The following is a 288,358-nucleotide window of genomic DNA, read 5'->3' as shown; positions in this document are numbered from 1 at the left end:
CAATAATAAGGCAAGTCAGAAGCCTTAACCCCAATACTCGGCCTTTTTGCAACATTGCCTTTAACAAAGGCTTTGCAAGGAATAAGCTGAACCAAACTAAATGTGTCATTTTTCACTGTGCTTTTCTACAGCTTTAACCTCTTTCCATTGTTGACTGGCTGGTTTTGAAAAGCTTAATCAGAGATGATACTCTAAATCTCTCCTTGGCAATGTTACTAATCTGTTTATTATTTTCCTGCAACAGTGCAGCCCTGAAATGAAGCTTAACATAACCAAAATGCTTAATTACATTCTTTCCCTTGAGGAAGAGAAACCACTTCAGTCTTTGTAGTCAGTAGTCTTAGTGGAGAACACCTTCATTAGAAGATAGAGGAGTGCACTGCAGGAAAAAACAGGGCTTGTAAACTCTAACCTAAATGATTCCCCTTCCTGCATCTCTCAAAACAAGGTGCGATATGAAAGATGAATCCTGAGGTGATATGCGCAATGTACTTAAAAACTTGCCAACAGAAATGGTATTTAGTTTAAATTTTAAGTTCTCTATTCAGTTGTTTTAAGTGAAAGCAACTAAAATTAGTCAGAAACTTTGCAGTTTTTGCACTGCAAAATAACCTTATTTCTTCTCAACAGCTTTCAGGAAGATAAAATCAGCTATTATGCTCATTTTAAAGACATTAAGCTCAAGCACAAAGAGACTAATGTGAAACTCAGCCTAAGCACAAGTCACTTAACTGAGGCAACCCAGTTAGAAATGCAGTTGTCCCACGTTCTTTAGGAATAACTGCAGACAGAAACCAGATGGGCATCTCTGAACTGGCTCATCTGAATCTGGCCTCAAGAATTGCCCCTCTCAGCACTGACACTAGATGGACCTTTGGGCAGTTTTAATGCCTAGAGTGAGCTGTGGCAAGTTATGTATATCTAGTCATATAGGAAACAGGTAGCAATAGATAGAATTAAGTCTAAGCTTCCCAAACCACATATATTTTTGCTACCCAGTGTGGCCCTATGTGGCTTCATTAGATATGATTTCCTGTCTTAGTGGTGTAAATCTGAAATACTCAACAGAAAACAATGGAATTTCAGTAGTGGAACAAGTGAGAGTCAGCTGCATTTGATGTAGCTGAAAGTAGACAAGTCGAAAAGCAAAAATTTGGCTATTTGATTATGCTGGCTTAAATCTAACAGCACACAACTTCTCTGTTGTTTGGAAGAGAATAGAAAAGGCAATAAATTATGCTTTGGCAAACTCCACTGATCTCCTGGTGGCTAGATGGAACTGCTAAGCTCAAACAAAAATGATTGCATGATATATAGCAGAGAAGTTTCTCTGCTTGTGTCCTTACTCTTCTGTAAAGCACTCCCATACACTGCTTAATGTTCAAATACCTGCAGCAGACCACAGGTATGCTGCTATCAGAATTTTCCAGTACTACACAAAAATGACTTCTTCTGAATAGCAATTTTGCCAAGCACAGCAGTCTTAGTAGAAAGATACTTCTTCACTGAGGTCCAGTCCTTCAGGCTGTTGAATAACAAAGCTAGCAAGGCACTGAGCATCCCCAAATTCAGTCTAAAGCTGGAAAGAAATAGACATTTTAACTCCAGATTCTGACAAAGAATTTCAAAATTAGTAATCCAAATAAAACATTAAGCACAAGCTAATCAAAATTTCTTTGGGTGGTCTTAAACATAATTTAGTCAACTTAAAAAAACAAACAAGCAAAACCAGAAAATGTATTTCACAACAATGTGACCATTTCACCAGGAAATCTTGGAAAACGGTTGTCAAATCAACATTAGCCCACGTTTCCCTCTATCCCCTGGAAAAAAATGAGTTAAGAGGAGTATCCAAAAGCAGATGCACAGACTTCTAGAATATTTTTGGCTCAAGTGACCAGCCTTAGACATGGAAACGTATCCAAAAATGGCAGCAACAGAATCAACATCAGCACACTTCCTTGTTTATCAGGTCCTGCAGAAACAGCAGTCTCAACAAAATTACAAACCTGATTCATTCAGGAGAAAAAAATGTGACAGCCAGCTACAGACAGAAATAGCTCAGTTATCTTCATTGCTATCTGTAAACACCAACATGCAGCTGCACATTACAGACTAAACCTGAGTAAGGTCAGACCATGGAAAGGTGCTGGCATTTATCATGAATGGTTCAGTGCTGCTCAGTTATCACTTGCACCTGTTAGCAGGAGGTTGTTTGACGCTGTTCTGAAGCCCGGGCTAAGCTTGTTACAAAAGAAATGACATTGCAGTCAGAAAAAGAACAAAAAAAAAAGCCTTTTTTTTTTTTTTTTTTTTTTTTTTTCAGAGATCTTGCTTTTCTGAGGGAAGAGAGATCTTTGTTTTCAAACACTATGAAGTGCCTTATGGCTGCTCCTCCAAAAAAAGAATGGAGGGAAAACAGCAACATTTTAGTTATTCCCCCTTTCCTGTTACAAATGCCCTGAGCTCAGTTCTGCCGTAAGAGCAGGGTATACTCCAATCCACCTTATTTACTTCAGGAATTAAGCGGATTAACAAACCAAGAAAATTTTAACTGTATCCACATACCTGTTTTAACTATTAATCTGCGTGCAACTGTACACAGTGTAGAACAAGCTGATATTAAATAAAATGAGGAGCTTATCTCTCAAAAGGTACAGTAGTCCTGTTTCCCTTTCCTGGACACATGCCATGTGCATAACTAATTTATTTTTCCAGGTGTCACTTTTTTGCCAGATTCAGCTAAGAAAAATGCTTTGTTTCAATCTATTTCTATGTGGCTCAAGGGATAAAGGAAGACAAGTCCAGATCAAAAGCCTCAGATTAACTGTTGGAACAGCGGGTAATGTGCTCCCATAATGCGAAATCAGTCTAAAAGTAGACTGATTCCCCTTCCACGGCTGGGAGGGCGGGAGGAGGTGTTAAAGCACTGGGGAAGGAGCGACCCGCTGCCCTCTGCCCTGAGGCGTACGTGATCACTTTTGTGCCTACTTTCGCCCCTGTATGTCAGAAATAGGCAGGGAACATCTCGGGGCAGAGTGCAGAATAAATCTGAGAGCATCTTCGGGATTATGCTCCAACAACACAAGGTCCATTAAGGTCCCTCAGTTGGCAGTACAGGGGAGAAGGTATAAGACATCTAGCAAACCATTAAGAATTACACTCTTTGCCAGCCCTCAGGTACCATGAGCATCATTCATTACCTAAGTGACAGAGAAGCTGATGGAGAAGAACAAGGACCTCATTCACCCTAGCACAAACCAGGAATAAAAGCACAATTATACCAAAGTCAATGAAGTTAAAATGAGAAGAGATTCAGTCTCAATGAGGAAAAGATTTGGATAAATTATGCAGGAACCTTTACGACATATTATCTGGCCTTGGAGATGACATTGCAATTTCATTAGATAATTAAAAATAGAACCAAATACTGCTTTAAGAGACTCTGAAAAGATACCTAAATAGTACTAAATAGCACCTAAATAGTACTAGTGTTAGGACTGGAATAATCTTAAAGGGAGTGACTAATTTTAACCTTACTTTAGCTAATTGAGAAAATGTTTACCAGATGGTTTTATTAGACAACCTAAAAGTAGAAAGTGCCACATCAGCCATCCCTCTCTAACTTAATTAAACGCACACACAACTCCAATGCACTACACAGTCTCAGCGGAGAGAAACTGAGGAGGAAAAGGCCATGCGTAACAGAGGTTAATCACATTGCCTAATGCACTCAGATGCTCCAGTGACCAGGATGGTAACAAAACTAAATGAAATCCCAGACAGCACATAGACATAGCAGATCAGTGCAGGACAGATGCAGTTAAATACACAGATGGTAACAACTGCCCTGTGGTTTCCATATGGAACTACTGGAAGGCCTTCTAAAAGACATTAATGTCTTTAACGAGATACAGGGACTCCAGGATGATAATTCAGAGAAGCAATTGAGTTTATGGAGCAGAAAGAGTATTTACGATGAACTGCAACCAGTCAGATGAGAAACAAATTGGGACAAGAAGGCTGGGATTAAGACAAAAGAGACTATGAATATCAGTAAGATCAGGAGAAGCCCGAGTTTTACAACTAGATTTTTAAATTATTATTATTTTAAAATCAGTGTCCACTTAACAACAGTTGCAATCAACAGCAAATCTCAGGACAGGCAGAGGGATGGGGAGGGCTGACTGAATCCCCAGAATTTCTGAGGCTGGTTTTGGTCAGTATCTGACCACAACAGACAAAACCTGTAATTATAACCACTAACTTTTCATTAAAAAGAAGGTTTCTGCAGTCCTCTATGTTTCAGCTTTTCTATTCTTTTGAAGATCAACATCCATACTGGACATCCATACTGTTCAGTCAAACGTGTTCAATAATTTCCTTTATAAACATTTTGCTGCTAAACCTAAGAAAAATATATCATTCTCAAAAAGTCTCATAGAGGAATAAAACAGAAAAAAAAAGAAAAAAAAAAAAAAGGAAATCAGAGACTGCATGATACCACCAAAAGAAGAAAAAGCAAGCTGTCTGTCTTTTCAGCTGTTTCCTAAAAATTCATCATTAAAATGGCTCTTCTGGAAAATCTTTTCAATCTGCCGCATCTACATAGTTACATGTGCCTAGGTATATTGATCTACTGACCTAAGAGCTAGCGCAGAGTTACAAAAGATACTTACACGGTGTAATTGATGCCCTTAACAAAATAAACAGTTCCTTTATTTGGCTGCAGGAGAAGAATTGTATATAGATCTTTTGCAGGAATCTTGTTGCAAGATGGATCCAGGCTGACAACAAAATCTTCTGTGCAGCATCTTGTATTAAAGTTGTATGTTCAGATTCATCAGAAACACCAATTTCTCTTCCAAATCATTGCTAAAGAGTTTAGAGAAGGTGTATTTATGAGATTCCAGCTGCCTTCAGTTTACACCACACTGTCCCTTTCTAAACTAATCTGAATGATTTTCCCAACTTCACATTTAATAAGGCAGTATTTGAGGCTTCACTGAAATGCAAATATTACATCTACTATAACAACTGACCAGGGGTCCCACCACCACCATGAGGTGTTTGCCCAACAGTAAACATCTTTTGTTTGCCCAGCACTGTTAGTTGTTCACAGATGTCCAGCTGACCTGTTCTCTCAGCATTTCAACAGATTGATGCCCTTCCACTCCTGTTAAGGTCTGGCCTGGTGTATTTACAGAGTAGTAACAAGTAGATCCATTTTCTCCTCCACTTTGAAAATCCATTCTCAATGCAGCAGAGAAATAGAGGCTGCAATAATAAAACTCTTAAAAATAAGGGCTACAGAGACCTGGGGACAGGATAATTCCCCAAAGAGCAAAATGAACGCTTCTCAATATTACAATGGCATTTTAAAAGATGGCAGATTAATTAAGCAGCCTATTTCCAAATAGCATTGGAAAAAAGTGCATTTCAAACCAAGTCCAAGTTAACTGCTGAAAGGTTTCAAAAACACGCGTACATCACACCTGAAAGCAAAGCTCTACTTTTCTTCTCTCTAGCCAAAAGCATGTTGCTATACTACTGGATCAGGGCCACATCTTCAGTTTCACAGCAGTGCATAAGACTACACATTTTTAAGCTTTCCAGAGTTTAAAATATACACTACCAGCCCTAATGGGCCCAACTTTCCACTATTTTTAACCATGCATAGTCCATCACGTGCAAAGTGAAATCTAAGCATTTATATAAGCTATTACTATGATTTGGCAGCATTTTACATTCACTTATTACCAACTTTGCAGAGGCTTAAATGGCTACACTAGGCACAAGTCAGGAGTGAAAAAAAAAAATCAACTTCACTAGAGCTCTCTGAATTTCCAGTTCACAGAGGATTAAGTGTGATCTGAGTGAGACTGCTGTCTCTCCGTTCAGATGGCAGACCTCCTTCCAGCTTCCCATCCACCTCCTTCAAACTCTTGGTGGCAGGGAGCTACAGGCAAAACACCAAGCAAGAATAAATCCTTATCAGTATTAGACAGGTTTCCTTAGCAACACGTGCAGATCTTCACCCAGTGAGAAATCATTGGGATTTTGTTTGTTTTTTCCTTGATGGATTTAAGAGAAACCAGTCAAGGAAAGGAGAGCTTACGAGGAGTGGTGAGACCCCAGCAGTCCAAAGGATGCCACGAAAGTAAAAAGCAACAAGCGCCCGATGTGTCACGGGGCCTGTAACCTACCCATGGCACGGCAAAGCCAACTCTGTAAAACATGAACAAGATACTAGTCAACCCGAGTCATTTAGCTATTCTTACCCTGAATTTAAAAAAGTCAGGAGTTCTCTGTTTCCTACTGTTGCTCAAATATAAACACATGAAAATAAGACAGAGGATGGGACTGCATCCTAATCTGGATCTTCTGTGTGGGGATCGTGGTTGTTAAAGACATTCTCTTCCGTGAGGTACAAGAATTCTGGAAACTGATTCCAATATCAAATGAGAAGTGTGCAGCTCCCACATCTAGAGAAGGGACTAATGTTGCCCAGTAAATTATACAGGTATAAGATTGCAGGAAAAGAATAAAACTTAAACTTATAGCCTTCACTCTTTGTGGGACTTTATGGAGTAACTTATGTTACAGCAAAATAAATACTACCAAATCAGCAGGGCAGCTTTTCATTCTAGTGGATGCATGGTACTCCAGAAAAACAGAGGACGCAGCTCTGGGATGGGTACCATCGTTCTTTTTAAGCAAGGAATGCAAATTAAGAGGAAGAAAATTGACTCTCGATTTCTCTGGGTTGAACTAAAAGCATAGAAAGCTGTGAGGTAACACAGCAAAGTGTGCACAGAAATCAAGTACGTAATGTCTATCAGAAGAGTTCTGGGAATCTGCTTTTCAAGGATATAAAACAACTCCTTGTCTGTCAAAATGACCCTCCTTCCAGAGTCCATGTATATTACTGGTTCACTGCATCGGTGACTATTTTATTAATGATTTCTCTAGGTCTTCAGGATGTTAGAAGTCCTGCTGTATTCAGTCTGCAATCCTATTGAGCTCTGAACTGCAGAAATAACTAGCCAGATAGTTGCTATTTCGCGTAATTTGGACTAAGTACACAGATATAAGCAATTCCACCAGGTTTATGGCTATGCAAGAGAGACCAGAATCTTGCATCAGTGGTAGCAGAACAAAGTATATTTACTTCAAAACCAGTTTGAGTGGTGAGAGATGTTTGCCTTAAGCAGATGATTATTATGGACTATAAAAAGATATACGGTACCTTTGAAGCATTCAACTAAATGATTCTATTTGAACAAAGGAATTAGTCACAACAGCTCAGATAATGCAACATAGTTAGCAGGATTCAGTTCTGACAGCGATTCTTTATACACTGATATAGTGATAAATTAATGATTGACAATCTAGAAAAAAAAATCTCTAAATTACACCATCGTCATTCTTTTTAAAAGCAAAACTAGTGTGGAAATTAAAGTCATCGCATGGAAGAGAAAGCTGCTGTTGCATCTTCAATAACATCACTTGCTCTTACAAAAATCAGGCCTTCTACTGGCTCTGAAAGATTTCTAATGCATTTATTCTTGCAACATGGTTTCAGGGAGAAAAAGCCTCCCTGAAGCCAAAGTATACAAGGTAACCTGTCAGCAGCCTGTCCCTGAGTCTGCTACACAGGCAGACATTTCCACGTCCGGCAATGCCTTTATATGCTCACATATTCCTATTAGCAAAAGTGGATCGAGTGCCAGAAAAAGGTGCTGCAGAAACCAACCAGCAGCTAATGTAACTGGGATTAAGAGTATACAAGAGCGTGTTTGTTAAGAGATATAAAATCCCTGTCCCAGAAGAGGCAGGACTCCACAGCAGTGTCCCCAAGCTCTGACTTGTGATCCCAAGTTAACTGCAAGGGCACTTCATGTCTTAGCTTCTTCTTCCATAACCAGGCACAAAAATACTCTTCTGCTCTTTTGTTTGAGGCAATTTGTTTCTCAAACAAACCAATGTATTGCAAACGCAAGGAATAGTGGCAATGATTTGTACTACAAATGACTAATCTGCGACAGAGTTGTGAATGTCACTGAGAAGTTCCCTTTTTTATGTCAGTGCCGTCACACGGATGGCACTTTTCCAGATCATCAACAAAGCAGAGTCCCTACTCTGAAATGGAAATGCACCAGCAGCTCTGTAGAGGTCACTTAGCTATTGCAATTACCGACGCACAGGAGATGCTCAGAGACAATGTCGATACAAAGCAAAATAAAACTCCGAGACCCAGAATAATGCTTGCATGGACAGAAATGACAGTACCACACTTCTCATTCCTTTACCAGTGACATTATCTGACCTAATCTCTTCTGCGTTTTTACATAACCATAATGAGTAACAGCAGGATATACATATGAACAAGGCTGCATTCACTCTTCATATCCATTTTAAAAAGATGATGCTCTGCAGACCACAGGCTGGTCCCACTATTGAATGGACTTGCTCTCTCCATAAAGTAGCAACTGGTCATAGACAACAATTTCATTTTCACTTTTCTTTTTTAAGCACTTTGGGCATCTGCTAGCATTCAAGCTCATGTAACACAGTATTTTCCACCCACATTTCCTTGTAAGTGCAAGAGGTAGTTGACTTAGGATATTGAATGTGACATATTAGAGAAGTATGACAAACAAATACGCTGAAAGGTAAAAATTGAGCATAATAAAATAAAATAAAATAAAATCTCACCCAAAGAGGCCTTCAAAATTTGAGAACTACAGGGAAAAAAGGTAGTAAAAGACTGAGGGAGAACAGAGAGAGAATACTATAAATATCTGAGAAAAAAAAGAAATCAAACTTCTCTATTTCTGTAGCAGCACAGTCTTAAAAAGAACGTTGTCTTACACTATAAATTCTTAATGAATTAAGCGACAGTATACCCAAACTCGTCTCTCAGTGTTCATCACTACAGTAAAAGGGAAAAAACCTTAGCTTCTGGTCAAAGATCTGAAAATGGGGTCTACTGCATACTATTTTTGATTCAACTGCTCTCTAACCTGCCTCTATGCCTGCTTCAATTTACCAGCATGCAAAAGATGGTCTTGCTAGGTCCTTGAGAAGGAGTCAGAAATAACCAAGTCCTTTTTCACATAAGAATCTCACCGAGTCTTCATGAGCACTTCAGGATTTGAAAATAATAAAAGTGATAAATTGTCATTTAAAACTTGATCCAGCTGCATTTGAACAGCAGCCTTCAAAATGACATCCATGTATGTAAGAGCAAACAACAACCCTGGGTGTAATTCTGCCTCCTTCCCAGTCCCACAAGCATTCAGCACTGCAGCATAGATCCAAAAGCACTCTGAAGTGCATTTACCCTCAAGTTTAAACGCTTCCCCAGAGAACAGTCAGTATTCCTGCAGGATTGAGCTCTATTAGAAGGAAAGAATGGGATGTTATATGGGCTCAAAGACACTTCTACAAGATACTCTATTAATAGCAGTAGGGCTACAAACTACTAGGAAACACCCTCAACGCAAAAATAAGCAGCCCTGGAGCTAGCCAGATCTTTGTAATATTCACAAGCCTCTCTGGCTTCAAGACTTTTTTTTTTTTTCCCTAGATTAGTTCAATTTCAGTGTAATGAATTTTTTAAACTATCAAGCCTCTATTACAGTGATTGCTGGAGTTTTGAAATATGGAGAAAATTAACACAAAGTTACAAGAAAAAAAAATCAAGTTTCAAATAAACCCCTAGTAACTTTTAATATTTGCAGTAATAGGATTTGGTGCAGTAATTTATAATTTTTATACAAGCAACAGCTAAGATTAATGTTGGTACTTATTATATGCAATAATTATAGGCTTTTTAGATGCTGCCTGGCTGGAGGGACACTTTCTGTTTGTACAGAAGATAATTATGGGACAAATTTAATTTCCCCATTGCTCTAGTTAAGCAGCTGCTGCAGATAAACACATACCTCATTTTCAAGTGCTTGTTCCCTATCACTGTCTTTGAAGTGTCACAAACCCTTATCAAAAACTGAATTTTCATTCACTGCCCAGATACAGCTGAGTTTATCTACATACTTCCACAGCTCCTGCCGTTAGTGTAACTTCAGTACTTTACAGCCTGTTAGATTGTCAGCCTGAAAACCCCTTCTTTAAAATAGAGGGCTATTTCCACTTAGTGGTGAGAAACAGTGGACCAGATTTCACCCTCCCTAACACTACTCAGGGAACAGGGGCACTGATGTCCTCAATACGGTCCTCAGTATGGTCTGACGTGCTGTCAAATCCTGTTGCTCACACTGTAGCACTCGTGAGAGGAGAATACAACCATTTGTTCCTCTGATTCCTCTTTCAAGTCTAAATGGGCTGGGCCTGCCACAGCCTTGTCCTCTCAGCAGACCAACAAGTCAAGCCTTGCTGTCCTTAAGTTATGGAACACTTTTGGCTTTATCAAGATCATCAGGTTTATTCAGTTTAAAGAAGCAGAATGGATTTTGCAGCAAATCCCATCTGTTTTACCAGATGTTGGTTCAGTCCACAACGCAGTTTTGGCATAAGCAAAATAGGTTCCTCCCAGTACAGGCGTGGAAGCTCTGCTCCAAAGACTTAACGGGGCTGTGACCTTCCAAGCTAGCTTGCAAGCAGTAGCCTGACACACTCCAGCAAGTATCAAACTCCTTTTCCTCTCAGAAAACTTTGATTCACGTGTGCACTGAAAAGCTTGGCTGAAGAGACCAGACTACATGTTACTAGAAGTGTGGAAGCATGCTATTGGGAAGGTCTCCACCCCCGTAACATATAATGGACTTGAGCAGCGTCAGCACAAACCATTCCAGGCTACTGATCTACTCGTCCTGCAACAGCTTGTTTGCTAATACAGCCTTTGAGACCAAACCACAGTCAGACCAACAGCAATACAACAGGAAGACGTTCAGTTATGAGGGTCAACGTCCTCAGAGTCTGCTCTCATACTTGCACTTTGCTGGCAACACTGAAATGGTTTAAGGCTAGTCACAACAAACTATATATAGTCAAGGGAAAGGTTCTACCCTGAGAAATTAAAGTTCATTCTCTACCATTTAAAAATTCAGCAAATTAGTATTTATACGATGCAGAAGAACAGGTAAATATTCTACTAATATTTATAAGAAACATAAAAGCATCAAACAGTATAACATCTGGAGTGCAGCCTGTATCATAGACAAAGGGAGCTGTTTTTGCAATATATTGTTTAGAATGTTCTAAAATACTATTTGCTTCCTAGAGCACATATTTTACATAGTACATTAGTGGTTATCCTAAATATACAAGTAGTTCAGCAAACTGGCAATGAAGAGTAGGCCAGGAGAGTACACCAAGCACACTCCATTCTGGTTCAGTCATGGGCACTGGTTATATTCGGGTCTTTAGTCTGTCACGGAGAACTAGTGTGTTTGCCTAATACATCCCAGAGACTTGCACATGGATGGTCTTTAAAACATGGTATATAACCCAGGAGAATGTTGAAGGCAAGAAGTTTCTGCACAGTTTACTCAGTCCGTTTGATAATGCAATCCATCTCTAGTGTTTTCCCTTTCAGCGCTCTATTCCCTCATGTCAAGTTTTAATGTGTTACCACTAATTTTCTTGGGAGCTGGATGAAGCTTTCAGCCCAGAACTCTGCTGGCTGCTACCTGCTAGAAGAACAACCTTCAAACATCTCTCTTGCTGCTAAACATTTAATTTATTTTCCTGCAGGCTTTCAGAGTCTATTGAATTTTACTTTTTTTCCCCTCTGCTGTCTCTTCCACCCTTTGTAGAAATTGTTACCTAGAAGTTAACAGGCAGAAAGAGAATTAATGAGATGAACACAAAGAGACTCCAAATGGTTTCTTCATTTAGAGCAAACTTCATCCTGTACAGGGTCAACCTCTAGTCAAAACCAATTACAGGGCAGGATGAGGTGGGGGGAAGGGAGAGAAGAGACTTTGAAACCAATAATCTCCTGCTATCTTCCTTTCTTATGTCACAACAATTTAGTTTGTAGTGAGCTGCAAGCTACACTACCATGCATTCGCATTTACAGTTCATGCTCTTGGAATGAAATTCACTTTTCCAGGCACAACTTCAGTCCCACTGGTTTAAAACCATGATCTGCCACTAACTTATGCTTTCATCTTCAAGATACTTAATACCACCTGTTGGATTTCCTCAATCTGTAACTTACATGTGAATCTTCTGCGATTATTTCTTATCTTTTATCTTTTTTGATTATAAAGTTCCTGTGCCATGAACCATTGCTTGACAAATCTTTACAATGCCTAGCATATTGAGGCAGTTGAAATCAGCGTTCAAAATTACAGTCCAAATAATTTTCAAGATACGAACATAAATAGTCCTCTTTGGAATACTGGAGATTTTGTTCAATACAGAAAGAAGGCTAAACTGAAGAATCATCAGAGAGTTAAACATTACTTTTTCTCCATGGCTTTTCTTCATAGAAGAGCATCTATTAGTAAGAAGTGTGTGTAATACTGAAACCAATCTTCCTGGATGTTTTTTGTTCACTTTCATGGCCCTATCACAGCAGAGACAGCCTATACCAGGCTTCCCTGCTGAAGACTGTTCTGTGTACATTCTATTACTGAATTTATTTTAGATAACATACATTCAAAAACTACGTTCTGAATTTGTCCTACAAGTTAAGAAATCTGTAATTTGGTGCTTGTTTAGGGAAAGATAAAGAACATTAAAGCAGCTAGCAAGTACAAAAACTCAAGAACAAAACTAGTCTTGATATCAAAAACACACTTCAGTATAATGGGCCATATAATTAATCCATGAACAAGATGACAAAATCCCTAATCATAGGGGGAATCAGCTGTTTCTTTGTCGATTTGGTTACTAACTCAACTGTTTCATTTAATACTCTGAGTTAATGAGGGGTCTCATATCCTAACAAGGCAAACATTAGTGGATTTGCTACATTGAATGGAAGAAGCTCAGAAGGTTTAGTGGCAAACAGAAGCAGTAATTATTAAAAATTAAAAGGCAACAACAATGTTGGGAATTTACACTGAACTTCACACTGGGTTCAAAACAGAAATCATTACCTTGGAAAGCAGCTTTTTTCTGGAGATTTATTTACATAGAAAAGGAAAGAAAACTCATTAGAAAATTGTTTCAGTGCAGAGAAAAAACTCATGTGACTATGGGACTGTGTGGGGAAAATCCCTTCCTGGTGAACTCTTCATATGAAATAAAGTTAACATCTGAAAACCTCTTTCAGCAAAGGGCTTGGCATATTCATTTCCTTAGCCCCTAGTAAGTCTTTTGATAAAACTGACTTCCGCACAGAGTAATGGCATTATTAAAACGTTGCTTAGTATTCCCAGTTAAAAGCACTTTTTATGGTATCAATTTGCATAATTACAATGAATATTACAGAGCCCAATTCTCCCTTACCCTAGAGGTGCTTTACACCATCTTGATAGCATTAAGTTTTACACTAAAGAATTACCTCTGAGTTGCTTTTCACCCATGGACTTTGTTTTCATGCTCTCCTCCTCCTTTTAATCGCTAGTGTTGAGCTGGGGGCAGCTCCAGATGTTTGATGCAGAAAAGTGGGTAGTTTACACTAATATTTATATGAAGCATAAACCAGTAAAATGTGTAGCAGTGCAGAGTGTAAACCTAAATAAAGGATATGGACAGCTGTCCCCGCAATGTGTTGTTATTTAGGATGCTCTAAAACATCATTAGTATAATTGAATATATATTTAAATGGAGTGTTTCAATGGTAATTCTGAATGTATAGCTAGTTGGAGAAAATTAACACAATCTAGTTACTTCAAAAGGCTTTGGAATGAATAAATCAACATCTTTTACAAATTATATCATAGCACTTCTAACAATTTATGTCATTGAATTACGAGTGCTGCAGGGAACAGTTTGGTTGCAAATGTTTTGGAAAAGAACTGGCTTAGGACACTGGAGTTTAGCAAATGCTGTATAAATTCTCACAAGAGCTAAAGCCTGTAGCCCTCCCTTGTTCGAAACAGTATTACTTACAAGATTTTTGTAGTCTTACGCTTTAGGTAAAGTTCTGTCTTTAGAAGTGGAAAGAGTAAAACAGAAAATCTCATACAACACCGTGCCATAAAGAAATACTTGCTAGAGTTTCCACTCTTTTGGCATATTTGAAAAAACCTTGCATGGGAGAACTCCTCTCTGAGTTCCTACCCATTAGTACCATCCCAGCTATGTCAATGAGACTTCCTAACTTCATATCAGCACTGACTCTAGCCACAGCGCTATGGCAAAACTCTGAGGGGTTGCTCACAACTGAAGTTCTGCAGGAAAAACTGCTGTGGAGAAGTGAGAGCGGGTGCTCGTGTAGAGCTCTGGGTGAAGGAGGAGCAAAGATGACAGCCTTATACTTAGGTCTAGGAGGAACGAGGGGGAGAGGTTGCTGAGCTGGGGTCTGCTGGATATTTTCTGACGGTCAAGAAGCCTTCACAGAGAAAACTTCTTCCGAGTTCTCTGCATCTATGCTTAGGATAAGCACTTCAGCTTGTCTTTGACTTGCGCAGATTCAAAAGTAAGCATCTCCTCCAGCCTCTCAGTTTGCCAATTACTTCAAGGCTATTCAAGCATAAGCTCACACGCAAATGCACAACACACAAAGAGGATGGTGGGTGGAGGAAAAGGAACATTCTCACCTATTTCCTAACCTGTCTCAATGCTTGGAAAAAAAAGCAACTAGTGGGAAGGAGAAAAAAAAATCCACTGCCTTAATTTCTGCCCATTTATGGAATAAAACCAAACTTCCAGTGGAAAAAACTACTTTAAGAGCACACAAGCTTAGCAGCTATTGCTATTACAAACTAACAGTTTCCACATAGTGTATATTACAGCCACAGATGCATTAGAGACACTTTTGGTTTCTGATGCATCTCCCCAAAAGTGAAAAATAGAACTACAGTTTATACATTCATTCACAACAGCTCAGCAATTAGATCATGCTTTGTGGTCACTGCCTTGTAACAGAAGCTGGCAAATAGGTCTCCGATTTGAGGACTGATATAGCCGACATCATTAGAAGTCAAGCAGAATACGTCTGGAATTGTTAGTAACAAAAGGTTGCCATTCAGAAGGAAAAAGGACATATTCCCAGTCCTGTACCTACAAAAGGGGCTATCTCAGGTGCTTATATAGGTGATCTCTATTAGGCTTCACAAAGCAAGCATCTCTATTTACAGGCCAAAAGCTGAAGTGCAGAGTTCTGATAAGCCTTGTCCAACATCAGACAGCATGGCAGCGTTAGTAATGTAAGTAACCTCTGGTCCCTACCAATACCCCGCAGCAAGAGAGCAGAGCTCTATTAACACAGAAGGGACTCTATTAGGGTACTGAAATCTTGTCACTGTGATCAGGACAAGACTGCATCTGCAGGAAATGGCTCGTAAGATTTTCCCTGATGGATATCTTATTTTACATCATTGAGCATCTCTAATGGTTTGTGAAACAAGAATAAATAACATAATGGATCAAAGCTGGGATAAGCTACCCTCTAGAGACTTGATTTAGATAATAAGATAAAATAAAGTATGACAATTTTAAAAAATGGTACGAAAGCAAGATAGATACTTGCCAAAAGCATCTGACAAAGACATGGCTAACACTTTTCCCTCTAGAACCCCATGGTCAATAACGATCTATCTCGAATCTTAAACCTCCTTGTATAGCTGGTGAGCCAGCCGAAGTCAGTGGTACTGTTAGAGAGCTTAAAAGGTAGACATATGTTTGCAGTGTTTTGTTGGATTGCATCTTTTTACACAGGTAAATTACAAGTTTTACACATATTCTCAGAAGATCAGAGAACTAGGAATACACTGCATAATGCCATCAGGTTTCTGTCTTAAACAGTGTATAGCTTGTTTGCCTCATTTATGATCTGATATAACTGAAACTGTTTTGGATTAATTTATATGGAAGAAAGACTTAGACCCTCTTTTAATATCATACAAAAGATGTTAGCTATGCGAAACTGTACATGTAGATCATAAATATTAGAGCCATTTTGAACCCGAGTTAATTATAAAAATTGTTCATCACTGGAGCTCTTAAGAAAAAATGGAAGGAGAATATATTAATATATTTTTATATCTTTTTATATCAACCTACAATGTCATCCAAAATACATACACAACAGGAAAATGTTTTAATTCAGCTACTTTCGTTAACATATTTTTAGAGAGTAGTTATTTATTATTCTGATGAATGGACTTATTTTTAGGAAAAAAAAATCCTGAAAAGACCTTAAAATATAGATACCATTAAGAGATGTGTACTTAATTGTTCTGGAGGAAAAAAGGAAAAAAGAAAAAAAGAAAAAGGGAAAATAGAAAAAAAGCCCAGTAAAGTCAATGAGAAAAGATTTCAGTTGGCTTTGGACCAGGTCCAAACCAGAGTTAACCACTCATTTCTAATGCTCTTGAAATAGATCGTTAGTTGTATTCCATTTTAGCTTGTTGGCTTACAGAGAACTAGGAAACTTCTTTTAAAGCTGTTTGAATGAGACACTTTGAAGAGGAAGCAGATCAAGAACTTTTTTTAAGCCAAACATACAAACACAAACAAAAACCACAAAATCATGTCTGTATATGGACATGCTTCTAAAATAGTTATTGCTTATGTTCCATCTCTGCATCAGGGACCACAATAAATCAACGAAGCCACATCCAATTCTTCTATACAAAGCTGAGAACAGGGTCCAGTTTTGTTTGAGGAACTGAATGGAGTCTTCTCAATGGACAAGGGATCTAAGCTAGTGAAAAATCCTGAATTAGTGAAAAATACAGAACTGTAACATCCTCAATGGAGATTTGCCAGTTGGCATCTGCTGAGAATACCATCCCCCTGTATTGGAGGGGGGAGGACTATATACAGAAGAGTTTATATAGTGGCAATTAAAAAGTCATTCACCCAAGCTGCAAGCGAATCGGTCAGACAGATGTGAAATGCTTGAGCTTCAGGGAGGGTTTTGAACTTGCAAGGATAATTTGGGGGGATGGGGGTGGGTTATATTTTGCTTTTTTTAAAAAAAACATTCTGGTAATGCAGACGGACTACAGTATTAAGACAGCATTTGATTTTCTAATTTCACAGCTCCTCACAAAGGAGCTGTTTCCACAATTTTGTTGATTACTGTTATAAAATAGAAACATTTGATCCACTACGACCACTATATGGAAGACAGTTTTTTCTACTTTTGTTCTTTTTCTTTAAAGTGCTAAAAGACTGATTCATGGACTTCTCATAAAGCGCCTGTCTGTCCCATCTTTCTGATTTATTGCTCTTATACGACAAGATCGAAATCTCAAAATGTTTTTATGACTCGAAGATTCTCATTAGGAGTTATCAACAGGAACCTTGAAAAGGTGGGTTATTTTGGTACTCAGCATTTGAGAGACAGACCAATGACTATTTTTTTCCAATACTCTATGTGTAAATGTGTTTCTTTTATCACAGGGGATGTATCTAAATTCATTCATAACTGTTCTGAGAATCAGCATAATATTCCCTTCCTTCCATTTTCTTTTCCTAATAACTTTTTCTGCTTAGTGATTCTTTTTCTTTGGCATTAGTTTAATATTCTCTTTGGACAGTAAGAAATATTATCTCTGAATAACAAATACGATTTAGTAATCACGTCCCTCTATCCTTGACTCAATTATAATTCCTCATGGATTTTACTCCTAGTACTTTCACTAAACAGTGGTAAAGTTTTGGGGAAAATTTCACCATCCTTTGTTATAGCTGCAGAGGCTACTGACAGATGTCCTCAGCTCTGCATCTTTCTTTATTCAGATGAGATTTCTATGGAGAGGAAATTGGGTTCTATGGAAAAGTCATATCTGGACTCAGATTCTTAGACTTAATTCCTGTCCTCTACATGACCTTGGACAAGCTCTGATGCCCTACCTTTTATTTCCCTGCAGTCAAAAGCAGCGATACTACCACTTGTTTTGCATTGTAAAGCTCTGGGAGCTCTACAGATTGATTTATATAGATAAATATACAAAAGAACATTTTAGTAATATAGGCTGTAGAGAGGGGAACATCATGCTCAGATACTAAAAGAAAGTCCATTCATGAGGAGAAAAGTCTGCTATTACAAAATTTTTATTTGACTGTAGGGGTCCCTTTTAGAGAATGAAATTGGTATATTAAGATGATCGGCCCTTCAATCTTTGCCATGGACCAGACGTGGAGATAGATGAACTTCTATAGAGGGTAAGGTAAGATGCAGCCAAATTACATAACCCTCTAGTACTTAAGCAGTTATACAGAGGTAGAATATGGAAAGATTAGGAAAAAGAATCTGCCAAAATAAATGTATTCAGAGGTGAGGAGAGAAGCACTCACAGGCAGCCTGGCATTTAAGCAGCACTGGATGGGCTATGACTGCAGTGCACATGCAAAATGGGTTGAAGTCAATAATCTGCTAGTATTCTGACAAAGCCAAAGCAAACCCAGATTATGGCCACCAGCCAGATATTGGCAGAATACTGAAGGCCAGAGGCTGATTTCATTTGCAAAATGGGTATTTTGGAAGTCACATGAAGCACCAGTGCAAAGCAGACTCAAGGAGTTTACTTTTTCTTATTACAGAAATGAGATAAGGTCTGACTACAAAAAAAAAGCTTTATAGAGAAAGGATGGGTACACTTCCTGTCTCCCCACCATACTGGATGTTGAAACAGCAGCTGGCAAATCAGATTTATGTTGTCTAGAGAGAAAAAGAACAGTCTAGCTTCTCCAGTGTACTCCCTTCGCATTTTTCTGAGCTGTGAGCTGAAGTGTTTCCAGTCTGACTGTCCAGCGATGTCACAGGCTGAAGTATGACCATATGAGAAAATAGCTGGTAACCAAAATACTACAGCTCAGAGAGCAGAGGTCAGAATAGCTAAAGACGAGCTGCAAGACTAATCAGAAGCAATGACGTAAGAGGTCTTTAAACATCTTCCTTGGATTCTAAAAAACATTGAGCACAACATAATCCCCTTAGGGAAGGAAAGCCCTTCTATATCCACCAACAGATTCTTAAGGACACCAAGTCTCAAAGAGAAGGGGTAATGACAAGGATAAAAATTTAATGCATTAAGTTAATCAACAAAGAATAGTCTATGGTTACTTAAAATATTTATGATAAAGTCCTTTAAGAAAGAACCATCTAAAGGAGAACCAATGGCAGACTGATCACCTCTCCAGACAATGATGGAACAACCAATAGTGTAAAACTCTCATCAGTCTCAAGGTATTTACTGTGGTCCTTAAATTCCCAGTTTCAGCAACAAGTGAGGAGAGCACGCTAACTAATCTAATTAGTCTAATTAACTTTTGTTAATAGGCCTGATTAATCTAAAGGAAAGAGGTTAAGCATTTCTTCAAACCAAAGTGCACAAGCTGTCTTTCTTATATTCTGCAATGATATGGCAAAGAATAAGTTAGTTAATATAGCTTCCAAGGTATATTTAAGGAGGTTAAGTCCTTAAATACCAACCAACCAACCAACCAACAAACCCCCATATCCTAAGAGTCCCTCTATTCCAAACAGAAGTCCTATAAAAAGACCAGACATCCGTTTCTTAAAATCTTACAGTGAAACCTAGTTGTTTGTAACAGGAACCACCATGAAACAGCTGTTTACGTCTCCTACTCTGGATGACTATTCGATCATTGTGGATTAAATGAATCTACAGAATTCTAGCTGAAATTCAGACCATGCCATCATCTGAATTAGTTCATTTAAGTTCACTTAGATGCGTAACCTTGATCAACCAGACGGCTATTTTGAAAACATCAGCCAGGCACTGGGAAGGATGCAATACCCCAGCAGGTCAGACAGGATGTTCAACAAGCCCAATATCCCGTGCCTGAAGTGTAAGAGGCAGCAGGAAAGATTCCAGCAGGTTTTCTTGGAACACACCACAAAAGAGGCTTTTCCTCCTGTAGGAAATTAAATAGTAAAGCAAAAATAAATGGCATAGCACAGAAGAAACAACTGTTTCTCTCATCAGTAATCAAAGCAGAGCTTTGAGGAGACAATAATATTGGGGTGTTCACATCTGCAAGCAGTGAAATCAATATTAAGAACATAGCTGCAGCCAAGAGCATCCTTTACAGTTGCAGCATGGTTCACAGGATGAAAGACGACAGAAATTAGAAAGATAATGATTTATGTGCTTTAAGAGAAATTTGGTAGGAGCTTTGGCGTAATGTGGCTCCAAAACTAATTAAGAGCATTTGCAGCACATAAGGTAAGATCAACACCAACAATGGAGAAAAAAAATGAGTCAAATAAAGCAAAGATAATTTTGCTGACCCAACTATTAAATACAGTTCTTGTAAAAAGACTGATAAGTTTATCAGATGAAGTCTACATATTAGCTCCTAATTCTATCAGGAATTCACCAGATGTGTAAGAACATTAGTATCTATCCACAGAAAAAGACTGTGAGACTATTTTGGTTTTAAAGCTTCTTTGGTGTTAGCTCTTGTCATTTTAATTGCACTTTCTATTTATTAAAATTCCCAATTCTAAAGTCACGTGACTGTTAAAAGCACCTATTTTACTTTAAAGTTTCCTAGCTATAAAGAATAAAAAGCTTAAAAACATCTCCTATAGAACTGCACATTTTTTTTTTTATTATTGCTAGGGGGAGAAAGGAAAGATGAATTATGATTTTTTCAGTGCTGAAGTTGTCACAGCTGCTTCACTTTCCTCTGTTATTTGGTAACAAAATAGAGTGATCTATTCTTAATGCATGAATAGAATAAGAAATTCCATGTTCTACTGTGAAATACAAGGAGACAGGCTCAAAAAAGGAGCAAACACTGTTCCCAGGCACTTAAGGTGTTCTGACTTGGATGTCATCATGTTCTTCTGTATAAAGGAGACTTACAGGCAGCCTGTGTAATCCAGGCATCAGGCTGCCACCAAGCACAACACTCCAGAATTAGGGTGGGGGAGAAAAAAAAAAAAAAAAAAAAAAAAAAAAATCAGTGAAGCCATTCCAATTTCCTCCATCCGAGCTCCTGGCCTACGATGATCTGCCTATCAAAAAGAACTCAGCTGATAATGTCACTTCAGAAAACTACATTCGCCCTGCATTTGCCTGTGGAACCGGGTAGTGGCACAACTTTTTCATATTAACCCTACTTTCAAGCTCAAAACCAAGACAACTTCTTTTCAGTTTAGAACATAAGCAGTAAAATTTCCCTCGGTTTAGAAATGCTTGTACTGTTGTACTGTTTCAGGAAAGGTGTTGCTTGGGAGGCTTGGTATATAAAAAGCAGGACAGTGATTAATTTTTCTGGCTGAGTCAGATAGAAGCTCAGTAAAAGCACGTGTGTTTGCTTAGCGAGGCTTCCCAGAAACACCTTTCTTAGCTGGACATAGCGTACAGGGGCTTTACATGGATTAAAGTTACGATTTACACCCAGAGCTAACTCATCCCTGCAATATTCCATTAAATCTGCACTGTTCCTCCACTTTAATACTATCTATTCTCTCTGACAGGAGTAAAATCAAGCCTGAGTAATTAAAAAAAAAAAAAGAGAGAGAGAGAGAGAGAGAGAGAGAGAAGGGAAATCTCTATCTCCTCCCAAAGAGAGCAAGTCTATCACATAGGCTATTCTCTATTTATAACATAATGCAAACTCAGCTGAAGAATAACACTGCCTGTGGAAGATAGCAGTCACTTCCCGGTTCCAAGGGTAAGGTCAATGGAGTAGTGCCCTTAGGATGTCCTGTAGAAAAGTCTACGGTAATGTAAAACTAAGCAGTAGTCAGAAGAGGAATTACACAGACATGGCCCCTTCTGAGCTGCTGTATAAGATTCAGACAGGAGATCAACACAAGGAATAGGCATCTCTTAAGTTCTGTTCAACTAGGATCTTAACACTTCAAGCTGTCCTGACGAATGGAGATGTACTGCATTCAAAACTCCTCTTTCAGCAAAGCACCTAATCATCTACTTCTGAATGAATGGGACTTACAGCACTTACAAGTGAGCGAGCATTTTCCTAAATCAGAATATGCTCTCAGGAATGCAGAAACTTCGTGAGGGGACCAAGGGTAAATTTCAGTTCTCCTTTTCTTATAAGATTAACAGCATGGGCAGGGGCTTGCAAAGTCCAATGAAAATGGAAAAACAGGGCCAGTTCCAAAAAGGAAATACTCTTTAGCAGTACGGGATCGCTTACATCAAAAAATACCAAATGGCTGGTTTCTAGGATGTTTCTTGTACTTTTTTCAGAAGCATCCAATGCTTGTTGCTATTAGAAATAGGATACAAGACTATGGTTCATCAGTGTTCAGATCTGACTGCCATAGCAACCAGTTTCATCCTGACTGCAGAGATCCTGCCACAGCACAGGTCCAGAGAAAGGCTGAAAGAACAGTTCCCAATACAATTTCACATAGTCTGCAGCACTGGCAACCTGTGCAGATTTTGGATTTGTAAGCAGAAAAAATTTGATCTGGGAGTAAGCAAAATTTATGACATTCCCCAGATCATTTGTTTTTCATTGAATAAACATAAATAAAAATAAAAGAAACGAGCTAGAAATCATCAGTAACAAAGATTTGATTTTCAACAAACATCTGATTTCAGGAAGCAGCAATGAGTAATTGCACTTGATTGTCTATAGGAGGTGGGAGGAGGAGGACTAAAACACTATTCCACTAAGCCTACTGTTTTACAAAGAGCAAGGACCCTCATTCTGATCTTGCTGCATATCAGTATAAACTGACTCCCAGTATTAGCACAACTGTGAATGAAAGAGCTCTGGATACACGACTGCTGAGAATCCAGTCCCTTTGGCTCGAGGCCAGCTTCTGCTCTCTGTTCCATGAGAGGAAAAACCTGCAATTGATAGAGCTCATCTGAGCTTTCATTGGGAAACCAGTGAGACCCTTTTGCCTTACTGTAAAGTCAGGCTTTCCCAACTCAGGTCTTACAGGCCCCCTAAAATTCATCATCATATGCAATATGGAAAATCCTCATCACAGTTTTGCTAGTAGTTTATTTTCAAAAATCTTGACTGCAGCTCGGAAGTAGAGCCTCTCTTCTATCTATTCCATTTCCTTCCACCAACTGCAAGGGTTTCTTGCTTTTCAGTCCTCCTCTTATGCATTCAGATAACACCATTTTCATTAATACCAGCTTCTTGTTCAGGAACCTTATCCTCCGTGATAACTGTCTGGCTCTAGAATTCTTTCTCAATCAGGTAATAAACCATTCCTACTTCTTGTTGTCTCTCTCCTTTTGTCACTAGGAAGCATCAGTGCCCACGTGAGATCCTGAAACAGAGCCTGTGCAGAAAAGCAATCGACAAAGCCATGTAGTGATGCATCCCTTTCTTTTGGGAGCCTACCACGACGCAGACTAAAGCACATAAATGCTATTCAAAAATATGCAGAAGTATCAAAAAGAAGAGATGGAAGCAGACTGCCTTTCCAATAAGCATTCAGCTAAGACTCATGACCCTATCCTTGAAGCAGAGAGGGACTACTCCAACTTTGCAGTCACAGAAGAGGCAAAAAGGCTCCTTGCCATGGTAACTGCCATCAGCAACTGAATCAACTACAGCCTCTCAACAAGTCTGGTTGACTTAAACGTCCACATAGTGAATTGTGCCATTCTCCTAACAAATCCACCTATCTATAGATCTCACAGTCTATTTAGGTGACTCAGAAATAACTAGCTGGTAGGCACAAAGAATTCACCTGAGACTAAAATAATTAAACTCACCCAGTAAAACAAGATAGGCTACTGCCACCTTTCTTTTGCCTTTAAAAAAGGAAGCAAATAAAGAGAGCTACCTGGACTTCAAGTGGTCACGCTGAAACGAAGCAATACTGTTGATTTAAAAGCATGTTCACTTATCCATCTAAAACCAAAGTCATTTAACCTTCCTATATAAATCAAGAAGTTAAGGAGAGAGACAGATACAGGCAAAGCAGCAACTGTAAATCAAATGATTGAATGAAGGAATCCAGGCAGAGCATGGACTTGCACATCCATACAAAAACACTGCATATGTAGTCTCTCTGGAGAGTTATGATCCCAGAATTGTATGCTGGTAAACAGCTTGCATTTATACTCTGCCTTTCATCCTTTAGAAACAAAGTGCTTCACTGATTATATATAGATAGAGGTCAGTCATCTCCAATAAAACCAGCTCCTGACACAGCAGAACATGGCAGCTGCTCTCTTCAAAGCAAGCCAGCAGATTTCGAAAAGGGAAAACAGAGAATAAATTCTCTGAAAATACCTCTCTGAGTTTCAGAGATGTAGAGCAGAATCAGCTTCACAAACATTTAACTAAGACTGTATAGTCAGCACTCATGAGAAGCAGTCATGGTACCTTAAGTGGCACGGCAGGGGTCAGAGTGGAACGTGGTTTTATATCTCTCACTCAGAAGGCTCCATACCACACCTAACACAGCAACCAATAGCCACCTGAATGGTCCTTGATCAAGATTTAATAAAACCATCTAAATAACATAGGAATAGTTCTCACTGTAGAATAACACATTCTTTTGATCTAACTCACTTAAAATGATTTGGAAAATTAAAGACTCAAACCCAGGAGCAGATCCCTCAGCTTCAAGAATGCAGCCCTGGGAGGCACAGAAAGAACCTGGCTTAAATTTTAAGGAACAGCCCATATTTCAAAGGTATAGAAGGAGTTAAAAGAAGAGATCACATGAGATCATCAAGCTATGTTGCTTGCTTCCCTTCTCTCATTGCTACTTGTCACTGTTTGTCACGCTTCTATGATGCATACTTTTCTTCCCTAAACCTGATTCCTACAGAGGGAAGAGAAGAAGAAGAAGAAGAAAACAATAACTAAAAGAGTATAGGAGTATCAAACAGAAGAAGAAAAAAAAAAAAAAAAAAAGACTGTTACAAGGTTGACTGGCTCCTGGTACAGTCTGTGGCAGGAGTCATATATTTTGCCTAATTAAGATAAGGCTGTTGCTCCTTTGCAGATTTCACTAACACAGAATTTATTGATGCAGCATTATGCTGCATTTTAAAGTGATAAAATATAGCTGATGCAGAAGCCAAAGGCACCCTGATCTGAAAACTAGAGAACATACTAATGGAGACAGATCTCCAGACTTGAGCACCTTCCACTGAGTCCAGTATCTGGTCCCAGTTCAGGGAAGGAAGTACTTCAGTTCACCTCTGCTGAGAAATATGTCTAAGCACATGCTTACACTTATGGTAGTGCTGTCTTACTGATTCCTGTAGTAGGGAGGGGCATTTCAAAATTCAGCCCTTTCCCTTAACAAGTACTATTAATACTAAAATCATTATACAGACTCATCGTAATATGCATTGAGCACAAGCCTTTAATTTTCACAAGGCTGGTAACGTTACATGCAGTTAGAGCCCCAACACCAGAGCTGCAGGGAACAAATCAGCTTGCTCTACCTGCAGACTAACAGGGCCATTCTATACTACATGTGGGGTAACTATACATGGGGAGAGAAATGCTTTTTTCTAGAACAGGTCCTAGGACTGTTTAAGTTAACAGCCAGTCTCACGGCTCACCATCGTGATCAACTTTGTCATTAATTCAAAAATTTCTAAAGCAGATATACTAAGGTAAAAGGAGGTCAAGCACTACAGAGCAGAACTGAAGAGTTCCAGTTCCAAACAATACATTGCTAATTGACTGTTAGCAACCTGTGTAGCATTCAAGCACACTTAATCATCTGGCTTGTAACAAGTGTGATGAGCAAAAAATCATATAAACAGGGTACAAAAGTGGTTGTCCAGGATCTAGTTACTAACAATACCAAAATACCAGTTTCTGGCCAGGAATTATAGCTAAAGAGTTGTAGATAATCCTAGAAAGTGAATCCTACTTCACACTGGAAAGGAAGACTGATTTAAAATTCATCCCTGCCAATTTTGACATACATATATATATATACATATATATATGCATGATCGTTCACACTCAGTTGTTCAATCTGAGATTCCTATAGCACCATTTTAAGCAGGTCAGCATACCACAAATGTGAACAGGGAGCAATAAAAGCAGCAGGTGTTGGCACTTCTGAAATCCAAGCCCCAAATACCAATTTGACAAGCTAGAACTCAATTACTGAAGATTACAATATCTGAACAGTTGATTGCTAACCATCCAAGCTGTGTCTTGCACCTGTATGTAAAAACAGCTATGTTCCCTGCAGTAAAACCTGCAGAACTGCACCAGAATCGGAGATGTTTATCTCTGTGTTCTGATTCCTTCTGGCTCAGGTTACAAGCACCACATTACCAAGGGCAATGAACCTCTATAACTTAAGGTGACAGCTGGTAATAGTGGTGAGATATGACTTTGGATGGCTTCAGCAGACTTATGCATAGCATTAAGAAGTCACAAAGAGGTTTTGCTCCAGAGAGCTTCAAATGCAAAGCGTAATTCCACAAATCTTACTCAAATTAGTGAAAAGGGTAACAATTCTCAGGCAAAAAGAACCTTTCAAGCAAACTCACTGTTTCCTGAGGAATGCTTAATAATGGAAACCCATTGTCATTTTTATTACAGAAAGGCAGTGATACCTCTATAATGATGACCTAAATTAGAATCACTTGGACCCTGACATCTTAAGCTTCGCAAAAGCTCACATTGCCATTCAGATATCAAGGCAAGGCTTATTTCCAGCTTCAGCTACTCGATAGCGCAGAAGTGAGTGAAAGCAGATGAAAACACACTCATTAACAGAATTACCAGAAGACACTATACAAATATACAAAATACTCTTCTCCTCAACATTCGATATGTTGCATTGCATCACACTATTAAAATTGTGTTGCTTTGCATTGCATCCAATTAAAACCTGACCTGATATGTTGTGATATAAGATACATTTTAACAGAACAACATGCTAGCTCATGTTCCACCCATCTCTATTTGCCAGGGATGCTGATTATCTCTCAGATCTAGCAAAACAACTGTGATAAATTACTTGACAAACAAGATTAAGATCCCTGAAGTTCTCTATTATAGCTTCCACTAGCTTCCAGGCATTAAAAGTGCTATCTCATATTAATCCAAATTCCTTTTAATTTTCCTAGACTTTCGAGTGTTGTGTTACCTTGTTCCAATTATTTTAAAATATGAATATTATTATGTATTTTCACATTGTACAATCCCTTAAACTGTTTACAAGGTAAACACATTTCTATCAGGGTTGACAAACCAGCTTGAACTCTAGCATCCACTCTACACGTTTACAGCGTCAAAGGCAAGCTGCAGAGCTGCAACCATGCACAACTAAAAGCTTCAAATAATGACATAAAAAAAGTTCCAGTGAAGTCTGCAAGGAAACAGACAAACAAGCACGCTCCCACTATCTGATTATTTTAAACTGAATATTCAGTGCAATAATTTAACAGTTGTCTGACAGCTAAAATACTGACCCAACCCAATCCCTGTTTGTGTGCTATTGTTTTAAAACGGCTGCTTCGACCAAAATGCAAACTGGAACACAGAACAGGAAGGCACAGACTTTTTGGCCCTGTTTAGATAAATGTTCGGAAATGCCTATGCCTCTAGCAGAATTTTGTCTAAGTAGACCTCCTGTTCCTGCCAACTGGACAGGAAAGTTTCATCAAGGTAGGTTTTCCCAATCTTCAAAATATTGCTGGCAACCTCTTGGTTTTTGATCACATTGGGAATATGGCAGAAACACTACTATTCACTATATACCGTCTTAATGTTAGTGCTACTCGGTGCTAGAAATGGAGACAATTCACTTGAGATTATTATTATGGTAAAAAGTCTTAAGCCTGAGTTATTATTCCAGTTATTTACTGATTAAAAGAATAGGACTCTATCAAAAGATTTTCAGGCAAACTGTTAACTAAAAAAAACCCATAATGTTATGGTGTTGACACAAGTTAAAGAAAAATGTAAGGCATGTATTAGCCTTGTAAATATGCTAGTAGCTCAAGAAACTCTGAGATTAAATGAGAAATCAACTAAGGACTAAAAATACAATACCATCCTGAATAAATTTATAACTTTCTGTGCAAAATGTAAGATTTTTCTTTCAAAAATGTATCTAACAATAAAAAGAAGATAGAAAAAATATTCAGAATGACAAGTCTAAATATACATATCTATATATAGTACTATAGTACATATAGAATGGACACATGTAAATGTGTCCTGTTGTGGAAGTCCTGCCTTAGTAAATCAAAATCCTCAAGAAAGCCTATCCAAGAAAACATATGCCATTTATGGTAGATAAAGATCTTTTAAAGATCAGCAAGCCACAGAGTAGTTTTATTGCTTGAAGAAAACTTCTCTTGAGAACAGTTTTCAGAATTTTAACATTACCATGCATACACCTCAATTTTAAGCTTTGATCAAGATTTTGATCAAACCCAGAAACCCAACCAACTAAAAAGATGTTCTTCATGATCAGGTCCTCACCTGTACTAACGAATTTGAACAGCAATCAAATCAATCATCTCAGCCAAGAGTGAACATTAGTCATTAGGAGCAAAAATTAATAAGTATAATCAAGTATATTCTTTTTCACCTGACACTTAGTAACTAGTCTAGGTTTGTCCTCTACTGAAAACAGTAACTTTTGAGTCCCTTTGATTTGTTTTCTAGTTATCAGCACAGTATTCTTAGTGGTTACCCTTTGCAAGATGACACTCCCAGAAGAGCTACAGAATCCAGTTCCAAAGTAACAAACTGATTGACATATTCACATTATCCTGAAGATCACACTTTAAGAAGAGAGAAAGTATCGGTGTTGGGTGTGCCACTAAGCCACGTAACGGACGACATAATTAGGCAAGAACAGGCAACAACACACCACAGTTAAGCTTATTTATCTTGTGCCTTCTAAAATAATCTCACTGCTTGAGTGGCATTCTGATGGACTAGAGACCAGTCCATTAGAACAGTGAAAATTGGCAAAAAGCTTTAACATCCCATCATCTGTAATTGCATGTAATTGCAATCAGTAATTGCATTTACAGCCACTGATGACATTTTCAGGACACTGCCTACCTCACAGATACTCCAGGTCTCTGGCAGCTAAGATCTCTCTCAACCAGCATCTTCAAAGCAGCCAAATTACTGGGTCACCTATAGGTAAAAGGCTGCTCAGATCTCTAATTCTAGCTAAGTTCAGAGGTCCTAAAGCAGGTTTCTTCATTTAAGCTATAAGCAGGCCCAGAAATCCTGCTTGTCAGATCATCAGTTGGGTGCTGTGTGTCAAAATGCTCCTTTAAGCGATTACAGAATAAGCCAGCCAGCAGCCACTGTACGTGATTCTGTTATGCAGAATCACACATTACGGGGTGCCCAGTAGTCAATAGTCAGGGAGGCAAGAGACGCTGGGTTTTTTCAGACTCGTCGTTTCTGAGTGACTGCTGAATCATACACTAACAAAACATCCACTAGATTTCTGTGAACTATCAAGATTCCAGGATGTGAATCCATTTCTATGTAACTAAAAATATTCAATGAACTGGACAACTGGTGGTGACCAGTATGGAAATAATTCAGTTCGATTTTGGAGCAAAAAGTCCTACCTAGAAAAGCCTGGAGGATTAACAATATATGTTCAACTACTCTAGTGCAACCAACAAGCAATGAGGAGGGATGGATTTTAAACGATTTCTAACAAGACCCTGACCCTCTTCTTTCTAGCCATTAGCAACTTTCTGAAGTGTTCAGAGCCGTTTTGTTTCATCTCAAACACCAGCAGTTTTAACTGTAGAATTTAAAATGATTCTTTCCTGGACAGGCCAAATTTTAGGAGCCACTCAAGTGACATCCCTTTGAGCTATAGCTATTTCACTAGCATTCACAGCTCTGTCTGCTCTTTTTGGAGCAAAGCAGGCCAATACAACTTATCAGAAGCTGTACACGATCTAGGAGAGAGACCCAAGGAACTATGAGAAAAAGATACTAAACCAAAAAAATCCCAAGCAAATTTGGCACCAAACTGAGCTAGAAATCTTGGTAGAAGCAGGCTGGTTTCCAGAGTTGCCAGTTACCTGCAGTTCCCAATAACTTCACAGAAACATTAAGATCTTGAGCATTTCTGAAAGATCCATGAGATTAGGGACCATTTAAGGAGAGATTTGAACATTCATACTGAGATGTGAAAGGTGCTTACAAACCAATCATCTCTGGCGTAGGTATTCCACTCCAAGCCAGAATTTATTTTACAGAAACCAAGATAACCTTTGACAAAGCCTTGGGTCTGCAAGCTAGTGAAAACCCTCTAATAAAAGAGAAAATTAATAAAGTTTGCAGAGTTCGAAGCTTGCAAAGCTTACCTTAAACACGTAAACTAGCCTTCTTTGTCAGATTCTACAGTCTGTTACAAACTTCCAGTAGAAAGAATAAAAAGGATCTTCTATTTAAGAGACCTGGCTTTTTCCAAAATGCTTGATCTTAGCGCCATAGAAACAAATTACTGCAGTTATTTCAGCTGTCAAAAAACAAAAAACGCCAAACAAGTTGATAAGTAATTGCATGCATTATCAGACGAAGCCTGAATGCTTGCACCATCCATGAGTTCAAGCGAGTGTTGCTCAAGATCAGCAAAGTTAACAGAAACACTCCACTTCAGGGGGTTTATACTACAGTGTAGCTACACTGACATCATGGTTTCAAGCAGATGTCAGAGTAGCACACAATCATCTTGCCTTCAGCTTGGCAAATGTCTTCCTGTTTTACACACAGAACAGTTTGAAACATCCACAATGAAGACATCAAGGAAGCTTACTGTCTCAATAATGTCAGTCTAAATTACTCCCTAACTTGTTTCCATCCCCACTCTTTCTCCAGACAAAGTAAATCAGTGTGAACAGACCAGGCCTTATAAAACTGGCCAAGATGTTACCCAAGCCACTCCAAGAGATTCAGTGAAAGTCACTTGATTAGACCCTCCTTTTGAAAAATTCTGAAACTCAGCCCTTTCTCCAAGTGCAAACCAAGTTTAGTCCAAAACGTTAAGCTGCAAGAAAAACACTCCTAGGTTCCTTGTGAATTCTACAAGCTTTAGATGCTTAGAGGTTTATATAAGAACTTTTCTACAAGAGGAAGTTAAGGTTATACTCATAGTTCTGATAACACCACTACATTTTGATAGTGGATGATTTACCTTTGTCACAACTGAATAAGGGAGTATAATATACACATAATTCTCTGATATGAAGTGAATCTGAGCCTTTGAACAGAGTACAGCACCCCAGCTCCAGATGTTAAGAATAATATGTTCAGTAACAGTTATACAAGAGACCAACACATCTCTCAATGCTAATAAGGACTTGGAGGTGTTTACTAAACCCAAGATCTCTGACACACATAAGAGCCTCTGGATGGCATGAGCAGAAAATGGCTAGAAAAGGAGGGAAGGTGGAAGCAGAATGTTGCTTTTCCTTCTGTAAACATCTTTGTTCTCCTGAACAGCTGCACCATCACAACACCAAGTGTTGCAGCCCTCCTTTAAGCATTCAAATCTGACCAAAACGTTTTCTATATAGAAATTCAATAACAGCGTTTCAAACCGTTTTGCATGAACAAAGTATAATCTTTTATAGATGCTGTGAAACTTGCCTATGTATATGAATTCCATATCCAACAGCTCTTTCTTGGTGCAGTCTTTCATCCGATTCGACTTGTCTGCAGATACTTATTTGGTCCTTGCCAATACGCTTAACATCATATATAGCTTTCCCATTAGAAAGGAAAACGGTTCCCTCTGTACCCCAGCAGATCAGCTGCCAGCACTTGGTGCATGTTGCTCATAATTCTCACCTGAATGAGTCACACTCCTCTCTCCTCTGCTAGATCAACTAAAAACCAGCAACTCCTTCCTCTCCTCCAAGAGGCTTGTAGGTAAATGTCATGAAAAAAAACAGTGCAAGAGATCCTCAGAATGTGAGGATTTTTTTTTTTTTTTTTTCAAAAAAGCATCAGTTGATGACTCCACCCCCAGTATATTCTTTTGTAATAGGCCATCAGTCTACAAACTGGACTCGCTCCAAGCAGGTACATGCTGCTGTGTTTAGAAGACAAAGAAACAGGCTGGGATTAAAAACGGAATCAAAAACAGAGGGGCGGGGGCAAAAAAAAAAGCAGGAGAGAGGGAGAAAAAAAAAAAGGACCAAAAAAGCTACAGGAAGCCATCTCCTATCTGTCCTTTATACCTCATCTGTCCTTTCTGCCTGGGAAAAGCTATAAACCGAGAATGTGCAAAGCACTGGTAAGGACAGAAGGAGCATGTGTAACCTGCTAGGAGATAAACCTGTTCTTCAGGCAGAATATTAGACAGGAGCATCCCTGCAGAGTTTGACAACAAGAACACCATTTAGTGACTGAAAAAAGAGAATGTATTTTGGCCTCAGAAGAACTCCAAGGTTCACACTTCCCTTTTGAGAAAGGTTTGCTTTTTTTCCACCAGACCTTAGTTAACCCAGCTTGAACAGTGTGAACAAGAAAAGGCTTTAAGTTCATGCATGATCTAACTGATCCCACGGTGAGTCCCTTATTGTATGGCAAACCTCTCCACCTTGGTAATTTTACTGCTGACATAACTGAAGCAATGGAAAAGAAGCAGTGTTTCCTCATTTGATTACATATTCCGCTCACATGGGACCACAGCAAAAACCTACCCAGCATTTGTATTCATTACTATCATTGGAAAATACTACACACAGATACCAAAGAAATCATTAGACGAATACCCACCCACTAAAGTAAATAGATCATCTGTGTAATGTCATGAAACACAGCTCTGATTTCAGTGGAAGAAGAATCAATCTAGAGCAATCTAGGGTGGAACCTATCTGCAGCCCAAAAGATGACAGCTAAGCTACAGTTGTGGAAATAATGGAACAATGTAATGCAATATTCTGAATTTTAAATTTTAGTCATAATAATTCATTTACTTGCTAATTTTCAGTATTCTGCAGTTTGCAATGGATCTTTAACTATTACAAAAATGCACTTAATCACATTAGCAATAAAAAGATGTTTGTAGTGTAGCACTCTGTGCAATTTTCCCTCATCATCATCATTCTCTGAGCAGCGTTTCATAGCAAGAAGACATGCAGCATAAAATCTCCCCGAAAATGAAATTTCCTGAGCAACTGTGTCGCAAGTCTCCCGGGACATCCTAGTCAAGGATGAACAATTCACTAAAAGCCCTACAGAACAGGAGAGAAATTAATCATGCATTTTAAAGTGTTTTCAACCTCCTTTTAGGATTTAATGAAGAATTCTGCAGAGCTTTTAAAGGTATGCAGAAAAAAGCCCCATCCTGTTTATAAATCAAGTTCTTGGTGTAAATTAGATAGGATAACGTCCTCTCTGATGTCAATTGTGATTGTCCAAAGGCAATTTTTACGCAACTCCAGGTTTCTTAGGGATCCATATGGACATTGCAATTGTTTTATTGCCTGCAAGATTGTATCCGTTTCTACACAAGTCAACAGCAAAGCTGTCATTAAATCTGGGTCAAATCACATCCAAATACTCATTCAATATTTCAAGAATGGAAGATATCCACTGGCTACTACATAAGCTGTAAATTTTCAGCATCATTAAAAAATAAATAGTTTTCGTAGAGAAAGCAGTAAGGAACTTGTTTCTGATATAAGGTCTTTCATTTTCTTCCTGTTAACAGGCAAAATTGAAAACAGATATCAAATGTGTCTTATCTTCCCTAGTAAATGCAGCAAGCCCAGACTGTTAAGAAGTTTATGAAGTGGCTGAGAAATAGCTTTTACCCTTACATGAATGTGATTTACTTAAGAATATCCTCTGTGTGAGCATATGAAACTTCAGTAAACCACAGCAAATACCACTGCTTTAGGATATCATTTGAAGACAAGAGTCTAGCCAAAGGCGCAAAAGAACTGGGCATTTGTGGGGATAACAAAACCACCCAGAACTGTTGCATAAAAATAAATAAATAAATAAGAGAGAGAGAGAGAGAAGAGAGAGAGAACCCTAACAAGACTTCCAGAAATCATAAAATCCCCTTATGTTTCAAGCAGTACGGCAGTCTCTAGTTAACCGATGCCAGGAAGAAGTCTTCCCTTGGGGCATGTTATCTTATGACTGCACAAGAGAGGGTGTTTTCGCTGGCACTGATTGCTGTTAAAAAGAGGACATTGCAGTAGTGTGATCTGATTCAGGACAGTGCTACGCTTATTCAAGAAGACCGCAGAAGAAAAAGCTGCTACCAATAGTACAGTTGAAAACTCTCCATGTTGAATCATTACCTTTTTTTATTTATTTATTTTTTCTTGTAATGGCATGCAAAGACTATGTCAGTAGCACTTTGCATTATCCACTTCACCAGTCCAGAGCTACTTGGTAATTATGCCTATCCACTCTCCTCTGACAGTGCTAACTAACAGAACAAGAGCTTCTGATAATACACAAGCTTCTTGTAAAGAATTCATGTAAGAAGGCAATAATCTAAATAGCTAAGCTGATGAGTTTGCACAGTGCCTTGCTCTAGGGGATACGTATTTTCTCTAGTCTGGAGCAAATATCTCATACTTGGGGAGTAAACAGAGAGACGAAGATGTAAGCACTTTAAAAGCTATTAAAAGACAGATCCTGCAGCCCCAACCTTTGTCAATTAAAAAAAAAAAAAAAAAAAAAAAAAAGGCCTGAAAACAGCTACGAAACATCCCCAAATAAGCAACTTCTTCATTGTCAATCCCTAACAACGTGTTTTCTCCATATTTTTACACTCCTCCACAGAACGAGGGGAAAAAAAAACAGTTATTCAAATTGATAGATACTAAAAGCTAGACACAGAAAGCATGTTCCTGCCCCACTAACCAAGCTCATTCTTCTTAGTGTATCTCTTATTTCCCCCCCCTATTCTTTAAGCAAACAAAAGCGCTCCAAATCACAACTACCCCCTCAACATAAATTTCACCGATAGCTGCTAAAAATCTCATTTGTTTATGGTGGGGTCACCTCAACCCACTAATTCAGAAATGCAATTAAAAACACGTCAAGATTATCTCGAGAGAATGTCTGTAAGTTCTCAGTTGTGTTTATTCCCTACTGGCAATAAAATTAGTTTAAAATATGGAAAATATTCTTAGAATATTCATTTGTTTCATCATAATCTAAGTCAATCCTTCCTTAGCAGAAAACCTATAAAGGTTTTAAATTACCTGTTGCTAATCTAAAAAATAATTTTTTTTGGTCATCCATGTTTTGTTATCCTCTATAAAAATGGTGCTGATACTTGCATGTTCCATTACTTTACACACAGTAGTTAATCCCATATATCTGTCAGAGACATCATTACAGCAAAAGACAGTGCTGTTGCCAAGTCTGTCAAGTCTTTTTGCTTGGTGTCGAGGCAAATACTTAGACTTCAAATTGCTCACTTCACTGTGCAATGGTACTTCTCAGAAAGCAGGTGGCAGATAGTACAAAATTTATTTTTTGCTTTATTCTCTGTATGCAAAGGCCTATCCCTGGGAACAAGCCCCAATACTTCTGCCTAGGAGCCATTTGAAAGAGTGTCTCTCCCAAGACTAGGTAATGCTTAATGTGGGAAGGGAATTCTTAGTGTCAGCGGGAACAGAGTTCACTGTAACGGAAGGGTGGAGCGGGGGAAAGAAAAGGAAATAATTAACGGTCCTGAAAGCACACAGTAGAATTGGTAGCAAAAGGGGAGGGGATCTAAACCTGAGACTAGCTCGGAAGCAGAACGCAGTCCTCTTTTTTTTCTGTGCTGCACCCTAGAGACCACCTTACATTAGATGAAAACATCCTTCTAATACGCTTCCTTAATTTCAATTGTCACCTATCCCTGGGGACACAGACTTCAGTTAAACCTATATCCTATCACTTCCTTGTGACTGATCTAACTATTTATATCCCTCTTGTACATTTTATTCCATTAGTAGAGCTATAAAGAAATAAATGAGAATCATAACATATCTACAGATTGTTCTGAAAGAGACTGTTAGCACTTGACTCACCTTCTTACACATCAATTTAGCACTCTTACCCGGATTTAAACTGAGTCGAGACCAACCCACTTGAAGATAGAATCACACTGTGCTCCTCAACACTTCAAAGGAGTAGGATGCAGGGGAAAAAAAAAAGAGTGAAATATTATTACAACCTGGGAACATTCAAGAATTCAGAATATAACAGACTCACTTCTGCCTCATTCACCAACTTTGACTGCTGCTCAACAACCAAGTACAGCATGAGAGTTTATAGTGTTGCAAGTCCCAGCATGAGAGTTTATAGTGTTGCAAGTCCCAGCTGCCAGCACACGCTCACAATACGCACGGGAGCCTTGGCACCCTCGCCCAAGCTTCTTTACGACAGGGCAGGCCCAAGAGGTTTGTATTTCCCTGAACAGCAGAATTTGCAAGGAGCAACTGAAAGGCATGTGAGGGGGCACCAGGCCAAGGAGTCTCTCCTCTTCACTCGTCCTACGGTTTTCTTTAATTTCTTAGGATGTCCAACAACAGCCACTATCATCATTTTTGCACACGTTGCCTTGCACATAAACTCTTTGGGGCCAACACCAGTCTTATTTGCAGTACGCAGCATAGTGATTCCACATTTTCTAATGGAATTACTGCGTTACTCTTAAGAGCAGTGATTTTGGATGTAGTTCTTCTGGTGCCAGTGTGACCACTGGCATAAATAAGGACTGCCTATTTAATCCACATAACCAGCCAGTAATGTCAGCTTCTCTAAAATTATGGGTGTACAAGGTTCAGATATGCATAATAGAGTAGAAGCAAGCTTTTCAAAGCAGCCAATAATTATGGATTTTTTTAAAGTCCCAATTCATAAGTTTAAAGAGATCAATTTTCCAACCATATCATCCACAAGTTTCCCAAGGTAGGCTCTTACTGTAATTCAGATGCACAGTAGCTCATGACAGCTTTGAAAGTCCAGCCTAAATTTCTTAACCACTATGATTCTATGAATTATCTGACAAACAACTTGGAAATTTCAATTCTACCTATACATTAAAATTAGGAATTTTTGTCCTGATAACATTACATGTGACCATCCTCCCAGACCCATACAGCCATTTGCAGACAACTGAAATACAAAAATATCAATCCTCCTGAGCATCTGCGATCTCTTCCCTAGCCATTTTATCCAGGTCTCTTAAAGCACTTATGAGCAGACATTCAGATAACCAAGGTAATTTTTAGCACCTTAAAAACAGCCCTGGCTGGTCTTTGGATTACCATAACATTGCACAACATTTGTCACATACAGTATAACTTTACTAGGACTATTTTCTCTAAAATGAGACTTGTTAATGTCAAAGTAGAATCTTGACTAATACATCTAATAGTGAACCAGATGGAAGAAACACATCCATAGCTACAAGCAGTCATTGTGAATACAGAGATGTGACTCCTAAACAGGAAAATCCGCTGCCCCATCTTCTTGGAATACATCATTTCAATAATTACGTGTATTAAGAACTGTGTTAGTCACATTTCACTCATTTCCACAGACATAAGAGGTCACATTTTTAAGTCATTAAGCTGAAATAAAGTCTTTGCTGGCTTAATTAATTTAAATATTCTTGGAAACAGGATAGCAGGGGAAGTGCTGTTCTTAATCAAAACCAGGCATTACTGTTCTGTCATGCAGACAGGTATTTCTTATGTGGACAATGCCAGATACCTACAGTAAAAGCAAGCATAACATTGATAAAAGCATATACCAATGCAGCTAAAAAGAATTCACATTGCCCTTTACCTGGTGAGCAGAGAGGGGAATTTACCAAGCCAAACAACGCTTAATAAAAATGTCACATCTAATACAATAGTCACTTCCAGGGTAATTTATCTCAATTTACTCAAGCCGAACCAAACACCCACTCCCTCCCCATCCTAAAAAAACCAAACCAAACGAAAATCTACCCACTCACCCACCCACCTCGTCCCCCACATACAGACCCTACTTCCTCAAGGTAGTTATTCATACATACACACCTATCCACCTACCTCAAGGCACCAGTACTTTCACAGCTTCTAGCTGCTTCTCAGTCAGTGTAGAGTTCAGGTTCTGATCTACAAAGCCATTAGCAAATTCAGTTCCTCATGAATCACATCACACAGATCTGCATTGCAAGCTTTAGCTCCGACCTGCACATCAATTGAGTTTATTCGCAATCCTCGACCGCAGGCTGCATCAGGTCCTTCTGGAACCCTGTCCACAGTCAAGTTGTCTGCTTCATCACCTCAGACCTTTCCCTATGGCAGTATTCAGACCTTGACCAACCCCTCAGTGTCCACACTGATTAATTCTGAATGTTACACTTAAAAGGAGGGGTTGGCTGAGCACAATCCAACCACCTTCCCTCCCATGTTACCGTAACGTTTCCGTTACATCAGTCCGTACCGTTTAGAGAATTTCTCCGCAAAACTTTACTTGGTTAGGACCACTCCTCTTCTTACTTCACAGTTACTAAGGGGCAGAACCAGGATGGGGAAGGGCTACAGTCACCACTGTAAAACTGTATTCCCTGTTTAGCTCCTTCAAGAAGCATGTAAGCTCCTTCTCTCTACTTGGTGAGAGCTTTTACAGCAAATCTATCTTCTACGTACAAAGACACAATCTCTCCTTGCCCTAAAATGCCCCAGCAGACAATTTTCATTTAAAAATATGGTGTGACAGTGAGTTCTCCTCTTTTACACAACCCTTCGTAGTAAGGGCACCTGCCCAAGGGGTGGGAGAACCAAGATCCTTTCCTTGTCTGTCCCCTTCCCTGCTCCCCCACCCACCCATGCCACGAACCAAGCTCCTCTGGATGGAAGCGCTCCCCTCCTATATCTGACCTGTGCTACTTGGCAGAAAAAAATAATACAAGAGTTGTCGAGTTGAGAAGTAATACAATACATCATTATCATATATAGAAGTTTACCTTAAAAAATGTAGGAAGAGAATATTCTTTCTAATTTTTGTCTGTTAATAGCAGTTCTGGTTTCATTATCTGCCATTTCCAAGTTAAAGCTCTGGATGCAATTAACATCATAGAAATAAAATTCTTTATGGAAGTAGCAACATTTACTGGTAATGAAATGTTTATGAATCAATTTGGTATGCTAGTAAAGAGTGAATGAATTTACTTCAGGACGACAGAAAACAAAAATAAGTGCTAAAAATCACTTTGACCTTAGACATTCACAAAATATTATTATTATTTCCCCTAAAAATGATAATATTGATTGTTGAGAATCATTTGGACAATGACAAAAATGTATTTTCCTGATTTAATGCAACAGACTTATTTAGTAGTTGTCCATAAATAAATGGCCAAAGTAACTGAAGTAAAATTCTAAATCTAAAGTCTCTTCTGAAAACTTTCAGAAGAGAAATTGATATAACCTTCACAGGACCTCTTCTCTCCTCCACAATTCTTCTCTTTGCAGGACAGTGGTCTGTCACTGCAGTTAAAGAGCCCGGGGAGAACTCTGCCACAGCTTTTGCTTGACATAAGATAGGTCATTTTATCTGTCATCACTTCACTTTTTCCTCTTTAGATGGGCAGAATACTACTTGCATATTTAAAATATGAAGAAAAAATTAAATTAAGCTCCTAAGGGCAAAAGCAGATTTAGATAGTGCCTAGAATAAAAACAAGAACCTCAGCTGTGATGAAAGAGAAAAAGCATACTCTCACCATACCAAACATTTAGTTGAAGTTTTGATTTAATGTAGTTCAATGCTTACTCTATTAGAAAAAAAAAATTATCAAAGAATTTTGTTGCTCCTGAACAAGACTAAACATTATGCATTCTTCTGGGTTCAGCTGCCCTTAGGAACAGCACCATAGTAGAATCCTTCCAATGAATCACAAAAGTTCAGATGAAATCAGTGGGATATCCTCTCTACTATTTTTACAGTGGCTGCCTAGCAAAAAAAGAAACAGACCTTTCTCTCATGTGAGGAAAGCAAGAGTTTCATGCAAATCAACAGGATAGACTCAAGCTTCTTCTTTATGTTCCTAGGTGGTTCATAGTCTCATCCCTTCTGTACTCTCTTCTTCCTCCACCTGACCTACAACCACACTTGCTGACCATCATATACAGCAGCCAAACAAATCTAATCTGTGAGCATTCATGCTGCTTTTTTCCCCCCAGAGCATAATAACACTGAAAAGTAATGATGCAAACTAATCAGCAACACTTCAGTTCACAAGCCAGCTCCCCCAAGAATCCTGCATGCTTATCAAGTAAGCATGATATAAAACACGCGAGGGAAGACTCATCTTTGCCTAAGGACTGGAAAAGCTGCTGAATCCCAGGCCACACCCCTAAAAGCAGGCTAAAAGGCCTGTCCTTGCTGAGAATCAATGCTCCAACCATTTGAGTCTAAGTACAATGGTCCAGAGCCTGTACCGGTTAACGCAAACCATAGTGGACTGGCCACGACTGACATCCCATTCTTCCAAGTGTTCACTAGAGGCTGGCTAAATTCCCAGCATCAGGTGAACAGAGACTATAGTGGGCTTACAGGCTTGAGCACGCAATCTGAAATGCTTTAATTATACTCAGTTTTCAGAAAACAACCTATTCCAGTCTTCAGGAAAGGTATCCTTTTTTAGAGGTTGTAAGCTCAGTTTACCAAAAAGCCCACTAAACACTGAAACATATTGGACCTCCCGCGCTTGTACTGCAAGCAGGGTGATATGCTAGCATTTCTGTCCAAAAGTGACCCGAGGGATGACTAATTTTAAGCTAGGGAATAATGTATAAAAACATCCAGGTAATAATTTATGAAATGTTTCTTTATGCGCAACCTTTGTTATTTTTTATTTAGGATATTTGATCCTAAACAATTCACAGATTACTTTACTTTAAGTCCAGAAAGGGCTATAAAGCAACCATGTAACACAGGTAAAGAGCATTCAGTCATTCCTCCATCAAATTTATACCAGTCTGGAATACATCATTTCACAAAACGTCACAGGTTTTCAGTGACTGAGAATAAATGACATTCCTACAGAACCTGTTCCATAGATCAAAAAGAAAGTCTTATTTTGTCAGTGTCAATTTCTCTATTTTCAATTTGTTTTTATCATTACTTTCTGAATAACAAGTTTGATCTTATGAAGAGTAATGCATTTCTCAAATAATTTATCAGTCTGTTTATTCATTACTCAATTGATTCTGACCTTCACTGGGTCACTTAAAGTCATCTTCAGGGAATCTAATTAGTCACTACACAAGAGAAAGATCTTAAATAAAGTTTCAGCACAAAGCCCTACCTTTCAGAACTGTTAAGCATCTTCATCTCCCAATGATTACAGGAGAAACTGGAAGTACCCAGCAGCTTCAAAACAATCTAGCTCAAGGGATTTTGCTACTTCCAGGTCCATCTGCAAAATTCACTCGTAAAGCCATTAGAGGAAATAATCCAGTAGAGAAACAGAAGATAAAAGCTGTAGATTCAGGAAACATACCGCTCAAAAGTTCAAAGCTTTTTTAAACTTTCAGTTTACTATTCATAGAGGTTCCTCCATCAAGGTGTCAAAAGTGACTTCTGAATATTATGCACAGGTATTACATACCTGTGAAGCTTCAAAGAGGAACAAGTTGCATCAAACATTCAAACATTCCCCCTCCATCCTTTTTATTTTTTTTATTTTCATCCTGACCCTATTTAACAGGGTTGAAAGCAGACACAAAATGTCCCCTGACTTGATGAACCCTCCATGGCAGCTGAAATCTGTGTCAACTTTTGCAACAGTAGCAATGCAAATGTGTGCCTGAGGGCAGAGGAGAAAGAAAGAGACATGGATCTTTTTGTGAGGTTAAGCTAGCAAAAAAAAAAAAAAAAAAAACTACCTACTAAAATGTTATACACTTGGCATCACAGTTCAGTTTGCAGTCTTTGCACTTGTAGAGCCTTTACACCTCAAAAGCAGGTCAGGAACAGCTGTCCACAATCAATACTGGAACTAATTCTCTGAAGCAGGCATTAGGTGACTGCTTTTACAAGGATGCACTGCATCCTCTCAAAATGCCTACACCTAAAAACACCATCAATCTCCCACACTGCTTGCCACTGCCAGCAGAAATGATCTGCCCAGCAGACACCACACTTCAGATTACACAGCTAACCATGAGTGTTCTCACCAATCACTCAGTTCTGATATATGTGCTTTTCATAATAAACTCATTTAACTTCCAGAGCATCCTATGCACTACTGTGAGAGGCATTCTCAGAAGCCAGCTCCAGCTTAGCAAGATGGAGCTCTGTCTGCAGCTGTGGTGGTGGTGGTGGGAATACTTTCAAGAATGATACAGCCATTCCTGTCAAGTTACTCAGCTAACCAAGTTACTCAGCAAACCAGGCTACCCATCACCACCACATACCACAATCAGTGCAAACCTTTTCTACCTTTCTACGGCTGGGGATGAGTACAAAGCCACAGAAAGTCTACCATTGGGTAGGTTAGGTACTCACTCTCTGAAGCACTTACTTCTGAGCTGTGACCATCTTTCATAATGTTGACTTTCAGGTTCTCTCTGTAGTGGCCTCTTCAAGGCCCCCTGTCAAGCCTTTCCATGCAAGTCAGACAGTCACAGCTTCTTTCTCAGGTCGCTTTGAACATACTGTTGTGACAGAAGGAAAAGCTTAGTTGTCCGAGGCCTCAGCTCTACTTCCTTTATTGTGGCTTTAACAGCTAGCTGCACAGCACCCAGTTTTGTGAGGCAGGTCAGGAGGTTAAGAAAAAGGCATCCTGTCCCCCCCCCCCCCCCACGACTCCCCCACCCTCTCCAAGGTAGAAATCATCGCTCACAAAGATGCACGGGGGAAGAAATATTATAAGAGAAAGCTGGCTGCACTTATTCCAGTCTGCAGTGCCTTCCTTCAGCACAAGGCCTGTTGCCACTACGTTCGCGACTGGTAAGTAAGAGCACTACACAATCAGAAGAAAAGGCAAAGCTTTACGTTATAAATAGCAAAAGTCAGGATTAAAATATAGTACCGCCCATCAATATGACCTCCAGCAACAGAGCTTTGCACAGAAGAAAAAGCAGGAAAGAAATCCAAAGATGCTGCATGTTGGGATATAACAAAAATTCATGCAAAGTGACCACAGTGCCAAACTACTCAGATTCTAACTCAGTACTGTAACTGAATGACCACTGTCCTCCACCTCTAAAGCAAACTTATAACTTCACCTGCCCTATTTCTCTTACACTTGCACAATATTAGTTTGGGCACCTAAAAAAGTTTATGATGTTTAGTGATCTTTACACAACTACTTAGCCCAAGGACATTTAAGCACAGGCTACGATCCAGCATAAAATAGAGCAAACTTTTGTATCACACTGCTCAAAATGCATAAAGGCTGTGATTCACAGCTGGAATCTGTGAATCTCCCAGCTAATCTCTTTCAGTGATTTGGGTATCTCCCACCTCAGAAAAAGACTTTGCAGCATGCACCTCTATATACATGCTACCCACACGGAGATTCCATGGGTGAAGTATTCAAAGCCATCTAAATTCCTTTTACATTAGAGGAAAAATTTGACATTTAAGGACCTAAGGCTTACAAATGTTTTTGAAAATGTTATCTGATATCTACAATGTATTACACCGTGTCTTTATAAAGTGTGAGTAAAGGTTAAGATTCCACTTTATCAAATACAATTTTATAAAAACAATTGTCTTTAAATAAAATTGATCCCAATTTAAAACTCCAATCTACAAATCTCATGGACAGCATCCTCGCATGATGAAGCCGAGTTTTGACTTCTTTTTAAAGGCACCTAAGATCTAAGCTGTAACAGTGCAGCAATCGACACAGGTTTTGTTTGTTTTTAAAACTACAGCAGTAGGAAACCTACAGGTATTAGAGAAAGTGCTTTAAATAAGCAGATTTTGTTTGTCATCATAACCATGTCCTCCTTATAACAGTCATCCAGCTCCTTCCCTCTCATATTAGGGTTGTTTGTCTCCAGGATGTGAAGAGGACAAAGCAAATTTGGAGCCTGTGGAGGATCTGATTTGTCAGTTATGTAAGAGCAAGAAAAAAAAACAAAAAAAACAAACATAAAAAAAAAAAAAAAAACAGGCTTGCTGTTTGCCTGACAGGTATACAGTGGAAGAGAAACAACATCACAGCAGACACAGAAACTGCGGGTCAGAAAAAGAAAGGAGCCTAGGCGCTAAAAAGCAAAGAAAAAGGCAGAAGAGATGCAGCAAGTCAGACTTTAGGAGGGTATCCAAATATCCCAATGAGAAAAGAGCGGATGGAGGCATTTTGCTTACTCTGCTCTCCTAGTCTGCAAACAACATAAAAAAACAACACCACACACACACATACCGCTGCCCATGAACTGCAGCTCTGACTTTTTCTAGTGCTTAAAAGTTCTGTCCTGCATGGAAGCTAGAGTTCAGCATTTTCAGACAATTCTCAGAGATGGGCACGTCTCTCGCTAGGCATTTCTGTCGTGCTCATTACAGTCAGCTCCCCAGTCTCCGCTCAGGTTCTGGAATTCTTGCCGTTAAGATCCAGAAATTACACATTGTGTCTAGGGGTTATATTTAAGCTATATGGAGAAACCCAAAATGTGCTAAAAATATATTCCCTGTATTTTTTTTGTACTCCTTAGTTATACACTATCATAAAACAATATTAAAATGAAGAGAAAATTGGCCAGAAGGGAAGCAAGAGGGATAGAATTATTTATAGCACTTGCCTGAAGTTACCTGAAGTCGCTCAATAACTTCCAAGCTTTCACTTCCAAAACTCAGCAGTTCCTTTCAAGTGAAATTAAAGTCTCAAAGGCTGTCACAGTTCCTGTCACATTTAAGGTACACTTTGAAGAAAAAAAATGATTAAGTATCAGCAGCATCCTGTTAGTCTTGTAATAATTTACAGCTAGATAAGTGTGTGTTTGTGGGGAGAAAAGATCAAAAGTGACCTCTTTGGAGAGGAAAGAGTAAATGGGACCATGAAGAGTCTTCTTGTTTTGTTTCTGAAGTAGCAGGAAAACAGGTTCACTAGGCATCTAGAAAACAAAAAGCATGTTTGTCCTCAAAGACAGCAGGAGTCTTAAGGCTGCTGGAGTATGGGGAAAAAATATTTTACATAATAGTTATTTCCAAAGATGTGTAATCTAAAAATGGATAGAGGGTCAGATTTTCAGCAGAGCTCAGTATGTGGTATCAAACTCCTTTGACAACTTTGTCCACAGACGAATGCTATGCAAAGTGTAAGCAAGATGCTGAGCTGTTCTACAAATTAAGATCTTAAGACTGAAAGAATAAGGTCACTTTAGAAATATATTTGACTCACAGCAGGAACACATATGACCTTGTGATGCAGACATTTACGACTGATGACTCAGAGAGCTATAGAAAGCTGAATGTAAACTTGTGCTAAGAGTGCACGATATTACTTTGGAGTTTCAACTCAAGGAGACAGATCAAAACCCAGATCTTTCTCCTGCGTGGTGGTGGGAGAACCCAAAACCACCAACAAAAAATAGGTTGAATCCTGAGCCGCTCCCAGTTCAGCAGTAGTCTTCTGTGTGCAGTAACAGCTGCCCGATTCAGAACACTCTTGAAAGTTAGAAATATTCAAGTTCCATTTCTGCTTTCACCAAGGAACAGCCCATTTCCATCTAGTGCAGGAGAAATAATCACATTATCAGTACTGCATCACTCACCACATTTATTTCCTACATTTTATTTTTTACACCTCTAATTAGGGCTGATCACAGGTTGGAACCACTTGAAACTGTATTTTTTATGATCACTATGGTCAGATTTTACGCAGGTTACGCCTCATGACTGAGTCAGCTTGGAAAACCGTATCATTGTACACAGGAGATACACCGGCAAGTCTGTAAAATAAGGGAGAGGTGTATTCTGGTAACAACAGAGCAGCACCAAACACTAAAATAACAAAGATACATTTACAATTACTTTCATTGCCATTCCATGACTGCAGGAAAGTCACTTAACCTATCAGGCCACAATTTACCCAGAAAGAAAGAGCTTATAGTGGTAGTAACTTCATAGCAGCTTGCAAAGCCCTTCCTGGGATCCTGTGGAAAGGATCTGCTAGCACCATCTTCAGCAGTAATAGCATCAGCAAACACCTTGCATTGAGCAGTCTCACACACAGACACGTACATATGAGTGCTTCAGACACCATGCTCTCCAATTCCTCAGGACAAAGGCATCAGTTTTAATGTTTCCCTTTCTGCACGCTCCTCCACTCCCCACACTTTCTAAAGAAATAGAAAAAAGAGAAATATTTTCAGTCTTTTGTTTTAAGTCAGGGCAGGGTAGTAGAGAAAGTGCAGAGAATGTTTCCAACTAATGCTCTGTGAATTTTGGGGAAAACACAGATCCTATTTGTTAGTTCCACCGAAAAACAAAAATTGACTTTTAGCTGGTGCCATTCCAGAGCATCGGCTTTCAATGTGTGCTGTCTTTTCATATTAGTGAATCCAGGGCTGTTGCTACTTCCCAGACTGACATCCACAGAGACAGAGCAAGAAACAAGTCCTCAGTATTCACACAATAGGTACAGAGGCAATGCAGCAATTTCTCCCAACATGTCTCAGTCCTATCTCGAGGGAAATTCCCTATGACATATTCATTTCTTTTCTATCTAGAATACAAATAAATGTGCCAATTAGCGGGAGGTGATTTAGAGCTCAGCGTAGGTCAATCCTCAGATGTTAAAAGTATGTACAGAGCGGAGTTCTTCCCCGAGCATTAGCAAAAGACAGAAGCAATAACTTCAGTTAGATGTGAATGGTGTGTAGGCCTTACACCGTACTTCTGTATAAAGATGAACTTTTTCTTTCTTGGTCTTATCCGTGTTGAAGTACTCCAGCAAGATTTATGAGCAATCCTTTTGGGTAGAGAAGCATTACTGGAGGGGAGAAAGCCAAATGGGGATTGAAAAAAAAAAAAAAAAAGATTCATATCTACTGAAATAGTGATGAAGAAAGCGACACTGATTTCAGCAATTGTTGTGGGGGGAGGCATTACACATTTAAAGAAATGGAACTGAAAAATATCTAATTCGGAGATTTCAGATTTGTACATTCCAGTTTTCATTGTTCAAATTAGGTTTTATATTGTAGCAGTAAAAACAGAGCAATAAGACATCTCAAAATATGTTGATCTACCTGAAAATCAAGTATTTTTACAATTGCAGTTTACTAGAGAGATTTTTGGATCAACAAAGCAACTGCTTTCTCCTTTTCTGAAACTACTGCCAAAAGAAACAAAATCATGCCTTACATCTTCTTTATTCATATGGTTCTACTGCTGATTAATACTTTGAATAATCTTACTGACTTCAGCTGGTGTTCTGGAGACTAGGCTAATCAACTTGCTCACAGCCTCCACTTCAGAGCTTTTCACATTATGTGGCTTCCACTATATGCAGAACGTATATGAAGCAAATAGCTTCATAGAAATACATTGACTAATACAGAACAATAAATATGTGCTTCTCAAGTTTCCCCTCAAAAGTAACAAGCAAACGTCTGCTGCTCCTCAGGCAGCAGTTCTAGACAAGCTATCAGGAAACTCAAAAGAAAAGCGGGCATGAACCCCACTACTGTTGAACTTTTAGGTCTCAAATGAGTCTTGGAAAAACAAAATATTTTATTAATCCAGCATCTTTACTTTGAGACTTCCTATATACTTTTGAAACAAATTTCCATTCTTCCACTAATAGACATAAAATCAAGTAGCCAAATATTTAAGATAAACTTTCTTCTTCCTACTAGTGAATCTCGCATTGAAAAATGTTTACTACTATTCCGTACTTACTAGTACGGAAGAAATCTTCCTCTATTTGGAAGCACCACCACATTTATCTGGACAAATCTCAACTCCCCTTACTCAGTGATTAAGCAAAGCTATTCGGTTTCTCCATACGCTCAACAGGACTTGCTAATCTTGAGAGCACCCACATCACACATGCTCTACCCAACTCCTCTTCCCTGCCCTGCCTTCAGCAGATGCCAGTAACGTCTATGCATCTGTTGCTGCTTCACAGGTTGTTTTTATGTGCTTTGGGATTTGAAGGACACTTTTGGTGAAACAAACCTGTCGCAGCAGCTGGAAAGCACATAGGTAGATGATGATGTGAATCTCAGGGAGAAAGTGAAATTGTTTCTTCCCAGCTAGTTCCTCCAGCTTCAGTAAACCCAAACTACAGCATCTTACCCCAGAAAACAGGAATAATGCCTTATGGTAGTCTGTGTGCAAACACCAGACATTTTCTTCCCAAGAGACTTGTGTTTAGTCAACCTATATATACAGAGATGATGCTATCAGTAAGAACAAATGGCTGAAAATAGGATGCTAGAAATACAAAGTCAGTACAGACTAATGCACACCTCTGAAAGCCCTGGCAAAGCACCTTAACAGGCCATCTTAACAAGCACAAGTTCTTCCTTACCTAATGGACAGTCATCATACCCTAAATCCTATAGAGGAGGACTTAAAGGAACTTCAACTTCTAGTTGATTTGGAAATGAGTAACAGGGCCAAGAAGCAACTTGAACAGTGGAGTTTAGCAGATGGTGAGAGTATCCTATAACAAACAACTTGTCAAATCTTTAAAGGGATCTCAAGCTTTGTTTACTAAAAGAAGGATCTGCTAACACTGAATGGTCCTGTGTTTAAAGCATTAGACCAGGAGTCAAGAGCCCTCAGAGTTCTCCAAACCAAAAAGGGATTCATTCAAACTCCGTTTGTGAGGTCAAAAGGTGAACTCAGCATCAGTCCTCATTCTAAGAATGTAAGATTTGCATTCAAGACAAGCAGCCCAAGTTTCCATCCTATGATTTCCCAGAACCTAAGCCTGAACCCAAACTTAAACTTAACCTGGTCTATAGACACAATTAAGCACAAACCATTTGCTTTTACTGGTACCAGCCAATCTGAGCTCTACGAGCTCTGTCAGCTGCCATTAGATTTACCTAGTCTTTCAGAAGAGTTTGGCTCAAGAGATCCTCAGCAATCGTGCATTTCAGGTGAATACAAAAAGCAAAATCAAGTGACAAGCTCATTTTACTGCTACTTCAAATGAATGTTACTATTGTGTTAATTAAAATTCTTTTGTGGCATCTCTCCCTGCAACATTTTGCAGGGCCGGGAATGTAGATGTTTGCTTTGCCCACAGTCTGTTGAGCACATTCAACTATTTGCATGCATCTGCCTTTCTAACTTCACTTTCATAGGCTCCCATGTCTCTATGCCCTGTTACTTCAACTTGGAATGCAATCCCACAGCATATTACCACAGATCTGGTCTTATTTCTTAAGTTTTTTTCCGAGACCAGTGACCTTTAGGAAAAGATTCAATATACAGAATGTTATTAATGCTTGCATTTATGAAATGATATGGACAAAATGTAAGTGAATTCTCCTCAGCTACATGTGTTCTACCTTCAAACTGTAAATTTATAAGCAGAACCTACATATTTCAATCCAACTCAACCTTTAGTAGACTCAGTAAGAAAAACTGTTGGTTTCAGTGGCAGTTGGTCAGACTCCTGGTAATCATAGATCATCATAGGTCATCATAGAATGGAAAGGTTGGAAGGGACCTCTGGAGATCATCTAGTCCAACCCTCAGTGTAGCCCATACGGGGACTGAACCTGCAACCTTGGCATTAGCAGCACCATGCTCTAACCAACTGAGCTAAACCTAAGGTTTAATACATTATTTATTTGCTTATTTATTTTTGAACAAATACTGTAAGGAGCTGCTGCAGCAGGAGTTATTGCTGCTTCAACTGATCACTTCAAATGGTTTCATCTCCTTGGCCATCTTTATAAGCCTTCATAAGACTTCTTTTTCCTGCTTGTTCGTAGGTGATTTTTACCCCTAAAGGCTGCAAAGAGTACTCAGAGAAAGATACTAAGCAAGATACAGTGTACTGCTTGGAGCCAGAAATAAATCTTGTTGTCAAAACTGGAAAAAAAAAATGGATGAGAACATGCACATGACAAGATGGTGACCCCATATACTATATGCCCAATTCTCAACTGCCTTGCACCTCTCCCTTAGCACTAGACTATTCAAATTCAGCAGCATTTTAAACACCCACATAGCACCAATGTCAACCACTAGACAACAAATAAAGCAACAAAGAATTGAGCTTATGTCACTCTTTTGGATTCACCAAATTCCCAAGATACGACATGAACCGGCAGAAAACACATTCCAGCTGACACTATAATCAACTTTCAGTTTACTAGCTTAAAACAGTATCTCTGCCCTCACCGTGTAGTAGTGGATTAAAGAAAAAAAAAACAAACTAAAAACTAAAAAGCCTCACATACATGCATGTGAGAGAGTCTTCAGCTCTGTTCCCAGAGTAAGGACATCTTATCTCCTCCTGAATCAGTTCTTGAGAAACCAGTTTTCAGCCCATCAAGGTAGATGGCAGCAAACTGTAATGTCTTCACAGTATGCTGGAATATGGTAGACCCACATCAGCTAAAGGGACACATGCAACAGGAAATTCAGTAGCAAGAATTTAAGCTGTTTTTCATGCTCATATCATTCAACTCAGAAGTTTTTTTAGGGCCATTAGTAATGGGACATGACTAGTGAGACTAGATAGGACCTTAAGGTTGTGGTGAGACACACTATCCCAGGAAAAACTGCATTAAAAAGCTGCATTAAAAGGCTCTTTCTCCAAGCCTGTTCATCACTGTTTATTGCTAACAGCCCCTTCCAAGGTCTTCCACTCTACCTGCCAATGCAGTCACTCCCTAACCTGGGCTCTGTCCAAATGTGCCAAATGTGCTGAAGCAAAATAAATCGAAAAACAAGTCAAAGATTAAGTGCCTACTGCTTAAAATACTTAAGGTAACCTAATCCATCAGCAAGGGAAAACACATCCCCAATTACAGACCAGAACAAGTATTTTTCCTACAAAGAGCATGTGTTTATTGTTAGCTTAGATATCATTGTACTCATATTGGTATCTACACAAAAGGAGGTCTCAAATCTGGTGACACTTTCTCCCTAGTCATCCTTGTATAGATTTCAAAATGCAAAACAAACTGTCACTCAAACATTTGGCAATGATGATGATAGTTTGGCTCTTCAGGGTGCTGAATATGTTCCAGCACTTTTCCTATGGGCAAGCTGGATAAAACAACAATTATTTTTCACAGGAAAAGTCACAGTTTGGAATTTGTTTTCATGCCATAGCAGGACAAATCAAAACTTTTTGAAAGAGTTTCATTAAAAAAGAAAATGTATAAGCAAAACGATAAGAGACCCAACCCAGAGGAAGTAATCTCTCAGTAGTTAAAAAAAAGTCACCTGAAATTATAGGAGATTTAAGTTCAAATCCTCTTCTGTGTGATATGGAGCAAGAAATGTGAAACAATCTATTATATCCCAAGGGAACATCCCATTCACAGAGCTACAGAATCCGCCTTTGCAAGCCAATCTATATACAATACAGAACTACCCCTATCAGAACAATTCAGTGCCTGGATTTGGCAGTTCTGTACTTAAAATGCTTTTCTGGCATATGAGAAGTCAACAGAACAGGAACTGGTACCCAAGTCTTCCACGTCCCAAGGGAATAGTCTAACTACCCAGCTGTTCTGCAGCTGTCCATCTTCCTCCTACATTAAGTTGTAATAGGCTGTAAATTTTGTCAAATATTTCGAAGTAATAAACAATGTGCTTTCACAAAAAGCTTTTTCTTTTCTTTATTATTTTTTGGGGGACAAATACTATGCAACCGTCAGACTTCCTAAGAAAACTATCCCCTGGGAGGTCCAAGTCAGAGATGTGCAGTGCAGAGATGTGCTGCAGAGCGGCAGCCTAACGTCTGCTTGAATTCAAGTGCCATTCAGCTTGCTGTGCAATGAAAGCACGACCTAACTGACGCACTTCAGGCTCTAAGCAGACACTGCTGAACTTTCCGCAATTAATTGAAGGCGGTTAGAATGCTCCTTCCCCAAATCCCAAGATATTTCCAAAGCAGCACTGTGAAGCTTTATCTGCAAGCAAACACCCACTTTTGTATAGAGGCATCCAAGTTATTCTAAGCTGATTAGGCCCACTCTGTTTGCCATCAGTTCTGCAAACCTACAGCATCTACTCCCTGCACCCACACGCATCTGGTCGTGATCATTTTCTCCTGAGTAAACTTTGGAGAACAAAGTTTTTAGGGTTTGTTTTTTTTGTTGTTGCTTTTTGATTTAAATCATTTCTGCACTTCAGCTCTTTATATTGCATTAAGCGTGGTCGTTCCACATCCAGATATGCCATGTCAGGTGTAACAAATGCTACAGAAGCGATAAGCAGTGTTCAGCTTCTCTGTTTTGCACCAAAGGATACACACAACAAGCCCAAGGCAATGAACGTCAGCCCAAATGAATCACCACTCTGACTGCAGCAGTTCTTCTGCGAGCAGTTCTTACAGGATCAGAGCCTTTCCCACATCCAAACGCAAAGGAAATCTCAGGAGTTAAACTCTCAGTTCAGCCCTTTACTTGGTCTCACAACTGTCACATTTCACCCTGACACAACACAGCCTCCACCCCTTGGAGACTCACCCCCGTTAGAGCCAGCAGTCGCTGAGAAGTACAGAACTGTCACAAGAACTGGGTAAAAAGACACACACTCACAAACAGCAAATTGCACAGACTAAGCTTAGCTCAGCTTCACGCAGGGGTGAGTCACTGATGCAAACAGCAGCACTGCCTGGTTTACCCCAGGGGATTTGCCTCAGCCACCACTAGCTGGAAGCATTACTTAAATCAGCACCAGGGCTCAGGTAACGCCTTTAAAAGAGAAGATGCCCAATCATGCTCGTGCATGGAAGTCTGTTGGAGCCTGCCCACAGAATGAGTTAACTGACAGCTTTATACAGGCCTATTTATTACAGTTGGAAAACACTCATGCGGCACACTGCGTATCGCATTCCTTGCGGATAAAACACAGGTCCCTGCTAACTCAGTTAATCTGCCAGTTGTTTCCGGGGTGCGTGAGCCTTTGTTTGCTAAAGCATGGAGAAGGCCAAGGCCCACAGTCAGAAAACACTATTCAAAATGAAACTGAGTCTGTGGGGGAGATCTATGCAGGTTAAACAGTGGCAAGGGCACACAAGTCAGATATAAGAGAGATTGCATATCTGCATTAGAAACAGGCTAACGGCGAAACCAATGGCAGGGCATCGGCAAACTTTTTTGCTGTTCAGCTGAGGAAGGAGGGAGAGAAAAAACCTTGAGCATTACAGAAGACTGAAGAGGAATCAACAACTTTGGAGAAGTATGCAGTGATTGTTTCTAGCACTTGCGCTAAAAAAAAATAAAAATCCTCAAAAAGGTTTCAGTGGGAAATTTGCCCTTTTGCTACACACAAGCTTGCTATTTTCAAAGGCCACAGCACCAGGTCCCGTTGCAGCTGCAGGTCACCCAACTAAATCCAAAACATAACAGCAGTGTGTTGTATATCACGGAACATTGTAGGATGAAAAAGAAGGAGCAGCAGGCACATCAGTTGCCTCTAACTCCACTCTTTTTGCAATGCCTGACACTGTAGAAGGTATTAAAGTAAACCCAGAACAACTGCAGGAAATCTCATTTAAGAACTACAGTAGTCCACTCAGTAACACTTGCAACACATTGAAAACTAACAGGAGCACACATTCATTTGGAACCACTGTTATTAATTAGCAAGGCCAAAAAAAAAAAAAAAAAAAAAAAACAGGACATAGGAAATATAAATGGATTTTAAGTACATTTAAAATTATCATTATTAAGTCTCAGTCTTCAGGGGTTAAGCTTTTCTCGGACTGGTCACAGAGCTCCGTTTTGTAGGACAGATTGTTTCATATCACCTGCCTGTTGCCGAATGCTTACGCTTTGGCTCTGGCCAACACCAAAGCTGAGGTAGATGTTGGATCTCAGTAGACATAGCTGTTCCTGCGTTCTGCTATTCATATACAAGTCTCCATTATGCCTACCCAAAAACAAACCCTGAGCTGCTCAGGCAACACAAATCAGTGACACTCCTTACTCTTTCAAGTTACAGCACCAAATAAGCACATCACTACACCGAGTTTAGTAATCGCTCTTTCTGCAGCAAAACAATCTTAAGGATGGAAGGCAGAGTTTGATTCACTGAATGTGCAGCAATTCCTACACAAAGATGTAGCTTTTGACACTTCCTTATCATTTCTATGTATCACTTAATAAACAGCAAGCATACTCAGAAAACTGTACAAGGAGTGAGTAAAGACATAGGTCCAATTTGCTCCATCCCCTTTAGAGTAACCCAGCAATTTTAACATAGTCAAATCTATATAGTTGCAATATCACTATTATTCCCTGAAAGTCAGTTTAGAGATCCTGGACTTCTAAATAGCTATACTCATAGAATCATCGTAGAATGGTAAGGTTGGAAGGGACCTCTGGAGGTCATCTAGTCCAACCCTCAGCGGAGCTCTGTATGGGGACTGAACCCACAACCTTGGCTAGCAGCACCACACTCTAACCAACTGAGCTAAACCTGATACAAATAACTAATATTCCATACTGTTTATTACAGCTTCCAGGGAAGTGAAAATATGTCAGCAACAGAATTCTCAGGGTGGGGGAGAGGGGAAGGAATAATCATCTAACTCTGCAGGAAGGCTGGATGTTGGGATATTATTTGTTAAAAACTCAGAAAGTCACGAATATTATTGTCTCCGCGCAGGCAAAATAATGGAAAGTGTAATGTTCCACAGGAATCTGCAAATGAGAATTTGGAAACAAAGACAGACAAAATGGAGCAATTGCTATACCTGACAACTTTTTCCTCACACATTTATCAATGTATAATTCACGGTTTTACCTTTTAAAATAATACACACTTAATTTTTCCTCTTGACATGGCTGCACATAACGAACATAGAACAAAAAAGGGAGGGCTTCCAATGCCTTCAGTTAGATCTGAATCGAGTCCTTACATCAGTGGGACGAACTGTTCTCACTTGCCTCCCTAGTTTGACTCCAAGTGAGTGAATTCACGCTGCAAAATAGGACAGTTAACAGCGAAAGCCCTGTAACTACAGTATGAATTTATGCAGCCTCACACACTGTAAAGGGCAGAACTATTCAATCCCAATTGCCAGTCATCTGCCTGCCCAAAACAGGGTTATGAATGAAGCCTTTTTTTCCTGTCTTTAGATATTGCACTTACATTTCCTGGTGCTGAAGAGTGATCAAACTCTCAGCAAGGCTGTAACAGTTTTCAGGAGAGTTGGAACAGTCTTGCATTAACTCTGATGATTCTGAGATCTTCGGTTATTTAATCGGACTGCAAACTCAACATTTTTCACGATGCACCCTTCTGCTTTGCTTCCCCTATTTTCACAAGTTTGTAGAAATTTAGTATCTTCAAGTTGTTGTCAGATCTGACTGAAATTGGTCACTAGGTTCAGAAGTATTCCAGTTCCACAAAGACAGACACACATAACACGACTGCATACGTCTTGTTTCCTTAGGAAAGCAAGAGAAATTACTTTTTTTTTAATGCTTCCTCTCAGTCCATGGCTTTAGGCAACCCATTTGCCTTCTGTTTATCCATCTGTGAAAGTGAGAGAACATCTACCTTCCCCACGGTGACAGATGCTTAATTAATTCTAGAGGGTAAAATTCACCCCTTTGCAGACAGCCAGCACAGGACCCAGAAAAGCACTTGCACCTTATTTCAGGGGTTTAAGTAAAACGAGAATACTACACATGTAGCAGCACACAGAAAGGTTATGAATGCAAAATGCCAGTCTACTTCAAGTCAACTGAAGCAGATGCATCTGTTCCCAAGCCACTAGAGGAGCATTCTCATCACTCAGGGGCAATGGCTGAAGCGTTGCCATTTCTTGCGTTTAATAGAGTTGTTGCCTCATTTCCACGGGCTGCCCCAGTCGCTGAATTGTGCTTGTTACAATCGCCCACTGTTATCTATCTTGCTCTCCTTGCGACTGGAATCATCAACATCTTTAAGTTTTTGCAATACCTAATGCAATCCACAGGCATTAGACAATCCACAGGCAAAATCTCTTCCCTAAGACTCCTCTACAAATACAGCAATGAAACTAAAAACACTAATGCAAACTCTGGGTTAAATTCAGGTATATGCTTTGCAGAAATAAACTAATTCAAGTTTGTTTTGCGAGAATACAATATTCACAGAAAAATTCTTCCCTACACCTCAACCACTACTTGCCATACTCAGCAGGACTACTGAAACATTTTCCACCAGAGTGCAGATGCCATATGGGTATGTAGGCTCAATTAACACATGCTGACAGATAGCAAGACACTTAAAAAAAAAAAAAATCGAAGTCTCGGCAAGCTTGAAAAGTTATTGTATTGATTATGTCATATTGCATCTTGTAGTGCTTTAATTTTTGAGGCTTCCACGCTGGGAGAGAAAAATCAGAGAAGCAATAGGGAAGCCTGAGAGGAAAAGATGAAAAGAGTTCTTAGAAGAGGCATTGGGTCAGCACTGGTCAGGGAGCATCGTGGCAGAGACCATCCTGCCCAGCTTCCCCTGCCAAGAATGGGCAAAGGCCCTTCACGGAGCAGACATTTTATTACTCACGCATCTCTGACTACCCAAACTGATCTTAAAGCACTTTGGCATGTCCCAAGGGTCATTAGAGATGACTTCCTCTCTGCATTAATAATAAAACAGCTCTTAACCAAAATTAAACCGCAGCAGCTTAATAGCATTTTCAATTTGACAAATCTGAAACAGCTAATTTCTTATTCCCCTCTTGCCCATACAATTAGCAATGGGAGAAAACTTCAAGGTTTTCTCTTAAGTGCTAAAGAATCTTAAAAACTTCTACAGGAGACAGAAACAAGCTGCTATCTCCCTCTGATTAAATGATTTGATACCTCCTTCAAAGCTGTGCAGGGACTGCACAAGAGCTCAGAAAAAACATGGCTAAGCAAAACAGAAACACGGCTGGTTTTCCCAACTGGAAAAATGATGGAGTCGTGAGATAAAGGTTCATTCTCCACCGACACAGAACAATGCTTCACTAGATTCTTTCCAAGTTGAATTGATTAGCAAGTGTAAAAGCTTGTGTACCTGCTACACATCATGCAACTTCTGTGCTCGTCTTGCAGTGAGTACCAGCTGGACTACGCACATGCCCCTTGGTCTCCTGGTAAACAACCATCTGTACGTGCAGACACAGTTATAGATTTTAATTAAAAAAAAATAAAACAAAGCTTTCCATGCCCACCTACATGGCTTAGAAGCCAATTTCAATTTTCAAAACAGAGTAGAGTTTCAGTATCTGTAGGTCTTAAGTAAAGCTCCTAAATGCTGTAATGTTTTTTGAAAAAGAATTTAAGCTTTACAGTCACTTGAGATAATGTTGTCACAAGACACACAGCTGATTTTTCTATGGCCATACATGACAGTCAATTGCTCTGCTTCTTAGCCCAATGCCTGAACTCTAAAAGCCACTTTCCCCTGACACTTGTTACAAAATTAGAAGCACTGGAAATATGCAGCAAAGGGAATCTATAACGAGGAATGTTGACCTGCTTAACAGACAGGCCTTTCAGAGTTTACTGTACACAAAGTAGACACAGCAGGTTTTACAGTGCATCGCAATAAAACCAGCCCTGCCAGATATTCTGGCAATAGCTGTATACATTCCAAGATGATGAATTTCTGAAGTATGAGTTCACAATTCACCAATGCTCTGGGGGGAAAAACAGCCAATAACTAAACATGCAGCAGCTAATGCAGCGAGTCAGAGTCAGTGTCAGATGTGTGACACAGTTCAGGTCTTTCTGTTTCCATTTGACTCATCTGACGAGAGCAAATGAAGTAAGTCACTGTGATGGCACCAAACTGTCATTCCAGCCATCTATGATAAACCACAACAAAGTTTCCCTCCTTCAGAAAGGACACCCATTCGCTCTGCAATGTTTTCCCTACAGCCTGCAAGCATCTGTTCCACTGAGGCTCAACCATTGGCCTGATGCACAGCAAACATTTCATCTGGGAAGAGGGAAAATGGGATCCTGACAAGGCAGGTTTTCCCTCCTCTCAGCACAGCAATTTTAGTCTGTTTTGGGCCTGTCTCAGTTCCATTTTGGTTGCTAAATATGAAAGAAGAGCTAGACTATGGTTTTGCAGACAGGTCCTTCAAAGCTTTAGGTAAATTCAGTGTCCCTTGGCAAAAGGTGTTAAAACTACAAAGATTGAATCCCTTGTTGCCCCAACAGTTTACGGAAATAGATGGGAGACTTGCTGATCAAACAGCAACAGTAAGCAGTCCACTGCTCTGCTCGTAAGAGCACTTTTGAGAACCTGCCTCATACACCTTTATAAGCGTTAATTCAAAGGGAAGGATTTGAAGATCAAGGAAGAGTCCCACATCTGACGATGAGGACGAATGACCTCTTTCAGCTTTAATGAAATAGCAAAGGAGAAACATCCTTTGCTGTTCTGGACAGGAAAGAAAATACACACTCATGAAAAGAAATAGATCTCTCTCAGATGAGAGAGGCAGAAAAGTATATTGCAGAGCAGATTTCCAGAATGCTTTCAGAAATGTGCTGCAAAGTCAGTGGCAAAAACTTCAGGCTTTGGCAACGTGTTGACTGGCAGCCTGCAGGCAATCTTCTGCTGCGTTCCTGTTGCCCTCAGAAATATTTCTTTCTCCATCAACTTCCACTATCTGATAGTCAGTTCACCTGCATCCCCTCGTCACCACTGCTGCTTCACTTGTACTATGAAATAAAAATAAAAAGGGGCACAGAAATGAGCAACTGCTTATCACAGTGGTGCCCCAGTCTTGACTCACTGTCGGTTCCTTTCCTCCTTCCGACCTTGCTTTGTACACTGCACAGATGTTTAACTCCAACGCCTTACTTTCTGAAGTGCCTTATTGCAGCAGCTGGTCCTCCAACAGAGGCTTTCTTCCTCTGGCTCTCCCTTCTGCTCCACACAGAAGGATAGCTTGCTGCTGTCCTGTCTTCTCATGCAGGAATCCCAAAGCGTTCCACTTCTCACATTAACTGCAAAAAGCTTGAAAAAGAAGGCTCTTCTCCTCCCTTTCCTGGCTGTGTGTTTCTTTTTGCCTAAGAAGTCTAACCTCTTCAAATAAGCATCATGCCAAAGCATTCATGTCATATCTGGCTGCTGCGCTAACACTACAGAGACAAAAATCCACCCACATGGCGAGGAGAGGAGACAACACCTCAGACAGATCTTGATGCACATGAGCGCACAGAGTAAAATTTAATGAGGGCTACAGTTCAACAATACCAGTATCCTAGTTATTTCCATAAAATGCCCAATCAGAAAGACCTTCAGATTGTCGTATCCAAAGGATAACATTCTGGGGTGAGTATCCAAATGATAACATTCTGCCCCAAGAGAACACTAACCCAGACACAAAGAAAGTATGTTGATTTTGGCAGGTATCCAAAAAAAAAAAAAAAAAAAAAAAAAATAACCCCACAAAAAAAACACTCTTCTATCCTTCTGTATTAATATCTTCGGGGTAAACTGAGCTTTTCTGACAGGTTAAGTTAAATTTAAGGCATAAACCAAATAGAAAGTTTCTTCAATTTTATTAACATAGAAAGCAGTATATCAGAAGTGTGTTGTCAGTTCTACGGCATTATATTTTATATGGATGCAATTATTACAGCTATTTATCACAGAACTCCAAATCCAACCTTCAAAACTATTATAATGCAAGATTCATTGAATCCAGCTGTTGTTAAATACCAACAGGCTCTACTATCACTTTTTGTAGTATCAGCTATTAGTCTTTTATATTAAAGCTGCGTCTTTTGAAAAGAACTACTTCCTTTTGCAGCAATGGTAAATGTTAACTACAATGTATGTTTCAGTCACATATACATTATGTATAAGATTGTGATCTGCTGAACAACAATGGAGAAAAACAGAAAGCAACAGAAAGCCTTGCTTTGTAAAAGATTTTTTTTTTCTCAGAGGAAAGACTTTTTTTTTCCTCCCCCATTGTGCAATGAATATTTGGAATAAAGCGTCAAAGTCTTTTTCTATTGAGACACAGAAATATGGTTCAGTATTTCTGAAAGAATGGAGTTCTTCATAGCAAAACAATGCATTAAAATGAAATGGTTAATGTTCCTTGTATGACAGCAACGCCTAAAGACTCCAGGCAACATTGTGGTGACTTATGTAAGGCACGATATATGCAAACTGGAAGAAGTGCTTGTCTCTCTTTTGTATTTGAATTGTAAACTTTTCACAGCACAGATAAAGTACAAGTTAGCATGCATAGATCAAAGCAGACTGTGAAGAGAACCCATGTTTTTTCTGCTCTTATTTAAAGTGCTATCCAATATGTTACACTGCTACAATCCAATCATTTTTAACCAACATATTGATGTATCATCCCCACATCCATGATGACATGAATCTGTGAGGTTCTGTGAAGCTGCCCTGACAAGCTTAAGCCTCAAAGTCCGATTTGGATACCCAAGATGTATGCAAATTGTACATCTCCCTGCTTTTCCAGAAAGTAAAGTTATGTAAACTGGCATTAGCATGAGGTTTAAATTAATGTTTACATTGATAAGTAAATTGAAAATTACATTGCTTGAATGCATTACATAACCTAATTCCAAATCCTGATTTGCAAATATTTACAAAGCTCTAACTCAGTCATTAAACTAGATACTTACAAATCATTTGAAAATCACTAGTTTATGTCAACTTCATTTTTCATACAGTAAGATCAAGCATTACTGGGTAGCAAAGCAGCTGAAATACTCAATTATTTCATGTTCAAATTAAACAAGGCTGAAGGGTGGTTATCTACATCACGCGGAAGCAGAAGATTCAACAGTAGCACTGGTTATGCCAGGTTAATCCGTTACTGTTCCCCCTTCAGTCAGCAGCTGTTTCTTCCCATTCCCAGCTGAGCTGTCAGATCCATTTTCCAGTTTGGTTTACCACTTGGCTACAAAAACAGGTACGTTGAGGAAAAAAAGTGAAAAGTAAGGGGGCCTATCAAGTTCCTGGTCTAGTTCAAGTAAGATGCTGCTTTTGAAATTGATAATTCTGCATTAATTACACTGGTGCTAATAGGAAGCGATTTGAAGTACCAAAGATGCTGCAGAAGAGCCTGCAAAGCTCTTAATTTTAGGAATGCTGTATCTATTCCCTCTTGGAACAGGATTAGGATGCCCTTGCTCACCACAAGCAGTACTTGAATTTTTACATACTCCAACTAATTTCGCCAAGAGCACTCATTCTACTCAGTGCCAGTATCTGCATTACAATCTAAAATTTAATAGCTTCCACATAAAACTTTTAGGTAGATATATTTTTAATGTAGAATATAGATAGTCAGACATTAACTCTCATTTACAAACTGCTGATTTTATAAAAGCAAGCAACATGATTCTATTATGGATCAGCAGGAGATGTTACAGGTTAGAAGTCAAAATCAGGAGGTCTTTAATAGTATTATTGATTATTAAATAACATAATCAGTAATAATCACACTTTCAGACATAATTTCTATTTTTTTCAAATGAAAAATCATCTGCAAGCATTTTAAAAAGAAAAGTCTTTTTTTTTAACTTGGCATCTAAGAAAAAAATGTATTGCTCTAGTCATGTCATGTCATAGGCTACATCGTCTTACAGTCTAGAATTTTACTATTTCCCTTTAATCAAACTGCCATATATTTGTACAAAAGTGAGCTTTAAACCAGTTTAAATATAAACCTTAACATTTGGTGATACCTACCTTTGATAGCATGGAAAGAAGTTAAGAGCTTCCTGCTCATGCACACTACCACTCCTGTGAGAAGCTGTCTGCACGATTTCTCTGTTCCTACACGTAACTTCAGAAGCCAAACAAGAAGAGAGCATTTTCATTCTCCAATAAAACGAGGCATCCAGGTAGAAGAAAGACTGTATTGGCACGTCCAGCCCCACATTTCTTATTAGGCATCAGGGGACCACCTGAAACTAACCCTTGACTTACACATTAATAGGAAATGAGGACCCTTCTTTCAAATACGGGTAACATGTGGGAATGGTTGACAAATCCTCACAGTTTTGTACCCTGCTGTATGAAGAGGGCAATGTATTTCATTATTCATCTTTCTTTGTTGCCACTTTTCCCAGAAATGTTAAAAAGTCTTTGTAAAGTCATTACTGAACATAAAAATACGTGACTTTAGATACCTGCAAGAATGTTCAGCATAAAGTTCACCATGAAGTAATAGCCACTATTGAAAGACTGTTTCAAAAGAGGACCCAAACTATTTGATGAGCATAATAGAAACAGCACAGAAAAACTGTTGACATTTCCTTAGGATTCATGCAGAACTAAGCTTGCAAGAGGTATTGATTTTTTGTTTTCTTCACATGTATACATACATTATTTAATACAATTGAACAGTCTGTAAACCAACTTTCCTGTGCAGTTGAAATACTGATGTCTTTCAGAAGGTTGAAACCTCTACTATAGATCTTAATTCCACGTATGAAGTGCACTGCTCTAAAATACTACAACTTAATCTATGCAAGCAAAAACCAAGTGTTTTCTTAATTGACATGGCACGCTTTATGATTTTTACAAGTCGATGTTCATCATGTTCTATATCTCTCTAGAAAAAAAATCACTTACTTCCTTTCTCCTGTTCAAAAAGGACTTCTCGTCTTTTCCAGAACTTTTTACAAGTTACTTACAGCAGAACAACCGTTAACGTTCCAATATAATTTTTCCTAGCCAGGGTGCCAGTCTTCCTTACCCTCCCAGACAAACATCAGATACAGTTGGTATTTGTAAGAGATAGCACAAATATACATCAGAGAACAATATGAGTATCTCACTTGCTCTCCAAGGGTTTCACTGTGGAACCAAGAGATGGAGTGACATCCTAGCCTTGCACAAACTGCTCACAAGTTCTGTGAGGCTTAGGTGTCACTGAACAGCAGGCTTAGCTCTTGAGACTATGCTTTTGAGTGCAAGAATGATCTCTGCCCACTGGTACTACACATCAGCATTTCTTAAAAGCTTTTCTGCACATAGCTTGAGACTGGAAAGAGTGGCAAGCCTTACTCCACTTCTACTTGGCATTTGCCAACCCCTCCCCTTTGTCAAGTCCCTTTTCTCTCCATAGTGTCCAATTCTTGCTCTTTAAAAATTCTAACAGCCCAAGATCTGACAGCTGGGTAACAAGAAAAACCTGCACAAAGATCCTGTTAGTCTTAGTAGACCAGGTGTACTGATTTTCTACTTCCACACCCTTCCACCAAAAGATAAAAGCTTTTAATGTTTTCCATGTGTGTCTTCTACAATGACTTAACTCAGGCAGGGATCTACATATGGGGAAACCTGAGGCATAGCCAACTGAGAAGGCAGCCCCCCAAGTCAGACCTGGGAGGAAAAAATCAGTTACATAGATTAATACATTCAGAGCAATTTTACAAGACTGATAGATTCAGTCTCTAGAGAAAAAAGGTGGGATAAGACAAATCAGTTTTCCAAATAACATTAATTGCAGCTGCCTTCTACCTTCTCACATTACATAACCCAAAGATATTTTTAAAAGGTGTATTTCTGCCACTAAAAGAACAATATGATTAAATTTTGAGGCAAATTTTTCCACTGCCTTGTAACCTGTGGAATCACATGTTGGAGGCTAGTATGAAACACCTGTTGATCTGTGTAGCAGGATTTTACACACCTGACATGCCAAATGACTGTAAAAAAAATGGCCTTGCATTTAACCTCTTTGGTTCTGATCTGCACTTCTGCATAGCCTATCAAGTTCTTCCTTGCTTGATACCTAAAGTCAACTTTGAACATAAAAGGTGAAGCAACACAGAAGGTTACTGCTGAATTTTGGGCCAAGGTAAAATCTCACATCCTTCCTTTGACTTTACTCCCAAAACATCTATTCAAGGATCTTCTGAAGATGGAGCTCATAAGAGATTTCTTCTATGGTACCAGCAGAATGCTGCTGCGAGCGCTCTCTTAGCTCTCCTTTCCATAAAGGATGCAATAAGCTGATGCACACTGCACTTTGTTTTTGTGTTCCCTAACAAGCTACTTGCTTCAGAAAATGAGGAATATCTTGACACAGCTGGGACTGCATGAGGAAATAAAACCCTACACAATTCTAACATTATTTTTTGTCTATCAGTAGCTTCTGAAGCTAGCTCAATACTGAATGATGCAGACTGCATCAGCAGACACTAAGCTCCGCTAAACGATTAGGCCTGTGCATATGTTTCTGCCCAATAATTATGCTTTCTGGTGTAGATACAGACTAGTAGTCCTTAACACCCTGGAAAGTGAACAGCCAATAATAACCTCTTGTGAGGAAAAAGTGCTAGCACTCCTAGCTCCCATGGGGAGCTGAATAAAGTTAACTGTGCCTAAATGACTTCCCCAGATTTTTAATGGAAACTTACCTTGTATAGCAGATCTGAATGCAGGCCTCTAGAATCACACAGCCAAAATCTTAACAAGAAATTCACGCAAACTACATTCTAGGCAGCTTTAACATCTATTTCTTTCTGTCATGCATCATTAGTGAAGTCTGAACTTTCAGATACCACAGCACAGACTTCTACTAGTTCTCTATGAACATCCCTATGAACCTGTCTTAACCATCTGTCATTTGCATTATTTATCAAACTCTGACAGCATCCACAACACTCCACCAGAAACATATGGAAAGAGCCAAGCCTTGCCCAGAGAAGCTTATAATCTAAAAGATGCAAGATATGACATGAGAGAGAAGCCAGGTGTGCCACAGAACATCTGTCAAAATGTACTGGACAAGACATAAAATCACTGCCTTTCAATCAATATGCCTAGGCACATTATTGCAATAATCTAAGACCTGAGAAGAGGTCAGGGATGCTCACATTCAAGTGATGGCTCCCTGTGATAATACCTGAAGCTTTACCTGTTAATGCATCAACGCTTCAAACTGATTTCCTTGCTTGAAATATCTGGCATTCCCTGATCGTGTTATCCAGGGCTATCAGTCAACGTTTTCTTTTGATGGTTATTGCCAGCAGGAGTCTAATAATGCAGATCAATCATACATGAGTCTCATGTTGCTATCCCCACTTTGTCCAGTTGCCTGGAGGTTGTTCTTAGTAGCAATATAGCTAAGGAAGTCCAAGTACAAGAAGGTATTTGGAATTTAGACAATCCTCTTTAGCACAAATGCAATTTTACCTCTCTAGATGTTCTTAAGAACTCTATTTTAAAAGGGAAATTCAAAGCGAAACACAGCTACACAAGTCTTACCTGCAACTTCCAAAAAGACAGTCCTCCACCAAAAACTTCATCAAAGGAGAATAGAACATAACTGCTATCAACTAGAAGTTATCAGAATACATACCTTTTATCTTCACTAGAGCATTACTATTTGTCTAAACATTTTCTACCATCTCAAAGAAGTCATCAGTTATATTAGCTTCTGTGATTCTAAAACCAGCTACATTTTCAAAACCAAAGAGCTTAAGCAAAAAGAACATTGCACTGCTGACCTACTGGATCATCAGGAATTTCAAGTACTGCTTCAAAACATATTTGCATAGATAAATATAAATTAACATGCACTTACATCTCAACAATTTCAGTTCTTGAAAAACTGAAGACTCCATATTTTGGTGTATCTTAAGAATTACATACTTTAGATACTTCTTTCAGAAGAATGGAAGGGATTTCCTCCCTCTGCTTCAAAGTCCTACAAAGCAACTGAATTAGAATGTCGTAACAGTAACCTCAAAACAGAGCAAAGAGCATGCGACAATGTTCAGGTGAAAGGAATAAACCACCAAAACTAACCTGCCCTTCTTCAGCTGTGCTTTACCTTCCAGCTACCAGAAATGATTTTTTTTTTTTTTTTTTAATGACTGCAGAAAGCCTTTGTTAAGGTAACAAGTAGCTGCAGACCTTCTTGTCTCTTTGAAAAGTGTTAATCATCCATTGTTTCTACAGAACAGTTTATATGACCTTGAAGGTACTCCAGAAAGCCCAGCTTTTCTACACAGAACAGGCTTAAAAAATCTTGTTTTTCAGAGGGTTGAGTAGGTTTGTTATTTAACCTTCTTGGTTCCACCCTAAGTGTTTCCATCTCTCCTGAGTCATTTAATGCTTTGCAGGGAGAGGACAAAGAAGCATCTTAGCTATTAAAATGAAATAGTTTCTATTACAATTTCTTTTAAAAGTCTTACTGTACAGCCTTGGTGAGAAAAAGCTGGAAAACTTTTCAAACTTTAAGGTTTCAATCACTAGCCAAACAACAGAAGTGCATCACTTTAATAAAGTTCGAAAATTAGTCAGTCTGCATGGAAACAGTATAGACTAACAACTGAAGGATGATAAAAAAGAGACAGGCATTGTCTCAAATTCAAAGGTACAGAGTGGAAAAGATTCAACCAGAAGCACAGAAAAAGCTTATGGCAAAGATTGGACTTGGGCACTGCTGTAAGCAGGCCTCTGCGCTCAAGCTAACTGTTGACAAAAGCACTCAGGGTTGTCCTATTCCCATGCCAGCATCTTCAGTTACTTCCATTTGCTGTTAGTTCCCAAGACCTCTTATACATCCTACTACATTAGGTTTTCAGCTAAGATGCACAAAACAGGGACTGTTTTGTTCACCCTTGATGGGACTAAAAATGTGAATGACAAATAAGTCTAGCAAATGATCTGTGCAAAACTTCAAGCCCTTTGCTAGTTTGGCTAGTGAGAAAATGCACTGTAAATCATTCCCAGAACTTGCAGATAAACTGTAAACTAATTAATATCAGAATTATTGATGCACAGCAAATATTTTGTAAAGAATTTATCTGAAACACTGTCACCAGTTTACACTTTATAGCATTGATTTATAAATCATTGAACAGTAGTATATCCAATGAATACTTTATGAATGCTTGCCAGCCATTTATCTTACATAATATGCTATAAATACATTGCAAATACTGAATAAGATATTTGTAAATTACAATGTGTATACTACCTATCATAGTTTAGTGGCATGCTCATTCTTTTGCCTCATACATGGTACTTACAACAACAACCTAGCCCCACACTTCAGGCTAAGTGGTACGAAATACAATTCTTGCCTCTGATCATTCAGTAATCCTAGTCTCTAACACATCTCTGTTTTATTTTCAGGTATGTGTGCTTGTTCTTCCTACCACGTCTTTCCTGAAGCATTAGAGGAGTTCCCCATAAACGTCCACTGTCTGTAGACTCCTCTACCTTTTGACTCTTGGCACTGCTTAAGAGTGTTTTGGGGTTGGCACTGTTGCCTTTTTAACCACAGTCTAACTACCAAACATTCCTATTTCCAACATTCCTTATAGCCAATATTCTGTTCATGCTCTTTTGTATGCCTGCATTCATATGCTTTGCCTTGAATGATCCTCAAATATAAAGTTCTTCAGGCAGGAACTGCCTTTTTATTCTGTTCCTTAAAGCACAGTTAGACAGTCAGAACTATGGACACTGGATTTAGGACTCGGCTTACACGTGGACTAAAGACAAATATTAAATCAGATTAAGTATTAAGTCAAACAAGGCCTGATTCATTTCTATATCACATCTCTTAAATGACAAGTGCTCCAACTTGTCAAACTTCCAGGGAACAGCTAAGAAGTATGCCTGCATTAGTCAAATCTTCTTCCAGTTTGACATGTCCTCAAAAACTTCTTAAAGGTAGACATATATCTAGTAGAAATTACAGATCCCAAGGTATTAAGATTAGAAAGGGCTACTGTGCTGAACTTGCCTAGCCTCCTGCACAAGGCAGACCAAAAAAGCTCACCTGACAGATCAGTCACTGAAACTACCGATACTTCTCAGGTGAGGCATAAGATAGAAAGAAAAATAAGGCTGTGAGCAACTTAACTTTCTAGTTAGCTTTGAGCAGGAGGCTGGTGTAGATAACCTCCAGAGAACCTTTCCAACCCACATTTTTCTCCTATTTTATGACTGCATTTGGCTAGCCCCATTGCTTTTAATGAATGAAGTGTCTAAACACAGTTAAGTTCAGTAGTTCCTGAAAATTCAGCCTGAATAAACAAGTACAGATGGTAACACAAAATATATTTTGTTCTAAATTGTTGGTACGTTTTTCTTTTTTTAAAGAAAACATACACACAGAAACGTACTACACTAGCCCTCTTCCCTTTTCAACTCTAAATCCCAAGAGGGCTTTGGAAGAAAATGCTCTCTTCTTCCTGCTTCATCAGCCTATCAAGATCCCCTAATTCCTGCTGCTTTGAGAACACACTTTTAGCAAATAAGAGTGCTTCAGATCAGTGGGGAGTCTGAAGTACTGATTGAAAATCACGAGCTACCATAGTCTTTGCATTACCAAATTGATTTTTCCTGCCTTTTAAACACGTAAAATATCATGGCAGGGAGAGCACAGGAGGAGGAAGGTAAGTTTCTCTTTTCTGAATTTATTATCATTATTTCTGTTTCAGTTGTACCAAAAGTTGTCACTGACACCAAGGCAGCACTAGTGCAAAATGCTGGGCATAAGAGGCAGGCTTTGCCCAAAAAACCTTGCAAGTGAAACAAGAGACACTAACAGCTAGGAGGGCAAAACAATTTAAAGCAATTTTCCCCAAATCACATGATAAAGCAGCAGCACAGCCAGCAACATGACTCTCTCCTGGTACCACACAGTTGAACCAGCAGGTCCCCATGGAGTTCCTGCAGCAGCTAAGCAATTAGCTATCTTACATTCCTGCCCACAGGAATGCAGCAGGAGTAAGATCTACTACCTGGCTGGGTGGCAGCTGCTCAGCTGCATCTTGCCTCCATGAAAGGCAGTAACTCCTTAGTTACTGAGGGTGGCCTTGCATATGTACAGCGTTTCGGCTACTACTAAGTTTGAAATGACTTTCGCTGTTTTCTGCCCAACTTTAGATAATTTGTAGAGAAAAGCCACAAATTTACTTAGAGGAGCAAAAAAAGGTCTTTTGCAGCTTGTTTATACCTACTTCGTAAATCTTTTTTCATCTGTAGTTAAATTATACAACAAAAGCAATAAATTTAGTATGTTGATCACTTAGGTCTTAATGTTGCCTAACTAATTTCATAGAATGATATATTTTAAAGCCACTGAAGAGCACTACGTTTTTGTAGCTAGCAGGTAACACTCGCATCCATCTCTGCAGCTGATTGAAGACTCAAGTATGGCTGAGCTAGCAGTAGGAGGCTGCTTGGCAGTGATGCTGTGGGGGATCTGCCTGCCTCAAAGAGAGATTATTTTTGCCATTCTACAATATGTAATGACAAAAGTATAATGTATCCCTTGACTCCAGTAATGACTGATATAATTCTCTTCTGTAGACTAATTCACTCTAACCTGCCTAACTATTATTAAAATGCCAGTCACTGGAGCATCAAAGCAAATACTGGGCTTTAAGTATTACTGAAATAACTGCACTGCAAGCAACTGAGAGGAGCATTTCCTTCTTGCACTCCACTGATCACTCCAGAACATGGCTGCAGGACCAAAGATTTGATTTCTTTATTCTATTTTGCCATATCTAGCACATCTTTCTGTTAAAATCCTCTACCAGCATTGAGTTAGGGTGGCTGAACTGTTAAGGTGATTTGGTGCTATCTACCATTGATAATCACACTTTCTAAGACAAGGATGATCGAATCTCATTCTTCCAGCGGTGAGCATGGCTCTATGGCGGTCAAGAAGAACATTTTCCACCCTCACAGGACACTGGGGAACAAGTGTTCTGTGTCCCTGACATCTGTACTTCCTCCTACTTTCTAGGGAACAAGGAGACCAAACTCCACGAAGTCTGCTGAGGACTTCTTCATTGCTATTATGTGGAAGGTATTTCAATAATGTCGCATGGGCAATAATAATAGACAGGTAATTTTTTTTTTTTTTTTTTTTTTTTGATTTAAGGCAATGTTCCAGATTGATGGATCTACAGCCTTATCAAAACCCCTTTCCTTTGTCTAGGTTTTTTTAAAAAAAGTAACTAGTAACACTGTGAAGCAGCCCAATTACCAGAACCACATGAAATTGATTCCCTTCACTGTATAATACTTTTGACACTTAAATCTTGATGCAGCTTAAAAATAACCACTAGATTTGCCATGTACAATGTGGCAAATTTCTTCAGGGACTTTTTTCCAATGGAGAATCAAGACAAAACTGAGTTTTCTAATTCTCAGAGCAAAACATGGTTGGCCTTTGTAATAATTCCAAACAGCAGACTGCTTCTACAGGCTCTGCCTCCTTGGTGGTAGATGCTACCCATAAAATTATCAGAATAGTATAATTTCAGTGCCCTACTGACATCAGCAAAACAATTTCTAGCTGCAGACACAGGTAATTGTCAGTCTTTCACAAGGTCTTCCAGAACCTGTTATTTGGTCACATCAGTTAGCATTTGCCAAAACACAAAGGTCAACAGCTTTGGCCTGAAGCTCAGGTGTTTTTCTAGCTTGGGTGGAGAGCAAACAACTGTGAGCTCTAAGAGCAAAACAGCAGCCTTCTCTGGGAGCTCTGTGGCAATCACCACTCAGCCCCATCAGTACCACCACAAAGATGTCATTATAAGCTAACGTTCAGCAGTAAGTTCTCTTCAGTAAGACCGTATTTGCTGTTCGCTAGGAAAAGAATCATCAGAAATACTGCAAGAAGTTTACTAATTCTTGGGCCTTACCTGAGCATCTGATGAGTTGCTCCATTCTCCCTTTCACAGCACAGTCATGTTCATCAAAAGAACTGTATGAAGAGGAGTAGAAAGACTTTCCCTAAGAAAAGTGGATGCATATTTTTAAGCTGAAGTTGTAAAATTATCACACAATTCCAGGAACCGACACTTTAAAAAAAAAAAAAAAAAAAAAAAAACAGATATGAAATTTATAATGAAAGACTGGAGCTGAACCTACCTACAGTATTTCTGCATTACAATTAGAAACAGAGCTTGTTTCAAGTTTCTTTGGCTACAGTTGCAGACGTAACACAAAGTTCAATTTCTGAGTTACTGTGTAGAATCCCAGGTAGGTTTGTACAGAACCATTTTAGTTTCATCACTACAACCACCTAACTAGCAGTAGATAACACTAGTTCAGGTGGCTCAGTACATGCTGCAATGACACTTCTAGCTTTGATCTAAAGTGATCCACCACATAAATACGTAGTTCAGCGTGACCTTTAGCACGGCTATATAATTTTATGTTTTCAAAACTTTCTTGGAACGTTACCTCCGTAATCTTCAGGAGTGCCAAGAAAAGTTACAGGTTTCTTGCCCAAACTGGTATCAGCATATAAACAGCAGAAAACCAGCAACACTCACAGAAGCAGAAAAACATGAATCCATGCAGAAGACTGTGCACACAATAGTATATTTTGTTTTCAAGCAGCAAAATTCCCCCAAATTGCAAAGGAAATCTGTGACCCAACTGTAATGGGCTCAAGATGGTCCAAAACTGTTAGTTCCATACATCCACCAAATCATTGCTAAACTCAAGTTCTTTGATTGTTTTCAAATCAGAAAATGAAAAAAAGAGGTTAGCAGAGCTTTTTTTGTTGTTGTTTGGTTTTTTTTACCTTCGCTTTCCGCTTGCCTTTCAGTAGTTGTGCAAGTTGCTTTTTCCAGAGTGTAGGCGAAGTTGCATCCATGAAGATTAGAAATAGAATAAAAAAAAAACAAAAACAAACAAAAAAAACCAGATATTCTCCAATATTCACATGACTTCAGCAGCTGAGGTGTCAAGGAAAAAACATATAGAGAGACATTAAGTATTATAGCATAATATTTTCTTCTGTGGTTTTGAAAGCATCAGGTTGGCAGATACACAACTGTCAGCTACAAGACTGAATCAGAATTACATGTTTTGTTATGAACCTTCTAAGAAAAACATCACTATCCTCATCTTTTAGAACATGGGAATGCCACTGCACTTTAGATGCTCACTGAAATGTAGCCTATTGCTGATCCAAAGCCCATAGAAATCACTGCAGATCTTTCATTTTCAATTCAACAGGTTGTGGGTCGACGCTTTAAACTCAACTTGAAGAAGCCTGGTGTTTTGAGCTGCTTTCTCCCTCTGCCCCTAGCACTATGAAAGCTGACAGATATCAGGATGTCTAATACAACAGCTGTAAACTCATCATCTAGCCTCTTCATCATTTTCAATTCCTGTTTAATTCTTAATTCTGAATACATTACCTTCAATGCATCAATCTGACTTTGAACTTCCATGTTCCCCTGCAAGCTACCTAGCTCACAGAATGGGTACATACATATTCCTTTTTTTTTTTCCAGAAAAAAAAAATATGTTTTTCAGGTGAGAAACATAGAAGACAATATTGTGTACAGGATACAATACTCAGTACTTCCAGAAATTCATGTACAAACCCTTATCTTATGGCCAAGTGTATTTCCCGTAAAAACACCCAATATAAATACTTGAAAGCATAACAAAATCATTACATCCTAACACTCACTGGTGTAGTATTATTCTCCCTCCAATTAAAAGTTATACCTTATTTTCTAATCTGAATTGTCTTAGCTTCATCTCAGAATTTGCATCTCAACAGCCTGCTTTCTGATAGAAGAAAAAAAACCTTTATATATAATATAACGCTTCTCTCTCCTCCCATCCCCTAGGCTTATATAGGTGTCCTGATAAAATGACCTTTTAATCTTTTCTTAAATAGGCTAAATAGTTTGAGCTTCCTTAGATTCTGATTTTTCAAACTTCAAACAATTCCTTTAGCTCTGAGAGGTGAGATAAAGGTGAAACACGACAAAGTAGTGTTCCCTAATATCCACTGAGTCACTGCGTCACACATCCAGAGAAACCATTCAAACAGTAGCTTGGCTGTGGTGTCCCAACCACAAAATAATATGTTTATTTTTTTTCCACCACTGTTTTTGTTGTCATTTTATTGATAAAAACTACACAAAAACTAACTGATCATAATAATTAATTAAAAAAAAACCAAAAACAATATTACACATTCTCCTGTGTTTTAGAAACTGTGTCATCCAGTGAGTTTCACAAAAATACTCTTGCTTTATAAGATTTTCCGTCTGATCCATTTCAAGCACGTCATTTCCATTTTGGTTTCCAAATGTCCATTAATTTTGCTTACGGCACCGCTGGACTGTAAGTATGAGAGTTGATACTCCGTTGCATGTTTTTCCCTTTTTTAGAGATCTAAAAGTAATTATAGTGTCAACAATGAAGCACAATGAAGTAAAAATAAAAAGCACCCTCCATAATGTACAGCCTGTGTCTTAAATGTACATGCACCCAAGTTTCTTTGTTTCTGTTGCATCAATTGCCAGTGTCCTTTTGGTTCAACATAAGCTTTAATGCCCATGTCTGAAGTTTGAAATATTACTGCTTGGCCATTAAAAATAAGAAAAAATATATACCAATCTTTTTTTTTTTTTTAAAGAAAAAAAAATTAAACAAACATCTTTGAAGAGTAATAAACACTTAATAAGGAAACATGGCTGACCCATCCCACCCAAGCCCTTGCCCTCCCTGTCCCCTTTAATTTTTACCTGTGGTTCTCCTTCCCTGGAACCGTGCAATGTAGAAAAATCAAATATACAAACAAAACTCTTAATCCATCCCTTTATGTAGCTAGAGTGAAATCTATTTTTTTAATAAGAACTTGACAATCTCTCTTTAATATTTACATTGAGGAATTTGTTTGAAAGTTTAAAGCAAAGAAAATCCTGAAGTTCTCAGTGTGTACTGCATTTCCAGTCTGCGGAGTTTGCTTTATCCCCCTCCCTTTGTTTGTGTTGGAACATTTGTAACTGGAATGGTCGATTTTACTTTCTTGGCCTGGTATCTTCTGAGATGAAAAGTCCCTCAAAAGAACTCCCCACTCCGCCCCCTGCAGAAGTTGTCTCCATCATTAGTTTGGTATTCTCTCAATGTAAATGGCTGGAGCAGCCGAACGTGCAATTGTAGCTATGAAGCTGTGATCTCGACTGAGTTCCAGGTTGGTTGTCTCAGTCTGCTCCCGGGACATGGTATCGTACCCCTTATTTACATGGAGAGGCTTATGAGCTTGGCAGTATCCGATCACTGGTTGGTCATAACTGTAATAAGGTAAAGTCTTCATGTGGTGAGGTACCTGCACCAGAGAACAAAGATCAAAAAAGAGAAACATGTAAATAATGTGTTCAGTCATGCCCTTGTATAGCACCTAACACAACGCAATCTCAAGTACAACGGGTGCTCAACACATCTGCAATGCAAACAACCACTACACTTCTCATTTCTTGCAGCGAGACAAAGCTTTGATGCTCTTAGGTTGTTCAAAGCACATACATTTCCCTCTTAACAAGACTATTTGAATTCACATTAGTCAGTGGGTCCACTTGTAGATGGAAGTCACATCTAGTGGAAGCCTATATAATACACAGATTTGTTCTGGCCCTTTGCAACATGATGAATTCCCTTTTGAAGTTCTCAGACTACAGGAAGTTGGACTTCAGCAATCCATCTGTGGTTAGATTTTCAAAACAGTCTAGCGTGCTGAATTCTGACCTCTTACAGACAATCTATGACCGCTACATTGAAATCCTTTAAAAAACTGGCCCTTCTCTCAGTGCCTTGCAAGGGGCTGAGCACTTTTATAAAACCAGACAAGTTTGAGCATGCAAAGGACTGGAAAACCTGACTGCCAGCATATGCCACTCTCAGCACTACTGGAACATGATCCTATGACCGGCCCTACAACAAAGCTGCTTGCCTCAGGTCATGATTTCTTGGGGTCCTTTCTCTTAAAACCTTAACAAGATAAACACTATCAGAGACTGATGCTCACTGGAGTTGTGCACAGCCACACCTTGTAATGATGGTCATGTATTTGAAAAGTCTGCAAGGTCCATCCTGAATCCCTTGTCTCCTTTTTTATGTAAATACTCAGAAACTGCCTAAGTCCCCTCTTCTCTCTCTCTCTTTTTTTTAATAAATGACTTATGCTTGCAAATGTTAATTCTAGAAATAAATGTGATTTATGGCACAATATCAAATACAAATATTTCCAGATAATTTTATCTTCTGTGAGAAACGAGCTGATCAAGTTGAAAAAAATATGCTCTCAGGAAAAAAAAAAAAAACAGGAAATACACTGCAGGAAATACAGACAAGAGTTTATTCTAACACTGCTAGAAAATCCAAGCTCATTATAGCTGGAGATATCCTACACATAATTCAATCTTGTAACAAATGCTTTTTTATTTTCCATGCTGAACTTTAAATGAAGATTATACAGCTAATTTATCACAAATTTTTATTGCATAGTGCACTTCATTCAAATAGGCATGAAAAAACGCAATGCATCTCAAAGACATTAAGGCTAATTATAAGTTTTGCAGTGTGAGAGTTGCTCTTGTATTCGGATCTAATAAGCAGTTAAGATTCCCCCCACCCTTTCCCCTGCAGAACTCTGGAAAGATTCCAAAACTCCCTCACTAGCTGGAATTTAGCTGAAAACTTCTTAATTTTACATGGCCGTTGAATGGCAAGAATGCAAAGGACAAGCTGCTCAATAGAATTCCATGGGACAACTGTATTCACTTGTGGAGTGAATTCAGTCATATTGCAAGAAACTGTGACTTCCATTTCAATTCAGGCAGTGTTTTTACACTGTGCACAGTAGTCTTACTTACGTGTGTCAGAAATATAGGCAAGTAAATTGCTTACCTTATACTATAAAATTATGATAGCTATTAAACAGGAAAGTCTTATCTGAAAGCTCTTTCAGTAAGAATTCAACCTGGACATCTGCTTCTTATACGTGCAGTCATTAATACCTAATTGTTACCAAAACATCAGTAAAAATTCTTATTCTGAAACTTGAAGAGTACATCAGTGAAAGTGGAATGTGAACCTATTACCTTACAGCTCCATCAATTATCCACTGAACTTGGTGCAAATATATTCATTAGATTTCAAAAGTATTAGATTGGGCCCTAAATGAATATCGAGTGATCTTATTTTCAAAATACTTTCCTCTCTCTACTGCCTTTCATAGTATATTAAAAAACCTCATATATCCTTAATTGTTAACTACCTAGTAACAGCAAACTACAGACAACCTGAAACTCAGCTCTGCTATGAACTCTGCCTAAGCAATGGCACCTCTCTATCAAGTAATGCCAAGAGAGTTTAACAAAATACTACTTTCCTTATGCTGCCTGCAACTACTGCTTCTTCTCTGCTCATAGTAACAGATCTAATGCAGTGCAGACAAGCTGAGGATGAGACAGGGATTAAATCCCTTCCTCACACAGAATCACCTGCATTTTAGCAAAATCCAATCACTAGCAGTCCCAGTTGGAAATAATTTCCTGGTAAATTGTTAAATCAAACTTTGGAAATACAGGTTTTCAGAAAAGATTAATTTTGTGCTGGAAATGTTGGGTTTTTTTCTTAAAGCTTGATTTTGAAGAAAGAACTTCAATTATGCATTATTCAACAAAGAAAATTCTTCCCTGAGAAACATCAGCAGTCACTGATGTCTCAGTGACTCACTGTACCAGTACTACCATAGAAGGACAGGTGCGTAATATAAGCAGTGAATGGCAGTCCCATTACAATGCCTGGGGGAGGCAGGAGGTGGGAAGGAGAGTGGGAGGTAGTTCACTTCATTTTTTATCCTGAGAGAGGATCAGGGTAAAGGAACAAACTGTTACAGGATCCTCAGATAAGTAACTGCTTTGGGAATAAGCTAAAATCTGGAACACAGCAATAGAAGGGATGGACTTGCTGAGAACCAAGCCATTTCAGCTGTGCTTTCTCATTAGTGCTAATACTTAGTCTTAGAACACCATGACTTCATTGCTGAATTAATATCACAGCTGTTGGTAAATCAAATTCAGGATTTGTTTTAAACTCTATCATAATTTAGAGTAGAACAAGCAAGATACCCTATCATAGCTTTACAATTAGTGAAGTGCACAGCTTCATCTTAGACATAGATTAATTAGGTACATTAGTCAGATATAGCTGGTTAAACAAATTTAGTGGATTTAGTTACGATATGGTATAAGCCCTTTGAGAGCTATTTTTACCAAAGTGATCTGCATGTCATTGAAACATTTCAGGAAATCTGTCAACTTGCTTTGATCTTTATGTGAAGTTCTGCAAAATCTTTATTTGTAATAGCCTAGGTTTTCTAAGAGATACAGATACTACTAGGAACTTTGCCTGAGTTTGCTATGCCAAGATTAGGCACGAAACATTGAGCAAGATTCTTCCAGTAGGCTGAATCCTAGCTGCAATTACCACAACGTATTTCCTGCAATTTCATGTTCAATTTCCTTCCCATTCCAGCGAGAAACCGCTTCTTAGCCTCTACCTATTTCCTACCAAATCAGATTAACAATATATGCAGCTGGAAGATGAGAGAGATGAGCAGGAATACTTGACATCTAGCTAAAGGTCCCATCTTATATGGTACTGGACCTAATCCAGCCCACTGCCATGAAGTCATTAATATCATGCAGAAAACCACCTGGTTTGTACCTACCAGTTTTGCCTAAGAAAGTGAGGACACACTGTAAATTATCCGCAGAGGGTTAGTGTTCCAGTAGGATGTAGAACATTGTCTGCTCCAAATCTCCTGCACGCATGTGCATCCACACTCACCCACACATATGCATGTGTTTTTAAATCAGTTTTGAAAGTGCTGTGTAAAGTAACTACTATTTTTCTAAATAAAGCACTGTATTTCCTTTAATTTGCTTCTTCATAGTGTTTTTTTTCCTTATCTTACACGTGTATCCACACCTTAGCAGTCCCCCAGGCTGACTGTCATGGGCAGTTCCTGCTGCATCTGTTTAGTGCTCTGTACAAAGTGATTCAACACTGATTCAGAGTCGCACATCAGCCAGAAAGCACATAAGACAGAATGGAAAATGATTAGTGATCTCATTAGTCCACTTGGATCTTATCAATCCAGATGGAACTGTGGCTAATTCACAGAGTCCTGCTAGACACTGAAATACAGCTGCTGAACGTATTTTGGATCAAACAGGTCTTTGCAGACTGTAGTCTCCAAAAGAGTCAAAACAAGCAGCGAGCAGCAAGGATAAAGACTATTCTAAACAGATCTGGGAATGAAACCAAGACCTTCAGAACCAAGCCTCCGATCTTTTGAAGTATTTAGGGGATAGAAGAAGGCACTGCATGGCTTAATTTAAATATGGAATGGAAACTCTTTCTTTACTGAAATTGAACCTTACGATAAAATTCTCAGTTACGGTTGGCAGGCCCAAGACCATTTCCAAGTGAAAATAAAGAGTTCAGAGGAAATTAGGGCCTAGAGACTATAAATGTCTGACAGGTGGGTCGTTAATGTTATTTAATCCTTGTACTCCTTGCTAGCAAAATGAGATCCTAAAATGGACACAGACTGTCAGAACACAGGTACTAGTATGAAAAAAGGTGGAGAAACAACAGATAAGAGACACAGGGCAGAAAATAGTACAGCTATTAGTTACTTCTGCATTTCACATCACAGTTCTACTTAGAGACCACATAAAGATAATTGATAACTAATACATAAAATAACTACATGAATAAACTAAATATGAGTATATTAGATATGATTATAAGCATATTAATATTATACACCATGTTAATAGGCAATCTATGTATATAAGGAACTATATAATAGGCTACAAAAGTGATTACTTAAATATATAACAAGATTAATTGAAACAGATCTATTGATTTGTTACATTCACCAAGTTCTTAAATATCTATAAATTAAAAAGGCATACTATAAGAGAGACTTTTACATTTATTTGGTCATATCTGCAGAGCGCTTTGCATGTTCCAAGCCCCGATATGACACCCACTGTGAGCATCACGCGAACTACGTATTAATTTTTCCTTTCCTTCCCTACAGGTAACTTCCTACTCCTCTATCCAACCATACGAGTGCCTCTCCTGTTAAAACCAAACTTCTCTCTGATTTTTTAACTTAAGTGTGGCCACTCCAAAGATTAGGAGAAAAATCATGCATACTCCACTGCTTCCTCTACAGACCGATTTGATCTTTCGCTCACTAAATGAAAACATTTCCCTAAAGAAAACTCCCCCAAAGGAGAAAATCTTCTGAGTCTTGTTATTGTTGCTTTGGCAAAATATTACTTTTAAATTGCTTTATCTGTATTTTATGAAGTATCTGATCCTGACAAAAAGATGCACCGATGAAAAAAGTAAAGTGAGATTCACAGTAACCTTCGATTTTCTACCATGGAGGGCCGATAAGATGAACAAAGTATTGGAAAGCCATTAATATTGCTTCCAATGCTATTAGGGTAATTTCTTCTAGAATTCAATAGGAATGAAAGGCCAGTGTTTCAAAAAAGCTTTTACACTGCTTAATGTGACAAGATCAGTTTTTCAAAAGCAACGCAGTGCCTGGTGGTAGCTAGCTACCTATACGCAAGAGAATCCCTCTGGGTACATCTCTCTATCTTTGGGTGTCTAAAGACACATACTTTCAAAAATTTATTCTCTTTTGAGGTGATTCAGCTTTATTTAGGCAGTTTAATAAGCTGTAGTCTCCAGAGGAACTTTTACTCCATAAATATGGCATTAAGAGCTACAAAACATAGCTCATTTGTATTTAACGTGTCAGGACAAGTCAAAGGCCCACCTAGCTAAATCTCCACGGGAGCAGGAAGGCAGAGCAGCAGCACAGGTCAAGAACATGGTAGCAACTCCTGCCAAATAGTTTCCCAATCTCCAACACATCCAGCCTAAGTTAGTTTTCTAAATTACTATCATTTCAGTTCTGAAATGCTATAGGGTTGGATCGTCCAAGGTATTTAAGTGCCAGAAGTATTCTCATAGGCCACAGCAGGGAAGTGAATGTGACTGCATCCGCTAGGAGACCGTATGGTTTTAAACAGCATGCTTTTAAGATCATATTAGTGTGATCCTAGCTTGCTGCACAACCAACAAAAGGCTTTAGGATAATCAGGTTTTTAAGGATAATGCAGAGCAGGAAAGAGAGAATATTTTTTTACAGGGCGTCTTCTTCTAGTCACAATATTTGCCTGTCCTGTAGTTTCCACATAAAAGATATGAAGTTGGAATCTTTGCGTCTCTCGAGCCCTTGTTACTTGCTCCAGTCCAGCCAGTATCCCCACACTATCGGTCCCAATAGACGAGAGGACTGACTGATTATACCACGGCTGCTCTACATAGGCAGAGTTGACATATATGACTTTTGAATTGCAATACAATACCCTAAAGGTTTTCCTTGGAGTGGGTTGATGGGTCTCAATCCATTTCTGACTAACATAACGCTTCCAGAGCCACATTCTTAATTCACATTAATCCAATTTAATATGCCAATATTAAATATAGCTATAGCATCCAGCCCTCCCACCATCTCCCCACAAGCCCTGACCTGACAGAGTTCTTGTCCTCTGTTATTTAAAACTCAACACTCAACATCATGACTTGTGACCTAAGAGAGGGGGAAATTTGCTTTATTTTTCAGTTTTCTCAACGGAATTTGAAGAGACCCTTCTTTACAAAAAATGGGTGCCAAAGGAAAAAAAAACCCATCATTGGCAGAGAAATAAAGAGAGAAAGGCTACCAAAGCCCACATTACTGTTGTTTCACCTGATCTGTGCATCAGACAGTCTAGCCTCCAGAGTTATGTTCAAGAATGTTACGACAAGCCAAAAACAGAGGAACGAGCAAAGCATCGCAACTATAAACTAAACATAAGTTGAAGAAATTATTTAATTTCTCCTGAGAAGATTGTGACATAGCAATTTCCTTTGTGATAGATTTCCTCTGGTAGGAGAGAATAAAGAAACCACTGGTACTACAGACCTTCTTGGACACAGGAGGGAGCCCCGATTAGACCGAACATGTCAGCAGGATTCTGTTCATGAGAAATTACAAGATTCTAATTGCCTCCACTGTCTCCTAGCAGAGAAATCAGTGTGTATGGTGGTAAAAACACACTGAAAAGACTGTTAATCCAGTACCAGAAGGGTACCTTATCCTTCTGATGTGCGTATGTCACTTCCATTAGTACTGATGCGAGTAGTGTGCCTATATTGAAAGAAGACTGCAACCCCACTGTTTCCAAAAGGTAGTGATATATGACTCATATTAGTGTGATGGTTTATACATTTGCCACCTTCCCTGGAAAGATTCAGGAATAGTCTCTGCATCTTGCAACAATATAAGAGAAAGAAGAATAGATGCTAAAGGGCAGAGCTAGAGGAAAATGGGTGTCTCAGATCCAGGGAAATAAAAATATTTAGGGATGAGGGTGAAGAATTGGCAGGAAGATTCCTAGCTGTGGATGACACTAATATCTAGTGCAGAGTGTGGAGAACCTGGTGTCAGGGTTCCTTGAAGGCAGTGCCTTCATGTCAGCACAGAGTGGACAAGTTGGAGAAGAGCTTTCTCAGTTTGTGCCCTGATCCAGGGACACAGTCTGGCTTGCAAGTGATAGGGAGTTAACACTCAATTCTTTCCTAGCTCCCCTGCTAAAACCTCTGAACAAACTTTGCTAGGATGCTAAGGTGCTGAGCTAAGGAGCCCATCAGTTCGAAGAAAAATCCATCTACCTGAACCTTAGAGGCTACTGGTTTGCCTAGCTATACATATATTATTAGTAGGTATATCTGTACAACTCGCCCACCAGTATTTCAGTAAGACACTACAGAGGACTATAGGACTTTAACTGAAGCTCATAGAAAGCTTTGAGATGCTTAAGTGTAAATTACTACAAAAACTAATCTTATTACTAAAGTCTCTCTTACTCTGCCGGGCAACCATTTCCCACCATTGCTGGGCTATGAGCATATGACTTGCAAAGGAGGAATGCAACAGCAGGATTGTTACCGCTTCCTGAACTGAGTCCTGAATTGGCAAACAGGAAAAACAGAGAAGGTAGGGTAGACACTCACTCAGTAGACAGGACTAGAAAATCAGTTACAAACATGGGTTCATGCTTTTGTCATGTTCTATACACTCTGTATCAGAGATCAAACAAGCAGAAAATTAATGCAAGACTGTCTAGCATTGCAGGCAAGGACATTTCACTATGATAGCATTATTTTTTAATACTATGCAGAAAACAAATGACTTTTTTCACTCCTCTGGGCAAGTTTTATAATATGCAGGGAAATAATCAGTAAAGACATATTCAAAATCCCTGAGAAAACTGGAAAAAGATGGGTCAGAAAATATTTTTGGCTTAGCAGTCTTTGATGGTACAGAACTAAGTGGATCAATTCAATTACTTTATGAAAGCAAAAACAATGGAAATAATTATTGAGCTCCAGTAGTTCAGTGACGGTTTTAAAGCAGAAAGGGAGGTCCGGATCAAATTAAAAAAATAAAATGCTAAATCCTCAAAACAGCCACTGTCTAAGAGAAGAGGAGAGCACAGCAAACACACAGAATCACATTGAAACACCAGAAACTGAGGTCTAGCAGTCAACCCATAGAGAGTTGGCATGGAAATTACAAAGCCAAGATGGTTAAGCAATGGAGGAAGGGATACTCCAAGCTGTGAGATGGTAAATAGGAAGGCTTCTTAATTTCCAATTCCATTTTTCAATTCCATATCAAAAAAGCAACAGAGAGCCAACGCAGACAAAAGCTGAGGTTCAAATCGCCTTGGGACCGCTGTGTGTTAAGCTCTCTATCATTCCCTTTAAAAATCTAACAGCTGATATGAGCCAAGGCCATAATTACTTGTAAACAAATCGTGATGCAAAAATCTGACCAGAAGCCTGAGACCAGCTCTCAAAAAAACTGTTCTGAGGCATTAAAACACAAATAAAGCACCTTGACCATACGGCTGAGCACTCTTGCATCCAGCCAGGAGGCGCGGTAGAGCACACCGACGGTCAGGCTCTGCTATCCAACTGCACCACATAAATTCTGCAGTTTTAGGAAAACCAAACACAGCATTCTCAAGCCTATTCTGACTCAATGAACATTAATAAACCTACCACAAAAATAACTGTACCTACTTACACCATTTTTGAGCTTGAGCTCAGCAGCAGTGTTGGAGTGTAAATGAAAAGAACCAGATTAAAAGGATCCTGCTGGAAAATAAAATCTGCCCTGTGAACTAGATTTTGAAGACCAAAGGAGCCGTGGCTAGATATATCTACAGCTCACGTCAACAAGAGACAATATGCTCGAACAATCTCTCAGTCAGTCAAGCATGAGCCAAATAGTCTCCAGCTACTCTGATATTTTTCAAACTCATTCTGTTTGAGAAAGGTAACTCCCGTGAGTCAGAAGGGATCAGCACAGTAATTCAGCTTCTTCAGAGTATAGTATTAGTTTGGTGCATTGCTGGAGTGGTGGAACATGGGCCTGTAACTGTCACCAACAGTCTACAAGGAATCTTTCCCTTTGACAGGTCCATACTAGTTGCAGCCACCTAGAACAAATACTCAATGTCTAGTTCATCCATAGGATCAAAGTGGTAATGACCTGATCCCTAACCATGCAAGGGTGAAACAGATCGGGAGAAGAAATATGAGAAGAAAAATAAGCGTCTTATAATCCAGAATCTGATGTTTATTTGTAGTGCCTTGAAACCTCCCCAAAACTGAAGCTGCGCTGTGGCAGGCACTACTCACACATTTAGTAAGATACCCTTGCCCTGAAGAGCTTGTACTCCAGACAGACATGACAGATGAAGGGTGGGAGAAAGGCAAATATCAAACTAGCAAAAGATCTGGAAACTGATACACAGATTGAGGGACAGATTTTTCAAGAGAGAACACATGAATACAGATCTTCTGTCCTTAAGCGACTTCTCGTATCATGCGACCACTGTAGCTGTGTACACATTAGTAAGCAGCACAGCCCAGGACAAACATATCCACAGATCACAAGAGTTGGTGATCAGTGCACAGTGTCCACACCATACACATTCCAGAGACTTTACAGTAAACTAGCTCCAGTCACATTCCATAAACACTTGGAGCACATTCAGTTTAGTTTCACCTCAAAGCAATTTTGTCTGTGTTCTCTGACTCTGCTCTGTGATGTGAATTGAAGCACGTTGCAGACCCATAGGTCCTAATCTGAATTAAAACACCAGTATAGATGCATCCTTTAGAAGCACTTGAAAAGCTGGATGCTTCAGCGGGTCAGGCTGGGCTTCCTTCTAGAGGCAGCACACAGCGATCTCATTCCATTCCAGCATATAAGAGGAAATCTGCCAAACAGCAGTTCTTTGGGGGAGTCCTTGTGTAACAGCCCCCCCAAAATCTGGCTAAGCACTAAAAATATCTGTGCAAACCAGAGTTTTACACATCTCTGGGTGAGGATGGCAACTGCTGTCACCCTAGGGGTGACAGTAAAACTTTGGACTACTCTGCTTATTTCCCCTTTACTCCAAACTAAAAAGAGAACAACAGCAAAAATGTGATTCCAGGCCAGGGTCAGTGCATTTCTGTGGTAAAAATAAAAAAAAGAGGAAGGCTGTGAAAACGATCCGATAGTAATCACAGCGTGAAACAGATAAAAGATTGTGGAAGAGATGTTGGATTTCAATTGCACTAAGGCTTCTCTCAGGAATACAGAGTAAATTCTTGAAAACACTTTCTACATTGAGGGTCTTACACTGCCATCAGTGAGGCTAGAATAAGCAGAAGGAGGCAGATCAACAGCGCAGTGTCCATAGGGTCTCTGGAAAACAAAGCAAATCAAAATATCTCCAAAACCACTTTTGTTCTCACTAGGAAATGGACAGACTTTCTGAAATATGGAGCACATTTAAAAAAAAACCCTCTCTTTTACTTTTCTTCTGCCTCAAATCAAGAATGGAGGAAATGAGATCCCTGACTGGAATTTTGTGCAGGACAGAACAGAGATTTCAAGGTATGCAGAAGCAAATAAGGAGGGCAACAGGTATATGAGGATGAATATGGAATCCAAGAGAGGCAATTTATCTCAATGATTTGAGTTCAGTAAAAAGAGCGTAAGGCACTGGCCATTTCTGCATACCCTCTAACATTATACATATTAGTATTTTCCAATTAGTAACAGAATGGTTTGAGAGATTAGTGCACACTGAGGAGCCAAATCACAATCCATCTTCTGCACACTGGGGGACTGATGTATGTTTTGGCAACAGCAAATAATTCTGACTTGCACAATGCAAGATCTAGTGTATTTTTCCACAAAGCAAAAATAAGGGAGCGGGGACAGGTCCTACACAGTGAATAGGTAGGGGGTTGATAGCCAAAGGGCCCGCTTGCTTTTCATAGGAAAAGACATTTTATTCAAATTATTTTTACAGCAAAATTTTCAGATGAAGATTAGGTAAACTGCCCTTGCCCTTCCAGTCCAGTAGGATCAATGAAGTAGAAGTGGAAAAAGTTACAACTGCACAGCTCTCTATCCTACAAAGGAAGAAGAGGCTGAGTCTGTTCTGCTCTGGATGGCTTCACCATCAACAGACACACAGCTGTGCTCAAAAGCACCAACAGAGAATACATACAACTACAGGACTGTGAATGTTTGGGATATGCCACTCTGAAGACCACAGTTAGTCTGGTGTAAGATAGATCAACCTCAGATCTGTTTTAATGCAAATACAGTTGTTGGCAGAGAAGCTGAAGAAGAATTATTGCTTAAAGGGCAGGGTGAAAGACTAAGAAACTAGGGTGCTTTCTTAGCTCTGACACCAACCTGCTGTTAGCAAAAGGCAACTCACTTGCCCACTGTTTCCTTTCCCGCCCATTAGGCACCTCATCAAATCCCACTCCCTTACTCTTTTATTTAATCAGCTGAGCTAGGCTCACAGCATCAAGTAAGCCAGTCAAACAAGTACCAGTACTTAAGCAATTTTAAACATAAATACAAATAAGAATACAGAGACCAACAAATCTATGAATATCTCTACACAGATGATAATACTGATATTCAGGATTCAGAGCAAGGATACTCTATTCCATCAATTCTCACCCTGAGGCCTTTGCAAAATTCCATCAGAAGCATATTTACAGCCTGTCACATTCATGAAGTCAAATCACAGTTGCATCAAGAGCAAACAAACAAAAGTTGTTTGCCCTTGTGCTGTATCTTTCATCCACAGGCTCTACAATCATTATTCAGAGTGTCTGCATTGCTGCTTTGAGGCAAATAGACATCATTATCCTCATTGTACGGATAAATAAAGAGAGGTCAAAGCACTCCCCCAAGGCAATGCAGAGCGTTAAATACCTGCATCAAAAGTTTTAATGAAGTAGATATCACTACTCATAAAAAAGCAAGGAAACAGAAATGAGGAGCTGAAGCTGTTATCCCAGCATCAGACAACAGGGCTTGGATCTTGGCTCTCTAAGATAATCCCACCTTAGAGTTTGCTCCCTTTTCAACAACTAGTTTCAGTTGTGTCTGCAAAAACTATAATCATACAACACACCTTACTGCACCTCTGTGCTCGTTTACTGCAACATTCTTCAAACAAAGCAAGTGAAAGGTGTTCTACAGTAATTAAACACTTAAATGAAGTTTCTGGTCATCTTGTCTCTTATCATTGTTTCTCCTTGCTTTCTGGCACTGTCTGCTTGGTGCCTCACTTCTGAGTGTGTATTATTTCAGGCCTCTTCTTGCTCTTTTGCATCTTCCCTGTGGCCTTCTTTGCGAAGAGAAAGGTTCGTGACAGTGTGACTTGTAACACTTCCCTCTGTGGATGACTGTTGACCTGATGGTTCTGGCTGTTCTCGCAGCTGTTTCGGTCACTTGTCAGGATGTGGCAGCTGTCAGAACCAGCCTTGCTACTCAGCCAGCATTTTTGATGTAGATGTTTCAAAGTTCCTGAACAATGAAGTCTTTCATATATTTAATATATCTGCATATTTCTCTAATCCATGAACTTTCTAGCAGACTTTTGGCTAGGGGTAATGCTAATTACATACTAAAAGGTGTACTCTACATTTCAGAATCTTAAAATCTGGCCTCAGTGTCCCAGATAACTAGACTGAGGCTCATTAAATCAATTAGAGGTGGTCTCCAGTTCAGGCTAGTAAAACTGTCTTATTGTTTCTGCAGCCTTTTGTTTCATTTCCATTAAATCCAAATGCTTTTATACTTTATCAAGTCAACAGCACTTTTCTACAAGGCACTGTAAGCTTTCTGGGGATCTTTAACTACAGCTACGTAAGAATGCATAGCAGAGTGGGGCTCTGATCACAATAAGGCTTACAGTATTTGCTGTATTTCAATAATAATAATTTGTTACAGAAGGGACAAGAACAATGGGGTCCTCGTGTAAAATAGAGTCCTCTGGGTACCACATTAATTTAAATAATAAATATAACCTCTTCTAGGCCTGTGTCTTCTCCCACTCACATAAATAAAACCAGGGAAAGGTTATTTAAGTATCCATTAGTTTTCCAGTAATTATTTATTCCCCTACCAATTCTTTGCCCTGCAATAAAGTACATAACCTTGCATCAAAACACAAAAGCAATCAGAAAGCCCAGTATGTACAACAACTACGCCCAACTTTTTCTGTGACTCTAGGAGAGACAATACTGACCGCTCTAAGGAAGAGCCTCGGAGCTCTCACTCCCTCCTCATAAACGAGCTGCTGAGGTGAGATGAGGTAAGGTGGATGATAGTAGAGCAAAGAGCTGGTTGCCAGCAGGACAGCGGTTGACATGGTTACCCTCTCCCTTTTTGCGCTACACGCATGTACTGAGTTCAGCTCACTACAAACCTGCCTACAACACAACACGACGCAATGCAGTCTCTTGCCATTACAGTGGAAGAAAAGGAGGTGCCATTGACGGACTCCTGTGCCCTTTTAAAGCAGAACAGCTTTTACATCAAAGCTCACCGCACTCCTCTCCAGTCGTTATTCACCGTGTCTTTGTTGTCAGGAACTAAAATATTTTTATGAAGTTCTAAGGGAAAAAAATTATCTCCTGAAAATGAGTCTCTTGTAGCAAGTGCTGCAAATAACGAACAGCTGCACTGTTTCCATCGGAAGGTGAAATGAAGGAAAGGCAGTCTTAATGTGCATTTAAAGCAGGAACAGGGTCAGTCTCCAAGATGTTCAGAGGCTGTAATGGAAATATTCACTTGTCAAAGGGAACATTCACGAAAAATTGACAGCTCGGTAGGACGCATTGCTTAGACACATGTTTACCTATGAGAAGGAAAACAGCTGTAGATTAGAGGGGAGTGTGATCAACTACGGTTCAGCTGTAACCTCTACCATATGTTTTTCACATGACAAACTAGGGAGGCTATCTTTTTTTTTTCCTGCTTCCCCGCAAGTGCGGGTCTACGCATCACGATATAAAAAGAAAACGATCAAGTATGGTCTAGGCATCGTGATATAAAAAGAAAATAATCAAGTACATCCAGATTTTCACAAGATGTCCTTTCATTGAGGGCTCTGCTGCCACTTGTTCACAGAAATGACAGTTCTCTCAGCATACCTGATGCAGTGTGAATTTGTAGTCTAACACTGTGATGTCAGCTCCTGTGCTCATACTCTGCTGCAAGACTCATAATCAGTCCTCTTAACTATCCCAGTATCCTTCAATCTTCTTTTTTAAGACTGAAGGATATATCTGCCCCTCACATATTAATGTTGCAGCATTTTTTTCTATATGCATTGTCTATATGTATATGTTGCATATATGCATTTTCTATATGCAAAAAAAAAAAAAAACAAACAGCAAAACTGTACTGCAGCCTAAGCCTATTTTTTTAAACACAGTAAAACATTAATATTTTATGTTCCCTGTGTGAACTTTATGAAGTGTGGAGAGAAAACTTTACAACAAAACAGAAAAATAAACATCAGAAACAGACACAAAATCCACTGAAGAGAACTGAAGGACCTGCACACATAAAACTGGTATTTCAAGCAATTCTCAGAGAGACTATGTTATTGCAGGCTAAATACTTTTTGACAAGCTTTGTCAAGCTTTTTGACATACAAACATTTTAGGTTGAAACTACAGAAGGATAAAAAAGCATGCTTATTTCTTTCTTGACTGTACTCAAGTGGTGGGAAGTGACAGTCAACTATTAACCACAGTTTATTCCCTCATATTCATGGAACTGCATACCTTGTTGGACTCACGATTGCTTTGGTGTGAAATACTGTTTAGACCAAGGTCAGAAATCCTTTAGAAAAGACCTCAGATCTGGAGACTAGTAAAACCAAGTAGAAAAGACGGGAATCTTTTCCTGAGGTATATTCTGACTCAAACTAAGCTAAACCTGAGTTTTTTTTTTTTTTTTTTGGAACAGGCATTACCACAGGAATTTTATTTATTTTAGCAATAAAAGCTATACATACCTACATGCAAATATATAAATGCACACATCTCCTTTAGTTCCCCCACTCCATCTTCCAAAAATTACTTACCCTCAGTAACTGAGCTGGAAAATTAATTCACATCAGAATGAAAATAAACTTTAATTCTGAGCAAAGGACCTAAGCCAAAATCCTCCAAAGGTAATGTGAATCCTTCCATTAACCTCAATGTGCTATAGATCAGGTCATAAAAGTTTATAATATCAAGATGGTCTGTTATTTTTGAAGGCACTTTATTTGTAACTGAGTATCTTGGTTTGTTTCCCAGAGGTGCCACGAATGTCATGTGCTGACTACATTAGGTACTTAATCACACTTTGCCTGCTTTCCAATCTGTAAAATAGAGATAATAACTTAACCTCTGTTGTTTTGGTCTACTTAGATCATATCCGAGCCGGGAGCTGGGATATAATCTCTCATTAAAACAACAGCACAGAAGATGCCACACTGGAACTCTCATCCTAGCCCGAGACCTTGAGATGCTTGTGTAACACAAAATAATTAATTCTGGTCCTGCTGAAGACAAACAGGGCCTTTGCAATCGATTTACCCAAAATCAGGATGTCTTCTCAGACAAGAAAGGAGCCAGAATTACTTTTCCCTTTCCTTTTTACAGAAACCAGACCTTTCAAGCAATGGCAACTGCAATTACCAAAGCACAGCTTCTTTTCTGTTCTGTGGAGTTGTACTTTATCTAACCCAGCTGTGAGACAAAGTCCTCATTCTGTAACACTGCAACTTTTGTGCTCCTTTGAACACAGATATTCATTTGAAAATCAACCTTAACTACGGGACACAATAGAAACTTCTCTCCTTCCATGCACTCACTTTCAGAAGCAAGTAAAAATTGTAGGTATATATTGTGTAAAAACAACGGCAACACAAGAGCTCTAATGAAAGCCTTGTCCCATTGAATATTCACTGTGAAAATAAACCGCAAATCTCTTCTGTCCCTAGCTTTCCTATTGTGTTTGTGTTTACCCAAGCCTGAGAATTCAAATATGCTAATATAATTAGTATAGTTATGAAATCATTATTCTGGTGTCTAGCAAACTAATTCCATGGCAGTTTTAGCTTGCATCAGATGAGTTTGATTAAATAAATATCCAATTAGGTCTACAGTAGAGCCCTACTAAAAAAAGATGTTACATTTTCTATTTTTATTATTCAGTGACTGATAGAAGCAATAGACACCCCACAGTTGTTAGTTTAGCAATTTCATATTTCAAGATTTCCTTAGAAGTCTGGGATGAAGACCATCTGGGTCCTAGTACTTTGTTGCCATTCAGTTTATTGGGGATCTGCTCTAAAATCTCTGCTACTGATTCATCTGCCTTCAGTGCATAAGAACTTAGATTAGATCTTGCATCAACAAGAAGTTTTCCAGTTGTTCAGTGAATACTAGTTCAGGACTCTGGCTGGCCATTTCCATCAAATATCATTACTGATTTTGAGCTTGACCTGGATACAGCGATTTATTTAGACACATTTCACCCCATTTTATTTTTATTTTTTTTAATCTTTAAATAAAGGGAAGTAGCATCACTGATGTACACTGAAATATCACTCCTTGAAGTGTATGGAACTATTTCTATGCTTAAAGTTAAGCACGTGCTTAATAATTAACAGGAAACAAGCTTCGAGTGTGCAGTATTTTACAGCTTGTGGCACTGACAAACTGTTTACATAATCCAATTCATGCAACAGCAGCAAATTCTTGGCACAGTGTAATGAAAGACATTTGTCTTCTACTACACACTCAGTCAAGTGAGACGAGGGAAACAACGGCTTTTTGCACTTTGTTTTGCATTAACAGGAATTCTCTTCATTCACTGTAATGAGGAAGCTATGACTCCTAGTAATTCCACTTCTCAGCGCTTTTGAAGAAGGTGACTGAGTCTCTGTTCTTAAAAAACTGGTAGATGTTTCTTACTTACATAGGTTTTGTGTCGGTCAATCTCATACTTGCTAGTCATACTTCCCCTTTAAAGAAAATCCATTACTTAAAATTTATTCCTAAAAGTTATATTGACTTTGCATTTTTTTTGAGCAAGATGATCTTTTTATTTTTTATTTTTTTAATTTCCTCTGCCAGTTCCATATTTTTGAATCACATACAAAGCTCAGAAAGCTTAAATCAGCCGCAAAGATTTGGTAACTAAGGAAAACACCACAAGATTCTGTTTCTTTTTTCCTTTTTAATTTGGCAGATTGTAAAGCTGTAAAAAAACTGCAAAGAGTTTTTTTCTTTGTTGCTGGTCATTTATACTGGAAAAAATCTATTTAGAAGCAACCTTGTGACAGTGTACAGTTTCAGACTCTGCTTCCAGAGTCTACTTGCTTTTTATTTTACTAGATTTTTTAAAGTCACAAATAAGGGATGGAGGACCAAGATATTTAGTTGTCTGAAAATGGAAACGGATTCATTTAGTGACTTTCAAAACTGTTTTCAGGGGTGAAAGTTGTTGAAACCAATGCAAGTTGGGTCTTAACCTTCCAAGACAATTCTGTAAATCCCATAAAACACTTTTCTGGCATTTTTAAGCTATGTAAGCCTTTGGAAGTCTGACTCCAGCATCACATGTGCTTAGAAAACGGTGGAAGTTTAGACGAGCTTTTAAAATCTTTTATTATAAACCGGATTCAGTCCTACTGTTTCTTCAGATTCACAGCGCCGAGCCTAGTGCAGAAGGAGAAGCTGACCCCTTGTAGATACGGAAGACGTCTCCAGTGTTTCTGATAAAAATGAGCAAGTAAACACCATGGGAAGCAGGCGCCTTTACCAGAGGGGAAACAGAAACAAACCACCAATGTAAATGACTTAAGCCCAGTAAGGTCAGACTTGCTTCTGCAGACACAAGTTAAGTGACTTGCAGCTGTGTACCAAACCCTCCTCAAACATCAGTATGAAATTAACTGCAACTCTTAAACCTTTCCCTAGAGGTGTTTGCTTAACAGAAAATTCTTTGAACATGAAAACATCTTTAATGATTCTATCAAATTCACGTTAATAACTCTGGGATGTTCAGCCATCTACCCTAGCATCAGAAATGCCTGTTTCTGTGTTTCAGCACAAACATATGTATATATATTTTTAACTCTTTGAGAGGTTGTTCTGCTTAGCTTAGATCTTACAATTTATCAGTACTTAGTTGTATTAGAAACAGCAACAATGGCATCAAAGCCTTTAGCTTTACTGAAGCTATGGCATTTTACTAAACTAGAAAAAACTAACTCAGCCTGTTTCCATACAAATATGTAAAAGTATGAATATTGCTCTTTATTCCCATATACACAGGTAGAAGTATGGGGAGGGGTTATCATCTTTTCACTTATACTAACTCCCTTGATGCCAGTAGATTTGCTCCTGATTTATGTTAGTAGAACTAAGAAGATCATGATGTATGTTTTGATGTGGGCAAGCAAAACTGCAAACAATATTACACTTCCATCATGTAAATCTGATGTCTCTAAAAAGCCCATATTGATAGCAAGATGCAGTATAAGTAGTAATAAGAGGTCCAGCATGTCCCCCACTGCCATACAGTCTCTTCTCCCTAACTACAACCAGCCTTATTTAATTTCTCTGTTCTTTGCCATAGTAACATGATACTGGTTTCACAGAGCTGATTTCCAACATTGTTTATTAAATGCACAAAACTCTTGAAAGGTTGCTTATGTTAAAAAACATTATGTCAGAATGCTATATACATTTTCTTATAGACTGTGTATTACAATAGAGGGGGGTTTAAGTAATAGAGGGATTGGCCTGTACTAAGCACTATTAGCACAATATCAAAGCTTTTGTGAAATAAACTGGATCATGTAACTAAATACAGAATTTGTAATTTTGTCTTATAAACTATTTTTAACCCTGTTGTACATCACTGAACCTAACAGCAAATTGATGTTTGAGGAGGGTTTGGGGCACAACTGCAAATAACTAAGGTACTATCTTCAAAAGCAAGTTTGACCCTACTGGATTTAGCTCATTTCTACCAACTGTTTGCCTCCTGTAAAAATCTGCTTCCCATTAATTTCATATGTCCTTTTGATGCTATCAAACTGTCTACCAATCCCCAAACACACAGCTGCTCTTAATTACCTTTAACGTATTCATCTCCACAGCCCTCTGGTATCCCCTTACCACGCATGTTCCCCAAGAGTAGCACTTTTCAGTCTTTCATCCCATGATTGCCTTTTGGAAAGCCTTGCTTCTAGGACTTGGGAGCAAGACTTACATTTTTTCTTTACATTCCTTCTAGTCCCTAGACTCAGGGTATGAGGGTTTTGGGTACTCAGGGTGTGATCTGAACTCAAAATCAAACTGGTCAAAACAAACAGAACAACCCCAGCCCCTACCCCAGGCGCAAAGCAACCTTGGAAAGAGCTTTTGCATTTGAGACACTCACGTTGCTAGACAGACAATTCAAGGAGCAGATATTTGAGATCACAAAGTCTTTTTTTGTGGAAAAAACTTCTTTAAACTCATATAATATTTTGCCTCCAGGGCTTTTGCATTCTCCCCCCTCCCGAGTCCCACACGGTGTTTTTGTACCTTTTTGGCTGTCTTTTCTACATGGCAATGCTGTCTTACAGCTTGAACAATACTCAGAGAAAAGAGTCCTCTACTTTATATGAAGTCAAGGGGAGGTGGGGAAGGAATAGCATAGGTTGCACATACTTGCATCTCAGGTTGATGGGGTTTAACCTGGAGTACTGGATTCCTTAACTAGGCTATGAAAGCTTGCTCTACAAGAAGCACCAGCTTGAAAACCTGTTGTACAAGTAAGTGACGTAAAACACTGCTAATTTATTATTTTATGGGACTCTATATTGAACGTTTTCAAGTAATTTCTCTTCTTCTGTAGCTAAAGCTGGAAATACTTCTTTAGCTCTATCTTCAGTTGATTTCAATATGTAGATGCGCAAATATATACATGTTTTTTAGGAAGTAAAAACAAACTACTCACCCATTACATCCTATGGGAAAATTACTAATACCACTAATCACTTACTTTCTCTTCCATATAAGCACAAGTGGTAGAGAAAACTAACCTTTCATAAGTATATTTTGGAATTTCAGAAGGATATTTTTTAGAACACTCATTCAATTAAATTGAACATACTGAAGTATCTCAGGAAATTACTTGAAAATTCAAAGGTATTTTGAAGTATTTTAAAAGCATCTAAGTGATAAAAAGAATAAGCTACATCATAGAAAAAAATAAAAACTTTGTGCTCAAATCCACTAAAGTGCTTAGGTACTTAGAAGTTCCTGTTTAAATCTGGAACTCTTAGACTCAGTCATCACCCATTCCAAGAGTGACACAATAAAGCTAAATTTAACTATCATCAGGCACAAAAGAGATTACTAGTACTATCTTACAAATGTCAAGACTATATCACAAAATCCAAAATCAGAGGCTATGGAACTGTCACATTCTGCTGACAATAAGGAATTGTTTTCTAGAGTACATTAACAAGGATGACAGGCTCCTGACTGCAGGTGAGGATGCCCTCATCCATAGAATTTCCTACACAGAGGTACTCCAAATTCTCTAAAAACAAAGAGAAGTCTCTCACTGAAATTAATTGACTTGTGATTGTGCTCTTGAAAACAGAACAGTGTTACGGCTTTCCTTTTTACCCTGCTAGGAATATTCTGTAGTGCAAAAAGAGCTAGATCAAGGGAAAAAAAAACAAAAAAACAAAAAAAACCTTATCTTTACCTATTTTGCATCTTTGATTTTTTTCCATAGCTAAGAGTCAAAGTACTGCAATTCCACTAAAGTCACCAAACTTTTGATGCCTGTTTAACAACTGTCAGATCTGTGAAATCACAAAGACAAAGAAATGTAGAAAATGCTTTTTTTACCCCAGATCAACTCCTGTGGAAAGTGTTTCTAGATTCTGGTTAACACTGATACAGGCAAATAACATACCTTCAGAGATCCAGCAAAGACGTATGCAAGAAGGAAAAATTAAAGTACAGTTTGAGACCAGCATGAGACCTAACTTCTGGAAAGCATTGCTAAGTGCAACAGCAGCAGCTGAACAAAAATACAGTACGGAGTACAGCAAGAAGTAGTGCACAATCTGCTGGCGAGCTCATTTTGTTCTGTTCAAAGGAAGGTAAAACGACACTGAGAGCACAAGACTCCTGCCCCGTGAGGTATGGGCAGGTGGCTCCAGGGAGATATAAATTCATTCTACTTCTAAGCACCGTAGGAGCTAATGAAGCAAAATGGAGACCATCAGGACAAGTTTACTCTTGCTGTTGCAGACTGCTGCCACTCTTTGCTACACCAATTCAGTGCAATCAGCTCTGCAGTCTTCTGTTGGTAGTACTGCAGCATGTTGAAGCAACAGGACTTCTCCCTGCAGACTTTAGCTATACAGATGGTTCCATCTGTGTCATTCCATTACTGCTTTCTACTGCTGCATCTAACAAAATGTCATTTGAAGGAACAAACACACAGTTCTTCTATTATTAAGTGCATTCTTCTATTATTATTACATTTATCTGCTCTCTAGTATTCTTCATCTTCATCTGCTCCCTAGTATTCACAAACTAGAAAAAGTCTATAAAATTAGACATAAAGACCAGTAGCTCTATAGGCACTACTGTCTGTGAGTGTCCAGCTTGGCACATTTAGAAAGGGGTCTGGATTTTCAGCAAATGGATATTAATTTCCCTCAGCCAATTATGCTTCTATTGTACACGCAGTCATGGAAGACCTCTATTTTCTAGTCACTGCCAAAAATTTAACCCAAGAACTTTTTATCTACTGGTAAGAGGCAGCTCCCAAGTGACTTCTGTGGGCGTATTTCCATAAAAGTCTTACACAGACTGGGAGAAGGACTAATGTCTAGGATTAAAATAACCTAGAAAGTTTTAAAAAGAACATTGATTTTAGAGTTTATTATTTAACATATATCATTTTCAAATACAGAACTCCCTAAATGATATGTACATTTTAAGGTTTCTATTTAAATTTTTCTGTTTTCCTGTTGTGCTTTAAGGAAATCACTTCTAATGGCACCACTAGCTAGAATACAGGATTAGGACTCAGGAGACCTGGCTTCTCTCTCAGTCTTGCTAGGTACATTTGCAGAGATCAGTCCATTCATCATTCTTGCTTCAGTTTTGAGATTTTCAAAACAGGACAATTTTTTGTAGAGTGCTTTGGGATATATGAATGAATATACGAATGATGAATATTGCCAGGTACTGCGATCATTCTTAGTCAACCTAAAAGAAGCATCACCAAACATACTCATTGTTTACCTCCATATTTTATCCCTATATATGCCCCAAGCCCTCTTCATTTTATATTTCAGATTTGCCAGCATCAGCAGACACTGCCTAGCATAGTCTGCTTACGATCTTCCCGGGACCAGACACAGCTGAGGTCAGGCTTCTAGCTTGGAAGTAGCTAATCTGGAATACCCAGGAGAAGCATACACAAGAGCACTCAGAGCACAACTGATCCATACCAGAAAAACAAGGAAATTGGCTATCCTTATGTACTCTCACACAACACACGAAGTAAATCAGCTGTATATTCCATGCTCCATTTCATTCCATTCTATTTCATTGATTCTAACAACAGTATTTACAAGAATTTTCTACTGAAATGGGATTTTTTAAAAATCAATAGCACATACTGCTGGGCTCAAATATAATGAGATCATGAGCTGGATCTTCCCAAATTTATGGCATTGGCCTGGAAAAACTACTATTTCTGAAAAAAAACATATTTTTATTCTACTTCTCTTCACAGTGGGGCAGGGGAGAGGAATGGAGAGGACAGTGGGAACAGTTTTGGATTTTACTCACATCATAATTTCAAATTCCTCCTGCAGCCACTAACCTGATAAACCTGTTCGATATTTGAAAAATGAAAGTTCAAAGTCATACTCGCTTGACTCTAACAGCTAAAACCTGGGCACCAGTTATTGCAAAAACTGGCAACTCTGGATGACTAGAAAGAATGCATTTATGCCAACAGGAATGTTGTCAGTACAGTGCGTATTTATATGCAGGGTACATTTCTATTGTTGGAAGAATTGCACTTGTTATTTAAAGAAAACATAAACCTCAGTTTCAGATTTTATTTGTATGAAAACTCAAGCAATATTGTGGTCAGCAGCATCACAATCCAGAAAACAGGCAGCGGAAATAACCAACAAACGCTATTTATAAATCTTCTGGAAGATACGTAACGTATGTATGCAGCTGTATGTACTAAACAAAACAACTGGTCTGGTCACTGCTGGTCCCAGCTAAGCAGCAGTGGGTTCTTGGTGACTCACACTCACGCAACGGGAATGTCCTTCTACACAACAACGGCTTTTCAATGAACGATCTACCAACAACAATCGCTTTGAGAATAATTAAGTAATTAATTATATTTTCTAATCTATTAAGCCTTGATTGCTTATCAAAGCATTCAGCTGGATCGTTTGCCTCTTGTCATTTCCAATTACAGTTGTCTTTTTTTTTTTTAAATAATAAAAACAAAGGAAAAAGTCTCTCAAACTTCATGGGGAATTGGGGCTTCGATGGATCTGAACAAATAGCTTGTTTTTTTAAACTATAGTTTACTGACAGACGATATTGTACATGTGACTCCACACAGGTACAGGTTATCTGATTTCGAGGACGTATGAGGCATTTATTTTTTGTTTCAGCATAAAACTCATAAAGCCTGTGATGTTTTTACGGCTCTTACAAGCCCTGAAGCTATGCAATTGCTTTCACCACAATGCTGGACTAAACACTGCAGTATCGGGTAATTAGTAGAATCAGAAATTAAACTCCTATGGCATCACGTCTGCAAATTGATACTGACTGACATGTAATGTTCAAAATTGCTAATTAACAAAATCAAAAAAATACTGAGACTTTCTTCAGTGGTTGAAACTTGCTCAGCTCCAAAGTCAATGGGATTATTCTGGTTCAAGCCACCTGGAAATCCAGCCCACATTTCCCAGTCTTGACTGCTGAAAATAAGAATGCACTCTAATGTTTATCACAAATTAATTGCTACTAATTTGACCTGCGGCTTTAAGTAAGCACATAAAACCAGTTAATACCTAACTTGAGGGAAGAAAATTTTATTTTTGCAGACCACTACTATATTTGAGAAGGAATTATTTGAGAGAGAAAAAAGCATACATGGCTGTTAACATCTCACTAAACCAACTTTTTTCTTTTTATCTTTGTGTCACAAAGCACTTAATAACGTGGAGTGTATTTTGTACAACAACACACCTTGATCCATTATGTCTGACCTCACAAGAGAGGAAAAAAAAATTAGTATTCAACAAAGACAAAAACCAATAGTGCTATTGACGCCACAGGCAATTTAAAAATCCTCAAACTGTGCACCTTGAACTTTCACAATTGTAAAAAAAGAAAAAAAAAAAAAAAACAGAAGAGGACAATTTTTCCTCTGATTCCATCAGCTCCTCAAGAACATTGCTGTGAGTATGACAACTAACACTGAAGCATTCTCTCATCTGGATACAATAAAAAGATATGTTAAGGACTGGCACTTAAATTCTGGTGAAAGCACTGAACAAAAAAGTATTATCAAGCCAGTTAGGTCTAGTGGGAGAGGTCTGAAGTATAACTTTGGATTTCATTACTCCCCTTTTGCTTGTTTTAGCAGCAAATTAAAAGCCTCTTTGCATGCAGTCAGCTATTAAGTTATAAAAAGGTAAACAAGCCAGGTTCTGCCCTTTGCACAGCTGGCCCAGGATACTTTTCATGCATACAATATGTACAAGTATGTGACCAACTTCTTACTCCCTTTGTTCTGGGCATATAATCCAGTCCTAACGAACAGTGTAGACACAAATGAACTGCTTTTGTTCACATACAGACTTTTTCCATACTTACTGCTCAAACTGCTACCACTTAGACTTGGAATGGGTAGGACCAAGCAAGCAGCACCAAATCCCAACGGAGCCTACCCAGCAGAGGAAACCAGGGAGAAGAAATTGAAAAAAAGCCAACAACACACACACACAGGTTAGGAAATTGCTTTAGAATTGTCAAAGCACAAATGAGACTGTGCTCCTCCTTTGGATGTAAGACCCTAAATAGTAAATCAGAAAGCACTAAGTTCAGTTTATATTTAACCTCTAAAATATGAAAGGTTGAATCATTTCTAGCAGGAGTACAGGTATTACAGACCTGATGCACAGGTTGCTAAGCCATCTTATCCAGCTAAACCTGTCATCCCCTTGACTGACAGTCAGCTATCCTCTCACTAACAACGACTAACCACTACATCCAGCAAGCAATCTAGCTGTGATGTGGAGAGATTAATTTTCTGCTCGGACTGATTTTGACTGCACATGCACATGCTGTCTCTTAGTATATGTTTCTGCATGTATGTATGTATGTATATGTCTGATATAGAAAGCACATCTTATAGAAATGTATATAAAATATAAACTATGATTTAATATAATGTACAAATACATATTTTGACTATAGTGAAAGAGAGATTCCTATATAAAATAAGACGTAAAATATTCCAACGGGAGGGGAATTTATCTCTAATGAAAGAACAGAGGATAATTTCATTTATACTGGTATGGATGCAAAGTTCTACTGCAGACTTCATATTGTGAAAGCACTGATGTAGTGTGTCTGCTACCTCGTTCTGATCAGTGATGCTAGGCTTTCCAGGGTGCGTGCAGGAGTGGGGCTGTGTCTCTCATTGAAAACTTTTTCTTGATAAACATTTCCTTTCAGCTGTGGAGCTCTTACAGTTTGTTCTTGTTACTCTATTTGTGGAATTATATGTTACCACTTCAGCTCTGGGTTTTTTTTTTCCTCAAGACACTGCAATCTTGCATCCTTTTTTGCAAGTATAAAATCACTGCAGATTTAATACGTTGTGTTTGTGCAAATAAGGTTCTCCTCATTTGGCAAGGCGTTACAGTTACACTGAAGCTGGAAGAATAGGACTGGAAACTTTCCCATCTGAATACTGATAAATCACATATAAAGTACAGTCAAATGGAACAAACTGCACAAAATTAACTGCATTCACTTCTGAGAATAATGATTTGAAAAGATGCTTCATAAAATAAAATGCAATGCTAATTATGCTTTTATGGAACATGATTATTTAGCCTTACTAGCTATAGAGAGCAGCCCCTCAGAGCCAAAACTAACATTCACTGTAGTCACTAACCATATGCCACAATACTGCTTTTCAAACTTTTTCAATTAGACTGCTATCAGCCCTGACACACCATCATACAATACTTCCAAAAGCTCAGCTAGTTTGTAAACTTTACTATTTATAAGATTCCATGAATCAGCTGGAAGGAATGTCTTGGTAGTTGCAAGTTCTCCATTCTGACTATGAGTAAAGAGAGACTGAGCATTTCTACTGCATAGCTCATGAATTCGAGCATCTAGTGAAAATAAATCAGGACAAAATATTGAGAGAAAATTTAAAAATTTTGCCAGCCCACTTTTCTATTGAAAAACATAATTTTGCCAAAACTACGGGTTCCATAGGTAGGTACCAGTTTTGTTTAATTTCTAATTGGTAAAATCCAGAGACTTCTGTTTCAATTATATTTTTATATTAGATTTGAATAAAAATAATATGATACTTGTATTTGCTTTGTTAACCTGAAAACTGAATTAAAAAATCCCCCCTCCAAATTTGTAAAAAGCATTATCCACAGGAAAAAAATTTCAGCAGCCTTAGATGAAGTTTCTCATGTTTCAGAACTGTAACTTTTCCATTGCATTGAGGGGGTAGAGAAAAAAAGGACTACATCTATCATAGAAATTGCATTCTTTGCCTCGTGCTTTCATACTTTCTTCCCCCTCCCCCCCCCCCCAAAAAAAGGTAATCAAAGTGGACAATCAGCATTGAAAAAACAGTTGAAATAAGATACCGTATCAGTTTTCTCCATACCACAAACACTCTTAAAGCTTCAAGACATCCGACTGGAATGGAACCTACCAACAGTGTTTTAGACACTGCCCTCCATGATATCCATTTCCTGCTTTAAGTAACCCATTATGCTTCTTTAATTAATTAATTAATTTTTAAATGTATGTATTAAATAATAATTAATTTATATACTATTACATGTTGTATTGTAAGACCTAAAATCCTTCAATTAAAACTGAAGTCCAACTGTGCCAGGCACAATATAACCTGAAAAGTGCTCAGAACAATCTCAGAATGTGTTAACAGGAGGCAAGAGAATAGAACAAGTATTTAATTAAGCCAGTAAGATTACAGATTTGGAACTGGCCTTCAAAGAGACTGAGTAACATGTCTCACAGTGACACATACAGCAAGTCCTTGGCAGGCCTAAGAATTTAACTTGGTTCATCTATGAGCCAGTGCAAAGTCTTATCCTCCCCTCTACTTCACTGTGGGATTGAAGCAGGGTTTGACAGATGGATAAACTAATTCTGGGCCACAATTTCTTCAAGAGATATAATCACCTGTCAAGGAAAAAAGAAGAATGGGAGAGACCCTGGTTTACAAAAGGCTATTTTCTCATTTCAAGTCTATGATGGGTCTAACAGATGCAACTGCATACACAACGCTGAAGCAGGACAAAAGCATTTTATCAGGTCTGCATGCCTGCAACACTGAAAAAAAATGCTGTGCTAGTAAAAAGAAAGGCTCTTTACTCCCCCTACATAGTGAGAAAGATTTGGACATTTTCTAACTATCCATCCCCTCCTCTCCTTTCCCCAGCAATGGATTTCCCTTTAGGAACCTCAGATCCTCTACAATCTTTCCTCTTAAGTAACAGTCACATTTGTGGATATTGATGTCAGAGATCAGCCTCATGCCATTTTCATGCTGAAGAAAAGGACACAGAATATTTAATTCTTTTAAATTACTTCATCTAGGATAAGCAGTGGAATCTTAACAATCACAGTAGAAAATTTCTTTCAGAAAATAATCAGATCTATGTCTAAGATTCCTCACTATGGAGAAATTTATTTCTCCGCCATTACCAGAGTAAACAGGTTTTCTCATCTTTCTCCTTGGGTATTGAAAGTCATTCGTTTATAAACAGATATATAGATGTATTGCCATTTTCAACTGCTGAAACAATGCACTAGAATGATAGTTAACAGCCTCTGGATACTAAATTTCCTGCTTTATTGAGTGAGGTGAATACAAAGAGATGAAGTACTAAATCCTGCCCATGGCATGCCATCTCTATCTTATGTTGTCATTCTGGCAAAAATTATATCTAACTCAGCCCAAGTAAACTCTAGCCAGTAACAATCATATTAATAATGTTGGGTAAGATTTTTCTCTCAGTTACATCAATGTAAATCTATGAACTCTAAGCACAGTTACGTATCCACAGCTTAAGATACTGAAAACAATATGCTTCAGAGGAGAACTTCACCTGATACCCTGAGCAGCTTTCAACAGACACTTCATCGCTACAGAGAATCTGTATGAGCAACTTAGCCTATATAACTTGAACTCTCCTAGGTCATCGTACAGAAGATAGCAGTTTCAAAAATGTGGTTTCAGAAAATTCCAACCGTAAGTGCATTAAATCAATAATCACTTCAATATCTGATATGTCCCTCTACAGATGCATTCCACTAGCCCTTTCCATCCTCAACAGCTACAGTCCAATGTATTGTACCAGCTGTTTGCTGCCAGGCACTCACAAGACTCACAGCTACCTTAGAGTATATATATATATATACAATAAATGCTGAAAATAGTAGTAATCGAACAGATCATTTGTAGTATTTTAGGTAGCCACAAAATAGAACAAGGTTATATCCAAGTTCATCCAGTTGTAGTAGTCAAACAGTTTTTCTTCCTCCTCACCATAGCCCATTACATCACTGTCAGGAGCAACTTGAGTTTCCTCATTTTATATATATATACATATATATGTATGTATGCATGCATGCATTCGTGCATATAGGGGAGAACACCATTTTGAAGTGACTGGACCTGCTTCTGGAAGAACAGCAATGACATTTAGTACACCGTATTTGAATTTATGTTATGGAATGTCAGAGTTTTTCAACCACATCAGCTAAGAGACAGAGATAAGATAAGGCCAGAGAAGGAATTACATGGGATATACCCTGGTATGATTTGGCTTTATGGTCAGCAAGGTGGAAGGAGAGACTGAAGTGCCCACAGAAAGCCCTAGTGATTGTAAGATTTCATCTGAAAAGTAAGCTATTTACTGGGAGTCAAAAGTAAGATAAGATTTCAGAAAGTCTCTCTGTGGCTTAAAAGCTTGTCCCATTTTCAGACCTAACTTAAGTACTTAGAAACTTAAGTTCAAGTTTTGAATGCCTAGGTGCTTAAAAGTAGCGGAGATTTTTATGGTCTTGTTCTGTTCGGGATTTTTTGTTTGCTTGTTTGTTTGTTTTTTAGGAGAGGTCCTAATAAAAACCTACGTCACATTTGAAAATGGAATTTGTATTCCTGAACACTCGAAAGGTTTATATTCAAATATAACTTCTCAAGTACATTAAGAGATGTTTGACACCTATATCTGGCTTTTCTTAAAGTTCAAGAGCTATTTTCACGAAAGTTCTGACTTCTCTAAAACAAGCACTATTCCAGGGAAATAATGTAGGACTCTATCAACTGCCAGTATTATACCTCAGGTTAACTATTTTTTCTTTAGGCATTTCTATAGTACCTAGCACAAGCAGCCCTGATGTTAATCGGGGTCTCTAGGTCTAATGGTGAGGACTGAATGGTTATGTGACCCATTCAGAACCACAGCAAAGCAGGGACAGTTTCCTCAGACCTTCTTTCTCAAAGCGTTGTCCTTTAACCACCAATGTGACAGCTGCCTTTGGCTGAATGGGTGTAGGAAGTGAAGAGAAAGTTCTCCACAACTATATAAAACACTGAGTCATGGTTTCAGTTACAAAAAGAATACTTCCACTACTTCAAGGGAGGGCTTTTTCCCTCCTGGCCTTTCTTGACTCTGTGATGCACTGTTTACAATAGGGCAGATTTTCGGACTGTAAGCAGAGGAAATGAAGACCAGTGGCAGCACCTGCTACAAGTTGATTAGTTCTTGGCTCCAGAACAGCTGTTGATTTTGGTTTAGGTATTATCTTTATTTCATTTTTTTTAACTGTTTGTTCAATGGAGCAAAAGATGGGGACATAGACATAGAGAGAACAGATGAAATCAGATGTAGATTCTTTGGTAACGACGGGGCCATTTTGGTCTTTGTTCTCTGTTAATTTTCTGTCTGCTTAGCTGAGATGTGCAATGTGAAGCCAACAACATGCTAGATGCACATGTGGTCACGTACTTCAGGCAAGTACAACTGCCATCATGCAGCCATCATTCTTCTTTAGTGATCTAGAGAGACGGTTAGCCCCTTAGCCTATCTGCAAAGCCTCCAACAGTGAAAAGGGGATCGTCTATGCATACATGGTATGAACGTCTTTGTACTAGGAGTTATGCCGAGAACAACATTGGGCCACTAAGAGGAGATGACACATTTGCTGTGGACTGAGTTCACACTTCCATCCTCAGATGTATCAAATGGAGCCCAAGCCTTTCTGCACAAAAAACACGACCAAGTACTGAACTGGAAGAATTTTGGCTCAGATTATTATAAATTTCTGTCCAGTTAAGTGAGCTCTGATTGTAGCTGTAGTTAGCTATCCTCCTGTTAGTAAATACTACCTGTTGCATGCAGTTTTAAGTTATGCCAGATGGTGGCTTGAGTTTGTAAAGAAACTCACCAGATCAACTGTGACAGACACCTAGGAACTAGTCCAGCACTGTAGTAATTACAGCTGATTGTGAGAGAACTCCCGATCTGATACAACATCTCTACACACTCATCAGTCTTTTTTAAAAAGAAATACAGACATGCTCAGAGAAAGTACATGCTCAAAAAACTAGCTGAATTATAACAATCCAGTGATCTCAGTTGTCTTGGAATACATTAAGTACCTGAAAACTGATGTAGTTATGTGTTGTCATCACCATGATTTGAATGATGCATTTGATAATGAGTATCAGACCATCTACAATTGAAAAAAAAAAGCAGCTTTGTAGAAATAGCAAACCAATTAGCAGATGGCAAACAGATGGATACAAGATTCAGAGATGTGTACATACAAAACAATTGAAATGAAAGCTGTTATTCACTGCAATAAATTCAGCTCAGGTGGATGAAAGGCAACATCTTACATAAGTAATATGAAAAACGGCTGTAAATAATTGAAGCTGTATATATTAATGTCTCCTCAAGTATTCATGAGAGTCTCTTCATAGGGATAATAAAGAATATACTGCTAACAAGTGAAAAGAAAAGGTATTCACTGAGATATAACCCCTATGGATGAAAGCAGAAACTGAAACAGTTTTAGGAGGCTCACTACTACAAACAACTGTTCGAAAGAGAAGAGTTTCTCTCATTATTACACAAAAACTTTTCAAAAATTTATGGATAAGTCAAACAGAATATACTCGCCTTCAGCCCCACCTATTCTCATGCCTAGTTCAAAGTGCATTCCTTAGGTCTCCTGCTCTTGAATTTCAGATAAAATATCCACCCATTTAATCATCCATATCATCCTACCTGCTGATTTTATAGTTTCAAGTGTACTTCTCTTCTTACAAATAAGTTTGCACGAATAATTAACAAACGGATAAACATTTGTCTCTGTTTGGAGAAAAGATCTGAAGACTCAGAAAAATCATACAACTTAGGGGAGGGAATGCAAAAAAGTAAGAGTCTTAACTTTCTTTTTTTTTTTTTAAGGATGTAGATTCCACAATAAAGAGATACAGAGGAATATACATTTGGAAAAACTGTGTTCTAGGCCAAGCAAGCTACTGTTTAACCATCAAACCCTAGAATCGTGATCTTTGACTTCTCCAGTTCATTTGCTTTGTTACGCTTTATAACGTTACATAATACATTTCAAATGAACATTCCAATCACACTTTGAAAAGACTGTTTAACTGTAAACAAACAATTGTTTCTTGCATTGTAACACAGTGCTTATTCCGTGAATTATATCATTGTTCAACGTTTTTCGTTTCCAAGGACTGCCAAGCAAAAGGGCTCAAGCTTGCTGCCAGGAAATCAACAGCACTGCGTCACACCTTAGCATGATATTCAAACTGCTTCCTGTTACCAGAGTAAACCAAATTTCCCAAGCTTACTTTGATTCCAACAAAATCTGTGAGATCTCGGGAACTCATACAACAGTCTTCAGTGTTTTGAATATAGGGCTCACAGGATCTGAACTCAAGGATCTCGAATTCCTACAAACTGTGGGATTTCTGTGCAACCTTCAGATGTTTAGCCCCATGGGACTTTCTGTCCTTGGGATAATCTCACTGTAGCAGTACAGTTGCAGAAGCTAGCAATAAAAGAGTACAAGAAAAAGTGCTCAAAATGCTGTCACTTGTATATATTACAACATAGGAGGAAGAGAGTAGGATTTATTGTATATTTCTCTCCTTCCTTTAGGAAGGAAGGATGGAAACACACACCTCCCACAGTCCTCAACAACCAGCATGTTCTGCAGTGAGAGAGAGACAGACAGACAGACAGATTATTCTGTGAAGTTCCTCGACACAGGCCCAGGGCACCTCCTCGGTAAAGTTAGTGCACCACCACAGATCAAGGGCTGATGGTGAGCTACGATGTGCGGGGTTATGCCACCACAGTACGGCAGGTAACAGAGCTCTACCATTTTTGCAATGTTTGCTATTTCAATCTATGTTGCTCAGTTTCTTTTGCTCTACTATTCATTCTTCCACCTGCAAAGAACGGGTTAGACTTGCTGTCAGTTCGATTCGGTTCTTTATCAATCTGGGAGCAAGAAGAGGAAAGAGTCCCCAGATGCAGACTTGCCCAAACACCAAGCCCTCATCTCTGACACAAAACCTTGTAACTCTGCCTCTAGCACATGAAGGCAGGTGCTAAGATTAAGGGAATAGAATTACCTGGGATGAAACATGACGAAAAGTGCTCTCCCCCCTCTCTCTCTCTCTTTAAAGAAAGAAAACAACACAACAGGTGCTCATTTCTGAACTGCATATAATGGAGCAGAACCAAATTTTAAAGAATTTGAATACAATATTCATCTTCTGCACCTTTAGAAGGATACAGTAGGGTCTCAAATAACACACAGGCAGATATTTTCTCTATTGCAGACTGTTGTTTGCTTGTTTGTTTTTTTAAACAGATGAACTGCATTCCAGTCTGCTACCTAGCAGACCAAAAAGCCCAAGTTCAAGATGAGAAAGAGCTACTTTTCAGTGTAAGTCAAACCTCCTGATTCTCCACAGGAGCTGGAACCCAAGGAGAAAGCACAAACCCAGGACAAAGCAACATCATATGGCCTGAAGACCCTGGGGAGAGGCCTAGGCAGCCCCAGCTCTAACAAGCATGTACCTATGCAGTAGCAGCTGGAACTTCAAACTAATTCTGGCACTCCAGTCATTTATCCAAAGGGCTCAGAGGTACCGTAGACACCATCTGCCCTTCCCTAGAGGTACATTTTCTTCTGCTGCACCTGCTTTTGCTGGCAAACAGGCTCTGAGCTTACTCTTATGGTGTGGTAAAGTCAAGCCTTCCATACACATGGAGGCCCTAGAGAATATGACACTGGCCTGATTTAACATGGAGGAAATTTCAGGCTTTAATGAGACAATGACTTCCAGAAATCAAAGAACTCATTTGCAGAAAAACACACAGATGCCATTTGTTTGTTCAAATCTCTGCTGTGTGCATCCCTTAGGTAACAGGGCAACACACTCAAAGCAAACAAATCCGCTGCTGTGTCACCACTGCTGCATGAGCTGTGCATAGCCACTTGGGCAAACATCCTGCCAGTCGTGGGCTGGCAGTTAAGCTCCAAGGTTTTTCTCTTTCTCTCCCTCTGTTTTTCCATAATTAACAAAACCGGACAACCTCCATGCAGGCTTCTGAGTGTGCCTGCCATCCACAAACCCAATTTCACACAATGACAGCCTAATTAATCTTCTTCTTTTGTTTCAATAGCATATGGCCTCTGTTCAACTGTGGAATATGGTGGAATCTTGCTGAGAACACATCTGTCAGCATCGCAGTGTGAATAAAGGAATACAGCAGATTTTTGTGTGGTTATATCTGAATTTATACAGTTGTGTGCCTATCTACTGCTCCATACACATGTAATATAGAACAGTCAATATAGTAATGACTTTAATATTGAGAAGCATCTGCAATCCCAGTTCCTTCAGCAACAGAATGCAACAGGAATGCCACCTTTTTGCCTAGGGAGGTATCATTACTCCTACACATAGTACTCAGGTAAAGAAGGATTGTATGACTTGTCCAATGTCACACAGAAAACCTGTGATAGAGCTTGGAATTAAGCCAACACCTCACACCAACGACTAAGTCACCCTTACCTCTTATTCTCAGGGGTCTGTCTTCCTTCTTTCTTTCCACGGTCTCAATCACAGTAATTATAGGCCATTCTTAGTACTTATGGTGAGGGCAAAATGGCAAACTCTGAGGTACTAGGTCACTATGACAACAAAGTTCTACTGTCTTGAATGAAACTGAAAACTGTCTTTTTGCTCAATTCACTTGTTAAGAACTTCTTCAGCCCTTGGGTGCACAGGTCTTGTGTTAGCCTTGGTTGTTGGGTTTTTCACAGTTCTGATGATTCTTAGAGTTTTACAAGTTCTCATAATATTTGATGATGTTCTTAATGCTTTATTTTCTGTCATCATGCAATTACAAGATGATTGCAGGTTTCATTGAAAAAAGGTTTCAAGATCTTCTAATTAAAACATACCTAGGAAGCAAAGGCCAAAGATGTCCAAAACCTAGGACTCAAAAGAAATCAGTGTGTAGTAATATTTTGACGAGGTTGAAGGCTGGGTTTTTGAACATCTGGGGCTGTCAGTGCTGCACTTAAATTACTTCACCACAAAATAATGAAAGGTCACAGTATTTCAATCAAGATATTCAGCCATATAAATCTTGTCTCTCTGTGGAAGCAATTGGTGCTCCATAGATTTACAACTACTAAAGTTGGACTCAATTTATAGTTTCAATATCAATAAAATTTGTTGTCTTGGTTTTAAATATGTGAGAGCTCAATTTGTCTCTTCTTCAAGGGAGTGCAGCTATATTGCCTTCAATATAGTTCCTTCTATTTACAGTAACAGACAACTTGATCTGCACTTGGGAATTTTCCAAATGTAAAAGCTATGTATGTTCTATACTTTCTCTTTTTTTCTCTCTGATTGGCTGCTTTAATTCCTTAAAACTGCTAAAGAAATCGTTTGACTAACAAGCAGCCATACCAGCCATTTTCAGTGAAAGCTACAGTAATAATTAGTAAGACAAAAAACGAAGTGGTAGTGAGGAATCTTCAGGTTCTTTAGAATAACTATAAATTGTGCTAAATAAGACAAATATTTCAATTTCTGGACAACATGCACCTTATGAATAAATGTGGGCTGATTTAGTCACAACATGTCACAGGAAGTAGTCTGATCTCATATTTGCAGTTGTATAATTAAACCTGGCACATAATAATTAGGAAGGGCAGTTTACTCAGATACTACAACATTTCTATTAGCTGTTGTCTTACATTAGCTGTTCCTGGTTAAGTGATTAGGGGAGCAGAATGTAACTGCTTGCAAATACCCAAAGGATACAAAGGAAGACGGAGAAAAAATATTTATGGTGGGTATGATTAAGAGCAATGTGAAGTGACTAAAAAGAATTGAAAATGAGTAAGTAGGTAGAAACTTCCTACCAGAGAGTGAGACTGCAACATGTGGTCCCATCGGAGAGGATGAGGATAACTAACCAATGTGAGAAAACTTCATGAGAGCCTATGGAGATGCTTTCTGAAATGTAAAAGGGAATTATCCAGTGTGTTTTAAAAACGCAATTAGGCACCCCGTTTCCATAAATGAAGAAGACAAAAAAAAGAATAGAATGTTTACACTTTATTTGTCCCTTGGAAAATGTCCTTCTATGTCCCTCTGATATAGAGATATGAGCTTTTTACAGAAATATGCCTGCTGCACCGGACAACGCTAATTCAGTGGAGGAGTGTGCTAGCTGCCTTAGCCTCTTCTTAGTAAATCCCTGACTCACAACCACGTGAAAATTGACCAGAGCACTAGAATTAACTATCTGGGTTCACAGAAGTGTTTGAGTGATGTATAAAAGCTCTAGAGCAGTCAGAAGCTCAGTTTTTATACTTCAGGTAATGCAACCCTTGACTGGGAGGTTGAATGGCAACACCCTAGGGCAGGCAGTTGTCTTGCGAATAAACATTTACACAGTCCCACTAAAGAAAAGTCTCAGTGGCCACGTGCAACTCTTAGCTGCTCTCATAACTCAAAGATCACTTGGCATAATTGAAAGGCACATGTAAATCCACAATGTATTTCAAGATAGCATATAGTGTTTCCTCTGAACAGCAAGACAACAGTTGTCCTCTATACACCCGTCTGACTTCTCAACCATCTTCATGAAAAGAACTTGGTGAACATTTTCATGAACACTAGCTCTTTTTTCTGCTGATACTGACACAAAAGCAAATAAAATACTGTGGAATCATAAGGATCTGCACAGGAATGTCCAAGCAAGTAAAATTATAGATGAATCCAGTATTTGGAGCATACTTAAAAGGATTATCATTTATGACACTGAAAATTATTATAATCATATCTACAATTTTTCATTCTTATTTTCAGACTACTACGGGCCTCTTTGAGAAGTGAAATTGGTGCTTGCAGCCTTGACAGCAAAGGACAAGTGCCCTGACAGGACATAATGCTTCTCTAAGAATAATTAAAGTATGGCGTAAATCCCAGCGGTGCTTCTCCATTGGTAGTATTTCTATCATGAATCTTCAAAACCTTAAATCCAATATTTAAAATTTATGGGTTTCACTGATGGTTTCAAGGTGAGAGGCAGCTGTAACAATGCTTTGGCACTCCTGTCTATCTCACCTTTTCTTTCAGTTCAGCAAAGAAATAGTAGGAAAAAACTTTTGTCTATATGCTGCAATTTTTATTTGAACACATAGAGGGAAAAGGGTTACAAAAAAAGAAAGAATATACTCCTGATGGGTGAACATAAACATAATATAAACGTAATTGTTTATATTGCAGTGTAAATATTATATAAACACAGGCCCCAGGCAAAGTCAAGAACATGCATTATGAGATATCATACAGCACAAATAGACAGGTGGGAGAACAGAACTCTTATCACCTTTGCTTAAAAATATGTAACTGGTGCACAAAAAGTTCAGTAAATTGCCAAAATTTCTTTCTGAACTAGCAGCTGAGTACCTTAACCAACTACTCTCATTGCAAACTCAATCAAATGCAAATGAGCTAGATACAGTCAAAAAAGAGACAAACTTATTTACCATCCTACATCAACAAGTGGGAAGAGGGAATTCCTACCTGCAGCAAGAAGAAGAAAAAAGAAGTATTTTGATGGAGAATCTTACAAGAGTTCTTTGAGCCATTCTGATAGCCATCATGAAAATCAATAACAGATAATCTCAGGATTGTGAATGTCACAATATTTGACAGAATTGAGACTTCCTCCACTTCAAACTCTGGAAGCACTCAGAACCCAAGTTTCACTTTAGTCTGAAGTAATTATATCTATCACATGGACAGCAATCCTCTGAGCAAGCGAAATGATAAAATTCATGCCTGAGATTCTGTTTAGAGATCAGACAAGTGGATTCTTTTCTGAATTCTGAATCTCTTTCAGTTCACCTGTTCAGAACACTGTGGAGTAATTTTGTATCGGGAGCTTTGGGATAAATGTTGGATCTAAGAAACACAGAAGATTGTTTTCCTGTTCTCACAGTCATTGCTAACAAAGGCATTGCTCTATTAACCTCTCCCATCTGGATTTTCCTTAATCTATACATGAAACTTGAAGTCCTTTAAAATGTTCCTCTGTGCCTCCTATGGTTTTAAAAGCTCAGGTTGTGCTGAGATCTTTGCTTAAGAGAAGCTACTGAAGCAATGGATTCTAAATGTTATAATCCAAACAGTCATGACTGGATGCAAATCCAGTTTGTTCAGTAATGCTATGACCTCGACATGCAATCTTAGTCGTTTATGAAACCGTAGCTGCCTGATGGGTTCAATAATGAAATTGCAGTAACATCAACTTTGAAGATGAAGAACACTGGGGCACAAGTTTTACTAGCTTTAATAAAATATCTCTAACGTCGTTTAGGAGAGAAATAGCTCCTTTAAGGCAGTCCAGACTGACATGGTGAACTTGATTTTCACCTTCAAAGATCAATTCTAGTAGTATGCCAAGATGGTAATTGCTTTCAGACCTTGTCCACATTGGGATTTTGTCCCAGTTCTCCCAGCTGATGGCCAGCTTACAGAACTAAGCCCCAAGGCCAGCTGCTTAGCTGGCACAAATTCCCCTGCTTCCACTCCAGGCAATAAAGGCCGCTATGCCAGTTTACACCATCTGAGCATCCAGCCCTCAATGTGAGCTGGGGAAACAGTGATTTGCAGCACAGGTGATTTTTCTCTGGGACCAAAGCACATTACAGACTTCCAAGCTTACACAGGCCCAGCTAACTCAACAGATGATTTTAAACTACAGGAGCTAAGACATGTTCACAGCATTCAAATCCGTCACTTTTGTCATCTTATGGAAACAGTCTGTAAACTAATAACCTAAAAAAGAATAAAAGAAAATAAAAAGAAAAAAAAAAAAACAAAACAGAAAAGAAAAGAAAAGAAAAGAAAAAGACTAAGCAGGCTGGAACACTCCAGAGAGATTCAAAGGACTTCATTTCTCAATGTGACATGGCTGCCTCACGCCAGTAAGCTTTTCCGATAATGTAAGTCATTAAAAAAGCTAGCCATAAGCTAAAACAGTAATCTATTGCATCAGTTCATCAGTATACAAAAGGAAAAGATTTGATTAGAAAGGCAAGATAACCCTCTGATCTGATCTATATTGACTCACGACAGGAGCTGCCTGCCGTTCTCCAGCTGCCTAAGGATGGTGGCCGAGCTCAAGGACTCTATTTTAAACTTCACAAAAGTCAATGGAGAAAATGCAGGAGTAGAAATAAAGCAAGTATCATAGTGGGGAGAAAAATTATTACTGTTCTCGTAAGTTTCTAGGCTAGCTTTGCTGGAGCTCTGTTCTTTCAGCCTTGTCAATGTTGAAGTACTTTGCAATATAAGCCGTGTCAGTACTACCCACCAAATGCAGAGTGTACTCTGGAGTATAGGAGATATTGCAGTCAGAAGTAAAACGCCGTGGTTAAAATACACAGGGAAGATTACATAGTAGCAACTCAAGCAAATTAAATCCTGATGTGTTCACTGCTATGAAATGATGAACAAGATGACAGTAATGAATGAGATACCATATTTGTAAGTATTTAGCAGCCACACTAGGACAATTACAGTGATGACATCTACACAGGCAGTACTATACATCAGACTTACTTTGCAGAAGTCCACAAGTAAGTAATTTGACTTGGTAAAGTACTCTGGGATGACTCAGCTTTGGAAAGTAATATTAAAAAAAGAATCCACATGCACCTCTTATTTTACTACAGCACTAGCAATCTTATACATTCCTCATTGTATTTGCTACAATGCAATGAGAGGTAGGCAATACGTGAACAGCTGATGCTCCCTACAATCTTTTTTTTTTTTTTTTTTTTTTTTTTTTTTTTTTTTTTTTTTTTTTTTTGCTTAGATATAGCGGTTATAATCTAAGCAAAAAGATCTCTGTTCAGACAGATCTACTTTCTCAGACGGGCTCAATTCTGAAACCATTTCAAAAGGTAGCAAGGAGGTTAAAAAAAAATCAGCCCACTAAACAATCCCAGATCTAAAATAAACTTCCCAGTGGCTTTCTAGAAGGGATGATGAACAGGGAGCCTGGAAGGATGAACTGATATGCATAATAGAACAGAAAATCAGACATACCTGATGTTAAAAGTATCCTTTTAAAAGATCGCTAAAATACATTGAAACATACCTCACAGATGAGAGTAGCAGGTATCTTTAAAGAGATCTAAACATCATTAGGAGGTGCTGAACAAAATGGTATTTTATGGGATTGTGTAAGGTGATCAACCTATTTATTAAGACCGCTACTATGAATTTATTAAAGTTCTATGTAATGTACACATAAAACAGTAACACAATAATTAGACCACTTTGATTACTGACTTGTTGAATGCTACATCTGGTAGCAACTCTGGTGCAACTCTGCCTCTCAACTGTCTGTTTTCTTATTATTCAACTCATTTTTCTCTCTCCATCCAAAATATTATAAAAAGTAAGAGTGTGATCCAGAGCTCACTGAAGAAATCAATGGGCATTTTTCTGATCTTATTGGTCCCAAGAGGGCTGCAGCAAAGACTGATACATGGTATTATTATGCTCAGAGATGAAAAACACATTACACACCTAAGATCCCTTTTTCAAGGACAGAGAAAACCCTGTGATAAGGAACTTAACCATACATTCAGTTGCTGCTACACTTGAACTAAGCCAAAAGCCCAATAGAGGAGGAAATTTTTGAAGTGAGGCTATCCCTGGGTCACCTCAACAAGACAGGCATAAAAACATCATTTAGAGAATTTTGACTGCAGACAACAGAAAACTCAATGATTTATAGCACAGACCTTGAATAGCAGATTTTATGGACAATGTAATTATTTCCTACCTCTTAACAGCAGTTCGATGCTTGATCTCTGCAGCAGTCTGCATAACACCATCTTTTAATCTCCCCGCATGAAAAATTTCTCTTTCCTGCCTAAGCATTGACCTGTTCCTATTGTTGTCCCACTCCGGGCAGAGAAGGATGCAGGCAGAAATAGAACACGGTCATATCTGCCTCCTCGGACACCTGCACGATACTGCTGGCCTCTTCATCCCCTGGGACTCCCGAACACAACTCGCCCTATCAATAAGCTCAGCTCTGGCAGCCGAACAATTCAACATGCCTCTGCCTCGGCAGGGCCGAGTTAACATTTTAACCCCTGCCTTCTGTGCTGCATCGCAGCCTCACATGCTCTGATGAAGCAGAAGATAAATAGCATTCCAAGGGTCCATAAAACTACGCTGATCTCCAGCACAAGGTTCTTAACTAGAATGTTAGCATCCTGTTAACATCAGTGTGCAATAATCATTTTACCTGGAGACTCCAGTCCATATCGCTGTTTCTTTTATAATTTCAATCTTATTCCTAGCTTCAGTCTTCTTAATTAATTTGTTATACATCATTAATTTTCCCTGTAAACTTTTTTCAGCATCTCCCTTCCCCTGATATTTTAAAACCCACCAATTAACTTCTCTCATCTCCCCTATCATATTGCTATCTCTGCTATATGCTCAGTTTCGTTATTTAGTTTATAAAATCACAACTGTTAGTTACTGACAGTGTCACTGTGTGAGAAACAGACTGTCATTAATTAAAATTTTTTAATTGTGACAGAAAACTATCGAGCATCTATAAGGAAAACTAGAGTACAAGAACTAAAAATAAAGCTTTGATTGTCTAACTGTATATGTACAATGTAACAATATACTGGTCTTAGTAAACAATTTATTTCATTTTAAGCTGCTCTGTATTTTCATGGAAATCAAGCCTGAAGTGCCTTATGCCATACCTCCATCCCTGTAAGCCCTGTAAGTTTATGGAGACAGTATCCCATTGTAGTAAGAATGGGAGAGAATTAAGCCTTTGAAGCAGAGGCTGGGGGGAAGGGATAAATTGAGAACCATTCTTTGCTCAGAAAACACCTTATGGTAGAGGTATGAAAAAAAACAGAAAACAACAAAAAAAAAAAGAATTAAATTTTGACACACGTTTTAGGATTGCTAAAAAGCTTTGTCAAGAATTGCCAGGTTACTAGATTAACTAAACACTCTATGCCATAGATGAGAACTAAGTGGTACCTCCAGCCTCAGCATCTGTGAACTGTGATACTGATAGAACGGTGATTCTCGCAGGTGGAAAACAGTATCATGAAACAGCTTTATCAGCTTGCTTCCGTTTCACTTTACAACAGCCAACCATTCCTTGAAGGAGTGGTGAGCCTGAAAAAGCGTCTCGAGCGTTACAAGGCACACTGTACACCACAGGCTTCTGCAAAACTGAGAAGTCAGCGCACGAAGCAGGGTGTGTGAATGCACGTACATGCAGAGATAGAGCTAGGCTGGGGCTTGCGAGATGGCAGCGATGCCCTTTTCCAGAAAGGGAACTCTCAGTGCTTGCACGCTGCGGATTAGGAGAAGCTCAGATTCTGTGTGGCGGAACTCACAAAAGCGCCTGCAGAGTCCCCAAAGCAGCTCAGATCTGGCATGCTTTCTACCTCCAGCCTGGATTTGCAGCTCTGCATTTAAAAAAAAAGTGATCACAATAATGATTTTTTAAAAGCAGCTGTAGTACAAACACTGTTATCTGCATTATACAAATTCATGGTGTTAGTACTTAATGCACAGATCAAAGCTACCTAAACCTACACTGACTTAATAGATGCTAACAGCTCTTCTGGAGGAACTAGTGAGCCAGCCAGTAATCCACAGATTAAGACCCTAATGTTGCATTTCAGTACAACAGACTATATCTAAAAGCATGACTATACATATGTCACTTGTAAATCAAATTCAAAATTATCTTAAAGTGAAATTAATTAACAAAGCTGCATTCAAATAAAACTGAGATACTGTATTCAACCACAGTTTACAAGGACATTAAATGATAAATTAATCACATTTGTAACGGAAGTTGCACATGGTAATTATATGATTTATGTAACATAAATAATGAATTAATATTAATTAATTCCAGAGATTTGGATTTAGTTCTCAGTTAAATAGCACAGTTCCTATGCAAAAAACCTTCATCTTTCCATGCCATGTCTTTTAAAAAAACAGGTTCCTTTCACTAATTTTCTTATCATTACTATTCATATTGCAAACTCTTCAGGACAAAGAAATTTATTTTTTATGTTTAGAAAGCACTTTGAGAAAACATCAGTAGAATAAACTAGATGTTACAACGATCAAAATCTGCAAGATCTTGGAAATAACATTACTTCAATTTTTCATTGGGAACAGAGGCATTAAAAGACGAAGTAATTTGCACAAGAATGGAGATCAGTCCAGTCATCTTCCTATTGAATCTTATTATCTCCTTATTAGCTATATTTCACTGTAGATCCCTATTAATAGCTTGCCAGCTTGATTATTAGGATAGGTGTGCAAGCAAAGAGCCATATGTGTGACCACACAACCCTCTGACGTGAATCCAGGCTCCCGCGCTTTGTGACATTTCACTACAATTTAGATGATAGCTCAGTGCTTGGAAGGCCATGTACCAGCACAGCTATCCAAGCAGAGAAAAAAGCACACCGTGCAGCAGGCTACAGACCCAGCTTTCCTTCTTCCGGAAGAGAAGAGTCATAGCTGTACTCAAGAAGGACATTTTGGTGCAGAACAAGTTCATTGGCCCTGCAAGAACCAGGCTGAAATGCAGAGCACCCCACTGTAAGAAACGTGTGAAAGAAAAGACGTGACATTTTCCAGATTACCACCCTCTTTTTTTTATAGAAAAGCAAATCCAGCCTAACATATTTTTGTAGTGCTAGATAACAACACTTGCTTAGCTCACAGCAGAAATTTGTTGAAGTAATATTATGCCACTATATAATGCTTAGTTTCAGCTGCCTGGAGATAGACCTGTAAGAGAAAGGCAATGCCAGACAAAAAGAATACAGAGGAGAACAGGACAGAGAAACCCAATGTACTAAATGCATGGTGCAACTGGGGCCAGGTGACAGTGATTTATAATGCAGTATTAAAGTGTCACGGTGTAACTGTCACTCTCAGCATTTTGTGAGCTAAAGTATGCTAGCTGCAGACAGAGCACGGACTACAGAAAGGCGCATTTAAGAAATGTAATGGGATCTGACACTTTTTGTTCCTCTCCAAATTAGTGCAATTCAGAAATGAAATTTTCCATGACATCGCTGCTGTAATTTGGAAGAAAATCTGACAGATGTGTGTGCAGAATAGTCAGGTTTCAAGTTCTATGCAAGGAACAAGAGTTGTCAGAATGGAGGGAAGGATTTGGATGAGGTGCATTTAAGTCCCTCACCAACATACAACTTGCTTGCAATTACAGTGAAAAAGCACCCTGACAGCCCAACTTGCTTTCATAGTCATTAAAGCAATACTAAAATCTGAGAGCCTCTGATTATCTTCAAGGTGGATTAGATCAAATCCTAATATTGGCACCTACTTAACTCTGGCCTGGTGAAAGTGCATTGCTAAGGCTCTGCTGAAGTTCCAGGATGGAGAGTAGAGGTTTACCACCTTGCAGTTTTTAATTCCTTCTCTCAAAAATAATGTGCAAGAACAATACCAGTAGAGTCCCTTCTTACAAGGGGATTCTTTTTTCAGCCAAAGAAATCACCGTGGGGAATTATGTATCCTACAACCTAACTTTAATATGTATCTTATTTATCTCACAAACATCCACTATTACATGTGACTAAATTCACACAACAGACTGAATAACACAGCAGAGAGAAAAGCATCTAGATTTTTCAAAGTTCTATATTAACATTCTAATAGTCAAGTTTCTTCCCCTCATGATAAAAAACTGCTTAACTTCCCTTTCATTGATTTAATGCCTACCTCCCCAAAACACACACACACAAAAGACACCTTTCCCCTCCCTGACCCTCGTGCTCTTTTGGGAAAAGGGAGAAAAAGTAAGGTGTCTGTATCCTTTTCCATGCCAAAGTTTTATGGTCTTGTGAGTAGAGAGTCACAATCTGGACTTTTTTCTTCCACTGCTTTTCAAGTTGGAATGCCTTTGTCTGATTTGAAGAGAAGAAAGGAAAGGAAGTAAATTGATCATAGAAAAGGATAGTGTGAAATAAGATATAGTAAGTATGCTATATGTGAATTAGAGGATTCTGGCACGGAACTAAATAGGATAGCTATCTATACAGATTCATCAATAAAACAGTAATTTATGGGACAATATTTAAGGAAAAATTATGAAGGAGGAATACACAAAAATAAATTTCCTTCAACACAGTGTAAATTTAAAAAGCAATCTAGCAATTGCCAGGAAATATCAAAATTCCAGGGTGATTAAATAAGTAGAAATATAACTTATGCAATACGGTTAATCGACATGCACGCAATATGGAAGAGCGCTTTCACACAGCATTACTCAAAAAATTGTGACGCCTCTGAAGCAATCCATGCCACATGCAAATCAGCCACATTCAGAGTGTGCAGATCCTTATGTCAGTATTTGAATCTTCCACTCCATGAGGGTTTTTACCTTTGCAACATTATCCACTTTCGGAGATAGAGCTTCACAGTCATGCTGTAGGGAGTAGTACAGCATACCTTCTCAGATGCATTTATTTCAAAGTACAAAAAAGGATTTCTTTTTTCCCCCTTCTCCTTTTGAAAGATTAAGGCTAATCTGAACATTGCTCCAGTAGAAAACCAGGATTTATTTTTCATACTCACTTCTTCCACTTAGAAGCACTAGCTGGAATTCCAAACACTTTTACCACTGTGTTTGGCACCTCTACCTCTATTAATAGCTTTGCCTATTTCAAATGTTAACCTAAGTTTCTTCACATACCCACACGTATTTTTTTCTTTGCAGTTTTATAGAAATAAATTTATGCTGGCAATTTCAAGTGCATTTAAAGTGGGTTAAAATGGTATTTCAATGAGAAGAATGGCTCAGTCATTCCTTCACCTACTTAAGACACCAGAGATCGAGGTTGAACTCGGTGAAAAACTTCTGTGAAAAACTTGGATTTAGATCAGTCAGTTACTCTTTTACATACACAGGTATTTGGTGCATTATTCCATTGCAAAACCAATGAGACTTGCATGATTATGATCCTTCAAACACCTAGGCCTGAAAATCTTTCTGTACGTTACTTTTACCATCTTTAAAAATGCCATTAGTGAGTCCTTATTTCATCAAGGTAATGAAGGACTATGTATGCTGAAAATCATGAGGTCTTAGGATAACTTTAACCTGAGACTGACAACTGTTAGGCTCCTTTGAAAAATACAGATTTAAGAATAAAGTCTCTATTATTAACAGTTACGAGTACTAAAGAATAAGAGCAATACAAACATAGATTTTTTTATTTTCTATAAATCAATCCTGTGCCATTGCAATTAACAAGAACAGGATTCAGTGGCCTTTTGCATAGAATTAATATCACTATTTAAGTCCTTAACAGATTTCATGGATTCTTATGAGTCTCTCTTTGACTTCTTCAAGTCAAGAGAGAGGTTTGTAAACTGTCCTTCGCATTCTACTAATGGTGGTGGTCATAATAGATGTTTTACCTACAACAGCAGACAGATTCTTCTCACTTCCACTTTGTTTAGGCCCTAAGATGAGAACTCCAAATAAGCATGTTTTGTCAAACTCAACACTTCCCATTTGTGTAACCCATGCCACCAATTTCCTTCTGTTTTACTTGGTCATGGAGGTTAAAAGGTAAAGTCACATTTTTCTTTTCTTATCATTTCACACAATTTATTGCCACCCCCCCTATTATTCAGGTTTTCAGCAAAGCACAGGACAGAAATAAATCTTTGGTTAAAATAATTGGAAATCTCTTGTGTAGCAGGCAAAATGCACTCCACAAATACAGAGTTCACGTCTTATACTTCAGGTACGTAACTTACGCACATATTTAAGTTCACGTTCCTTATACTTTTGTTTCCCTTGAAAACAACCCTGCTCCCCCCTCCCCAAACCCCCTAACTCCGAAAACAGAAACAAAATAGAATGTGAATGAAAGGCAAGCAGGACTAGGCTTTGCACTAATTCACAGTGATCATATCATTGTATTTCCACACCATTCTGAATCACTCATTCTGTAAAATTCTCAAACCTCTACCCTTGTCGTCCGTCAGTTTGTTTGTTTTTCAAATTGGATTAAACACCTTAAGCTTAATGCAATGCAGAGTACTCTGGGGGAAATATAAATCTAATACACTAACATCAGCAGACCTGGACACTGGAGGAGAGTCCGGCTGACATTTTTCCCAAGATCCCTATAAATAAGGATCCCTTCTGAAAGTTAGTATGCGAAAAAGTGATTCAGTGTTATGCCAAGTAACTATAGTTAGTGACACTGCTATGCTACTGGGTATCTCATTAAGAGGCAGACAATATACATCACTTTCACAGGAACCATGATTTAATTTCAAGGGAATGAAAAGAAGAAAATTGAATATAATCTCCTGTTTTCCAAAGGGGTGGGGGATCTGGATAGCCAACAACGCTAGAAAACTGTTTAATCCATTTTCGACTTCTTTCTATATTTGACCTCCCTAGTTAAATATAGTTTATTCTAGTTTCTATGTAAGACCTCCCTAGCTTGCAGGTGACATTGGAGCTATCACTTTGCAGCTATCCATACGCTTTGCTTTTTGAAATTAATTGAATTTCCTATGACACCAAATGGACCAGAATAATACTCACGCACCCTTTTATCAAGTTGCAGGAACATCTGAATAGGAGCTGAGATACATCTTCTTTTTGTCATTTCCTTCACTTACTTGCCTTTGGCATAGATTTCTCTACATGGTGACCCCACGTGGAATGTTACTGCTCAAGATACCTTGAGGCAATGCAGGCAGAACACCAGCCTTAACTAGCTAAAAGCCTTCTCTTCTTTTTTATTATTTTGCCATTACTAAGCCTAGTTCTCCAAAAAGTACAAATGAACAGACATGTGACAATTTATTCTTTAACTTCCACTGCATAGTAAAAGCACTGGACCCAGTTTATCTTTCTGAAACACTGAAACAGGTTGTCTGAAGAGGCTACAGAGTGTCCATCCTTGGAGATACTCAAAATTGGACAAAGTCCTGAACAACCTCCTCTAGCTGCTCCTGCTTGGAGCCAGAAGGTTGAACAATTTCCAGAGGTCCCTTCCAATCTCGATTCTATGATTCTGCGAAGTACTTTAAAGCTAAGCATGTTACATGAGTGAGAAGTTTCTAATAGGCAGAGAAGGCAGGTATTATCCTCCTCATGTCTCCCTTACTGAATGTCAGAACATAGCTGTCTTTTGAAACAAGGCTTTAATGAAGATCATAAATAGTTTGTACCTTTTCTCCAGCAAATACATTTGGGGCAAAATGGGGACTACAGGGTATATTTCAGGTCATGTGTACACAAACTTGTCTATAATTTACTGGTTACCTAGATTTCTTACTGTAAGGCCTCAATCTGCTTCTCTGTGTTTGAACTTTGAAAGAGCTAAATCCTCTCTTTTGCCTTTATCCTTCATTATTCGAATTCAGATCTATGTGATAGTTATAGCTTTGTTTTATTCTATCACTCTTACTCAGTTTCACAGAAAGATGTGCATCATTTGGGCAGGCAGTTTCTATACACTTTGCAAAGTGATCTTCCTAATCATGATCTGTAGCAAAATGCAATTAGAGTCCCACTCTTCTGCCCATTAGATTACTATTAGCAAAGATAAAAGCCATTGCTTGTAGCACTGTCCTCCCTTCTCTGCTATCCTAAAACCTCCCACTCAGCTCTAGAAATAATAGCCACACACACTGGTATAGAAGGATCCACCAGTAGTGCTATCTTCCTTTCTGGTTAACAGAAATGAAGGAACCAGCTGCTTTTGTAATCAAAGTTGTAAGTGAATCATGCTCACTACAAGACAGATTTGAGAAGAGCTCAGTATCTTCTTTAGACTCCTACAGAGACAGTCAGCTTTTCAAAAATGCTCTGAACTCAACAGTTCCCATAGAAGTCTTCTAGGGGTTAGAAGCTTGGTGTTGAGCACTTTTGATTAAAAAAAAATCCTGACTGTAAACCACAGCTGCTGGAAACTCTGGCCAAGCATTAACAAGTAGATTAGAAACACTCTCCCTTCCTTTTCTGCATCTTGCTGTCCTTGACTACTGTAAGGAATGGCTTCCCAGAAATGGATTCTCTGTGCAGTGACCATAGAGACCATCTAAACATCAATGTGAGAGCACAACACAGGACTACAGGAAGTGGCCAGCATAAAGGTAGTAGCAGAGGAAAAGCAGACATGTACAAATACACAAACCAGCCACTGGCAATCAGGAGAGTAAATGTACAGCCGCACTGCAGTAACTGCTCATATCTTTTTTCTCTCTCTTTGTGGCAAATATGAGTTACCATTGCTCCCTTTCAGCCATGCTCTGAAATACAGGAACAGATAGAAGTGCTTGAAAGCAATGTAGACTAGGGGACAAGGCATCTGATTAAAATGCTGCAGTGGCTTTGCCACTGATTTCTTGCAGAATCTATCATTCCCCTGCTTCATACCATTCTGCTCTTCAGCTACATGTTTATATCATTAATAGATGTTCAGAACAGGGACTATGTTCTTAAGTACTTCTACATCACTAAGCTCGAGGCCCTAATTTCAGGACACCTCAGCATTCCTCTAATATGTTTAATTACACATGCCGATAGGGTGGAAAGTTTATCTACGCACATATCACATGGAGCAGCAAATTCACTGCTAGAGTTAAGTGCTTAGAGATTCATTTGAGTTACCCCAGGAGTGAATTTGATCCTTTGCATACAAACTCCCTTTGAAGTTTTCTGATCCTTTCTCATTCTTGAATACTGACTCATGGTCATAATACTTGTTTCTGAATTATATCCCAGGGCTATACTGAGCAGTACCGTATGTTCTGGATTATTTTTCATCTATTTAACTATATTTATACACCTCAGAGATATATGATATGAAAACTTTTAGCCCACTAAGGTAATTTTTATTACCCTTGGAAAATAAATGCATATATTTCAAAAAATATATATGTCCAAAGGATATATGTTACTAAAGTCTCGGGTGTGACTCAAATGTGCTCAGGTGGGCATTGTATACACATACATGTCCACATAAAAACTGGCTCTGAATGCCTTGCAAATCAAATGTGTAAGGCATAAAGGAAGGAGGAAAAAAGAGTTAATGGATTGCTTGCGGTCAAACATATAAAGTGTAAGAGCTAGGAGGAGAATTCTCTCTATAGGCTCAGATTCTCACACTTCAGTCTATCCTGACCCATTAAACTTGCTGACTCCCCATTATGCTTGCTGAGATGATCCTGGCTTAAGGACCTTATCTCTTTTGCTTAACAAAGATGTCTAGGTTGAAACTCATCCTCAACAGACCTTTACTGAAGTCAGTCCTCTAAGAGGGCAGTATGACCCAGCCCACTGTATTCCTAATGATCATCCACAGGTTATTTTCACTGAGCAGAAGTGTTCACTGAGGGGAAAAAGAAAAAGAAGTGAAGGAGAAGGCAAGGGCAGAAAAGTTCTTCCAGAAGCTCTAAAATGTACTTTGTTATAAAACAAAGTACAGACGCCTTGGCTTGTTCAAATCATGGCATTCCTGTGCAGAGTTGTACTAAATTGCACATGTTTAGAAAATGACTGGCTTTTTTATTTTTCCTATCACTACAATTCTAAGTACCCAAGGAAATGTGTGGTCAGTGTGGAGAAACTGGTCCTGTGGAGGCTGAGGGAAGAAATAGTTTCCAAATTGCTTTTTATAGCGCATCAGTGTTTTGCATTGCTACACTTGGGTATTTTCCTTGCTGTATTTTTATGCAAATATTCATATGCTTTGACAGAATGTGGATTGATAATTCTTTTCAGCAAAACAAATCTTTAATGAATGTCTTTGTATACTATATATAGTGCTATATAATACACATACACAAACTTCATAATAGGAAAAAGATTGCAGAAGATTCTAAAAGTGCTGTAGGAATTATTCAAGGTCTTAAAATCCTGTCTTACAATGACTCAGCTAAGAAGCTCACTCTATTTAAAAGGCACAGTAGAGAAATTTTCAGCTAAAAGTAAGGCTAATTTGCTCAAACAAAATCTTTTCATATGAAGGAATACTTACGAATTTCTCAACTCAAAAACTGTTTATAAAGGTCAGAGTATTTTTAATGAACTCCAGTAGCATCTGTCTCCTAATTTTATATACACATACATGCATTTATGCATCATGTGTGCATATGTGTCAAGTTCAAATCAGCCTTAGTGAATTTTCACTAATAAGATTTTGGCCGACTATCAGGATTTTCTTACTGGGGGACTGTAGGATTTGGATGCCTAAATCTTCCTACTGTTTGCTAAATTATCCCCCCCAATAAATAACCGTAGGAGAAAATTTTGTGACTATTTTCTAAAAGTCAGGAAACAAGAGATTGAACTTACTTTTTTTTGACATCTAAATGCAATCTGAACAGTAGGTTGCTCTTTTATGCTAATTATATTTGGGAGAGAATGGAAATACCTGCTGAGAGAGAAGAATAAATAGCTTTGATATCAAAGGCATTGAAAAGCTTTATTTACATTGACTCGGTGTGAATACTAGCTTCCATATGGTCAAACCTGTGGATTACAACTCTGTAGGGGAAGGTGAATAGGTTACCTAGAGCTTCTTGTGCAGATCGTATTCTTCCAGCAAATAATACAGTTCCACAATTCCTCTGTTTTAATAGTTCCATCTGAACCACTTTCTCATTCAAACCCATAGTGACCTGAAGTTAATGTACAGTTGCTCTAAACTAAGTGAATAAAATGGAAAAAAAAAAGCAGCATAGGAGAGTGTGTTGCTCTTCAAGATCATTATGACAAGTGTGTTTTCTCTCCTGTGGGGATTAATGGAGGGGATTATTTAAAACAGAAACAGGTAGTGGAAAAACACTTTGTAGTCCTTTCTTACAGCCTGTTCTTATGGTGCACTAATACTAAAACTGTGAATGAGAGTAATGAAGCAGTGGCTTTTGCCACCATGAGAGTTGGAGAACAGTTAGTTTAGCATAGATGCAGCATCCAATCTTGTGTACAAGAAGAGGGTTTTAACACTTCAGTTACAACTGTATAAAATACATTGATAAAATTCTTTAAACTATATACACTACAACACTCCAAATATCTGTTCTGGAGCAACTCTGCTAAAGCAGATCTTTAGCAATATGCCTTGGCTACTAAAGAGAAAGGGAAGAGCGGGGAAGAGAATCAAGTTCTCACATATGAAGAGTTTCCAACTTTAGATCAGAGAGTAAATATAGCAATGTCATTCAGCAGAAATGGACACACCTCATATACCTGAGTACATAACACATGAGGAAGGGCTAAGGGAATTAGGTTTGTTTAGCCCAGAGAAGAGAGAACTAACAGGGCTAAGGGTGTATGGGGTGGAAGCTAACTGCATCTTCTGCTACCTACTATGAGTTTCTACAGAAGATGGAACCAGACTCTTTTCAGAGATATACAATGAGAAGACAAGACGCAATGGTCACAAGTCGCAAGAAGGGAAATTCTGATTGCACACGTGTGCACGTGCATCTTTACCAAGAGAGTGCTTAAAGAATGGCCCAGGGAGGTTGACAAATCATCATCCTTGGACAATGAGACCCGGACTGGACACAGCTATGTGCAACCTGATTATCTCTGAAGTTAGCTGTGATGAGCAGGAAGTTGACTAGATAACCTCCAGAATTTGCTTCTAACAGAACTTTTCTTTGATTCGGTGACTAAATTCTTCCATCCTGTTAAATCCTAATGTTGCTATGAATAAAATGCCACAAAAATGTCATGTTCTAAGGTAATATAAACAAGGTAATATGGTACCAAGCTGCTTTTTCTTTTTTTTTTCCATCCAAATAATGATCCCTGCAGACTGTTAGTGCCTTTGGAAAAACAACAGCTTGTCAGTATACACTGTGAGCGTCTCAAAAGCCTTAAGAAATCTTCTGCCTCTGATATGGCAGTATCAAATGTAAAAGCCTCTTTACTCTTCTGTAGATTTACACATAATTTTTATAATTCACTGATCTCACAGATATTAAAGCAGCTAATGATAACCTTTCCACCAAAATCTTTAAAATATTATTTACAGACAGAAAGTGCTTTGCTTTGATTGCTGCTTATTTGAACCATTAGATGATCAGGCATAAATCAAAAACAATTATTTCAGCACTTGTACAGTTTCCCCTCATCTGACAATTTTGAAAGGGTAGAAAAATAAACTGCACAGAATTTATGCCTTACTTTGTTTGGCAAAACAATTAGCTCTCCCAGTTCTTTAAAGATAAATGTCTTTAAAATGACAGAAAACTGTCATTTTGAAGATTATTGTCTTGTTTGCTGTGGAACATCTATGTAACAGAATGTGTGTATTGGCAACATGCTATTAATTAGCCTCAGGCCAGCAGGAAAAATACAACTTTTGACAGGAACCAAGTAGAGCTGGCAAAGCAAACCTGTGCTCTGATACCACTGTGGCCAGTTAGGCACAGTACCAAAACTACAGAATAAGAAGACTTACAGAGGAAGAATAGCATCATGTATATTGGAACAGAATTGCTCAGAATTGTGTCACCTGGTTTTCTGTTTCTAGTTTAGGAGCTTAACTTTACTAGTCATATTCAGAAGTCAAATCTTCCTATTCGTTGAAAATCTATTATGCCTGAAGTGACAACACTTGATTTTGGCACCGGAGGTCTGTGGCAAAAAAAAAAAAAAAAAAAAAAAAAAAAAAAAAAAAAAAAAAAACAGTCTATGCCAGAATAAGAATGCTCAGAGATGGGAAATTATCTTACCTAGGTAGTGAAACTCTGAGTCTCTAAAACTAACAATAATAGTAGTTGTGTATCCTGAAGGAAAAGAATCACAGGAAAGATAAGGGGCATCTGAAAGAACTGTTTCCTTTTTCCCTTGACCTAGGCATCTTCCCTCCTTCTACCTACTGAACATCTATAGCTCTTGAACATCTCCTGGTATCGATCCATCAAGTAAAAAGGACAGCAGGCAGAAAGAATGATTTTAATCAATCTGATTGCTTTGTTCTGGAAAAATGTACCAGAAGCTGACCTATGGCAAGAATCAAATGAAATTATCTTGTAAGGTAAGATATATCATAGAAAGACTATGAATCTTAAATATCGGGAGAAGATGCATATAGAGAAAGAAGTAGTGCACACACAAAATATATCTTCTCATCTATACATTTAGTTGTTTTAATAGCTGAAAATCACAGGAAAAAAAAAACAAAATCAAGGCAATGAAAAGTATTCTGATTTATTCAGTGAAACTAACACTTTCTTACATGTTTTTGCCTCTAATTTCCCATGAAGCCTCCCAAAAATATGTTTAGCTTTGAACTGTCAGAGAGCAAGAGAGGATGATATTGAAGTGATGGAAAAGTTAGCAGGAAAATGGATAGAACCACAAAGTCAGACCATTTCTGGGGTTCTCGAGCAAGCCAGGCTCTTGTGACCTACATATTCAATTTGGAGTATACCATTTATGGCAAAATTGGGCTGAAAAAATAATATCATACCAATAGAAAGAATATCATACCAACAACATTCCAAAAATTTTGGCTCAGAGACAAAAAGAGTTGATAATTACCCTGGTTTTTGGATGTCAGGATGGAGTAAGCAAAATATTACATCTCTCTTGAGTCCACATGAAAGATACCCAGTTCCATTCATAGCTGTGCCATCTGGCCTGCCTGCCTTCTGTTGTACTAACTTCCCACTTCTGTAAACAGTTGCTCTTGCTGGAGGCAGTTTTGTTTCCTAGAAATGCCAGTGTAACATGGTCCCTGGCACAAGTAGGCACCAATCTAAATGATGAATGTACAGCCTGGAGTGTTTATTCCAGTGTACTGCATGTGTGAAGAACACAGTTTGCATTCTACAAGTATTTACTGCATCTCTACATAGGCCATAGCAGAAAATTAGAAACTGTACTGTTTTTCATTTATATCAGTAAGACAGCATAAGACACAATGGAACAGACAGACAGAGCAGACTTCCTCTAAAAAAATCTTTAAGATACTATGCTCAAAGAAACCATAGCTCTTGCAGACATCTTCAGATCTTACATTAAAGATCCTATTTCTCGGAACCAGCTGCACAAATTGGCTAGAACAATTCAAGCTATTTTTTCTTATATGCTATAGGAAGTCTTTGAGACAGTATTTTATCCCAGATTCAACTCATCTGGAGAACACAGATTCAACCTAATTTGACCCAGTTCAACAAGACACAATATGAGATTACAGAATGTTCATGGGAATAGTTCACAGTGAAACTCCTACAGGAAGTCTGAGTACTAAGCTCTATAAAACGTCTGCAGCCTCTTATTTATTTATTACTTGCACCCCCCTAGCTTTCTGTAGCTTCTGCTTAGATTGGGTCTCATTGAGATGAGAGAAGTAAATTACTTAAGGAAAGAAGGCAAGAACAAGAGAAAACCTGATGACGAAGATCTAGCAGTAAAAGAGGCTAGCCTTCACCATCTAGCAATTTAGCATTACTCTGGAAAGCATTCATACTTATTTGAAACTCTGCCTGTTTCCAGTGTGAAATCAGAAGCTCTTGGATATATATGTAGACTCTGGAACTATAAGGTGGGAGAGATGACATCAGAGTTCAAGTCTCCAACTAGAGTGACAAAGCCAATTTTAGTCAAAGCAATAGCATTCACACCCCTGAAATGCTTGCAGAATCATGTTCTTGATGCTGCTGTTCCTCTTACGCTCCTCACCAATTCATCCTCTTCTTACCTCTAGTCAAGTGTTATTATTGTAATTGTACTAGGGAAGACAAAGGCTTTCTGTGAGAATCCAGTAAACCAATGCGGAACATGCTCTTCCGTGCACCAAGCCATGTCAGGAATCCTAGTGCCGAAACAAATCTCCCGTAAGCTTAACAGGCAAATGATGATCTCTAGCAGCAAAAGACTCATCTCCTGTCACCTACAAACACAGTCATTCCTAAATGAAAGGATACTTAAAACGTAAGTCTATAGGAACTCCAGAAATTGTGTCATTTATGCAGAGAAATCAAATCAAACCTTCAAAAACTTTGACGTTTGGAATCTCCTGAAGGTGACTGGAAGACTGCATAAAAACATAAAAATCACCCCATTCGTCATGTCTGAGGGGCAAATTTGGCATTATCTTATAAAATAATCTATATCTAGCTTGCCACAATACTGCTTATTAGCTATCATAAAAGCAGCTCCAGATTTTTTGGCAACAAAGCTCCTCCAATATCTTCCACATAATACCACATACACCATCCCACTTTTAACTGAAAATACTACTAAGAGAATATGGGTTTGGAAGCAAGAGTAAATGCAAAATAAAGATTTAGTCAAGAATATCTTTATCGTCATGGTCTTTATCCTTCCTTATAACAAGTTCTTCAAGTAACAACAGAGGGTATTATTGCCTTAGAGTAGCACGTGGCTGCAGAGTTAAATGAAAAGCAGTATCTGCCCTAAGAGATGCTACATAGATGCGTATTTTGAAGTAGTTAAAGCTTGCAACAGGTGAACTCTGAGGAGTAAAGAGTATAAATTCAAACTAATTACCATTGTGAGGGCAGAATCATACTCGTTTCCTACAAGCATGACATGACATCCCCTTGCTTCTTTCCTTCCTTTCTGTCCCCTTGTCTTTGTTACTCTCTCCTGTTTAAAGCTTAAAACTCAACAGAAAGTTGGATCCATCCAAACAGTTCATGTGTTGAGTCAGTGGCAGATCCAGGAAGAGAACTGGGGAACTGGGGATTCCCAATTCCCTGAATCCTGCCTTAGCCTTTACAGTAGGTGACCTTTCCTGCAGGAAATGCAAGCAGAGCTGCACAAGTGTTATTTCAGTATTACACACAGGCTCTTAAAAAGTTGCATGAGGACGAGAGGAATGAAGAAATACACATCCTACTCAAAGATCTAATTCATTAATCTCAGAAACAGAAAAGGAGTTAAAATGGCATGGGAGGCAGACCCTGAATGAAGGCTAGATATACCCTAAAGCATCTGTTAAATTATACTATTGGTTAATATATACAAAAATTCCCTTCTCCTTGCATACTCTAGCTGGGTAAGATTATTCAAGCAGATCAGGTAGAAATGTTGCTTAAAGACAAAGAGATAAAGGATTAGATGAATATTTTGACTGGGAGGTGGGTTGTGTTTTAACTTCTGTCAGTTCAAATGTCTGACAATTCATACTGGCAATCCTGCACTTTATCCTAACTGTTGAATTAAAGCAGATAGAAGAAGTAGTCTGAGAACTGATAGAGTGTCCAATAGATGAAGAATACAATATAACCTTTGCTAGTTTCTCAGGTGCAAAGTATTAACATATTAACACAAAATGATTCATTAACCCCATAGAGTTTACTTTCTGGTCTTTTCACGCATGATCAATGGAAGGAGCAGAGAGGTGAAGTGTTCTGCCAACACTCCATCAACTTACCTGCAGTAAACTCAGAAATACAACATAAATGTACTTGCTTAGAGCTTCTCTCCTCTAATTACAGGCCTCTCAGTCTGCTATTGATTTATAAGTGTTACATACCACACAACAACATAAATCCCAGACTGAGGTTTCACAATTAAATTTAGTAATTCATTACTGCAGTTGACTAGTTGTTTTACAATAATGCATCCATTAGCACTACCAAAAAAAAAAGAAAATAGAAGATCGCAAGAGTGCGAGCGAGCGCAAGAGAGAAAAAAAGTCCCAGCAATGGCTTATTCTGAAGCTTCTTTAAAGACCAAAATAAGAACTAATGGGATGATTCTGAATAAAGACACTGAGGGAGTCTTTCAAAAAAGTAGCATTTTGCTACTCTCAAAATAAGTGATTTTCTTTTGCCTCTAATGTTGAAAACTCACACACAAATCTAAACAGCAGACAGACAGACAGAAATATATTGTTGTTATGACTTTAAACTGTTCTCTTAAGCCACTGTGATCCTGTTCAAGCACTGCAGAAAGAGAACCCTAATCACTAAAAGTGCATTAAAAATTCAGCACTGGAAGCCTGCCTAATAGATTGATATTTCTCATGAGCTGTCAGGCTAAGATTAGCTATTAAAAATTCTCTTGTCCGTAAGCATGTTAAATTTACCTGAAACTGGGCTCTGCTTATTTTCTTGCTTGTATGTTTAAAGAGATGCTTACATTCTGAGCTATTCTCCAATGTATTTATTTAAATCAAGACATTTATATTTGTCTATTTCTAATGATTTAAGCCACTATTTTGGAAGCTACCAGACCTCACCAACACTTGATCCTCCTTGCCCTTTCCAAAGCATCAAGAACTTTCAGCGTCTGTAACAAACCCTAGATAGGTAGCATACAGCCATCACAGTTATAGTTTTAAGCCACATGTCTTAAGTTCCCAGTCATAATCTAAAACTAGGTAGAATTAATCTATCCCTTACATTATCCTTTTCCTCAGCTCTTCATTCCTTACATGATTATTGACTCCTTTGTAGATATACAAGACTTGGGTAATATTGATTATCATGGTAGCAGTCATGACAACATCTCAGCAGACTGACTGTTGTCAAGATTCTCTTTCTAGTTTCACTACAAAAAGAGAGAGGACCCGAATGCCTCAAATTCAAGCAATGTTGGACATCTTGTAGCATTCCGATCATAAACAAGTAACACACAAAATTTAATTTAGAGGAAAATCTGAACTATGTTTGCCAATCTGAGTGAATTCTACAAGGAAGATTCTATAGATAACTTTGTTTCATTTTATAGTATTTCTTCCACTTCAATGTTACAACAAGAAACCTCACTGGGAAAAATTCAAGAAGGAAGAGAAAATAAATGTCTAGACAGCACTTGTGGCTAAAGTATTTTCAAGGAATATAAAAAACAAGCATTACCATCAGCTCTGAGCTGCTAACAGTCAGAAGTTAACAACAATGTTATTCTATTTTTACACGAGACATATTATTAAAAAAAAAAAAAAAAAAAAAAAAAAAAAAAAAAAAAACTCTCTACGTGCCGTAAGAATTCTGATTTCTAAAGCTGGACAATTATATTAATGAATTGTATTATTTAGTTAATACTGACATTTCTCATGTATAACGTACTTTATGTCTCCATCTGGTATTAAAACCTCATTCATTTTTATTCTTAATAAATAAACAGAGCTGCAAAGGGTTTTTTTTGATGCAAAAGGGAATCAGATACCCATTTTCATTCTCCTTCTAATTGTGCATTTAGAAAAATACCTTCCTTGAAAAAGAATTCCTTTATGGCGGTGATGATTTTATGTCTTGTATTCCATCTGCATGCCTTTTTTTTAAAGGAAGCTTGGACAAAATTTTTATTCACAGAACATTTTCCCTGTCTTTCTGTGGTGCTAAAAGGTTGTTTAGGTCAGATGTTCAGAAAAAGGTCCTCATGCAAATATTTACACATCAAATGACCCAGACTAAAGCACACCACTTCAGCTAGTAGAAAATATTCCTATAAAAATTCTTTTATCAAAAATGCTGCTCTGACTGAATCAGAGCACTTCACAGAAACATGTCACCTCTGTCAAAATGCTTGAAAATTTCCAAGCATTTAATTTTACTGAGGTCAAATTAAGTCAAAACTGAAGTATTCAGTACTTACTTATTTTATTCTGTTTCATGAAAAAGTTACATACGCTGATCCTTTAAACAAGCACAGATTTTGAAGTATCTTGCCTGCAAAAGAATAACCAGAGCTACTGGGATCCTGTCAGGTCAGGATCTATTAGAACCTATTCCTCTCTGCCCAAACAAAAGGCAGGTTTTTAAAAGGGTCTCTAACCACGTTCCAAGCTCATCCAAGTTTTGTAGCTCAGTTCCCACAGCCAGAGCTCGGGCTAGTTTCTTGATTTTATCATAAGGAAAAAAAGAAAACTAGAAGAAAAGTTCTCTTTTCACAGAGACGTTCACTAGGAGAGATACTTAGTATCAAAACTCCCCATCTTGAAAGTGGTAGAATCTTTCACTTCAGTGGAACAGTTTCTAGACTCGGTCAAGTGCTGTAACTTCAGAGGAACAGCAGAAGTGGTCTTCAGGGTTTCTAAACCAAGTAGCTCAACCAAGCACTACCCTTCCACAATAACACCATTCTACTCTTCCTGTGGAGTCTCCCACGTGACTGCCCTGATAACGAAGTCCATAAAGGAGGCGTTCTGCCTTCTGAAGAGAGGCTGGAGTAGCCACTGCCTGGCAGAGAAGAAAATCAGTGACTCCAATGCAAGATCCCTGCTGGCTAAAAGGTAGAGTCAATTTTCTTCTTTCTCTTATTTACAAGCTGAAGATACTGATCCTTTTGATACAAATCGTCTATTCAAAGCTTGATTAAAAAAAATAAATCCATAAACATACAATGAGCATGTTAACAGTTTTAGAGTATGAAAGTGTTCTTTAATGTGTTCTATTTTACAAAAAGGAGAATAAAACTACATTGGATTAAGTACCATTGCACAGAGGAAAAAGATGAAAAAAACAAACTCACCCTTAAAACCTCACGGAGGATACCCACCAAGTTTTCCCACTGTCACTCTGAAAAGTAATTTGCAGAGCAAAGAATGTAATTCCTTAGTCCTGATCACAAAATAAGTTTTAAACTGTACGTGTCAGTAACTATCTATGCATGTATGCATTCATCCTGTGATAAATGAGTTCTATGGTACTTTTCTTGGAAAGAAAAGTAGAATTGTGGTTATCACAGACAGAGATGATAGCATGGATAACAAAACAACTGACCTATAATAAACATACATCTTAGTTACCTTGTGGTCAGTAGCTTGCTTGTCTGTCCACACAATCAAATCTTTGTCCTGGCAAATACTTTGCATTTCAATATTTTCATGCTTTTTATATTGAATTGTTCATGCTTTTCAGTTTTATTTGGAGTTGTAAATTAATGTAACTACTTTCCCCTTGGATGGTACATGAACAGGTTGTTCACTACTATCACAAAAGCACTCTCCTGAAGAACTTGTGCGCTCTATAAACAGCACAGCTTTGATTTCCCCCACCCCTTAACTAATGCAGTTTTAACTCCTACAGCATTGCAAATATTTTATTTACAAATGCAGTATCTTTGATAATCAGATATTAGCAATAGCCATAATGTCAGTATTGCTAAATTGAAAATGAATTGATTTGTAGAAATACTAGGAACAAACATCTTCAACAAATAAATAAATAATTCCAGATCTCTTGATTTTATTCCAATCTCTTGCCTCTGACTTAATGAACAATGACAGACAAGATTCTTCATGTTGTTTCTCAATACATTAATTAGGAATAATCATACTCATCTACAGCTGAAAGTTGCTACGCACCTTTCTATGACACTATGAGTGGCAAATATCATTCACTCTGGTGACACTAATCATTGTACGTTTATGCAGGCCATAGGATACTCTAATCTTTGGATGAGCATATTAAAACTTAGTAAGGAAAGGTTCTCCTTAGGTTTTATATGGAATATGACAAGCACTAAAAGATAGCTTAGCCTTATACAGTGAACCCGCAACAGATAGAAGAACTTACAGGATATGATCATATATTTTAAAGACAATAAAAAAAAGATTTCAACTCTCTATTGTCATACTCCTGTTTCTTTTTGTACATTCTATCGAAACACTGCATTTATTGTAAATTAGTAATAAACAATAGCTACAGTTTAATTACCTTTGCATACAGAAAATTACCTTTGCATTTAAAAGACATCTTTCATTTCAGGGGTTGGACCAGATGACCTCCCGAGGTCCCTTCGACCATTCTATGATTCTGTGATCAATAGCATTGCCTATATTTTAGCAATCAAAATTTTCAGTTTAATTTACACTGCATCAAAATTATGTTCTGAAAGCACAAGCCTCTTTCTAATTAAACCCCCTCATTATTCTCATCAGTTCCAACAGAAACTGTCAGGATGCTGTAACCTCCTTCAAGATACATACAGATCTATGCTGTAAGCTTCAAAACTTTCCCAAGACATCAAAAAACTTCTCAGAGTTCACAGAGGAACTCTGTCCCGTATCCAGAGAAACCAGCTTGAAGTTTGACACATTCATTAGTAATTTGATGGAATTTGAGATGACCACTCACCTTTGATGGATGGGGAAAAACAGGAGTAGAGACTTCAAAGCCCTTGACTGAAGTCTCACATATTACTTGACAGAGCCAGCACTGGCTAACAGTAACCCTAACATTAAACCAGATTCTGCCCTGTATTAAGTGATGCTGTTTGTTGTTGATCTTTAAAAAAAAAAAAAAAAAAAAAAAAAAAAAAAAAAAAAAAACCACACTTGTCCATGCTAGTTTTAATTCTATTCCACTTGTCCATGCTAGTTTTAATTCTATTCCACTGTCCACTTAGATGGCTGTTACTTTGAGTAACTGGTTCCATTAACAGCTATAATAGCTACCAGAGTACATGTGGCTTTAATATTAGAAAGGTTTGACTATCACTAAAACACAGAGTATTATAGGTGTGTAAAATTATATGGAAACATTAAAAATGAGTATCTTTTTAAAGTGTCTTATAGATTTAATGTACAAAGTCACAGTTTAATCTTAAAACTTGTCATATTTGATATTTTAAAAACTCTAATATACCTCTCTTGAAACAACATTATACCTACAGTCTGGAATTTTTAACACAGAGCACTATAAACCTCAAATTCACTGCTGCAGTACATAGCATGGTTAGGTATTTTCTAGAGATTTGAATAAACCAAGTAGAGTTACTAGACAGACGAGAAATACAGTATCCTATTTGACGTTAGACTTCATCACTAAAAGAAGCTGGGGTTTGAGGGTTTTTAATTCACAAGCAAAGTAGATCTTTTGCTGCAGAAAGTACGTTCTGTACTGAGATATGGAAAAGAGGCTATCAAGTACTTCTAACACCCACTCAGTGACTAAGCACATGTCAATTAGCTTCACCAGATTCATTTCTGTATCTGAACTTGTTCCAACCTTACCATACCATACCTATCTGCCATGGTAAAAAGGCGCTTCAGAGGACTCATTTGTTAGTCAAAGCCTGATCTGTACAGTCTTCCATAATGCACAGTCAGTCATTTACAGGTATTTACCTTTACATCATACTAGGAGGATGTCATAGAAATTACCTTAGTCAGTGGGAATTAATCAAACTACAGCAAGGTCCAATCAGCCCTGCTTTCTCCTTGAAAAACCTCCACTGAACTCAAAAATAAAATGAGCCAAAGCACATAAACATTCAGTTAAGGAGCCTTTTCATTGCTTATATATAATTGGACCAGGTAAAAGAACCAAAACAACAGGACGTGATGTTGCAAGAAAAAACATGAAACTGGAGGAAGAACATTCACTTTAAATAGATAAAATAATGTCGGCCTTTCAGCAACAAGGCTAATAAGAAGTAGAAAGCATTTGTAAAATGCAGAAGCCAGTTAATGACTTCGTAATGTAATAAGAAATGGCACCCCCCCACATACTGTCTTCGTCATACAGCAAGATACTGGCTCGCACCCGCTGTGCTGATGCTCTAGGGACACACTTTTTCAGTACGATTCTCATTGGTTTTTGGTTTGTTGTTGCTTTCTTTAAGTGGGAGAAGGCAAAAACCTTTCTCCAGCCATATTTCCTAGCCTTTTATCTTTTAGTGAGTTGGAATGAGCTGGCCTCTTGATTAAATGGATGGCTATTTTACTCCATCATTTCCAGTATTATCACTGAGAAGAAACACACAAAAGCCTCACTGTAAATGACTGAAGTTGAAGAAAGAGAGCCATGTGAGGCTTGTAAACCACCTCAGTCTTAGATCTCACTATAACCCTCGCTCTTGCAGACATCTTCCTTATAGAAAAACTGCTGCACTGTAAACAGACCTATAAATTGTTAATATCTAATATAGGTAATTACGGACAGTTGGGATATAGAAAGCATCTTAGCCGAACCGATCTTTTCCAACGAAAGAGAGAAAAGAGATTGAAAGGAAGAATTTGTTCCTGAAACTTAAATTTTCAAGGCTCAAGTCTCAATTCAGCCTGACCTGATGCAAACCTTAGTGCCACAAGCAGACAGAAATGGTCTGATTTCAGTAGGTTTTGGATCAGATTCCTAAACAAAAATTCTATTTATCCAGTTTAGATTAGAGAGTTCTATGCTTCCCCATAAATGAATATTCATTAAAATAAAATAGCAAATAGACACCAAAAAATAACACAATGAAACAGTACATGACTCAAATCATCGTTGATTTTGCTAGGCCCTCTTGAACCTGATGGAGAGCAAGCCTACCAGGAAGCCATGCATAGACTGCAATACAGCAGGCAAACTACCACAAAAGGCTTGGCAAATCAACTGTCATTAACTGGCTAAGCTAACTGATCTCCTCTTTAATCCAAAAAAAAAAGGTATTAATTGTACAGAAGAGTGTCTACTATGCCCTTCCACATTTCCTTTTGTTAATTTTTAATTCAGTCTCTCTTAATTATTAGAATACTCTGCAATGTCCTGGATGAATGTTAATAATCGAAGTCCAAGTATTTGTTTTAAATTAAGCCTGACCTCAGATTCCCCTCCACCTTTCTTTTAAGCAAGTAAAATTGAAGAGACACATTTGGTTATGACATTGACAGACAAGCTGGTTCTTAACAAGACAAACAGTATACAGAGTTAATTTGAGGGCAGTATACATAATGCTGCATATCAGTTTAGTATGACATATGGGATTGTTCCTGCATAATAACTTAAAAATAACACTGTGTTGCCAGTGACAATTACTTTACTGTAAACCATTTTAGTGGGGCATGCACATTAATTTAGTTTATTGCAGCAGGCAGGTTGACATACACAGAGCAAAAACACTGCAAGAGTGATGAATGCTTTACATTTTACAACATAAATATTTCCTTCAGGAGTAAAAACCGCTGCCATGTCAGAAGCATTTACTGGCATTTACTCAAATTCATTAAGTCTGTCCAACTGAAACAAAAATCTATACCTGCAAACATACATGATAACCACTGTCAGCTCCATTTTACTCCCTCATACAGAGGCAACCATAAGGAAAGTATCCAAGTACTTGCATCTGAAAATCACAAGGCATAGTATGAAATACAAATCTAGAATCAGTTTTCTCCTTTTCTCTTACAGTCAAGATGTTATTTGTACAGAGTCAAGAAGTTATTTGTACAGAAGCCCTGGAAATCCATGACTCAGTAACTGTTTCATACGATGCTGCAGGTAGGGAGTATTCAGTTGTAGATCTCAGAGTTAGATTAATGTTAGGTTGACAGATACATGCTCAAAATCCATCAAATTGTTTTAACAATTCTCCCACCAACATTAGTATAATAATAGAGAAATCTACTCATTTGAGTAGATAGTAGCCTATGAGGAACAGCTGCGAGAGCTGGGCCTCTTCAGCCTGGGGAAGAGAAGACTGAGGGGGGATCTGATCAATGTGGGTAAGAACCTGAAGGGAGGGTGTCAAGGGGACGGGGACAAACTCTTTTCAGTTGTCCCGTATGAAAGGACAAGAGGCAATGCGCAGAAATTGAAGCACAGGAAGTTCCGCCTGACCGTGAGGGGGAATTTCTTCACTGTGAGTGACGGAGCACTGGAACAGGTTGCCCAGAGAGGTGGTGGAGTCTCCTTCTCTGGAGATCTTCAAGGCCTGCCTGAATGCAACCCTGTCTACCATGCTCTCGGTGACCCTGCTGAGCAGGGGGGGTTGCACTAGATGATCTCCAGAGGTCCCTTCCAGCCTTACTGATTCTATAATTCAATCATTTCAGTTGATCTAGATTCTACTGAAAAACATATATATGGATCTGTAACACTGCTCATTCTTTCAGGGCTGAATCCCCTAAAGTGCCCAACATTCCACTGCTGATCTCGCAAAGCACTGACAATACATGCTTAATTTATCTAAGGAAATTTGGGATATAGAAGATAAATGTAGCATAACTAAACTTTTCTGCACCAGTTTCATATATAGAGATACATAAAAGCATATATACATAAGAGTAGTGAAAATGTAGACATGGACTACAAGCACAGCAGGGTCTGAAAGCTCCAAGCAGATTTATATTTTGGTTCCTAGGCAGGGCCAGTATGTCTTTACTGATCTTGTTACTTGTAATACATCTTTAAAGCTGGCAAGAATTTCCCAGCCTGTGCTCCCGTCACATATTTTGCTGCATGGACATACTGAAAAGTTTAAAAAGTAAAGCACTAAGCAGTCAGCAAAAAATTTTCATAGCCTACCGAAACAGCTTCCCCTCTGCTATATGCCTAAGTGAGTGTGTGAGCGTGTGTGTTGCGGGGAAACCCTCAAGTACTTTGACCCATTTTTTTTTTTCAAATATCATAAAGCTTTTGATTTCTCCTCTGCTACTCAAAACCCCACTTTTTACCTACGGAGAAAAAGGAGTGTGTGTTTGTTCCACAGTTCTGAAAGCCAATATGCTGGTATTGCCACTGAGTTCTCAAAAATGAACATACAACCTGCATTTCCAAGTCTGACCAGTGGACCATCTAGCTTACTATCTTGTTGATGACAAAGATCTCTTCAAGCTGCTTCAGAAGTATATGTAAGAAATTATCAAAATTAGTCTGTTCATCGAGTAATTCTACTCTTGAACTTCCCTTTTTGTTCTTATCTCCATCTGAAGTTGTCTTGCATAGAAAGAGACCGTATCACATCCAGACTATTTTTCCAATATCCTGAACATGTATTTCACAGTGTAGGATCTAGCTCAATATTTGAAAGCAGTAAGAAATTTCAATATTCTGCACTTTGGTAGAGGAGTGGGGGGGGGGGAAGGGGTGATAAGGTCTTAAGCAAAACACCTAAAGAGGTAAGAAGATGTAGTGTTAAAAATCTGCTGTAAAGGCAAAGAAAATTTCAACATGCTCTCTGTACAAGCAATTGTCTTTCTCATTCTTTCTATCAGCTATTTTAGGCTATTCTATCTGTGCTGGCGTCAGTTCTTGCTAACCATAGTAATCTCCTTTTACGTAAAAATAAAAAAGCTTCATGAGATTATGCAAAGTCAACCAAGAATAGAAGTGAATATAAATACTAAGGAATGTATCAGCTGTTAACATTCATGATGAGACGCAATCTTTGGGAAGCAATAACATTCAGATATCTTTACTACTTTCACCCCTTTGTATAACAATTCCAACATCTTGAACTGATCCATTTAGACAGATTTGGGGACAGGTTTTCAAGAGAGCCTGGTGCAGCAACAATAGCTTTTTTTAAGAATGTGGTCAGTCACAATCAGGAGTCACTTGAACTGCAAAGAAAAAAGAAAAGAAAAGTAGAGGGAAGAGAAGAAATTCTTTCCCCTCCATCATCACTTCACCTTTTTCATGGAATGAACAACCAGAAGCCAAAAATGGAAATGACTGTAATCCTGACCCTAATCACATAGAACTCACTGCATGGAAAATCTTCACAGAAATTATCTAGAACTTCTTGTTATAAGGACCCAGATTAAACAGTGAGAGTAGTTACATGCAGGAGAACCAAACTCACTGCAATTACCACCACTAGCTGGAAGTGAGGGCTGCCAGATCTCTTCAGATTCCAGTTTCCAGAGGTTTAATTTATATCTTTGTGATACCTCTTTTTATAGCTGTTGCTGGACATCATTAGTAGCCTGTAAAGAAAGTTTAAGTGAACTCAGTCTGGAATTTTAAATGATTTGGCTCCAAAATGCTCGCTAACTCAGATTTAACCTCAGCATTCTAGGGTATTCTGGAAGGTGAAAAGATAATTTTTCATATTTCTCTGAAATCGTCCATATTTCTCATCTGTTTTGCAGAGTTTCAGTAAGAAAAGCTTACATAAAAAGGATGCCACAACTGACACACCATTCTACCCACCCTTGAAAAAACAAAACAGTCAGTAATTCAGTATCTGACGAATGGTTTTAAGAGAAATGAGTGATTAGCATTAATACTAGATCATGTGAATAGCACACATGAATACTTTCCTACTATGCATTACAATTAAAACTGCTATCAAACTGTTCACAACACTTCCCCCTCCCCCCTCCAAATCTGGTGTTTCAGAGTAGGTGAACTTCTCTGTAGCTTCCATATTAATATTTCTTAGCATGCAGAGGTCACACTGCTATTCTCATGCTGCTTTTTTCATGCCACAAAAGAACTCAGATATTAGCCATTAAAAAGCAACGTATAAAACAGAACAGGAATGAAGCAACACAGTAGATTAAGCAAGATACAGTTAAGTGCTTCTTCGAACAGAATGTGCATAAATCCATTCTTAAATGATGGCCTCAGCTCAGAATCTCATTAAATCAGAGACAAAATTGCTGAGAGGATTTACCTAGCTTAGCTTCCGAAAGTCATTAAAAAGAACACAAAAAACTCCAAAGAAAACACATACCACCCCCTCTCCCCAAACTCGGGCACTCAGAAGCCTAAGTCTTGTCAGTTTAGTGCTGCTACGATTACCGGGTCATACTTCTCAGTGGACTGGGCCTTAGTATTGCACCTCAGCAACACGATACTGCCCTTACTAGAAGGTTACCATGCCCTTACTAGAAGGTTACCACGTGTGGTGCATCTCCTCTCCTTAGCCTATGAACTAAAACATTCAGGTAAAATCCAGCGATTTCCTGTCACAATAATATGCCCCGTAGGCTGACAGCTGATGAGCTGACACGCACCTCATTCAAGCATACCTTCCACAGGAAAGACAAGAGAGGCACCCTGACTGCTGGAGACTTCTGCTATGCAGATTGGGTCCAGCGCCTCTCAAATATGAGAATCAGTCTTCAGAACCACTTGGCACTACTTTACACAGGTGAAGCTCCAATACAGCACCTACTAGCCAGATAGCACAGTGCTGTGCCTACGCTTCCGGGGTGCAGTGCCACAGAAGCATGGCTGCACTGGTTCCAAACCTACGCCAGCATCTTCCCTTGATAACGCGTTACACTGCATAGCTCTCAAACTGTTCAGATCCTTTTCAAGATAAATTATCTCAATGAGGTGCACTGAGTAGTACAGACTGCTAGAAAAACATGCAGAGTTCTGTAAGCAGCACTGTTCTACATCCTCTAGAAATGATTTTCATACCTATCTTGCTTGGCATTAGACATCTATATTAACAAATTTAGCCACTACTGAAAATATCTGCTTCTTTTTTCAAAAAAAAATCATTTACTGCTCCTTACATCAAATAGAAGATTTAAAATATTTAATATCCAAAATGACATTGAAATGTCAAATGCTAACCAGAATCCAAATCTGTTTAGTGTTATTCTGACACTTAAACACAGAGGAGAAGAACTTAAGTCTAAAATAGATTTCATGTCACCATGATTAAGAAAATTGCAACAGAACCCTCTTTGAGCATGAAAAGTCAAAATAAAAGACACTCGTCATTTTTAATTAATTCCACCAGTTGTAAACAATACAGATGCTTCAGAACAGTGTTCTGCATTCTCTCTCATACTCTGAGCACTGCAATAATAATGACCAATGAGATATATATCTATACATCTACCATGATGGAAAGACAACCTTTACACCTAAACTTGTGTGGAGTAGTCTTTCTGTATCACCTACCTCACTTAGACTTTTGCAAACTGTTAGTACTACAGTGCTAACTGTAAGAATTAGTAATTTTACTTCTTTAAATCCTCTATCTATCTAACTATTATGGAAAATTCTAGTGCATCCTGTTTCTGTGAAGATCCTACTGGGAGCCATTATCTTCCTTGTGGGGAATTGCTCTTATTGGCTGATTTGATATTTCTTCCTCCTTCTTGTTTTTGATCCACTGCTAAGGACCAAGCCTTACAAAAGAGAAACTCAGCTATTGTTATTTCCAATTGCTCTCCCCTCCCCTTTCTCATATCATCCTGGCTTAATTACTGTGAACGGACGCAACAAATGCTACGTTTGCCAGATAAAACATGGTAATCAGCAACATTCTGCCAAACGGTATCTCTCAATCTGAAAAAACATCATTGAGAGGAGTATGTTTGTTCTCGTCTGGAATTAATTTATAGTCCTTCAGTGATTTTTACCAGGAAACTAAAATATATATATATATAATCTGAAATTTGCATATACCTGTATTATACAGTCTAACTCATTTAAGTCATGCTTCTGAGTCTTTTAACAAGAAAGCATAGATAATGATTCAAAGAAAATGCAAGTTTTGTTTGGTGGATCTCTCTCTATTCAATTTCACTGAACAGACAGACAAATTAAGAAAGATAGCGTGTTTATCCAGAAGTCGTTTCTTAGACATCTTTAAAATTGATGCTTGACACAATTGAGTATCTTTTTGCAATAGAATTTTATTTGTCATGTTCGGCTAGAAGCATCAGTTAATAATTCACTCCACAGTTCCATAAACCTCCAATTCTATATTTCACACAACCTTGAAGTTTCACAGGCTGTTGTTAAGAGTAGCTTAAAATAGCCTGTTATCTGTCCTGACCCTCACTGCTACAACTCAAACAGATGTGCTATCTGTGATCATTCTGACAAGGAAACAAAATAAACAGGCCAGTAACTTTGAAAAGGACATATACACGCATTGAACACATACACATATAATGGCTATCCACTCGAGTTCTTACTGTAGGCAATGGGAAGGTTAAATCAGTAACTTAAATCTGCTGTTCCTACCTTCAGAGTTACTTTAAACCAGGGACAGGACAGAGAAATTCAGTTCTGATTCAGAGCCGAATATTCTTTCCTCCCTCCTGCCAAGTTCTTGGATGTTTGCAAGCATGCCTTTGGTTTGAATGACGGGTTGGAGTTCAGAATTATCAAGCTGCAGGTCAAGAAAGACGGACTTGGTATGATTTGAGCACACAGGTAAATATTCAAAGTAGCCAGGATATGGGCTAAGTGACTCAAAATGTTCCCCATAGAAATCCTGGAAACACAGGTTAAAAATCATTAAGTAGACAAACTAGTTTGGAAACAGCATCTCCTTTGAGATGCTGTATTTTTTGGTGCTGCTTATTGGAAGAGGAAAATTCTGGTCTTCCATTGCACACACAGTTCTGTTTATAGCACTTGTATGACAAATAAAACATTTCGTAAAGAATACACAGGAAAGCTTTGTGCTAACCTCCTTCTCATTATATAAAAGCTTTTAATGTATTACTAGTTTCAAAAAAAGTCTGCTAGGAGAGATATTTTCTCTGCATAACAGTAATGGATTTAGATTACATCATCATCAGGAATCTCTGTTTTTGCGGTTGAGTATAAGATAAAGGCTTAATGCCTCAAAACATGGTTGGCCTCACTGATTTATGCAGTTTGAACATAATTGAGCATCTTCCTACTTACAGTGAAAAACATGATTTAAAGTGCACATAGTACACACACACACACACACACACACACACACACACACACACACACACACATATAACCACTTACATATGTGTGCATATTGTAATAAAAATCTAGGGAGAATAGCAAGCTAATACATTTTACTAACATTACGCATTTGGGTATTCATACACCAGAGGACGCTCTATTTTCCTAGCTGTTAAATAACTGCTAATAAGAAGAATTAAAATAGTATTATAGTAGTGAACAAAGCAACTGCTAGGCTACAGAGATACCCATAGGATATGCTATAATGTGATTAGTGTAAAAGAATTTTGAGCTTCAGGGAAGAGCTTGATATAACACAACAGCATAACTGGGGGAAAAGGGAAGAAGATGAAGTTTGAAATTCACGCTGTCTTCAGTACACAAGCATTTCAGAGCCCCCTCCCCCCAATTCCTCCTCCTCATTCAAACAGAATTAGAGCTTTCTTTCCAGGGTGTCATATGGATGTAAGTCTGCGTCTACCCTGGCCAGGAGAAATTCCCAAAGTGAGTGATAAAATGGACACGACATTTGCCTGTACCGTGTACAATTAAATCAATACAGTGAAGAATACATGCAGCTTGCTAGATGAATTGCTTTGTTAGTTAAATTTAATTAATGTCCTTATTCCTGTTTGTCCCATGTATTAGATTTATAATTAAGCAAATGCTTTCACTTGATGAAAAAAGTTATTGTAACTAAAGCTTTGAAACAAAGATAACTGTAGTTGACGACAACACTAAGGTTCAAACTCTGTACTTCCACTCTGACTAGGTATCAGTCCTAGTATCCTAGTCCATAACTGGGTCAAACTTTCCCCAAAAATCAGAATATGTATTTAATAAATTTTGCAATTTAGATTCCAAATTTCAAACTGAATACCTTGTAGCACTGGAAGTTTAAAATGTCCCTCCTTTTACCAAGGGAAAGGTTTACAGGTTTTGCAGACTTTATTGCAGTGCACCATACTTATATTGCTGTTATTATATAGAAAAGGAACAAGGTCAAACCAAACAGAAACCATTTTAATCTTCATCCTATTTATGCTGGAGAAGAGTTTGATCACCTTAAGGAGATTCAAATAAATGTCTGAGAGCCATATGGGACAACAAAATCATTAATCTAGTTTGCCTTCTACGCCCTCATCACTTCCTCCCCCTGTCTACCCACTGGACACACTTGATTTGTCCTGTTGAAAAATGACTCTGACCTCAGGTCAAATCAAACAGACTGCAACTGTTTCACTTGCTAAACATTCCCATGGATTATTCCAAATGGTGAGATTAGAATGCTGCAGGCATGTGGAAACCTTGCCCCTCCTTGTCCATCCCTTGCTTCCATCCAGGATGTGGTAGGAGGGAAATAATTATACACAAAGACACTCATATACGTAGCATAATTTTGAGGGTCCTAATTTGGCCACATTTAAACCTCTGCCTACAGCCTTATTTGTTTTTGAAGAGATGAGAAACAACTGGCTGCATCTTCAGCTGACAGAAGTTAGAACTGGCTTGGCAAAGACCTCTGGGCACCATCTAGGGTTAATTATGTGAAATATTTAAGTTAGAGAGGAGACTAAACTGGATTATCTAAAGGTGCCCTCTGTCCTTAAAAAGGCATATAAAAATCTATGAGAGACAACTGATTATCTGGCTCAGTATCATGAGCCTAAACTCTAGGCTACTGAAGAGAAGATTTCAAAAGACCAGCTTAGAAAAATCGGAGAATAATATGCCAAAGACTGCCGTTCATTTATTTTTACCACTGCTACATGAATTCTGGTCTCAGACATGCTATACATTCCCACTTGCTCTCTACCCTATGCCCATTTACATGGTAGCAAAAAATCAAGTCCCACACATTTAACTAAGATAGCAGAATCCACTGTGCATCCAATATTGTTCAAAAACTTCCAATTCTATGACTGGCATAATCACATTCTACTGAGTATGAGCAATTTTTTCTAAATGCCAGTCTTCACGCAGATACATTTAGCATTTCGAGTTTCTAGGCAGCTAGAGTTTCATTGCCCTCTGTTGTTTCTATGTTATGTAGACCGAGTACAAAATGCTGTAAAATCAACAGAGGACATACATTTTACATCCCTGCTGCACAAGGGTAAACAGCCACATTTAATAAAAGAAAACCCAAGGACAACAGGCAGTAAAAATTACAAGTCCCCAAGCCTCCACAGAAAACAGATGACAGTATACAATGTCATCTGTCCAGTAAGATAAGACATTGTAACAACACATATCTGACCTAGATGGAAATACTTGTAAGTAAGAATTCTTCCAGCAACAAGGGAAAAGCCTGCTTATTTCTGGAATATTGATCAGCAGAAAATTCCACTAGACAAAGGTACAAACTTTCTTAAACTGAAATTTAAAGTACAAGGAGGCTTATAGAATTTCCTTGCTCACTTTGAAAAGCGATTATGTATTAAAAGAAAAAAAACCCTCAATTTTTCAATCCAAAAAAGAAACAAATTGAGAGTCTGCCATTTGTTCATTTTCAGCAAATATTAACATGAAACACAATTTTCTGCCTGACATAGTCATTTTAATTTTTACCAAGACAAATGTTTTGTACAGCAAGGAATAACTAAATCATTTTCTATTTCAAAAGAAGCCTCATATTCTCATCATGTGTTTTCAACATTTTGTAAATCATCTAATGATTTTCTGCTAGTTTAAATATCACCTCCCCATACCAAACTGATTAGGTAACGTGAAATATATATGACAGAACTACCTTCAATGCACATCAAGTTCCTAAATCATCCAAAGGTTTCCTGCTACTGCAAATGTTACCCTCCCTATGAAAGAGATCAGGATTAAGCATAATCAGCAGGGACAAATTCCCATCTCTGATGTCTCCTCCTTTGCAATAGATTATTCGTTTTTAAGTAAATCGGAAACAAGAGATTCATTCCCGCAAAGCACAGGCATCATCATACTGCCTTGCCAATGAGCTTTCAAACACATCCTGAAGGGGCATTAACTCCATAGATGACACGACGTTTTAGTTTCCATGCCTACTTGGATCCATCTTGTGAGGAAGCCAGTTAGGACAACGGTGGCACCTGGGTGGTAGGTGTATGTCTGCTGGACTGAACTCACTCACTCTTTTCAAAGAGACCACTGAGCAGCAGTCACACAGTATTAACTTTGGAACACATCTTAAAAACAGTGACCTCAGAATCAAGTAATGATGCTTTAGACCGAAAACATTAGTTAGGAGTTAACTAAATTGGTTTCAGCGCAACTGGTTTGTTTAAATAAAGGCCTAAACTTTTAAGAAAACAATAGTTACAGTAAGAAACCGCTTCAGATTTTAGTCCCAACTAAAACCTAACCATCCTACTGCTGAAAAAATTCAGTGTCCTGGGAAATTTGGGAACCAAAATTAAATTCTCAAATTCTAAAAGACTATAGATGGGACCAAACTATACAGCTTAAATTTGTTTTATCTTAACATAGCTCAACATAATTGTTGAAAAAGGTCCAAGTCCAGATGTTTTAAGATGCTTTGGCTGACAATTGCACAGATTAAGCAAGGGAAACAGAAAATTCAATAGAGTAAGTGTCACAGAGGTCTCCTTTTCCTTTAACACATTAGTAAAGGCTGCCTTTTACATTTGTGCAGTAGTTTCCTCTGTTGCTATGCAATATGTATATAACCACAGTATATTTTAGGAAAGAATATATGCTAAAGCTAGATAGAAAACAATCTCATAAAAAATTGACTGAAAATAAACGTTTCTTTCTAGGCATCCTAATGATAAAGTTAAAAAGTTAGTTTCCATATCCCAAGAAATTTCATTTATAAGCTTTTTCATTTTGGATTTTCAGTTAAAGTCTTCAGTTATTGAAAAGAAAAAATATCTCTCAGTTTGGTCAAGCTATTCCTCAATCTCTTCAAAACAAAAACTTTCAATCAGCTATAATATATATTTCCTCAAAATATATACAGACAAGTCTATGTGTAGACATCAATTGATACTTCAAAATACAATCCAGATCAGACACGAGGGTCATAAAACAGTGAAGAGTCATCGTCTCACTTTTTAAAATGGTTTAGGAAAGCAATGAGTAGCTATTTTCTCAATAAATATGGTCTATATTTCACTTTAAGAGCAGTGTTGAAGAGTAATTTTACCTAAAAGATTTATAGATAAAGCCTCTTATTCTTCTTTTTGCTCAAAAGGGGTGAAGGGAGCAAACAGCTTCCGTCAGACACACACACACACACACGTGCGCATAGTATTTGGTGCTTTGTCTTGCATTAGTCTGTAACAAGTTGGATCCTTTAAGCAGATGGTGATGTTTACTACCTTTTAAACCTGAAAAATGTCTAATGACAAAGCTGTCTCCCCAGCATTCCTCTAGCACTTGTGCCAGCAAGATTTAAAGAAATGCTGAGCCCTATATTGCTCTTGTTGATCTAATTGAAGGTGAACTGTTAACCTCAAGAAATAATAATAAAAAAGTACTTATTTTGCTACTTTTAAAATATTATTCTTACAGGCTAATTTTGATTTCTCTCTTGGCTACTTTGCACTCATGAAACACTAGCAAGATGAGTTCCAGGCCTCAGTAACATTAGAGAACCAGACTATCATAGGAGCCCATTTTACTCTGCTGTATCTTGAAAGCAAGTAAGTTGGGCTATTTCCCACGCATCTGTGCAACACATTTCAGACCAGGAAGCCTACTTGCTGCTGTTGTGATTCTGGAATGGGTTCAGATAGTTAACGCACAGAAGATGATTGTTAGGCTTACGTACATTAGCAACAAAATATTTTGCTGGAAACAGCTCTGATTACAGCTAAATCAGGATGCTTAAGAATGGCCCAGTTCAGTGTACCATGCCTGCTATGGTGCCACAACAGAATGCTGTCAACGCATATTCATTTCAGACACTCTGATATTCCTATTTTTAGGTTTCAATTTTGCATCTTATTCTCTCAGTCTGATCTTTGTGCCTCCACAAAGAGACAATTAAGTTCATAGTCGTGAAGCTTTAGTGAAGCCTTGTGCAACAGCGCTGTAGAGTTCTCACTAGTGTAGTTCAGAGTAACAGAAAGCTCTCAGAAACTTGCAAGCAGCCTAATGTAAATACCATGGTCTTCTGCAAATGTGAAAACAGAAACTTTAAATGAACTTCTCAAGGTCACAGAAGCAGTCAATAGCAATTTCAAGCAGAACCCAGCTGACTGACACCTTAGAGACAGACTGACCATTAATTCAGACTTTGACTCATTTACAGCAGTGCAAAAGAGGACTGCAGTTTCAAATGGCTACATTTTAATTTTGTTTTGCACTGGTAGGAAGAGGGACATACCTATAGGATAACAGCTAATCCAGTCTCTAAAGAGGAAATCATTACATGTAAGCGATGTTCTTTCACAATCAGAATACACGTCTTATCCACAAATCATACATTCCCACACAAGTATCTTTGCTCTCCTGGCTGCATCAGTTAAATAAGACAGCTGACTTCTATTCTGAATTGCACATCATGTTCTGAAAACCATGGAGATGGGAGCAGCAGAAAATCTGACCAGAACAACACACAGAGTTGTCATGCTAAAAGAATGGGAATAGAAGAACTATACTACGAATTTCTAATTAGGTGAATTTCCTTTAGCAGCTAGAGAGGAAGACTAGAAATTCCTTTAATATCACTTCAAAGATGATTTTTTTTCTTGTCATAATGAACTCAGTATTCAAGTTTGCTCAATGATAAAAATCTGAATTTCAAAATCATCAGGCTAATATATACATACAATTTTAAAACCATTTTTTTTGGTATGACAAGTTAACAATTGTTGCAAATTACATAGAAGTCTTACTGAAAGGAGAATTTGCTAGCTTTTACATGCAGCAAAATTGTAACCTCTTCTGCTCACACACCTCCAAAAGCATCATTACTCCATTTTGCTGTTAAAATGGCAAAAAAACACCCTCCGCCCCAAGAGATAATGCAATTTATTAGTAAATTTATTAGTATTTTAGTGCAGAATGCATTTGTCAAATATTTAATCATCCGATTCTGTACTTTAGAATTGTGCAAACGGAGACTGCCACTGGGGAATTGTAATGATCCAACAGAAGTGGGAATATTTTTGGAGGTTATTTATTGAGAAGATATGGAGATGTCTGTAGGAAAGGCAGTGCTGCTAGTATTGTCTGCTGAGGAAAACATTAGAGGTGGCTGGGGAATAGAATATTTAAGAAAAGCAGGGCTCATCCATGCCTTGATTTGCTAAACGCACACTTGAGAAAACTAGTTAGAAAAGGTTTGCATGCCAAGATCTAGATATTCCTCTGCATAGAGAAAAATACAATTTACTTTTAAGGGATATGAAAGGGAAAAATCTGTTTGGTAATGCTGCCCCCTTCAAGTCCGCTTATTGTATAGAGTCCTAGGAAAGATGTGATCTCTGTTAAATGAGAGAGACAAAGTCAGAAACTCAGACTGTGCCGATGCCTGTTCTTGTAAAAGCTCCAGAACCTGGCACTGAAGAAAAAGGTAATGGGACAGATGCTGTAACTGAAGTGACAGAAAAGGTTAGAAAACAAGAGTCGGAGTCGCACATCCGCATTTTTCTTTGGCCTTCTAATCACAATAGCATGAGCCGACACAACAGAACAGAACTGGGTTTAATTCAGAATTTAACACAGATATGCCAACTTCTTTAAATTGCCTCATTATGCATTTTCTTTGCTACTTAATTCTTTCATTACTTTTTCTTCAACTCACCAGCTGCTTCTTTCCATAGCTTGACCACTCCTACTTTCCCTACAACGTTAACAATGTAAATCACAAATACACAGAAAACCTCGGTGAGGTTCTTCACTTAGGAAAACTACAAAATCCTGATAACTGACCTTTGCACAAACTTGATATATTTGTGCTATACATAAAGAATCCCAAGTCTACTTCATACCAGGAAGGCGGTTGTTTTATGTCTGCAGATTTCATGTTTATCTTATGAATAATCTCCTTGTTATTTTGCCTTACTGTATAACTGACCATTTTGAATAACCAGAATTTTAGAGGAAAGTTTTTTCATTTAGAGGCCAGACAAATTTGTTTAAAATAGCCATTTTTTGCTTCATGAAAAAATGTTGTCATCTGTTTAATGAATAATGAAACATAAAAATAACAATTAATTTCACAGTGAAATTTCCTTCCCTAAATTAAACAACCTAATTACTTTCTACTCCCCTTACGTAAGTCACTTTTATTAGGCTATTTTACAATATACCTAATATAACTTGGCTCCCAACTATTCTGAAGCCAATTACAAAAACAGGTCCATCTTTACTGCATTCTTCCCATATTATGACATACAAACTTGCTCCTGAGAATAGTTTTATAATAAGCTAGGTTGGAAGAATGGCAATCCAAATACATACTCAGCTGCTGAAGCCTGGGTAAACAATCCTAGATCTTTAACACAGTAATGAGTAAAATGAGATACAGGGTGATCCACTGACATTCTACTTCTGACCTTTTCTGAAGAGATACGTTTTGCACACAAAAGATTAGTACTTTCTTCAAAGTAAGCACAGAAGGGTAACTACAGAGTTATAAACATAATTTTTAGATTTCTTAATCTCGATTCTGGCTTAAGTTCATTGGAGTCAGTGAACTAATTTGGTTTAAGGAGAACTATATATAAAAATAAAAAAAATAATAAAATAATAATAATTAAAAAAAGATAGGACCATGCAGCCAAAAAACTCAGGGCTATATTTTCTGCTGATACACAATCGCACAGTTTTACTGACTTTCAAGTTAAAACCCCAAATGCACAGCCATACTTAGCAGACTATAGGCGTACAGACAAACACAGCTTGCCTGAGGGCTGTAAAGAAGTGACATAAAGCTATAAAAAGTTATCCAGTGCACAGAGAGGAGGAGCAAAGGATTAACACTGTAGTTTGTTGAAGGCCTCCATTTCTCCCACTGGTTCTAACTACATATTGTTGTTATCATATCAAAAATATTATGCAGTTTCTTTGGTCTCACTTAGTGACAGCTCAAGACAGGGCTTTTTCCAGTAAGAGTTTGAAGCTTTATATATAAAGCAGATGTATCTAGATACATTTCCAAGCACTTGAAACATTTGAAGCAATAGTTTCCAAAGTTGGTATTTCATGTTAAACAACAAGCCTATTTATTGGGGTTTACAGAGATCTGTGCATGTTAACAAAAGACTTCCTTAATAGGGCACGCAATTTTCACCTAAGGGTGGGAAAAGGCAAATGAAAACTGTCAGGTCATATATTTGAGGGCGAAAATCTCAATCGCGCTTTTTGAAAGCTTGTCAGGAAAAGTAATTACCTTCTTGATTTAAAGAGTTAATTTTTGTCCCCACAGGCAAAGATAACATTTAACTACTAAAAGCTTTTATCGGTCAACAAATGGTATCAAATTCAATTCATAACATAGCCAAAGGCAAAAGAGTATTCAAATTAGAGATCCTCAGGCACCCAGTGCTTTACTCCCTATATGTACTCTTTTGACTTTTATAAAGATTTCCTGAACAATAATCTCTACACGCACTTAATTTGTCAAGAAGTTTTTCAATTCATCATTTTATTTCCTCAGAGAAGCAGTTTTTAACATTAGCGAAAATAAGACACTTCAAAAATTAACAAAAAAAATCCCCACATTTGACAGTAAATGTTTAATTAGCCCCAAAACACAAACACTTCATGCTTTGGCTCAAAAGCAAGTTTCTACTCTGGTGTTTAACCTAAGCGAAGAAGAAAATCAGGGCTCACTCACTTTCAGGCTATTCATATTCACTTGTGTCCATTAAGGTCGCTATGAAAAGGGAGCCTGAAGAGTAATACAGTCTAATGGTGGCAGGTTGCTCTATAAAAACAGGTTGTTCTTTTCTGCTGTATTTCAAGGAAATGTCTTTATTTCACAAGCCAAAAAAAGTAGGGGGGAGGAGAAGGGGAGAAAGAAAGAGACCAAAACATCTAACCAGTCCTTGTAACAAATGCTCATAGCCTGCAGATGTCAGCTACTGGACTACACGTTCTTACCTCTTCATATGTTTTACAAACATTTTTTTGTACAACATTAAGAGATCTCAAAATGATTTCACATGCACTTCTTAGTGTGGACCCAGTGGACACTACTTGTACAACACTGTGATTTATGCTTTTAAATATGATTAGCACAACTTAGAATCTCAACTTTCTCTTTTTCCATTAATCTCTGAAATAACGACAAGAAAGTTCAGTATGGAACTTCCTTAATATTAATGACCCTTTAATGATTTCTTGTATTGCTGTTGAGTTTGAGAGGAGGATACTGGGCAAAACAGTTAAATCATGAGAGTTATTATTAGCTTTGTTGGAAAGTAAAATAACAGGAAAGTTGCAAGGCAAAGCACAAAATAATTACCATATTTCTAAATGGCATTCTTTTAATCTCCCAGCATTAAGATGGTCAGAACAAGTGTGTTTTTCTGATGTGCTCTTATAGAGTAAGCATCCATTAAAAGGAAAAAAAAAGTATACTTTTACTGTCTGAAAAGGAAAGCAAGGGTAAAGAGAGACTGAAAGAAACAAGCTGACACAGTAAAAGATAAAAATTAAAAATACTGATAAGAATGTTAAAACAATCTGCACCTCCTTTGCTTACATTGCACTCCCTCAGCTCAGACCATGTTTTATATTTTAGAATGGAAAACATGAGAGTAGTAGAAACTCTCCAAGGTTTTTTGTTTCTTTCCCTCTGCCCACCCATTGCAGACACAGACAAACAACTTTATAATGTTCAGTAAACCAAATCAAGAAAGCCCAGCAGAAAAAAGTAGTTGTGATATTAACCTCATCAAAAGTGGGAAGAAAAAGAACCTCAACCAAAGTAACAAAACAAAACAAATCCACTAGGACAGCTAGACACTGCAGTCACACATGCTCTGCCAGTGTAATGACTTCACTAAGTCATTGGTTACAGTATTAGACAGTTTGAAAATGCCAGATGTACCTACTGCTGCTTTACACTCGCCTTAGATACATGCCACACGCCACTCTTAATTCTTACTGTCAAAATGCTAGCTACTAATGAATATGAAAGGCCATACAACTTATTGAACCACAAGAAGTGTTAAAAGCCTGGGAAACATTATTCTGCAGAAAGGGAGCAGTAAGTCTTTGGCTAATTAAGAACTGAGGCTATTTAGTCCATGCAGGTAGAATGAATGATAAACAGGTAGCCACGAACAGTGAGCATCCCTCAATTTGTAAAGTGCTTACTTTCTAACATTGACTTTTCATTATGCCATTCTCCCCTCTTCTCCCACCCCTCACAGAGATATTATTGTTGGAGGATGTCATCAGTGCTGTTTCAGATCTGTCAGATATAATCTTCTAATCTGCCAACTTTTCACAAGGAATAGATGAGTTCATGTACTGACTGACAAGATGTGCTGAAAACTCTGGGCTTTCTCAGAGCCTGTTAAAAGTTTAAGTTCCCCCCATTGTGCGAATACTGTCAAACTTGGCCCTGCAGTTTTCATAATGACAGCTGCTGTCAGTTTTTTAAAAGGGTAAATTATTCAGTTCAACTGGGAATGTTGACAGTAACTATGAAGAGGGCCTTAGCAATGGAGGAAAGAAAAAGGTTCCGAGTATCTAAGAGAAGATGTAGTAAATTCACTAAGACACCTTAGGAATACTCAACTCAAGCTGAGTGTCCCTCCACAAACCTTTGAATTTGCTCTTATTTTGACAAGAAAGGAATAGTATAGAATTAAACCACATCAGTAACAAAGTTTAAGAGCCTAACAGCCAAGTGTACAAAGATATTTAGGTACCTGCAATTACACACCTTATAGTTGCCCCTGAAAGTAAATAGGAGTTGGACAATTTATGTTGCACAGTGTTCTTGTAAATGCTTTCTTGGGATTTTAAAAATACCTATTAGGTGCCTGCCTGCATTTTTAGAAATCTATTTCTTTTCACTGTTTCCAATTACCAAAGAGACTGGCCCTATGCACTTCTCTGCAATTTCCCCTCCTCTGCCTTGTAACAGAGCTGAAGGTCCACTTTTGCAAAACACATTTTGAGATCAATCCATTTTGTAAAAAGACAGGGAGAAATTAAATTGCAATTTCATCTTTCCAGTTGCTTGAAAACAAACAGAAAAACATGTCTTCTCAGCACTGCAATGTGTGTTATTTATGCTTTGCAAATACCTGCTATTCGCATTCAAGATTTTCCATCTGTTCTTTCCACATATTGGGCAGGTATAAAGGATGACATGCAGTAGCAAGGATTGGAGAACCTACTCTATCATCTAATTTCATGTCTCCGGCTTTCTCCTGGGACAGATGAACCTGAAGAGAGTATTATCAACTACTTTCTGCTCTACCAGGAGATACAGCAGTATTCTGGGCCTGACGTCACCAATATATTTCAAATGCAAAGTATTTGTCATACAAGATGAACAGTATTTTCCGTAAGCATTTAATATATTTCTGGCTACAAGAAGTCCAAGAAGTTATGCATAAAACCAGGGGAATTGGGTTCTCTAAAAAACTGAGGTTCATTTAAACTGAGATGTATTTAGTCACTTTGGAACTGGATAAAATAGTATGACAACTATCCAGCAGGCTGAATAAATAAGTATTTAAATTCATTACAACTTGAACATCTATCCTCAGTTATAACAGACACTGAGATAGTTGTATACAAGCTATCAGAAACATTAACTGAAAAGTGATATAATCTTCCTTAGTAATCATAGCCATCATCTTCCTACTCTCCAAAGAAACGCAAATCTTGCTAGCTGTAGTTGCATGGGAGTTCAGAGCATCTCTGCTCACCTAATGTTCCTGTTAATTCCATTCACCGTTATCCATGTCTCAGCAGACTCATCCACTTATTGGAAACAGAATTTCAGCCTTTACAAGAACATAAATTCTATGTTCTACGCAAACTTGCAGAACTAGATACTCTTCTCTTGTTTCCTAAGGGTATAGGAAGCCAATCAGTGCTTCAGTTCTCGGAGCTAAGGAGAGGCTAAACAGTTATAGACGTACATGGATTCATCTTGATCTCTCTCTTGTGCAGCCATACTTTAAAAACTTGATTACTGCAACTGTAGATAGACCCAAAAAGCTATGCGGATTCAGCTCCAAAAGAAATGTATCACAGTCTATGAAAGCAAAACCATTAATGAATACCCTAAAGTTGTCCATAGCTTTTTTCTATTGCCTAGGTCAAATGAGCACTCTGTAGAGAGATTTGTTACAAATTGTTAGCCATCCCCTTAAGATACCTGCAGCGCATTCTGTTTCTGATATAGAACTCTTGTAAGTGTTCTGAAAATGGTCCTGAGCTCAGAAAACTTTCCGAGCAGGCCCAAATTTAAGTTTTGTTTCTCCCTATAGCTAGCTAAATAGGTCCATAACTTACTAAAATGATCAGCCTGCCCACAGCATACTGTCCAGCACGGTCTGTAGCTCAGAATGCTCAATCATTTGCTTGAAGTTCTTATCCAACACTCAAACCAGTCCCTCTTGGCACATAACTGTGCCATTAACTTTCAACAGCTGATGATGCTGCTGGGATTTTAAAAATCTCCAAGATTCACTTAAGGCAATGCTTATAAATAAAAGAGAGCTTAATCTGTAACATAATTTTTGGTAAGTAAATCATCTCTCTTCTTTATCTCTTGATAGAATTGCCTTCTTAATTGACAGGTATGACTAAACTTGCCTGCAGATTAACCTACACAAACATGCATATGCTACAAGATGTAACAAGGCCAACGAAATAGTCCCTAAACTGAAAAGGGGAAAATAAAGGTTCAGTTTCTGGTTCTGCCATTAACCAACTGTCTTAATGCAATTCAAAGGCCACATCCATGTTGCAAATACAAATTGCATTCACTGCATCTGAACTAAGGTAACAGTGTTCTAAAGACTTAAGTAAGGACATGTTCATCAAGACCCAAGGGCATTTAAGAAACTCACTCACTGTGAAATCAGTAGCACTCTGTCTTCATTGCCATCACTATATGAGCTAGCAAGCAATAGGTCCACCAGTCAGTCAACCAAGGCCCTGTGAAATATAGCAACAGGTTTCCTACCTGAAGCATCTCTATTTGCAGACAGCTCAGAAAAATTGCAGCTCTACTAAAACAAACAAACAAAAAAAACCACACACAACCCAACCCCCCCCAAACATACACACACATCCTGATCTTGCATTATTTTTCAGATACCAGAACCTCGTATGATTTTTTTTTGACACCAAAACAACATTCACCATATTTCTCATTTTCTCATGTCTAGTTTGGAGGGGGTAAGTGTGGGGGAACAAGAGAAAGAAAGGAAGAAAGCTTTTCTGGACAACTTGAAAGAGCCAAAAAACAAACTAAAGCTCTCCAAATTATACCTGGTTGCAGTATTGCCAGTGTTTCTGGAGCTAGTGTCCTAGTTCCCACTGTCAAAAAGATTAAGACACTTGACCAGGATCAGAGTAAGGCTTTTAGTATTTTCTACAAGCATGGCACACAGTTTTAACAGAAAGTCTACTCTTCTGGATCCTGTTGTTCCTGATGATATGACAATCTTGTTCCTTTTTCCCCCTCTTTCACAGTCCTTCAGATAGACCTCTTACTGGTGATCAAATGATAGTGCTACACATAGCAATTGCTTTTGTAGTAACGTTAGGAAAGTATCTAAAATAAATATAGTTCTATTTCAATACAGTTTATCTGCTGGAAATAAGGAGAAGGAGCTGAAGATTCCAGCAAGACCAAAGATCTAGTTCAACTGCTACACAGAGATCTTTATACAGAAACCTCAAAGGACTCATGGTCCAAAGGCAAAAATAGCTGTATACTAGTGAATATGAACATGTTAAGAAAACATAACACACACACACTTACATTTGCCTCTTTTCTTAATTCCATACTTTCAGAAGGCAGAAGGAAGTTCCTATTTGCTCTGACTAGGTCTGTATCTTGTTTTCTTTCGGCTTCACTGAATAATGTTTTTAACAAATGTAAAGAGAAGAAAAAGCAAGAGAAGCATCAGAATCTGGACTCTTGATTTCTGTCCCTGACCATCAACTGTACATCATGCAAGCCTAAGACTGCACTTAGAGTGAAATTTGCGAAAACATTCACTTCTGACTTTTATCTGTTCCCATTCAAGTCAGTGAGAACAGATTAACTGTTGACTCCAATCAAGGGAGAGTTAGATCAACAAAGCGGGATTTTGGAAATCCCATATTCAATATATTCACAATCATGTCTTGCCATCTTATGGAGGTGTTGAGAACATTTAATTAAAGCTGATACAATGCTGAGGTCCCAGTTGTGAAAGGCACTAAATCAAGGCAGGAATTTGTTAATTAAATTCTTTCTATTTGGTTTGCTTTCAAAGATTAGAGGACAATAAACAAAGAGTTGCAAAAAAAAGCATTTTTATAACACATTTTATCAGTTAACTACTATAAGGTTCTCTGCCAGTAGTAGATTCTCCCAGCATTTTCTGTTTTTCTAAAATGCAACTATTATACCAATATCTTACATCAACACAAATAACCACTTTAGAAAAGATCATAGAATCAGTAAGGTTGGAAGGGATCTCTGGAGATCATCTAGACCAACCCCACTGCTCAAGCAGGGTCACCTAGAGCATGGTAGACAGGGTTGAATCCAGGCGGGCCTTGAAGATCTCCAGAGAAGGAGACTCCACCGCCTCTCTGGGCAACCTGTTCCAGTGCTCCGTCACCCTCACGGTGAAGAAATTCCCCCTCATGGTCAGGCGGAACTTCCTGTGCTTCAATTTCTGCGCATTGCCTCTTGTCCTGTCACATGGGACAACTGAAAAGAGTTTGTCCCCGTCCCCTTGACACCCTCCCTTCAGGTTCTTATCCACATTGATCAGATCCCCCCTCAGTCTTCTCTTCCCCAGGCTGAAGAGGCCCAGCTCTCGCAGCCGTTCCTCATAGGGCAGATGCTCCAGCCCTCTGATCATCTTTGTAGCCCTACACTGGACTCTCCAGTAGCTCCATGAAAAAGATCTATGGACAATAAATGAACAAATTATCAAGGATCAATTTTGAATGCAGTAGTGAGAAAATGGACTAAGTTTTCAATAGAATTATCTTCTATAGCAAGTAGCATAGTCCGAGTTTGATGACAGTGATTAGATATGTTGCAATATGCTGTAAGAATGAGTACTATGTTGGCAGAGCTGTGAGAAGTATCTGTGCTTAGTAACATTTTTTCCTCCCCTCTCACTTTGCAATTCATGTAGATCACACAGGGGAGGAAGCAGACAGCCTGTCACCTTTCCTGGATAGGGGTAAGTGTACCAAGAGATTTTAACTTCCTCAAAGACTGTATGCTTCCCCTTGGCTCAGTAAACAAGTTAACTGCAACTAAGCTTCAAAGATCTGACTGCAATCTTGATGAGGTGTCCAATACAATTACAGATCTATGATCATTTCACTGGGCAAGTGATAATGAAAGGGTGTCCAAAAGGCATATGTGAAATTCATGCACAATGCTGGAAGCCTAGTAAGATAGTTTTACAGCACAATACAGATTATCTCCAGCAACAAATAGGTTCACAGGCCCTTTATAGATACAAGGCAATAGAAAGACACTTTCATTTAGCTATCGTTCTTGAATTCTTTGGACTAATGTGGAGGACGTTTTCAGAAAAGAAAAAAGTACAGACACAAACCTTGCGCCTATGATTAGAAGACAGATAGTAAGTGAAACAATTTCATCAACTACAATTATTTTTGTGCTCTCAGAGTGTTTAAGGTATCATCTTTCCTCTAGCATTATTCTCTTGATGACAGAGATATTTGTTAAACTTACCCTACAAGCATCTGAGTACTCATCTCCAAGTTAAGACATTCAGTAACAAGGAACAACCACAGGATTGGCAACTGTTTGTCCGTGTATGCACTTTCCCTTGGAACATGATGGCTGCCGTATGCATGTCAAAGGCTATGCGCAGGCACAGATACCAAAGGCAAAGTTTCAAGTTCATCTACTGACTTCAGATGGTTCTTCAAGGTATCAAACTTTAAACACTTCAATATTTCAAAGTTGAACCCCTCCCAAATAAAAGGTTATAGACTTAACTTGCAAGACACGATGACAAGGTTGCACAGTAAAAACTGTCTGTCAGCAGTGTGGAGGTAAACCCCAAGCTCTAGGAAACACCTCTGACAGAGGAGAAAAAGGGAACGGAGGAACAATATTTTCCAAAACTGTTACCAATGATCCCTTACACAGCTTAAAAGCATACATGCAGAGTGCATTTATGATATGTACACACACACCTGAAAGTCTTGTTAGCATCCTCCTTTATTCAGTGGGAACAAAGCAACTTCATTGAAAAGAAAAAAAAATAAATGTTACTACAGTTAGCAGGACGAAACCCTCTGCAAAGGCTTGACAGTTGAGAGAAATAATGTACATTAGCTCAGAGTAATGGAAATAATTAAAGTGGAAAACATTAGAAGGCAATACTGCTGTAAGTAAAATGGAGTAGATGTGTGAGTAAGCTACCGTAGGTGTCAAAAAGTTCATTCAGCCCTAGCTCAGAGCTCACAGAGGTAATAAAGTGAGCAAAGTAAAATATATTCAATGTAATTTGAGAATCTTCTGCATAGTGTAAAAGTCTGCACTACATTAAGCACAATTATCAAGGCCAGTGGCCTAAAAAGAGGTACACATACACAATATATAATTCATGATTAAACCAATCGTTGTGTTTGTCAGTAAGGTCAGGCACGGGCTATGAAGTCACAGAAAGGGACAGAGGATACTTCATGCGATACTTCATGCAGTGTGAAAAGGCGCCGAGTCCTACTGAGCAGCCCTGAAAATGCAGTAAAAGAATGAGGAAGACTGAAATGAAGGGAAAATCTAAACTGAATGTTCTCCTCTAGGCCCATTCTCATTGTCCCTCACCTCCAGCCTTTGGTGATCACCAAGATATTAGAGACATATGCTTACACTACCAAAAATTTCAGAAAATCTCTGACCAAATGACCAACAGTGATTGATTGGGCTTTTTTAATGTAAAGGTTGAATAGACTAAGCTGAAGTGACACTTAGAAGTGGAAATGGATTGTTATTCAATAAGATGCAACACAGGGAACACCAAGAGTTGTTGTTTTACTCAGTTACTCCAATTAAGAATGTTGTCCACAAAGATTGAAACTTAATTAACATTTTTAAAACGTGCTTTGACATTTTTAGCTCTCCCTATAAAAGCACTTGTGTAACTGTCATTAAAACAGAATCTTCACAGCTTTAACCATTTGAACTATTCATCCACTGGAGGCTGATTTTTTTTTTTTTTAAGAGCATGTTTGAGTAACATCTTTCACCTCTATAATATAGCAAGCTTGACACTGAAGAACTGATAACGGACATACCTTTTGTCATAAAATAAAAAAGAATTCACGCTTCTCCAAGAACTTTTCATGTGTAGCTCCCCTTATATTTCAAAGGTAAGCTTCACAATTAAAGCAGAAGTACCCAAGGAAGACAGAAGAATGGAGAATGTTTCCTCTCCTTGTAAAGGAGCGGGGTCTGAGATCAAAACTTCTCAGTACTCTCGTCAGTAACATCCAGTTCAATGCATACACTCTCATAGGCCGAAGCACCATGAACCACCCCAATGGACAAACTGAACTGTACAGTTGGGACCTCCGTAACAGTTGGCTTTTTTCTTGCTGACTTAGGAGCTCTCAAATACCAGTGAAGACGCTTGCTCTTTGTCCAACATGTATGCATCTGCACTGCAGCTTTGCTGCCATTTCTCTCCTGCTCTATAAACTCATGTGCTATAAGGAATTGGCTGGTAGGTCTGAGTCTGCAGCTTTTGAAGGGAGTCACAGTTGGAGAGCAGCTGTGACACTGTACAGCAAGAAAGCAAATGTTCCTCTTAAAACAGCGGCCTTGTAAGAGTCCTAGAGAATACTTCTGAAAAATCCCATCCTAGAAGTTAAATCCTATACTAGTTATACTGGAGTGTATCAACTGAACTGATTGGAGTTAATGCCAGTTCACATACCCAAACAAGCAGAATTTCAGTATCACTGATGATTCTGTGTTCTTACAGATTTTTTGTAGCCATTTGGCCAGCATGGCGGCTGCAACATGAAGTTCACAGTTGCATTTAGTTGAAGACAAAGTTCCTCATGCATTTGCATTCTCTAAAAGCCTACCCTCTTTTACCACTCACCCCTAGAAAGTTTCACAGGTTTTGATCCAAGGATGGTTAGTAGATCTCTTGGTTAATTTATTTTCTTTTGAGAATTAAAAAATAGAAATGCACGCACAGTGGAAAAGAGAGAAATTTAAATGAACTTTCTGAAGATAGAATTCCAATTCTGTTAAAAACAGTAAAATTACTAACTGCTTTGTGTTATGTATAGGAAAACATGGAAAGAAAAAGTATGAAAGAATGTTTCTTCCACATTTTGCCAGAAATCTGCAGTCCCTTTAAGTCTGTCATGTGCAACAGACAACGAGCATCTCATCTCCTTTAGAATGAAAACTCCATGTAATTCAATAAAATTGACTCTACAGGCCATAAGGAATTTTAAATGGCAGGAGTTATATATACAGCAATAAGGTACACACTGCAGTTTGTACATACACCCCAACGAAGACAAGCTGCACTAAACAGCAGTCATCTGTTTCACTGAATATTTAACAGCTTCATTTGGAAAGCAGAGCTATTTTACCTTTCACATGTACACTAGGTGTCAAGACACAATCACATATAAATCTATTCCAATCAAACCTAAAACAGAGCCTCTTAAAAATACACAATGCAATTAGAAGGAAACGGCCATCTCAATTTTGCAGCATTAATGAGAACTGCCTCTATGAAATGATGATATTCGTTTAATTAAAAAGCCCATTATGGATCCTATTCAAAATGCTTTTCATTGAACTCTTTCAAATAAATCTGATCTGCTTCTGTACAATGTTTAGAGTACCATTTTTATTTGTACAAACAGGTTCTAAAGAACAAAGTCTTAAGGAGATACAGTCAGCCCTTCACAAAAGGATTTCAGAAGAGTAGTTATTACCATGAATAAAGATTATTTTCTAAAACACTCAGGACTCAGATTCACAAGTAGTTGATGTAGTAGTTTCCAACCAGCTCCCTTCTTCAGGTACTCTTCCCATCCTACTGGATGGGCAGCTTGACTGCATGTGCAGCATCTGCTGGATTACTACAAACTACAGTCAGGCCTGATGATAAACACGCCCATTTACTCTACCCCTGCCCCGCACCTCTTCCCTTTCCCCCTCCCCTTACCACCAGCTGAGCAGGAAAAGCAAAGCCCAGGGTAGGGAAGAAAACCTGACACGCATATCTAGCTCACCTACGGAGCTTTTCAGCATTTTGGGATCAAGTATTGCGTATGCAATGTGCATCTAAATATACCAGGACCGTAGTTTCAGAATCTTTAAGTCCAACAGAAACAGGATAGGCTAGGGCCTACCTGTTAAAGATGCAGTCAGTTCCAGGGCTAAACTGTTTCCTCAAACATTAAACTCAGATCAAGCCATCACAACATTTGAATTATTTATGTGATTGTTAATGTTAAGGCATTTGTTTTAAATACTAAGTCTTAATACCCTCAGCTTTGGCACACACATTTACTGCTAATGAAAGCATGTAATGCCAATGACCTTCATTCCAGATCTCAGCTATACTTAAAATTTAGTACACTGGAGACAGAATCATGAGCTGCCTATATTTATATCCCATGCAATCATCTTGAAATGAATAGAGCTTTGTAGTGTACATAGTAGCAATTTGGCCCAGGGAAAGCAGAAGGCACATTTTCTGCTTTTCCTGCAGATCATGGCACATTCTGTTATGCTGTCAGGCACAACTGGTAAGAGCAGGCTGGAAAGAGTGAATAGCCAGCACTGCTGCCCTTTAGTACTTCACATTCTGCAACACTATTAGCTTCTACCACCCATCAGAAAAATAGGACTTTAGGAGAGCCTCATTAGTCATAATGTTTATTTCTTGTCAATGCAATTATATTCTACCAGATGTTGCCAAACATTTTGGATAGTCTTCTCTAACTTACAAATCTGTATTATTGCTTATCACCATACCAGCTCAAGATCTTCTGCATCACATAGAGAACACATAGGTTAATGTAGGTTTAGTGAAGCTTTTGCTTTGGGCACTGCAGAAAGATAGGATGCTGAATAAGATTTGGTGGTTTTTTTTCTTTTTGAGTAAAAAGAGACAGAGGATGCAAAATGGTTGTATAAAGGGTCCTGCTGAATGCAATGGAAGCCTTTGCCTGGGAAGGAGAACTATCTGACCACTGATAACAAATGAGAGCAGATTCTAGGTATGTCCAGTTTCAACTAGATGCTCATTTTGCAATCCCTTCACTATGAATGCTTTGTTCTCTTTCCTAATTTAAATACAACGACTAAAAGATTATATTGGTACCTAGAGCAATCCCTGGCAGCCAGGTCTTAGTGAGTCTATTCTCATTTCCTACTCGTGTCTGGTAACTTGGGGAAAAGTCAAACCAGGCAAAAAATTAAATACAAATAGATCTTTTTTCCACTTTAGGTCATTATTAGGACTGCATGATTCCCATAGCCTCAAGAGCTGAACTTAGATACCCTCTATCTATTATTCTATAGTTCTTAGGAAAGATAAAGCATTTAGTCTTGCCTCATCTCCTAATGACTTTCAATCGGAACTTCAGTCCTGAGACTACCTTTCTACACTTGGTAGTCTTTCTTCACCGACCTGTTTGAGTTAATACTAAACTACCTGGTTTCTTTGGTCCTAGGGGACCTAGGGGCTATTCAGAAGCAAGAAGTGTGTAATTTACAGTTACACATTATTAGCTATCATAATTTGATTTTTACATTCAACTTTCATTCAAGTAGTTACCACTATCGACACTAAACAGCCCTCATGTTCCATTCAATGCAGCTTAGAGTGAATATTTTCTGCAAAAACTAAAGTCAACGATTTATTCAACAAAGCTAGCCAGCAGACAGCTTTACCCAATGCCTACACCTAGACACTGCAATCTGCCTGCAAAACATAACCAAATAGAAGCAAAAGATAATACTAGCAATGATTTCCCTCCCACCTCAAAAAACTCTCATAACAATGCAATAGCTGACCAGAGGTCAGACGCAACCATCTTTTTGTCTGTCTGCACACTGCATTGGTGATTGCAGGAAAACATTTCCAAATGACCCCAGAGCTTCATATTTGATGTTGAATGACTTGTTCTGACTTACGGCTCATCTTCCAAGAGGTTCAAAGCCTGGAATTTAACTAGTCAATCAGGAGTTTCTACATGATGCTAGTAAGTTAAAATTAAGGTGTTTCAGTGGGTTTCGACAGAAGAGTTATTATCTGCATTATATATACAATTTCATGAAATTGTTCTTTGGTATAATCATTAAAATACACTGACATCTGGATTTAAACCATATTGGATATTGCTATGAATCTCCTTTAAACTACCATTTGTTTCAAAAGGAAGTATATAGAAGGAAAAAAAAAAAAAAGACAGGGAGTTTGCTAAGGAATGGTCTCTCTCATACATAGTATTTTTCATCCAAAGATCACAGTTCACAGCAAACTCAGAGAATTTGCTTCCATATCACTAAAACATAATCCTCTTTGAAGATAGGAGGTGGCAGCAAAGAGGTGTACAGAACAGAGAGACTTCCCAGCCACAGAGTCCATGTCCTGCTATGAGACATGTCACAAGACTACCATGTCACAAGCAATTTCATAGTTGGTCCATTCTAAACAAGTTTCTGTCCTCTCTGAATTATTCCTACACAGAGGGCCTTCTATAAGCTCACCTGGTGAGCTCACATTTGAGCATGTTTCTCTAATATTAATCTTAATTATTTAATATTAATATTAATATTAAATTTATTTTGATTGGTTTGTACTCATTTGTTTTTCTGTCAGCATGGTATTTCAGCTTAAATAACTTTTCTCTCTCCCCACAACTTGGTCTATATAAGTACTCCTCTTCTTCTTTTATACAGGATATGGAAACAATTCATCCAGCTGAGAGAATAAGGGTATTTAAGGAAAGAAAAAGGTCAATTACTGTTGACACCTAGCAAAGTATTGGACAGATCACCCATAATAATAAAAACGACTATAAAAACACAAGTTACAATGATTGTGCTAAGCATCCTCATGTATTATTTAGGTACTCCATGAATAAATAAACCCCAAATAAAAACAAGACTCTTAAAAGTTAACTTAGAATTTCCGTTACTCCAATCTACAAAGCAGTAAGGGTCTACAGACAGCGTTTTTCCTCAACAGCAAAGTTATTCTATTACAGCCCAACCTCTATACAGATCAACTTCACATGAGGACAGCAAAGGGATGGAGAAGCAGTTATGGTGACAACAACCATCATGCTGGGGAACTGAGCACCCCACAGCCGCAAGGCTTTCATGGGACTCACGGTCTTGCAAGATAGGCCACAGCAGCCACAAGCTGGGTGAGAGCAGAGCCAAGCACATCTTTTTGCTGTGCAAGGACTTCCCAGGCAGCACCACAAGCCGAGGCCCGGCAGTCAGGCACACGCCGCTCCAGTGAGGGGCGCGGCCGTTAGGCGCGAGCACTGTGAAGAGGCGCGCGGCGGCCGGGCGCGGGCCGCTCCAGTGAGGGGCGCGGCCGTTAGGCGCGAGCGCCGTGAGCAGGCGCGCGGCGGCCGGGCGCGCGCCGCTCCAGTGAGGGGCGCGGCCGTTAGGCGCGAGCGCTGTGAACAGGCGCGCGGCGGCCGGGCGCCGGCCGCTCTAGTGAGGGGCGCGGCCGTTAGGCGCGAGCGCCGTGAGCAGGCGCGCGGCGGCCGGGCGCGCGCCGCTCCAGTGAGGGGCGCGGCCGTTAGGCGCGAGCGCCGTGAGCAGGCGCGCGGTGGCCGGGCGCGCGCCGCTCCAGTGAGGGGCGCGGCCGTTAGGCGCGAGCGCCGTGAGCAGGCGCGCGGCGGCCGGGCGCGCGCCGCTCCAGTGAGGGGCGCGGCCGTTAGGCGCGAGCGCTGTGAAGAGGCGCGCGGCGGCCGGGCGCGGGCCGCTCCAGTGAGGGGCGCGGCCGTTAGGCGCGAGCGCTGTGAAGAGGCGCGCGGCGGCCGGGCGCGGGCCGCTCCAGTGAGGGGCGCGGCCGTTAGGCGCGAGCGCTGTGAACAGGCGCGCGGCGGCCGGGCGCCGGCCGCTCTAGTGAGGGGCGCGGCCGTTAGGCGCGAGCGCCGTGAGCAGGCGCGCGGCGGCCGGGCGCGCGCCGCTCCAGTGAGGGGCGCGGCCGTTAGGCGCGAGCGCCGTGAGCAGGCGCGCGGCGGCCGGGCGCGCGCCGCTCCAGTGAGGGGCGCGGCCGTTAGGCGCGAGCGCCGTGAGCAGGGCCGCGGCGGCCGGGCGCGGGCCGCTCCAGCGAGGGGCGCGGCCGTTAGGCGCGAGCGCCGTGAAGAGGGGCGCGGCAGGACTGCAGACAGAGTTTTGCGGAGATGTTTCTCCCAGAGTGAGGGCCGCAGAGAGCGGATGGTATGAGCCTCCTCCGAGATGTGCTTTTGTTGTGGCAGGGAGGGACGAGGCCAAGAAACTGGTGGGTGAGGTTGCTAAATCTGTGTCCTTGGAGATGTTTATGACTCAGTTGGCCATGGTTTAGAACAATCTGATCTAATTAGACGTGTTTTGAGCAGGAGGTTGGGCTAGATGGTCCTGGGAAAGCCCTTCCAACCAAATAATGGATTTATGACTTGCATGCAATTTTTTTCTCTTTTAAACATGCTCTGGAATACACATAAAGATATTCAGTATTCCTATCTTTTTAGACAAGATTTTCAGAGAGTGTAAGAGAGCTTGATGGCTAAATCCAACTAAAATTAAACAGGAGATAGGGATTATTCCTTAGGACTCTTTTGAAAACTTCAGTCATAAATGTCTGCAAGTGTGTTACAAAATGGACAATTATGTCCCTGCTACAGAATGTTCAATCTATGGAACAGGTTGCTCACTACAAGAGGGCAGAATAAATTCTCTAAGATGACATTACGTATTTACAGAATCCCATGTAACTTTACAAGTCTTTTGATTATTGTTTCTGTTTTCTTCTGTGATGATGCAGAAATCAAAATTACTATAATGTTGGCTATTAGATCATGATAGTTCAATTTTAGTTAAGACAGATGGATAAACGTCTGCGATATTCCATGCATACGAAATAGTTACTGTACTATACTTCACCTGAAGCATCTGTTCTAGAGAAATATCAGCACGTATAGTAAGATTGTGTATCAAAAATCTGACTTTGCAGGTCTTAATGTAAATTTTTTTCATTTGTTCACGGTAATGTCTGAAAAATCTGTCAAAAATGGCCATGGGTGTGCTAGTTTGTAGTAAAAACAACAAGTTATCCAGAATAAAACCAAGTGGAACTGAACTAAAAGTTTCATCAACAGAAATGGACACTACTTTCCTTTTTTTTAAAAAAAAAAAAAAAATCTATTTTGACATTTTCAACATAGAATGTTCATTTCAGAAGCATACAGAAATCAAACTTCTTAACAAGATACAAGATCTAACAGTACAGCCCATTACTAAGTCCATTCCTGACCATACAAAAGGCAACGTTCAAAAAAAAAAAAAAAAAAAAAAAAAGTCTGTGATGCTCTAGAACACTCTCTCACAACACATCAGCACACTATACTCCCATGCACATCATCCTGACAATAAACATCACATTATTGCCCTTTCCTTACGGCTCATTAACACTTTCAAAAGGGGGGAAAGAAATGGAGAAAATATTTCAGGCATATCAGTGAGGTTTGATGTATGTTGCAGCATACAGTGGTTCCTGCTGTTCAACACTCTGGTTTGGCCTTCATGCTTTAAGTTGTCTGCATTATTTCCTATCTCATAGTCGAGTTTGAGATTCATAAAATAAGATGCAAGCAATAATCCATGATTTAACTTACCTGAATTCCTTTTTTAAAAGGACATCTCTGCAAGAGAATTTTGTGTTGAAACAGAGGGCTAATAGTTACTAAAAATGAGATACGAAAATAGGAAGGAAATCTGCATTAGCAAAAGTGGAAATAGTGCATCCCAATTTGTATGCATTTTGACTCATGTTAGCACCTTCAGACTGCTTTTAAAATACCCATCTCACTTCTGGAAGGACTTTAGAACAAAAATACCTAGGGATGATTCTCAAAGGATTTCAGGCATTTAAGTCAGCTTCCACTAACTAAACAGTATTCTATACATTTGCTTCCTTAGGAATAAAGCTAACACAACAGTGAACAGTTTCTGGAAATTTCACCCTGAATGGTCAGACTTTCAAAAGAACTTAGCATGACTAGGTGTGCTTTACTGTGGAAATGTAAGAATGGTTGTTGTCTGTCTCCTACAGCTACAGCAACTACCTCAGGCAATGGAGCTAGTCTTTAAACTCCTGACAGAGATGATCAACGTTCATTTTCCTAGGAGAACATGGGGTTGACAATGGTGAGTTACTAATGCTTCTTATATTATTATCTTATCTCCAACATGTGAAAATGTTTGTTCACGTACACTTCAGAGAAGTGCTAGAAAATGCATATTTAGTAAGTGAAATGATGTGCTTTGCCTTCCAAACCTTACCCTGTGCATCTCAAAGCAGGTTAGTGTCATTACTGAATCAAGCCCCCCTAACAGTGATCTTCATTAATATATCTGGGACTCCTAAAATTGAGAGTGGCGCAGAAAGTGCAGAGCTGCTGAGCAAGAAAGGAAACCCAGCTTTGCGTGTGCTTGCTACTCCTAGGCAAAATGGTTTAATCCTAAGGATTCAAACGATGAAACTTTTCCCTGTGTTCCCAGAATCTACCTTGGTGAAATCTATCTTCTGAGTGGGCAGTACACGATACATTAACAGACAACCACTGAGATAGTATTCTTGTGCTACATGTACCAAAGCCGAAATGTGATCCAAATGACTCCCTAGTGTTTGAATTTATATGCTACTTGGGGACACTGGATATCATGTGTTGCTGCACAAAGCTAAAACATTGCAATCACTGTTTATAAATCTTTGAGAAAAACACATTTCCTGAGCTGCAGCTATGGCAACAAGCAACCCAATATTGAGCTGGGTTGCATAGTGTAATATACAAGGGATTTTTTTTTCTTAGCTTCTGAAATAATTTATTGGAAAATCTGGGGCAATTAGACTGCTGTCCATGTATTTATTCAATATGGATAGGTTTCATATTCTGGAATGTTACCAACTAAAAATTGAAGATAATTTTTTTCTTCTCAGAGCTGTTTTGTATTATTTAAGAAAAAGGCCCAGAATGCAACCCCAAACTTCAAACTTAGGTCTTTTGTGGAAAAAAATGTGATTTAACAATTGGACTTGCAGGTTCCATCTCTCCCAGAAAAGAGGCACCTGATGTCATAATCATCCTGAACTGAGGATAAAGATCTAGGCCTTTGGCATGTGTCTTTTAATAAATACAGTTTATCATGCTACATCTGAGAGACAAAGATAAAGCAACCTTCATAAATTGTTAGAATTAGCTATTTCACCAAGGGAGTAACATTCTGTGCTCATAGACAATACATGGTTAAAATCTGATACTTGTTTTCTTGGCTGGTTGACCAGCTGTTCTTCATACCTTAAAGTACAAAAGGTACATCTCTGAGTCTCAGTTTTACCTCCAGGTTGCTGTGTAAGTACATGCTATCTCTGTAAGGACAAAGAGGTGTGGCCACATAGACTGAAGATCACAATACATACTAGAAATTTCAGGATATGAGCAGGGTTTCAGGAGGACATTTTCCATTCTACTTGAGCAGAAGGACTAACTCTGAGGAGGGTTTAACAGCAGATGAGTTTGCTTTGGGGAAAAGCCAGAAGAGGGAAATGCACAATATATATTGCAACTATGAAGGAACTGCAGAATTCTTTTTGAATAAACATTATGTATGAGTGGGCTTTAAAAGCAGCTGGGACTCTGGAGCTATGGATTCTATTTCTAGGTTTGTTCCTGAGTTTTCAGCTGACAAATCAATACATGTCTCTGTATTTCAATTTCCCCTTTTGTAAAATGAGGATAACAGTACTAGTCTGTTTTGTAAAACACATTGGATCTATCAAAAAGATTAGGTATTATTGGCAATATCCAGTCTAAACCTGAAATCCCTAAGTGTGGCTCTTATAGTCCCAGATAGTCATATAGTAATTGAGAACCTGTCTGCATACAAATTACTAAATAATAGACTCCAAATACTTGTATTTTTTTTCATTTGCTTCTAAAACCGCTGCAAAAGTGCAACCATTCTTAACTGTTCCTGATGTCAAGTACTTGTATTTGCCTTTACCCTGTGTTTACCCAGAATCTTATTTTCACAGCTGCTGAGAACATCATTACAAAGAAACAGCCAGTCTAAATTATTAAGAAAACAGAACAATTGATGTTCCTATAATAGACAGTATTCCCCATCTGAGCTTTGAAATCAATTATGGAAAACATTAGGCCCCTCTGCCTTCCCTTGGACCAATTTCAAGATCCAGTATTTTATCATCATTTGTTCTAACATTATAATTGTTCATTGACTTTGATTAAGCTCTTTTTAGCCAAAGCTCTTCAATATGAGGAGTATTTCTTGCCTCTGGCTACACAAAGCAGCCTGCTTTCTAGGTGTTCCACTCCCTCCACTCCTTATTTTTGCCTTGTAGTTGATTTTGTTTTTCTCAAAGTATTTTCTGGAAACTTCTCTCCCATAGACCTCTTTTTCCACCCTCTTTATTCTCAGCTTAGTAAGCAGAGATAGGTGCTATTCTTCCTTAGGTTTCTTCTTCTAGCTACATAGTCTTCAGAGCTGGAAGCATATCAAAACAAAGTGATACTCAGCTGCTGGACACATGCTTTTTGAATCTCAGGCTGGAATGCACATTCCTTGAATCAAATTACGGTAATTGTTAAAATTCTCTGCAAAGTTATCACTTCTCTAAAATACTGAGGTGTCCAAACTCAGAGCAAATTCAGTCTTTTTAAGGCAAAGCACCCACAGGGTCAACTCACTCATCTTTAACAGCTCCAAGTGCTCACCTCACCTGAATGTCATGGCAAAAGAATTTTGATTTGAAATCCAGGTTTCAAGTCTCAGAGATCATTTGTATAAATGTTGGTCTATCTTGCTTTCTGCGAAGTGCTATACAAAGATGGCATTCTTATGGCATTGGGACATTGTGTTTTAAAAGGATCTTGCCATACAAAAATAAAAATACTGGAACACATCTAACTGTTGCTGAATGTTCCAAATTTAACTGTTTCCATAACAAGATGAGGAGAGAAGAAATCATCAGGGACTAGGCAGGAACAAATCCTTTGATTAATTGTCAATAGCTGATAGAAAAAGTTGGCATATACTGAGCAATGAGAAACTAAAGCTGTATTCTGACCTTGTAACACACTCAGTAACAACTTTCTCAACTACCTTCCTTGGTCTCCAAACTGATGATAATGTTCTGTCCCTAGTAGAAGTGGAATCACTTCTCTTCAGCTCCACTGACATTACCTTACCTTCCTTCCCCATTTTCACAAGATCTGCTCTGTCAGATTTCCCTCCCTGTTCTGTTCCTTTGCTCCTCTAGCTGAAAGCGAGCAGATTAGAGCAATCAAAGGTAAAAGCAATGCCCTGTTTTCACAAAGGAGAAAGTAAGGCTACTAAACTTTATGAACCTTGAAAGGAAACCTCGTTCAGTATTACAGATGCTCAGTATTTGGCTGTTACAGTATGCCAACTTGCCCTGCAAAAATATTTTTTATTTAGCACGAATACCACTGAATCAAAAAAGGCATCCCACTTCCAGCAAATACTCAAACTATCTATATCTGCCTCATTCAGTAATATATTTTAAAATATACCTTATTCTAAGCAAATCCCTTTGGGACTACTTATGCATACAAAGTAACTTGCTCAGTGAGCATCATTCTTATCACAGTGTAATTCTCCATTCTAAACAAATTAAGTCTATAGAGCTTCATTTGGAGGACTGAATTTCACTATGGGAGGGAGAAGGAACAAAGGAGAGAAGAGAGGTTAAGAATTTTTGTCAAGGCTGTAGGCCTGGTGGGAAAAGCTTGGTCTGTAGCCCAAAACTGGACTCACATGATGCTAAGACAACTGGTAGAGTTTAGAATGGATATAGTTTAGCCTCCTTTAAAAACAGTCCTTTCGCAGGCTGCTGGTGAGAAATTCTAGCCACTTGGGTCAGGGTTGGTTTAAAATCATTATCATTCAAGCAAAAAGTCCACTATCCATTCAGGTATTTGGCCAATTGTTTTTTTTTTTTTTTTTTTTTTTTTTTTTTTTTTTTTTTCCCATACTAGTACTGCACATCAGATGATTGTATTGACTCATTCTCTTACAAAAATAAATATTCTTGGATGTGGAGAGCATATTTGAAATCAATGTCTTGACTCGCCACCGTAAATACCTACTTCTGTGAGCTCATTTGGGGTCATTACTAAACTGAAAGGCAAAACTTCTCTCAGAGACAAATTGTTTCCGTAAGTAATACAGATTCCAAGAGACTGTTTAAGATCCTACAGAGAGAACTTCCTTTGCAAATACCCATAAAAACACTGGACAAACAAGGTTAATATTAGACTATCTCATCAGTACTTCACGTGCTAGCTTTCTGAAGAAGCACATAGGAAGGATGTGAAATGGCACAAGCAGAAGCAGAGAATGAGTTTGCCTGAGGAAAACAGTATATATGAAATCTACATCCTGAGTTCTCCCACTCTTGCTTCACTCCTGTTAGTAGACTCACACAACACAGGCCAAAAGTAGATGCACACATTTCATTGTAGCAGATCCCTCACCATTTGGCTCATGTTCCAACTAATTAAGTTGGTTAAACTCAGTCCTTTTAGAATAAGTTGCCCTCACTGACTGGAATGCGAGTTGCTTTGTAAAGCATGAGGTTAAACATCTCCTCCTGTATTCCTTGCTTTCTACCCTCTGCAGACACACAGCGCACACACCTAGCTTCAGTAGGATCCTGGAACATATAGAAGAAACACATAGCAAATAGAGGAGGATGATGTGGCAGTGGTATCTAGTTTGGTATTGCAATTTACAAAGGATTCTGAAAAATTGGAAAATGACAGCAAGACAAGCAAAATGATTGGTAAGCTGTAGAAAATGTTCTCCAGCAAGAGAGACCTTAGGACTTCAATCTACCCTATTAAAAAAGAAGATCAATTAGTTTATTATGTGTACATACCTTTTAGGAAAGAAAACAGGAAGTATCAAAGGGATTTTAAAATCTGCTGCAGAAAGATAGCAAAATAAAACAGTTGCTAGGCATTAAATGCCAGACTCATACAAACTAAAAGTCAGGATTTATTCAGTTATTTATACAGTGAAGGTGGTTAACCACTGGAACAAACTGCCAAGGGAAGTGGAAGCATCTCTGTCTTTGGAAGCGTTCAAATCAAGACTGAATGACTGCCTGGATAGTATGCATTAATCGAACTTAAGTTATTGGGTTCAATACCCCAACTGAAATTTATAGCATGTATGTTCAGGAAGTCAGAACAGATGTTCTAAAGGTCCCTTTTGGCCTTAGAATGTCTTAATTGAGTGCAGGATGTTAATAATTTTAACAATATATTGTGTTTTCCTCTCCCTTTGTGCATTTTAATGAACGATTCTAAATTTAGTATAGCTTCCTAAACCTCTGAATATGGACTTCATAGTGAAAAAAAAAGCTTAGTTATAATACAATTGATGAAATATAGGTGTTTCTCACTAAGAATATTTCTATTTGATGGTGATATTTATTGCTAGCTATTATTATAATGGGTCCCTTCAGTAGTTCTCAGAGTATCTTGTCTTCACAATATATTTGGTGGTAGATACTTTCAAACTGCAATACAAGATAATTTTATATGATCAGAGTATGAATATTTCTTATGTAGACATACATGTTTATATAAAATGTAACTGTTTAGAATGTACCTCTCTTTCACACTCAGTTGAGAACTGCATTCTCTGCAAATGATTCCATGTGAACAGTATCTTGGATAATATCACCGGATCACAACCCAGGAAGATTGCTTTCACTCTTTATCAAGATAACAAGGCTTCCTATCCTCCTTCCCCTAGCATGCACATGTGCACACGGAGAAACCAATAATTTCTTTACGAACTAAAAATATCACTTCCTATAATAGTCGAACCCTCCTTTAAAGATGTGTTGCAGTCCTGAGTTGAATCACAGTGCATACACTTGGAAGATTGCTATGTGGAAAGCAAAATATGAAATACATGCCATGTCTAGGCATCTTTTTTTCTGTTAAGTGAGACTATATATATTTTTTAATTAAAAAAGTCTCACCAGGAGTTGCAGATTCCTAGAGACAGTTTAGTCTCTTGTGTTTTGTAAAATTTTAAACATAAAATGTGCAGATTTTTAAAGCTGAGATTCAGCTGAGGTGAGTTCATGAGAAGAGAAAATAATGGCTTAGAGAAGGTAAAAGAGCATGCAGAATTTCTTTCACACTTTAAAGGGGGCCAAAGGCATCCATCCATCCCTATTTTCCTACATGGTAAAAAATATTTGTTTAAAAGTATCACTCAGCTTTCAAGAAGCCAGTGGAATTAACAGCAAGTATGGGCTAACCAAAACACCCATTTAACTAAAAGTCATGTCATTTGCTGCAATGCAAGTTGGAAGGCATGCAGTACCCCGTGAAAAGAACTCACCATCTCTTTGGGGGAGGGGAGGGGTCTAATGAGCTATGTGTAATTTACAACATAGAACATACACCACATTAGCTTTTAAAAAAATACCATTGAAGTTATGCCAGATAATGAAGAGAATTTAATCTAGCTATCTATATGTAATTCTCTGTGTACTTCTATTGGAGATATATTTTGGAAAGGAAAAAAAAATCCTTTCTTGACCTTTTTCTTCTGGGTACTGTACACGTTATAAAACTGGAACTAACACATGCTCAGTAGGTGGCAGGTAGGAATCATAACTGGAAAAATTAGATTGTTAATAGCTGCAAAAAAAACCTATACTTCTAACCAATTTACCAGCAATGTTGACAGAGTGATGGAAGTTTGACAATACCTATCATAACTGACCAGATGATTAGTTTTAGAACTTCTAATGGATCTCTGTCCACTGCAGTTTGATGGAGTGAACAGTGCTATACCGCAGGGAAATGTGAAACTATTTTATATCTCATTTGTAGGAATGAACACCCAGGAGGTACTTTCTTTTGTCAGGATACATAAGACCTACCTGAATGCTTTGCATTAACTTTCTGTGCTGCTCCGTGCAGCAGAGATGCTAATATTTTTTATCCTGGACTGGCCTCATTAAGCAGCCTAGAATAGAGAGGAAAAGTAAACCTAATGGAAAATTTTTTGTTTTGTTCTGAGTGTTTAGTATACAGAATTTATTGGCTATGTAGAGTGAAAGCATTAACAAATAGTAGCAGATAATAAGCTGGATTTAAGATAAGGGGAAAAACAGGAGAGCTAAAAATGAACTGACCTAGAAATGCATGGGGAATGGAGAAAAGTATAGTCTGACTCAATAATGACAAATAACAAAAGCCCATTTTGTCCCAGTACAGGAAGGGGTTAATGGCTCTCTTAGACATGTAGGCTGCATGGCTTGTGGTTAAGTCAGCTGAGAGAACAATAGCTATTACCGGCTATTCACTGGATGGTGGCACTTCTTTAGCTCAAGTGCCAGATGTTTGGCCTACAGTATTTTACCTACAAGGCAGGCCCTCCAGCTGAAGAAGGAAAACACATAGGCTGAGCAGAACCAAACTACAAGTAATCAGTCAGGCTGGACATAGCTGAAACATTATGTTTTGTTATTCAGTTGCTTGTTTTCAGATCAGACTTACACGTGGATCTTATCTCTTTAAGGTTCCTGTATCATTTTAGAGTTACTAAGGAAACTCTAGGGCAACTGAGAAAGAGGTCCAAGCCTCTAGACAGTTACCATTCTGCTGAAACTCACAGTATCTGCATCTTTACTCTGTTCCTATCACAGCATAGGTTGAATGTTAACACTGTACAGGGTATGCAGAGTGTCTCTAACAGTAAGCTAAAACTTACCTTCAGTTTAATGTCTACAAACCATTCAACAATCAGCTGTGTAGGCAGTGAACTGTGAATTCTGCTTTTTAGCCAAGCTCCACTGGTTCTCTTGTTACCTCCTCATGTGTTTCATCTGTTTTCAGCAATCTATCTGGTGAGCAGACTGTAAGTTCTCTAGAGAAGTGGCTATCTGTTTATAACTAAGCAAGGGCAATGCCAAACACAGTGGGGCCCAGATACCTGACTGGGGCTAAAATGAAAATTTTATGTGTACATTAACACAAAATGAACCTACTTTGCATAGCTAATGAGGTTCTGAAAGCAATTCCACTGTTTTCGTAGCAATATGTTCCCACAAACAAAGATCCTTCACTAGTACAGTATCTTCAGAATATTGCACATAAATATTTTAGCAAACAAGATTAAAATTGCAGAATACACTTTCTCAGCCCAAAGGTATAATCCTCACCTCACCAACAATCCTTAACAAAAAAACAAACAAAAAAATCAGAAATGTAGAGGTTTCCTTAGTTTGCAAAGTGATTGTCAAGTCACAGTTATTGCCAGGAAAATCTAATACTGCAAAAATTACCAGGGCCATACCTTTTATTAAGACTGCTTGATAAAAAGTGAACAGGAACATGTTAAAATTATTACATTAATATTCCTCAGAGAGTTGTACTATAATTTTAGCCTCTCTTTCTCACTCTCACTTGTTTTGCCCTGTGAGTCAATGTAGGAGGATGGTTGGCAATCAGCTCCTGCAATTATCTTTCTCCCCAGATTTGAATTGTTAACCATAGTTTCCACTAATAGAACTGCAAATGAATAGTATCCTTTTCACTTGTATTTACTGAGTGAACATTACGCTCAATGACTCTTGTGCGTAGATGAGGCAGGATGCTAAACGGAGGGCAAAGAGGACAAGTTTTATTTCTATTAGCTTGCTTAATGGCTGCAGTGAAAATAAAGACAGGAGCAAAGTCCAGAGGGCCAGACTAGCACATCCAAGGTGACTAGATGGCTCAGAAAGAGTGTAAATGATGACAGAGATATTTCTCTATTTGGGGAAATCTTGTGCATACACAGGATAACATTCTCTTTTTCTAATGGCTGTGTATCCAGTGAACTTCTGGTGAGTCTCTGGCTCCTCTGGGCCAGATTCAAAGGAAAACTTAGATTCCTAATTTCTCATTTATTTTTGTTCCCCAAGTTTCCCACTGATTTCTTTTGGGGATCGGGAGCATGAAAGCTCTGGTGAATCTGGGTCCTTTTGTACGAAAATACTTCTGGCAATGGGATTTTAAGCCCCAAATTTGATTTTTACAGTTCTACCTGTAGAAAAATTGCTCCATGAACACTCTACTGCTCTCTATTGGAGCAATTTCAGTAAAATGATCTGATGATTTTTCTGAGCTGCCTAAACATTTACTTCAAAAGCAAAAAGGGGTGGAAGGGGCTATGAAAATGCAACTCTGTACTCTTCCTTGGATTCTTCAGGAACAACACATAGGTTATTAGGCATATACAGCAGGAGACATATATTCACATAGAAAAAAACTAGCATTTTAGAGTAAAATAGGTACTTCCAACCTACTAAGGATGGACCAGATACTTCAAGGCCATTGAACAGAAACTTTGGGGGATCTTATTTATTTATTTATTTATTTTAAACAGGAAGTTTGCAGAATCTATGATGCTTACCCCTGTCTAGGAGAAAAGCCAGAAAATGCCTGTATGTTTTAGTCTTAGGTTGTAAGAAATGCTAAATAGAGTTAGCAAAAATTAGACCTTTATGTCCTGGATGGTCTTATAACTCTAGCCCCCTGATGTGCCTTTGATCTTTCTTTAAATAAAAGATAACAGGATAATGGAGAACATTTCACTTTATCAGGTGAGAAAGCATCAAATTCTACACATGGCAAGCATGGCAAAGCAGAATGCAATCACTGCTAGAAATGCCTGGAGATTAGATACTGTACTAGAGCGGATCTACTGAAGTAATGCATCTTCCATGTCAGTTCATTTATTATGCCTAAAAAGTTAACTTCTTCAATACAGAAGCAGTGGCTTGGGTTTGCTGATCCAAATCTCATGCTATTTTCCATAGCATCATACACTTATTATGCTTTTAAAATTTATTTGAAATGTGCTTCTACAAGACTTCATAATTGAAGAACACCCAGAAACTGTGTTACTAAAAACACCATCTGCTGATTATGAAGGAGACTAAACTCAGAGACATCCATGTCCATCTTGATGGCAGTTCGTAAATGATGTCACAATATGATTTAATTCTGTATTTTAACTTCTGATTTCCCTCAGTGTGTCCCTAGGCTCCCTGTGAGTTATTCTCAGAGGTAAATTTCTGGTACGTAGTTTGTAAATCATCAAGAGAAAATGTGAGTTATAAATTTTATACACAGACATCCTTTCTAACAACATACAGAAAAGTGGGTCAACATTAAAAAAGAAGAAATTTTGAAGCCTGTAAAATTACTCTGTTCTTCCACCAGGTTTCAGACACACACACAATATACACTCCTATTTATATTCCAAACTACACAAAGGCAACCATCCAAGGAGGATAGCTGGCTTTACACAACTGATGATGCAATGCATAGTTACACTGACACAGATCTGCAAATCTTAACAGTTTCCAAATCTTAATCTCTGAGAGGAGAAAGAACACAGTCAAATTAATACAGCACTCTCATATGCATCAAACAAGCTCAGTTTTATTTGTGGGCTAGGCCACTAAATTCAAGATGTCTCTTTCCTCCTCCTGCATCCCTTTTCATCTTCTGTTTGCCTTGTTTACCAAGAGTGTACATTTTTAAGGTATGATTATGCCTTTGTATGTATAGACAGCACTAACAAGAGGGCTTTCTAAATACGGACAGGATGTTTCATAAATCTAGAAATTAGGGATTAGGAGAATCACTGAATAAACCATTTTACTTTTCAAATGTTGTGAATTCTCTTTCAAATGTTGTGAATTCTCCTTCAATTTTAGAATGATGAAACAAAGGTAAGCTAGCTGTTTGTTTCTTCTTCATTACCAGACCATTATTCACTCCACCACTTTTTTTGGAGGGTGGGAGGGAAGCGAGGGGTTATTTCTACATGGATTAAATAAAAAGGAATACATCAGATATAAAACTAGTGTCTTACCAAAGTTTAAGATAACAACTTGGAGCACTGAAGCAGAACACTTCTAAATTCAGTATTGAATATTTTGATCATTATTCAGTACTGAGATTTCTTAATGCCTTCTTACCATGGTAATTAATGTTTTACTTTATTTATTTTCCATACACTAGCCACTAAATGTATTCATGCTAGACCATTCACAAGGTGGAAATCTTGAAAAAGGAGAGAAACAAAGGCGCCACTCAACCAGGAAAAAACTTTTTGTGTGTGTCTCGTGTGACTACTTATATATATATTTTTTCCCCCTGAAATAATCTGATTTAATAAATTACTGCTACTCAGAATACTTTCTTGCTGACTGTAAAAACACACTGTAAGTCCTCCATTTTATCTCTTACTCAGAATGATTTATTTTGGGAATTCCAGGAAGAAACAGTGTTGAAGTGGTCTGCTGAATCACAGTTAAGGAACACTCTCAAAACATAAGTTTTCTTGTATTGCTTTATGAACCATTTTGACACCCACCAAAATCTTCCATTGCTTCGTGGGTTCTGTGTAGGCCTAGCAAATACATTAAACATATACCTGTGTGGCATGTTGTAAAGTCGCTACAGATCAATCACTGTCATCACTACAGGCCTCAATCAATGCCTTTTCTGCCTCTTCCAAGCCACCTTGAAGGATATTTCCAAACTACTTTCAACCTCTCTCACTTTGACTGACCTAACATACTCAATGTTGTGTGTTTCTTCAGCATCTTTCTCTGCAATACTGCAAGGCATTTTATTAGCAGTAAGTAAACTGTCGCTTCCTTTCTGACTTCCATTTACATTTACCTTGTAGCTAGTGGACATGCCAGATGCTTACCCAAGGTCACGCAGGGAACCCATGACCAAGTCAAAAACTAAAAATACTTTCTCATCAATCTACAATCTTCTTATTAGTCAACACACTTTATTTTACAACACTTTTCCCTGCCTTTCAAAGCTCCATTAGCACAACTCCTGATCATTTTTCTGCTTCCCAGTAAGTTTCTCAAGGCTGTCACATATCCCCAGAATGATCAATACTTTGTTAAGACTTCAATGGAAGATTAGCAGTCAAAGGAGTATTATCCCCAAAGCCAATGAAACATCTTGAAAATGATCTGCATTTTAAGGAATAAAGAATGGCACTATTCTTTTAGTGTTGTGAAATCAATGCTCTGCATAGCACTGCTCAAGAGAGCTATCAGATGTATCATTACACAAATGCCAAATAAATCAGATACTACTATTTAGTTGTTCGTGTAATAAAAAGAGAAGAAGGAACATTCACTGAAACAGCACTGCACATGCTTTTTTTAGTAAACAGAGGCAAATACGAAAGACCTTATCATATTTACATTAGGAATTTTGTTAGAACTGCAACTTCTTTTTGTAAGTCTTTTCAGGAAAAAGAGTGCAGGTAGGTGACTGCAGCAGAGCTTATAACTCAAAAACAAATGGTAATAATGACACTCTTTTACATTTTAATCAATGTAACTGTCTCCAAGTGCTTTACAAAGGAACTCCTTAATGTTATCACCATTTACGAATATAGAAATTGAGAGGTTGCAATAATCTGTTCAGGCTCACTCATCATGTTGATGCACTGAAAATATAGAAACCAAATTTTGCACAACCTAGTGTAGGCTTTCTATATGTTCAGTTCCTGCTCCAGTGGGGCATGTATCCTCAGAGCAAACAAAATTACTTTTATGTAAAATCTGTTGTTATTTTCCTAAGACTTCCAATATGCCGAAATGTTATAGTTTTGAATGTTATATGGTTATCTGGATTTCATACCAATTCTGGCTGGCTGCAGTTTTCTGCAACTGCATCACCTGTAAAAAATGTATACATCTAGCACTGAAACATCAGTCAGATAACAATGAAAATGACCTTCCAGCATCCCAGAACTACAATACTCCAGTTAGGAACTAATATAAAAAGTTGCCTGAGGAAACCATTTGCCACAACTTATGAAAGCCCTACAAAATGCAAAAAACTTGGTACATTTTTTACACAGTGTGTACTGACCTCACACACAAGAATTATGTGTGTAACAGTAATCACTTCTTGTAAGGATAAAAAACTTTTTGACAGAATTATGAGAGAAAACTGCTGTTTTCTGTTTTGCATTATGCTGCAGCCCCTAAATCTGGCTTGACTTGTACCACTATAAATACCTCAGTTGATTATGTGATTGTTTATTTGAATGTCATCATCCTTACTCAAAATACAAATTAACTTTGCCCCCAAAATTAATATTTTTGTTATTTTTATGAAAGTCTCTTCCCTTGAGTTGACTGATTCACTAGTAGCTCTGTATTTTATTAGGGACATCTCTTCTAGTTCAAATGCTTAACTCAAACCTAAATTCTTTCTGCAGTGTCATCTTGAAGTGTTCTGTGCTATTCATCTGTTCTGTTAAACAGCTACTGCTCCTCTCTCGAAGAAGATACAATTCAATGTTGGTTCTGGAAGTCTCTTCAGAAGTCAGATACGATCTGACCACATTGCATCCTTTTTTCCAAGTACAGCAGTAGTTACCATGTTAGTCATTGCTCTCCTTCACAGACCTGTAAAACTCATTACACTTCTCTACTTCTCAGTATTACCATCTCATATTCTCTATGTCATGATGTATTAGAATATCTCATATTCTATTAAAATCCCACCACTCAGTGACATACTTCTATTTAAGTATCAGCAAAAAGCCCACTGACTTCTACTGGTCCTCGATATATGCCTAAAGTTAAGTGTAAGCTTAAATACTGTTTTGAAGAGGCAGACTTTATTTAAGTGACACCTACCAACCCAAGATTCCCAATAGGAATCTTTGCCTTTCATAAGATTTCACAAAACTTGCTGTGTGAAAACCCTAGAAGAAAGGTCCCATAAGTATTACTATATTTATGTCACACTGAAGAAGAAAAGATGATTATATGACATTAATACCTTGCAAAGAATCTTCACTAAAAACAAAAAAAAGCCTGCTTTCTCTCTCTGCTAGCAGAAACTGAAAACTTAAAGCATTTTATTTTTACACTAATAACATTTCTCTGCAATGACTTAAAATCCCAACCTGTTTAGCACTTCCTGATTTTAAGTCCCTCCCATCATTCTTCTAGTTCTAATTTGTGAAGGGGAAAAAAATAACAGAGTCACCTTGAGAAAGTATTTGAAATATAGGAGAGTGCAAATTAAAATGACTGATGAGGGGTTGAAGTGCTGTGAATCTGTCATTTTTTTAGTGGTGTCCATTGAATTCAATCAGCAAGCAAGGAAGATTAAACTATTGCTGGGTAAAATATCTTAGTTCTGTTTATCTTTCAGACAGATAGGACTTGTTGTACTTTTGGTACCATACCTAATCTTCTCTTGGGATGTGTACCTGTTTGAAGCTTTTTGTTTAGGCCTCATCATAGATGTTTGAATAAGAAGTAGAGTTTCCTGATGGAGAGCCATGTTATTGACTAGATTTATAGTACACCAGATGGCTGGGAGATGCCAGTTAGATTTCAGCATTTGACTATAACGAAGCATAAATTTAAGATTTCACTCAATGACCTAACACAGAGGAGAGAAATTACTGTGGCAATTACTGCTCGATCTCTGTCACCCTTACATCACTTTGTAAAACCACTGGAACTGCAATTAGTTTCCTGCATTACCAACCTGATTTACAATGTGTGCTATTGTCTTAAATTATTTGGCAAAGGGCAATGATTTCAGAAGCAATGGCAGTTCCAGGTGTTTGCATTTAAGGGAGATAGAATGAGATATGGTAGGCATAGAATGTAGGCCATAACTTGGGCATCCACTAAAGTGGTTTGGATGAATGAGATCAGGAACAACTTGCCTTCTCCTTGCATATAGTCAAACAGTTGCCCCAAACTACAGCCCTTTCATGACTGTCACTGCAATCTGATCCAAATTATATTACATTACATTAACATTATTGATGTTACTGCATATATCAATCAAACTTGTAATCTTATTAAAAAAATAAACATTTTGATGAGACCTATAGTTATGGGTCAGGCTCCAAGAGCCTGGAAATAACAGATGGTACTGTGAATCATTCTGTTGTGGGTTCATTTATTTCTGATTTTAGGGAAAGGGGTTGTAAAACCCCAGTACTCCTTCCATCTCCATGTTTCTGTATTCAGCAGTGCATACTGCCTGCTAAAGGAGACTTTTTGGAAAGCGTCTAAGAGTCTACACCAATATGTTGACTTGAGTAACATTAGGGAAAGAGAAAAAGGTGAAAGTGGTTTACAAAAGGCCACATATTATTTTAATATCATTGTAGTAAAAAAAAACCCTTGAAGCTACCTTAGCACTGGTTTTGTAAAGTACCTTGTATTTCAAAGTCAGTGTACCTTGTCCATAGGTCACTGGACTGAGATTTTAAAGGGAACTTCCCTGTAGTGCTAATCTTCTCTGTGATTTGGAAAATTCACCTCTCTTTTTGTTTCTCCTCCATTTGAGGAGTTTGTTTTCACTATTAAGGTGTATAAACATCTTGTTACATAGAAGACCATTTACTACTTGCTTGTAGTGTGCATAACAATAAATATCCTTGGAACTACTTCAATGCAAATAATCACTAATGTATCCATTTGTATTTCAGTTTGTATTTCAGCTGATAACTGCATGCCAGTTAAGGCCTGCATTTCAACTGCTACATCAGTATTCTAATCTCTGTCCACAAATGTTTGCTTTATCCAACTGATTCAAATATAAAACATCCCAAAGAAATAAAAACATATAACCTATTAATTAAACATTTAAAGGCCATTTGTTTATTAAGAAAACAGATTTCTAGTGAGTACTTCCATTTATTCTCAGGTTGCTCATCCAGTGTTTTATCTGCCAAAATTGTCCGTGGCCTCCTGCAAGATAAGGAGAAAGCCTGGAAGATATTCCTGACTCTAAATTGGAGCCACTTTTCTCTTCCACAACAGCCTCTACTTCTATGTGACATAGAAGTATGATACAAAGGGGAAGTCAGGAGGAATATGGTCTCCACAAAAATGACTTTGTATTAAATACAGAGAAAACGTTTTTTCTTATGTGTGCATGAACACCTACACAATTGCTTTTACATGATCATCTTTAGACTGTCCCATGGGGGACAACAGTGGCTGCAGTAACATAATTACAAAACTGTGAACCAGAAAATAGATTTTAATTTTGCATCTCAAATCTTCTCTTTGGTATTTAAGCTTTCTCATTTGACTAATATGTACAATGCAGGTACCTTAACAGAAACCTATTTATAGGCTGCGAATGTAGCTATTCTGTTGCAACATCATTGAACACAGTTGCTGTTAGCAAAGTATTAAGTCATACATACTTTCATTAAAATCCTTTCAAGATGAAAAAGTATTTTCATTATTAGGTATCAAGGTATTTTTCAAAGTAACAACAAAAATGGAAACTGCCCTTTAAAAGAGGCAAATTAACAAAACACTATTAAAATTATAAAGCTGTTATGAAAATGATGGACCCTGCAGGATACATAAACAAATACTTTCTGAAAGTATTCTGTGTTAACTTTCTTTTTCAATGGGAGCTGCCTGATTTATAACACCATACTACATCAACAGACAAAAACATCTAGAATGTATTGGGTTTTGTTTGTAATAAGTTTAGTGAAGCAAAGGGCAAGTTTTTCTGGAATGCCTCCCCTGCCCTGATCATTCCCAAGCAAATGAATGAAGACAATACTTTCAAAACTTGGAAGGCTCAAGTGAATTTACAGTCCTGTCCAGCAAGTCACTATATATACAGAAGATCAGTCCGTAACAATTTATTTCCTTTAATGGGAACTACAGTTAGATCTGTTGTGTCCCGCCTCAGAGCGGCTTAGGGGGTTCAGCTTGTTATTCACTGTGGTATCTTAAGCTGGCTAAACAATATGTTAAAGATTCACATTAGCATAGCTGAATTATTCTTCTCTTAAGTCTTTTATCCTCTACATGGATAAAAATCTGCCTGTTAAGTTTCTTTTCATCACCATGTCTCACATCATTGCAATCATCTTCTGCATTACCTGCCTCAGAACATGGTGGGTATTGCACAGCAGGCTCCAAGCTAACACCTCCTCTCTCTCCCTAGTGGGCCCAATAGGATCTGATAGAAAAGTGAGGAAAAAATCCTCCATGATTCATTTCTAAACATATCTGATATATAAATTGGTCCATCCTTAGTTTGTTTCCTGTAAACATGTTTGTTCATACTGAACTGGGATAGGCCTGGTATCCAGACAGAATATTATGAGCTTCTTGCGTGAGGGTCCTCTCTCTGATGTCTGTTTGTACAGCCTCTACCACAGTGGGTTACGAGCAGATGCTACCTTTAAGTGCTACCATAATAATAAAAAATTAACAATACAGTAGTGCCTTTCCAAACAATAACCTGGAGGTTGCTATACAGAGGCACTGTTTTTGTTCACCAGCAGCATGTTTCTTCCATGTTTTCAGTTTCCAGTGGGCCTTCCTAATTTACTCATAGAGCCTCTGTTACCATGGTGACTGAATATGTCAGAGTCTTCAGTGCATTTATCCTTGCAGCACCCATGCAATGGGGGCAGAGTAACTCTGTGGGTAGATACTTCAGATTACTGACTGACACTGCAGTTCCTGTCACTGTGTAATCACTACTATTGTCCTCCATGCTAACTAGATTAAAACAGAGTCTGTGTGGCTCCTACAAATAGATTTCTGCCATTTGCTCCTAAGTCAGTAACTGGGATACATACCTGCAGACCCCAGGAAGCTCATCCAATCCAGACTGAGGTCCCTGAAGCAGAATTCTCTCTTAAGACTGCTATGCTACCTAGGTGAAAGATGAATGCATGTATGACTACCTACATTCCAATCATGTATTAATTTTCTCTGCAGAAATACCCACAGAAACATGAAAATAGCTTTCATTTCCTTTACACTGCCAATATACCGATCTGCCCGATGTCACAATGTGTCCCAAAGCATTGTAACACTGAGGCAGAACGTTGTGCATTAATGTCAAGCCAGTGATTCCAGCTTAACTCCGAGTTGTGACAAGAATAGCAAATGAATAATGAATCCTTCTCCAAAACAGTCTCATTAACAGTGTGTCCTCATTAAAAGGGGTAAATTTACCAGAAACAATTGCATGCCTTATGCACGGACCTCAGCAGCAGCTGAGCACAACATACAATGTTTACCCCCCCTTTCCGGTAGATACTAAGAATGAATGCTCTGGAATTTTAACTGAACATAAACTGACATCTAAGTCACCAATGTTCAGTACCTGAAATCACCACAAAGTCCTTTTACCTTCTGCATGAACTTACAGCATAATCTATGAAACGAGTCTGATGCAAATCAATGCAACTATGTTGAATCAAGATGAGCAGAATACTAACACTATTCTGAGAGGCAGCTGCATTCTGGGAGCAATTAATTTATTGCATATAAATATAACAAAGCTTTAAATGATATTCAACCTTTAAAGAAAAAATTAGACTTCACATTTAAGCTTAAGCAAATTTGTTAAAAATGCATAAGTATATAACTTAATTCTAAAATTCCCTCAAATAGAGAATAACACTCTCTTAAATTGATGCTCTATCCACATGAAAGTGCTTTTACAAACCACGACGACATAAATGGGTTTCCTGATAAACAAGAATTGGGCCCAAAGATTTTCATCCCAAAGTTATACACATATTTGCAAATAACTCATTTGCTGGACAATGAGCTCATAATGAGAACACTGCCCATCAGATGATTGTAGAGAACCTTTATCTGCTGAAAAGCCACAGAAATTTCAAAGGCTAATCTACAGCATAATGTTTTAAATCAAGCTAATAACATTTAGCTAGCTCTGCACAAAGAATGTGTATAGAAGACAATCTTAGAATTATCAGCTGTAGAAGTACTGTGCAACATTTCCTCATGCAGTTGTGTTAAGATTCTAGTGACTGACCATCTGGGGAGCAGACCAGATGACCTCTACTCTTCCCCTATCTCTAAGTTCTCCTCTTTCAAACCAGCTCTCTAGAAACCATGTCTTGAAATAGTCCAGATTTTTTAGACACAGCCTTAGCTACACTTCATTACGATCCATTTCCATGAGATCTAATAGTATCAAAATAATCTTGTCCACTTGATTCACTGAGAATCCACACAACAAACATTTGGGGGGACACAGTGGCTTTCATCTGGGTCATGCTGTTAGGTTTCCTTTTACAGGCGCCATGGGATATGGCGCAGCCAGTAGGTGCCCAATACGGAGTCAGGACATAGCCATAGGTATTGAGAAGTGCTCCCAGATACCTCATCTCTGCACAGACAAATGTGCTTCAAACACATCTCACCGCTGCAGCCCCACGAGACATTCTAATGGCAGGGCCAACAGGGAGTCCTGGCATCAGTTCGAGGGTGGCAGCATTGACATGCCCTTGTGTGGCGTTGTTCTCAGTGGGCCACCTCTGCTCCCTGTGAGCTTTCAGACCATCCAAGTGGTATAGACTGGCTATGCAGAAATAGATAACACGGAACTGGAATGGAGAAATACACTGATCTTACTAAAAAGCACACTATTAATACCTGTAACAAACTGACCAAGTCTTAATGCCCTTGGGTGACTTGTGTTGCAGATTATGTATATGTGTATACACATATACACATTCTTTTACAAATAAGCCTATGGGCAGAGATCTAGGATACAGTTTTTGAAAAAGAGCATCCAGACCTCAAAGTTAATTTTGTACATTCTCTTTGAGATAATTGATGCAAATTTAGGAGACATCTCCCTTACCTTTCATTTTTTTTACCGTCTCAGACAAAAAAGTCCATTTATTTAAACCTTAAATGCTTTTAATTAAAAATCATAAATCATCCAAACATTTCACTCTAGCTGCATGTGTGTAGTTCTCCAAATAAAGTTTTTTCTTCTTGCATTTCTATTGACCTGGAAGACAGAACCTGCAAATAATATTCAAACTTTTTAACTGGTTTTGTTAAGCATCCCTTTATCTCCTTTGCATAATGAACAGTGACATCTCCCTGGAAAATGTAATGCTAGAGTTCTGGCCAGATTTCTACTTGCCTTCTTCTAAATCAAGTGAGGTATGCTGAACGGGTATGTCCCTTTAGGCTTAGGACAGGTTACCTCTGCTTGGTCTGATCAAAAAATCTGCCTGTCATCCTTTTTTCCCTTGCTTTCTCTTTGTATTTCTCTCTCTCCAGCTTCCTTTTCCAGTTGGCATGTAGGGCCAGACTGTGGCCAGAGCCAGTAAGGCAAGTGCCTAAGCAAGAAGAGCTTCTCACTTGCCCTTAACTCCTCACAGTTAGGTCACAATTACAGTGCCCACATTCCCCTTAGATGCAGTATTTTCTTAGCAGCTAATGAAAATCCCATCTACAGTGCTGTAAAAGGTCCCTGAAATGGAAGTTTTCTCGTGCATGTAAGGGCCTCTCTTTTTAAGGCTCCTAAAGAATTCCCCAAGAATACTTAACCCTTTATCTACCCTATGGCACTATCAGGGCCTGCTCCTAGATACTTACGCACGTGCTAAACTTTCACCATACAGACCCAGTAGTGTTTACTTACAAGCTTGTGCATAAGCCAAATCACAATTTTAGGCAATTAGTTGAACTTGTATATTTGTTTTCTCCAATCTGTTTTAGCATAAAACCTCAGAATTGGTGATAATGTAGGCAGTTCATTAAAAAATTGAAAACAAGAACCTTTGGTTTGGGCCAAAAAACCAACCACATTTTTGTAATTTTCTTTACGAAGCCTTCTTTCTTGAGGATGAAGGATGTAAATCTAGGGTGGGAGAAGGGAAAAATATCAGAAAAATCTTCCCTGCTTTTTCATAATTTTTCTTGTAAGAAAAAGCTTATTTCCTGACTGTCTGCAATTACAAATCCTCACAAATAGGGATTTTCTCTTCATTTGTGTAAGGGATATACTACCAAGAGTTCTCATTCTCTGAGTGGAGACTCAAAGCACCTAGCTAGTAACAACACCACTAGATGAATGAGAAATTTTAACACTCGAAGTACCCTGAAATAATACAGTATCTGTTGAAGTGGATTAGCACCATAGTAACAGCTGCCAAAATGTAAGTAACATTAACAGAAATACTTAGTATAATGCCAGTTTCCTTATGGTAGTTCATCCAGGAATGACAACAATACTTAAAGAAAAAATATTTTAACATGAGCGAAGTTTGCAGAAATCAGTTATATTGCCTAATCTGATGCTGATCAGAAGATACTTGTACCAGAAAGTTCTGTAGATTTTTGACCTGTTCTTGGCCATAATGTTACCAAAAAAAGACTCCATTTATTTTTTTCTTCTTTACTGACTCTTTTAGTTATAATGTACCTCTTCAGTGCTGCGGTTCAAAGTTAGTTTATTTCCAGCTTCCCCTCTATGCACATTATTTGTGTTTTTTTTCTGCAACTGCCATAAAAGAATGTGACTCAGAAAAAAAAATGGATATATATTATATCACCCTACAGCACAAAGTAATTATAGCATTCCCTAGTGAGTGATGGGTTCAGATAAAAGCCTCACAGCTTGTATATTTAATCACATGCATTTCTATTAGTTTTGGAACAACAGGTGCCATTGTATCTAATTTCAATACACCAAGTAACTGCACCAGATTGCCATGCCTTCTCCTGGCCTGGAAGGATACTGCTAATTTATGATATCATCAGATGGTAATATAAGTATCAAGTATTTAATAATGCAGCTCATTTAACTACTTAAGTCAATGAAACTGGAATAACAGAAATATTCACAGGAATAACAGACTAGCTCACCAGTATCAGTAAAAGGTCTAAAATTTGTCCCTAAATAGTTATCACTTCTATTTTTCATGTATACAAACAGAAATACACACAGGCCAACATTATGTAAAGAAGCTTCAGCTCTCCAGCTTCATATTTCCTCATACAACATAAAATGCTGTAAGCTGGGACTGAGAGGCCAGGAGCATCCCAAACTCAGTAGACCTGTATGCGGCACCCTGGCAGATCTGGAAACTGGGCAAATCTCACATTCCCATTTCTGAGTCTTCTATTCTAGCTGCTGGATAAAATGATCATGCCTGTACAGGTAGAGCAGTCTTCAGCTAATTTATTGCACATTTCCCTGCACAGCACTTTTTTTAAGAGGGAAGAGAGATTGCAAGACTCCTGTTCTCTTCTGTGCTCTAATTTCACTCTATCTCACTCAACAGCTTCATGTTTCCCTGGCAGGAGATCAAGCTTGCACCTATTTACACATGTATAAGAAACACAGGCCATAGTATGGCCTGAGTAAGCTCATGCAGAGACTCTGGTGCCAGGTATGCCTTATTTTTGAGGCACAAGTAGCTGGAACTTCAACCTCTTTAGAGCAGCCCAGTTTATTGGCCCTTTTCCCACTTGTCATAATCATGTTCATTCTGCATATGCCTGAGGGATGAATTTTCAGAGAGAGGAATAAAACAGGTTTTTATGTAAGTTTTATACTTATCTAAGTTTTCTCCCCCCAAAAGCCTTCATTCTTCTCCTGAAAGCTCTGCCAAACTTAGGTGCTATTTCTGGTTAGCAATTAGCAGAAGAATCAGTCCCAAAAATACTGCCGTTACCAAGCAGCAGGATTTAGAAAAGAGAGAGAGGGGAAAAAAAAAAGAAAAGAGGGAACACATGCTATCGCTCACTGGCATGTGATATTCTTTTAGTGTACGAACAGGATTTCACATCACATGCTCTAATTTGAGAAGCCACTTCTAATTGTATGTTCTTTTTCCTCTGCACTACAATTTTATCTTCTCATGTTCCCAAAGCTGTCTGATCTCCCAATCCCTGGCACTTACAGCTAATTGACCACCTGCATCTGCCATCATTTGACAGATGGGGTCATGAAATGTCTCTTTTCTCAAAGGTCAGTTGCTGATATGTTTGTGTTCTACCTGCTGTAAAGTAAGGCCCATGCCACCCTCAGTGAGATGGGTGGGGATGTTTTTCAATACCCAAGTAATAAGGACAGCACATCACTGTCAGACAGGGTTTTTCATTAGCAGGTCTCAAACACTTCCTGGTGAAAATCATTACTCTTTTCTCCATTTTACAAGTGGGGAAGCTGATATCCAGATAAATAAATTTACTTGCTTAAGGTCCATGGACCAGTGGCACAGACAGAAATAAAACCTAGGATTCTTGAATTCCTGTCATACATTCATCAGGGCTTCCTGATGACGTAATATCAAAAAAAGATGACACAAATTCTCCAGTCACTACTGATTGCATTTACCACCGATCCCAAAAGACTGAGGATCTGTCACATCTGTCAATAAAGCTATTCCCTACTTCACTGGAGAACTAGACTCTGCCTCTGGGAGTTTGAGTGGAAAAAAGGTGATATGCCAAGAGGCAGCATGTCAGAGGGAAGAGAGAAATTCAGAAACACTTTTCTTAGTGACAACTTTGTGTAACTCCTCTCTGTTAGCTTATACCAGCAATAAATTGCTCCCCAGCCAAATTTTGGCAAAGAAGAATGCAGATGGAGCCTAGGAACTGTCTAGTTCATGTCTCAGTTGTGCCTGAGAGAGTCAGAGCACAGACAGATGGCCCTACATTATTTTTTAGCACAGAAAACACAAATTTACGGATACCCTTTTTCTATACATAGGGTCATATGGGCATACAACCTGGAGTGCATTCTCAAGTTTTTTAACTAGAAGCCATGGGAAGCACTGTGCTGGGTGCAGTTCTGTTCTTCACCCTACGGATCTTCCAGAAAACAAACACCACAGCCTTTGTAAAAATTCTGCAAAACTGTGCTGCATTTAAGATCAATGCAGACATATTTCTCTACTGCAATAACAAGTACACAGGAAATGTTCAGGATGTGGGAGGAAAGAGAAGTCCATCCTTGAATGAATTCTGAAAACAGTCTGAGCAACAATTAATGAGGTTTAGAAAGGCTGCCTCTCCCTACAGACTAGAAGGCAGAGTTGTTATTTGCTGCATGCATTTTCTGTTGACAACTAAAGCATGTAGTGGAACAGAGGGCTCCTCCCTCTATTTAGCAGTGGGCATAAAGAGGTTTTTAGAACACTTCTTGATTAATGGGTCTTTCCTAGCCATCTCTGATAGCAGGTAGCAGGGCTTGTCTTTGGACAACGGATCAGTGTAGAAAGTATAGTCATGCTCTACTAACTAGCAGTCATGTAATTCACTGAGCAAGTTCTATTTGGGACTCAACTACCAGCTGCAGCAAATTAGACCTGACTTATCTTGATACTGAAAATAAGCAAAGTGGCTTTATTTGAAGTCTTGGGCTTTTATCACTTAGTCATGTCTTGCTTCAGAAATACATCACAGAGGCTTACGCCAATGCCTGCAGAAGCGCAGGGAGATCACAGTGACAGTTAGACAAATACCCTACTCGAGCACTTCTGTAAATAATCACAACGAGCGTGTTTGCTTCTTTAGACACCCCAAAATGGCAACACTTACTGAAATCTCCTTGTACATGAGTCATTGGCTTCCATGTCAATGACCTGCCTTTCAATATTACAGTCTGGGACCACAGCATTCCATATTCATGCAGGACCTTGCAGCAGGGAGACCAAGACACCTAAGTAGGACGTTAAAAAAACAACCACTACCAGTCTCTCCAGAGTATCTCCCATTTGTGTCTCTCTTATTTCACAGGTGTTAACTGATTGCACTTTACAACGCCTGTTAAAATCATTACTTCTCTGGAAAAGGAAGACAAATAGTTACACAAGGGATACAAACTGGCTTCTCCTGAGTAAACACAGATATTTAGTGACAGACACTCAATAATAATAGAACAACTCCATAATCAAACCACCACAGACATCCCAATATATAGAAATACATAGAATCCATTTCTAGCTTCTCAAGGGAAAAAACAAGGAAGGGAAGAAGTGAGGGACATGAATCTTGTCTCAGATGACTGGTCTAAGCAGTAAACCATGATGCCAAATGAAAGACATTTATCATTAGCAGATATATTCTCATTATTTCAGTGTGTCCAGTATCGTCAATATTCACAAAGCTCTTAGTGAGTGGCCACTCAGACTAATCTACAGATAAAAAGTGATACAAGCATACAAGCATACCCTGCTAACTGGCAACGATAGACAGATACCTAAGTAACTTTTTCTACAAGAACTAATTACTGGAGAGTGGATGCATACAGGGATATAAATACTCGAATTTAAAAACATGGGGACAGTACATATGACATGGAGGAGGGAGAAGCAGAAGTAGGCTCATCAGGATTGTCAACTGCCAACTCAACAACCAAGAAAGAGAGAAGAGGTGGAGGAGATGCTGTCTTTTCAAAAGCTGTCTTGTTGGCAGCTGGAGAAGCTGGTTACTTTTTAAAATGAAAGCCAAGATGACTGGCTTGAGATGACAATTAACTGGCCTGAGATTTTTATCAGTAGATCTCTTTGTAAGACAAAATCAAGTCCTGGAATGCCCTGGCAATCTTGCTTAACCACTCCAGAACAGATCCAAACACCAGACATAAATTTTTCAGTACAGATGTTCTTGCTGCCTCTTTCTGAATGACTACACTTACTTTGTTGTCATCATCTACCTCAAATGAATGCTGCTTCTCAAGGTCAGTCAAATCATTCAAGGGTGAAGGATGGAAAAAAACAGGATAAAAAGTACGACAAGCAAGGTATTAAATGATCAACAATTAGCGATTGACAATTAAACACTGGGACAAAGAAATGATGGATAGTGGGATGTTACTGAACCTGCAAAAGCAATAATGGGGGGAAAACACGGCATGATGCAATATGACATAAAGAAAAAATCCTGCATAGAACTGGGCTGAGGAAAGTGTATGTGAGGGAAGCAACAAAGAGAATTTCGTCAGATCAGGCCATAAGTTTGTGTGGACAATTTCTAAAGGTGAGGCTGGCATCCAAGCAGGAAACTAGCTATTACTAGCCTATTATTACATACAAATAGAGACATGCTACAGACTGCAAGAACTAACGTGATGTCAAAGGTGATGGATAACCAATAATCTACATTTGGTGAATCTCTGGATGCTTTTCAAGATCTGAGAACTCTGCTATTCCTACATGGTACACTTGACTGCCTCAAAGTATCTGGTTTATGTTGCAGCCACAGCTAGAGAAACATTTGACAAAAGATTTGTCATGGTTTCATACATAAGTGCAAAAATGAGATGATATATTTAAGGAAAATGCTTGCAGAACAAATGGTGTTCCTCTTCTGTTTTTTCAGAATGTTCTGAGGTTAAGTACTTTGTTTTGCTCTTACCATGCTGTGAGCAAAGAATGTTTTCAGAATGCATATTCATTCAAAAAAAATGTCCCTACATATTCGCACAGTGCTCAAAAATTGCAATCATATCAGTTGGAGCAAATGAATGTTACTGTAATCTAGATTAATATTAACAGTAATATCAATTGATAGTATTTCAACCGCTGTGAACCATTTGCTGCTTATCTTGTCACCCTCCTTGTGTTCTTTAAGTTTCATAGGTTAGGATTTAACCATAATTTGCACAACTGCTTTAGTATTACATCTAAGAATATATTTCAACTTTAAGGAACTCAAGATATTTTCCAAACAGCTGCATAAGCACAGAGTACTCATGGATCATCCGATCCCCACAGATGCTGATATGCTAAGGTCTGTCCTGTGTTCCCCACACAGTCCATATGCCTGACTGATTGTTGGAGGAACTAGAAGAGATCCCTGCCAGCCTCAGAATTCAAGTTATATCTTTTCAGAGAACTAAACTACTTCAGATCCTCCTCATTTCTTCAACAGTTAATCTTCAGGAATTATTTTGAAATTTGAAAGCACAATATAAATGAGAGCTGAAAAATATTCTTCAACACAGAAACATAGAATCAGTAAGGCTGGAAGGGACCTCTGGAGATCATCTAGTCCAACCTCCTTGCTCAGCAGGGTCACCTAGAGCATGTTAGACAGGGTTGCATCCTGGCGGGCTTTGAATATCTCCAGAGAAGGAGACTCTACAGCCTCTCTGGGCAATCATTAACTAGAATTAGACCAGTCAAGCCATTGCACATTGACTGCATATTTTTTTAATATATAAAAAGCAGGGCGGGGAGGTAGAAGTAATGCTTAGAATATGCCATGCAGAATAATTTTAGTTGTTTTGATGTAGAAGGAAAAAATAGAATTAATTCAAGGGGTGGTATTTTAGGTTGTGTTGCTGTGCATGAATCTAACTGCAGCAAGTTCCTCTAAAAATAAGTCTGTGCAGAAGAAATTAAAAGAACAAAAAAGAAAAGTTGGAGGTGCGATGAAATGACTAATGGTTCTATAATAAGTGAGCAACTTACTGCTTGGTTTCATCATCCATTTGGCTGTTATTTTTGTTAGTGGATTTTATGCAACTAGCACTGCCGTTGATAAGCCAGTGCTGATTATTCATTTGTGTCTCAAGGATCTGTTTTGGTTTAGGTATTTTAATTACTACATTTTTTTATTACCAGAATTATGATGAATACAAATTATTGCATTACTACATATACATCAAACAGTCTTGACCCACAGCCCCTGCAATTTAGTGAATACAGTCAACAGAACTTGAGCCTAGGTATGACTCCAGGGCCATACTGAGCTAGTTCTTAACATAAGGCACATGCATCAGGATTGCGTTACACTCCAGACTCTTTTCGTAGTTAATGGAGAGAAAGACAAGCATCTTCAGTGATGAGTGTTTCCTAAAATCTGAATTTCCACTAGAAGTGCAGCTCTGTCTTCTGTCTATAGAGCAGATTTACAGAGGAGATTCTAAGGGGCCTCACTTAAGTGTCTAATATTAGTTGGAGGGACTTCTTGCTCAAACATATCCGAGAGAGGGTTCCATTGACTTCAAATTCTCACATCAGATCCTTAAAATTCAGCACTGAATACATACAATATAGGAATACAGCAACATTGAAGCACTACATGTATGAATCTCAAATGGTAGATATTATTAATAAGGCAGCTATCAAGAGCACTACCTAATATTTCCAGGTAGTAAATCTGCTCACTCATGTTTGGTCACTGAGCTTCCAATGAGGTTTCAAAATATGATCACCTACTATTAGATTTTTGGATTAGGTTAAAAATCTTACTTTTTTTCAGACCAGCTACATTGCTGCTGATAGAATGTAAGACATTACATACCATAAATATACGAAAATATGAGAAGAAAAAATAACTGTGGCATAACCAGACAAAAACCAGTGGGTGGACTGCTGTTGCATTCATCCTTCATCTTCATGCACTTATGCCAGGGGTAATTGGTCTTAATGACCAAAACCCACTTATATAAAAGTAATCAATTTCCTGGATAATTAAACAAACAGCTATTCAGCAAATAAGATCAGTGTTTGATTGTCTAATTTGGAACAGGGAGAATCTAGTTTTCCAGAGCTTCTGGCTCCAACTAACTTTGAAGTTATCTGGGACAGCTTCTTGGCAACCTGAGGAACCCTAATTTCAAATATTTGATATGCACAATTGGCCATTGGTCTCTACTTAGGTACCTGCATGATTCTGAAAGAGTTCCCAAAAGTACTCCTCTTTGAGGGGGGAAGATGTCATTTCCTTAAGTGTTATAAGCAGAAGCAGGTTCTTTAAATATTCTGGTTGTGTTTCTAGTTAGAAATTTTAAGAGTATTGCAATCAAATTTTGACCAGCACCTTTCTGTGCTTTAGACTCTTCTTTATAAAATGAGAATGATACTATCCAGTTCTTCTCTGCAAAGTGCTCTGAGACTATCCATCATTAATAGTTACTCCTAGCAAGTGCTTTGAAATCTGCAGATAAAACAGTTGCAAGCAGCACAGTTTGTTTTCTTCTTCTTTGAACACTACATGAGGAAGGATGTTTTTGTTTTTATGAGGGCCTAGCAAGGGCTTTCCATCTTGCACACCAATTCAAACCATCCCCCAAAAGAGACAGCATACAGCACTATGATGGAAAAGCAAATGTTCACTTTATTGCATGGTATAAATTAAAATGCTTAATTATGCTGGAAGCACCCTATATTGCCATAAAAGTAATGATGAATATGTAACCCAGTCATGCTCAGCTTTTAAAATTCTCTTCCGACCACCTTCATGACTTCTCAGATGAGGTCAGACATCTGTTTCCTTCTGTACAGGTCACACTCCCTGACAATACATTCTCATTACTGTCAAGGTGAAATGCAGGATCTTCTTATATTCAAGTGTTTCAAGGAAAACTTCATATTTTGCAGTAATTGCCTTCAATCAGCCTCACAGTTTATTCTGGAGAAATAGCACCTGCTTTTCTTTCTGCAGTCTGTTTCAGAGTGATATGCTCATGGCTATTGCATTTTCTGGTGTAAGCCTTCTTAAATTGGGCACAATACTGGTGAGAACACTCACATGCATACATGCTTCTGTTCTATACAGGTTCTTGTATTGCTCATCGTAGTAATAATTAAACTTCTGCTGTAGCAGACAGTAAACTGTTTTAACAATAGTCAGCATGGGTAGCTCTGTCTTCCTATAATGTGACATAAACGCTCAGACTTGTGTCCTTACTAGAATGCATCTATTGCCATGGTAATAAATTCCGAATGCAAGTTCCAGGAGGCAGCAGTTCTTTCGTATGTGTAGGACATCTACTACCATGCCTTTATCTGGTGCATAATAAAAAAGATCCAAGAATGATCTCTGACATCTTGAGAGGAAAATGACCAGATTCACAATAGTTACACGTTTTCTCAGGGGAATTAATGCACAACATGGTGGGACTGGCCTTCAGAAAAGCTCTGCCTTAGCACGGATGAATTTCATATAGAAGCGTTTTTAGGATAGAGAGCAGAATCTTCAGTGCTTTGCAAGGATCAAGTCTTCACTGCCCAGTTAGTTTGAGTGCAAGTTACCATGAATATAAAGACTACAGAGTCAGGCATTGTGTTATACAGTTCTGGCAGTCCTAGAATTCGGCAGAATTGTAATCCCAATGTATTCACTGCTTCACAGCAGAATTAGAAAAGAAAACAAAACAAACAAAAAATTACTGTAAGGGTAGCATGCACCATTTACCCTGGGGAAATTAAATAATACATTCAAATGACACAGAAATATACAGGTCTTACTGAAGACTGGCATACTATCTATAGCATTCCAAATCAGACATCACCTATTTCTGCAGAAGTGAGCAAAGAAAACGAAATAAAGAGCAGAGAGAAGCCAAGGTATTTGTGAATGTGTTGTAGGAGTGTGCGGTAGGAGAAACAAAACACAAGGTGGGATCAACACAGTGGGAAAGTGACTGGTTGTGCAAACTGAGTGTCATTCGTCTCTAGGTCATGCGTACCTTTAGTGAATCAGAAAAGATTGGAGAGGACAGAAGACTGTTGCCTTCCAAGCATCTGATTTGAAGTCAGTTTGTTAAGGAAAGGGGAGAAGGGCTATGCTTGCTATTCCTACTAGCTAGGTAGGCACCTCAAGATTAGTAGTAATTGGCACGCTCAGCAGTGAGAGCTGAAGTCAGGCAAGAGCTCTGCTCTCAACACTGAAAGTTATTTGGTCTGAAGGGCAGGACTGGCTAACATTCTCAGGACTGTCAGTCTAATTTCTTGTCCAAGAATTAAAAGCAAACAAATAGTATCATACCTGAAACAGTGAAACAACCTAAAATAAGCCAGGGCATAGGCATTTACCTTGTTAACTTTCTGTTAATTACCCTGTTAATTTTCTGTCAATCTGAGCCTCCTGTCCACTCATTAAATAGAAGTTAAATGCTAAAAAAAAAAAAAAAAAAAAAAAAAAAAAGGTTGAAATACTGGTCTCTCTTCAAAATGACTTGGTTTGTCTTGATCAGCAATTAAAAAAAAAAAGAAAAAAAAAAAAAAAAGAAAAAGAAAAACTCCTGTGATTCAATCAATATTTTGTCTAAAATTTTAGTAAGAACCTCACCTTTTATCTGAAAAATGGCAATGAGCAGGATCACAGGAATAGTGAGATCTGTAAGTCTGTCCTGCCTGATGAGTGCTTTCTGAGTACATCCAGCACTAGACAGTTCATTGGAAAAAGCACAGACAACAATTTCAATGAACACAGCAAAATTAGCTCCTCATTACTTCTACCATTCATCAGCTTTTGGTCTGAGGCTTTTTGCCTGGTTTAACAGTGTACAGGATACCAGTAAGCAGTGAGCAGAGCTTCAACTGCGTGGCTGGCTGAAATGTTTGACTGATATCTGTCTGCCAGCAAGCATGAATCAGCCATTAAGAGTGCTAGTACCTTGAAGGACAGAGATAGTTTTACTGTTATTTTAAACTACCTCATTATTTTAAAGCAAGCTTTTTACATGCAGGAGCATGACATGGTCAAGATTATGTTGCAAGGGACTCGATTCCAAATGTAGCCTAGAAAGTAAGGATTAGAGGTTAAAACTGGCGAACAGGAATTGTACGTATTTCGAAATTATAGCAAGTGTGTAGCTTTCCATGTAGCTATAAACCAGGACTCTGGTTTTCTTAACAATGCTCTGAAATGGCTGACGACTTACTAGTACAGGAAAGAGCAGAGGTCACATGATCTTTTTTTTTTTTTTTTAACCTGGCCTTAGAAAATATTGTTTTATGGACCCACCTGACAAAAATAAATGACTGTGGGCAAGGCAGGAACTCAGTGGATTCATCACTGGGACAACAGAGACAACACTCACTAGAGGTGACCCTGCTTGAGCGGGGGGGTAGGACTAGATGATCTCCAGAGGTCCCTTCCAACCTTACCGATGGTGTGATTCTATGATTCTATGATCTAAGGCCAAATCTCCTGGCTGATCAGGAAACAACCTTGGAAGACAGGATTCTGGGGTTATTTCTAGTTTCAGGATGGACTAATCTAATAATTAAAGCAGACAGATTAAGAGTTATAATTTCAGTGTTTTACTCCTAACTGTCACTGAACTACCCACAAAAAGGAAGATCACGGTGTCTTTCAGTCACATCTTTTACCTCTCAGAAAACCATGAATCAACCATGTTTCCCCTACTGGAATGAGACCAGAGTCAAATAGCATTTCATCCTCTGATGACAGATGAAACCAACCATGTTCACGTTATCGTAGCTATATTATTACTAGATTGCCCTGCTGCCTCTCAATTTCTCAAATTATTTTAATGATTTGCTTTGCAAATTTTATAACCAGCCTGAATTTTTGATAGTACTTTCCTAATATGTAAAAAAAAAAAAGCTGACAGTTTCTTTCTATCAGTAGATTTCCAAGGTAGTTAGTTGTTTTAAGAATTTGCCTCAGGGACGGATTTTGAAAAGTTGAAAAACAAATAATCCTATTATTTTCAGAATAATGAAAAAATCCTTCATTTTACGCTTTCTCTGCCATAGGGCCTGATACCACTAAATCTGTTAAGAAAGTCAAAACCTCAAAACAAAACAAAACAAAACAAAACCTGGAAAGCTCTAAATGCTCCTCTTCCTCCATGTAGAATTCTGCTATGAAAACATTCAGGCTGCACCAGGGGAGCTCCTGCTTGCCTTGAATGCCACGTTCATTTAGTTTTCGGAGCACGTTGACTGCTCAAAGCTTCACCACCCCTAAAGCATCTCAGTCGAGTTCCCCAAGATGGGTAAGTCAGAAGGCTATTTATCTGAGTAGATTAAATGCAGGATCCGATATGTCTGCAAAATGGCACCACAGCTCTTGTTCTCTCTTTCTTCTCCTATAGCAACTTGAGGCACATGTGAGATAACAAGAAAGGATGAGAAAGGAGGAAGGAAATTATTTCTGTTGCCATAATATGCGGAAGAGTTTAGTCAGCTGGATTACTTGTCATGCTGTGATGCAGGTTAGAATTTTGAGGGAAGACAAGGAGTCTCTCTGAGACTGATGTTGACAAAATGCCTGTAAGCGGGTTTTGTACCCTGTTCCATAGTTGACCCTGTGCATGTGTGTACTGACCATACTGTTATGTGCACTAGAGAAAAAGGCTGACTTTGGCCTTCAGGAAATGCAGTAGGACTTCACTTCCAAGGCCTACCCCGTATCAGTCAGTGTGATCCTCTGGAAGACTATCGGTCCTCTATGTCCTGAATCCTATTCCTCACGCATTCTTTGTTGCATACTATTCTAATACAAGTAAAGTCTTATTACTACTCAGTCAGACACTATAAAGCCTTGTTTCACAATTGAAAGTAAAGACAACTTACTCTTTTCACTAGCATTTTATCTGTTTTGGTATCCAAGTTAAGCCTTTTCTTTATGACAGGATTGTCATAAACAACTAGAACTCCAAAAATGCACTTATTTTATTCCACACAACATTGCACAATTATTGTCAAAAGCCCTTTGATTTACTGGCAGAGAAGAGTAAGACTGTGCTCAGTCCCAGTAAAGCGGTTTTTTTTTAGTGTCTGGCTTGCCCACCTACCCTTTGGCACATTTTTTTTCTAGAAAATTTAATGCTTCTTCTGCTTCAAAGGAAGAGGGAAATATTTCAGGCCTTCCTCCTTCAGGAGAAAGGTTAGCATTGTGCAAAGACTGATCAAAATAATTGGTTTAAATTGGCTCACAATTACCAGATTGAGAGAAAACACGCACCACTGTATACGGGCTGGATTAGAGCTACATGAAGCTTTTGTCATTTTTAAGCTGATTATTTGAATGGCTCATTCTGGTGACCTGGCTGCTTGGAGATTGTGTCTTTAAATGCCTGTTCTTGTACACTTACTTTCTGTCTTAATCTGGGAGCAGTTTAGAATTAGTCATTTCACCTCTGTGTTTGCTTCTGTTTAGATTGAGAAAAAACTACTTAGCTACTTCGCAGAGGAGTAGAGAACTTAAGAGTTAATCAAGTGAAGCAAATTCTATTTGCTCCTAACATATTTAAAGAAACTCTGCTCTGAGGAGCTGACACAAGGTCAGGAAGAACTGCAATCCCTGCAAGAAGAATGCAGGCAGATCTTCTGCCTCACCCTGATAGGAGAGAGAAGACAAGGTCACTATCATGACTGCAACTACTGCAAAGGATGGGAGGTGGCAAGGGAAGAGGGAAAGTCTGTGTTCCAGAACACGATGTCTTTGAGAGCTCCCCTTTGGACAGTCTGTCTCAGGTCACTTATATATTTCATTTCTTATAACCTTTTTTATTATTTTCTCATAAACTGTTGGATGAAAGGTGCCAAGCCAGAGGTGATGTTAAAATATCTCACAAGAGTCAGATGAGAGATATGATCATTACTCTTGTTATTTTAGTAGGTCCATGCACATGCCAGCTGGAGTTTGTAATCTGAACAGGTGTGGTAACTTGGCACTGGGTTGGGACTGACTAAACTTTGTTTACCTTCAAATTACTTCCTTATAACTAAGCTGTTAATTGCTGTGTCATTGCCAGTGTGGGGAGAACTTTGCCAGAGGTGCAGTCTGTGAGCGCTAGGAATGGCACTGTGGGAATTTTAGCCATCAGAATAGGATATCCTCCACCCAATCCTGTAAGTAGCAGGGTCTAGGATCACTGGGGGAGCCCATAGCCCTGCACCTGGACCCATGGAACTGCCATGCTGACTTTCTTCTGGACTGCACTGACCCACTGCAGAACATGGAAGCTGTGTTAGAAATCACTGTGCGGCCCACCTGGCTCCTCTCCCGGACTGCGCGATATTTTGGCGGACCAGGGAAGTAACCTCACTCATTAATTTGGAATATATCTCTGACTAAGAGCGCTTTGGTATCTGAGCCTATTTAGTCTCCATACTATCAATTTGGTCTCAAACCACAGCAGGAAAGGTAAAAAGGATAAGAAAATGGAGGCATGAAGAGATCAGGGAAAACTGACCCAAACCTTAGGCCGCAGTTATACTTCTCCAAATCACAGCTGACATAAACTGGATCTAGCACAAAGCATCTTGGTGTGGCCTGTTGTAAACCAGGTTAGTTGTAAACTGATAAGAGTTAAAATTTACTGGCTATTTTTTTTTTTACATTTATTCCCATAAAGAACATGTAAGTGACCTTCTAGACTTCAGTCCACATTACTTAGTTTATATCTTTAAACATTAGACTTGACATTCCTTCCAGCAGTCATAACTTAAAAAATTACTTTAGTTCTGAATAATTTTGTTAATCACATACATGTCTTTTGAAAATACATTATTTTTGCACCTTGTTGCACTCTTGATTTCAAAGCCACCTCAGAGTCATGAGTTCCAAAGAATGACTTCATGTTACACAACATGAAAAAATACGTTGAAAAGCTTTTGTTTTAAATGCTTCTTGTCAGCTTCTCAAAACGATCCACTATTCTTCATGCTTTTCAGTGAAATTTAAGCACTATATAACCCTTTCACTGCTTTCCCTGATGAGCAGAGACTTAAGAACATCACAAATTACATGTCAGATCATAAGCTGATGTACGTTTTCACTAGTAAGATCTAGCATGTCATAATTTTTTAAGCAAACGAGGTCATACAAAAACTTTATATAGCTTATCTGCATTTTACATCTTTTCAGTACTATTTTATAAATCAATTATCATAATTAACACATGGTATTTATTAAATATCACACAGATCAGAAGCAGTTCTTTTCATAGCTAATAAGGCTCAGTGACAGATTAAGGGATAGCAAAACCTTGTATTTTATTCATCTTTGACTAGGAATGAATTTGTGTACTGAACTGTAAGCAATCAAACTGATCATTTCAAATACACCTCTGAACTCAGGTCACACAGACTAGCTTTCATTTTTTCAGAAGGCATGGCTAATCTTTTACCTAGAGGTGTTTTCTACTCCTTGCCTCCTGATTTTTGTGTACAATATGCAACCCAGCCGTTCCATGCAGATGATTTGCAGCCTTCCCTGAAGTAACTAATGGATTCAACCCATTCAACATAAACAAAACCAAAAATAAACTGGATCAATGGAGTAGAAAAAATGGAGTTGTATAATCAGATTATTTCAGGCCAGGCATAATGGTCTGCACCTTTCTTTTAAACCAGATTAAACTTTGCTCACAATGCATCCAAGAAGTGAGCTAAGCAAAAGAACATAGATAGCTTTTTCAAAGAATTTAATGAAAAAAAATAGTATGAAGGATTTTTAAGAAGCCAAAGAGAATTAGGCACTCCAACTATCAGTGTTCAAGGGGAATTACATCATTTACTTCCACAGCTGCCTCTGAAAAACTAGCTAGTTTTATTGCAAGCAATTCCTTGATATCTCAGAGTTTCACTGTGCCACACCAAAAGGAACAGGAAGCCTTCAGATTTCAAGTTCTGTTGCACACAGTCCACTTAAAACAGTTCTTCCTGCATTCAAAGGGTGGTTCCCTATATATGCAGTCTAACAGCTTTGATTTCTCTGAGCAGATAGTAGTGTTGTCTGCATAACCTATGCACATGTGCACTTTAAAAAGCTCGTTCACATAACAACACCGTCACTGTAATTTCGCATGTTAAATGCAAATATTTGGCCCTGTGCATTCTGTCCTATGAAGGCAACCAGGTATTTTGCCTGAGGAAGACCTACAGGTAGCACTGTTAGGTAACTCTACAGATGTTTCTGTCACAAGAAACATGCTCAATCTCCTTGTGCTTTAAGAGCCAAATGTAAAATTAAGTTGGTTTTGGTTCCCCCTCCCTCTTCTCAAGACTCTGAAAGGTTTATATTGGGGTTTCTTTAAGAAACTATTGCTTTGCCAAAGGCTACATCACTCCAGTTAGAATTTGAGGCTAAAGAGATGAAAATATCACATGAAAGGCTCTTATAGTTTTGTCTGGGGTCAAAAGAAAGAGCAGAAGTACTACAGAAAAACATCTTCCAAAGATGTTTAAGCCTAGTGTGGTTGACTTGAACAGCTGTTGAACTTTTGAGTTTTAACTCTCAACACCTCTGCGCTTAGCATGAACTTGATGGAACAAGAACGTCAAGAGGTGTCTTCAGAGCCATACATGCAATCCTGCAACTGGACCTGATAGTTCATACCTTGTCATACATCAAGAATATACAGTGCTTGAAAAAGCAAAGAAAGCCAGTGCTGTACTATCTATTTTTCAAAAGATCGAGTAACAAGCAGATCAGACAGAAAGATTAGATTCTGCAAACACACGCAAGACTGACACCACTGCAGTGCTGGCATAAGCAGCTTCTCCTCCCAGACCTCCTGGCCACTTGTCCCACCTCTGTGCTGCCCCTTTTATTGTCTTGGCACAGTTGACTGTGCAGCTGCATGGTGAATTCAATCAGGGAACTGATCCAACTCAACAATTTTCTACTTATTTTTTCAGAAGTAAGTACCATTGTGATCAAATGGGAAACCATAGGCTCATCTAGAACATTTGAAACGTATAAAAACATTACTTCTATAAATTATTTTCCTTTCAAATAAAAGCAACTTATTTGGCCTTAGAAAACTCTAATAACTGACATTAAAAAATACTAACCCAAACAGAGCCTGTGAAACAATCTTTTTCACTGTATCATTTTATACAATAATACTCAGATCATACCTGATTCAATTAAGGGCCAAAAAGCAACATTTCAGTTTGGACAAGAATGTCTTGCTATCATCCCATAAATCCAAATTATACAATATCTATTTTAAAGCTTTTTAAAATGCATGTCTCTATAAAGCATTTTTGCATACATGAATTAGATTATAATATAAATAGGAAGGAAGAGAAGAGATTTTTTTTTGTTTGTTTCTGCAGCTGAGCCCAAAATCAGCTTAGCTCTAACTAGTCTGCACAGTAGTGTTCTAACTGTATTTTGGGGAGATCCATGCTTTTTTTCCTGGATTAGTTATCAGTGCAAAGCCAGTATTCACTTTGTTGTGATACTGGTAGTATATGTAGCTTGTAACTGTATCTTGGAACTTTTAATATGACTCAACCCACCAGTGAAGGCAAGAAGAGAGCCCAGTAAAAGTGATTTATCTGACTCCTTATATGAACAAATTAGGTTCCAATGCAGTGCCAATGAATGATTTGCTAACAAATGCTAGCTTCAGATTCATTTTCCTTCTGGAAATAGTCTGCCACTATCTAGGCTGTCCCATCAACTGACATTGATCTTGCCTTTTATTTCAAATCTCTTTTCTCATATAAAAAGTAAAAATTGTATTAATTTGGTATTAATTAGTCAGAGGGTGGTAGTGTAAGCTTTCAACTCTAGCATCTGTGGAACCTCAGTGTTTAAAACAGAACTTTCAAATTCTTTATGAGAAAAATTCAAATCGACTTATACCCACTACGTTCTGAAACTCAACCCATTTCTGCTTCATCAACTTAATTCAAAAGTCATGGTAACAATATCACCTTAAAAAAATTGCAGCTATCCTTTGTTCAGCCTGAAATCTGCATGTTTAAAAGATATAAACATCTGGCAAGAAATTTACACTATGGAAGAAAACATGCTAGAACACAGACCAAATTGCGAATCTTACAAGCAGGGTAAGGGGGCTTTTCTACCAGAGCTGGTGTTACTGATAGCCAGAAAGGACCTGGTCATCTGCTGTATTCTAGCTATCACCTTTATCAATGATCACTACTGACAGGTATGAGTGAGTTACTTTCAGCAAATCAGCTTTCATTTTTGGAACAATAACTGGTCAATGGACCCGCAACAAATCTGTGCCTGCATTTTATCTACCCTCTATGTTCCCTATACAAAAGGCTAACACTGTTTGGAAATAAACTTCTCTTCTCTCCTACAAGGTACTCTAAGCGGGGTCTTCTTCAGCATGTTAGGTCAATATTGAGGTCTTTCTATAATGTTTCGTAAGTTGTTTTTTTCCTAGTAATCACTGAGTCATGGCATCATACAATTTTGCAGAATTCTCCATTTTCATTTGAAAAATGTATGAATATCTTTTACAGAGAAAATTCTAAAACTGTGAACCAAGAGTCCTCCAAATACTCAAAATATATAAAAGCAAATGATGGTAACCTCCAATTCAGGGCTGTTTTTAAGTCCTGCAGAACTAAACTAGCTTTGTGATTTTATGGAATTAATTTAAAAAAAAATTAGTTCTGAATTTCAGATTGGGGATTAATCATATTCATCTTCCCTCTATTTTCCCAGACTAACAGAGATGCTGCCCTGGACACATATCTTGCTCATGTATACATATACCAGCACAGACTGGCTGTAACACCACTTCCATTCCACGTTCACAGCCTCTAGAACAGAGGTCTGCTTCTGCATTTCCCATTTGTTTCACTTAACAGTGCTGTATTCATTGCAACTTAAAACATTCATCTAAACATCATGTTCTTTTGAAATTACATCAATGTTTGTAAAAGATGCAAGTCAAAATACTCCCCATAGTAAATTAATGGATAACTTATGTAACAGCCAAGTAGTGTGCTTTTATTAAACATCTCTAATCTGTAATGAACGTGTTCACTTAAGCACACTTGTTGAGAATATGCAATGAATTTCCCTAAACATGGCTCTCCTATAAGATCCAAATGTCAATGCTGGTGGTAAAATTACCATGAACCATTAGATTTACACAATGAATAAATAAACTTTGAAAAAGGAACATGGCATACCCAAATGACTTTTCCTTTGGGTAAAAAAACAACTCAAATATTAAGGTAGGTTAAGAATCTAACTTTCATTGACATTCAATGGCACCTAACAACCTAAAATAATTGGGCTTTTCTGGAGTGTAACCCATTATCACTGAAAAACATTTCCTGGATACACAGTCTAAATTTGTCTTGGCTGAGGCCAGTGCCATTAGTCTGAGGTATGTTCTACTTGGAACACTTTCTGTCCATGAGATTTGGATGTAGCTGACTTATTTCCGCCTAAGTCATTTTCAGCTAAAAAACCCTGTAAATGCATGACATACACCTTCACAGTGTATCCAAGTCCTCCTTTCCTAAAGCTGGCTGTGTCTGGATACAGTTGGAACCAAGTATGGCCCGAGCAGGAAAGAGCAGCCTCATTCCGCTCAGATGGGACAGACTGCAGTTTCTGAAATGTGGCAGTGGGGCACTCCCACGAAGAGAACACTTGAGAACCTCAGATTATATATATTAAAATCCCAGCAATTAAAAAAATGCAGTACACATTGTTTTTCACATGAAAGGCTCTACTCAATCGTGATTTATTCGTAAAACAGCTGTGTTCTGCCCATGCATCGTATCTGAGCTAATTATGGTAATGTGCATGCAATAGATTGGATTCAAGTGTCACAGACCACGGCACTCCTCATCACACACAGTACTGCGCATAAGCAGGTGAACATGTCCTGGCCATGGGCCACCTGCTAGTAATGAAATACCCCTGATCTAACCATACATCACCACTCACTCAGGGATCTCAAATCAAAAGATTTGGTCCCACCTCAAATTACTCATAAACATTCAACTAGTGTTGGTTTAATACTTTTGTGTTCACATAAGGATAAAAAGAATACCTTGAAGATAAAAAAAAAAAAAGAGAGATTTTTTTAAAAAAATTCACTGAATATCTGTGGCAATTTTCCAGTCATTGGCACCTATCAAACTCACAAGTTTGATAAATACAAACTTTGTGAGTAAACTCTCTGCTAAGTGATGTTGTTCCCAAGGGTTGTTCAGATGCACTGGGACTTTTCTCCCCCTTAACAACTTTAGAAACAATCATTATAACAAAGGACCAAGGTAATGGCCTAGTTTTTAAGCACTGCCTTTAATAATGCTAAACACTATTAAAAAACAAATCTAACCCTTCCTCCCATAAAGCAATGGATATTGGGCTGAATATGTGGTTACTGGAAAAAAATGAAAAATAGAGTAGGTCTTGATATAAAATTGAAAAATTGAAGCTAAATTTCTTGACTTTATATAGAATTTTCTTGGGAATTATTTTTTTTCTTTTATGAGGTTTGATTTGTTGTAATTATTCCCTGTTCTAATGTTGGAATAACAACTGTGAAATTTCACAAATTAAAATCTTTGAAAAATGCTGAATTTATTTTTGTAAATCAAAATATTCACGTAAAATTACAGAAAAGTCTTTCAAGTAAAAAAATATTATTTTAAGTGCCGATTAAAAATGGAAACGGGAGGATTGTTATGTTTTCATTGTCTGGTTAGTGGTATGTTAAATACTGCATTGTGTAACAGAAAGTTTTGTTTATGACAGTCTTTTCCCTGATAATAAACAAATGGCTTTTTTGTTTTTCTCAGCCCTCTTTTTCAGTTTCGCTAAGATTTTCAGATTTTAGTGATGTTCCTAAAACTAGGAAATTACTTATCAAATAAATCACAGCCTCAAAACGAAACTCTGCGCTACCTAGCACAGGATCACACAGGGCTTTTTGTTGTTGTTTTTCTAATCAGAATCTATAGGGAACATGAAGCCTTTGAGCAAAGTTATTTTTCCTGTAATAGACACAACACAGAGGTAAGTTCAGGTAAGCTGATTGAAAGATTTCCTGGGTTTCTTTTGACGGATGTGAATCGCCTTTGTCTTGGCGCTCCCATGGCGCCTTTGCTTACCTCTACTTCGTTTAGAAAACAGTATTACAAAGCTGCACCAAAACAGCTGAATGTCAGGTAATCAGTTTCTCTAAACCTTAAAGTCCTGAAATTTTCAAGCCAGGAGATTACATGGTCCTGTACTCCATTTGCTCTGAGACTGCACTTGACTGGTACAAAACACGCAGTAGCAGCAGGGCCTTGCACTGTTCGTGCACACTCACAGTCACACTACTCATGAGAATTGCCACGTGCCAACCCCTCTGTTCTGCTAGCGCTGCTTACGGGCCAAACACAACGCTCATCCATCTTAAAAAGCACTTCCTCTTCTAAAAAAAAAATAAAATGGATTAGTTGCTTAACTCAGTTTGCAATTATTACAACAGTTACTGCTACATCTGTGAGAATGGCATGTAGCAGAAGGAAGATCTTGCTTATACCAGCACGACCGACTTCATTTCTTCCAACCAAAAAGTTAAGCACAGACTTAGTTGAAGCACATTAAAGCCAAAGTCAAGCATATGCGTATGGGATATACCATCATGAAGCCTCAATTGCTTTATACTCAACCACTCCAAAACATCCTTGGAAGCCAGGCTCATACTACTGATTGGTGATATAGCTTTCCATTAATAAATGATGCAAAAAATCTAATAGTTTTAATTTTTTGAAGGCTCCTCTTCTACATAAAACATTTTTCTTTCGTTCTCGCATACAGACACAAACAAAAATATCAGAAAAAAAAGAAACACTCTTTGTTCCAATATGAAGACATTTCACATCAAGTTTCATCTCATCGCTAATGTTTCCCACCACATTCTACTCCTGAAAACAGGGTTGAGAATTGAATGCCAACACAGGCTTAATTACAATGCAAACTCCCCCATTTTAATGGGTCCCCTCCTTGTCTTCCCCCCGCATTACAATACATACTAACACCTCAATGAGATGGCATTATGCAAAAGAGCTGTCGCTGCAAAGCATTTTATTATGCTTTGCCTGATTATGCTAATTTTAACTCTGTGAAGCCACTTGGCTCTCTCTCTCTCCCCTCCTCCTCCCCTTGCTTCTCTGTGCTGCTAGCAAAGGGTTTTATTAAAATAGGGAACATGAAGGCAGTTATGAAACAGAACAAATTAAACAGAACAGTTGCGATGACTTTTCTTTCATAAGGCATTGCATATGTTGCAGTAACAGGGCTACAGTAAATGTCAGTCTTACTTCATGCACTATCTGCTTTTATTTTTCAGTTATTAAATTATCTGTGAAGGAATATGGTGGCTGTCTTATTAAAGGTTCAGATTAGGTCCAAAAGCCTAAGGATATAAGCCATTCTGCCCATCATTTCTTTGCAGTAGGCCTAGACCCTGACATTGCTGAAGTGACTCAAGGGAAGTGTATAGGTTATAATCTGAATTAGGGGCTCTTATTCTAAGTATGCAGGGCTGATGTCCGTGCGTTCAAGTAACTGAGAAGAGCGCCTTCCAGCTGCTTTGCATACTCCAACAAAATGCACACCTGTGGTAACTAAATTTATGTGAGAGATTATACACAGTTTCTCACATGGAGACCGAATTCTCAACAAAAAACTCTGTATATTTTTCCCGTGACTTAGCATGGGAAAGTCATAAAGAGTAACAGATTCTGCAAATATAAATGATAATAAAACACGTTCTTATTTTCACAGGTAACTGGATACTCAAGTTATACTCTAATTTTTAGCCCAAAACAAAAACTGATATGGTTTTTGGCGTAATTTCTCAAAATTTTGTGCAGTGCTGATTTTCATCCCATTCTCCAGTTTAAAGCTGTAATGAGAGGAGAATCCTGTGGCATTTCAGACACTAGAATGGAGAAAGACAGTAAAATACCGAAATTAGAAGTAAAGTTTCTAGTTCTGAAAGACCAATGGTATATATGCATAGTTTAGTTCATGTTTTTTATTTGACTCAGTATCATATTATAAAAGCTAATTTCTATTAAGGCATAGAACCTTAAAGCCTCTAAAGGTAGGAATGCTTTCCAAGAGTTCTCCCCTTCTGAAAAAAATCCCTGTGTAGGGGAGGCTACACTGAACCCCGTTAAACCCACTGATTAAGTACACCTGCTCCCACAGGCCGCTCTCCAGCCACTGTTATTAATGTGAGCAGACACCTGAGGGCTGGTATGACTTGCTTTATTAGTAGGACTTGGACAGCTGCATTGTCCTGCGAGCAGGACAATCTGCCAAGAACTGACCACCTGGAACCACATCTTGGTTTCATCTGAACCACATCTTGGTTCCAGCGGCTAAACAAAGCTTTGTCGTATGGCTTGGGGTCATCACTGTCAGGTGTATCTATAGGTAAGGGAAGGGGACTTACTCTAGGAGAGACAGATACAAGTCGCCTTCTTCCTGGTTCATGGCCACCTGACCGGGAAACTCCTCGAGGCTGAGAGCCCAAATTGCTTGGTGATACGTAGACTCCGCTTTATTTGCTAACTATTGATTGATCTTTCCTTCTGTTCCTCTGATACGTGAATAGCCTATGCCTGTGAATTAATAAATTGTATCCTACTTATCGCTTATTTGTGTTGTGACATTGCTATAGGCATAACACCCTGTCTTTCATAAAATCACGAATTTAGAAGAAAATCAGGATCCTTGCTTGTACTGTCCTGCTCAAGTCAGTTATGGAACCTCCTTCCTTGGAGAGTATCTATATGCCATCTTGACTTCTAGCCCAAATGGAAGGTAAAAAGTGAATCATAAAATCTGAATTCTTCTAAAGTGACAAGATTGGCACTGGAGATGATGGAGAAAAAAAAAAATCCTCCCTAACTTTCTTGCTGAGAACCACTCAAAGGCTGCTGCTCTTATTTGACTGTTCCCCTTAGAGGTCCCTGCTCCATTAATGGCTGTATGACTGACATGTTCCTCCCACAAACATTGAAATAGCTGTAGAAAATAATTCATAGGAGACCTATTTGCCCTGTCAGTGGGGAATGCATAACTCCTCTTGGAAATTCTCAGCTAGGTAAATTTGCTTCTGCTCATCAGACCACATGGAATTCTGCAAAAACTGACCTAGTGTGATATAAAGCCTTCATTTAGTTTTGAAATTATACAGCTGGTGTTATTTCTCCTTACTTAATACCTGCAGCAACTTCTATCCTTAGCAAGGAGCAATTTCCTCCCCAGGAAAAGGACTTCCTTTATTTCCTATACCGTAACGTCCCCATTCTTCACAGAGTGAAATCAAACGTTCTCACTTCCCTCATTTATTTGTGAAGAATATTTTTTTTCTCATATTGTCCTCTAAATCTTATGGGCTTTCAAATCATGACTGCAAAATTAATGATAAACAACCATCACCTAAGTAAATATTTGCCTCCATGGGAGACTTTGAAATTAGCAAGTCTGATGTCATTAAAGATCAGGCCTTTATTAATTGCAGAATTCTGTGGTCACTGCCTGGTAAGACTGTCAAGCTAGGGGCCCCGTACTCAAATAATCATGAAGCTAACAAATGCAGCTCCTAACTTTTAAAAGGCACTATTGTTTAATGCATGCATACAAACCATAAATATGGTATATAAAATAAGACAGTATTGAAAAGTAGTTGACAAGAAAAGATGGATGACAATAAAATGCTTTCTTTTATGAACAGTATGTGAATTCATTGTTCAGCACATCTGTTTTCATGTCTGTACTGCAACAGCCTAACTACTTACAGAAATACACATTCTGATCTCAGGAATTTCTGCCAAAGAGATCCTGAACAGCTGAGAGAAGACCCAGGGAATTGCAGAAGGCCATACCATGAGAGCAGATGTGGTCAGAGATAAGAATTAGTATCTGGAAAAGCCCACATTACTATTTGTCTTGATGACTGAGCAGCAGGAGTCTCTATACCCCATTACACACTTCCTTCCCAGGTTTAGAAATAAAACTATGGCATTGAGTAGAAAAGGTCTGATATCTAACTGCTTCGGAGGTGAGAATCTCCTTCACTTTCTACTTGTACCTCTCAAATTCTTGCTAAGTTAGTTTTTACGGCTAACGCTGACACCGCAGCCATACTTCCGTTACCTGGCCAGTTCCCCTGCTCAGTGCTGAAAATACAAGTTTTTTACTCGTAGAGCTGGGGATGGGGGAAGTCATCCACATTCAAAATATCCAACAGCTAATTCCCAACATCATAAAGAGCATGTCATCCGTGCTAGCTGACTTTTCAACGATCGCAGCAAAACTTTCACTAGACTTGAACAAAGTTTTAGGAATTCCAGAGCCAGCCTCCTCGTGATTCCGCAAGAGGAAGAACACTAGGGGTCAGACTTACATACAGCATTAGCAGTCCCAAACACAGGCAGGCCCTCCCAAACTTCTGTTAGTAAGTTTACTTGTACTTTATTATTAACCCACTAGATGTCTCTGAGCACTATCTTAGAGCTGCAAGAAATTTCCTGAATTTCCACATTTCATTTTGGAGGTCTGTCGAAATTTCAAATTTTTGTAACTCACATTCTTGTTTTTCAACTGCTCTAGAAAAAGACTGACCCTCTGCAAAACTAGCTCAATGAAGAGGTGAATACCTCTTAACTGGATCTCCTATCTCAGGTTTTATCTCAACCATTAAGTAAGGAAGACTTAAAATCTCAGTCTATACTGGATGGTCAAGACTTCCTTCTATTTAGATGCATACTGATAACTTCTTTGATCCTTTCAGCACCATGGGATACCAATTTCACAAATCTTCCTAGGGAGTAAGTCTGAACATTAGATCTTTTTTCTCTGATGACACAGAGGGTAACTGTATGGCAAAAAAGAAACCTGCTTTTTTACTGTTCAGATGAATTTCTCTGGTGAGGGAGAGGAAGAAACATATTTGAAAACAAAACAAAACATTTTAGTAAATCGCTTAATGTTTCAAAAGTATCAGAAGACCCAACAGGGGAGGAAAAAAAACTTTGCAATTCCAGCAGCCTTAAATACATAATATAAATTATCGTTGTAACAGCAATGCCTCCTTCAGAGCACTGCTGATGCAAAAGAGGTAGCCTGTTTGAAAAAACATGTAATACTGAACCTGAAGGAGATCCTGCAGCAATAGCCAAAATTTCCAGTGTTTTGAGGCAGTGTTTGGTATCTCTAACTGCAACAAATCCTCTCTAATAATCTCTTCCCATTTCCAAAGCCTGCCTGAGTCAGAACATATGGAAAACCCACTCGATCTAACTGTATGGTGCTTAAGAGTTTTTTTCAAAATGGTGACTGAGGATTGTCGTTTTTCCTATCACTACTATAACAGTAAGATAAGTAGGGAAAAAATGGTAATGATTACAGCATTTCCAATACCATCCTGAGGCATGAGAAAATACATCTGCATATTCTGGAATGCATCTTGTCCCATTATGTTAGATTTAGAGATGGTTCCCTTCCCTTCCTATTTCTTAAGTGTTCTTCAAAGGAATTTACTATTCATATTCTTATTCCTTCTCTCATTCCTGAGAAAGTAACTGAATATAGAAGGAGTCTGAACTTATGCAGGCAAGTTTTCAAATACCTTTTGCTTCTTCCTCCATCTGTTTTAATTTCATTCTTGTTTGCCTGCCTCTAAATACTACCCACAATACTTTTATGGGCTCCATCACCTAGGAGTCTTGCAGTGTTGACAGCATTCACTTTGGAACAGTACGTGTTGATTTTTCTATTTCAAAGAAGACGGAACACTGAGGCACGGGATAGCTATGCGAGGTTCCTGGGGCTCAAAGGATTCAGAGACCTGAACGCAAACTGATGAAAATTAGGTCTGTTTCTTTCTCTGACTTACATACAACTGACCTGCTGTTTTGAAAGGTGGCAGATACAGTGACAGTCTTACTTTGAACAAAACTATCTGCAACACCCAAGCCAGTTACCAAAATGTCTCATGCAGAATCCCAGAGTAGAAAAGAAATACAACTACAAGAGACATAATGGAACGAAGATCATTCAAAGCTGTGCATATCCACCAAATGTACACTGAAGATTTATTTTTTTACTAGTAGTTGAAGGAATGAAATCATCTGTGAATATCTGCCTAAATCCTAGTCTCTTTCTCACCAGATACTCAAGAACTTTGGCCTCTGCACTTCACTATAAGATAATGCATTGGCTGTAGTCACTTTTGACACAGAACAGCAGCAGTTGAGATAATATCTTATTTATTTATTTTATTCATGTTATTCATTGCCCCTAGACTTTGACCTCTGTTTTAAAGCTCTGAAAAGAAGATGTTAATCATTATCTTTCTGACAGAACACAAATTTCACACTTCTTTTGCCTGCATAAAGGACTTCACATCAAGCATGGGAAAACAAAGAGCGTGCCCTCCACTAGTTTTGCTAAAGACACATTCACTAAACAACAGATATTTTTGATAAAGCTGTGACAAGACCCTGGAGTTCTGCAGTTGGACTTCTTGCGCATATTCTATTAATTTCATGCATTCTATGAGATATAAGAGATACATTTGGGTGCAAAAATGATAGTCTAACAAATATCCACAGTCAGCAATGAAGGATTATGTTCATAACATGTTTTAGTTGGAAAACTTAATCACTAGCTCCTCTAGCTTGTGAAATGCAACTTTTTTATCATTTCAACAGCATAAAAGTTTTCTCATTTATATACCTGGGACACTACATGCAAATGACAACTTATATTCAGCAAACATGAGTTGCTATAACACTGCAGTGCCTGTTCAAGGGCAGCTACGAGGGATATAGTAGTTTTTCATCATTTTGTCAAAGTAGGCAATTATAGCTAAAAACATCCAACATATATTGGTTCCAGCTTCAAAATGAGCAAGCTCTGTCTGTAAAGCAGGGACAGGCAGATAATTGATTCTTTTCCACATGAATTCCTTTCATTGAATTCCCTACTGGACTATCAGTATTCCTCTACTCACTTGAAATGCAAAATTAGCTCCATTATAATCCAGAAGAAAACTTCTTGGCCAAGTGATTTCACTTTAGTCTTTTGCTTCAACATACCCAAGAAACACAAAGACATAATACTTTCAAAGGAAAGAAGCCTTTCCTTGGTCTCCCGGCAAGAGCAGGTAGAAAATATGATGAGGGAGGTAAACAAGCATTGCAGAAAAGCAATAGATGCACCAGAAAGCAAAATCACAGCAACATTATAATGATGTAAGGTAAGGTATCTAGGTACTCATTAAAACAAACTCCTGTCAGTTTAACCTGTATACGATTCTAATTTTTCTCTAATGACTCTAGTGTTATTGCAATGATTAGTCTAGTGAAATTATCTCCTTCATGTTAGCAAACATAAAAGAAAAAATAAATGAAGGAAGGAATAGCCAAAAGTAAATGCATGTGTACATACACATACAAAAAGTCATAAGGTAACAGAACAGTTCAGTAGACTCCATGATCTAGAACAGAAGCAACATAAGATGGGAATGTACAAGGAAAATACCTGTTCCATTATATTCAAGAAATAATTATCCAGAGTCAAGACCCTCAAAAACAGTTTGAGCAACAAAAGCATGATCCTGCCCCAGTATCTCCACAAGCAAAATAAATACATCTTGCAATTTGTTTCAGTTCTTAATAACTCCATCTATCTTTGATCAAGATAGAGTGGATCCTAACAGTAATTGGTTCTCGGGGAACCTGCTGTGATTTTGCTTTCTGGTGCATCTATTGCTTTTCTGCAATGCTTGTTTACCTCCCTCATCATATTTTCTACCTGCTCTTGCCAGGAGACCAAGGAAAGGCTTCTTTCCTTTGAAAGTATTATGTCTTTGTGTTTCTTGGGTATGTTGAAGCAAAAGACTAAAGTGAAATCATGTTTTTATTCACTTGCATTTCATTATTCAAACCTCTTCAAGGGGGAAAAGGGACAAAAGAGCTTATTACAAAATTAGACTACAAAAATCAGTAAAATCTTGCAGTCTTGAACCTTGAATTCCAAGTTCTTGGCATCTATCGTACAGAACAGGTTTTCTGGTTGGCCTGTGTGTGTGTGTGTGTGTGTGTGTATGTGTGTGTGCATTCAGCATGGAAGGTGTTAACCTCTTCTGCAAACCTGTAGCTAAGAAATCTTCTAATCATAATCCGTAGTAAGATAAAGAGTATAAATGGCATCTTATTTTCAAATACTCCACGTGAACACTCAACCTCCCATAGATGGTACCAAAAACAGAGCTATGACTTTATTAGTTATGACACCGACTCTGGTAGCGTGAAACGGGTGTTACGTATCTTTGCAGAGTTCCATCCCTTAATTAATGTGACCTTTCAGTAGTGCTGTTCAGTTACATTTCCAGCTGGACAGACCACTTCTGTGAACTTTTTATCAACTGAAGTCTTTAGTCAAAGAAAGTTTAGAAGAAATCAAAATATATCAAATGAAAATTTAAATGTTGAAAGAAGAGACTTGATTAAATATGCCCTTCAAAGCACAGAGGAAGAAGAATGTTTAAGATGTGCTTTCCTTTGCCTTGCATAGTAGCATTTTATTGAATATTTCTTCAGCCTACTTAATGAAATCTAGTTGTTGACTCATGCAAGATATTTCAGAGGTCTCATTAACTTAGTATTCCAGCAGGAAAGGATAGAAAAAATGCATAAATATCATTAACTTTGCCCTCTTTCTCCACAAAATTCAATGTTACCACAAATTTTCATCAAATATAAAAATTTTTCACTAGGCCTGCTTAGTACATGATAGATGCATATATTAAGTGTGCAAAAAGATATAAGCAAGATTGTTCCATAAAAATGGAAAATCATAATTTCTTTGAATTAATGCTGCTACGACAAGCCCTTTGTAACGTTTACATATCGATTTGGGGGCTACTTGTATTAGTAGAAAAATAAATTATATATGTGTGTGAGTGCACACATGCTCTTTTGTTGTTGTTACTAACTAGAAGGCCCTTGCATCTGTCAGCTGGAAGAACCAGTAAGGACCAGAACTAAGATACAGCAAATCGTGACCTAGAGTGCCTTCGCCAAAACCAGGAACAGGTCTCAGATCTTCCTGAGGATTCTGTTCCCTGTGCAGTTTGGCAACAGGATATAAACAGCACTTAATCCTAAAAATATTTATTAGGTGACCAATCACTGGTTAGTATTTGGTTGTCAAGGAAACAGGCATTTTTAAAAGTCTCTTTTGGACACACTATGCCAAAGCAACTGTAACTGAAACCCAGGAGAGCAGCCAACCATTTCCTCGGCTGCCTCAGCTGTAACTTGGGGTGCAGCGGTGGCCTACCTCCTTTCCTTAGCACCCACCGCAGGGCCTGTCCGGGTCCCTCTCAGAGTTTCCATGGACTCTCGCTGTATCCAGCCCACAGCCCTCACAACGAATCACGCTGCTCTGGGCCAGGGCTTCGAGCACACCAGCTCTTGCTCCCTGCATCAGTTGATGCCCGTACCTAAGCACTCAATCGCTGTAGCTATTTGGCTACTAAGCAGCAAGCTCTCCCCCCACAGCCTCGGAGAAATGCTTGCTAGCCAAAAGATGCCCTGGCTTCTCATTATGTGATTCCAAGGAAAGGAAATGGGCTTGACCCAGAGACTTCTGACCACAACCGCTTAGCACAGTGTTTTTGTTCTTGCTGAGATTCATGCTCCTTAGAGCCATTTTTGAAGATTAACTTTTCTTTTTCTTTGAAGTTCTTTGAAGATCAGAGAGCTAACTACACCTGTATGAAGTGAATATGAATCCTGCAGTCAGATCAGACACACTTATTTCCAAGGAATCTATTCTTTCTTTTATTTTCTCAATAAAATCTTTTAATATATATTTTTAAATGGAATCCCACTAAAATCAGTCAGTGTCATAGAATCTTAGAATGGTAAGGTTGGAAGGGACCTCTGGAGATCATCTAGTCTAACCCTCAGCATAGCCCCGTACGGGGATTGAACCCATGACCTTGGCATTAGCAGCACCACGCTCTAACCAACCGAGCTAATCCAAACTACTAAGAACAATTCTGAAGAGTATGTTCCAGCAAGATATTTATAAATTTGTTGCATTTGACAAGAAAGCAGCATTTTCTGATATTCACTGCAAAGCACGCAAAAACAGCTAGTTGCTGTGGTTACCCTAATGATCCTGTGCCCACCATAATAATCTCTGGAGCTTTCACAAACTAACATACTGCATTTGGACCATATTTGTATTTTTCCTTTCTTTTATTTAAAAGAAAAGGAATGACCAGGACCAGAAACACAAGAGGAATTCTTTGCAGATGTGTCGTTACCCTTAGCATTCTGTTCCACCTGCATTCAACACACAAATTAACGTGGTGCTTTTCAGTGAACAGCTTTGAACAGGAGACACCAAAGAGTGTGCATATCATAGAAAGCACAGGAGATCCTATCGAAATTGCATAAATATTCAATAAAGAGAAAACCTTCCTTGACACACAAGGACTACCACAGTATTTAAGAACTGCAGTCTCTCAACTCTTCATGGAAGTGCAGATGCTAGAGCACAGGCTACAGGAAACTCTACAGCAAGAGGATGAACAGTAACTTACCTAATAACAGTGTCACCTTATCCCTCATAATTTGAGACTGGGTTAAAGATGAAGAATGAGATATTTTACCTATGTGTATTTTTAACCATTACTTTTAACACTTTTAGTTATTCTTGCCAGCTTTGTAAATATTCAGGCCTCTTTAAAGCCAAGCTTATCTCAACATATGGACATCTTATGATAAGGAGTTCCACAAATTTACTTCTCTGTGAAAAAAGTGTTTTTAGATTATTTCTTCAATTTCCTATCTTTCAGTTTCACTATCTTCTAATTTTTATGTAACGAGACAGAAGAGAAGCTCCAAATAACTGTTCTCCAAATCAGTCATTATTTAGAATACTTTACTCATGCCTCAGCTGAGCCACCTCTTTCCTAAGATTAAACACTCCTACCTCACTCTTGCTCTCAAAAATGCTGAGTAAGCAACAAAAATTAAATAGCAAATATAAATACAGTAGACATTTGCAAAAGAAGGACTGACAGATTGTACGTCACTCCTGCTGTGTGTGCATCTATCACCACATGCTGCTAAATGGTAAGGCTTCTCAAGGAATCACTTCAGAAACCGGGTAGCAGGACTGCTTTGGGACACTCAGGCACTCTGCAACATGGGCAATTTGCAAACTGCTTGTAAAACCAGAGGCAAGCCAACTCAACACAAAACAGCAAGTTAGGGCCTGAAAAACATAGTGATCCTATCTGAATAGTCTCCTCTGGTCAAAGAGCAATGCACCTTCAATGTGAGCACCACCACCTTCAAGCCTCATAATACCCCCACGTCAAGACATTAAATATTAGCCTATTTTACAAATAAGAAAACTGAGGTTTGGAACACTAAAGCAGCTACATTGACATTGTGATAAACTGTTATGACCTAAGAGCACAGGCATTGTCTAAGGGAATGGGTTTCAACAGACAGGCGTTTAATTCCAACACAGTCGCACAGAATGGATCCACTTGGCACAGTGGAGGATCATGGACCAGTCATGTGGCACCTTTCCTTTGCCTCCATTTCTCTTCTCAGCAGTTTGTTTTGTCTGTTCATAGGCATTCATATTCATATCAATGAATAGAAATGTGTAACACCTAGCACAGTGAGGCATTACACTCAACTGTACCTGAAGGTACCACCAAAAGTTACAGTAATAAAACAACATCGAATGATTAAAGGAATAGCTTATAATGAACATAAAGGATACCATGCATTACCATCATGGCAAAACTGAGATCAAATACATCCACAAGAACTACGACTGCTTTGCAAACAAATTCACGAACAGTACGGAAAATAAAAAAGCTACGTTTGCTGGATAATTTATTCACAACGAATAATTCTTCCAGCTCTAATAGTAATACATAATTACATACCATGATGGAGTATTATGTGTTAGTTGGGGGTACTAATTAGTTAATGTTTGTACAGCTTGTTGGAGAGGTAATGTGCTTAAGTATTATTATTAACTATGTGGAGCATTCAGTTTTAAATTATTTTTACCATAACTCAGAGCAGTATCACCTACACTCTTTCAAAGAGCTGTGATGAGATGAACATGGTACTGCTCATCCTTTGCCATGAAATAAAATTCACAGCACAAATTAAGTACTAGCAGGAAGTATTAACAGCTCCCTTGTTGTTGAGCAGATTAGAAATTAGATGATTTATTACCAATCTAAAGGATCTTTCTTGGATATAGACATGTTACTTCATCTGACACACCCAAGATCTCACCAGCTAAGCTAATCAGATACGATCAGATGGTGTCTTGATTTGCCAGGATGTTGAGCAAAGAGATGCTTCCACAGTCTCCAGGGTGATATTGTAGATGCTCTGATCACCAGTCTACTAAAGTAATGAGGCCATACAGGTGCCTTATATTGATATTACTTGGATTAGAAAAACCAAAAGCCACTGTACAAGATGCATCTGTATGTGCTCAAGCCTAAACAACTTACTGCTCAATTACTATAAAAAGGCAAAAAAAGAAACTATTTGATATCAGAAGATTTAACATCTGCTTCTGAGACTCTGAGGAAGTGCAGCATAACCACTAGGAAAGGCTTTTAATTTAATAAAATTTCCACCATATACAAGTTACCCATAAATATCACTGGCTAATATGCTGCCTTTTTTTGTTGTTTTTTGGAAAAAAGTGGAAATTTTTAATGTCAGAGTACCTCGTGTCACTTGGAGGAGAGTATATTGATATTTATAGCTGTCACACTTGGACAAAAGGACAAGCAAACGTGCCAGCATTTTTATGCTAAAAGAAAGCAGGATATACTTTTCATGAGAAGTTCCGCTGAAAATCATCTAGCTTTCTTTCAAAACTTTAAGTATTTGCATATTTTAATAGTTCTAGGTTCTAGGCAAATGACCCATGAAAGAGAATATAGTGCACATCCATTTTATGCAAGATTCATAGAAAATATGTGTCAGTTATCATCTACTAAAGCCAAGCACTTAGGCTTTTGCCTCTTAAAATTCACCAGCATTATCCCTCACTAAAAATCTGCAGGACTGAGGAGTCTGGATCCCAGAGGCACCTTTGAAATTCTACATTTAAGTTACTATTTATGGCTCAAGGAAATGGATGATAAAGACAATAGTTTTAACAAACAAGCCTAACAATCTACTGCAGTTTAATAGAGGATTTTGGCCTCTATTTAGGAAGTCAGAGAGGAGATTCATTACAAATCTTGCAATCACATTCAGTTCCTGACAATCTATTTGTGTACATACATTACTCTAGACAGATGCTAAAATGAATGTCTCCTAAATCAAGAGCAGTGTGAAAAAGAAGATCAAATATTTTATGTTTAGATGAGTCATTGTTATTAATCTCCTGCATCTGGATTTTTTGGGGAGTGAAACTCCGCAATCTTATCTCAGGGTATTTTTTTTTAATTATATGTGAAACTAACTTAAATGTGCAGCGGTTTGGGCCATTTTACATGTCCCTTCCTGAGTTCAAGTTTAGTTACCAGCGTGCAAACACATGCAAATTCAGTCCAACTGACAACTATTGGATGCATTAGCACCTTTAGTGTGGCATGTTTCAGTTTATAAACTATGCAAACAACGAGTAATGGCAAGGGAGCTCTAACTTGAAGAAAGAGATGAGTTGGAACATTTTCAAGGCCAAATTAAGAATTTAGAAAATTGTGCTTGCATTTGTTTGCAGCAAACGTATTCATTTTTTCCACTACATTTCTCATTAATACCTTACAGCCATTGATGCAGCCTCTATTAATTTAATAGCATCGGAGACACTATATGCTTAACTCTGGCATAGCACCTCAGCTGAGCTTTAATTTATTGACAAGCAGAAGACAGCATTTAACAATTCAATTTCAATCACATTCTCACCAGGATATCAGTATCAGCAAACTCGTCCATCTACATCTCAGTAGGCTCTTCCACATCTAATGCAGTTTCTTCCCCACCTCCAGCCCTTCAATCTGATGCTCTTGGAGATGACTAGCTAGTTGTTCTGGCTCCTTCAAAATGGAGGGAGTTCCACTGGCCTTCAACAAGACTTCACGGACTGCACATGCTAGCACCTCTCCCACTCCGTTCCTGTACTAGCTTGTCACGTTAGTGGAGTTTTGCTGTGGCTCAACTGCAGTAAGAATGTCAGAGGTTCTGAACACAGAAACAAGTTGTTTTTCTAGGGTTATTCTTGATTGTTGTTTTGATGTCCTGCAGGTAGGGTGCCACTTGGTCACCTTCACTTTTACTGGCTTATCTGGTACACTAACACACTCTGCGTGTTCTGTTGGTATCACACGCTCGCTGTTTGGACAACTACAGACATACCTACACTGTACAGCATAGCACCATGTTCAAGACCCCTAAATAAGCTTATCTAACCAGCACAGATGCCAGATGAGCTCCAGGAAGCAATGCCATGTTAGCATGGTATGTTGCCAGGCTAACTATCCCTGCCTCTCGGCAACACAAACCGACTCAGTTTGAGAGCCGTGACAATATTATTACACTGTTTCCTGTTCTGAAGGTAGCTCGCTCAGTTGCAAAGAAGGTATGCAAAATATGAATCTAGCATAGGATGTGTGCAAAATATCTGTATATGTCAAAAGCCTGGATTAATAGCTCAAACACTGTTATTCATTTTAGACATAAGGTCGTAAGATAGCAACTTAAGAGCCAGAATTACTCATTTATCTTGAACAAATCTTTTACCTTACTTTGGCTCCATTCATGAGCAGACAACACTTCTAAAAAAAGAAGCAAGATAAAATGTCTAGCAGAGTGCCTGCATATAACTTCATATGTAATTGGCTGCATTGGCATTATTATCTATTGTGAATAGTATTTCCCTCAAAAGTCCTTCTCTACACCTACCTAGCAAGACTAAGATCAGTCATCTCTGTCAGTCACCCCTCAGAACACGAAAAAATATTAGCAGTTTAATCACTTATACTTTTAGGAGTAAAAATACTGCAGAATCTCCTACACAAACATACAGATTTTGTTGTGGCAAGAAGTCAGTTTAGACAGTACCCATTAAGAGCCACAGTTGTCTACTTCCTAAATTAAATACGAAAAAGGAGAGCATCTGTAAGTGTACTGCTTAGATAGGAGTTACGAAAGTATCTCTGGACACTTAAGTCACAAACATCCATCCTCTAACACAATCAGGAAAATAGCATCCATACATTAACAGTGAAAAAGCAGAAGGTAATTCTAAAGCAAGAAGCAGACACTGCAAAAGAAAAAGATGAGTAAGAAGACAAAAGATAGAGCACAGCTGGGAGTATCTCTGCTCTGCTAAAAATGGTGTGGAATGGCTGCAGGATAATACTGCTAGCTCTGTGTTAAACAACTCCTCCTTGCTGAAATTAAAACCGTATCTCATGACACACAATCAAATGATGTTTCTGATCTTTATTTTGCATTTTTATTGGTAAACTTTGTAAAAATGTAGAAATATATTGATATATAATCAGCTCTACTAATTGCTATGCTAGAAAGTCTAAATACGTTCTGATTGGAATCCATGACAAAATGCCATAGCTGTTTATAATCAAGTACTATTTCTCTCTCCACTCCAGTATTAAGAAAGAATACAGGATCAATATTCAAGACGAGATGACAGTTTCTAAAATACAAGCGTTGGAAGAATATAGTGCATGTAAATACCTGTCAGATGAGGATAGTCATATCATGAAAGTAGAAAAAAGGTCCAACCACAGAAGTCCAATGAAATGATTCATTTAAGAAGGTATGGTCACAACTGTGTAATTTCAAAGGAATTCCACATAGCTCAAACAAAGCAATTTTGCTATCTGGCCATTCTTGCAGAATCTGTAGCTTTTTTCATTCTCTGATTGCAAATGGTCTCAACACCAAATCTCAGTCTTGTGGAATTTATTTTCTATTCCAATTTTCCTCCCAGAAAGTATTATAATTCTTTATCTCTCAGTCCTATAAGAGCGGTTCATTTGAAAACAAAGATGCTTTATAATCACTGAAGGAATATACCAAGTTTGAGATTTCTCTGTAGCACTTTTTTGCAGCAATTTCATGTATCAAATTGGTTAAAACTAAGCTCCAGGTCATGTAGATAATTAGGTAAAAATATATACGTAGATGATATAACAGGATGCAGTGCATAATGATATTCTCTCGATGACAAAACTGATGTAAATGCCTTAAAGACTGTGCAAGAGCTAGGCCTAACTCTAACATGTAAGGCACAGTAAGGCCAATAAAACAAACACACATGATTATCTCTAAATGTATTGCATTTCTGTCTCCAAGAAATTTTTCATTAAAGGTTTAATAGCACAGGCTATATAAAAATAACTGAGTCTTTTTAATCCTTGGTTAAAAGTTGATACCCTCTAGCCAAGAATCAAGTGCTGCATGTCACTTCTGATAGTATCTATTAGTATTATGAATACTTTTGTGGTTTCCTAGTAGCACTTGTTCACACTTGGCTAAATCAATAAGCAATTTCCCCATATGTATGTAGTATACAGTACCTCTGACAGGAACCAGATGGCTTATTCTGTCTGCAATTGAGTTTTGTATTTTACAAAAATAATAATAAGAAGAAGAAACAGGATGACTTTTATACATAAACGAAAAATACCGTTTGCTTAATTCCTCTTATGCTACCTATTACTGCACGAATAAAGCCAATAGCAACACAACGTAACAAGGTAGTGGAGAATTAGAGACTTCACAGACACTGTAATGCTATAGACAGCAAATAGACAAAAAGGCAAAAGATCAACAGAAGCAGAGCATCTGCAGTAAAAGCAGACTCGCCTAAGAAGACTATTCAAGTGGCTAGAGACTAGCGCTTTTATGTTGGCCAGTAGGGGGAACAAGGGGTATTTTATCGCAGCATGTGAATACGAGATTTAATTCTGATTATTCTCAGAGTGTAAAATTCCTCTAAGGGCTAACACAAGATCATCCACAGCTGAAGGCACCAGTGCTCTGTCCATACTTCAGATATTTCTCTTGCATAAAAGGCAAAATATATCAGCTCAGTTCTCTGCCAATTGAAGCTGACTCAGTATGTAATGGGGAGAAATACATAGAATCATAGAATCGGTAAGGTTGGAAGGGACCTCTGGAGATCATCTAGTCCAACCCCACTGCTCAGGCAGGGTCACCTAGAGCATGGTAGACAGGGTTGCATCCAGGCAGGCCTTGAAGATCTCCAGAGAAGGAGACTCCACAGCCTCGCTGGGCAACCGGTTCCAGTGCTCCGTCACCCTCACAGGGAAGAAATTCCCCCTCACGGTCAGACGGAACTGCCTGTGCTTCAATTTCTGCGCATTGCCTGTTGTCCTGTCACATGGGACAACCGAAAAGAGTTTGTCCCCATCCCCTTGACACCCTCCCTTCAGGTTCTTATCCACACTGATCAGATCCCCCCTCAGCCTTCTCTTCCCGAGGCTGAAGAGGCCCAGCTCTCGCAGCCATTCCTCGTAGGGCAGATGCTCCAGCCCTCTGATCATCTTTGTAGCCCTATGCTGGACTCTCTGCAGTAGCTCCATGTCTCTCTTGTACTGGGGAGCCCAGAACTGGACACAGTCCTCGAGATGAGGCCTCACCAGGGCTGAGTAGAGGGGCAGGATCACCCCCCTCGACCTGCTGGCAACACTCTTCCTAATGCACCCCAGGAGACCATTGGCTTTCTTGGCCCCAAGGGCACATTGCTGGCTCATGGTCAACCTGTCATCCACCAGCACTCCCAGGTCCTTCTCTGCAGAGCTGCTCTCCAGCAGGTCAGCCCCCAGCCTGTACTGGTGCCTGGGGTTATTTCTCCCCAGGTGCAGGACTCTGCACTTGCCCTTGTTGAACCTCAGGAGGTTCCTCTCCGCCCAACTCTCCAGCCTGTCCAGGTCTCTCTGAATGTCAGCACAGCCCTCAGGTGTATCAACCACTCCTCCCAGCTGGGTATCATCATCAGCAAACTAAAGACTAAACTAAAAGACATGTATTTAGTCATATACAAAGTGAAACAAAACCAGCATGCAACTACAGACACCATTTGCTTTCTCCTCTATTTTTATATACTTTTTCTAATTGTGTTCAAACAATCCCAGAATATGAGATGGCTAAATGATTCCCATTACTTAGCTATGTGTTTCTAGATAGCATTGCATGAAACCACAGTGGGCACTGCAAAGGCAAACGATTAGCAATGACATTTTTACATGGTTACATTATGCCTGCTCTTCCAAGTAGCAGCAAAAGGTAGAGAAGAGTAATGTGAAAAGGGCAAAATTATGATTATTTTTATCACAGTAGCCTTCAGAGGCCCCAGTGGAGACCTGGGCTCACAGACCTAGGAACAGAAAGGTATGCACAGTCCCTGCCCAAAAGTGTTTACTATCCAAACTGACAGAAGCGAATACTGACCTCCAGGCAAGGAAGCAATTCGTTTAGTGCCTGTCAGCCATTAATAGAAGATGTGAAAGCTGAAGCCAAATCACATGGTTCCCAAGGTAGTGCTCTTGAAAGGAACAATGATGCTTCACAAATTTATGCTATTCCTCTTTAAGTACAGTACAATAGGATTATCTCCTATTGGAGATAATCCATAAGGCTTATATTTTCCTTAGGTTTCGAGGAAGGGGTGAGGTCTCAGTGAGGGAGGCACAGGCAGACTTTGGAGCCTCATTTTCTCAACTTTCCTGAAGACGTAAGCGGTATTTTAAGAGAAAACAGGTATCATCTGTTTGTATATGATGAGATAAGTATCAACAGCTTGGGACAGGCTATATTATTTTGTTTATTCATTTGTACATTATTTAGTAGAGATTAAAATAAACTGCATAGGTGGTTGGGATGTGCATTACTAAAGCAGATGGGTTCTTTGTGTGTGAGAATTTAGTGTTCCAGATTGCCAGCCAGAGACAGGATTCCTCGCTGTAGCCACCAGACAGGTACAACAGCTGCGCTATGCCCTCCACAGAGCACTTCTATCCGGAGGTGGAGGGAATAATTGAGTCTCTAATTCCTGGTGTGTCTGTCAAAGCGGTTCTTCTGCACTGTACTACTTCCACAAATGTTACTTCTTTCTGTTATTGTGATTCTGTGGATTAGGAATCCAGCGTGCTGGGTGCAACACAAACATAGAAAAATGCTTTTACTCATGCTTTAAGAAACAATCTGGAAATAATAAGTGCTTTCCATATGGGCCAGAACACTATAGAGCACTGAACCTTTTCATCTGTCATTAATATAGCTGGATTTAAACTGAAAAATTGGAGGTGAGATCTGATACAGACTGCCTCGTGGTAGTGTCGCCTGCCTTTCGGGATTGCATTCACAGGGATGTATTCTGAACGTATTCTTTCCTGCTCCGCTTTTCAGGATGTTTACCTAGTCCAGCATACTGCACTGCTACGCTACCCAAAGTAGCTAGGTCACCAGCAGCAGTGCAGGCGCTCCCGTTGGGCTAAACAGCACTGTTGAAAAGTGTTTTTATCAATCCATACCACATCCTTCGCATTAAACTGTATGGACACACATAGTTGCATCTGCAAGCTAATTCTTAGGTGCAAAGTAGATTTCCCTGACACACAGCCCAATTATGAAAGGTGCAGCGTATTTTTCACCAGGCTCTGAGTTCTCTCAAATTCTACCATTTTCAACAGGATGCTGTGATGACTCAACACACTGCAGGTCACCCACAACTAAAACTGAGTGCATGAGCATTGCACTCTGCCCAGTGCTCTAGTCCTCTCAAGCTATTCTTCCGTTCTGCAACAACTGTTTAATGAGTTGATCATACAACATCTATCACGACATGCACAGACAGGCAAAAATGGGTCAGCACACACTAGTGCTCCCTATCAGCATTATAAATATGTTTTTAAGGTCTTTCCCTAATTTTGTAATGTGGCGATGGCACACCTCATTTTCACTTCCAGGCTTCATGTCCTAAGTACTTCTCGAGTCCTATGTCAGTACTTCTCGAGTCCTATGTCTGCTGTTGCATAGAGAGCAATATATGTAAGATTTTTAAAACAATCTTAAGATGAGCCTGTTCTAAGGCAGTTTTTATCCAGAGGAGAGTATTTCTCCTCTGAATAACTCATTTCTCAGCTCTTTGGAGCATGTGGGTAATCTCCTAATTGGCATGTTTCAGTTGTCACCATGGCGTGCTCATTAAGAGGATTCTCCTGCACCCTTTCCTGCATGGGTACTTGAAGGAATGGCTGGGCAGGCACTTCAAGGAAAGATCTGGCTTTACTTCAAAGGCAATGGTCAGTGAAGCCCGAGGCACACTTGTGTGTGTTAATTAAGGGGAATCGGGGTGGTCTGAAGCCTTCAGTCATCCCTGTGGTTAATGGCATATTCAAAGATTGGACACATGTGATGGAGTTTCACACCTACCCCAGAGATCCCTAATGGACTATATGTTCCAAACACTTCAAGACATCATCTCAAATGTTGCCTAAGTGGATCCCTCATGGCAAAGGTGGGAACATAGTACTGTTCCAATAACAAATATGAATGGTGTGCTAAACACTGAGTAGAAAGTAAATCTGAATTTTTCAAATGCTTCTAAAGGAAGACAGCACTACTTATCAGCCTGGCTCTGGAAGAAACGATACTCAAGAGAATTGTCAAAAACATAAATGCCAATCAAGTAATATTATTCCTTGGTAAACTTTGTATGATGTGGGTTCTAAAATGGGAATCAGAAAAGAGATACTGGGGATCTGCATGGCTGAAAGATGAAACTCTGCTTAAACTAAACTAACTTAAGCCAAGTCCTGATCCTGTTGTCTACCTGCAATGTTAAAACCATTACATAGTATTTTGGCTTCTGCAGAAGGACAAATATCTGGTTATTAACGCAAGAGGAAAAACTCAGACAGAGAAATAGAAGCCTTATAGCCTAGTCACTATCCAATGATATCCAAGTAGATATACCTATGCAGCAGACGGAAGCAGTCTGCAGCTATGCCTGGGGCAAATATCACACCTCTTTGCACTGTGGTCTCTAGCTGAGAAAAAGGAACATCATTTGCGGAAAAAACTAACATGATATTATAACAAAATAATGCATTATATTTGGTGTATAAGCTGAGCAGGAACTGTAAGAATGAAAGGAAGCAGAGATAAAATAACAGTGAGAAGAGCAGTCCTTACTGTATTCTAGTTGTAAGGAAAGACATTTGAGTCTAGCAGTCCCAGTTCCTTAGCTCAGACACAAGGTCACACTGACACAGCAATGTCTTCTCTGGTCTAGAACCGCTCTACGTCACACTAGCTTAGCGCACGCAGAGTGAGCTCAGCTTTGTCTCCACTTGCCTGTACAGACTTGCACTTAATAAAATGGAGGAACAATTTGATTATAATTTATCAGTATTTTTACAAGTCGTACAGACAGGCAATTCACAGGGGCAGAGACCGCCCATAAGTATATATAGTCTGCAATATGGGGTCAAACTCAGTAGTGCTTCTAAAATGCTACAATAAATATAAAATATTTTTATGAGAGGTAAAAATGGGAGGAAAATCACGATCAGACTTTTCATGGATGAAGTAGGGGTTTTCTGCTAGAAAATTTAATACAGCCTTGTAAAACATGAGGAGGGAAATATCACTTCAAACTGCCTTTTAAAAAGATAAAAATGGACAGCAGTAGAGCAGCAGCAGCCTCTTCTAAGGATCCTTATGTAAAGAAATCTGGCAAGTTCAAGGACCTTCCTTGAAGAAATCAGCTGCGACTCAGAGGTAGGAAAGAAGAGAAGCCAAATAAAAGAAGGGGGGAAGGGAGTAAAGAAATACTTCATGATGATAAAACATCAAATGGATGAAGAAGTGGAACAGAAAAATCAGAACTGACTCATTGAAAGGAGACAGGTGGCAAGCAAAGCTTCTAATAGCTCCCTGTTTGATATTCATGCTGTTGTCTGATTTAAAGATGATGATGATGAAATCATCCCATGCAAATGCTTTAAAAGGAAACAAAGCAGACCTTACATCCACATAATTAGCGACCAACACAAGGAGAGAAGAAAAATATTTAAGTGGCTACCTGAACAAAAAAACACAGCTTGCTGAAACAAAGCCACAGCCTGATGCACAGGGAAAACCAGCCATAAACACTGCCTTTCAATGAGATCACAATATATAAATACTGGTTCAGTAAACATAAACAGAAAAAAAGAATTATTTTTTTCTGTTTTTCTGTTTTTAAAGTTCTGCAAAGACTCCAGAGTTCACAGACAATTGTGTGTGTTACCTTTTAGTATCATATTCACACATAACCAACACATATTTTGTTCTTCTATAAGCACAGCTACTCATGAGTGCAGCATTTTTGATAATAGTTACTTCACTTGAATCACTGCTGTCACAGAAAAAACATGACATAATGCTTTTCTATTTCAGAGGGGAATGATGGTCTTGTAGGTATGCTCGGTTTGGGGTTTCAATTTCTATCACTTCAGAGCCTTCCTAACTGTATAAAGTCAAGCTCTTACAGCCAGACTGTTGCAGGTGTTCAGAACATGAATTCTCCAGTGAGAAGTCTAAGAAATAATCCTTCCTGAAAACCTGCCCCTAAATTCATCTGATACTAGTTGAATAAAGCACTGAAACACAAGCTTAAACAATCAGCAAATCGACATTTGAAACAAAGGGTCCGATCTCTAATGCAAATTGTAAAGATGATGCTATTGCATTCAAGACCTTTCTTTGGCAAGCTTAGCATGTATGTATATCATCAGTTGTATACGATAATCATGAAACTTGCATCTCAGCATTTACCTTCATGAGCCTGAGCAATTGTCTATTTTCAGGCACCTGAAGAAATAGATTAATACCGAGAAATATAGAGCACTTGCATTTCCCACAAAAATCAGTCTTGGTCTGATTTACGCAGTAGCTGGACTGCAGCTCAGTGAGGTTATATGTGGATTTAGATGCATCATATGAAACAACTAGTCAAAGATATTCAGAAGCCACTTAGCTCTTTGATGTGCACGGAGTCTTTGCACTAGTGTAAGTATTTATTCAGCCGGAATTCTCCTTTCTGCTCCCATCTCTCTCCACCTAGATAACTTGGAGCAGTCACTGCAAGCAAAGTCTCATTGGTATGAAGGTGCCTCATAGCAACAGAGCTTAACACTCTCCTGTACAAGAATAAGCTATAATAAGACATGTCTAATTCTACACTAAGGGGTGAGGTAGTAAGTTTTTAACTGCATTAAATTAACTAAAACCATGCAAATCTTGTATTTAAAAAAACCTGAATGATTCAGAATCCCCTAAGTGATACCTCTGTAATGGAGCTGACTTTTTAAAATGCCAGACTGGGAACTGGATAACAGATGGGTTCCAAAGCCTCGATTTCATATCTCACCCTCAACTATGAACACTTTAAAAATAATGTTTTGTTCACTGAATGTTTCAACCCAGTTTACCTAAATCAGTTTAAATGAAGTAGACATTCATTTTGCTTTTTATTCATTTTATGATTACAACTCACTTTAGTATGTTTTTATCTGGTATACATTCATAAATAGTTTATATAGGTTGAATAAATATTTAATATATGGTTTAAGAAATGATCAATTATAATTCCCATATAGCTGTACAACCTGCTTATAATCACATGTAACCTCTTATTTATGTGGTTATATCCTGTTTTAAAATCCATCAATAATTAACTAGCACTCGTTAAATCACAAAACGTATCCTTAATATAGCAGTAAATTAGTCACAGTTTGTATTGAGTTTGAAATATGGCTAACCAGTACATTGTCTTATCTGCCTGTCCAGTGGAGATTCAGAAAACCATACCAAGAGCCAATTGTTGTAAAAACAGTAAATATATATATATATAAACCAAAAGGGAGGCTTTCCTCAATTGAAAAGTATTTCTTTCCCCCCACCCCCCGCCTCTTTTTGGCATGTAAATGTTTTTCTCACAAGTCTTAAACGGTTATGATGAGACAGTGAAAACTTTGTAACTCTGGCCCTAAACTGCTATGAAACTCTTCTCGTGTGACAGAGAGATCTTTGTTTCGGAATACAGTATGTTAACTAAGCAATATATTACATGTAAACAAAAGAATTAAAACCCAGTATGACTCTCAACAGAGTTGTAGTCCTAAACAAAGCTTATCAGACAGTAGCACATGGCTAAAGCAAAAGCTTGAGCATTTAATTGGATAGATGTAAAAATAACCCGACTCCTGCAGAACTGTAATTAAAAAAAAAAGAAAAAGAAAAAGAAAAAAGAAAAAAGGAAGGAAGAAAGGACCCTTAAATTAATTACTTCAGGGAACTCAGGATCAAATTCTCCTGTGTTATTATCATGCTTTCAAGAATCTCAGAAGATTGCTAAGACCCAAACTGAGTGTATTACATGCTATATCACATTGCAGGTAGGATTTAGTGCTTTTGCTGGCCAAGAAACCTTGATTTAACTGAACAGGAATTCAGTAGAGTAATTTAAAGCATGTCACTGAAAATACATATTCCTGCGTTAATTTAACTTCATATCCTTGATAATAAGCACACAACAGAACTTAAAACATTCCCCCAGTTATGCTATGAAAAAATATGGTTTCACAACTGAAGAACTGGATATGAAACTGCTGCTTAATTTAATGCACTTTAAAAACCAGTCTTCAATTCACTTATCTTCTCACTTTTCAACCTTTGAAGTAGAGAAGAAACTTTTTGCCCACATCACATGGAGAGCTTTTTGAAAGCATCACTCCAAATTATTTCCTATCACAACATTTTATAACAATTTTGGAAATAAATGCTGGTAAAATGATGAAAATATTAATGATTAATAGTAACGTTGTATGTTCTGAATATACAAAGTTGGACCTGGTATTTGATGCATCTACATATTTTACATTCCCACAAATACCTGTATGCAAAACAGCAGCACGCTTGGCACATCTACAGGATGAAAAGTACATGACCTTCCTGTGAAATACTTTCTCTATGTTTGCCTAGAAGCTCAAAGGAAAAAAAAATACAAATATATCATCACACATTGGTCATTTTAACAGGTGACAAACAACCTGTACCTAAATCATGAATTACTTCCACATAAGATATTAAGAAATGTGTATGAAATAGGATTAAGAAATGTATACTTTTATTACTATAGGTCAGAAGAATTATCAAGAAGCTTCTAGACAACCTTGCTATTGAAACTCCTACAGGAAGAACTAAGGGAACAAATGAAGAATACCTCTACCTGTAAGCAGGCAAGACTCCATCTCACTACATATTTCCTGCCTCACCTACAAAGGCTACTCAGATCTGTGAATATTGCTGGACATCTCTAAAGTCCTCTCACTACTGCCTGCTCACAAACTTCTCTTTGTTTTCAATTAATTTTGGCGTGGCTGTTCTCATGTAGCAAGCTGTGACCCGGACATCCTGCGGCCTGTCCTACGGTCGCTACTGTTACCTTCTCCAAGTACAGATTTTGCCTCCTTACTTCCTCTGCTTATGATGCTTTCTCACAAGCAAGCACTCATGCTGCATCCCAACATTGCCAGTGTCCCCAGACAACACCTCCTTGAATTACGATGTAATACAGCTGTGGTTGTAACCCAGAGACACCCTTTTTGCTGCTTCCTATGGACTCGTATGAATTACGAGTCTCGCTCTGTTTTCTGCCTCTTTTCCCCCATCTATGAAGGAAGTTCTATTGTGCCCATCACCTAAACATTTGATTGCCAGATCAATATTTGAAGGCCAGAGCAGTATTTGTGAAAGTCATTAAGCTATCTTCTCTCTTAAGAAAGTTCTTTATGTTCAAAAGAATAAACCTCAATGCTAGATTTGTCACCCTGACAAACTGTTTGCCTTAAATAATTGCTTTTATTACGCTCTTGCTTTTGAATGAGACATTCAGAATAGCTATACATTTAAGCCGCAAACCAACCTTCTACTTTCTGTTCTGCTGCTTTTTGTTAAGACAAACATATATGCACCAGTACGTATGTCATAAAATAGCTCCCACTGCTAATATTCCCTTTTAATCACAGCGTTAAGATTTGTCAGTGGTGCTTTCAAAGCTTGGGTCTGTGCCTTTACTAATCAGACACCAGAAGGACTCTCAGTGCTTGAGAAAGGTGCTTTAACACAGAAAGCAGCACTATTTGACTGAGCCTGCTTTTAACATGCATCTTTCTTTCCTTTTCTTTACTTCCTAAATATTGGCCTGCTGTCAAAGTTGCTGCTGAGGCACCAGTGCCAGCGGAAATGGACTGCTGCTATTGCAGCAGCACTCTGTGCAGAGACTGCAGAGCGCCTGGTCCAGCAGAGGCAAAACTCCCAAGAAAGGCTTGGGCTGCGGGCAGAGCGGCACGCCTGACACACTTCCTGCTCAGGAGAGGCGGGAGAAGAAAACGACAATTGCTTATCAGTAAAAACAAGAGTATTCTTAAAAAGAAGAATTACTGGGAGGATTTGAAGAGAAACTTCAGGATGGCATTTCTGGTTATTTTTTGACTCCTGAAGTAACTTGAGAGCTGAGCTGGTTGCAGTAAACATTTTGGTCATTACCACACTCTTCTGGCATGAACTTTGAATATATCTTCAGGAGTTTATCATGCCAACTTTAGAGCTGGAGTAAGAAAATTGGTGCAATTCCTGGACTCCTGGGTTCATTAGTTATTTTTAATTAATTACCTATAACTGGAACATTTATTACTTCTGTAAAACAAGGCAGACTTGGGATCATCGACAAATGCCTTCAATTCATCCTCAGCTCAATTACTGAAATCCTGTATTTGCAGATGTTCTTCATTATACTTATTCTAGAATGATATATATCTGACATGAACATGTTTTTTATTAATGTATAGTTAACTGAACAAATCATTAGCAATCATATGCCCATCATAACAATTAATCAAAATCAAACCAACAACATTCTATGTAGCCTAAGCTACCAACCTACCACATCTGAAAAAAAAAACTTTTATTAGGCTGTTTCAAAACTAGAAAGCAAAAAAGGCCCAATTTTAGAGTTACACAGCACATATACAGTAACTTGCTAATTATGCAGAATAATAAAGGAAATAACTTTCAGAATTCACACTAATCTTAAAATACAGTAACATAATATTGAGCTTTATTTACAAACAGGGACTTCTGCATACGCAACTCTTTCGGTGATTCGCAAAATTGATGCAAGCTTAATACATACTGCTCTAGTGATGCACCTTAACTGGTGTTTCAACGGATGATAAACTACTACCATTTTTAATGTCACTACCTTGGGGTTGATATCATTATTTCATTGAAATGAATGGAGACTTTGTCACTGACTTCAATCTATCTGGTAACAGGCCTCCATTTTTCTACGCTAGCTATAAACACACAGGAATAGAAGGTCCCTGCATGCTAAGCCAAAGGAGAATTCCAACACAAAGTGATGCAGGATCATGAGTCAGAGACCAGGAGCTGTAGATCTATGAGAAGGACAGATATGCTGCAAAATTGTTTACTTCAGCAATTTGGATAAAAATGTATTTTCTATAACCAATCAATTAAAATGTAAAGTTCTGCAAGCTAGGAGCGAGGAAATTTCAGCATGCAATCATCTGCATTTTTTGGTTTTTGTTTGTAACCTCACTTTGCAGGGATGAATATTGAACACAGACACCTTGAGCCACACACTATTGTGCTTTAAATATTAGAAACTTCTTCCTCTCAGATTAATCTTAGAGTAGAGAATGAACTATTTTAACAGTTGAACAATTTATTTCTCAACTGTGAAGGTTATTAACCTATGAACAAAGTACCTAGGGAAGTAGAGTATTCTCTCTAACTTGAAGTCTTCAAATCATGATTGGTTGACTTTTCCAAGGTACTTTTTAGCCAAAAGAAGTTACTGGTCTTATAACCAAAGCACTGTGTGAAGTTCTGTGGCCACTGATAAAACAGATGGCTAAAAGCCTCTTTTAGCCTTAAAATCTTTGATGTTTATCAGGGTAAAACATCCCTTTTTTAATCTTAATTATACATGAGGAGTAGTGAAATATATTATGTTGTGCATGCCTTTTAGCTATAACCTATTTTGAAATTCATTGAATCAATGTTAATTCTGGTCCCCTGTCTATTACAGAAAAACAAAGAAGTCTCAATCTTGTTCTCAAAGGCTAATATAATAAATGTTTAGGAGCTAATTATAAATAGAAAAAGATTAATCAGGTCTTTAGACTTCAGAAGCTTCATGCACATTAGGACTTCTAATATATTTGACAAATGACAACAAAGAAAATAATCACAGATTTGGTTCTCAAAGAAAAATTTCTGCTAATTCAAAATTACCAGTAGGCTGCTGCCTTGCCTGATTTGAACGATTTGTGTTCCAACTGCAAAAACACAAGAGCTGCCTTCATTTCTCCATTTCACTTTGCATGTGACATTGATGCAGCTTTTTTAACCAGGGCCTAACATATGATTTAGAGGCTCTGGGAAAGGAAATGATAATGCTGGGGCGGGCAGGGGGAAATGGATCTGAAATTTACATTAAAATAAAGCAATTTCATTGCACTGCAGAAAACTACCAGGGACAAGGGAGCACCTGAGTAGCTGTGAGCAAGTCCCTAATGCATCTGAATATAATATACACATTTTAAAAGAACTAAACAGGCATGTGCTAATAGCATGCCAAGACAAAGTAGACCATTTCAGACATACTAGGAACAAAATGGACTCAGTATGAGTCCCTTAAAGCTCCAGACAATACTTTTCTTTTTCTCTATTATGCTACAGGAGTAGCTAAAAATCCCAACCTCATTCTGCTAGCCACTGTGTACGGAGAGAGTGAAAGGCAATCCTGCCCTACTGACCCTCAGTCTAAGTACACAAGATGGGAAAAGACTGGAAGAGGACAGGAAAAAATTCAAGGATTTAAGGATTGGTTTCAGTGCTTAAATCCTAATGAAAGTCAGTGTGACCTTGCTCTCATTCTTCCCTTGACTATTAGACAGTTTGCAATGAGAGAACCTAGCTTGGCTCATACAACTAACTAACAGCACAGTTTGGAGCGGTACCTAAATCTTGGCTTGCAGCCGCAGGTGACTGTGGGATCATCCTGCTCTCCAAATCGACAAGCGGAAGGGACATCCTCCAGGCATGCAAAAAAGGGCTGAGCTTCTTGTATAGACTCTCCCTTCTACATATTACTGAATCTTATTTAACTGTGAATTACACTAGTTTGTATGACAAGCCTCCATACTCAAGTGTTTAGTTTCTCTGTACAAGTGGGAGAACAAGAAGAGTTCAGGATATCAGACTAAGATCCAGCCTTAGCTTCTTCCATGAACTAGAGCTGAAAACAGAGCAAGTTTCAGTGTGCAGACCTACAAGAAAGGACAGCAAATGCTTTCATGGGTTATGTACAATGCAAGCTCGAAGATATTCTCACTAACATCATTTCTACCTCATTCTCACACATTTTGGAGAGAGGTCTGTTTTGAAACTAGTTAGCTCATAAACCAAGTAGATAGCTTCGTACAAATTCTTGGTCAATTGCAGTATTTGTAGCACTTCTCTTTATTAGTAATAAGGATGAATTTTCAACTGTTATTCAAGTTTGTTTTCCAAACTATTTGTAATTATCTTTAATAAGTTGTTCTGATTTTTGCCAACTACAGTACAGAAATTATGTTTCTTCTCAGGTGAAGGCCTACCATGTGGGAATGATAAAGGAAAAATATGTTAGGAACACAGAGACATCTACTTCCACAAAATCTTTGATGAAGAAGACATTATACATTGAACTAAAATTTTGTCTAAAATGCGTTACTCGTAGGACTCATTCTCTTAGGACACGCACACACATAGTCACTGAACACCTGTCCCAACTTTTAGCCCTCTCTAATACAAATTTTATTGAATTAAAAAGATAATGATGACCCTGAAAAATCATTTTTCTCATCTTCACATAATGTGAAAGGTACATGGTAATTGCCTAGCCTTAAGAATGACACAGCCAATTATTTCAAGATAATCAAATAATAGTTGCGAAATGGAGTCTGATTTGGAAGAATGGTGTCAGATGTACAGTTTAAAACAACAGTGGTTTTGGTTGTCATTCATACCAAAGTTCTGCAGAAGCGGTGAAAGAAAAACTATTTATAATCATCTGTCAGTCTCAAGAAACCACAATTATAATGATTTAATTAACAGGTGGAGAGCTTCAGGCAACCATGTAGTTCTAGGTTTTAAAAAGCAGGACACTTCAGCACCAAGATGATTTGAAATGTTAACAAAGGCTAGTTGAACCCAGGTAGAAATTTGATGGCCTTGATGGTTCCTTTTAAAAAAATCCATCAAGGCACAAAGATAATCCAGATGGGTGTGTTAGTAAAAGATGAGAGCAGTGAAGAACCATCTGAGGTTTCAGAGGCCATCATACAGAAGAAGCAGCTGACTTCTAATGAGAACTCAGTTTGAAAATGAGCAAAAACACACAACTCTAGCCTCTTCATCAAAGATACTGTATGCATCCGAAAAGTTAAAAAAAAAAAAAAAAAAAAAGAGTTAGGATAAATTAGAGAGCAAGGCACTATGAGTGAGACTGACCTTCCCACGGAGACCTTGTATCTGGTGACAAATAGGTCTTTCTCTGGCCTGCTGCCCAGGAGTGAATTTTATCCTGTGCACAATCCAATCACAGAACATGTGATGGCCTTTTTACTATACATCACTGAGTGTTGGAATTATCTAATAAACAGAATATTGTAAAAGTTTTCCTAAAACCTGGAGCATGCTTTTCACTAGTCAACTCAACTCCTGTAAACAAACTGCTCTTCATGTCCCTGCTTCCTCTTTCTATGCCCTGTTTAGATTATCCACCATATCCTATTATTCCTGGCACGGACAGAACCTGAATCCTACAATATTTTCATACTGTGACTGAACCTGGAGATGTCAACTGCTACTCAATACAAATAGTGATGATAATAGTACTACCACAACTACACTGAGCTTACCTTTTTTTTTCCACTTTGCACTGAATGCTTCTTTATTGGATTAAAATGAAAGTAACATACAGGAGAACCCTACTTTTTCCACACACACAAAAAAAAAAAATAAATCTGTCAGTGTACTTGTTTACTATGAAAAGTAGAGTTTACATGAACAAAAATAATGAACATTTTGCTATAAACCAGGTTCTTTCATTTTCGCTTACATAACCAAAAACTGAAGACCAAGATTGTCTTTTCTACATTGTATTTTCTACATTGCATTTGTATCTGCATGCAATAAGATGCACTGCAAACACTCTATTTTGAGTATTCCGAAAAATCTTTGGACACCAGGTAATTTCTTTGCTCTTCCTTTTGCAATGAAGGACATGCCACATTCCCATAATAAACTTAATACACAGCGAATCTTAAAAAAATTCCTGATTTTTCTCATGCTACAACAATTTCGCATTTCAGCTAAAATATTCCGATAGAAAGCTGAGTACTGATAAATGACAAATTTCAGTACTTACAAACATATATATAGTTACAAATTTCAGCAACACCTACTAAAGCAACTTGGGACAAGCTCCTCATTTCTCTGCCCCAGTTTCCCATTTTTGAAAAATAGAATAATGTTACTTACCTAATGTATTTTGAGATCTACAGATTAAAACGTACTATGCAAAAAAGTCATCATTTTTTTAGCCACAGAAAGGATAGAAAACAAAGAAGAAACAAGTTCAAGCATACTTATGAAGTCCTGTTGTTTTCTGCATGAAGTTGGCTCTTTGCCATAGAGACAGCCTTAGAGCACCGAGCTTTTAGGAAGGATTTTCTGGCTTGCTAGCATCTATGAACTTCTCATGCCCTTGCCATTAACATCTAAATCAATCTAATAAACCACAAAAATAAAACTAAAAACCCTGCCTGCACATACCAATCCATACTTCAACTCAGAAACAAAGATAGGGATTTTGCTGTAGCTAGACTGTACCACAGCCAGTGAGAGATTACAGATTATTGGTATTTTCTTGCCTTTCCCATTCTTGCACGTGCAGCGATTCCCATTCAGGTATCCATGACAATTGTATGGCTGATACCATATTTCTTCTACCAGGAAGAGCTTTCTATTTCCTTCTCACTTATCCATGTGATTTAAAAAAGCAAAGGCAAACAAACCTGTTAGCCAAGAAGGCAATATTCCCACATATCAACAACCTCTTGCCCCCTCCATCTTCCTCCCTTATGCAGAGTACTCTGCCTCTTAAGAAAACTGGAATTTGCAGCTCACTACAGAGGCAACAACCCGCCAGGAATTCCCGAGGAACTGATCCAGCCATCTTTTTCTGTAAACAGAGAGATATACAAGCAATCTAAGTTTATTTGGCTGCAGAACAGGCAGATGTGATAAAAGCTGATCAGTGTCAAAAATGTTTACTACTTCAGCCCATTTGTGTTCAGCCCTGAAATACCTTGCTTGAAATGACCAAATACCAAGACGTTAGTGTGCTATAAGCACAAATCACACAGGAATTTTTCATGTTAAAATGTTTACAACATAGTGTGATAGAGGGCAGCACATTTCGTTATGCCAAGCAGCTCTTGCCGCTAAAGCACACAACGGCCTTCTCGAAGGTAACAGGTAAATCCATCTCAATGAACCTTCGTCCCAAAGCTTTGAAAAGTGTAGGACTCTTCTACCAGTATCAGCTTGTCTGCTAAAAGCAGTATGTGTCTAGGGGCACCGTTGGCAAGAAGCAGAGTAAACCAGCATGTGCACAGCTCTGGTTAGTTCCGGTACCCAGACTTGCTCAGATAGCTCTGTGCTGCAACGGGCTGTGGAATTTAGCTAACAGTTTTAACACCAAGAATCAGGTCAACCCTATTATTCTGGAGAGGAGTTTGAACAACACTTCCAGCAGCAGGATACTTGCTAATAAGATTGCCTGTCTCCTTCAAAGTGAGATTTGGGGGAGAGGTGGGAGGGATTTTTGTGTTTAAAAGAAAAAACAAATGAATAGGTTCAACAGGTATCTCCCTGTTTCTGTTAGCATTCTCCCTCCTGGCATGAGCTACATAATAGACTAAAATTGATTTTTTCCCCCTCCTTAAAATACTGGCAGCACATCACAGAGTTGCCACAAAAGAAAAAGAAGGGGTGAGAGAAAAGGAGAAAGGAGATGGAGAGGGCAAACTATCTGTCACAACTCCAGCAATACAGGAATCTTTCATGGGGCCCAGGCAATGGTTAGAATAGGAATACAGGTATTTTCTTCTCTGGAAAAAGCTTTTGCAATGCAGCATCTGCTCTGTTCCATCAGTAGTCATGGAGCAAAAAACCACAAACTGCGATGTTTCTAGCAAGTGATAAAATTAAAGAAAGTAGAGAAAGAGGTGAAGGGAAGGCAGGGAGGATGAAATTCCAGGAGCTACCGCGCAGTCCAGGGCTGGCTACTGCACTGGAAAGGGGGTGGCTCAGAGCAACTTCCGAGTACTCCCAACCGCGTGCCAGCCTCCGACCGAGAGCGGAACACATCTGATGGCCGCAACACGGTGACCTACGTTACCAGTACTTCTGGAGCACACTTTTGTATATACCGACAATTTTTTGCAGTAACCAAGTCTTAAGTCTAACAAACATAAATTTCTACCATTGGCCCCAACTCTGAAGAACTTTCTAAAATTACCTCCTCCTCAAGCCTCTGACTGGCCCTATGCATAACAGATTTCACTCTGAACCATTCCTGACATATTTCTTTCAGACATACCATACCAAGGAGAAGCACTGTCAGCACAGCCTTCGCTTACTTTCCCCAAACAAACACAGGGCTTATAACGAAGCTTCATCGCACTCACCCTTCAACTTCCATCTCAAGCAGAAAATCGTTGTCTTTCAACAATCACGGGAAGGTGGAGAAAGAGAGGTGGAGGAAGAACCACAGCATAGCGGGATATAAGAAAGCTAAACCACAATGTCCACTCCTCACCTTCCCAAAGTGGATCGCCAGCAAGCACCCCTGCCCTGGGGGCCCCAGGACGATGACAACGCGCTCTCTGCTCAGCAAGTACTGCTTCACCCATTTCTCACTCAGCCTCTGCCATCCTCCTTTCTTGATTTGTAGAATCACTTCCCATTTGCACTCCCCCAAACTATGCAAGACTTGTGCCTCTGCCATCAAGCCCTTGCTAAATATTCCATATAAATATAAGGCTAATGACCAAAGGAAAGAGTCGTTGTCTTATAAAATATTCTACCAAATCACTGAGCAATCTTGCTCTCTCACAAAGTTGCACTTCCCCAGAAGCTCCAGCTCTGCCCTCGGGCAGCTCTGCCAAAGCCAACTGAGAGAGGCGTGAAAGCCCATACAGAACTGGAACCTCGGACTACAGAGTCTCTGGGCCACAGTCAGTATTTTGTTTTTCTCCTTTCTGTATCTTGTTCAAAACAACACAGTAATGGTGTTTAACAAATAAATAATAAACATCACAGGCATGCCAACATTTCCTTTCAAATTAGGTTCAAAAGGAGGCGGTCAACCGTAGCCCCCCATGTCTGCATATGTTACGTTGCCTTATTGATCCATTTCTTCCCACTAGCAAGAGAGGAGGAAGTAGAATTCGTAGTTAACGTGATTCTGTGTGATTGATTTAGCATGTACGAATAGAAGTGACAACTGCCCTGGTTTTCACTCCAGTGAAAAACACAAGAGCATCACAGCAGAGACTACTTATATGTGAACAGGTGGGCTTGTTTGTCAAACATGAAGGGATGGTTAGACATCGAGAAGTGAATGTGTAAAAAGTAACATCACAGGGTCTGTGTCAATTGTCTCTCAAAGGGTTTCACATCAGCTGTGCTTACAGAAGGCGTTCTCCTGGTTGGTTCCTTGGTTGGTTGGTTTTTTCTTTTATAACTGAGAATTAGTAGATGAATAACCTTCTAGCAAAAAGAAGGAAACGTTTTTGCAGCAAGCTCCTGCTCCCCACATAATTTCATAGTGTGCTACATGCAAATATTTTGTGTATGTGATATGTATGAAATATATAATATTTCAGCTTGATTTGTGAGCTTGCTTTTTACTGCTCCCACATCTTCAGCAAATGTACAAATATATACAGGAGACAGAGGAAAGAAGATGCACATGTACAAAGCACAGATCAAAATGAGACAGCAGCAGTCTGCTAACTGGATCATGAGAGCCAAAACCATAAGCATCCAGTTATCTTAGAAAGCCTTGCCAATGGACTAAATAGAACACCATGGGCCAGGTGTCAGTGATTATAATCCCACTGATGCCAAGAGAATTACTCCTATTTACAAGTCTGACTCCGGCTCTCTGTCTTTAGTACAAGAAATAATTCAAAAAGCCTGGACTTGAAAAAGCAGTAATGCAGATAGAACCTGCCATTCCCCTACTTGCAGTGTAAGACCTAGCACAGCACAGCTCTTAAACAGCTGTGTTGCTTTTTTATATGCTAGAAATCCCACTGAGTTAAAAAAAAAAAATCCTGCTCATGCTTAGCTGCTGCGAAAACCAAACCTGAATAAATACCTAAGCTTGCTGTTTCAAAGCCAGTACTACCACTGAAAAAAAAAAAGTGGTTTATGTCTGAGATGAGCTAGACACTTCTAAAAACAAGATCAGTGCTGTAAAAGTAATACGTATGCCCACACAACCCTAGGAGACACTCGGAAACCATTCATTATCACCAACTTCTACCGACAGAAGATTTTCAGGCGTCTTTCCAACATTAAAATGGAATTAAGCCATAATTTCTTTCAAGCAAAACAGATGAGTTTTTGAACAGCTAAGGTGCTTGTAGGAGAGAACAGGACGGGGTGGGGGGAGAAGACATCTGAAGGCACACAATGACTTGAGAAATATTAATAAAAAAGTAGAACCAAGAAGTAGTTAAGCAATTAATTCTGAAGAAAACCTCTGCCTTCATGCTGATAACCAGACATTCTTCTCCCCTCTAAATAGTCCTTTTTTGGGAACGATCAGTCTGAGCGTGATAAATGAGCCAGACAGACCTATAGGAGGATGGCCCTGAGCTATGCCTCACTCATACAAAATAATAATTTTTCAAGAAGTATGTACGTCTGGGTAAATTAATTATTAATAATGAGGTGTTCCATTTTCTTTTTTTCCCCAGTCATAAAACCTTTTCACCATTGAAGACACTACAAAGATTTTTTCATACAATTTGTAAGTAAGTACTGTACAGTGCATATCTATCGTTTTACAAGTGGAACCTTGTAGCTATGGAGACAAAGAATGTTAAATCCAAGCTGACGATAGTATTTCAGTGGGGGCTTGTGGTTGTTACACGTGTCTTCAACTATCGCCTGCTTTATTTTTCCTAAAGTCCTCTGTGCAAATAGCCAATGGATAATAAATCACCTTGCAAATACAGAGTGTACTTCCTCGCAGTCACAGCCCGGACAGCACCATTACATTTAATACAGCTTTACTGTGATTTATACCACATCCAACAGTCCCACAGACAAGAGGACACGCAGCATATGAGTTCGGCAAACTTAAGCAGTAGCTTAAGTTTACATCCCTTAAGAGAGTAAATGAATAAAATTGGTATCGTACTATAATAGCACCTGAAAGCTTCAGGTGAACTGAGGTCCCCCCGTGTTTAATGCTGTATTTAAAAACCGACATTGCCATGAAGAAATCACACCATATTGACCTTCTTTTACTAGATCTGGAAGGATTCTTCAGCTTCTTATTGATCTGCCATAATCCAAATTATCTGAATTTCAGTCTCCCAGACAACATCAGACATACTGTATCTTCTGTGCAGTAGGATCGTGATCCAAATTTCATTACAGATTATGGTTGCATTTGATAGACTTTCAATTACAACACAGGGATTCAACTGCCCTCCGAATCAAACCAGTGTAAATTAAACAGCATTTTATTGAAGCTAATGAAACTTCAGTGGTGTTAAACCTGAGCAACAGCAAGAGACAGCCTTTAAGGTCAAGTTCCTCCCTGTGACATCCAGTGAAACACAGAATAACTTTGTTAGTGTCAGATACTGTCCACTTGTGCTGCTCACAAAAAAGGGAAAAAAGACCTTCATAAACATGATACTATTAAAAATCACAAGGGTCTTTGTTTTTGAAGAAGACATTGCTCCAGAGAAAATAACCCCAAATCTTTCACTTTTACTTTCTTCTTCTCCCAGCTCTTTGGAGTCCAAAATCAGCTAGGCATTTCAGGTGCCAAATCTAACACATCTTAAAGATGTCCTATTTTCAGCACGCACAAAACATCCACCTGCCAGGAATCAGGATCACAGAACTGAAGCCTGTTGAACACTACTCGATTTTAACACATCCTTCATACTGCCTGTCAAAAACATTGGTCGAATCTACTCTAATCAAACTCAACCTGAGAAAATGGATATGAAAAATTTCAACAGGCTGATAAACATTTTCAGGCAGGATGCCCACAAACAAGGAAACAAAGTCCACCACAGTCTTCTAACACCAGATCACATGCAGAGTTAAGTAAAAAATACTGGAATATAATCATGCAAATCCTCCTTACAAGGCATAAATAAGCAGTGATATTCAAAAGTAAAACCATTTCTTACACACGCAGTAATAGATAAAAGAGTCATTTGCAACATAGCAGTGAAAAAGTATGGTATTTGCTTGGCAAAGCTGAACAATAGACAAAAAAAAAACAACGTGGGCTTTCCTGCTTGTATTTTCTGTGTACTTTCTGTGAAAACGTGGTCTTACCTATGTGAAACTATTAACTCCCTATTAATGCTATTAACCAATAGAGTTGTTTCACAAGCTAAGCCTTCATTAACATCTGAAAGTTTACAGGAAAACAACAACAAACCCAATCCCTCCTGCCCAGCCCAGGTATTTGCAAATGTACTGTTTGTCTTTCGTCTTATATAAGGTTCAGCAAACCTAGTAAGGAAGCACGTATGTTCCTTCTTACTCAGTGATGCAAGTGCTTAACTCTAAAGTTATGTTACAGTCCTGTGATCCCTAGATTTATTCCTGAAAGAAACAGAAAATGCAGGAAATCTTGGACATTGTCATTAAATAGTTTAGAAAACCCTCAATATTTAACAGCAGGCCTAGAGTAAAGAGGCTTCTATATTTATTTTTAAAACAGAAAAGATTCTCAAACTCCTCTCTTTCCACCAATACGTAAAAGATGGGACTATTCTAAAGCCACTGATAATACAATGGGTGCAAATGAGAGGAGAATAACACTCCAACTGACTTTATCACAGTTGTTTAACTTCAACTTAATTTCATTCTTGGACAAGTCTGAACTGTTTGAAATAATCACTGTCATTTCCTTTATTGCTATAATTTAATGAGATCACCTTTCACCCTGAGCAAACCCAAAATCAAAAAAGCTCATTAATCTTTCTAGTGATTAGAGACCTCAAGATCTTCAAACATTTACCTCTCCTTCCCAGCAGCTGAAATGGTTTTAGGAGGATCATGGTTCATACCTCACATTCCCTGGAGCCGGAGATGGTATATGTGCAGGGCCCAGATCCATTAACTGATACATCCATGGTCTCCGAGTTTGTTGGCTTGTAGTCCACATAATACTCCTGTAAAGGGGAGTTCATTTGCCTTTCGGACTCTCTGGCCTTTTTCCTTCGCTTCTTCATGAGAGAGTGCTGCTGGAGCTGTTTCATGCTGGCTGGATAACGCTTCCATGACACATAGATAACCAACAAAATCATGGCCACGGAAAGAAAGAGGGCCACGCTCCCAGCAATTATTTTGTGAAAGGAAACATGCTCATACTCTGGTTCCACTCCAGGTGTTGGGAGGTCTGCAAAAGTGGTTGGCATAACAGACGTTGGTTGATTGCTTTCCAGTTTAGAAATGGTTGGTTTAGGAATAAAGACAGGTCTCTGAGTGCTTTTAGGTGCCTGGTATGATCTCTCAGTAACCACCACCTTGATTTCAGCACAGATATTATATGTTTCCACAGCATCGCTCACCTTTTCACCCTGGATATGTTTAGGGCCTGCACATATCATAGTGCTTTCTTTATTCCCCTTGAAGTTCTTAAGCCAAGTAAATAGTGGGCAAATGCTTCGAGTACATTCCCACATATTTCCAGACAGCGTGATGGAGATGAGTGAGATCCATGTATTGATGGTCTCCTGAGAGATATTGGTGAGTTTGTTGGAATCCAGGTTCAGCTTTTGCAGGTTGGGGAGGCACTGGAACGTCCCGGGCTCTATCCCTGTGATGTCGTTTCCTGATAAATCCAAGTTGTGCAAGGAACTCCAAGTCCATGTTAACCCTTGGCTAATAGATCGGATCCTATTCCACTGCAAATAAATGGAGCGAAGGTTGAAGAGGCGTGGAAAGTGGGCAAAATTGATCTTAGAAAACTGGTTGTGCTCCAAATGGAGCTCTGTCAACTTCAACAGGCCAGCAAAAGCATTACGAGATAAGCTCCGCAGGCGGTTGTAGCCCAAATCCAGAAAATCAAGGTTTCGGCAATCTTGGAAAACTCGGATTGGCACTGTTTTCAGTGAGTTGGATCGCAAATGCAAGATCAAGAGTTTACGAAGGCCCTTAAACTGCTCAGACTGTAATACCTGCAACTTGTTGTAAGAGAGGTCCAGATTACGGAGGTTGGGGACGGGGTGAAATGTTTTGTTGTGCAGATGGGTAATTTTGTTGGAGCTTAGAATTAATTCCTTCAGCCTACGGATCCCCTGAAATGCATCCTCATCCACAGAGCTGATGTAATTATGGTCAAGATAAAGCCATATGAGCTGATTCAGGCCCGCAAACTGATTCGATTTAAGCTTCTGAATGCTGTTGTACCGCAATGATAAGCCTTGGGACCCTCCAGAAATATTCTGAGGGATGTCTCTGAATGCATGAGATTCACAGTACACAATCTTGCCATCGCATCTGCAGTTCTTGGGGCAAGCTCGCTGGGCCCCCACGAGCATAACAAACAGCACCATAGGAAGTAGCACTAACACCACACTCATGCCTCTCAGCTGTTTAATTAAATGGAAACCTACAATATTAAAAGAAGACAAATGTGCATTGTAAAGCTATTAAAATAAATCACCAACAGATTACTACCATCACTAGGCTTTCTAATAAAACATTAGTGAAACAGTGGATTTTAAAGATAACCTGTTTGCCTCCTTTCTTGCACTGTTTGTTGTATAAACGCCTGTGCTTTAAGGTTCTGGCTTGCCATCTCTGCTACCCACACCATCACCAGTACTACTTCTGTTATTCAATTACTTTTGTACGATTTATGATCCCTTAGGAGGATCAGGAGCCTGTTCTCTATTCGCTTGTTCTCCTGTACATCATCTCTCAATGTAGCTGGTATAACCTTATCGCTAGATGCTGAGGTTTTAACAATAAACATATTTGTCAAGTCACTGTGCTGAATGCTTCATAGTGCTGGAAAGGAAATGAGCCAAAGCTTTTGGTATTTGCGTGTTGTTAAACGTTTCCTTAATAAAAGCAACTACAAGTTCAATTCCACTCAAAATTACTGCAAGGAGTACAATGCAAAATCAATTTATTATAAAGTTTGACCCATCTTTAAAATTTGTACTTAATGTAAAAAATGAAGCAATAAGCCAAGGCTTTACTTTTTGCATTGGGCATTTTTTTTTTTCAGAGTAGGTGTAAGTTGCTCATTATTTTCACATATGTAAAATATATAAATAGATGTACAGAAACCAAGTTCAAATGCTAGGGAAGCTTATCATTTTATGCTTTCATGGGCCCCCCAATACACAGATATTGGTAACAGACAGATTACTTTAAAAACGATCATAGTCTTATCACATATGCATACAAAGTTATCTACATATAGCTGTCAAAATCTAAGCCAGTCAAAAGCCAGTCTAAGTCAAAATCTACTGCCTTGTTTATACAATTATTTCATATACTTTATGCAAATACACACACAAACACTTGTATACAAACAACGCCTTAAGAGTAGCAAAATGTAGAAAGTTTAGGGGGATATATTTGTATTTCAACTCCCCTCTCTCTTCTACAGCTCTACTCATTTTGAGATTTTCCATTTCAGATGTCAAATTTATCATATAGTACCAACGCTGTTATGTGAGGACAGTCACATTTTCCACGTTCTTTGAGTAATTACAAAGGGGCACGGGGGAACACACGTACACACGCTCTCTTTAGTCTGTAATAATTTTAGGACTAATGTCTCTGTTCAGAATTACAATCTTGCTAATAACTAAGGTGCATTCTTCCAATAGAAAATATTTTAAGGGCCAGTATCTCCTCCACAAATAATTACTGTATTTGTTATACCCACACTCTCTCTCCCACACACACTCACTCACTCAAAATCAACCTTGTGCTGCAGTTATTTTTTCCAATTTTAAACCAAGAGGCAATCAGTAAAATAATTCTTAATCTAAAATGCCCCTGACTTTATGTCTCTGCCTTTCACTTTAATGGTTTTTAATTTAAATCTTCGTCTTTTGCTACTGCCTATGTGCCAGCAGCAGCCAGCTAGAAATATGTTCTGGCTATTATAGACTTTGGGGGTGGGGGGAAGGAGGGAGGGAAATAAACCTGTCACACTTGAGAAAATAAGACTGGCAAATGACTACTAGAAATGGAGCAGCTATATCAGGGGTATCTGAAAAAGACCAAATGAGCCTTTTCAAAACCACCTATACAACAAAATCATCCCCTCCTCCTCCCCTGCTTCCCACTTGCTGCAAAGTGTTAACAATCCTTTCAGACAGCCTGAATAATATCTCTACAGGCTGCTCTAATATGAATATAAATCCGGAAGAGATTTTCTGCAAGCATGCTTCATGCATATATGTACTTATCTATATACGTGCAGGTGTGTAGGTGGGTTGCACAGACAGTGAATGTACTCTCCACAGTCCTTAAGTTGGTGCATGCATTTACAGATTAATTACATACACAACCACTGCAGGAGGAAAGGTATGTGTGTATAGGGGGAGGGGGAGATACATGATCTAAAAATACAATAGCAAGTACAGTGAGTCACCTGGCAAAGGAATGCACTGCTGCTGTTCAGACTGATACCCCCTTGAGCAGCTAATAATCCGACTGAAAAACGCAGCATACAGCTGCAGCTGTGCTAACAAACAAACAAGAAAAGTTCACTTACCCATCCTTTTGTCATCAAAAAACGTCCTCCCTTTTCTCTCTCCAGCTGTTTTCTTCTCCCTCTTTCCTTTTTGCTCTCCCTTTGCCTCTCTCTCTTGCTTTTTAAATCTGGTCCCTTTTCTTTAAGCCATCAGAATCTTCATGTCACAGCACGGTTGCCACTCGCATCGCCGCCATCCAGCGTGCATGCCAGTAACCCACACAAAGTTCCCTAGGGAGGACAAGCAAGAATTTGGGGGATGAAGAAGGGAAAGGATAGGGAAGGGGTTGGGGGTGGGGAAGACGGGACTAAGGATGGAGGGGGGGAGGTAGGGAGGGACTCTATGCTCTGAGAGCCATTGTGTAAGTCATCAGAGAGCCATCAGCATTAATTGGCAATCTGCAAGTAAAAGCTTATGGCACACCGGGAAGGTAAACCAACTTCTCTGGGAGGAATAAAAAAATCTCCCCCCTGGTACCTAGCATTTCTTATTCTGCTGCCTTTTGCCATTCCCAGACACAGCAATTCATCCTCCAGCTTTCCAGTTCTTGAAGCAAGCAGGCCTTCTGTGCTGTGTTAGACCCCAGGTTAAAAGCTATGCCGGACAGGTTTATCCATCTAGCTGGTCAGGTTTAAAGTGTTTTGTAGCTGTGCTGAGAGGTAGCTCTTGTCTAATTCGGAAGGCTTTCCAGAGAGTGATGATGCTTTGGAGCTTGTTGGTGCTAATGTTCTAGTTTGTGATACACTGAGTGCCCTCCACTGGAGAAAACAGATCACACATTAAAGGCACGAACAAGTGATCCTGTCATTGCTATGCAGACTTTCCTCTATCGGAAAAGAAAATTAAAGACACAGTATTGCTTTGCCCACCAGCATCCCTTCCTAAACCCCTCTGCCTTCCTGCTTATTAAATGTTTATATTGTGGATTTTCTTGCAGTGAGTTTAAAACACTAAACAAAACACCTGTTTCCTGGGTATTCAGTAACCCATCTTTTTCTAATCACCTGATCTGAGTATTCTTCTCATGCACATTGCAAACCGCTTTTATTTTCTTTTATTCACTGGGTAGGTACAGGAAGAAGAATGTTTGCAGATTAAAAATCAAAGTCATGTTAAAGGGTTGGGAGACATGAAATATTTAAATTCGTATCACCCACATAAAAAGGAATTTAATTAAATGTACCAAATCAAAATGTAAACACTGAAAACCATGGTTTGGGATTTTTTGTTTTTTGGTAATTTGATTAAGTGCTTTCTGTCAGAAACATATGAAGTTAAATATATACTGCAAAGCTGATAATGAGTAATTACTGACACTTTTTTCTTCTAAATCCCTCCTCTCCAACCCTCCCCTAGGCACAAGCTGGAACTTCTAGTGGACAAGAGTGCTGTTCTGGATTTCAGCAGACTTCAGCCACACACTTTGCAGTGTGATCTAGGATATTCCACTTGTAGACTGTTTCACCCCTGCTATTTGGCCAGCTTACTAGGGCTTGAATTAATTCTCGCTCAGTTCAATGGAAAGATGTCGATGGGATCTGGAGCAAGCGTGGTACCACACAGAGCTCCTGTGGGTTAGTTGTGGTTAGCCCCGTTAACTAGAGCCGCAGAGACGATAAGCCTCAGCGGAACCCCACACAAACACAGACGTACCGGTTTTGGTATCCAAACAAAACTCAGGCATCTCACTGGCCAGCACCAAACTGTACCCTAGTTTTTAATCCAGTTTACAAAAGCTTATTTATTCATGCTGCCTGTCCAACTGCTCCCTCCTCTCTCTGTCCTATATTGGTATCAGGTATTTTGAAAACAATTCCCCACCCAAATGTGAAGTTCAGGAGCCAAACTAGTGGAAGTGCTTTTTATAAGATCTATCATCAACTAACCATTATACTGTGCCTTTTTTAAAATAATGCCCATATGACAAAAGTGCATCCTGCTCAGTGCTCTTCAGCTCATCACACTTGAGGTCTCTGCGGACCACTACCAGTAATTCTACTATTATAACAGAAACAAAAATTGCATAAAAGTCAAAGCCAGATGCTGTGCTCTTTATTTTTTTTACTCCTTGCTCGAATGGAAAGACAAGTGGTTGCCTCTGCAATCTGCCCCAAATGAAGGCATTCCTGCCCAGGTCCACCACCTACTCAACTGCCAGATTTCCATCCGACGTGGAGCAAGCAAAACGGTTCAATGAAACCATTTTCATTGAAAACTCATCCACCCACCCCCCAAAACAGTGCACACAAGCCCACTTCTTTTTCCTCTAACTGCATCCAGACTGCAACAACTCAAAGCTTCTGAACAACAACAAAAAAAAATCTGCTCTTTTATTTGTCCTGTTACGAGAATTTAGTGCTATCCATAGACAAGAGACTGATTTGCATAAGAAAAAGCTATCATAATTAAACACAATTTTTAATCTCAATTGTCTAGCAATACACACCTTCCCCAAACAAGATTCAGAACTTAATTATCATAAATGATGCTGCAAATACTTTTTTCCGTATCTATATTAACTACATCTGCATTACAGTCAGTATCATTTTAGTTAACATTCATATTTATTCATGATACAATTTCCTAATAAAGGTAAAAGCTAAAGTGTGCAGTCATAATACCTTGTATTGACATTTCTCCAGAAGGGTCCATTTGAAACGCTGCCAGATCTCAAACTGAATTGAGGAAAATATATGTCTCGAGAAGCTCTACCAATTTTCAGAGTCTTTCTTTTCTTGTATTCCTGTATCCTTTGATCCTACAAGAACCAAAGCATCATTGTCATAAACTATCCTATTGCTGTTCCCTTACTGATAGTCAGAAAATTTGCAGTTGTACAAGATGATATAAATAATTTTATTTTCATAAAAATCTTGTGATATTATAACTGAAAATATCATAAATTCTAAAAATGAATTTTTAGTACCTTAGCTAAAACCAAGTGAGCTTCATTCAAAAACCATAGAAGTATTCTCTTTTTTGACATTTTTTTTACAACGAGAAAATAAAAATATTTGCCATGGGAATGAGAAAGAGAAAATGGGAAATTTTCACCCAGTCTGGATATGTGGCTCTAAAAGGTGAAGAAATCACAGAAGAATGGAGGATGAAAATGGCCAATTGTGGTTTTGTTCTATTTCTTTAGAATGCTAAGAGATACAGAAAACCTGCATACAGTTGAGAGAAACCCAAAATGTCCTAACTGATCAGTTGAGACTTGTCCAACTGGCAAAGTTTCTTACCACCGAATCACAAGTCACCTAGAAAAATTATCCATTCTAATAAGTTTGTGTGCACTGGGAATTACAGTTTCTCCTCTAGGATAATGAATCTACACTTGATAAGTTTTTGATCAGTTTAACAGTTGTGATTTCACAACACTGTGATTTGGGGGTTTTGTGCTTTTTGTTTGTTTTTAATCGTATTCTGACAAGCATACTTGGAGGTTTCACCTTGAGCTTTTCTGCTTACCACTTTGTTTCCATGCAGAAATACTTAATAATTAATAATCAATAATAAATAATACTTAAATGGTGCACTAACTTCCCAAAATGTACTAACACCAATTGCCCTCACAACATGCCTGCAAGGAAGAGAAGTGATTACAGGTGATTACCTATAATCACCTGTAGTAGCAGTTGTTACGTAACTGGAAATTTACAGCCCTGAATAACTTTTACAGTGGCATCATTTGCAGAACTATCGCTAGAAGGAAATGAGTGCTCTTTGGCCACTTTCTTCTAATTTTCAGCCTACAGAGATCTCTGAGACTTGCATTGCTCCTACACAGTTAATTCAAAACACTCCTTCGTGACAAAGACACAAGAAAAATAAGCAAACCCAAGAAGTGTTTGGGCCTGCCCACAGCAATGCAAGAACCATGTTCAAGAATCAAGCAGCAAATTAATACTTTATATTTCTCCTCCACCTACTGAGCCATTAGGTTGTATTTGAGTAGTATTTTCAAGGCTTTACTAAAGCATTTAGACTTGTTGGATAGATTTAAAGAATTCAGGCAACAAGCAGAACAATTACAGCCCTCCAGTATGGCCTCCTATAGAAGACAAGAATCCTAAACAAAGTATTTCCACAACAGACCTACAATTTCTGTGATGACATGCATTTCATAAAGATGAGTGGCCTTTATTTGATATCAACATCTCCTTATTTATAAGGTGCTAACGCAACCTTATTGATGCGTAAGACAGATCTTTCTATAAGCAACCAAAGACACAAACCCGATACAGCCTCCAGCTTAAGAATTTTCACTCTTTAGTGTAACCATGAAGGTTGATATGACTTAAAGTGAAGAATCAGGTAGTCTTAGCTGTGGAGATCCTTGCTTCATTCTCTGTATTTCATCCAAGATAGTAGATAATATTCCAGGACAAGATGGAAGGAATCTACACTAACCAGAGTTTTAGTACCAGTTTTTAAATGTTCTCAAGCTTATATCAAACCAGCATTTTCACAGATATATCAACTTCACCAGGATGCATTCCTCCTCATTTAATTAAGGTTTCATTTAATTTGTTCTCAGACATTTATCTAATAATTATTTTTATTTATAAATTCACTTGATTAATGATAAATATCTAATCTCATCTCTAATTGCTTTTAAAGCACACAACAGTCTAAGCAAACCCAAACCAAAAATAAACAGGCAGCCCAACAATAAAGCAATTTGATAGCCTACGATTAACTAGAAAATAACTGTTCCTCAAAGGCAAGCCCTACTTTTGTATGCAAATTCCAATTCCTTAGTTGATACCTCTAACAAACAGTCAGAAATTAGTGAGCTCCTGTTTGAACTTTAAAAGCATGCGAACAGATTTTGGGGACACATCATAAATACCTGCAGAGACAAAATCTTTTGAACCATGGGATAATATGTTTGTTCTTACAAACTCTTTGCCTTTCATTTTATACCATATTATTGGCTACACTTATATGGAGGAAAAATGCCATGTTATTAAGTGACACATTTCAAATGAAATTACGTTGACTGCAAGGGAGAACACACAGAGACAAACCTTCCTGATTGTTTACTGTTAGGTTATAATCAACACCAGTATTTTCATTCAGATTATCCACAAGCAAAATTGGAATGCTATTAAACATGACTTTTTGTGTACTGGCTGCATATTACTGCAAAATTAATCACATAGGTGCATTCGTATTGTCCCTGCGGATATACCAGAGCCATAGAACTTCATCTGTAATGGTATAATGTTACATACATATGTCAGCCCAGATTTCTAACGAGACTTTTCGTGATTCTTAGCACTGCATAAAACTGGGATGTATCTATGACAACTTCTGTATTAAAACTTTTGTCTTCCCTAGGCTCCTGCCTGGAAATACTCATATCCCATTTGGTAAAGTGAACGGGCAGTGGCAGATCATCAATCCTTATTTTAGAAAAGATCGTAATGCAACTTGTATGTTAGAGTATTTTGATAATAGCTTGTTGCCCTGAAAAGCAGCACCATGATGTAAGTTACATCTGGACACAGAGCAGTGAAGATCCAGGGTATAACAGCACTGGATTCTTTATCAGTTCCAAACACCAGGTTCAAAGCAGACCATGAAGAGCTAAGGACCAGGAGTAGAGCGTGAATCCATAAGCTGTGAGTCTGTAACTTTTGCATGAGGACTACCTTCCTTGACCTTTTTACCTGTCCAGAGCCATGGCACGCAGACAAGAGGGGTCTTAACAACCCAAGAGTGGGATCCTGCTACCAAGCAGAGCAGTAGCTATCTTAAATATGACAAGTGAAAGGCTAATCCCTTAGATATTTGAAATTCATTGAGAAGCACTGCTTTTGCAAAGAAGGTTTACAGAACAATTATGTTAGCAAATTATCCACAAAAGTAGATTGATAATATCTCTATAATAATTAAAAGCTTCCTAAAAAGCACCAGGATCACCAAATGCACACATGTAACCTGACCTGCTTCTGACACAAGAAATGTGTCAGCTAGAAAGGTTATCAAACAAGAGGCTCGTATATCAGAATGCAATTTGCTGGCAGGATAAGTCAAAAGGTTCTGAAGACATTTACTGCTGACAACATTTAGGAGACTGAAATCAAAATGCTTCTAGTTATCCAGTAGGGACCTGTGAAAATACCGTCCTTAATACCTTCCTCTGTCTTCTTTCCATGATGGACAAGTCCGTATCAGCTAATGAGATGCATGTTCTCTTCAGTGAGCTATGAGAAATGAAATTAAACAGAATACCCCGACTCCTCAACTATATTAACTTAATTATGAGTCAATGCAGCCTTCTCTGAAAACTCCCACAGCTTCTAAAAATAAAGAATTAACCTCTAAATACAGCCAAGAAACAACGCCTCTATTCTTTCAGCAGCATTTGACAGTGCAGGCTGAAATTTTCATGTGAGCAGTGTGATTTCTCATCATTTGTCTCCTTAACAGGGAGCTCCAATTTTCAATCTTTGGTCATACATGAAATCTTCACTGTTTGTTTCTGTTTTCTGATTTCTGTTTGTGCCACCAGCACTCACTGAGTCAAACTTGCGTGGTAAGTGTACAAACCAAGGTCCCACACACAGATTCTAAGCTGGCTGCAATGGAGGGTTGTCTTCCCCTCCTTCTCTCCTGCTCCAGTGCAGAAGCAAAAATGTCCTTTCAGTGCAAAAGAAAGTTTGAAGAGATCCATCAAAATTATAGCTGACTCCTGTTCTTCAACTAGGAAAGGGAGCTAGAGCATTTCCAAAGGAAAAAGAGAAAAATTCACCAATAGAATTCATGGCTGTGACAAAATAATTCCAACATTGGTTGAAGAAAACCCCAAAACCTACAAACCAGCCTGAAATATTTCAAACACTGAGAAGTTTTCTTTCACTTCGGCACTTCGTTGCTGAAAAGTGGTTACGTTTTTAAGATAGCCAGGCTTTGATTTTTCAGCAGTAACATTTTTTGACAGCAATCAATAGGAAGGAATTGTCATTCTACGTTTACAAAGAAAAATTACTTTAAAATACTTCCTAGTCTAATTTCCTGAGACTGACAGCAAAGGTACCAATATTATTGTTGCTGTATCACTATGATAGGTTTGTTTTAAGAGGCCAGAAATGCTCTTCTTGTAAAAATCAACTTTTAATCATCTTTCTCTATTTCTTCCTAATGTATTACAGCACGTGGCTAAGCATATGTAAGGTTTTTCTTAGTGTTTCTCATAACTGCAGCCAACCGAGTAAAATTAAACTGCTTTTAGGATTAGCTAGTTAAAAGAGTGATGCTAGCACAGGCAGGAACCTGTATTTGCTAAGCTCTTTTCATCCGAGAATGCTAAAGCATTGACCAAATACTGAGTAGTATTTTGAAGCACCACTGCTAGACCACCCTGGCTAAGCAGTTGGGTTTTGGTAACCATTCCAGTGGACATTTAAGGCAGGTTTCATTCCAGCTTTTAAAAAGTGTTTCATTAAAACAGATAGGATTTAAATAAATGAATTCATCCCAAAGGACATCTGGACATCTGTTATGTACCAAAGTAAATTTCTATTTAGCTAAATCCTGAGGCTTTATCTATCAGATGGATAATCTTAGGCATTTATATTCCCTTACCAGACCTCCCCCCACCATTCAGCACCTGCCAGTCCTGACTGCACATTCTCAGAATACCCCTGCATATCTACAGGGACATACAGGGACTGTAAGAGAGACTAATGGCCCAGATCCTTGCAGATGTTTAACCTTCTAACCTCACTAAAAATCTGTAGCTTTTAAATACCGACTGACCCCTGAAAAGCTGATGTAGCTATCGGCATATTGTGTGGCCTTGGTCTAAACTGGATTCCTATCAGGACACACTCTGGCTGCTTTTTTCACTGTTTTTATTTTCATTCATCATAAAACTCTGTACTTACGTATTTAAACTGAATAGCCCTAAAACACAAACCAACATGGTGGCTGCTCATGCTAATAACTACATAAAGTAGCATGTCAGTCCTACCATCAGTCAGGGCTAGCTAGTTTATTCCACCTCCACACAACATCTAGGCTTAGTGAACTTTCCGATCACCTGGTATTTCTTTCCATTTTTTTTTAGGTAGTTGAATGAAATTGTTCATCATCTGTGGAAAAAAATATCTCACCAAAACACTCCACTCTACTCCAATCTGAATAAAAAATTTTTGGTCTAGTTTTACTGTGCATTTTATTTTTAAGCTCAGTCCAAAAATGAGTATCATTTATAGGAATAGCACTTTGGATAGTTTATAAAGGGTTAATACAATATTTCTACATGTGTTAATACTCTCTTAATTGGCAGCTGTGGTCCTATATAAGATTTATAATATCCTAACCATCTTTAACACCTATAAACCATGCATCCAAGTGCTATTTAACATTTGTTAGCCCTGCATAAATTATCTATAACTATACTCTTAAGATGAAATACGATCAATTGCACTCTAAATGTGTAATTTTGATTATACATTCTTCTTCTATACACAACACATGGAAAGTGCTTAAGCCTGGCAAAGCACTTTTGGATAGCAGGGAGAAAACTTAAAACTGAATCTGAAGAAGTGTAAGTTCGAGATGCAATTCTGGGACAAGAACAGAGGGCAGAGTGGGAAAACTGGAAACAAGAAGAGAGGCTCAACTTTCTGAAGATCTGTATTAAAGGATCAAGGTTCCTAAAAGTTGGCTTTTCTGGCTCTCAGCTTTGGAACAGCTACATGAACTATCTTGCATGGAAGAAAAAAATTGTGAAACTCTTCCCCTCCCCCATCAAAATCTTCCCTGACAATTTATCATTAAAAAAATACATAGCCAGAATTTAAAAGGTAGCTTTCAATAAAAAGTAGCTTTTTATCAAAAACTGAAACATGGACGATGAAGAAAATCCTCTGATTTGTATGAAAGAAGAAAGACGTATTTCATGTGGGTAACATGGGAAAGCTGGATGGAAACAGGTAACTATCAAGAGGTAAAAATGAGGTAAAGTTCATTTGGGTGCTTGATGCTTAGGTCAACTTAATACTTCAGCATTCTCAAAAGCTGGCACCTTCCTCTGAGATTCTTGATAATGTCTTTGCAGTTTTCCCAATGTTAAGAAGTGACTGTAAGGAAATAGCATATGTTTACTTTTTATCTCCTCTTTGCTTTGCCCACCAGGTTTTGCCCAAAGGTTTTGCCCACCTTTGTCCTCCTCTATCTCCTCTTTTTAGACATTCTTTGTCTACTCAGCAGCATGACAACTGGTTAGATGCAATATAAACTTCCATGCTGTCCCACTAACATGCTTTATTCCATGAGAGCAATGAGAGCAGGGAAGACTCTTCCATCTCCAATGCACAAATCAAACCTTGGCTCAGACTACTTAGCAGCGCCAGTTGTGACGGCAGTTTTGCAACTTCTGCAGCTGTTCAGTACACCTGAAGGAACATGGCCAGCTAATTCCCATACTAAGCATCAGACTGCCACTAGCCAACCCTGGCTGGAATCAGAGGCCTGGATTCAAACCAACGACCTCCAACAAAAGGCTGTGTCAATGCAATCCCCAGGTACTACCAAGGCAGAGAGATATTTAATTAAAATAACAAGGGTTAACACAGGAGTGACCACGCAGCTCATTAAGAGACTGTTACAGGCACAAGTCATGTCCATGTTATTGGGGATGACATCTTTAAGTAAATTTCTTCCCAGCTATGGGACCCAGGGGGAAGAGGTATACATCATCAGGCAGGGGCTGCTGGACCTTCCTCCCCATGGAAGTTACTGCCACCTCCCATTAGCCTGCTTAGCTCTCCGGTAAACACCTTCAAGTCATTTTGTTCTAAATCAGCTTAAGCTTGCAAATTCTATAGGCTAAAATGTGTTTAAATTCTCAAAGTTAGTATATCACATTTGGAATGAAACAGATGTGTCTACATTTGATGTGTAGTACTAACGCATCTACAGATATACACAGGAATCTACGTAAGTAAATGGGGATATGTATTTCACCAACTAGATGGCACATCTAATTTCTCTTACCATGTACTTTGTACAATGCCACTGAAGTGAGGAGGACTGCAGACGTCAGCACAAAGTTAACTGGCAAGCCTTTCAAAACATGACCTCTGCCAATGCAATACACAGGCAAAAGTAACCAGGGGACACAATTCAGTGAGTTTAGAGTTTTGAAATGTATCTGCAAATGAGTTCCAAGATGGAAACGGGACTCTGCCTGCCTGAATTATTTTAGGAGAGTTTACTGGAAAAACAAGCATTCGAGGTGAGCATGGTGGCAGGTGCAGCCTGTTGGGCACAAGCCAGTAAGGTGACACCCAGTCTTGTCAATGATAGAGTAGGCTGAGGAGGACACAAATAGCTCAAAAATAGCATCAGCCTTGTTCTTTAGGATTGTAAGGAAGACAGTTTTACATTTAATGCTTTTGGGTGTCATGCATTTGAAGACTCCCTATAAGCAACAGAGCTTTTCCAGTTCAACAACCTGCACATATTGAAGCATGCATTAAAATGCTTTCATGGGATTAGACTTAAGCATATATGTAAATGTGTTGCTGAACTGAAGTCATACTTAGGATGGCTAGACTAATCTTTATTTTTTCACAAGGAAATTTTTGCTTGTTAAATGAAAAAAAAAATGTGCCTATATGGAAATGGTTGATCCTCAATCCCCAAAATAAAGCTTATTTATGGCACTCTCAAAGTTGTTTAATGTACAGGACAAATATGAGAGGAAAACAAACACTCTCAAACACTCTCAAATGGCAAGAGAGCAAGCTCTTTATCTTCCTTTATCCAAACAACCAGAACACTAATGAAACAATCACATCCATATTAAGGCTTTTTCCCACTGAGGCACACAGTAAAATGAGTTCCTTTGCTGAAAGGCAACACAGAGCATTTGAACCCCACTTTGAGGATATGTGTCATCAGGAAGCTTAAGTTTTATTCTGACAATCTTCTACAATAGTGAAATTAAAACTCTAATAACAGTATAACTTATGACAGTTATTTGTATTATGTAGCCTTGGAGGCATCTTCCCTAAGAGGTGTATTAGCACAGCTGAAGTGATGAAAAGTCACATCCCTCAACCATATTCTGCAGCTGGTAAAACTCTCCAGAACAAACGAGGTAATAAAGGAACAGAAGAAAGCACCTGGTTTTGCTACTCTGTAGTGCAACTAGCTTAAATTTTGGCATGTTCTAACCTCACTACTACATTTTAACTCATGGTGAGCACTTCTGCAGGGATAACAATCTTCAGTACAGAGGAATGTGAACCAGCCAACAATAACAATTCTAGTCACAGGATGATTAGGGGGCTTAGGGTAGGCTTTTAGGAACATGAGAATATGTTTCATCATGTCTTGAACACGACTGACTTACTTCTGTTCAGATTCCCCTCCAGTGGAATGATTTGATAATAAGGCCTACTTCAAGTCAATTTATCTGGGTATATTCACCTGTCTCTTTTTCGTCCGGTCTTGTTCACCAAGGCTGAAATAGATACATAGTTTAGAAATCAAATGCTGCAAATAAAGCTAGTATGCATCTTCGTTTCAAGGGCTACTGAACTCAGACCTTGGGTTATCTTCCCCCCTCCCCCATACTGCTAGTAAGCTATGAATAAATTAGCAATTGGAGTGTAATGGCTGGAGCAATTTCATTAATATATTGTCATCATATGCAGACGTGCAACTTCTGACCTTGAAGCTCTAATGTCCTGTGAACTGTTGATGGCAATGTATATATTCAGGTTCTCAGCTTCAACACTACACAGTAAGTATTTAATCGTCAACAATTCATGGTCACCAATAAGACAGCAGTTCATAGGGCCTTATTGGAAATCCCCCGGATGTCATAAAAACAAAAATGAAAATGAGACCTAATGCTGATAATGCAGAACCATTAATCTGAATGTGTGGACATGGCTATTAAAAATGGAATGTATTTGCAGGCAATTCAGGCTAAATTCTAATTTGAACTACATGGGAATAAATCCAGAGTGGCTCAAGACACACATCTGTCTCCTCCTGCCCCCATGCATTCAAAAAGCTGTGGAAAAACTCACTCTGTTTAAGAATAAACTCTTCACATTTTGCCACAGGCTTTCCAGTATTTCTCACTCTCACTACAGATGACACTGGCATGAACACAAGATCTTCAGAGTTCCTGTGCTCTTGCTGCTTATTGCCCACCTGGAGTCAGAATTTCTCTGGTGGTGACTTCACTGTCACTGCCACAGCAGCAGCAAGGCGCAGTTTTACAGCTTGGATTATCCTTGCTCTGAGACCCGTGGTTACTATTCGTCTTTTATGATGTTTCTGGACAAAGCCTTCCTAGAGATCTCTAAGAAACCAATAACGGGGTACATGCTGCAAGCTAAACTCCAAAGCCTTGGCTGTACAGAAATGTACTGTAGTTGAAAAATACTTTCGCTTTAATATTCTGCTCTGTATACTTGTTTTGAGGAAAAGCAAGGAATCCCAGAGTTTAGGAGACGGTCACTGATGAACCCTGAAATAGCCATTTAGCAGAAACTACAAGCAAAAGCAAAAAATAAAGGTCATTTAATTTTGAAATTCACCTTACTTCTTGCATTAAACTAAACATGCTATAAAGGTGAAAATTAATTGAAGTTGATGCACATCCTGCTAACCAGGAAAAAGAAATCTTTTATTTGCGACTAACCTATTTTATTTTTATGACAAAGTCTGCATTTTCTCACTTTAAAACACAAACAAGTCAATGTAAGCATGGCTGGAAGGCTAAGATAATTACAGGATAATTTGTGTTTGCAAGACCAAATAAAATCAATTGCAATTGTTTAGGAACCAAGTACATTAAATAGTGATGGAAAGATATTTGCTGGACTTTTAAAAATGGCTCTTCTAAATTCCAGTAACGATAAGGGGTAGACAGACAAAAATCCTTAGGAACTATTTCAGAAATGTATGCCCTGTTCTGTCCACACTGGTAAAGGAGGGAGTCATCTGTATCTGCTACAGATGGATCTTGACAACACTTAGATAACAAAGGAAAAGCCAACCCCTCCTGAAAAAAAGAGAGAGTGCCCAAGAGAGTGCGTGGGAAAGGGAGAGAGGGAACAAAGGAGAGAGGGAGAGAGCCAGGCAGGAAGAGGCGGCAATGTAGGGAAGGAGAGGGAGAATTACACCAGATGAAATACAGACTTCCTCAATTAATTTCAGACTAATTATGTCTTTCAGGTAAACGTGACACCTGTCACTTTGGCAGACACATGTGGCGCTGAATCAGCTGTTTCTCACCCTGAAAACATGACCCCTCGTTCATGGGCCGAAGAGCCCCCGTCTCCAGCTTGTGCCTGCAAGGAAGCTAACAGCCTCCACGTGCTGGGTCCCCGGCGCCAAGCTGGGGCCGCCCGTTTCCACCACTCGAGGAAGCCGGAGCCGCTGACGATGGAAATGCGTTACAAGACACAATACGGGGCTGAGGGACGACACTCTCCTGTCGTGTGTATGAAAGTCGCCTGGAGGCATGGTTGACCCATGAAAAAAAAAGTGGAACTGGGAGTCTTAAGCCAGTTATTAAATAATTCTTGCCCGAATTCAAAGCACTAGTCTTGTCAGCACAGCACTGCATCCACATGAATCAGCTCTGCCAAGTCGCAGAGCCAGTTAGCCTCACCCTACCACTACTACACTGTTCTGAGACAAAGCAGCTTGCTCTGACTTGCTTTGCACAGTGTGGTACAACCTGCAAGGCACTTTGCCTAGCTGAGTTTGAAACGTGCACACAAAATTGCACGCAGGGATTCATACAGTGTCCTTCTTGGCACTAACAGGACAGTGATTACAAGGTTTCAGCCAGTAGGGACAAACTGGAGAACTACCCTAGCAGTTTCTAGTTGCAAATATTAATTCAAACTTCAGCCCCTTTTAGCGCATCCTTTGGCTCACCCTCACCTCTGCTCCTTTCTCCCTCACTGTTCATGCTTCTCAGCCCGGGTGTTCTTTGCAAGTCTCAGAGTTGCTCTGCTGGACAGATGAAAGGTTCATTTGCATGCCTGCAGCAGCTCTAGTGGAATTAATATTGGTCTCATTATCTTAGCTTAGGATGTACAAGCTACTGGTTTTGCAATGCATACTGATGCAATAAAGTGAGAAGAAGAAAGAAAAGAAAGTATTGAAGAAACTCTAGAAAAAAAAAGAGAGTTAATCTTGAGTAATACCTTGAAAACTAATAGCACCCATTGCAATTTATTAAAAGAGATCTGTTAAAATGCCCAGTCTATGCCACAGTAGTTTTAATTAAAATATGGAAGGGAAATGAAATCATTTATCCAAATCACCCCTTTTAAAGCTAGTGGATTTGGATGAAATATTCATTTCTATACATCTGCAGGATAGTCATTACCAACTTTAAGACTTAAAAATTCACGAGACTACTTAAAAAAAGGGGGGAGACTTATTGGTTGCCACTGTTCAATGAGCCTTTAGGAGTCTTAAGTCAGCTTTTTCAAACTTTTCTCCTGTAATTACATAGAAAAAAATCACTATCTTGAGGGGAGGGCAAAAGAAGATTTAAACAGACATCAAGTAGTTTAGTAGTTTGGACATTAAGAAAACTACTGAATATCACAGCACTTCATTGTGACAGAGTAAGATGTCGACAGTGAACTCCCGAAGGAGAGGGAAGGGGAGGTTTAATATGTGAAGCTCAGCAGTAAGGCCATGACACCGCTCTGCTTCACAAAGCTTCTATTGATATCACCGTACGCAGCACCATGCCCTCAAACAAATGCACCTACAGTCTGAGATAAAATAATACTTCTATTTCAATGGTGCCATAAGTAGGCTTTTATTCTTTACACAGAGGGACACCTCAAAGAAAAATAATAAAGCCAAACACTGCTAACTTGCAATGAACCTAGGTTTTCCCCATCCACTAATTATGATGCTACGTCTTGAGACTGTTTGGCATAAAAATATAAGGCCTGATTCACAGCACATTCAAACAATAATTCTCTTCATTTGTATCAATGGATGTAGACCAACCCCATCAGTATGCTAAGAAATATGTAACAAAGTAGGATTTGGAGCTGACTGCACAATTAAGAAATGAACCAATTGTTTAAAGATTGATGAGGGAAATGTTAGATAAATTATTTGTCAAATCATACTGGTCCATCTGTTACAGATTTTTCCGTGTAACAGCAGACAGAAATTAGTTATATCTGGTTCCTATATAGAAATATTCCAAATTGTGGACCCCAGCTCTTCTTATAAGGAAGTCCAGCCTTCTCCCATGCCATGCAGAGATTTATGAAAATAAGATTCATAAGATTGTTCCAATATCAGGAAAAAAAATAGTCTAACTAGCAACAGGAGGAAGATCACTGAGCCACATTGTTCATCTGAGCAGTACAACATTCAGGATCAAAGCTATAAAAGATAACCTCCCTGAACATGCAGTGTGTCAGCTATTTATTTGTTCAGAATACAGCAATAGTTAGCAGTGGTTTAGAATAGCAGAAGAATTTCCAAATTTTCTGCGAGTAAAGAGACACTACACACAGGCAAAATACATACATCTAACCTTCCTTCTAGTCTGAGGGTGACAATTCTATCCTTAGTGAAAGGCTGCCCTGATTTGCTCTTGAAGTCAGTTAGGGCAAAATTTTGCCTCAGACATTTCATAAAGACAGAGATGGTATCATCTCTGTGTAACACTGGAATTTAGAGGTTTTTAGATTCAGGGCTGTTTCTCCAGTCTGTTTCCAACCACATATTCTTTGCTGTATGTCAAAACCATCTGCATTTCTACACAAAGAAAAATCCAAAACAGGAACTTGGCTTATTATAAACTACTGTCTTCCTCCTCATTTTTAATTCATCTTTCCTCCTCCTTTGACTCTACAAGACAGTTTTTTATAGCTGATTAAAGTTTCACAAAACATGGAGAGATTGAAAGCAACACAGTACAGAATGATTAGGCAAAGCCAGGATTTAGCCTAGGACTGAGCATGTCACTGGGCTAGATTTACCTATGCTGAGTCAGGGAGGTGTAAATCACTTCGCCGTACAGAAAATATTTCAGATAGCAGCACTTTCTCTACCTTCTTTCAAGATTTTTGAGCTTGTGGATGAAGTAAGGGCAGTTTAAGTTACACCGGTAGAGGAAACACGGCTGACAGGAGCTGCTGAGATGGATGCTCTGCAAGGTGACAAAGCAACCTGTCTCTCCCAGGCTGCCATCCCTCTTCTGTGGATTTCTCTCAAAGGCCACTAACAAGGATGTGTACTAGGTATTCAACTGTGTCAGCCTCGTAGAGTGAAGATAGAATCCTAATACAGGTAAGCAAATTGAGTACCAGTTCTCTGTGAACTAATCCTAAATTATGTATATAGTCAAAGACCATAGATCCAAAGGACAAGCAAGGGAACATAATGCTAAGTAAATCCAAAATGGATTGAGGACAGCATTTCTGAACTAGTATGCAGCTTCCACAGCCATTTGTGACATACAAGTTCTTCATAGCAAATGCTATGTCTGTATGTTGAGTTTCTGTTAGTGCTAAGCAGATCCAACAACACACTTAATATGCTACTTAGCTGCGAGCAAGCTAACTTCTCTGAGTCAGCTCATATGCTTAACACAAAGAATGTCATGTTTTTTGGCTAAGTCTAAGAATATTCCAAGAATCTCTTCAAAAAATTTTGCTACCTGAAATAATGACCATAACAAATCACCAAATAGTTTCCAATTATATAGTTATGGCCATGAAGCTCTGAACTTATTCTGAATGCAAGAATGACAATGACTATTAGAAGAAATAAATCCCACAGACTGAAGATAAACTGACTTTGGAAGAAATGGTGATTCAAGAATTTACAGATTTGATCAAATGTTACCAAGGACAATGGAAAAATTCCTACCAATGTTCTTTGCCATTGGATTAAATTATCATCAAAGATGAACTCTGAAATACTGAAACTATCTATCAGAGCTCCCCAAGTTTCTTCTTCTGTTGATAACAGATCCCTATCCCCCAGTATAACTTCATATGTAAACACACACAAATATTCATGTATGATCAGTGCCACTAGAAGGGTAGAAAAGCAACCCCCTAAAACCTAGGACACATCACTAAATGCCTATAGTCACCATCTGCCACAGCAACTCCTTTTGTAATTCCATCTGCTCTAAATTTTCCTCCTCCTCAGCCCTGCCTGGCCAAGTCAGATCCACTGAGAATCCAAAGGCTGAAAAAGAAAGTCAAGTGACTTCATATTTGCTTTCTTCTAGAAATTTTATCTTTCTCCTTTGGAAAGCAAAGATCATCACTCTTTAAAACTCTAAATCACACATGGAAGCAGCATGGGTCAGACAAGGGACAAACAAGGACAGAAGATTTCCATTCTATGGAAATTTCCAAATTATGGGGAAAGACATCAAGTGAGGAGAGGAAGAAGAGCAAGGAAGGAGATGAGGGAGAAAAATACATGCTGTCTGGTCCTGACATACCAGTGCTAAGAGATGAAGCACCACTGACAAAATACTGCTTTTGTCAACTTAGCTCACATCATCTGAGGAACTGGCGAGGCAATGCCAACAGAAGAAGTTTTGTTGGCATATGCTGTGGCTCTACTGGGAAAATCTGCCAACAGAATTATGCAGAGGTAATTATAAAAGCATAGATGTGTCTTAGCTTTCCTTCAGCTCCTGAATCTACTAACTCACATCATTATCGCTACTCCCTTCCCTATTACCTCTAAACTCCATCCAAGAACAACAAAAAAGAACTATGATAAATTAAAGGAAGGGGTTTTTTTATCTGATTACTTGCTCTTTATTCCTACAAATACAAAATTAGATTTAGGAGCAACGTACAGGAAATACATAACATTAAAATAATGCCCCAAATCTCCAGCAATAACTCAGCATCTGGATGAATAACTTGCACAGGAAAATTGGGTGCCTGTTCAGCACACTTATGCACACAGTGAGGCAGTGGCACACACAATAGCAGCACACTGGTACCAGAATGGTGGTTAACACATAGTTAGCAACACTCCTGACCTTGATTGCTTCATACCCCTCACTTTTATTTAAACAAACTCAAGAGATGGATTGGAAGAGAGGAATACAGACAGTTGTGAAATGTTTCTGAGGCAGTTAGAAGGTGGGACATATCCTTCTGATTTAAACGGCTGCTCACTTCAGGTCAGCAGCAAAGACTTTGCAGTCCAGCGTTCACTAACTCGGCCTCCTCCAAACCAGGCCCCTGGTGATGGAGGGATATTGCGATATCCTATCAGGGCAGTAAGAGCACAGTGTGTAGAGCACCTGCTAGCAGCGTCCCAGTCTCACTGTTTCTCATAACAAAGAATCCATGAGGAAATGCTTGGTTTCTGTATTACTTGTTTGAATCTGCCAGTGACAATGTGTCTCAGCAAAGCTGATCATAGGAGGTTGTTGTTTGCACAGGTAATAGCAGGTTCTGAAAAACCTGCTTACATAAGAGAGGATAATTTCCAATTAAGCTAGCATGGCCTCATTTTAGGTATATGATTAAATTAATCATGAAGCACAATCTGTATTTTGAAATAAATTCTGACACTTAATTTAACAATGTATAACCCTCAAACCTAGCACAATATTTCTACATTTTAAATAGCATTTTTTTCAGAAATCATTCAAATTTACATCTTAGAACAGTGAGCCTCAGCAGCTGTGAGCTTTGGATGCAGTGGTAAGACTAAGAGCAGAAAAGTGGCGTACTGCATGTGAGCCCTATTAGATTTCCATAGTAAGACATGTAGAACAGACTACCACAGCTCTTTATGTTTATGAACTAATCCTGCTGTTGGTAATAGGATTAGCATCAAGAACAGATGCAGAGTAATTCATATTGCATTTCTTCCAGGTACAAAACTATGCAGAATGGTTATTCTGACAGTGACAGGAAAGATCTATTAATGCTTGTAGTTATCTTGAGCACAATGAGGTCCTGCAACCACGTCCTGGTGGGCATTCCAGCCTAAGTACCTGTACAGGAGTCAGACCGCGTGCACGCCGACAAAGTAGGTGCCGTCTTTGTTATACTACAAGGGTAGGGACAGGAAGACTAAAATGTTCCCTAAGATATGCTTCCCTTTAAAAGGAAGTACTTTGTCAAGGTATTTTTGGACTGTCATACTGCAGGCAAGATCTTTCCTATTGACTTTTTTCAGACTTCTTAAAAAACACCACTTCTTCAAATTACATTTCTATTAAAGTCTATACATCTATAATATCTAGAGCATCACTGCAGGTTGTATTCTGCTCTCTAAAATTTCTTCTGTCCTGCTTCATGAGAAATTGTTGACCAGTAGGCTTAACTAATGTATTTCCAAGGAACCCACAAAAACAGGAATTACAATTTTCAGAGATTGTAATTTTTGCAATACACAGTCAATAAAACTCTTGAGAGCTGCTCAGATTTCACCTTCAAAAAATTTTCTCATGCAAGCATGCTATTGATTTAACTGTAGTTCAATTATTTTTGCCTGGTAAATATAATTATACTTCTAGACTACAGCAAAACAATATTGTGTCTACAGTTATGAAATCTCGCAGTACCAAAACATGAACTGGTTTCAGGCTGTTTGGACAAGCTTTTCCTTGGCTTTACAGCTGATAGGTACTCCACAAGATCTTGACACTAGTCTCATGGAACACAGCCAATATCAGCAACAGCAAGATGTTCCTGAGCCCAGATATACAGTCATAACAAAGCTGTACTGGTGTTTTATCAGAAAGGCCAATTTCCACTTCTTCTCTCTTACTTATTAGTGAGAAAATATGGGCCCAATTCTCTAGTCAATGAATTTTGTATGGCTTCATTTAGTAAAAACAGACAGACTTCCACTTGTGTGTGAGTGTACACAAACATATTTTTTTAAGTGTTGAGATGAAGGTATAATTACCTTTATATGCAAGAAATAAGTAAAGCTCAGAAATGCCAGTGTTCTGGAAAAATGGAGTAAAATCCCAGGGATCAAGCCACTGAGGGGAGAAGGGAACTAAAACATAGAAGGTAATTCAGCTGTTTTGCCTCGTAAGTATTACCAGCATGTCCTAAAGCTTTTTTTTTAATCTAATGTTGCCAAGTAATCACGACTTCCAGCAGATAGAGCTCTAAAGAAAGCCTCGTTAAATAGAAGTTTGGATACAGTGGAATTAGCAACAGAACATACATGACTTGAAGGTGGCCAGGACTCCTTTCTGGACAGACACACCTTGCAGTAAAAAAGACTGACTGCAGCTCTGTTTCATAATCAACGTTAACATTCCCAGCAGCTTGTTTTCCCCAGGTCCCTTGCTGGACATCAGTACCCACAGTCAATAGTCAACAGGAGAGAAAGTCTGCATATACTTCCTCCATGCCAGTTCATATTCTGAAATCTCAGCCCAAACCATGTCAGCATGTCTAACACGTTAGAAAGCGAAGGGGGACAGCCAAGTCCAGGCAGCTGCTCTACCAGCATCCATACTGGGTCTTGGGAAAGGCAAACAGTGAAGAACAGCTGTGGTGGGGGCAGCTGCAGGAACAAAAGAATCGATTAGTCTCCATCCTGGCATCACTGCCATGGGATCACTTCACTGAACATATCTTTGATTCACAGTATACTTATTTAGAAATTTACAGACTCTCCAGGCACGGAATAGGTATTCCTACAGTTTGCACAAGTCCAGCTTATTTGCTTGCAGTATCAAGTTTAGTTACTGGAGTTCTAGGTGGACAATAATTATTAAAAATATAAGAATAAAGTTTCCCTTAAGGTGCTATATGCTTACGAATGTAAATAATAAAAGGAAGGAGCATGGAGCTGAAAATGGTACTGTTTTCAGATAAGCCACATTCAAATACAAAATACCTTTTCAGTTTGGTAATAATCCAGGTATAGTGCACAGAAAGAACCAATCATTTTGATTCCTTTAATTTAATCCACCATTTCACATCACAATGCCTTAAGAGGGTGAGCCAGCCAGATACACTGTCAATAAATGGAAATTGAGGTCAAGTTCTCTCTTAGGGAATTTGAGTTCATGTACAAATCCTTTAAATTGGAACCACAATCTCAAGTTATTATCCACATTTTGGCTAAAGAATTAATAAATAATACTTGGTATTTCCAACATGCTCCTCACTGAAGGAGCTCTGTGATACATCAAATGATTTTTAATTAATCAAGTCTTCCATGGGCAGAGTATTACAAATATTTTATGACCTAAATCAGACTGACTATTGCTAATTACATTAAAGAACCTCATAGAGGACCCATTTGAAATCAAAATCCATGGTGGTAAGACCTGTACATGTGCTAATAAATCACAAGCCTTTGAAGAACCTGGAATTTAAACACAGAAAGTATATAAACATGAGAAAAAATAATGCATTATCCATGTTTACAGATGCAGAATTGACATGCAGAGGTAGAGGGCAAAATTCTGAAATAAATAATAATATTTTATGACAATTAATATAAATTTAAGTTTCTAACTTAGTGTTTTAATTTGTAATAAATGATTTAGACTGTCAAAAGTGCTGGGCAGGGTCCACAAGCTCCAAGTTTAGTAAGTGCTAAGCACTTACCCATTCTGAAGAAACAGGCCATGTATTTCAGGGTTTATATGCAAGTTTCTGTTTTTCCATCTTGTTCATCCAAGTATCACACAGCAGTTACAGAGTCTACCAATAACAAAGTTTTCCTGAGTGACAGATAATGACTTCTCAACATTACCTTCCATTATGGACTGGCTTCAAATGAAAATGTCTCTTAATTTCAGGCCATTCAATAGTGTGAAACTATTCACCAGTAGCTTATCCAAACAAGGGATGACCCACTTCAAATTTACTTACCTCACAAAATGAGGAATAGCACAATACAGATTTGAGATTTCATTTATAAAAATATTGATGAAGCCTGGTCTCTCAACTCCTATATACTCCTTTTTAAAATTCTAAGTATCTTAAAAAAAAAAAAAAAAATCAAAAAAGCAAGGAAGCTTTGTGGGAAGTTGGCTTCTTTATGCATCAAGATTCTTCAATTCAAAGATATATTTTATTCTCTGAAGGGATGCCACATATGTTTATTTTTCAGACACCAATTTCTAGTAACTGTCTGATTTCTGCAAGATCAAAGATCTTTTCTTTATTTAGGTCAGCCATTTTTCCCAAAATGAACCAATGAAAGTTTATGTGTAGTGCCATAAAAAAAAAAAAAAAAAGAAAAAAGAAAAAAAAAAAAGTCTTTCAAGACATTTGCATGCTCTGTAAGAAAAAAATAAAAAAAATGAGCAGAAAGAAATGTATTATGAAATTTGTGCATTTCTCGCAATAGGAACCATCCGAATAATGAACAACAGCTAAAGGCATCCAGGTTCACAGATCTTATCTTGAATCTGTTCTACTAACACAATCAAATGTGAATCTAGACTTGTCTTTCTACTGAGGAGCAAATACAGTGTGACAATCTCAGCCTGAGTCTCCTTACACACTTCTACTCATCATGCATTCTGGATCCTCTCCTGAAGGGTCACTACAAGAATTACACAGAATGATGAATCCTCTGCCTGCCTCAGCAGATACCACAACTCCAATTCCTCCCAACGGTATCAATATCACCTGAAAGCGTGACAGATTTCAAGTGAGCATTTCTTTTCTGTTACACTACTGCCCAGAGATCCATCTCGACTTCACAATAAATCCAGGAAACAAGTCCTTTAGAAACGGTGCATCAGCAAATGTAGGGACTCAGTTCTCTCCTTAATTTCGAATATTTCAATCATGCAAGCCTGAGAAATCTGGACTTGATGTTACTCAGCCAGATCTCTCATAGCACTTGGTGCCTAATGCCTTTGCAGGAACTAGCTCCCAGCAAAAATCAGAATTATTTTGGCAACTAAATAGCTTCTAGGCTCTATGGTTTGAAATTTTGCAGAACAAAGCCCTTGGAAGACAAAGCTGAAACCCACCAACATCTTTCTACTTCACATGTTTACTCTCCACTCAACGCATCCATTCAAATTTTTCTTCTTCCATGTTATAGTGTAAGTTTTGAAAAAAATAAGGTACAGCAGATATCTTTAGGAACAGTTATTGTCCAGTTTTAAACACAGTATTTGCCAATGTGTAATTAACTCCATTTTTAACGAGTTTTTCTTTAATATTTTAGAAGCAGTAAGCTTACTAATTATTCACACAGAAGTTATACTAGGTAGTCGTTCTGACATTGTAATGCTGCCAATTTATTACATATGTTGTGGTAAAATTAATTAAAGGTAAGTTCAGTGTTACAAATCTTTTAAGAGAAAAAGGGCGTATGATTGCACAAATAATTTTATACTATGTATACGCATATGGACACATCACGAGAAAAGGAAAAAGTAAAACATTATTTCACCCTCTATTTCATAAATATTCTAGCAGAGAGTACAGTGGTCTCATCTGTGGCATGTAGCATTGCATAAAATTTGCTGGGAACACTTTTAATCTGGCACTGTACTACCTTTAAAAGAGCAGCAGAACTGAGAGAGTTGGCATAGCACAGAAAGCAATTTAGTAGATTATCATAGCGCTAAATTGTACCTCCAGAAAAGCATATGTGGACATTCCAAAAATAATCTGACAGTTTATCAAAAGTGGCAGGCGCTGCCCTGGGTCATCAGCATAATGGCTAAGAAGATATAAACCATATATCACTGATAAAAGTGGATGGTCAACTTGGAAATCAAAGCAGAAGGGAAAAGGCGGGGGGGGGGAGAGGGAGGAAGAAAGAGAAAAAGAGGGACAGTACTAATTAGCATGCCAGGCTGATGATGACCGGGTTGATGTGAGTATGGAATACTAATGCAGCTAGTATACAACAAGGATCAATTTGAAGTGTCATTGCCCTTAAAGCCCTGCCAAAGACTACGACTTTTGTCAATGTGCCTGTTACTACGTTTTTCATTATATTAAAGTATATGCAAGATGAGGATTTCTCTTCCCCCTGCTACTTATCTCCTGCACCCCAGCCCCTCAGGCACAACTATCTGCTCTCTTCTGAATCTTTTACTGGGCAAAACCACAAATATTTTCCCTACTTTGCATTATTTTAATTAAATGCAATTCTCCCCACTGACAGCGCAGGAACAAGATGGTAATGTGAGTTAACAGCATTAGAAAGAGAAGATCTTCATATTTTGATAAACATCAACAGCACAGTGATTATGCTCAGTAAACAGTACTACAGAAATGCTCTTAGGAATGCAAAGAAATCCAGACATAATGAAAATATTTAATCTCCAACCCAGGATGATAACATCATAGTCATTACTTGCACTAAGCTTAAGATAAGGCAAAGTGCTCTAAATATCACAGGTTCATGTTCCAACAGAGCAAGTTTAGAATTTTCTTCCCCTCCCTTTTGGGCAGAGTTTCACTTAATTTGCAGTATGAGAAGGGTTCCAAAAATTAACTTGAAAATCTGTGTCTGGCCTGCTATTTATCAAGCAGTGACAAAAATCCAGACCCAATAACAAGCATTATGCAGCCCTCTCATATGTGTTTTAAATAAAAAGCCCCAGCTGATTTGCCCGAAGTTACAAGTTCTGCAACTTCTTCCATCACCACTCTCCTAACAAAAAAGAACTTTTATTATTAAAGTAGGGAGAAATAGAAGACATGCATTACATGCCCTAATCTTATGCTGTATGTATTGGCTGATGAGTCCTATAGAATGAACTAGCATCAATGAGGCAATGGAAAAAGAGATGAAGGCTACTACATAAAATTTTCAGAAGAACTTGACTGACTTGGAAGCTGAGTCCCAGTAGACTGTGATACCAGTTTGGCTTCTGAATATTTCAGCAGTCTTGCACTGAATTTTGAAAGTTGAATTTGGGCATCACATTCTAATTTTTGAACAGTTTATTATTACTGTTCTAATAATGTACTCATGTTGTGCAAAGCAAAACTAGCGAAACTTTTCTATTCTAGAAGTTTTCAGTGTATTTTAGAACGAACCACATGTACAGAGATGGGCAGAAAGGTGCAAGCTCAGAAGAGGCATGTAGTTTAATCAGCACAGAGTCTTCAAGTTAGAGCTGACCTCCCATAAACAGCTGCTAATCTGCCATGATCCTACCCTGCCTACTCATTACATTACCTCGGTCCAAGTAATGCAATATTGTCTAATCCATTTCTGATTGTACAGAGAGCGACCCCAGTGACAACCTTCTCATTTAATTCTCAGTAAGGTGGGAGAAAAAAAAATAGTAAATTTGAGAGCTTGCTAAAGCCAGAACAGCTATAGCTCCTAGCTTGCCAGTGGGCTACTGCACCTTTAAGATGTTTGGCACAGGGACTGCGCACAGTCCACTGAGCCAAATCTCACACAAGCTCCTTTTATTTAGTTTGCCACTCACTGAGGGGGGAAGGAGAGCAAATGTGGCAGAAACAACGTGTGACATGAACACAAAACAAATGCCTGAATTTCAACTAAATTCTCTAAATTCAGAGAACTTTACTGTAGAATGTAAAAAGATGGAATGAAAAAAAACCATGGCTGTGCCTTCGGCAGTTAGAATAAAAGAAACTAAAATATATCAGCTCCACGATTTTCCAGAGCAATGACTTTAGAGAATCCAGACCTGAGTTTGCTTTGATAAAAATGCATCCAGACTAAATCTATTGACAAGGCAAGTTTGAATGTTGGATCAGAAACAGAAACAAAGAAACAAACAAGTAAGTCCTGGTAAAAAAAGCAGAATGAGATAACACAAACCATTTTATCCCCCAAAAGGACTAAAGGTCAGTTAATGCTGAAAACATCATTAGGATTTAGACTCCTAATGCTTTTGAAAATTCCAACCAACCTCCTACAAATCACTTTGGCATATACTATGGTGTAAAACACCAATTACAGGTAATTATTGTATTATTACTGAAATTTTATGAATAAACAACAGTATCAAAATGTTTCAGCCTGAAAACAGTTCAAAAAAACAAAGCTGAGCAGAGTTCACCAAAGTGATGGTTCACAATGTTTTCAACAGTGAATGAAAAACTTTAACTTTCGAGCTTGGCTGTATCCCTGTCCTCTATTTGTCTTTTATAAAGGAAAAGAAGCTTTGATTTACATAGAGGCACTAATAAAACTCAACATGAAAGGAAATCTGAGGAGCTTGGGATTTTCAGAGACAAATGGCCTGAGTTTGGGAAACTGCCTTAACTAAGATGCTTCAATAGATCATTTCCTCAGTTTAATGATTAGGCTGAAGGTTGCAGCAGCAGATGAATTCTCCACAGTGTTCTGGTAGAATTAGTTCGCCATGAGAGAAAAGGTATCAGAACTTGTTATTATATCCAACATGTACAATAATATTCATCTCATTTAGGAAGCATGCTTGCTAGTATTTTCTTATTTTGTATGCCAACTGAACAAGGGCAGAGCTGTTTCTGAGCAGCTAACCATTTTAATCATGGCTCTTCTGGCTCTAGTACTTTCTACCTTGCTATTAAAAAGGGTTGGGTAACACCTGCTATCTCCCTAATGAAAGCAGAGCTCAAAAATGACCTAATTTCACGAAAAAGAAATTGAAATAGGAGAAGGTAAAGGGGGCACTCCAGGTCATCTAGTGGTTCAGTGAACGAGTCATGAAAGAATTTACAGTAGTGTGCTACTTTATCCATTACATCAGACTGCTACAGATTTGTCATAATACCTTAAACATAGCAAGATTATTTTTCTTGTAGCAGTTTTCTTGTTTGGTTTGCATCAGTCCCTAACCTTTTGCATCTCAGTACCCCAGCAGCAAAGCCCTGTAGCACAGCTGATGTATGAAACCTTGCTGCATCTTTGCGCTGCTCTTAATGTGTGTGAGTGCTGTTTTGTTAAACACTCAGTTCTTCACACTGTTGTCCATTAAGCCTGACGGGAAAACAAATAACTGGTGGGAGAGGCCTCTGATTTCATTCTGTTAAAAACAAAGTATTCTTCGATAACCTCACCTTTCATCTCGTTGCATTTCTTCAAAAGACATATAACCATTTTAGCGCATGCACCACTAATGAAAGAGGTTTCAGCACTGGTTTCAGCAGAGCATTGTCTCCTTTATGCAGGACTCTTACTAAATCTCTGTTATTCTTACTGTCCTAGATACTTGCTGGAAACCATTTTAGTATGGCTGTTTCCCAGTGTGCAAAATTCAATCCTCTATTTTTCCTATTTCTACCTCACACAGAAAAAAAAGTATATGATGACTTTAAACATCAAAACATCTTAGAAGATAATAAATGCTGGAGGTCCTTGTTTGTCTTACTTAGCATGACAAATTTTAAAGGATTACATTCTCAAGCACTTCTTGTCAACCAAAAGAAGAAAAAATATTTTAAAAAGCTAAACGTAGATGATAGCATGATGCCTGCAGCCAGTGGTTTAAGAACCCAATCACAGGTTTCATAAGACTATCTGAAATATTGATAAGAGGATGTTCAAGTGATGATTATTGTTTAATTTTATTCTGCTACTGTCAATGACAGTATTCTATTTTGTTTCATTACAAAGAATGAATTATGCTAAAAACAGCATGTCAGAGATTAGCTGTCAGTATAATTTCAAGACTGCTCTTAAATCGTTTAAACTGTATAGGTAGAACAGGAATGAAATGTTAGAGGCTGGTGAGTTTCATGCTGAGTATACAAATCATCACTTACTTTCTTTTTCTGTTTGCAAGGCTTGAGCCCCATTTTCAGTGCAGCCTCACTCAGACCCAGTGTGCCTATCTATGACAACATTCAAAATCCTTAAAAAATTCTAGGGCAGCTGACAAAGAAAATATAAATTCAGACTTCTGATTTTGGTTTCCCCAGTATTTTGCTCCTTCTACTTTCTCACTTTTGACAAGAAATTCAATGGTTGCTGCACCCTCTCATAAGGTACCTGGGCACATTCAGAACAACGTAAGTGCTGTGGGAGAGACCATCTCCAGCCTCTCCTCTCTTCCTCATTCTTTTTAAAAAAACAGAAAGAGCAGAAGAGAAATCTTCCTGAAGTTAGAACCACCAAGTTTGAAGGGCCTGTAGGTCACATTGTCCTGACTGCATGTACTTGCAGAATAAGCTTACAGTATCATATTTATCTTGGACATAACATTATGTTTCAGCAACAGCAACTGTGAAGCTTTGAAATTTCCATTTCATATCAGCCTCAAGATTCATGCTGAGCTTATTAGAAGTATGTATCCCTTCAATCTACAAATGCTCTTGTTTCAAAAATGAATGGTGAAAAGCTGTGCTTCTGGATAGATGAGTTTGATAGTTAATGCAGATACCATTTTTTTCATTTTTAAGCCTTCTATACAGCTTTGACATTGTAGATTGAAAGATTAAATTGGAAAAGATTGATCACGCCTGGAAACAGACCTGGGTAGAGGACACAGCTGTCACAAGAAGTTGCAGCTCCTGGATAAAAAACTTTCTCACTGAATTAAGGTTTCAATTCTTCTGTTATATTAAGCATAAAAAAAATAAGAATCGCCATACTGGACTAGAAAAAGGTCTACCTCTCAACAGTGGCACAAGGGAAACAGCCAGAATAAGGCAAGCATGTAACAGCACTTCCATGCTACACACACACTGATTACAGTAGTCTGCAGTTTAGCACTAATCTGAGCAACAGATTTTAGTGTAAACAGCCTTTGATAGAGGATGGAAGAGGTTTCCCTCTTCCTCCCAGTGACTTTGCCTAACTGCTTTTTCAACTTACGCAGAAGTTTGATATTCTCAGTATCATGTGGCAAAGAAATCCACAGTTGAATTATGTGTAGAGGAAAAAATACGCCCTTTCAATTGTTCTGAATTTTCCCTGTGCTACTCTCATTTGAGGACCATTATTTCCTGTATTATGAGACAGATTGAACTTTTGTTCTCTATTCAATTTCTCCACACAGTTCATGATTTTACAGTCCTTTGTCGTATTCTCTAAGCCATCTCTTTCTCAGCTGAAGAGTCCTCATCTGTTTAAGCTCCTGTATAGAAACCATTCTGTGTCTTTGATGTTCCCTGCTGCCTTTTTTCAGACAGCTTCTAGTTTCCTTACATGTTACAGATTTGGCCGTGACTAATTCACATCAGCCTCAATTCTCATCTGTAAAATGGAGGTCTTATTACTTGCCTTTCAAGAACATTACAAAGATTCTGGCAAAGCAATGATACTAGAATAATCAGTCTAACAACCTAAAACATAAATTACATGGCATACTGCCTGCCCACTAAAAAATAAAACTATAAACCATGAAGGACCAAGCTATCTGAAGTGACATACAAAGATCCCTTCCTGAACCAGCTGGGTTTTATAAGATTATTCTACAATTTATTTTAACCAATGAAAACAGTTAAGAATATAAAACAAAGAAAGAAGAGAGACTGCTAGGATGGCAAACTTGGATGGCAGATTTGTTTCCCCCCGCCCCCACTCATCTTCCTCGAAGACAGAAAAGAGAAAAAAATATCAAGGTGTACCAAACAGTTGGAGAGAGGTATGACATACCATCAAAAGAGTGAAAAGTGCATTTATTTCATCTCTGAAAACAGTGATCATAGAAAAATTGCCATTTTATTACACAAGCAATGTTGTTTGTTTTCTTGCTTTTACAGCATAATCTGTGCTGAGAAAGAATTACACTGATAATTTTGCCGATGCCTGGAAATCCTGATACAGAGCAAGACAGGGCTTTTCAAGTGAAGAAACTCTCTCTTCCCTCCTAAGCCTTTTAAGACACACCGATCCAATAGTTAAATTCTTTCACATCAGACTCCCTGACTGGCAAGCACAAGATCAAACACCACGTCTGTACTGGAAGCATTCTTTTCAGGCTTGATATGAAGCAAATGGGAATCTTCCTATTGATTATAATCAAGGTCTTTATATTTTCAGCTTTCATAAATTAGCTTGGTTATGATCATTTCTACGATCTATACTAGCTGAGTAGAAAAACACCTTAAGAACTAAGTCTGAAAAATCTTTTTGTCATTGTGGAAATGTCTTTCATTCTAGATCTATTTGTTTCAGTTAGTACCAACAAAAGGCCTTTCTGAGACTTCAAGACTTTGAAATAGATTTGTAAGGCTAGTAAATGATTCCACCAACTATAGACAACACATCCTATAAAATTCTGAAGTTCTGATACCAAGTCTTTTGAAAAAGACTGAGCAAATGCATACAGCCTGATTCAGAAATTCCAGTTCTGTTCCTGCATATCACAAATCTCTCTTTTTTTTTTTTTTTTTTGTTTTGTTTTGTTTTGTAAAAAATCTGTGGAAAGAACACAGATAGAGATATCTACTGGCTGAATAATATAGTACAAATAACATAACATCACTGCATAGAAGCACGAATATTGGTTTAAAAGAGTAGGTCTTCACTGAGTGTTCTAGCCCACTATCTTCCTTTTACATCTGTGAAGCTCCATAGGGAAAAACACGCACTCTACAGTCTGTCTCAAGTGACAGAGGACCAGTTCTCATGACATGTTGAACTGTTTTGAATATGTGGTGACTTCATATTCAACTTCTAATTGAAAAATTAAATATTTAAAATAATCTCACTTCTCTGCCTTTTTTTTTTTTTTAACAGATCAGATCCTGCACTTAGAAACCAACCAACAGCAAACAAAATTTGTTTCCTATTCTAACGGTAAGAACAAACGTTGCTCATATTCTGCAATAGTTCACATCACAGCATAATGCTTTAGTACATCAAGATCACTGGGGTTGATATTAATACACCAGTATGAAAGTATAATAATTATTGCTGTATTTTACTGTTTATTTGCTAGGCTGTGAAAGAGAAAGGTATGTTAACTATTCATATATATCTGACAGATTTCATTATAACCCCACATCATCTTGATACTGAAAGTTCTCATTTGACATGTTTTAATTTCCCGGCCAACACACCACACTTGCATCTTTCTTTTTTTTGAAATGCAATCACATTGCAGTTACAGTATTTATACCTCTCCCTAACAAACAAAAGATTTTAAGAGGATCACACATGGGAGTCTAACACATTAGCATTAGAAACAGTAATTATCTCTAGCATTGTTTGGGTCACTTGCTTCTCTGTCTGCTGATATCACTTTGTTATTAATTACATGCATTTGAGCAGGGCACATTGCTACCACTGTGCTGGGTATTGCACAGTCCCACAGTAAGTGAAAAAAGACAAACCTTCTGACAACGGAACTACTACCTTCCTTATTAAATTAATAAAAAAGAAAGGCACAGAATGATTTGAACCAAGATGAAATGATCAAAGAACACTGAAGGAGGAAAAACGAAACTGTGTTTACTTCTCATTTGTATTTCCCCTCTCATTCGAAAACATGTGGACTTGTCATTAACCTATTTTTTCCACCAATTTTTGATCAGTGGAAGAATTTGAGGCAAAAAAGGCTTTGTTTTTAATAAAGTCTCTAAACAGAAGACAAAAGACAGAACATATGGCTTTAATGAAAGAGTATCATATTTTAAACAAAATGTTTTGCAAATCTATCATTTGCAACGTGTACATCAAGGAACTCCAGACATAGACAAGGATATGAGGTACAAGGCTCATGCTACCATAAGAAAAAAGAATGAGACCTTGCTCTATTTGAAATGCAGAAGAAAATGGAGGAAAATCAATCTCTCACAGGGTGTCTACAGCAAAGCCAACAACTGAGTCTAAAAGGTACAACGGTAGCTCTCTCTTTCCATTGCTGGCACCAAGAAAAATAAGAAGCAGCTTTTACCAAATACTACTTGAACAACTTTCTGCTACTGTGTCATTCCTCTCTAGAATTTAGAGGGAAAGCTAAATTTCAAATAATCATCTTTTACTGAATAAACAATTTCATCTGCTTCAAGACATTTTTTTCCCTCCTTGCTGCATTATTCCTGATTTTGTCTAGCCAAAAGCTTCTGGTTTGAAAAAAGTAACTCTTACAAGGAAAGCAACAGAAGCAGCCAATCCATAATAAGCAGCCAAAGGGAAGGACAAATATTTTATATATTTTTAAATCTTTCAGATAATAGCTCTTTCTGGATGGATGCGGAAGCAAACTTCTAAATATTTTAAATAAACCTCTATTTTAAGAAGAAAAGATTGAGTTTTAAAAGTTACAGGTATAAGAAATACAATTTTTGTTTGCCATGAAAAAGAAAATGTATTCCTCATAAATAATACAACAAATAATTTCCCAGTGCCCTTATAGTCAGGTAAGCCTCAAACACTCTGTTTCATCTCCAGGAGCACTTAGCCTTGTCCACCTTGCCTAAATCCTTCGGGCCTAGGGGATCTATTTCATGCTTCACCCCTTGGGAAAAATAAATTATTCACAAGGACAGAGTGCTTAAGAAAGAGTGAGTTCTGAAGATTTTTGTTTCCTTGCTTTGAAAAACAACCAACACAGATTAAAAGAACTGGACTAGCTGATACAAAAGTCACTTCAGTTACTTCTCTGTGCATTGGCCAAGAGTTTCTGTGGGTACAGCCCAAAGGTTAAAGCACTGAGCTGAAATTCAGAATGTCTAGGTTCAGCGGCACACTCACTGTATAATTTCAAACTAACCACTCAGTCTTTCTCCTCCTGAGGAGAAACAAGGCGGGTACATATTCCTTTCTCTCACTTGTTCGACATGATTAAATTCAGAGCTCCTCCAAAGATCTGAAAAGGTAATTGTAACATACTGGGCACAGCTAGGCTCTGATCTTAGATACAGGCGTACTAAGTATAAGAACATAATAAATAGTGGTGAGGTCACAGAATTTAATAAAAAAACTTCACCTACACACTCATTTTATAAAGTAATTCATAGATTCATACCACAGAATTTAATCTATCTTGTATCCTTCCTATAGAATGCTTAAAGGACATGTAAAAAGAAATGTAATCTATAAACCCTTGCCACATTTCACAGCAACTGTACAGCACTTGTACCTGGGCACGTTCCCCAATTACACATCTTCAGACTGACAAAAAGCATTAAATAAGAGCTGCTTATTACCAATGCAAATATGATAAAGGTCTACTATTATTAAAAAGACATCTTGTTTATCACAATATGCTATAGAGATAAAAGGTTTATCCGCAAGTAACTACAGGCTAAAACAAGGGCTAGAGGTTATACACCAGCCTGAAGGGTTTATTTACATTTTGAAAGGGCAGAGATGATACGAAGAAGGTGACACAACCTAGCACATAGGTCACTTGAATTGCAGCCGAAGGACCAGGAACGCATTGCAGAACTTTGGCAGATCACCTTAATTCTCTGTTCCAGTATCTCCTTTTCTGCGTTAGCCATTCTAGGTGCAACTACTTTGGCCATAAAGCAACTTGTTTTATTATTAATATTCACTGAGCCAACAGGACTTAGCTTCAGCATGAGAGTTCAAGATGGCTTTCATAAA

The 288,358-nt window shown here is 38.5% G+C and overlaps 1 protein-coding gene across 1 annotated transcript; it reads right to left on the bottom strand.

Moving 5' to 3' along the window:
• Nucleotides 1–73,921: 73,921 nt before the first annotated feature.
• LRRTM4 (leucine rich repeat transmembrane neuronal 4) lies at nucleotides 73,922–254,980 on the bottom strand. The gene is made up of 3 exons (XM_062596914.1): nucleotides 254,926–254,980; nucleotides 251,249–252,795; nucleotides 73,922–74,254 (listed from the first exon to the last, which is right to left on the bottom strand). Exons 1-3 carry the CDS (start codon nucleotides 254,927–254,929, stop codon nucleotides 74,033–74,035), a joined length of 1,773 nt encoding a protein of 590 aa, XP_062452898.1. The 5' UTR covers nucleotides 254,930–254,980; the 3' UTR covers nucleotides 73,922–74,032.
• Between the last annotated feature and the right edge of the window lie 33,378 nt (nucleotides 254,981–288,358).

Source organism: Rhea pennata, chromosome 28, assembly GCF_028389875.1.
Source record: "Rhea pennata isolate bPtePen1 chromosome 28, bPtePen1.pri, whole genome shotgun sequence".
Lineage (NCBI taxonomy): Eukaryota > Metazoa > Chordata > Aves > Rheiformes > Rheidae > Rhea > Rhea pennata.
The sequence above is the reverse complement of the archived record's forward strand: the minus strand, read 5'-3'. Positions and strand labels throughout refer to the sequence as shown.

What these genes read in the sequence shown, in the direction of transcription:
- LRRTM4 (XM_062596914.1), bottom strand. An exon ending in CCGGCTCCAGGGAATGTGAG is followed by an intron (nt 74,255 to 251,248) that starts GTATGAACCATG and finishes TCTCTGGTGCAG; the next exon opens with GTACCTCACCACATGAAGAC.